General features: G+C 39.3%; 4 protein-coding genes, 1 long non-coding RNA gene and 3 pseudogenes across 8 annotated transcripts; 6 read left to right on the forward strand and 2 right to left on the reverse strand.

Moving 5' to 3' along the window:
• LOC129656438 (guanylate-binding protein 6-like) overlaps nt 1–593 on the forward strand; it is a 14,768-nt pseudogene extending 14,175 nt beyond the window's left edge.
• A 21,722-nt stretch (nt 594–22,315) lies between these two features.
• LOC129656439 (guanylate-binding protein 6-like) lies at nt 22,316–39,878 on the forward strand. Its single transcript, XM_055587103.1, is given in 11 exon segments — nt 22,316–23,735; nt 24,505–24,633; nt 33,204–33,313; nt 33,509–33,550; nt 33,552–33,703; nt 35,538–35,783; nt 36,568–36,848; nt 37,542–37,754; nt 38,074–38,176; nt 38,540–38,733; nt 39,654–39,878. Coding segments are annotated over 11 exon segments (1,884 nt in total). The 5' UTR covers nt 22,316–23,546.
• A 10,978-nt stretch (nt 39,879–50,856) lies between these two features.
• Nucleotides 50,857–69,574, forward strand: LOC129656154 (guanylate-binding protein 6-like; annotated as a pseudogene).
• A 33,999-nt stretch (nt 69,575–103,573) lies between these two features.
• On the forward strand, nt 103,574–119,749 carry GBP5 (guanylate binding protein 5). Of its 2 annotated transcripts, XM_055585241.1 has the most exons (11): nt 103,574–103,732; nt 110,005–110,208; nt 110,722–110,849; nt 111,991–112,100; nt 112,350–112,546; nt 113,299–113,541; nt 114,798–115,078; nt 116,413–116,625; nt 117,511–117,613; nt 117,921–118,096; nt 119,537–119,749. In XM_055585241.1, exons 2-11 carry the CDS (start codon nt 110,019–110,021, stop codon nt 119,648–119,650), a joined length of 1,755 nt encoding a protein of 584 aa, XP_055441216.1. In that variant the 5' UTR covers nt 103,574–103,732; nt 110,005–110,018; the 3' UTR covers nt 119,651–119,749. The 2 variants fall into 2 exon arrangements, with proteins under 2 accessions (XP_055441216.1, XP_055441217.1); XM_055585242.1 differs by lacking the exons at nt 117,511–117,613; nt 117,921–118,096.
• On the reverse strand, nt 104,848–127,388 carry LOC129655163 (uncharacterized). 2 transcript variants are annotated; one of them, XR_008715792.1, is made up of 5 exons: nt 127,180–127,388; nt 126,545–126,656; nt 113,397–113,565; nt 110,634–112,189; nt 104,848–105,390 (listed from the first exon to the last, which is right to left on the reverse strand). It is a non-coding gene; the product is annotated as an uncharacterized LOC129655163 (long non-coding RNA). The 2 variants fall into 2 exon arrangements; XR_008715793.1 differs by lacking the exon at nt 127,180–127,388 and adding an exon at nt 127,000–127,101.
• Nucleotides 127,389–145,822: 18,434 nt separating this feature from the next.
• Nucleotides 145,823–161,351, reverse strand: LOC129656155 (guanylate-binding protein 1-like). Its single transcript, XM_055586902.1, has 11 exons — nt 161,212–161,351; nt 155,493–155,692; nt 152,764–152,891; nt 151,777–151,886; nt 151,308–151,504; nt 150,469–150,711; nt 149,374–149,654; nt 148,517–148,729; nt 147,772–147,874; nt 147,336–147,529; nt 145,823–145,993 (listed from the first exon to the last, which is right to left on the reverse strand). The coding sequence occupies exons 2-11, from the start codon at nt 155,680–155,682 to the stop codon at nt 145,877–145,879; spliced, it is 1,776 nt and encodes a 591-aa protein (XP_055442877.1). The 5' UTR covers nt 155,683–155,692; nt 161,212–161,351; the 3' UTR covers nt 145,823–145,876.
• Nucleotides 161,352–180,313: 18,962 nt separating this feature from the next.
• On the forward strand, nt 180,314–217,803 carry LOC129656156 (guanylate-binding protein 4-like). 2 transcript variants are annotated; one of them, XM_055586903.1, is made up of 12 exons: nt 180,342–180,414; nt 186,162–186,241; nt 186,649–186,844; nt 189,743–189,870; nt 199,623–199,732; nt 199,938–200,134; nt 201,687–201,932; nt 203,003–203,283; nt 210,867–211,079; nt 212,579–212,681; nt 213,001–213,194; nt 216,741–217,803. In XM_055586903.1, the coding sequence occupies exons 2-12, from the start codon at nt 186,239–186,241 to the stop codon at nt 216,924–216,926; spliced, it is 1,857 nt and encodes a 618-aa protein (XP_055442878.1). In that variant the 5' UTR covers nt 180,342–180,414; nt 186,162–186,238; the 3' UTR covers nt 216,927–217,803. The 2 variants fall into 2 exon arrangements, with proteins under 2 accessions (XP_055442879.1, XP_055442878.1); XM_055586904.1 differs by lacking the exon at nt 186,162–186,241 and having other exon boundaries at nt 180,314–180,414.
• Nucleotides 217,804–263,050: 45,247 nt separating this feature from the next.
• LOC129656440 (guanylate-binding protein 6-like) lies at nt 263,051–284,548 on the forward strand (annotated as a pseudogene).
• Nucleotides 284,549–288,358: the final 3,810 nt, after the last annotated feature.

Genomic DNA, 288,358 nt, shown 5'->3' on the forward strand with positions numbered 1-288,358 from the left:
TCCATGGGATTCTCCAGGAAAGAATACTGAAGTGGGTTGCCATACCCTTCTCCAGGAGATCTTCCCAACCCAGGGATTGAACCCACATCTCTTATGTTTCCTGCATTGGCAGGCAGGTTCTTTACCACTTGTGCCACCTGGGAAGACTGCAGGGTTTCAGAGTTGGGAATAAACATCTGTATTTTGGCTACATTGTTTGTGTGGCTCCACTGGAATGGTTTTTTTTCATGAGGACCACCTTAGACCAATTCTTCTACCATATTCCTTGGAAATTTATCTTCTCTGTTCCTTGCTTCTGGTGACATTCCTCTACATTTACCCTGTAGGCACTTATAAAGAATAAGGAAGGTTTCTTGCTGCAGAATGAAGAGGCATCTACTAAATACTGCCAGGCTAAACTTGATCTGCTTTCAAAGGCCCTAATGAAAAGTATTTCAGAAGGAAGTTTCTCTGTTTCTGGAGGGAACAAACTCTACAGGAAAGCAATGGAAAGGTTACAATGGTACTATTTCCATGCGCCCAGGAAAGGAGTGAAGGTGAGGAACAAGGGGATCATGGTGAACCTACAGAATAGAGTTCAGGGGGTCTCCTGAAAATCTGAGAGCAAAACACCATGTGTGGATAATGAGAGAGCATGGGGATATCATGACAGGTTTAGTTTTTAAGGCCCACTACATGGCATTTATCCCTGAGGAGAAATGTCCATCCTCCCCGCACCCCGCCACCCCCCCCCCACCGAAATGGATTTCTAAAATCACAAGAGACAGAACAGAAATTATTCATTTCTTCATACAACAAAGTAACATTTTATGTGCCACATGTTGAGGATTTATGATGCAGTCAGAATCTTTGTATTCAAGGCTGGATCAAAATGCAAGAGGAAGTCAAATAAATAGACAAATGCATATAAAGGGATAGCACTTTATGTAACTGTGATCCTGGGCTTCACTGATGGTGATAATAAACCTAATGATAATAACACACCAGAGTATATTGAACCATTATTGCCTAGAGGCATACTGCTAAGCTGTTTCTCTAAACATTTTAATTTAATCCTGGTAAAAATGTTCCATAATACTTATAAAAATCTACTTTTATAGATGTTACAGATCTAGGAGGCACAGGGTGGCTAAATAACTTGCCTAAAGTTGCACACCTGACAAGAGGCAGTAGAGAACAGCAGCATATATTAGAGTCTGATTTTCACATTGGGCACATAGTTTAGGAAAATTCCCTGGAAAAGGAGGGGGATATAAGTTGAAATATTTGTACATGTTTTTCAAGTTGAGATGTTATTCAAAGGGAAGAGCCCCAGGTAAATGTGCAAACATATGACATTGTGAGTTTGTACAACTGCATGTATTTTTGACTCCTTGATACCTGGAGCAGATGAAAGGAAATATCACTGGGCAGGGGACTGGAGGGTTGCCATTTCCTGCTCCAGGGGAGCTTCCTTAGCAGCCGAGCAAAATTCACACCCTAATGGTGTGTGAATGTTAGTAAGATTGGGAACTATCCTTCCTCTCACTGTCCAGATCTAACTCAGAAGATATTCTCTGCTGTAAATATTATCTTTTGATGATCTAATGCTTCTGCTGCTGCTAAGTTGCTTCAGTTGTGTCAGACTCTGTGCAACCCCATAGATGGCAGCCCACCAGGCTCCCCCGTCCCTGAGATTCTCCAGGCAAGAACACTGGAGTGGGTTTCCATTTCCTTCTCCGTTATGATCTAATAAGAAAGAATGATTATATGTGTCAAACAGATAATTTAACAAAGTTCTTAAATATAAAATCTGATTCTTGAAAAAATAAGAATTTTCAAACTTTGCATTTTCCTCTCTTACCTTCCTTTGTTTTAGGTTCAAATCAATCTGCTTATTGAAGGATTTAGTGGGAAAGCTGAGGGGATGAAAGCAGAGATGAATCATCTCAGAAACAATTGAGAAGAGGAAAAAAGATAAAGCTCCTTGGATTTCACAGACCTTGGACACAATTGCCATTGAAGCACCTGCAATTCTGTCTGCTTCTGATAAACTAATTGGCCAGGGCCTGAAGGACCGGAGCTCACTGGTTAAATAGGATTAGCTTTTATTTTAAGTATATCACAGAATGTGGGTATATGCTCCACCCTAATTTTGGCATGCATGTTTTTTAGTTTCATTCTGAAAGCTTTTAAGCATAAAAAATGCCTACTAGATGATATCACTGCCTGACACACTTTACATAGACTAAATGTTGGTTTTACCAGTTAGTTTAAAGGGAAAAACAGATAACTTTATACCAGGAGTTGGAAAACTTTAGCTTCTAGACCAAATCTGCCCTGCTGCCTATTTTTCTAAAAAAATTTTATTGGCACACTACCATACTCATTCATTGCATATTGTCTCTGGCTGCTTTCATGCCACAACAGCAGAATTGAATAGTTTCCACAAACATAGTTTGACTCACAAAATCAAGATATTTCCTTTTGTGTCCTTTACAGAAAGTTTGCCACCTGCTGTTTTAAAAGGTTGAAAGATACTAAATTTACAATAGAGGTAAAAATTACCTTGAAAAAAATGTGTCAAGAATGCCACTGAAAATCAGAAAAGAAGAATCATATAGTTTAAATATATTAAAACCAATTCTCCTCTAATTTGTTTGTAAATTTAATATGTTCTGTAGTAAAAATATGTTTTTGTAAAGAGAGGTAGACTACTAACTTTCTACATATTTAAATGGGATTGCTTAACATGCTTTTAAAAATTATCAGGATAATACAGAAGAAAAGTAAAGAAGAGGTGCCATGTCTACTCCATATAAAAGCCTGTTGTAGAGCTGCATTCATCAGATCAGTGCACTCTGGGTCCTAACCATACAGACAAAGGTACAGAAGAGTTTACATAGTCTAGAGATAGAGAGAAACACTTCTAGAAGCTATCTTGATGATTTTATTTCATATTAGTGGGAAATAATGAACTGTTGAATAAATCGTGTTAAGACAACTTGACAGCCACTTAGAAAAAAAAGATTATATATTATTTATACATATACATACATATATATATATATATATATAAAATGTCAAAGTAAATTCCAGATTTCCTACATTTAAGCATGAAAATTAAAATTATACAAGTTGGTTAACCAAACGATTTTTTAAAATGTCAGAATGTGGTAGTCTTTTTTAAGCAAGACACAAAACCCAGACTACATCAGTTCAGTTCAGTTTAGTTACTTAGTCGTGTCCGACTCTTTGTGACCCTGTGAACCGCAGCACGCCAGGCCTCCCTGTCCATCACCAACTCTGGGAGTTTACTCAAACTCATATCCATTGAGTTGGTGATGCCATCTAACCATCTCATCCTCTGTCATCCCCTTTTCCTCTTGCCTTCAATCTTTCTCAACATCAGGGTCTTTTCAAATGAGTCAGCTCTTCGCATCAGGTGGCCAAAATATTGGAGCTTCAGCTTCAACATCAGTCCTTCCAACTGCATAAAACTGAAATAAATCCTTTATGTTCAAAAAACCAAAAGACAAAAGGCTCTCTGAAAATGCATCTTCAACTTTTATCATAGGAAAAGCTTAAAGTTTCACATTTAAACAACATGAAAGAGATTATGTCAGTAGAAGTTAACAGAAAATAACTAAAACATATACAAACTTATTCATAATTAGTAAATAATATAATCATTCACTTCTCAGGTTGACAAAAGTAAAAATATTTGATAACAAGTTATGTTATGTGAGAAAGTGTGGAAAGAAAGGCTGTCTCATATAGGAGTGTGAGTGAGTGAGTGAAGTCGCTCAGTCATGTCCAACTCTTTGTGACCCCATGGACTGTAACCCACCAGGCTCCTCCATCCATGGAATTTTCTAGGCAAAGAGTACTGGAGTGGGTTGCCATTAGTATAAATTATAAAATTTCTGTTGAGAATTGATCTTAATATTTCTTATGTTTAATGTGTGTATGACTTGATATAACATGTTCATTTTTAAGAAAATATATGCACACAATTATACACATACACACATAAATGAGAGAAATTGTGGTGTTAATAAAAATAAATAATAAAAGTTGTAATATAAACACAAAGTTAGTACACACATGTAGTAGATGTCTATGTAGCCACTGAAATAATTTGACAATGGAGTTTATATATACTATTATAGAAAAATCTTCAAGATATATTTTAAGGTGAAAAAAATGAGTTGTCAAAACTTGAGTCTAGTGTAGTTTTTGTGGATAAAAAATTGGAATTAATGAAAACTGGTAACATTTGTTCTTTCTGGGGAAAACTGGGTGGGATCAGGTGGAGGAAGGACACGTAGTTTACATTATATATTCTACCTTTGAAATTTTGTAATAAATAAATTTATATTAAAAAATAATAAAAATAAAAGAATCAAAAAAATTTGTAAAAACAATATTCATAAATAGAGCAGAAATTATAATAAAATACTAATAATCAATACTAATGGGATGTGAAACTGACCACTAAATGATGAATTGTTCGTTGCTCCAAGAAATGACATCAGCCAGTTCAATGAAGCGTTTAAGGCTAAGAATCGAGGACTGGAAAACACAAAATTTGCATCCTAATCTTTTTGTTTCATTTTGGCCTTGATTCTTTAATTCTTATATTCACTTCTAAACTAAGGCAAAAATTTTCTGGTGATCCTTTGAAATAGTGCAGTAGCCTTCATTGTTTATCTCTGAAGGGAACTTTAAGGTTTTAGAAGGAAAACTAGCCAAAAAAAAAAAAAAAGAATGTGCACTGTTGAGAGGGATCCTGTCATTCTTAAAACATTCCATGCTGACCTTCCTGCTATGTGTCAGGGCAGGTGGGATGACGTGCCACCTCAGAACTGGACTCCTGGTGGTGTTAACCAGGAGAGATGAGAGACCCTGTCACATGGAGGTGAGGTGTTTGCTTTTACACATGTTGAAGTGACAATGGAGCCTGACCACAGAGAACTCAGAAGAGGATGAATAAAACATGGTCAAGTGAAATAGGGAGGAAACAACTAATGGATGGAGTCAAGGATAGCTTATGAGGCTGCTGCTGCTGCTAAGTCGACTCAGTCATGTCTGACTTTGTATGACCCTATAGACTGCAGCCCACAAGGCTCCCCTGTCCCTGGGATTCTCCAGGCAAGAACACTGGAGTGGGTTGCCATTCCCTTCTCCGATGCATGAAAGTGAAAAGTCAAAGTGAAGTCACTCAGTCATGTCCGACTCTTAGTGATCCCATGGACTGCAGCCTTCCAGGCACCTCTGTCCATGGGATTTTCCAGGCAAGAGTACTGGAGTGGGTTGCCATTGCCTTCTCCACTTATGAGGAGGCAATGGATTTATAGCCCCAAAGAGGTTTTTCAATCCCTAGTCTTGATCTGAGCCAGTTTCAGATCAGGAACTCATTACCTGGAGGATCTGGATCCTCAGGAAGAAGGATCCTGAAACTCCAGGACAAGAAAAATAAAAATGAGTTTTTCTATCTCCCTCTGGGGGACTATTTATTCAAGTAGATATGCAGTCAGGAAATGAGACATATAAGGACTTGACTCAGGATCCAACTTAGCATTGTTATCCAGGTACCAGAAAGATGAGTCCTCTGACTCATTCAAACTAAGAAGCCACAAACCTGGATTCTTTAAAGTTGTTTGCAGTTGTTCCTCTCACATCTTCCTACAGATTCCTTTAGTCTTCACTGGAAAGAATGACTTAAAACAATGAGTTATAATAACTGTCAGAGGCTCATGTTTTACCTTCCTATTCTTTGCTTCCTCATTTGAGGAATCAGACAAAAGGAGATGATGCAAGAACAGTGTCTGAACTCGGTTGCTTTTTTGATCTGATAGCAAATTTTATTTGTAGACTTTTTCTTCTTGGTAGCCTAGCATTTTCAGATTGTGTTGAAATGGACTGAATGAACAAAATTGTTCAGTGCAATTATTTTGAATAAATCTCCACCTAACACAACAAACACATATTGCAAATGCTATACTAAGAAATAGAATTATAGTATCAATTTTATCCTCAAAATATCCTCCAGACTGGACCTATAATTTTATTCACATCACTCTTATACTTCTCTTTAAAAACTTGGGTTTAACTAGGTAAGGATCCCTATGTAAGGACACACAAGTAATAACTGAGGAAACTGATATTTTTGATGATATTAAATGCATATTCAACATTTGACCTATAAATATAAGACTGAATATTTGAGACATTTTAATGTAATATGTTTACATATTCCAATTATGAGACAGGCTTAGATATGGTAGAAAATCAAATTAATATAAATTACAAACACAAATATGCCAGGAGATTTATGGTTTAATTGCATCTTTGGTACTTAGTTTTTAAAAGTAAACTTTGCCTTAAAAAGCAATTGTAAGGAAAGACTTCTGTGGAGGTCTAGTGATTAAGACTCTGCACTTCCTCTGCAGGTTCGACCTCTGCTCAGGTAACTAAGATCCCACATGCTGAGGGGCATAGCCAAAAACTAAATTAAAAAAAAACATTATGAGGAAATCACATATCTCTTTCAACTCAATTTATCTTTTGGTAACATTTTGCCAAATTTGTTTTCTCTCTAAATATGTGCATATGTCTCTCAGTATAATATAAAATGATATTTGCATTATTTTTTTCTTATTCTTGTCCTCATTTGTGGGAGTTGCAAAAAACCTGACCCTTCTCAGCTAAGGACTATACAGGACATTCTCCTGCCTTCTCTTTTTGAAAGAGAGGTTGCAAACTTTCAGTTCAGTTCAGTTCATTGGCTCAGTTGTGTCTGACTCTTTGCAATCCCATGAATCGCAGCATGCCAGGGTTCCCTGTCCATCACCAACTCTCGGAGTTTACTCAAACTCATGTCCATCGAGTCGGTGATGCTATCCAGCCATCTCATCCTCTTTCATCCCCTTCTCCTCCTGCCCCCAATCCCTCCCAATATCAGGGTCTTTTCAAATGAGTCAACTCTTCGCATGAGGTGGCCAAAGTATTGGAGTTTCAGCTTTAGTATCAGTCCTTCCAATGAACACCCAGGACTGATCTCCTTTAGAATGGACTGGTTGGATCTCCTTGCAGTCCAAGGGACTCTCAAGAGTCTTCTCCAACACCACAGTTCAAAAGCATCAATTCTTCAGTGGTCAGCTTTCTTCACAGTCCAACTCTCACATCCATACATGACCACAGGAAAAACCGTAGCCTTGACTAGACGGACCTGTGTTGGCAAAGTAATGTCTCTGCTTTTGAATATGCTATCTAGGTTGGTCATAACTTTCCTTCCAAGGAGTAAGCGTCTTTTAATTTCATGGCTGCAGTCACCATCTGCAGTGATTTTGGAGCCCCCCAAAATAAAGTCTGACACTGTTTCCACTGTTTCCCCATCTATTTCCCATGAAGTGATGGGACCGGATGCCATGATCTTAGTTTTCTGAATGTTGAGATTTAAACCTACTTTTTCACTCTCCTCTTTCACTTTCATCAACAGGCTTTTTAATTCCTCTTCATTTTCTGCCATAAGGGTGGTGTCATCTGCATATCTGAGGTTATTGATATTTCTCCTGGCAATCTTGATTCCAGCTTGTGCTTCCTCCAGCCCAGCGTTTCTCATGATGTACTCTGCATATAAGTTAAATAAGCGGGGTGACAATATACAGCCTTGATGTACTCCTTTTCCTATTTGGAACCAGTCTGTTGTTCCATGTCCAGTTCTGTTACTTCCTGACCTGCATATAGGTTTCTCAAGCTTTAGATTGGCCTAATTACCACACAGCTACTGCCTTTTGTACTTATCATTCTTCTACACATGCAGATAAAAAATGAGCACTTGGGAACCAATAAGCAGTAGAGTGCACATTTGGTGTATGATAGTCACTAGAAAGCTACTGCACATTATTGATAAAGGAATTCTAAGACAACCAATGTGTTTGAGGAAGATTATTCTGCCAAGTAATTTGTTGCTCTAGACTGGATACACTTAACATAAAATTTATCATTTTATCATATTTAAAAGTACAATTCAGTAGCACTAACTACATTCACATTTTTGTACAACTATCACTACTGTATATCTCCAGATATTTGGGCTTCTCTCATAGCTTAGTTGGTAAAGAATCCACCTGAAATGCAGGAGACCCTGGTTTGATCCCTGGGTTGGGAAGATCCCCTGGAGAAGGGAAAGGCTACCCACTTCAGTATTCTGGCCTGGAGAATTCCATGGACTGTATAGTCCATGGGGTCGCAAATAGTCAGACACGATCACTAGTGTCCATCTCCAGATATTTACATCATTCCAAATAGAATCCCTGGTGGTTTATACAGTGAAGAATCTGCCTGCAATGTGGGAGATGCAGATTTGATCCCTGGGTCAGGAAGATCCTCTGGAGAAGGGAATGGCAACCCACTCCAGTATTCTTGCCTGGAGAATTCCATGAACAGAGGAGCCTGGAAGGCTACAGTCGACTAAGTGGTTGACACTTTTGGTTTTATCACCATTGTCCATTTCCAGATATTTACATTATTCCAAATAGAAACTTGGGCTTCCCAGATGACTCAGTGGTAAAGAATCTGCCTGCTAATGCAAGAGACGTGGGTTCCATCCCTGGATAGGGAAGATGCCCTGGAGAAGGAAATGGTACCCCCCTCCAGTATTCTTGCTTGGGAAATCCCATGGACAGAGGAGTCTGGTGGGCTACAGTCCACTGGGTCATTCACCACTTAGTATCTAAACAGCAGCAACAACAAATGAAAACTCAATACACTTAAACAAAAATGTCCCTCTCCTGCAGACCCTGCACCAGCCCATGGTGAATACTATCCTACTTTCTGTCTGTATTAGACTGTTTTAGCTACCACATATAAGTGGAACCATAAAATATTAGTCTTTTTGTGTCTGACTTTTTTCAATTAGCATCATGTCTCCAAGATTTATCAATGTAACATGTATCTGAATTTCCTTGTTTTTACAGGTGAATAACATTCCATAATATGATATGTTGCTTTATGTTTATGTATTCATCCCTGATTGACATTAGGTTTGTTTTCCCCTTTTGGATATTGTGGACACAGTTGCTATGGACATAAGTATATAAATATCTGTTCAAGTTCCTTCTTTTAATACTTTTGTTTGTGTACCTTGAAGTGAAATTGCTGGATCAAATAGTAACTCTATGTTCTTTTTTTTGGATGATCCATTATAATGTTTTCTGCAGTGACTGCACCATTTTATATTCCCACCAGTGAAGCACATGTGTTCCAATATCCCTACACGTTGGCTAGCACTTGTTTGCTGGCTGGTTGGTTGGTTAGTTTCTTCATAGTAACCTAATGTGTATGAGGTGATAGCTCATTGTGGTTTTGATTACATCCACCTAAGGATAAGTAATGCTGAGTATGTTTGCATGTGCTTTCTGGCCATTTGTGTATTTTCTTTGGAAAAATTTCGATTTGAGTCTTTTGCCCACTTTTAAATCTCATTATGGTTGTTGAGTTTTAAGTGTTCTTCTGTGTTCTGGGTATTAACTCTTTATCAGATGTATGGTATGGAAATATTCCCTCTTATTCTGTGGTTTGCCCTTGTTACTCTTAATGCAGTAAAGTTTTAGTTTTGATGAAGCCCATTTTATTATTTTTGACAATTTTTGCCCATGCTCTGGTGTCATATCCAAGAAAGCCAAATCTAATGACATGAAGGTTTTCTCTGTGCTTCTTCTAAGATTTTTAATAGTTTTAGCTCTTATATTTAGGTCTTTGATACATTTTGAGTTAGTTTTTATACATGGTGTTAAGGTGATTGTGTCTATCTTCATTCTTTTCATGGTCTATTTTCATTCTTTTCTCAGTCACATTTGTTGAAAGGACTGCTTTCCAGATTGAATGGTCCTGGTACCCTTGTTGAAAATCATTTGACTATGTATGGGAGGATTTATTGCTGGACTCTTTTTTCTATTCTCTTAATGTGTATGTCTGATTTTATGCTAGAACCACACTTTTTTTGTTTGTGTTGCTCTATGGTAAATTTTTAAATCAGGAAGTGTGATACTTCCAAATTTACTTATTTTTTTCAAGATTCTTTTGTCTATCCAGGATTCCCTGAGATTCTATATTCATTTAAAAATTCAAAGACCTTTATTTTTGTGAAAAAATATTGTTCAGATTTGACAGGAGTTTCATGGATCTGTAGATCATTTTGCTGGTATTTGCATCTTAACAATTTTAAGTCTTCTAATCCATAAACACAAAATGACTTTTTATTTACTTATGATTTCTTTCTGCAAACTTTAATAGTTTTCATTGTGTGAGTCTTTCACCTCCTTGGTTAACTTAATTCCTGAGTATTTTATTCTTTTTTATATTATTGAAAATGAAATTTTCTTAAATTCCTTTCTGTTTTTCATTTGTCAATGTATAGAAAGACAACTGATTTTTATGTGTTTACACGATATTTTACAACATTGCTGGATTCATCTGTTTGTTTTAATAGTGTTTTGTGGAATCTTTAGAGTTCTTACATGTAAAATCATGTCATCTCTAGTAGACATAATTTATCTCTTCCTCTCTAATTTGTGTGTTTTTCATTTCTTTATCTTTTCTAATTGGTCTGGCTAGAACCTCTAATACTATGTTGAATAAAAATGGCAATAACAGGATTTCTTGTCTTGTCCCTGATCTTAGAGGAAAAGTTTTTAGTATTTCATCATAGAGTATGAAGTTAACTGTGAGTTTTTCATATACAGCCTTTATTATGTTGAGGTAGTCTCTTTCTATTCCTAAATGATGAGTGTTTTTATTATTTATTTATTTATTTTTGAGTGTTTTTAATCATAAAAAAGTGTTGAATTTTGTCCAATGCTTTTTCTGCATTGACGAGCCTGTAATCTTTTTCTCTTTTATTCTTCTAATATGGTGTTACATATTTATTGATTTTGTATGAGGAAACATCCTTGCATTTCAGGAATAAGCATTGCTTTGTCATGGTGTATAATGTTTTTAATATGTGGCCAATTTTGGTTTACTAGTATTTTGTTGAGAATTTTTGCATAAATCACTATAAAATATATTATTGTAGCTTTCCCTTTTCCTGTAGTATCTTCACATGGCTTTGTTATCATGGTAATACTTTTCTCATAGAATGAGTAAGGGAATATTTTCTCCTCTTCACTATTTTTTGAAAGACTTAAGAAGAACTGGCATTGTTAGTTCTTTAAATGTTGGAAGTCACCAGTGAAACCATCTGCTTGTGGATTTTCTTTGTTGGAAGTTCTTTTTGATTCAATCTCCTTTCTCATTATATGTCTATGCAGAGTTCTTATTTCTTTATTATTCAGCCTTGGTAGGTTTTATGTTCTAGGAGTTGGTCAATTTCATCTAAGTTATCCAAGTTTATTGGCATGCATCATTCATTCATAGCATAATTATAATACTTTTTATTTCTATAGAATCTGTAACTGTGTAACCACTTTGATATTTGTTTTTCTTTTTGTCATCCAGTCATCTCTTTTTTCCCTAGTCAGACTAGCTTAATATTTGTCAAATTTTTTTATCTTTTTGAGGAAGTAGTTTTTAAAAAATATTTTCTCTTTTGTTTTCTATTGTTTATTTTTTAAATTTATGCTCTAACCTTTCTTATTTCATTTGTTCTGCTAGCCCCAGAATTTTTATTTTTCTATTTAAGTGGTAAATTTAGGTTGTTGATTAATGGATTCTTTTCCTCTTGTAATCATTTAAAGTTATAACTTTCCATATTAACACCATCTTGCTATACATTGTAAGGTTTGTTATGTAGTGCTTTTATTTCATTTGTCTCTGAGTATTATATAATACTTCTTAAGATTTAATCTTTGACCTATTAGTTAAAAGTGGTTTGTTTAGTTTCCACATACTTATTCCAGTTTTACTCCTCCTGTTTATTTCTAGTTTCATTTCATTGTAGTCATAAAAGGTATTTTGTATGATTTGTCTTTTAAACATTTAGTAAAATGCATTTGTTTGATAACATGTATTCTATCCTTCAAAATATTTCATCTGCACTTGGGAAATGTGTATTCTCTTGTTCAGTTGGGTGCTTGTTCTGTTGTTCAGTCACCAAGTTTTGTCTGACTCTTTGCGACTGCATGGAGTGCAACACACCAAGCTTCCCTTCCCTCACCATCTCCCAGAGTTAGCCCAAGTTCATGCCCAATGAATCTGTGATGCCAACCAACCATCTCATCCTCTGTTGCCCTCTTCCAATTGATTTATAGGGTTGTTCATGGCCTCTGTTTTGTTACTGATCTTCTGTCTGGTTTTTCTACCCATTACTGAAAGTAGGACATTAAAGTCTCCTGCTATTATTGTTGAGTGGTCTGTTGCTCAATTCTCTCACTGTTTGCTTCACATATTTTGAAGCCCAGGTGTTTGGAGCATATCACCTTAAAATTGTCTTATCTTAATGATGTGGTGACTTGGTCTTCTTTGTCTCTTGAAACAGGGTTTTTGTACATCCTTTTTAAATCTCATATTGTTATAGCTACTGAAACTCTTTTTCCATTACTTTTTGCATAAAATATCTTTTTTCAAACTTTCAGTTTCAATCTGTGTGTATCTTTGGCTCTAAAGTGGATTGCTTATAGACTGTCTATTTGGATAACCTTTGTTTTTTGATATGCTTCTGCAAATCCATGCTTTTATATTGGAGAATTAACCCACTTACATTTGATTGCAGGAGTTTCACACATCTTACATTTAAAGTAATTACTGATAAGGAAAAACATTTTTTTTTGATATTTTGCTATTTATTTTCCATGTGTCACGGCTTTTTATTCCTCATTTTCTTCATTTCTCCCTTCTTTTATGATTAGCTGATTTTTTGTAATGATAGTTTTTACTCTCTTCACCTTTACTTTTGCATATATTCTATAGATTTTTTTTTTTTTGCAATGGCCATAAGGATTACATGTAACACTTATGCTATAAAATTTATTTTGAATAGACACAGACTTAACTTCAAATGCATGCAAAACCTCTATTCTTTAATTGCTCTGCCTTTTCTTCTCTGCTTTAAGTTTTTGTTGGCAAAAATTACATTTTTATGCATTTTCTATTCATTAACAAAGATTTGTAATTTTTATGTATTTATTTCTTAAATGCTGTAGAAAATACAAAGTGGAGTTACAACAGAAAATTACAATAATCTTGGTTTTATATTTACTCATATATTCCCTTTCCCAGAGAACACTAAATATTTATATGGTTTCCAGACATTGTCTAATATTATTTTATTTCAAACTGAAGGACCCTTGTTTACATTTCTTATAGGGCACACCCATATGAAAAGAATATCTTAATAATGAATATCACCACTTTTGTTAATTTGGAAATCTCTTAATTCCTTCTCATTTCTGAAAGATGATTGTGGTGGAAATAGAAATCTTGATTAACTGAATTGTACCCCCTTTTTAGCACTTTAAATATGTAATTCTATTGCCTTTTAACCTCCAAGACTTTTGCTGAGAAATTGGCTGATTATCAAATTGGAAGAGATGGGTTGTTTTTCTCTAGTTGCTTTCTAGATCCTCTTTTTGTTATTTAACATTTTCTTTATAATTGGTCTCAGCATGAGTCTCTATGGATTTATTCTATTTGGGTTCTTAGGCTTCTTGTATTTGTAGATTTTTTATCTTTCACCAGATTGGGAATTTCTCTGGCCATTATTTAGCAAATAATCTCTCTGCCCCACATCCTACCTTCTCCTTCAGGGACTTACATAATGCATATATCAGTCTACTTGACTATATCCCGTAAATCTCTTAGGCTATATTCACTTAAAAAAAAATTCTTCCTTCCTTCTGTTCCTGAGAATTGATAATTTCAAATGTCCTGTTTTCTAGCTTTGCTGATTATTTCCTTTGTTTGATCAAATCTGATTGCCTCTGGAATATATCTAAATTCAATTATTTTCCAGCTTCAGAATTTCTTGTGGTTTGTCTCTGTTGATTTTCTGATTTTGTTCACATGTTGTTTTCCTCATTTCTTTAGTTCTTTGTCTGTTTTCCTTTAGTTTGTAAGCACACTTGTTAAAGTCTTTGCCTGGGACATCCAACGCATGTGCTTCTTTGGAGATGTTTTCTACCAGCTTATTTTTTTCATTTGGTCATATTTTCCTGTTTATTTATATGCCTTATGATTTTATCGTTGATGCTGAAAATTGAGAATTTACAAAAGCATCCACCTTCCCTGTTCTTTGCATACTGACTTTCTGCCAAGAAGTCTTTTTCTAAGCTAGTACTTGATTTTGAGTATTGAGAATAACCTAAAGAGATGCCTTATGGCCTTTTCTGAAGGCCTCAGGCTTTTCTGAATATGTATCTTTCATGGGTCTCAATGTGGCTTTTTTCAATTTTTCCATATATGTTTTGCATTTAAATATCTTAATATCCTGAAGTGTATCTCCTTGGCACTTTTGATCACTTGTTTTTTTGTCTCCACCATGAAAAGGTAAAATTCCATTTCTCCTCTCAAAACTATTGTTCACTTCTGGTCACTAGATGTATAGGTATTTGTTTCACAGCAAGCAATTCTTTTTAAAATTTTTTAATTAATTTATTTTAATTGGAGGCTAATTATTTTTATGATATTATGGTGGTTTTTGCCATACACTGACATGAATCAGCCATGGGTGTATATGTGTCCCTCTGTCCCAAACCCCCTTCCCACTTCCCTCCCCATTCCATCTCATTGAGTTGTCCCAGTGCACTGGCTTTGAGTGTCCTGTTTCATGCATCAAATTTGGACTGGTCACCTATTTCACATATGGTAATATATATATTTCAATGTTATTCTCTCAAATCATCCCACCCTCGCCCTGTCCCACAGAGTCCAAAATTCTGTTCTTTATATCTGTGTCTCTTTTGCTGCCTTGCATATAGGGTCATCCTTACTATCTTTCTAAATTCCATATATATGCATTAATGTACTGTATTGGTGTTTTTCTTTCTGACTTACTTTATTCTGTAGAATAGGCCCCAGTTTCATCCACCTCACTAGAACTGACTCAAATGCATTTTTTTTAATAGCTGAGTAATATTCCATTGTGAATATGTACCACAACTTTCTTATCCACTCATACGCCAGTGAACATCTAGGTTGCTTCCCTGTCCTAGCTATTGTAAATAGTGTTGCAATGAACATTGTGGTCTCCTTCAATTCTGGTTTCCTCGGTCGAACCAAGCAATTCTAACACTAATTACTAAAGTTATTCCGTAAGCTTCTGGTTAAGAGTTCAGTCCCAGAAGACTATCACTGAGTTCAGATGCCTATTACAAATTCTGGTTTTTCTTGTGCTTCTGACTGCTGCTGCTGCTAAGTCACTTCAGTCGTGTCCGACTCTGTGCAACCCCATAGACGGCAGCCCACCAGGCTCCCCCATCCCTGAGATTCTCCAGGCAAGAACACTGGAGTAGGTTGCCATTTCCTTCTCCAATGCGTGACAGTGAAAAGTGAAAGTGAAGTTGCTCAGTGACCCCATGGACTGCAGCCCACCAGGCTCCTCCATCCATGGGATTTTCCAGGCAAGCATACTGGAGTAGGGTGCCATCACCTTCCCTGGTGCTTCTGACTAACTGGCTATAAATTGAATTTTCCCATCATCTTTTCCTCAGGCACAATAATTTCCTAGAATAGTAGATGAAACTGAGACCAGTTCCTCAGGTTGCCCATGACAGGTTAAAACATTGTAAATACTGTTCACTCAGTTCTATTTGGTTTGAAGAGGGGAATTGGAAATTAGAATGCTGCCTTAGATGGTCTTTTTTGTGTCCTAACAGTTATCTCTTGCCCCAATCTTTGTGAATCTGTTTCTTTGTGTTTTTCTTAAGCAATTTTAATTGCTTCTTTTCAACTGATATCCAAGTTATGTTGTTACCTACTCCTCCTCTATCGCTGCCTGAGATCCATGTGAGGTAGACAAAGATATGAAAATGTAGCCTTTCAGATCAGATCAGATCAGTCGTTCAGTCATGTCCGACTCTTTGCGGCCCCATGAATCGCAGCACGCCAGGCCTCGCTGTCCCTCACCAACTCCCGGAGTTCACTCAGACTCACGTCCATCGAGTCAGTGATGCCATCCAGCCATCTCATCCTCTGTCGTCCCCTTCTCCTCCTGCCCCCAATCCCTCCCAGCATCAGGGTCTTTTCCAAAGAGTCAACTCTTCACATGAGGTGGCCAAAGTACTGGAGTTTCAGCTTTAACATCATTCCTTCCAAAGAAATCCCAGGGCTGATCTCCTTCAGAATGGACTGGTTGAATCTCCTTGCAGTCCAAGGGACTCTCAAGAGTCTTCTCCAACACCACAGTTCAAAAGCATCAATTCTTCGGCGCTCAGCCTTTTTCACAGTCCAACTCTCACATCCATACCTGACCACAGGAAAAACCATAGCCTTGACTAGATGAACCCTTGTTGGCAAAGTAATGTCTCTGCTTTTGAATATGCTGTCTAGGTTGGTCATAACTTTCCTTTCAAGGAGTAAGCATCTTTTAATTTCATGGCTGCAGTCACCATCTGAAGTGATTTTGGAGCCCAGAAAAATAAAGTCTGACACTGTTTCCACATCTATTTCCCATGAAGTGGTGGGACTGGATGCCATGATCTTCATTTTCTGAATGTTGAACTTTAAGCCAACTTTTTCACTCTCCACTTTCACTTTCATCAAGAGGCTTTTTAGTTCCTCTTCACTTTCTGCCATAAGGGTGGTGTCATCTGCATATCTGAGGTTATTGATATTTCTCCTGGCAATCTTGATTCCAGCTCGTGTTTCTTCCAGTCCAGCGTTTCTCATGATGTACTCTGCATATAAGTTAAATAAGCAGGGTGACAATATACAGCCTTGACGAACTCCTTTTCCTATTTGGAACCAGTCTGTTGTTCCATGTCCAGTTCTAACTGTTGCTTCCTGACCTGCATACAAATTTCTCAAGAGGCAGATCAGGTGGTCTGGTATTCCCATCTCTTTCAGAATTTTCCACAGTTTATTGTGATCCACACAGTCAAAGTCTTTGGCATAGTCAATAAAGCAGAAATAGATGTTTTTCTGGAACTCTCTTGCTTTTTCTATGATCCAGCGGATGTTGTCAATTTGATCTCTGGTTCCTCTGCCTTTTCTAAAACCAGCTTGAACATCAGGAAGTTTAGACAGGTTATATTACACAAATCCTTGGTTTGCCTCTTGTTGGGTCTCTAGCCAAAAGACAATGAAGACAAAGATTGGGAGAAGGATTTATTACATGCAACAATAAAGGAGAACACTGAGGATATTTCCCAAAGCAGTGTCTCCTTGAACAGCAAAATTGGAGAAGTTTTAAGCTAAGGGTATATGCATATTCATGAAGGGGCTTGAGTAGAGAGAATTCAACACCAAATTAGGGCAAGGTTGACAGAGTTCAAGCTTAGTTGATGGAAGTCACAAGGGTCAGAAAAGGTGAAAATCACCTCTCCTTAAGTTCTGACCATTCTAGGGTCTCATCATGTAGCTACCATCTTCCACTTGGGTGGAGGTGCTAGTTGCTGTTGGACTCAAAAATATGTATCAGATTGGTATGTATATTTCTTGAGTAGGATCTAGGACTATGTTTTATTGCTGAACTATTGTTTTTGCAACAGTTTTTGCTTTGTTCCTGCATTCTTTCTCTTACCTTAAGATCATTAATTACTGAAATCTATTCAAGAGGAAGCATCGTGGCCAGGTTTATCTCACAAAATGACAGATAAAAAATGATTTCTCTTATGTCAGTGTAGCTCTAAGCTCTTGCTTTGAATGATTCTATGAAGACCTATAAGACCTTCTAGAATTAACACCAAAAACAGAGCTCATTTTCATCATAGAGGATTAGAATGCAAAAGTAGGAAGTCAAGAGATACCTAGAGGAACAGGCAAATTTGACTCTGGAGTATAAAATGAACCAGTGCAAAGGCTAACAGAGAAATGCCAAGAAATGCACTGGTCATAGCAAACACTCTTCCAACAACGCAAGAGTTGACTCTACACATGGATTCACCAGATGGTCAATACTGAAATCAACTGATTATATTCTTTGCAGCTGAAGATGGAGAATCTCTATACAGTTAGCAAAATCAAGATCAGGAGCTGGCTGTGGCTCAGATCATTGGATCCTTATTGCAAAATTCAGGCTTAAATGGGAGAAAGTAGGGAAAAACCAGTAGGCCTTTAAGGTATAACCTAAATTTCTTACAATTATACAGTGGAAGTGAAAAATAGGTTCAAGGGATTAGATCTGGTAGATGGAGTGCCTGAAGAACTATGGACAGAGATTCCCAAAGTTGTACAGGAAGTGGTAACCAAAGTTCTCCCCAAGAAAAAGAAATACAAAAAGGCTAACATTGTCTGAGAAGGCATTAAAAATATCTGAGGAAAGAAGAAAATTAAAAGGCAAAGGAGAGGGAAACATATACCCAACTTAATGCAAAGTTCCAGAGGGTAGCAAGGAGAGATAAGAAAGTCTTCTTAAGTTAACTATGCAAAAAAACAAAGGAAAACAATAGAATGGGAAAGACTAGAGAGCTCTTCAAGAAAATCAGAGATACCAAGGGAACACTTCATGCAAAATGGGCACAATAAAGGACAGAAATGGCAAGGACCTAAGAGAAGCTGAAGATATTAAGAAGAGGTAGTAAGAATACACTGAAGAACTATACAAAAAAAGGTCTTAATGACTCAGATAACTATGATGGTGTGGTCCCTAACCTAGAGCCAGACACTCTGGAAAGTGAAGTCAAGTGGGCCTTAGGAAACATCACTACAAACAAAGCTAGTGGAGGTGATGGAATTCCAGCTAAGGTGTTTCAAATTCTAAAAGATGATGCTGTTAAAATTCTACACTCAATATGTCAGCAAATTTGGAAAACTCAGCAGTGACCACAGGACTGGAAAAGGTCAGTTTTCATTCGAATCCCAAAGAAAGGCAGTGCCAAAGAATGCTCAAACTACTGTACAGTTGCGCTCATTTCACATGCTAGCAAGATAGTGCTCAAAATCCTTCAAGGTAGACTTCAACAGTACATGAAACAACAACTTTCAGATGTACAAGCTGACATTTAGAAAAGACACAGGAACCAGAGACCAAATTGCCAACATCAGCTGGATCATAGAAAAAACAAGGGAATTCCAAAGATACATCAATTTCTGCTTCATTGACTATGCTAAAGCCTTTGACTGTGTACATCACAAAAATTGTGGAAAATTCTCAAACAGATGGGAATATTAGACACCTTACCTGCCTCCTGAGAAACCTGTATGTAGGACAAGAAACACCAGTTACAACCAAACATGGAACAATACCCTGGTTTCAAACTGGGAAAGAGGTATGTCAAGGCTGTATATTGTCACCCTGATTATTTAACTTATATGTGGAGTACATCATGCAAAATGGTGGACTGGATGGCTCACAAGCTGGAATCAAGATTGCTGGAAGAAATATCAAAAACCTTAGATATGCAGGTGATACCACCCTAAGGCAGAAATTGAAGAGGAACTATAGAGCCTGAGAATAGAGGAGAGTGATAACTACTTAAAACTAGACATTCAAACTAAGATCATGGCATCTGGTGCCATCACTTAATGGCAAATGGAAGGGGAAAAAGTGGAAGTACTGACAGATTTTATTTTCTTGGGCTCGAAAATCACTGCAGATGGTGACTGCAGCCACAAAATTAAAAGATATTTGCTCCTTGGAAGAAAAACCATGACAAACCATCAGTTCATTCAGTTGCTCAGTCGTGTCCAACTCTTTGCGATCCTATGGACTGCAGCATGCCAGGATTCCCTGCCATCACCAACTCCCAGAGCTTGCTCAAACTCATGTCCCTTAAGTCAGTGATGCCACCCAACCATTTCATCCTCTGTCATCCCCTTATCAGGGTCTTTTCCAATGATTCAATTCTTTACATCAGGTGGCCAAAGTATTGGATCTTTAGCTTCAGCATCAGTCCTTTCAATGAATATTCAGTACTGATCTCCTTTAGAATGAACTCTTTGGATTTCCTTGCAGTCCAAGGGACTCTCAAGAGTCTTCTCCAATACCACAGTTCAAAAGCATCAATTCCTTGGCACTCAGCTTTCTTCATAGTCCAACTCTCACATCCATACATAACTACTGGAAAAACCATAGCTTTGACTAGACGGACCTTTGTTGGCAAAGTAATGTCTCTGCTTTTTAATATGCTGTTTAGTTTTGTCATAGCTTTTCTTCCAAGGAGCAAGTGTCTTTTAATTTCATGGCTGTAGTTACCATTTGCAGTGATTTTGGAGCCCAGAAAAATAAAGTCAGCCACTGTTTCCCCATCTATTTGCCATGAAGTGATGGGACCGGATGCCATGATCTTAGTTTTCTGAATGTTGAGTTTTAAGCCAGGTTTTTCACTCTCCTCTTGCACTTTCATAAAGAGGCTCTTTAGTTCTTCTTTGCTTTCTGCCATAAGGGTGGTGTCATCTGCATATCTGAGGTTATTGATATTTCTCCCTGCAATCTTGATTCCAGCTTTTGCTTCATCTAGTCTGGCATTTCACATGATGTATTCTGCATATAAATTAAATAAGCAGGGTGACAATATACAGCCTTGACATACTCCTTTCCCAATTTGGAACCAGTCCTTTGTTCCATGTCTGGTTCTAGCCATTTCTTCTTGACCTGCATATAGATTTCTCAGGAGGCAGGTCAGGTGGTCTGACATTCCCACCTCTTTCAGATTTTTCCAGAGTTTGTTGTGATCCACACAGTCAAAGGCTTTAGCATAGTCAATGAAGCACCTGTTTTTCTGGGACTCTCTTGATTTTTCTGTGATCCAATGGATGTTGGGAACTTGATCTCTGGTTCCTCTGTCTTTTATAAATCCAGCTTGAACATCTGGAAGTTCACAGTTCACCTACTGTTGAAGCCTGACTTGGAGAATTTTGAGCATCACTTTGCTAGCATGTGAGATGAGTCCAATTGTGCGGTAGTTTGAACTTTCTTTGGCACTGCCTTTCTTTGGATTGGAATGAAAACTGACTTTTCCAGTCCCGTGACCCCTGCTGAGTTTTCCAGATTTGCTGTCATATTGAGTGCAGCACTTTCACAGCATCATCTTTTAAGATTTAAAATAACTCAACTGGAATTCCATAACCTCCACTAGCTTTGTTCATAGTGATGCTTCCCATTTGACTTTGCACTCCAGGATGTCTGGTTCTATGTGAGTTATCACACCATTGTGGTTACCTGGTTCATGAAGATCTTTTTTGTATAGTGTTTCTGTGTATTCTTGCCACCTCTTCTTAATATCTTCTGCTTTTTTTGGATCCATACCATTTCTTTCCTTTATTGTGCTTATCTGTGCATGAAATGTTCCTTTGGTATCTCTAATTTTCTTGAAGAGAACTCTAGTCTTTCCCATTCTATTGTTTTCCTCTTTTTCTTTGCACTGAGGAAGGCTTTCTATCTCTCCTTGCTATTCTTTGGAACTCTGCATTCAGATGGATGTATCTTTCCTTTTCTCCTTTGCCTTTCATTTCTCTTGTTTTCTCAACTATTTGTAAGATCTCCTCAGACAACCATTTTGCCTTTTTGCATTTCTTTTTCTTGCATATGGTTTTGATCACTGCCTCCTATACAATGTTACCAGCCTCTGTCTACAGTTTTTCAAGCACTCTATCTATCAGATCTAATCCCTTGAATCTATTTGTCACTTCCACTGTATAATCATAAAGGATTTGATTTACATCATACCTGCAAGATCTAGTGTTTTTCCCTACTTTCATCAATTTAAGTCTGAGTTTTTCAATAAGGAGTTTGTGAGCTGAGCCACAGTCAGCTCCTTGTCTTGTGTTTTTGTGACTGCATAGAGCTTCTCCATCTTTGGCTGCAAAGAATATACTCAATCTGATTTTGGTATTGACCATCTGGTGATGTCCATGCTTAGAGTCATGTCTTGTGTTTTGGAAGAGGCTGTTTGCTATGAAAGCAGAGACATCATTTTGGCCACAAAAGTTCATATAGTCAAAGCTATGGTCTTTCCAATGGTTATGTATGGATGTGAGCATTTGACCATAAAGAAGGTTGAACTCCAAAGAACTGATGATTTCAAATTGTGGTGCTGAAGAAGACTCTTGGAGAAGACAGCAAGGAAGTCAAACCAGTCAATCCTAAAGGAAATCAACTCTGAATATTCATTGGAAGAACTGATGCTGAAGCTTAAGCTCCAGTATTTGGCTACCTGATGCAAAGAACTGACTCATTGGAAATGACCCTGATGGGGGGAAAGATTGAGGGCAAGAGAAGATGGGTGCAGTGGAGGATAAGACAGTTAGATGGCATCACTGACTCAATGGACATGTATTGGAGCAAACTCTGGGAGATCATGGAAGACAGGAACGCCTGGCCTCCTGCAGTCCGTGGGGTTGCAAAGAGTCAGACAAGACAGCGATTAAACAACAGCACAAAACTCTTGTGTCCCCAAGGAGACAGCAAAACAACCAAATTGTTGGTTAGAATAACATCTGATAGTTCCATGAAACAGTTGAAAGTCTAAAATAAGTTCCTCTTTTTCTGAGAACCCTATAACCATGCACTTACAGTTATAATGTTTTAAATAAGATCTGCTCCATTTCTCCTGGATAAAGAGATGAAACTGGAGAATGGGTTATCTCCTTCTGACAAAGACTGCACCACCCTGGCGTTGTTGGGCTAAAGGCAAGCAAAAACACCACTAATTTCTGTACCATTTTAAATGTGGCTTCTTGACTGGATATTTATTTGATTGTTTTAGACTCTCAACTGTTTCATAGAACTACCAGAATGTTATTCTAGCCAATAATTTGGTTGTTTTTTGATGTCCGCTTGGAGAAGCAAGAGTTTAGAGCTTTCCAGTCTGCTATTTGCTCAATTGTTTAGAATGTAATCCTGGTTCTATTACTTATTCACTCAGATTTTGTGAGGCCCATTTATCTCCTTGACAAAGATATATAATAATTTCTAATTTGTAGATTCCTGTAAGTACCAGCATATTAATAGTGGCTATTGAGTCAGACACGACTGAGCGACTTCACTTTCACTTTTCACTTTCATGCATTGGAGAAGGAAATGGCAACCCACTCCAGTGTTCTTGCCTGGAGAATCCCAGGTACGGGGGAGCCTGGTGGGCTGCCGTCTATGGGGTGGCACAGAGTCGGACACGACTGAAGTGACTTAGCAGCAGCAGCAGCACTGTCAGGTATGTATCATAGGATTTGGCATATTGGAGGCCTTCAGTGCATGGTAACAACTATGTGAATTAAATTCTTGCTATTGAAGTGAAATTATGGAGAGTAATGTTACCTTTTCTTTTATTAATGACATCATCAGTGGTTTGGGAGAATGATATAAGATTCCCTCTGCAGTATGCTATTTCTAGGTTACATTCTGTCTCATGGAAATTAAGGAAGTCTCACTCAGCCCTAAATGGGTGTGTGCTTTGAATAATTTGGAATTGGAGAAAACTTTGTAATTTTATTTCTGCAGGCAGACTCTTTTAAGTTTGCAGGTGGCCATGGCATCTGGACAGGACATGATGGCCCCTATTTCTCTGGTAGAAAATGACAACGAGCAACTGTCAGTGAACCAGGAAGCTATAAAGACTCTTGAGAAGATTTCTCAGCCAGTGGTGGTAGTAGCCATTGTAGGACTGTATCGTACGGGTAAATCCTACTTGATGAACCATCTTGCAGGACAGAAACATGGTGAGTGTTGTACTGGGGCAGAGGTCATTGCATGACTCCAACTATACCTCATATTCTTAGTTTTTTCCCTGTGCATGTGAATGGAGAATCAGATTCCCCTCAATAAACCAACCTTAAACTTAACCTTAAAATTCTTACCACTAAATCACTACCTTATCGTCATTTGTTACCATATTTGTTTTACTCCTGTTAACAAAAATCTCTCCTACTAATGCCCTAAATTCTACCTTATTTCACTTGCTGAAGCACTGGGTTCTTGCCTTGTAGTCTGCTTTATCTTGAAACATTTTACTTTTTTATGAAATATTCCCAATAATATATAACTGTGTTTGAATATCTATCATGTTCCTTCTTGAATTTTATATCTTTTTGGGTAACTCCCCCTTTAAAAATACTATTTGGTCTGGCAAAAAATTTTTTTTAATTTTTTCCACTTTTCCTATGTCTCTCATCATTCCAATTCTCTCTGGCTTTGAACCTCACCATTTATTCAAAATGACCTTATAATGGTTATCAATTACCTCCTTTTTGTCTGCTTCATGGATACCTTTTTGTCTTCATGTTGAACCCATGCTTGGCATCATTTTCATAATTAATATTCCTCATCCCTGAAATAGATGAAACACAAAAGTAGGACATTCTTGAGGAAATAGAGAAAGCAGAATAGTGCATCCTGGGGTACTTGCATTCCAGTAAGTCTGACTTCATAGCCCTGGGCTATTTAGATTATCCTCTGTCACTGAATGTTGCTCTCTCTTTTCACTTGCGGGTTTCCCTCTGGGCTCTACAGTGCAGTCTAAAACCAAGGGCATCTGGATGTGGTGTGTGCCTCACCCTTCCAAATCAGACCACACTCTGGTCCTTCTGGACACTGAGGGCCTGGGAGATGTTGAAAAGGTAAGACAGGGAGTCACAGATAAATCCTTTTTATTCTGTATTTTCTCATGTTTTTATGATCCTTTGTAATTTAGTTACTGAGATGTATTTGTAAAATTTAGAATTTCAGGTATAGTAAATCTTGGTTTGTTTGAACCTTTAGGTAAAATCTTTTTTGTAAAGATGTTAGGTAAAAATGTTAGATAAAACTTTTTATTTATTGGCACTTGGTGGATGATTCAATTAAATTTAGTAAATAAGTACCATACCACTTAGTTCCAAGCCTTTGGGCTCAGTGCTGTAGACATCAGTGACTAAATTAATGTTCATGTTTTCAAAATGTCTTTAGTCTAGTTGACAAGACCACATGTGTGCTGTCAGATTTAATAAAGTGTGATTGAAAAAGAAACAGGTTGGAGAGAGGAAGAAGATGCACTTAAATGTAACACCTGATAAAAAGTCAGTGTTTGTCCTACTAGAAATATTTTAAGATCAAGTTTTGTTATTTTAGCTTTGTACTAGTGGATGAAATAAATTATGTCTTCTTTTTGCCTTACTTTGATAATTACTTGAATATGATATCTACATTTATGTAGTTTTACATTTCTGCCCCAAAAGGAGCTGGAAATCGTGTGTTTACTTGTTATTAAACTTTTAATTTTGTAATAGGGTATAGCCAGTTAACAAACAATGTGATGATAGTTTCAGATGAACAGCAAAGGAACTCAGCTATATATATATATCTATATATATCCATTTTCCCCCAACTGACCTCCCATCCAAGCTGCCACGTAACATTGAGCAGAGTTCCATGTGCTATACAGTAGGTCCTTGTTGGTTATCAACTTTAAATAGGTGTTTATCCCATTCGAACTTTCTAACTATCTCTTCCACATGTTCTTCCCCCTGGCAACCATAAGTTTGTTCTCTAAGTCTGTGAGTCTCTTTCTCTTTTGTGAGTTAATTTGTATTATTTCCTTTTAGATTCCACATATCAGAGATGTCATATGATATTTTTCCTTCTCTGTCTGACTTACTTCATTCAGTATGACAATCTGTAGGGCCATTCATGTTGCTACAAATAGCACTGTTTCATTCTTTTAATGGCTGGGTAATATTCCTTGTACATATATACTACGTCTTCTTTATCCAGTCCTCTGTTGATGGACATTTAGGTTGTTTCCATGTCTTGGCCATTGTAAACACACTACAATGAACATTGGGGAGTGTGTGTCCTTTCAGATCATATTTTTCTCCAGGTATATGCCCAGGAGTGGGATTGTAGGGTCATATGACAGCTCTATATTTAGCTTTTTAAGCAACCTCCATACAGTTGGAGTGGCTGTACAAATTTATCTTCCCACCAACTGTGTAGGACAGTTCTCTTCTCTCCATACCCTCTTCAGCATTTATAATTTGAGGATTTCTTGATGATAGCCATTCTGACTGGTATGAGGTGATATCTCTTTGTATTTTTGATTTGCATTTCTCTAATAACTAACAATGTTGAATATCTCTTCCTGTGCCTCTTGGCCATCTGTATGTCTTCTTTGGAGAAATGCCTATGTAGGTCTTCTGCTCATTGTTGATTGGGTTGTTTGTTTTGATGCTGTTAAGTGTTACGAGCTGATTATAAATTTTGAAGACTAATCCCTTGTTGGTCACATCATTTGAAAATATTTTCTCTGAATCTGTGGGTGGTCTTTTCATCTTTTTATTGTTTACTTTGGTGTGCCAAAGATTTTGAGCTTAAGTAGGTCCCATTTGTTTATTTTTGTTTTTATTTCCACTATTCTGGGAGATGGATCAAAAAAGATATTGCTGCAATTTATCTCAGAGATTGTTCTGCCAATGTTTCCCTCTAGGAGTTTTATAGGGTCCTGCTCATATTTAGGTCTTTAAATCATTTTGAGCTTTTTTTGTGTGTGTATGGTGTTGAAAAATAATCTAATTTCATTTTTTCCATGTAGCTCTCCAGTTTTCCCTGCACCATTTGTTGAAGAGATTGTCTTTCCATCATTGTGCAGTATTGCCTCCTTTGTCATAGATAAATTGACCATAGGCGCATGGCTTTATTTCTGGGTTTTCTGTCCTGTTCCACTGATCTATATTTCTATTTTTGTGCCAGTATCACACTGTTTTGATGACTGTAGCTTGATAGTATAGTCTGAAGCCAGGAAACCTGATTTCTCCAGCTCCATTTTTCTTTCTCAAGATTGCTCTGGCTGTTCAGGGTCTGTGTCTCCACACAAATTTGAACATTTTTTTTTGTTGTGATTCTGTGAAAAATGCCATTGGTAATTTGATAAAAATTATATTGAATCTGTAGATTGTGTTGGGTATTATGCTCATTTTAACAATATTCATTCTTCCAATCCAGCAACACATTATACCAATCCATCCGTGTCATCTTTTATTTCTTTCATTTGTATCTTATAGTTTTTTGAGTACAGATGTTTTGCCTCATTGGATAGGTTTATTCCTAGCTATTTTATGTTTTTTAATGCAATGGGAAATGGGATTGTTCCCATAATTACACTAGGTGATTTTTCATTGTAAGTGTATAGGAACACAAGAGATATCTGTGTATTAATTTTGTATCCTGGAATTTTACCAGGAAAAAAATTGATGACCTAAAGGAGTTTTCTGGGAGTATCTTTAGGATTTTCCATGTATAGTATCATATTATCTGCAAACAGTGACAATTTTACTTCTTTCCAATTTGGATTCCTTTTCCTTCTTTTCCTTCTCTGAATGCTGTGGCTAAGACTTCCAAAACTGTGTTGCATGATAGTGGCAATAGTGGACATCTTTGCCTTGCTCCTAATCTTAGAGGAAATGATTTCAGTCTTTCACCATTGAGAATGATGTTTGCTTTGGGTTTGTCATATATGGTCATTATTATATTGAGGTAGGTTTCCTCTATTGTCCACTTTCTATCTTTTTCATCATAAATTATTGGTGAATTTTGTCAAAAGCTTTTTTTTTTTTTTTTTTTTGCATCTATTGAGATGATCATGTGGTTTTTATTCTTCAGTTTGTTGATGTGGTGTAACACACTGATTTGCAAATATTGAAAAATCCTTGAATTCTTGCACTAAAACCGCTTGATCATGGTGTATGATCTTTTAATGTGTTGTTGGATTCAGTATACTAGTACTTTGTTGAGGATTTTGCATTTATGTTCATCAGTGATGTTTGTATGTGTTTTTCTTTTATGTGATATCTTTGTCTGGTTTTGGTATCAGGGCGGTGATGGCTCATAGAATGAGCTTGGGAGTATTCCTCCTCTGCAATTTTTTGAAAGAGTTTCAGAAGAGTAGATGTTAACTCTTCTCTAAATGTTTGATAGAATTCACCTGTGAAGCCATCTGGTCCTGGACTTTTGCTTGTTGAAAGATATTTAATAAAAATTTCCATTTCAGTACTTGTGCTTGGTCTGTTAATATTTTCTATTTCTTCCTGGTTCAGTCTTAGAAAGTTGTAGCTTTCTTAGAATTTGTCCTTTTCTTTTAGATTATCCATTTTATTGGCATATAGTTGCTTGTAGTAATATTTTATGATCCTTTGTGTTTCTGTAGTGTCCATTGGAATGTCTTTTTTTTCCTTTCTAGTTTTATTGATTTGGATCTTCTTCCTTTTTTCCTGAGGAGTCCTGCTAAAGGTTTATCAATTTTGTTTATCTTCTCAGAGAGCCAGCTTTTAGTTTCATTGATCTTTGCCATTGTAGTTTTGTCTTTATTTCTGCTCTGATCTTTGTGATTTATTTCCTTCTAACTTTGGGTTTTGTTTTTTTCTCTAGTTATTTTAGGTGTTATAATAGGCTGTTTACTTTAGATTTTTCTTGTTTCTCAAGGTAAGATTGTATTGGTAAAACCTCCCTCTTAGAACTGCTTTTACTGCACTCCAAAACTTTTGGATCATCATGATTTTGTCATTTGTCTCTAAGCATTTTTTTGTCTTCCTGTTTGATTTCTTCAGTGATCCACTGATTATTTAATAATGTATTATTAAATATTTAGCCTCCATGTGTTTGTGTTCTTTACAGTTTTTTTCCCTCTGATTACTGATAATTACTGATCTCTTAGTGTTGTGGTTGGAAAAGATGCAGGATATGATTCCACCTTTCTTAAATTTACTGAGGTTTGATTTGTGATGCAAGATTTGATCTATAATATGGAGAATGTTGTACATGTTCTTGAGAAAAAAGTGTATCTTCGTCCCTTGGACTGAATGGTCTATAAATATCAATTAAGTCTATCTGGGCTAATGTGTCATCTTAGGCTTGCATTTCCCTCTTAATTTTTTGTTTGGATGATTTTTCCATTGGTGTATGTGGAGTATTTAAGCCCCCTACTATTATTATGTTACTGTTGATTTCCCCTTTTTAGGATTTTAGCCTTTGCCTTATGTATTGAGGTGTTCCTGTGTTGGTGCATATATATTTACAATTGTTCTATCTTTTTCTTGGATTGAATCCCTTGATCATTATGTAGTATCATTCATTATTTTGCATAACAGTCTTTATTTTAAAGTCTACTTTGTTGGATATAAGTATTGCTACTTCAGCTTTCTTTTGATCCCTATTTACAAGAAATGTCTTTTTACATCCCTTCACTTTCAGTCTGTATGTTTCTCTAGATCTGAAGTGGGTCTCTTGTAGATGGTATTTACAGGCCTTGTTTGTGTAAGCATTCATCCAGTCTATATCATTTGGTTGGAGCATTTAATGCATTTCCATTTAATGTAATTATCAATATATATGTTTTTGTTAACATTTTCTTAATTGTTTTGGGTTTGTTTTTTGTTGGTCTTTTTTATTTCCTTCCTTTTTCCCCTTTTCTCTTGTGTTTCCCACATAGAGAAGTTCCTTTAGCATTTGTTGCAAAGCTGATTTGGTGGCACTGAATTCTCTTAGCTTTGCTTGTCTGTAAAGCTTTTGATTTCTTCATTAAGTCTGAATGAGAGCCTTATTAGGTATAATATTCTTGGTTGTAGGCTTTTCCCTTTCATCACTTTAACTATATCACGCCATTTCCTTCTTGCTTTCTGAGTCTCTGCTGAAAAATGTTGATAACATTATGGAGCGGAGAAAGCAATGGCACTCCACTCCAGTACTTTTGCCTAGAAAATCCCATGGACGGAGGAGCCTGGTAGGCTGCAGTCCATGGGGTCGCTAGAGTCGGATATGACTGAGCGACTTCACTTTCACTTTTCACTTTCATGCATTGGAGAAGGAAATGGCAACCCACTCCAGTGTTCTTGCCTGGAGAATCCCAGGGACAGGGAAGCCTGGTGGGCTGCCGTCTCTGGGGTCGCACAGAGTCAGACACGACTGAAGCGACTTAGCAGCAGCAGCAGCAGCAGCAACATTATGGAGATTCCCTTGTGTGTTATTTGTTGCTTTCCGCCTGCTGCTTTTAATATTTTTATTTGTATTTAATTTTTGTTAGTTTGTTTAATATATGTCTCAGCATGTCTCTTGTTGAACTTATCCTATATGGAACTTTATGCATTTCCAGGACTTGGATGACTATTCCTTTCTCATGTTAGAGAATTCAACTAAAATCTCTTTGAATATTTTCTCATACCTTTTCTCTTTTTTCTGAGATCCCTATTGTTAGAATATTCATACATTTAATGTTGCCCCAGAGATCTCTGAGACTTTCCTCATTTCTTTTCATTTCTTTTCTTTATCTTGTTTTAACAGCAGAGATTTCCACCATTTGTCTTCCAGGTCCCTTGTTCATTCTTTTGCTCTAGTTATTCTGTTATTGATTCCTACTAGTATATATTTTTAAATTTCAGTTATTTTATTATTCATCACTGTTTGTTCTTTAGTTCTTCTACATCTTTATTAAAATTTTCTTTTGTCTTCTCAATTAATGCCTCCTTTCTTTTTCTTGAATCACCTTTTCTGTCTTTGAAAGTGAAAGTGTTAGTTGCTCAGTCTGGTTCAACTTTGTGACCCCATGGACAGTAGCCCACTAGGCTCCTCTGTCTATGTGATTCTCCAAGCAAGAATACTGGAGTGCATAGCCATTCCCTTCTCCAGGGGACCTTCCTAACCTAGGGATTGAAAGGGGACCTCCTGCATTGCAGGCAGATTTTTTTACTGTCTGAGCTTCCAGGGAAGTCATTCTTTTGGAAGTAGATTGCCAGTCTCTTCTTCATTTATTTGATCTTATAGGTTTTTACCTTGGTCCTTTGTCTGCACTGGGCTTCCCTGGTGGCTCAGATGGTAAAGCATCTGCCTGCAATGTGGGAGACCTGGGTTTGATCCCTAGGTTGGGAAGATCCCCTGGAGGAGGAAATGGCAACCCACTCCAGTACTCTTGCCTAGAGAATTCCATGGACGGAGGAGCCTGGTAGGCTACAGTCCATGGGGTCGCAAAGAGTCAGACATGACTGAGCGACCTCACTTTCACTTTCTTTCTTTCTTTTGTCTACATGGTATTTCTCTGTAATCTAATCTCTGTAATCTCTGTTTTGTCTCACTTACTCTGCTTGTGATCTTATTTTTCAGGATGCAGGATCATAGTTCTTCTTGCTTCTGGTATCTGTCCCTTGTGGGTGAATTTAATCCAGGGGCTTATGTAATCTTCCTGTTGAGAGGGACTGGTGTCTGCCCTCTGGTGGAAGGAGCTGGGTCTTATCCCTCTGGTGGACAGGGCCGTGTTGAAGGGTCCACAGTCCACAGTCACTAAAACGAGACCTATCTCAGTTGTGGGAGCACTCACTGTCCATTCAGATGTTCTATAGGCACTTTTCCCAAGCCATTCATGGGGGTTTAACCCTTGGCTTCTACAGCTATAAAAAGAAGTTTCAGTTCTTCTTCCTTAGCCCCACAGCCCCTGGGGCTCAGCTTTGGTTTCAACCCCACCCAGGAGAGAGGGGGGTGAAGGCAGCTACTGACTAGACCACATTTGTTGACTAAGGTGGGAGGGGCGAGAGGTTGCAACTGACCAGGCACACACGCTCACTCAGTTGTAAGTAGGACAAGGCAGCAATGACTAGGGCACACACACTTGCTCTGACAGGAGTCCTCCAAGTGCCCACAGAGTCAGGGGCTGGAGTTTGGGGAGAGAGGCCATGATGGTGGCCCTGCTTTCTGTGTGCTACTCAACAATGGCACCTTGCTTCCATGGCAGTCTGTGCTTCCTCTAAGAGCATTTAGAGGAAGAGTATTGCTGTCTGTGGAGCTCCTCACTCCCATCCCTTCAGGCTGTCTCCATGCAGCCTGCAGCAGTCTTTTTCCTAGGTTCACACTCCAAACCCCACGCTTCAACACCCAGTCCACCCCACCAATGGCAGACACACATCTCAGGCTGGAGCACACAAGGCTGTGGCATGGACCATCTGTATAACTCTCTCTCTGTTCTGCCTGCCACAGACCACCATCTGCACTTTACTCTAATAGCCCCCAAACTCCCCTACTTTTTCAATTGATCTCGCCACTGGTGAGGAAGCTTCCTTAGGTATGGCAACCTCTCTTTTCCATCAGCTCCCCACCAGGATGTTGGTCCCCTCTCATTTCCTCTTTCTTTTCTTCCTTTTCTTAAGTATCCTACCCAGTTATGTGGAGAACTTTTCTTGTTCTTTTAGGTGTATGAGGTCCTCTACTACTGTTCAGCATGTGCTCTGTGTGAATGGGTCCACTTGTAGATTTATTCTTAATGTGCTTGTTGAAAGAAGTAAACCCCAGGTCCTACTATTCCAATTCTATCATCTTAACTCAAACTTGCTGCATTTTTAAATCTAATAATATTAGGAAATGTGCAGTAGCTTATTTATTGTTTGGATATAATTTAAATGCCCAGTTATGCCAACTATGTTTATTTTATATCACTTATGATTAATACATGTGTGCATAATGAATATGTTCTAACATTCATCAAAGAATAACTAATTATACACCAGTAACTTCCCTGGTGGCTCAGACAGTAAAGCGTCTGTCTACAATGCGGGAGACCCAGGTTCGAGCCCTGGGTTGGGAAGATCCCCTGGAGAAGGAAACGGCAATCCACTCCAGTACTATTGCCTGGAAAATCCCATGGACAGAGGAGCCTGGTAGGCTACAGTCTATGGGGTCGCAAAGAGTCGGACATGACTGAGCGACTTCACTTTCACGTTCACTGTTATTTTATTTCCTCTGATTGAGAACAAAGAAATCCCTATGAAGAATCCTCTCTTATTTGAAAATATGGTGGCTCAGAGGGTAACACATCTACCTACAATGCAGGAGACCTGGATTCAATCCCTGGGTCAGGAAGATCTCCTGGAGAAAGAAATGGCAACCTACTCCAGTATTCTTGCCTGGAAAATCCCAAGGATGGAGGAGCCTGGTAGGCTACAGTCCATGGGGTCACAAAGAGTCGGACACGATCGAGCGACTTCACTTCACTCACTATTTTAATCACAAGAAATGCCTTTGTAATTGTCAAAGCCAATATGTCTGTCTTCAAACAATTTCTTTGCATGGTGATTAGGCTAGCTGAAATAATAAATAAGGACATGATAGAATAAGTCTATGAATAAATTTCTAATTTACAAGTAAACTCTTAAATCTATTGTTTTAATGTGCTCTCTAGGGTGACTCCAAGAATGACTCATGGATCTTTTCTTTGGCCATGCTTCTGTGCAGCACCTTTATCTATAACAGTATGAGCACCATCAACAACCAGGCCCTGGAGCACTTGCAGTATCCTTCTAGGAACTGAACTATCAAGTTTCACTGAATTTATGGGGATGGAGATGGAATCACATTTCCTTCCCTGTCACAAAATTGCCTTTAATGGTGCAAAGGGGACTCAGAACTAAAGAGAAGGTTTTTATTTTTTTATTAGGAATGTGGGAATTGTGAGTAAGGAATTTCTTTTCCTTAATCAAGTCCTAGTTACGTGACAGAGCTCACAAAACTAATAAAAGCCAAGTCCTCTCAGCCCTGATGGAGAAGAAGATTGCACAGAATTTGTGACTTTCTTTCCAGACTTTATATGGGCTGTACGGGATTTCACCCTGGAGCTAAAGTTAAATGGTCATCCTATCACAGAAGATCAATACCTGGAAAATGCCTTGAAGCTGACTAAAGGTTACAGGGCATGGCCTGGGCAGTGGGTGTTTGAATAGAGTTCGGGATCTACTAAATACCATCCATCATCTCTAGGATCGCATTTATATTTGAGATTAACATCTGGAGAAATGGTGATTAGAAACTGGGTTGCAAAGCTCTAGGGACTGAATTTTAAGTTTGCTTAAGAAAAGTATGAGTGAAATTATTCAAAGCCAATTTTTTCTTTATACAATTTTTAATTTAGCACCGAGATTACAATCAGTGCTAAATCCTTCTGAAGTAAGACACTTGTGCTCCCTATTTTAATTTCTACTTTTCTCCAGTAGGGAAAACAATATACTAAAAAATTGCAATATAAGAAATTACAAAGAAAAGTCTGTGTAATGAAAAAAAAATTTCACACAGTTACATGTTATTCTTCTCAAAACGGGATAAATTGTTCTAATTCTTGTATAGTTATATCATCTACAAAGTGACTTTACGTTCTAAATAAACCTGGAGTGTGCTTTTTAATCTATGACTTATCAATATTTCTGATAATGATCAGAACCTTCATTTCATTTTCAAACCACAGCTTCTTTTAATTCCCATTTACTTTTTCATTGTATAATTTGCAAATAGTGTGTTAGTTTAAGGGCTTCCTTTGTAGCTCATTTGCTAAAGAATCTGCCTGCAAAGCAGGAGACCCAGGTTCAATTCCTGGGTCGGGAAGATCCCCTGGAGAAGGAAATGGCAACCTACTTCGGTATTCTTGCCTGAAGAATCCTATGGACAGAGGAGCCTGGCAGGCTACAGTTCATGGGGTTGCAAGAGTCGGGCATAACTTAGTGACTAAACAACCACCACCAACTTGTTAGTGTAAAGGGTAGCATTCATAGTGATGTGCACCTTGTGAAACCTGAGAAGTATATTAATTCTAATCTACTTATTTCTTGCTTTCATATTTCTATTTATGGTTTTTCAAAAAATTATTGGGAAATTGACTAGACAGAAGAGGACCACTGTCAAAGCAAACATAATCCTTTATCACAAAGAGTTTATAGATTAATGGTGACATCTTAAAACATCAGTTTAGTTACACTTACCTTTCAGAGGTTTTTGCTAAAAATATGTAGCTTTGTACAAATAATTTTAACATCAAAATAGTTCTCCTTCAATAATCAAATGTCATTCCTAACATTTCTGATATTGTCCACTATCCTGTTTGTGGCTCTTCTTTTTGGTCCCAGAGATCAATTCTCACATAAGACTAAGTAGAACAAACATTTATATTTGACCTTTTATTCTTTTAACCATTAGTACAGCAAATATCTAATAAAGAAATATTCTACCATGTTCAGTTCTGGGGATGCTGCTGCTGCTGCTGCTAAGTCGCTTCAGTCGTGTCCAACTCTGTGCGACCCCAGAGACGGCAGCCCACCAGGCTCCCCTGTCCCTGGGATTCTCCAGGCAAGAACACTGGAGTGGGTTGCCATTTCCTTCTCCAATGCATGAAAGTGAAAAGTGAAAATGAAGTCACTCAGTCATGTCCGACTCTTAGCGACCCATGGACTGCAGCCCACCAGGCTCCTCCATCCATGGGATTTTCCAGGCAAGAGTACTGGAGTGGGGTGCCATTGCCTTCTCCTAGCTATAGGTTTCCTTTACTGGATTAGACATCTCCCCAAATATCTCTCCGGTTATATCATTGGTGTAAGTCTGATGTGTAAAGAAGTACTGAATGTCTGTTTCAAAGGAGTTATTACCATAAAAGTCAACAAGAATACACAAATCTGTCGTGAACACTTTTGGCTCTTTGGCTCTCTTGCTGCAAGACTGTTTCTGCTTTAATCTCTGTTTCTCTGTCCCTTAGGCAAGAATATGAAGGTACAAACATCAAATTTATGCAGAGAGTGCATCAGGGAGTTCTTTCCAACACGGAAGTGTTTTGTCTTTGATCGACCAACAAATGACAAAGAACTCCTAGCTGATATTGAGAATGTGTCTGAATACCAACTGAATCCTAAATTCCAGGAACAAACAAAAAAATTCTGTTCTTACATCTTCACCAATGCAAAAACCAAGACACTCAGAGAGGGAGTCCTGGTCACTGGAAATTGTAAGTCTTTTTTTCCTATTATTATGAGTAGCAATATACTGCAGATATTTTATATAATGTGTTTTTCAGTATTTCTGTTGGATTTTATATGGAATTCTGGGCTTATGGACATTCACACTCCATGAAAAAAATGTGTATATTTTATAATTATCTTATTTGGGGGATTATAAATCTCTCCCATAAACTGCAAAATTTGTCACTGATATCTGTGACTTCCATTTATCTGAAAAATTTCTCTATTCAGAATAAAAATCACTATCTCAGTATAAAAACAGAATATGCCATTTTCTCAGGGGAAGCCTTATAAAATAAAAGTTCTTTGCAAGGTGAAAACAAAAAATATTTTGAGAGTTTTGTGTGGTTCAAAACTCAGTACCAGCCTATAAATCTCTGAAAGTACCTTTAAAGCCTCAGAATTAGGAATAAATAAAATCTGATATAACATGTCTTATCTGAATACCTATGTAAGCTATTTTGCTCTTAAGGTTTTAGTAGGATACTGTATTTTTCAGATACTCCTTAATATGTTGGATACAGGTAGATTTTCAATTTTTTTCTTAGTCCCAAGGCCTGAAGAACCATAAAAGTGAAGAGTCAGTAGGAAAACAAAGGTGATGATAGCAAAAGGAGATATGGCTGTGTGTGTGTGTGTGTGTGTGTGTGTGTGTGAGAGAGAGAGAGAGAGAGAGAGAGAGAGAGAGACTTTAGAAATGTAATCTCATAATCTTGTATTTTATGGACCAATGACTTGATATTTATCCCTTAAATTTGATGGCCTTTTCAGGGCTGGGAAAGTTGGTTGTGACCTACGTGGATACCATCAACAATGGAGCTATACCTTGTTTGGAGAATGCAGTCACATCTCTGGCTTTTTTGGAGAACTCAGCAGCTGTGCAAAAGGCAGCTGACCACTACAGTGAGAAGATGACCCAGAAACTGAGCCTCCCCACAGACACGTTCCAGGAGCTGCTGGAGGTGCATGCAGCCTGTGAGAAGGAAGCCATTGCCATCTTCATGGAGCACTCCTTCAAGGATGAAAATCAGGAATTCCAGAAGAATCTTGTGGTAACTTGTCTTAATAGTTACCATTTTCCCCCTCCCCTTGATGAATGAAACCTAGAAATGCCATTACCAGCCACATGGCTCACCCCTCACTCAAAAGTAGTCTGTGTTCTCAGGAAGGATAGAGTTACAAAGGAGTATATTTTGTTTTTTATTCTGTCAAACCTCAGTAGTTTATCTAGAAATCTCTCTAGTTTTCTGGTGAAAATAAGTATATATATCCTCCTAAAGTATATATATCTTTGGATTCCAAACATGTCTGGAACACCCAAAAGTCATTCTTAAGTTGCTTTAGTTTTCTGTGAACATCATCCCATGAAGAAGAATCCAAATTTCTCTAATCAGACCCATGAAAATGGCCTTATGCCAGGCCATTTTCAACCTAGGTTGCTTCTTGCTGTATCATTGAATATAGAATCAATAGCTGCAATGAACTGTAGAGATTAGATAATGCAACACCAACATTTCAGATGAAGAACCTGAAGGGAGGTCGAGAAACTCTCTTGTGGTCTTTCAGAGAGTTTTCAGGGTTTGGAGTAAATCAGAACTTGTGATTGCTTTTTAAATTTTGTGTCCTCCAGCAAAATATTTTTCTCATGAGGACAGCAGTTAGACCATTCTTTCTATCAAATTCTTTGAAATTTTATCCCCTCTTTTTCATTCTTCTTATGACATCCCTCTACATTTCACTTCCAGGAAATCATAAAGAACAAGAAGGAGGATTTTGTGTTACAGAATGAAGAGGCGTCTGTCAAATACTGCCAGGTTAAACTTGATGAGATTTCCAAGACCCTAATGGAAAGTATTTCAGCGGGCACTTTTTCTGTTCCTGGAGGTTATGAACTCTACAGGAAAGCAAAGGAAAGGTTTGAACAGGATTATCATCAAGTGTCCAGAAAAGGAGTGAAGGTGAGGACACATTGAGCAGGGGGAGTCTACAGAATAGAGTCTCAAGGGGTCTCCTGAAAATCTGAGAGCACAGAACTAGGTGTGGGCAATGAGAGAGCATGGAGATATCATGACAGCTTTAGCTGTTAAGATCCACTACTTGAAATTTATTCCTGAGGAGAGTAGAGATATGATTCTCAAAACATGAGTATGTAGCTTGGACTTGCTGTAGGGAACCACCACGGAATTTTAAACATGAAGCAAAAATTACATACATGTTTTTGCAGCACTAATCTTCTCAGTGGAAATCTAAGTTCTATGCTCCTTCGTGGTTCCCCAGGCAAATGAAGTCCTCCAGAGCTTTCTTCAGTCACAAGCAGCATTAGAGAAATCCATCCTGCAGGCAGATAAAGCACTGACTGATGGGGAGAAGACTGTAACAGGCATGGGGTAGCACTCTGCTCACAGTGGGATGGGTAGGTTCCTGCAGTGACCTCTAATAGGTACAAGAGCAAAGACTTCCTGATACAAGGAACTTCCTCTCCTTCTGTGAAACAACTCTACTACATCTGAAAACAGCAAAAGATGTGGTTGGATGTGGTTAGATGTCAGCCAAACAGAGTCTTTCCCATCACATTCTGAAATGTGCTCTTGATGGTGTGGACACAGGGTTTGGGGTGTGGGGTATGGCAGTGGGAATTCAGAGATTTCTCCTCTCTTTCTAATTTGGTTTGGTCTCTGAGCTCTGGAGCATAAAGATCTGTCTTCATCTTATTTTTATTCCTTTCTGAACCTTCCTGGGGCAGAAGAGCGGGCTAGGAATGAGATAGCTGAGAAGGAACGGGAGCTGCTGAAACAGAAACTGCAAGAACAGCAGCAGGAGATGGAGGCGCAACAGAAGAGTTTCCAGGAAAACATAGCCCAGCTGACAGAGAAGCTGGAGAGGGAAAGAGAAAACCTACTGAGAGAGATGAATATGATGTTGGAGCATAAGCTGAAGGTAAGTCAGGCTGTGGCCTTAGTCGTGCTCGATAGTCATTACCCTGGGACATCAGGAAGGGATGGGCGAAGTTTACAGCAAGACCATGGAGGAAGCATTGCCATTTACTGCTTCTGATTCATTAAAACCCTTAGAATTATTCCTTTTTTTAAAAAATAAGGCTTTAATTTTTACTATATATGTAGACTTTGGAGAGTTCAGGATGAGTATTGATACCTCAAACCCTTGGAAATTATAAATAGGGTTTAAGTAGCCATTTGAGGAAATTTTAAATGATTCCGGTAAGCTCAATTAGACAGATATTCCAACAGTATATATTTAATATGAGCAGCAACTAGTTTGCTTTCAGGATCCCTGCCAATTACCAGGAACTCTGTTCTCAGCCATAGGCCCTGAGATAGATCTATGCTGCAATAAAACTATCAAAAATGTCCAAACTTAAAAACACTGGGATGTGGCAGCTTCTAAACTTGTTGCATTGCCTCCAGGGGTGGATAGATACCCAAGATACTGTGTGGCATAAAGAGAATTATATCATTGTCTACTTGGATGTCCTTATGACAGATTTCTGTAATTCTCAGCATCCTGAGAATTATTGCAGTCTGATCCAAGGTTACCTCTGAAATGCATAACATTTATCTGAAATGCATAACATTTGTCCTCATGTGAGGCTTAGCCTCCTGGCAAAACCCAATCGTGTGTGAATATTAGTAAGGCTGTAAACTACACTTTCTCTTAATAGTCCTGTCAAAACCAGGAAATAGTCCCTGTTACAAAACTCCCCTTTCATGATTGAGTAAGAGAGAACGATTTTATGAGTAAAACAAAGATAGTTTGACAAAGTTCTTAAATGCAAAATGTAGTCTTTGAAAAAAATGAGAATTTAAAACATATTACTTCCCTCTTTGCTTTATTTCTAGGTCCAAGAAACTCTGCTTAATGAAGGTTTTAGAGAGAAATCTGAGTTGATGAGTGCAGAAATAAATCAGTTAAAAAATATGATTGATGATACTAAAGAAAAGGATATTCCCTGGGTTACAAAAGCCTTGGACAAATTTGGTGATGAGCTCACTTTAATATTGAGTTCTCCAGCTAAACTTCTTGGGCAGATTGTGAAAGGGATAGGCTCTTTATTTAAAAAGTAGCTCTCATTTCAAAGAAATTATGGAGCATATATGTTCTGGCCTCTTTTTGATATGCATGTTTTTCATTTTTGTTCAGCAAAGCTTCAAATATAAAAAGTGGCTACTAGAGGATATCAATGTCTGACCCATATTAGATAAAATAAATGTATGGACATTTTGAGATAGCAGGTTCACTTTTAGGATATGTATCTGTATGTGGAAAATCATGTATTATATATCTGAGCACACACACACACACACACACACACACACATATATACATACATACATGAAAGAGGTTTGTTAAAGCACTGCTTTTAAAGGCAAAAGATTGGAGTCTCGTTAAATGTCCATCAGGAATCTAGTTAAATGTCCATCTATAAAAATTGGTAATATACTTTATGTATGTGCAATACTGAAATACCTTGTATTTAGCCAATAAATGGACTGCTGCTGCTGCTGCTGCTAAGTCGCTTCAGTCGTGTCCGACTCTGTGCCACCCCATAGACGGCAGCCCACCAGGCTTCCCGGTCCCTGGGATTCTCCAGGCAAGAACGCTGGAGTGGGTTGCCATTTCCTTCTCCAATGCATGAAAGTGAAAAGTGAAAGTGAAGTTGCTCAGTCATGACCGACTCAGCGACCCCATGGACTGCAGCCCACCAGGCTCCTCCCTCCATGGGATTTTCCAGGCAAGAGTACTGGAGTGGGGTGCCATTGCCTTCTCCAAATAAATGGACAATGCAGCTCTATTTGTATGAATATAGAACAAATTTGAAGATATACTATAGAGTGAAAAAATAAGGTACAAATATTATGGATAATATTTTCACTGCAAAAAGCTATGGGCACCCATATGTATGTAGAGATAAAACATCTCTGGAAAGATTTATTAGAAATTGGAATCATTGGTTCTTTCTGAGGAGAACAGCATGTGGAAGGGGCACATAATTTTCATTATATACTCCGTATTTCAGAAAGATTGTATTACCATTTTGTAAATAAGTTACTAGGAAAGCATAAAATGTAATACAATTATAATACTAACAAAAAATGTGAAATTTGCTATTAGATGATGAAATTGCTCATTGCCTCTAGAAATGACATTAGCCTGCTCAATGAATTAGATCAGAATACTAAAAAGTATAAAATTTGCATCCTAACCTTGCTTTCATTTTGTCCTTGGCTTTTAATTCCTTGTATTTGCTTCAAAAATAAGGTATAAACTTTCCTGTTACCCTTTGAAATCACAGCTAGAGTAGTATTTACTTCCTATGTTTGAATTATACTTTTCAGATAGTAGAAGCAGATCACTAAACATTAAGAATATGCCCTGGTGAGAGGAATCCCATCACAGTTGAATGTTCAGTGGTGGCCTGGCTGCAGTAGGCAAGTGCAGAAGGGGGGATGTACCACTGCAGAACTGGGTGCCCTGATGTTATTGGGGATGATATGCCCTGACGATGGAGGCCAGGTGTTGGCATTTAAATAATCAGAAGTCAAGTACATACAATGATAGTAATGAGCATCATAGCTTGTCTTATCTTAGGTTGCTATAACAAATTACCATAGATTGGGTGGCTAGCAAAACAAATGTTTATTCCTCCCATTCTGGAGGCTGTAAGTCCAAAAGCAGTGTGCCAGCATTGTTGGATTCTTGGTAAGCGTCCCACTCCAGCTTTACAGATGGTAGCTTTCTTGTTGTGTCCTCACATATTGGGAAAAGAAAGAAAACTCTTATGATATGTTTTTGTTTTAAGGGCACTAATCAGATTCATGAAGGTCTCAACCTCATGCCTAATTTCCTCCTAAAAGCCTCAGTTCCAGATAACATCATACTGGGGAAATTTGGCATTTAGGGTTTCATTAGATGAATTTTGAAGAACACAAGCATTCAATTGATAACATGATTGGACATGGCAGCCAGTTGGATGTGACCAGGTGTAACTAACTCTGGTACTTATTTTCAAATAAAAGTAAAGTTCCTCTGAGGACAAGAACAAGTATATATTTTTTCTGTATATCTCCATGGGGTATGTTTAGACAAAGAATGTACAGAATAAGTATCTGCTTGAAAAAAAATGGATACATGTGTGACTGTTTTCAATTGCCAGAAAGACATGAATATTCAAAAGGTCTGTGGTAATACTTCAGATTTTAGACACCAGATAAATGTCTCTAAGGTGATTTAAGGCTAACAGAATGAAAGAAACTTTTCTGGCATAACACCTTCCTCTGAGTCCTCGTGTATCACAGTCTGTGCCTCTGCAAAGATGTTAACACATCTTTACTGAAGAGTTTAAATGGTTCCATCCAGTTGTGGCCTCAAGTGTTCAAAAGGAAGAATGACTTTGCCCTTTTAAAGCAAGAAACTTTATATCAATGAATATGTGACCAATAAATTGAAAAGTTTAATGTAAAGGCAAACTATACTATATAAATATTTGTTTCCACTGACAACTCAAATCAAATATGTGTTCTAATCTCTTAGAGATGCTCTGAATTGAAGAACAAGAAGAAAAAAATTGACATTTTCAAATTGGTTGCATATGGGATATCATCCAGTGCTTGTATTTCTCTGACTTATTTCACTTAGGTGTTCTAGAAGTCCATCCATGTTGTCTCCAATAACAGGATATCCTCCTTTTTTGTGGCCAAATAGTGTTCCATTGTGTGCATGTGTCAAGTCTTTTTTTATTCTTTCAAGCATTAGGGAGCCTTTAGGTTGTTTTCCTATGGTGTCAATTGTGAGGAATGCATCAATAAACATGAAAGTGCATACATTTCTTTGAAATACTGTTTTTATTTCCTTTCAATAAAAATAATAGAACCAACATGTAGTGATCATTTAAAAAAATAAAGTCTTTTAGAGGTTGTTAACTGCATTGTTGCTGTTCAATTGCTAAGTCATCTCCGACTCTGCAATCCCATAGATGGTAGCATGCCAGGCTCTTCTGTCCTCCACTATCTCCTGGAGTTTGCTCAAACTCATGTCCATTGAGTCAGTGATGCTATTTAATTATCTCATCATCTGTCGCCTCTTCTCCTTGTGTCTTCAGTCTTTTTCTATCAGCAGGGTCTTTTCCAATGAACTGGCTCTTTGCATCAGGTGGCCAAAGTATTGGAGCTTCAGCTTCAGCATCAGTCCTTCCAATGAATATTCAGGGTTGATTTCCTTTAGGATTGACTGGTTTGATCTCCTTGCAATACAAGGGACTCTCAAGAGTCTTCTCCAACACCACAGTTTATTTATTTATTTTTAATTTAAATTTATTTATTTTAATTGGAGGCTAATTACTTTACAATATTGTATTGGTTTTGCCATACATCAACATGAATCTGCCACGGGTATATACACGTTCCCCATCCTGAACCCCTCTCCCACCTCCCTCCCTGTACCATCCCTCTGGGTCATCCCAGTGCACCAGCACCAAGCATCCTGTATCCTTCATTGAACCTGGACTGGTGATTCATTTCTTATATGATATTATACATGTTTCAATGCCATTCTCCCAAATCATCCCACCCTCTCCTTCTCCCACAGAGTCCAAAAGACTGTTCTATACATCTGTGTCTCTTTAGCTGTCTTGCATACAGGGTTATCATTACCATCTTTCTAAATTCCATATATATGCATTAGTATACTGTATTGGTGTTTTTCTTTCTGGCTTACTTCACTCTGTATAATAGGCTCCAGTTTCATCCACATCATTAGAACTGATTCAAATGCATTTTTTTAAAATGGCTGAGTAATACTCCATTGTGTATATGTTCCACAGCTTTCTTATCCGTTTATCTGCTGATGGACATCTAGGTTGTTTCCATGTCCTGGCTATTATAAACAGTGCTGTGATGAACATTGGGGTACATGTGTCTCTTTCACTTCTGGTTTCCTCAGTGTGTATGACCAGCAGTGGGATTGCTGGGTCATATGGCAGTTCTATTTCCAGTTTTTTTAAGGAATCTCCACACTGTTCTCCATAGTGGCTGTACTAGTCTGCATTCCCACCAACAGTTTAAGAGGGTTCCCTTTTCTCCACACCCTCTCCAGCATTTATTGCTTGTAGACTTTTGGATCGCAGCCATTCTGACTGGCATAAGATGGTACCTCATTGTGGTTTTGATTTGCATTTCTCTGATAATGAGTGATGTTGGGCATCTTTTCATGTGTTTGTTAGCTATCTGTATGTCTTATTTGGAGAAATGTCTGTTTAGTTCTTTGGCCCATTTTTTGACTGGGTCGTTTATTTTTCTGGAATTGAGCTGCAGGAGTTGCTTGTATATTTTTGAGATTAGTTGTTTGTCAGTTGATTCATTTGCTATTATTTTCTCCCATTCTGAAGGCTGTCTTTTTACCTTGCTTAGAGTTTCCTTTGTTGTGCAGAAGCTTTTAAGTTTAATTAGGTCCCATTTGTTTATTTTTGCTTTTATTTCCAATATTCTTGGAGGTGGGTCATAGAGGATCCTGCTGTGATGTTCTTCTCTAGGATTTTTACAGTTTCTGGTCTTACACTTAGATCTTTAATCCATTTTGAGTTTATTTTTGTGTATGGTGTTAGAAAGTGTTCTAGTTTCATTCTTTTACAACTGCTGCTACTGCTAAGTCGCTTCAGTCATGTCCAACTCTGTGCGACCCCAGAGATGGAAGCCCATCAGGCTCCCCCGTCCTTGGGATTCTCCAGGCAAGAACACTGAAGTGGGTTGCCATTTCCTTCTCCAATGAATGAAAGTGAAAAATGAAAGGGAAGTTGCTCAGTCGTGTCCAACTCTTAGTGACCCCATGGACTACAGCCTACCAGGCTCCTCCATCCCATGGGATTTTCCAGGCAAGAGTACTGGAGTTGGGTGCCATTGCCTTCTCTGTTTTACAACTGGTTGACCAGTTTTTCCAGTACCACTTGTTAAAGAGATTGTCTTTAATCCATTGTATATTCTTGCCTCCTTTGTCAAAGATAAGGTGTGCATAGGTGCATGGGTTTATCTCTGGGCTTTCTATTTTGTTCCATTGATCTATATTTCTGTCTTTGTGCCAGTACCATACTGTCTTCATGACTGTGGCTTTGTAGTAGAGCCTGAAGTCGGGCAGGTTGATTCCTCCAGTTCCATTCTTCTTTCTCAAGATTGCTTTGGCTATTCGAGGTTTTTTTGTATTTCCACACAAATTGTGAAATTTTTTGTTCTAGCTCTTTGAAAAATACCGTTGGTAGCTTGATAGGGATTGCATTGAATCTATAGATTGCTTTGGGTAGTATACTCATTTTCACTATATTGATTCTTCCAATCCATGAACATGGTATATTTCTCTGTCTATTAGTGTCCTCTGATTTCTTTCACCAGTGTTTTATAGTTTTCTATATATAGGTCTTTAGTTTCTTTAGGTAGATATATTCCTAAGTATTTTATTCTTTTTGTTGCAATGGTGAATGGAATTGTTTCCTTAATTTCTCTATTTTCTCATTATTAGTGTATAGGAATGCAAGGGATTTCTGTGTGTTGATTTTATATCCTGAAACTTTACTATATTCATTGATTAGCTCTAGTAATTTTCTGGTGGAGTCTTTAGGGTTTTTCTATGTAGAGGATCATGTCATCTGCAAACAGTGAGAGTTTTACTTCTTTTCCAATTTGGATTCATTTTATTTCTTTTTCTGCTCTGATTGCTGTGGCCAAAACTTCCAAAACTATGTAGAATAGTCGTGGTGACAGTGGGCATCCTTGTCTTGTTCCTGACTTTAGGGGAAATCTTTCAATTTTTCACCATTAAGGATAATGTTTGCTGTGGGTTTGTCATATATAGCTTTTATTATGTTGAGATATGTTCCTTCTATTCCTGCTTTCTGGAGAGTTTTTTTTTTTTTTTTTTTTAAATCATAAATGTATGTTGAATTTTGTCAAAGGCTTTCTCTGCATCTATTAGGATAATCATATGGTTTTATTTTTCAATTTGTTGATGTGGCAACACCACAGTTTAAAAGCATCAATACTTCAGTTCTCAGTCTTCTTTATGGTCCAACTCTTACATTTGTACATGACTACTAGAAAAACCCAGCTTTGACTATACTGATCTTTGTCTGAAAAGTAATGTCTCTACTTTTTAATATGCTATCTAGGTTTGTCATAGCTTTTCTTCCAAGGAGCAAGTGTCTTTGAATTTCATAGCTGCAGTCAGTGCTAACACTGATTAATTCACACACCCATTAAAGGATAGTAGGGCTTCCTTGGTGGCTCAGATGGTAAAGAATCTGCCTGGGATGCAGGAGACCTGGGTTCAATCCTTGAGTTGGGAATATCCCCTGGAGAAGGGAATGGTTACCCACTCCAGTATTCTGGTCTGGAGAATTCCATGGACTATACAGTCCATGGGGTCACAAAGAGTCAGACACGACTGAGCAACTTTCACTTTCACTAGCTCAAGGGTTTGTTTATTGATTATTTCAAAGAACTAACTCTTTTTTAAAAAAAATTCCTGCATTATTTTAATGTTATTTATTTTCTTTATCTCCACAATAATTTGTATCATTTATTTTGCTAGTCCTGGATTCTGCTTATTTTTCTATTTATTTAAATAGTATGGTCAAGTTGCTGATTTCAGGGTTCTTCATATTTGTTTGTTTGTTTGTTTTTTGGTAATCATTTACAAGTATAATTTTCCAACTCAGCTCTGATTTTGCTACCTATTATAAGTTTTTTGTGTGTGCTTTTATTTTCATTTTTCAATAAGTATTATATAATATTTCTTGTGATTTTATCTTTGACCCATTTGTTAAAATGGTGTTATCTAGTTTACACATATTTGTGAACTTCCCAGCTCTATTCCTGCTATTTATTTCTAGTTTTATTTCATTGTGATCAGAAAAGAAACTTTGTATGATTTCAAGCATTTAAAAATTTATGAAGATTTTTTTACTTAACATGTATTCTATCCTTGAAAATATTCAATGTGCATCTGGGAAAATCTGTATTCTTGTCTTGTTTGATGAAGTTTTGTTAGATTGAATTAATCTAGTGTTGTTCAAGGCCTCTACTTTGTTATTAACTTTCAGTCTGATTTTTCTATCCATTATAGATTGTAGGATATGAAAGTATCCTGCTATTATTTGTGAATGTCTTCTTTACTCTTTTCAATTTCAATCTCTGTGTACTTATACCTAAAGTAAGATTTTTATAGATAGCATATAGTTGGACCACTTCTAAAATTTAATCCATTCTGCCAATCTACTGGTTTGATTGGAGAATTAATTCATTTACATTTGACAGGGAAGAGTTTAATCAATTTGCATTTTAAAAATTTATTCATAAGATAGAACTGTTTCATTACTATTTTGTTATTTCTTTTTTGCTTTTTTGTCCTTCATTTGTTTTATTTATGCCTTCTTTTATGGTTAGTTCTTTTTGTAGTAGACATATGTAGATATATTTTGATTCCCTTCACTTTCCTTTTGCATATATTCTAAAGATATTTTCTTTGTGATAGCCATGGAATTACATATGATACTTTTATTTTATAAAACCTATTTTAAATAGATAAAAACTTGACTTCAAATGCATACAAAAATCCTACTAAATTATTTCTCTGTCTCCCCTGCCACTTTATGTTCTTGTTAAAAAAAAATTACATCTTTAAATATTGTCCATTCATTAACATAGATTTATAATTTTTATGTATTTGTTTTCTAAATACTGTAGAAAATAAAAGGTAGAGTTATAACCCAAAATTACAATAATACCTGTTTTTATGTTTACTTATAATCCTTTGCCAGACATCTTTATATCTTCATATGCATTCCAGTTACTGTCTAATATTTTTTATTTAAACCTGCAGGACTCACATTATAATTTCTTGTAAAGCACGTCCAGTAGTAATGAAGCTCTCAGCTTTTGTTTTCTGGGAATGCCTTAATTTCTACCTTGTTTTTGAAGGAGAATTGTATTAGAATTCTTATCTGACAAGGACTTTCCCCCTCCTCAACTTTCAGTACTTTAAATATATCATTCCACTGCCTTCTGGCCTCCAAGGTTTTTGCTGAGAAAGTTGGTTGATTGTCCTATTAGATTTAAATGATGTGTAGCCTCTTTCTTGGTTTCAAGATTCTCTTTTTGTCTTTTGACAGTTAACTATGTCTCAGCTTGAGTCTCAATGGATTTATGGTTTTTTGAGTTGAGCGTTTTGCATATGTAGACTCATGTATTTCATCACATTGACATTTTTTTTCTTTCCTTTATTTTCTCAAATAATCTCTTTGCCTTTCCTCTTGCCTTCTTCTTTACTGACTTCCATAATGTAAATATTGGTATCCCGCAAGTCTCTTAAAAATTGTTTCTTCCTTCTGTTCCTGAGTCTTGATAATTTCAAATGTTTTATCTTCAAGTTTGTTGATTCTTTCTTCTGCCTGCTGAAGGCTGATTCTCTCTAGAAAATTTCTAAATTCAGTTATTTTCTAGCCTCAGAATTTTTGTTTGGTTACTTTTTATAATTTCTATTTTTGTTGCTCTACTGATTTTGCTCACATATTGCTTATTTGATTTTCTTTAGTTTTTTTCCCTTAATTTTTAGGGTAATTAGAAAATAATTTTAAAGTCTTTGCCTAGAACATCTAGTGTATATGTTTCTCCAGGGATGTTTTTTGCCATTTATTTCATTCCTTTGATAGGCCATGATTTCCTATTTCTTTGTATGCCTTATGATTTTTGTTGTTATTGAAAATTGGGCATTTGTAAAACTATCCAACTTTCCCATTGTATTAATTCTGGCTTGTGCCAAGGAAGTCTTTCACTGAACTTGCCCTTGGTTTTGAGACTTGGGAATTATCTAAGGAAAAATTTTAGTCATTTTAGGTCATTTCTGGGCATCCATATTCCTTGGACCTGTGTATGGCTTTTTCAATTCTTTCATGGATGTGCTGCTTTAAGTGTGTTCATTTTTAAAGTCTTTTTGGATCTTTAGATGTTCTGCTGTTTGTCTCCATTCTGAAAAGGAAATATTCTATTTCTCCTCTCAACACTCTATTCTTTACACTTTACTTCTGGTCACCATAGCATTTTCTTCACACTAAGCAGTTCTGATAGTAAACGTTAAGAGTTACTCTATAACCTAGAGGTTAAGGGCCCAGTCCCTCAAGACTTCCCTTGCTTCATCTGTCAATTGCAAGTCTAGATTGTCACCTGTACTTCTGACTAACCAGCTATAGACTGGAGGCTCAAATATCTCCTCTTCAGAATCAATAATTTGCTAGAATGCTTTACAAAACACAGAGAAAACTGTTCGCTTGCTATCTTATTGATCTACTAAAAAAGGATACAATCCCTGAAACAACAAGATAGAAGAGATTCATAGGGCCAGGTATTTAAAAAGTATGGAGCTTCTGTGCCCCTTCTAGACATGCCACCCTTTGACACCTAACCATCTTCACCAAAACTGAAGCTCCCCTAGCTTCTTTAGTTAAAATGTTTTATGAAGGCTTTACAAAATAGGAATGATTAAGTCATTGGCAACTGGTGATTAAACCTTCAGTCCTTCCCTGCTCCCTAGAGGTTGGGGGATAAAGCTGAAAGTTTTAACTCTCCCATAAGGGCAGCTCCCCTGGCAACCAGCCTCCTTTCTGTGATTATCTAGGGGATTTCCACAATCATTTCATTAATATACAATGTTGTGGTTGAAAGAAACTTTTGATGAATAACAAAACTCTTCTTTCCTCTTTATCGCTATTTCAGGTACTGGGGGGAAAGGCCAAAAGATATAACAAAGATACATCCACCACTCCCATTACTTGGGAAATTGCAAGGGATTTAGCAGCTATCTGTCAGGAACAGGGATAAAGGCCAAATAAGTATTTCTTATTATGAATCACAATGCCACATACCAATATTGTCTGGTCACAAAGGTCTGCAGGTTAGCCTTTCTTCAACTTTCTCAATAAATTCTCTCTACTGCTCCCTACCTGAGATCCAAATTAGTAGAAGGAGACACCAGTCCTTTAGGAAGCTCATAATAGATTATAAGATTGTTAATAGTCTGCTCTGCTCCATTTAATTTGAAGAAGGAAATTGGAAACTGGAATGCTTCCTTAGATGTTCTCTTTGATGTCCTTATTGTTAATCTCTGGCCCCAGGCTTTTGTCTCTCTGCATTTTCTACTGCTTCTTTCCAACTGATAATTAAGTTATGCTACTATATATTCCTTCCCAACCCTTGGCTGAGATCCATGTGAAGTAGTACAGAGACTAGGATTGGTAACTCTTAGATAGGTTAGAATACTATAAATAAATTCTGTTCTCTTCTTTCTGGATAAAAGTTGTAAATGGGTTACTACCTCCCCCAGACAAAGATTACACCTCATTGAGTAGTGTGTGGACCAAGGACAAGAGAAAATACCACATATTTTCCTACCATTTTAACATGGCTTTTTAAATTCAGGTACTTGTTTGGTTGCTTTAAACCTTTGATTATTTAACAGAATAATTATATGGTTGTTCTAGGTGACATTTTTGTTGTTTATGATGTCTCTTTTGGGAAACAAGAGCCTAGAGTTTGTTAGTCTTCATTTTGTTCAATTGTCTTAAGTTTTCACTCCAGGCTCTATGACTTACTGCATTAGGCTTTGTGAGACACATGTATCTCATTTTCAAAGTAGAGATAATACTTTTTAACTTGTAGGTTGATACTTATAGTATCAACGTAGCTGGGTATATAAGGTATGTGTCATAGGGCTTGGGATATTGTGGGCCCTCAATGCATGGTAACAATTATGTGTATCCTATTATTATTATAGTAGTGAAAATATGGAGAGTGATAATACTTTGTTTCATTACCAACATCATCAGAGATTTGGGAAAATGATGGAAGAACCCTCTGTAATATGTTAACTTAGGTTACATTTTGTCTCACAGAAAGCACAGTAGTTTCGCCCACTTCTAAATAATAAGTACTTTGGATACCTCAGAGTCACAGAATAACTTTGTAATCTTATTTCTACTAGGAATCTCTCCTAGGTTGTCAAGTTACCATGGCATCTGGACCCAACATGATGGATCCCATCTGTCTGGTAGAAAACAAAAATGCACAGTTTTCAGTGAATCAGAAAGCTCTACAGATTCTTGAGAACATTTCTCAGCCAGTGGTGGTGGTGGCCATTGTAGGACTGTATCGTACCGGCAAATCCTACTTGATGAACCGTCTTGCAGGACAGAACCATGTTGAGTGTTGTACTACATCAAGAGCCAGTTACTTGAATCCAGGTGCATCCCAGCTTCTTAATTTTCTTACCTGATCATGTGCAGGGAGAACCAAATTCCTCTCAATAAACCAAACTTCCAGCTATAATTCTCACCACTAAATCAGTACCTTACTATAATTTGTTGTCATATTCTTTGCTTTATTCGTGTTAAGGAAAATCTCTCCTATGAAAGAGATGGGCATACCAGACCACCTGACCTGCCTCTTGAGAAACCTGGATTCAGGTCAGGAAGGAATAGTTAGAACTGGACATGGAACAACAGACTGGTTCCAAATAGGAAAAGGAATACGTCAAGGCTGTATATTGTCACCCTGCTTATTTAACTTATATGCAGAGTACATCATGAGAAACGCTGATCTGTAAGAAGCACAAGCTGGAATCAAGATTGCCAGGAGAAATATCAATAACCTCAGATATGCAGATGACACCACCCTTATGGCAGAAAGTGAAGAGGAACTAAAAAGCCTATTGATGAAAGTGAAAGAGGAGGGTGAAAAATTTGGCTTAAAGCTCAACGTTCAAAAAACGAAGATGATGGCATCTGGTCCCATCACTTCATGGCAGATAGATGGGGAAACCGTGGAAACGTGGCTGACTTTACTTTTCTGGGCTCCAAAATCACTTCAGATGGTGATTGCAGCCATGAAATTAAAAGATGCTTACTCCTTGGAAGGAAAGTTATGACCAACCTAGACAGCATATTAAAAACCAGAGACATTATTTTTCCAACAAAGGTCCATCTACTCAAGGCTATGGTTTTTCCAGTATTCATGTATGGATGTGAGAGTTGGACTATAAAGAAAGTTGAGCACCAAAGAATTGATACTTTTGAACTGTGGTGTTGGAGAAGACTCTTGAGAGTCCCTTGGACTGCAAGGAGATCTACCCAGTCCATCCTAAAGGAGATCAGTTCTGGGTATTCATTGGAAGGACTGATGTTGAGGCTGAAACTCCAATACTTTGGCCACCTGATACGAAGAGCTGACTCACTGGAAAATACCCTGATGTTGGGAAAGGTTGAGGGCAGGAGGAGAAGGGGACAATGGAGGATGAGATGGTTGGATGGCATCATTGACTCGATGGATGTGGGTTTGGGTGGACTCCAGGAGTTGGTGATGGACAGGGAGGCCTGGCGTGCTGTGATTCAGGGGGTTGCAAAGAGTCAAACACGACTGAGCGACTGAACTGAACTGAATGGTCAAAAATCCTACCTTCTCAGACCTCCTCAAGCACTATTTCCTGCTTTTGTGTCTCCTCTGTCTCAAAAACACATTTTATTTTTCTCTGGACTATTACCATCAACATGAGAAAATGTTTGAATATCTGTCTTAAAAAATCCTTACTGGATTTCACATGATATTATGGCTAGCATCCCCATCCCTCATTAAAAAAATTTTTTGGGGGGGCAAAAAATATTATCTTAGTTTCCTTTTTCCACTTTTCCCCTTCCTATGTCTTTCATCAATTCAATTCTCTTGGGCTTTGAGTCTCATCATTCTTTCAAAGTATTCTTGTTACAGTTATCAGGGACCTATGTTTTGTCTGATTCATGGATATCTGTTTGTCTCCATCTTGAGCCATTGCTTGGCATCATTCTCACTATTAATATTCCTTCTTTCTAGGAATAGAAGACATAAAAATTAGAACATTATTGAAACAGAGAAAGTACCATCTTGTGTACTGGGATACCCATATTCTAACAATTTGGACTTTGTAGCTGCTTGGCTGTTTGGACAATCTGCTGTCACTGAATGTTGCTTTCTTCCCTCCCTTTGCAGGTTTCCCTCTGGGTTCCACAGTGCAGTCTAAAACCAAGGGCATCTGGATGTGGTGTGTGCCTCACCCTTCCAAATCAGACCATATCCTGGTCCTTCTGGACACTGAGGGCCTGGGGGATGTGGAAAAGGTAAGACAGATTTATTCCCTGTGACAGATCCATTATTTTTACTATAATGGCTATTGGTTTCACTGCTTAGACTCACTACTAATATGTAAGATATTTGAATATATTATTATCTTTGTTGTATTTGTTTTTAAATATTTGTAAATACCATGAGATAATAATCTTGGGTATATCCATTATCGTTTATATTTGCTCCCTATGTCTAAGAAAAATGTGTAACATTTAGTAACAGTTTTCATAAATATTTATTTTAACTGCATCTATTCTGAGCATTCAGTTGTGACCAGCAAAGTATACATTTTGTGGTTTACTTTTTTGTTAAATGAGCATGTGGTGTCACATATTATTGAAAAATTAATTGATTAAGAGGCATTCTACTTTTCTTTTTTTAACCTATATTATCTTATTTCATCCCATTCAGAAAAAAAGGGACACTTGGAGGAATATATTATCTGAATTTTTATTGATGGGGGAACAGAGATCACAAAAAATGTCAGTATAATTGCCCAAGTTAAGTTTTTCCTTTAATTCTGTTTTCAAGGTTTTTTTCTTTTTACAACACTATATTAGTTATCTGAAATAACAAATAAAAGATATTAAACAAATAACTGAATCAGTTTTTGAAGAGAAGACAGTGAAGTGCTTGCTTTTGTATGTTTTCCAGGGTGACTCTAAGAACGACTTATGGATCTTTGCCCTGGCTGTGCTTTTGAGCAGCACTTTCGTCTACAACAGCATGAACACCATCAACAATGATGACTTGGAACAATTGCAGTATCCTGGTTTTACTGAAAAATTGATGAGAATGGAGACCAAACCAGATTTCCCTTCCCTGCGTTTGAATTGCCTTTGTTGTAGGAGAGGGGACCCAGGTCAAAAGAGAGAGCTTATAATTTTTTATAAGAAAAATGTGGGAATTCTTCATATGTATTTTATTTTTCTTAACCAAGTGCTAGTTATGTGACAGAGCTCACAGAACTCATCAGGGCCAAGTCCTCTCCAACAATGGATGGAGTAAGAGATTCCATAGAGTTTGTGAGTTTTTTTCCAGACTTTATCTGGACTGTACGGGATTTCACCCTGGAGCTTAAATTAAATGATGACCCTATCACAGAAGATGAGTACCTAGAGAACGCCTTGAAGCTGATTAAAGGTATCAGAAAATGGCTGGGGTGTGGATGGTCCTAAAGAGGGTCAAAGCTATGAAACACTGCCCATCATCTCTGTGATAGCATCTGTATTTGAAACTACGTCAAGACTCATAGAAATGGTGCCTGGGAACTAGGTTGTTACTCCTTGATAAGTTCTAGCAACTAGAGTTTTGTTCACTGAAGAATAAAGTTTAAGTCAAATGAAATTATTCAGAACTATGTATATTTGCTTGTTTTATTTTTTAGATTTTACATATAAGTGATATAGCATTTGTCTTTCTTTGTCTGACTTATTTCACTAGCATAATATTCTCTAGGTCTATCCATGTTCCTGCAAAGAATTTTGTTCTCTATAATGGCCAAGTATTATTCCATAGATTGCTTCAGTATCTTGGCTATTGTTTAATAGTGCTGCTATGAACATTAGAAGGAATGTACCTTTTCAAATTAGTGGGTTTTTTCCCCCCATGCTTTATATCCAGGCATGGAATTATTGAATTATATGGAAGTTCTATTTTTAGTTTTTGAAAACTTCCACATTGCTTTCCATGGTGGCTGTACCAATTTATATTCCTACAAGAGTGTTTATCCCTTCATGGATCACAGCCATGTCATGGTGAAGGGGCTTGCATAACTCAATGAAGCTATGAGTCATGCCATGCAGGGCCACCCAAATGGATGAGTCATAGTAGAAAGTTCTGATAAAACCTGGTTCACTGGTGGAGGGAATGGCAAACCACTCCAGTGTTCTTGCCTCAAGAATGCCATGAACAATATGAAAAGGCAAAAAGATGTGACACCAGAAGATGATCCCTCCAGGTGAGAAGGTTTCCAACACACTACTGGAGATGAGCATAGAAATAGTTCCAGAAAGAATGAAGAGGCTGGGCCAAAGCAGAAAAGATGGTCAGTTGTAGATGTGTCTGTTGGTGAAAGTAAAGTCTGATGCTATAAAGAACAAAGTCAAATAGGAACTGGAATGTTAGGTCCAAGAGTCAAGGTAAATTGCACATGATCAAGCAGAAGATGGCAAGAATGAACATTGACATTTTAGGAATCAGTAAACTAAAATTGATGGGAAGGGGTGAATTTAATTCAGATGACCTTTATATTTACTACAGTTGGCAAGAATCCCTTAGAAGAAATGGAATAGCCCTCACAGTCAACACAAAAGTCCATAATGCAGTACTTGGGTGGAATCTCAAAAATGACAGAATGATCTTGGTTTGTTTCCAAGACAAATGATTCAACATCATACTAATTCAAATCTATGCCCTAACCACTAATGCTGAAGAAGCTGAAGTTGAACAGTTCTATGAAGACCTACAAGACCTTCTAGAACTAACAATCAAAAAAATGTCCTTTTCATCATAGGGGACTGGAATGCAAAAGTAGGAAGTCAAGAGATACCTGGAGTAACAAGCAAGTTTGTCCTTGGAGTACAAAATGAAGTAGAGCAAAGGCTAACAGAGTTTTGTCAACAGAACACACTTGTCATAGCAAACACCCTCTTCCAACAACATAAGAGACAACTCTACACGTGGACATCACCAGATGGTTAATATAAAAATCAAATTGATTTTATTCTTTGCAGCCAAAAATGGGGAAGCTCTATACAGTCAGCAAAAACAAAACTTGGAGCTGACTGTGGCTCAGATCATGAACTCATTGCAAAATTCAGGCTTAAATTGAAGAATGTAGAAAAAATTCAGGGTTCCCTGTGAGCTCAGCTGGTAAAGAATCTGCCTGCAATGCAGAAGACCTGGGTTTGATCCCTGGGTTGGGAAGACCCCTGGAGAAGGGAATTGGCAACCCACTCTAGTATTTTTGGCTGGAAAATCCCAATGGACAGAGGAGTCACAAAGAGTCGGACATGACTGAGTGACTAAACACAGTACAGAAAAAACTGCGAGGCCGCTCAGGTATGACCTAATCAAATCCCTTATGATTATACAGTGGAAGTGGTGAGTAGATTCAAGGAATCTGATCTTGTAGACAGAGTGCACGAAGAACTATGGACAGAGGTTAGTAACATTATATAGAAGACAGTGACCAAAACCATTCCAAAGAAAATGAAATCAAGAAGGCAAAGTGGTTGTCTGAGGAGGCTTTATAAATAGCTGAGAGAAGAGAAGTGGAAGGCAAAGGAGAAGGGGAAAGATATACCCAAGTGAATGTAGAGTTCCAAAGAAAAGCAAGAAGAGAGAAAAAATTCTTCTTCAGTGAATAATGCAAAAAAAAAAAAAAAAAAATAGAGAAAAACAATCGAGTGGGAAAGACTAGAGATCTCATCAAGAAAACTGGAGATATCAGGGGAAACTTTCATGCAAGGATGGGCACGCTAAAGGACAGAAATGGTAAGGACTGAACAGAAGCAGAGGATATTAAGAAGATGTGGCAAGAGTACACAGAAAAACCAGACTTAAAAAGGGTTTTAATGACCCAGATAACCACGATGGTATGATCACTCATCTAGAGCCAGACATCCTGGAATGTGAAGTCAAGTGGGCTTTGAAAGTGGAAGTGTTAGTCACTCAGTCATGTCCAACTCTTTGCAACCCATGAACTATATTCCCGGCTTCTCTGTCCATGGTATTCTCCAGGCAGGAATACTGGAGTGAGTTGCCATTTTCTTCTCCAGAAGATCTTCCTGACCCAGGGATTGAACCCAGGTCTCCTGCACTTCAGGTGGTTTCTTTACTAGTTGAGCAACCAGGAGAGATAGTGGGCTTTAGGAAGCATTGATAGAAACAAAGCTAGTGGAGATGATGGAATTCAGCTGAGCAACTTAAAATCCTAGAAGATGATGCTGTTAAAGTGCTGCACTCAATATGTCAAATTTGGAAAACTCAGCAAGGAACACAGGACTGGAGAAAGTGTTTTCATCCAACCCCAAAGAAGGACAATACCAAAGAATGTTCAAACTACCGTAAAATTGTGTTCACTTCACATGCTAGCAAGATAATTTGCAAAATCCTTCACGTTAGGCTTCAGCAGTATGTAAACAGAGAAATTCCAGATGTACAAGCTGGATTTAGAAAAGGCAGAGGAACCAGAGATTAAATTGCCAACATTTGCTGGATCATACAAAAAGCAAGCGAATTCCAGAAAAGCATCTACGTCTGCTTCACTGACTATGCTAAAGCCTTTGATTGTGTGGATCACAACAAACTGTGGAAAATTCTTAGATTCAGGAATACCTTACCTCCCTCCTGAGAAACCTGTATACAGGTCAAGAAGCAACAGTTCAAACCAGACATGGAACAACAGGCTGGTTCCAAATTGGGAAAGGAGTACATCAAGGCTGTGTATTACTACCTTGCTTATTTAACTTCTATGCAGAGTACATCATGTGAAATGCCAGGCCGGATGAATCACAAGCTGGCATCAAGATTGCTGGGAGAAAAGTCAACAACTTCAGATATGCAAATAATACCACTCTAATAGCAGAAAGTAAAGAGGAACTAAAGAGCCCCTTGATGAGTGTGAGAAAAGAGAGTGAAAAAAGCTGGCTTAAAACTCAACATTCAATGAATTAAGATCATGGAATCTAGTCCCATCACTTTATGGCAAATAGAAAGGGGGAAAGTGGAAGCAGTGACAGATTTTATTTTCTTGGGCTCCAAAATTATTGTCGATGGTGACTGCAGCCATGAAATTAAAAGATGCTTTCTCCTCAGAAGGAAAGCTATGTCAAGTCTAGACAGTGTGCTAAAAAGCAGAGATATCACTTTGCCAGCAAAGGTCCATATTGTCAAAGCTACAGTTTTTCCAGTAGTCATGTATGGATGTGAAAGTTGAACCATAAAGAAGGCTGTGCACCGAAGAATTGATGGCTTTTGAACTGTGGTGTTGGAGAAGACTCTTGAGAGTACCCTGGACTGCAAGGTAATCAAATGAGTCAATCTTAAGGAAACTAAGCCTAAATATTCACTGCAAAGACTGAAAGCTGAAGCTGAAGCTCCAATACTTTGGCTACTGATGTGAAAAGCTGACTCACTGGAAAAGACCCTGATGCTGGGAAAGATTAAGGGCAGGAGGAGAAGGGTGTGACAGAAGATAAGATGGTTGGATGAGATCACCGACTCAATGGTCATGAGTTTGAGTAAACTCTGGGAGATAGTGAAGGACAGGGAAGCCTGGCATGCTGCAGTCCATAGGATCACAAAGAGTCAGACACGACTTTGGGACAGAACAAAAACAAGAGTGTTCGAGTACTCCTTTTTCTTTACATCCTCATCAGTATTTATTATTAATATATGTAGACTGTTTTTGATTTGTAGCTCTTTAATAGTTATCATTGTTGAGCATCTTTCCCTGTACCTGTTGGCTCTGTATATCTAGTTTGGAAAAATGTCTATATAGGTCCTCTGCCCATTTTTGATAGGATAGAAGAGTGATTCAAAAATAATATACCTACTATTTACATCAAAGAGTGTTTTGCCTATGCTTTTTTCTAGGAGTTTTATGCTTTAGTTATTACTTTTATGTCTTTAATTCATTTTGAGTTTCTTTTTATATATGGTGTGAGGAAATGGACTAATGTCCTTGTTTTATATGTAGCTGTCCAGTTTCCCACAACAGCTTATTGAAAAGACTCTTTTTTCCAGTGCATAATCTCACCTCCTTTGTACATTAGTTAACTGTAGGTGCATGAGTTTATTCCTTCTATTCCCTTGATCTGTGTGTCTGTTTTGTGCTGCTACCATGCTGTTTTGATGACTGTTTCTTTGTATATAGTCTGAAGTCTGGGAGGGTCATACCTCAGACTTGCTCTTCTTTCTCAAAGTTGCTTTAGCAATTCAAGATCATTTGTGATTCCATTTGAATTTTAGGGTTATTTGTTTTAGACCTGTGAAAAACTGTTCTGGGTATTTTAATAGGAATCGCAGTAAATCTGTAGATTGTTTTCGCTAGTATGGCTATTTTCACAATAGTATGTTTTTCAATCCAAGAGCACAATATATCTTTTCATTTATTTCTGTTATCTTGAAATTCTTTCATGTATATAGGAAAACAGAATAAGACTCACAGATATAGAAAAAAAATTACTGGGGGAGGTAAAGAGGAGGGGGAAAGATGGGAGTACGATTTTCAGATATACAGGTTACTACATATAAAATAGGTAAGCAATAAGTTTGTATTGTATAGCACAGGTTATACCTAGTATGTTGTGATAACTTTTAAAAGAGTATAATCTTCAAAAATACTGAACCTGTATGCTTTACACTTGAATTTAATATAATACTGTAAATCAACTATACTTGGATTAAAAAAAAGAAAGATTTGATGCAAGTATAAAATATTTTGAACTATATATTTTCAACTATTCTAGATGGTTGTGAAATTCAGATATAAATGTACTTCTCTTAAAGTATCGATAAGCTAGAGCTTCACATAAAATTATTAAAAAAATAATGAGGCTTAAGTGAATTATCTAAGTATACTTATCTAGGAATTAGAGTAAAAATTACTCAAAATTAAGTTACACTTAAGGTAAACTGTACCTTAACATCCAGATACAATAAGTGTTAAAACGCTTCAAAAACCAGACACTTGTGTTCCTTATTATGCTTATCACTTTTTGTGACAATGAAAACAATGAACTGTTAATGTTATTGTAAGGCATAATATCACATATGTAAGGCATAATATCACAATGAAGAACAGATTCCCCTTATTCTTCTCAAAGACAGATGTAACTTTCTAGAGATTGGATAGTTGTATAATCTACAAAAAGTGACTTTACACCCTGAATACACCCAGGATTCAATTTCAGTCTATTTGTTGTTCAGTCCCTCAGTCATATCCAACTCTTTGTGACCCTATAGACTGCAGCAAGCCAGACTTCCCTGTCCTTCACCATCTCTGGGAGTTTGCTCAAACTCATGTCCATTGAGTCGGTGATTCAATCCAACCATCTCATCCTCTGTCATCCCCTTCTCCTCCTGACTTCAATCTTTCCCAGCATCAGGGTCTTTTCCAGTGAGTTGGCTCTTTGCATCAGGTGGCCAAAGTATTGGAGCTTCAGCTTCAGCATCAGTCCTTCCACTGACTATTTAGAGTTGATTTCCTTTAGGATTGACTGATTTGATTTGATTGCTGTCCAAGTGACTCTCAAGAGTCTTCTCCAGCACCACAGTTCGAAGCCATCAATTCTTTGGTGCTCAGCCTTATTTATCATCCAGCTCTCATATCTGTACATGACTACTGGAAAGACCATAGCTTTGACTATATGGACCTTTGTTGGTAAAGTAATGTCTCTGCTTTTTAATATGCAGTCTAGGTTTGGCATAGCTTTTCTTCTAAGGAGCAAGCATCTTTTAATTTCATGGCTGCAGTCACTATTTGCAGTAGTTTGGAGCCCAAGAAAATAGCCTGTCACTGTTTTCATTGTTTCCCCATCTATTTGCCATGAAGTGATAGGACTGGATGTCATGATCTTAGTTTTCTGAATGCTGAATTTTAAGCTAGCTTTTTCACTCTCCTCTTTCACCTTCATCAAGAAGCTCTTTAGTTCCTCTTTGCATTCTGCCATAAGGGTGGTGTCATCTGCATCTGAAGTTATTGATATTTCTCCCAGCAATCCTGATTCCAGCTTGTGCTTCATCCAGCCTGGCATTTCACATGATGTACTCTGCATAGACGTTAAATAAGCAGGGTGACAATATGCAGCCTTGATGTACTCCTTTCCCAATTTTGAACCAGTGTGTTATTCCACATCCAACTGTTGCTTCCTGACCTGTGTACATACTTTTTCATGATTTCTTATAACAGATCCTTCATTTTACTTTCCTCATCATATCATTACTTTTATTATAACAGATTTATTCATTATAATTTTTTGGGTTAATAAATTATTTTAATGAATTACATTTAGGTTGGTAACTATTTGGGAAAACCAATGTGTTTATGGAGTAGTCATGAATTCTTCAAATTACATTTAAGTCACCTTTAGTATTCAGAGTTTCTACTGAAAAATAGCTAATCTTATTTGTAGTGTGTGAATTTTGACTGCATCTGTCAATGAAGTTTTTATGTCCTATTTTAACTGTTACTCCACTATGTTTGTTTGTAGCTCCTCTTCATTATGTTCCTACAGTTTACTTCCAACATTGGTTGGACTCTATCTGAACTGGACATTTGATCATTCATTAAATTCATTAAATTTGATAAATATCCAATAAAGCAGGCAGGCTTCCTCTGTGGCTTAGGGATAAAGAATCCACCTGCAATGCAGGAGAGGTGCAGGAGACATGGGTTCAATCCCTGGGTCAGGAAGATCCTCTGGATATAATACTGGCAACCCACTCTAGTATTCTTACCTGGAGGGTTCCATGGTCAGAGGAGTACATGACTCGCAGAGTCAGACATGACTGAGCACACATGTAAAGTGGGCAGTATATTTGGTTCTGTGGATGCAAAATACATTTACCTGAGACAAATATTTTCTAAAATTTCTCTCCAGAGATGTCATTCATATGAGTTAAATTTGGGTGAGTGCATTAAAGAAGTTCTATGAGCAGAGAAGACTCCAAAAATTAAAAATCCCCAGTCATTAAAATTTCTAGCTGACTTATTTGAATACTGTGCTTATTGTATTTATGTTTTCTCTCTTCCTCAGGTTCACATCCCAATGTTAAAAAGGCCAACCTAACCAGGGAGTGTATCAGGCATTTTTTCCCAAAACGGAAGTGTTTTGTCTTTGACCGGCCAGTAAATGATAGGGAACTCCTAGCCCATCTTGATGAAGTTTTAGAAAGTCAACTGTATCCTAAATTCAAGGAACAATCGAATACTTTCTGTTCATATATCTTTACCCATGCAAGAACCAAGATCCTCAGGGAAGGGGTGAAGGTCACTGGGAAGCGTGAGTCTACTTTTCCAAAATCATATTTCTTTGTGGCCTGATATAAATTAAACATTCATTTATATGTTCTTCAGTAGTTTCATTTTATAAAGAAGTATGTAATTCTACATTTTCATACTCCAGAGATAAGTATGTATGCGTTTCAGAAATTATCTGTCATCATGGGATTAGTAAATTCGTTTCTAAAATCACTTGTAACTGATACCTTGGGTTCCTACATTTAAAAAGATCCCCACCATTGATGACAAAAGTCAATAAATGATCAAATACTTCTCAGAGGAAGTCTTATACTGCAAGTGTTCTTCTCAAGGAGACTACTTAGAAGTGAGTTTAAACCAGTCCAAAATAAATATTAGTTTCTGACTCCCTGAAAAATCCATCAAAACGTTAGGAGTTAGGAACAAATATTATTTAAATTAAACTTGTGCTATTATGAAACAATTTTTCTGAGACACTTCCAATTATGTTGGATGAAGGTAGGTATTTGACATTTCCTTAAAGTTATGGCTCAAATAAAAGAAACAGTAAATGTAAAAATGAAAGTGATGAGAGTAGAAGTTGAGATGTGTGAGTTTGTGTATGTGCGTGTGTATGTGTGTGTAGTTTTAGAACCATAATTTCAAAACCTTGGATCTCACTGAGTGAAAAATTGATATGTTTTCACGTTTCTTATTTTATTCAGGTCTGGGGACTCTGGTTGTGACCTATGTAGATGCCATCAACAGTGGATCAGTTCCTTGTTTGGAGAACGCAGTGACAACTCTGGCCCACCTGGAGAATTCAGCAGCCGTGCAGAAGGCAGCTGACCACTACAGTGAGCAGATGACCCAGCGACTGAACCTCCCCACAGACACGCTCCAGGAGCTGCTGGAGGTGCACGCAGCCTGTGAGAAGGAAGCCATTGTAGTGTTCATGAATCAGTCTTTCAAGGATGAAAATCAGGACTTCCAGAAGAAGCTCCTGGTACTGTGTTTAGCATTTGTCCTTTTGAATTCATGCCCTTCTGGAATGACATCTGGAATTGTATATATTCATCCTATAGTTTATCTCCTATTCAGGATAAAGTTGTCCAGATTCTCATGGGAGAGAGAATCCTAAAGGACCATAGAGCCTTTTTCTTTGAACCTTGGGGAATTTGTTCAAGATCCAACAGATCTGTCAAGCATTCCTTTCTCCTTTAGTGAATGGTGACATTATTTCAAAACTCTCCTAACTCAGTCCTGAGATGATTGCTCTTGATTTCCCTAAGCAGACTCTCTCAACAAAGATTGTTCTTTATATTTACTTTCTTTTTTATTTGTCTTATTGCTTTTGTTGAAGATAGAACCACAGGATGTTAGAGTTACTAGTAATAAAGAAGAAAGTGAAAGTCACACAGTTGTCTCCAACTCTGCAATCCCATGGACTCTAACCTGCCCTGCTCCTCTGTCCATGGTTTTCTCCAGGCAAAAGTACTGGAGTGGGTTGCCATTTCCTTCTCTAGGGGATCTTCCCGACACAGGGATCAAACCCAAGTCTTCTGCATGCAGGCAGATTCTTTACCAACTTGAACCACTAGGGAAGAGATAATTCAAAAGTGGGATTTCACAAAAGAAGAAACTGAATTTCAGGGAGATTAAGAAACTTCTGTATAGTCTTACAGAGGTTTCAGAGTTGGGAGAAAAATCTTTGTATTTTGGCTACATTGCTTGTGTTGCTCCACTAGAATGGTTTTCTCATGAGGACCACCTTAGACCAATCCTTCTATTAGATTTCTTGAAAATTTATCTCTTCTGTTCCATGCTTCTGGTGACATATCTACATTTACCCTGTAGGAAATCATAAAGAATAAGAAGGAAGGTTTTTTGCAACAGAATGAAGAGGCATCTGCTAAATACTGCCAGACTAAACTTGATCAAATTTTGAAGACTCTAAAGGAAAGTATTTCAGCAGAGAGTTTCTCTGTTCCTGGAGGGCACAAACTCTACAGGAAAGCAATGGAAAGGTTACAGTGTGACCATATCCATGTGCCCAGGAAAGGAGTGAAGGTGAGGAACAAGGGGAGCATGGGGAGCCTACAGAATAGAGTCCAGGGGGTCTCCTGAAAATCTGAAAGCAAAACACCATGTGAGAGAGAGCATGGGGATATCATGACAGCTCAGGGCCTTGTTGTTGTGCAGTCTCTCAGTCATGTCTGAATCTGTGACACTGTAGACTGCAGCAGGTCAGGCTTCCCTGTCTTTCACCAACTCTGGGAGTTTGTTCAAATTCCTGTCCATTGAGTTGGTGATGCCATCCAACCATTTCATCCTCTGTCATCCCCTTCTCCTCCTGCCTTCAATTGTTCTCAGCATCAGGGTCTTTTCTACTGAGTAGGCTCTTCACATCAGGGAGCCAAATTATTGGAGCTTTGGCTTCAGCATCAGTCCTTCCAGTGAATATTTTGGGTTGATTTCCCTTAAGATTGACTGATTTGATTTGATTGCTGTTCAAGGGACTCTCAAAAGTCTTCTCCAGAACTGTAGTTTGAAGGCATCAATTCTTTGGTGCTCAGTTATTTTTATTGTCCAACTCTCACATCCATACATGACTACTAGAAAAACCATAGCTTTGGCGATACAGACCTTTGTCAGCAGTGTCTCTGTTTTTTAATATGCTATGTAGGTTTGTCATTGCTTTTCTTCCAAGGAGCAAGTGTCTTTTAAATCATGGCTGAAGTCATCATCTGCAGTGATTTTGGAGACCAAGAAAATAAAGTCTGTTGCTGTTTCCATTGTTTCCCCATCTATTTGCCGTGAAGTGATGGGACTGGATGCCCTGATCTTAGTGTTTTGAAGGTTGAGTTTTAAGCCAACTTTTTCACTTTCCTCTTTCACCTTTATCAAGAGGTTTTTAAAATTCTTCTTCACATTCTGCCATAAAGGGATGGTGCCATCTACATATCTGAGGTTATTGATATTTCTCCCTGAAATCTTGATTCCAGCTTGTTTTTCAGCCAGCCAGGCATTTTGCATGATGTACTCTGCATAGAAGTTAAATAAGCAGGGTGATAATATACAGTCTTGATGTACTCCTTTCCCAGTTTTGAACCAGTCTGTTGTTCCATGTCCAGTTCTAACTGTTGCTTTTTGACCTTCATACAGGTTTCACAGGAGGCAGGTAAGGTATCTGGTATTCCCATCTCTTTAAGAATTTTCCACAGTTTGTTGTGACCCACATAGTCAAAAGCTTTAGTGTAGTCAATGAAGAGAAGTAGATGTTTTTCTAGAATTCTCTTGATTATTCTATAATCCAACATATGTCGGCAATTTGATCTCTGGTTCCTCTGCCTTTTCTAAATCTAGCTTGAAAACCTGAAAGTTCTTGGTTTGCATACTGTTGAAACTTAGCTTGAAGGATTTTGAGCATGACCTTGCTAGCATGTGAAATGAGTGCAATTGTGTGGTACTTTGAACATTCTTTGGCATTTCTCTTCTTTGGAATTGTAATGAAAACTGACCTTTTCCAGTCCTGTGGCCACGACGAGTTTTCCAAATTAACTGGCATATTGAGTGTAGCACTTTTACAGCATCACCTTTTCAGATTTGAAATAGCTCAGCTGGAATTCCAATACCTCCACTAGCTTTGTTTGTAGAGATGCTTCCTGAGATCCACTTAACCTCACACTCCAGGATGTCTGGCTCTAGGTGAGTGATCATACCATCAAGTTTATCTGGTTCATTAAGATCTTTTTTGTACAGTCTTCTGTGTATTCTTGCCACCTCTTCTTAATATCTTCTTCTATTATGTCCTTACCATTTATGTCCTTAATTGTGCCTATCTTTGCATGAAATGTTCCCTTGGTATCTCTCATTTTCTTGAAGAAATCTCTAGTCTTTCCCATTCTATTGTCTTCCTCTATTTCTTTGCATTGTTCACTTAAAAAGGCTTTCTTATCTCCCCTTGCTATTCTCTGAAACTCTGCATTCAGATGAATATATCTTTCCTTTTCTCCTTTGCCTTTGCCTTAATTTCTCTTTTTTCTCAGCTATTTGTAAGGCTTCCTCAGACAACCATTTTGCCTCTTTGCATTTCTTCTTCTTGGGGACTGTTTGGATCACCACCTCCTGTACAGTGTCACGATCCTCCTTCCATAGTTCTTCAGGCACTTTATCAGATCTAATCCTTTGAATCTATTCATAACTTCCACTATAATCATGAGAGATTTGATTTAGGTCATACCTGAATGGTCTATTGGTTTTCCCTATGTTCTTCAATTGAAGTTTAAATTTTGCAATAAGGAGTTCATGATCTGAGCCACAGTCAGCTCCCAGTCTTGTTTTTACTGACTGTACAGAGCTTTTCCATCTTTGGCTACAAAGAATATAATCAATCTGATTTCATTATTGACCATCTGGTAGTATTGTTCCATGTGTAGAGTCTTCTTTTGTGTTGTTGAAAAAGGGTGTTTGCTATGAACCTTGAATTCTCTTGACAAAATTCTGTTAGCCTTTGTCCTGTTTCATTTTCTATTCCAAGGCCAAATTTGCCTGTTACTCTAGGTATCTCTTGACTTCTCACTTTTGCATTCCAGTCCCCTATGATGAAAAGGATATCTTCTTTTGGTGTTAGTTCTAGACGGTCTTGTAGATCTTCATAGAACTGTTCAATTTCAGCTTCTTTGGCATTATTGTTTGGGGCACAGATTTGTATTATTGTGGTATTGAATAGTTTGCCTTGGAAACAAACTCATATCATTCTGTCATTTTTGAGATTACACCTAAGTACTGCATTTTGGACTCTTTTGTTTACTATGAAGGCTACTCCATTACTACATGTTATTTATTCTCGAGGAGAAATGGCCATTCCCCAAAAATGAGTATCAATTTTTAATATGCATCAGAGAGAGAATAGAAGTCATTCATTTTCTTTATCCAATAACATGACATTTAATGTGCCACATGCTGAGGATTTATGATGCAAAGTCAGAATCCTTATACTCAAGGCTGATCAAAGTGGACAGATGTCAAATAAACAGAACCTCAAATATGTAAAGATAACACTTATGAACCTGTGATCTTGGGCATCACTGGTAGTGATAATAAACATAATAATAATACAAAGAATATATATAAAACTGTTATTGCCTATAGGCATAATGTTAAGCTTTTTCTCTGGAAATTTAAACTTAATCCTCCTAAAGTTGTTCTGAAGCAGCTAGTCTTATTATCCACATTTTCTATATGTGAACTAGGAAGCACAAACTGCTTAAATAAATTGCCTAAGGTTACACACTAGCAAGTAGCAGGAGACAACAGCAGCATAAACTACAATCTGACAATCACATTGGACATATAGTTTAGGAAAATTTCCTGAAAAAGAAGGGGAATATAAGTTGAAATATTTGTGCATGTTTTTTTTTTTGTTTTTTTTTTTTTCACCCTTGTTTAGGTTGGGATGTTATCCAAAGGGAAGAGCCCCAGGTAAACATGCAAATATATGAGATTGTGAGTTTGTACAACTGCAATTAATTCTGACTGCTTGATACCTGGGGCAGATGAAAGAAAATAGCACTGGGCGGGGTACTGAAAGGAGACATGCAGGGTCTCTGGTGACACTCAGAAGCTTGAATGCTTTGTAAGAAGCTCCTGGAACATTTTAAGCAGAAAGTGAAAATGACACAGAAGGACTCATTTGTACAGAACAAGTCTCCTTGGTAGGAATCTAAAGTGCTTTGGTTCTTCTTATTCCTTAGACAAATGAGGTCCTCCAGAACTTCCTGCAGTCTCAGGTGGCAATTGAGATATCCATCCTGCAGTCAGATAAAGCCCTCACTGATGCAGCAAAGGCCATAGCAGGTATGGGGCTCATATCTTAGCAGGGTGGGATGTTCATTCAATGCCCTTTAACAGATCAAATAAAGATCTTTCCAAAATAATGAGCTTCCACTTCTTCTGTGGAATACACACTGCTAAATCTGAAAATAACAGAGTTGTGGTTGGATATCAGCCAGATGGTCAAGGCCTTTCCCATCGTATTCTCAAATCTGCTCCTGATGTGTGGCACCAGGTGAATTCTGAGATTTCCCACTCTCTTTTCAAAGCTGATTTGGTTTCTAATCTCAAGAAAGTAGAGTTTGAGTCTAATCTGTTACTTGCTTCTCTTTCTGAAACCTTTGTTGGGCAGAGGAGCGAGCCAGGAAGGAGGCAACTGAGAGGGAACGCGAATTGCTAATACAGAAACAATAGGAGCAGCAACAGCAGATGGAAGCTCAAGACAGAAGTCTCAGGGAAAACATAGCCCAGCTGAGAGAGAAGCTGGAGAGAGAAAGAGAAAACTTTGAGAAAGAGAAGGAAAGCCTACTGGAACACAGACTGAAGGTAAGTCTGGCATGGCCTCACCAGTTCTTGACAGACACTGAGCTGACACATCAAGAAGGAATGGGTAAAAGTTAAAGCAAAATTAAAAAAAAAAAAAAAAAAAAAAGCACTACTGGCATTACCACATTTGCTTTAATTAAAGTTTTGAATCCTGGCTTTTCAAAAGACCTTTGAATTTTGCTCCACACTGAGACCCTGGAGAGGCTATGATGACTTTGGTCCCTCTAAGTACTTAAAAAATATAAATATCATCTCCAAGGTTTTAGGTGCTATGTAGTTGTGATTCTAGGATGATCTCATGGGGGTTTCATGGATTATCAAACAACAATTCCATCCAGATGTTTTTAATATTAGCAGCAACTTGGTACTTTGCTAAGATTACTGTCAATGATCAGGAACCTTACAAGCACAAAGACTCTAATTTGGATCTATGTTGACCTAAAACTATCTGATATGTTCAGACATAAAAATGTGGGGAGGTTACATCTTCTAAACTTGCTGTAGTTGTCTCCAGGTATGAATAGCTTGCCTGCATCACTACATAGCTTGTGTGGGAGGTGTATTTCTTTCCCATCCAGCATGTTTATGTGCAATTTTTTGATCGGCTTATAAGTTCCCATATTTCCACAATGTAAGTGACCATGCCATCCCAAATGAAACTGATAATTTGTGCAAGTGGACTAATAGTTCTCTCCCAACCCAGAGTTTTGGCTGGAACATATAAATGCATTTGTCCTCATGCTTGACTTAGCAGCCAAGCACAACCCTAATGGTGTGTGAACATTAGTAAGGTTGGGAACTGTTCTTCCTCTCACTGTCCAGGTCTAACTCAGAAGATATTCTCTGCCACAAACATTATCCTTTGATAATCTAATAAGAGAGAATAATCATATGTGTCAGATAGAGACAATTTAACGAAGTTCTTAAATACAAAGTCTGACTCTTGAAAAAATGTGTTTTTCAAAACTTTGCAATTTCCTCTCCCCACCTTCCTTTGTTTTAGGCTCAAAATGATCTGCTTACTGAAGGATTTAGTAGAAAAGCTGAGGAAATGAAAGCAGAGATAAAACACCTAAGAAACATAATTGAGAAGAGTAAAAAGGATAAAGCTTCTTGGATTTCAAAGACTCTGGATGGACTTGCCACTGAAGCAACTGCAATTCTGTCTCTTCCCGCTAAAGTAATTGGTTGGGGTCTGAAGGGCTTGAGCTCACTGTTTAAATAGCATTAGCTTTTACTTAAGTATATCACAGAATGTGGATATATGCTCTGCCATAATTTTGGTATACATGTTTTTTAGTTTTATTCTGAAAGCTTTTAAGCATAAAAAGTGCCTACTAGATGAAATTACTGCCTGACATACTTCAGATCAGATCAGATCAGATCAGTCACTCAGTTGTGTCCGACTCTTTGCGACCCCATGAATCGCAGCATATCTGACATACTTAAGATAGACTAAATGTTGGTTTTGTTGTTGTTCAGTTGCTCACTCATGTTTGACTCTTTGCAACCTCATGGATTGCAGCACATCAGACTTCCCTGTCCTTCACTATCTTCCAGAGTTTGCTCAAACTCGTGTCTATTGAGTCAATGATGCCATCCAACCATCTCATCATCTGGTGCCCCATTCTCCTCCTTTTGGAGCTTCAGCTTCAGCATCAGTCCTTCCAATGAATATTTAGGGTTTATTTGCTTTAGGATTGACTCATTTGATCTTGCTGTCCAAGGGACTCTCAAGAGTCTTCTCCAGCACCATAGTTCAAAAGCGTTAATCTTCAGTGCTCAGCCTTCTCTACGGTATGATTCTCACAATACATGACTACTGGAAAAACCATAGCTTTGACTATATAGACCTTTATCAGCAAAGTGATATCTCTGCTTTTTAATATGATGTCTATGTCTGTCAACCTTTTCTACCAAGAAGCATCTTAATTTCATGGCAGCAGTCATGATCTGCAACAATTTTGGAGACCAATAAAATAAAGTCTGTCACTGTTTCCATTGTTTCCCCATCTATTTGACATGAAGTGATAGGACTGGATGCCGTGATCTCAATTTTTTGAATGTTGAGTTTTAAGCCAGCTTCTTACTTTCTTTTTTCACTTTCATCATGAGGCTCTTTAGTTCCTCTTTGCTTTCTGCCATCAGGGTGGTGTCATCTACATATCTGAGGTTATTGATATTTCTCCCTGCAATCTTGATTCCAGCCTGGCATTTTGCATGATGTACTCTGCATAGAAGTTAAATAAGCAGGGTAATAATATACAGCTTTGACGTACTCCTTTCCCAATTCTTAACCAGTTTGTGGTTCCATGTCTGGTTCTAACTGTTGCTTCTTGACCTGCATACAGTTTTCACAGGAGGCAGGTAAGGTATCTGGTATTCCCATCTCTTTAAGAATTTTCCACAGTTTGTTGTGACCCACACAGTCAAAGGCTTTAGTGTAGTCAATCAAGAAGAAGTAGATGTTTTTCTGGAATTCTCTTGATTATTCTATGATCCAATACATGTTAGCAATTTGATCTCTGGTTCCTCTGCCTTTTTAAGTCCAGCATGTACATCTGAAAACTCTCAGTTCAAGTACTGTTGAAGCCTAGCTTGAAGGATGTTGAGCATGACCTTGCTAGTGTGTAAATGAGTGCAATTATGTGGTAGTTTAAACACTCTTTGGCATTTCCTTTCTTTGCAATTGTAATGAAAACTAACCTTTTCCAGTCCTGTGGCCACTCCTGAGTTTTCCAAATTTGTGGGTATTGAGTGCAGCACTTTAACAGCATCATCTTTTAAGAATTGAAATAGCTCAGCTGGAAATTCCATCATCTCCACTAGCTTTGTTAATAATAATGCTTCTTATGGTCTACTTAACCTCCTGCTCCAGGATGTCTGGCTCTAGGTAAGTGATCACAGCATTGTGGTTATCTGAGTTATGTTGGTTTTATCAGTTAGTTTAAAAGGGGAAAAAAATAACTTTATACCAGGAGTTGGCAAACTTTGGCTTCTAGACCAAATGTGCACTGTTACCTGTTTTTCTAAATAAAGTTTTATTGGTACACTACCACACTCATTCATTTGCATATCATCTCTGGCTATTTTCATGCCACAACCACAGAGTTGAATTGTTTCCAGAAACACTGCTTTACCCGCAAAATCAAAATATTTCCTTTTGTGTCCTTTACAGAAAAGTTTGCCACCTGCTGTTTTAGAAGGTAGAGACTAAATTTGCAATAGAGGTAGAAATTAAGGAAAAAATGTGTCAAGAATGCCACTGAAAATCACAAAAGAAAAATCATATAATTTAAATATATTAAAATCAATTCTCCTCTAATTTATTTGTAAATTTAATGTGCTGTGTAGTAAAAATATCTTTTTGTAAAGAGAGGTAGGCTACTACCTTTCTACATATTTAAATGAAAATGCTTAACATACTTTAAAAAATTGTCAGGATAATATAGAAGAAAAACAAAGAAGAGGAGCCATGTCTACTCCATATGAAAACCTTTCTAGGGCTGCGTTCATCAGACCAGTGCACTCTGGGTCCTAGTCATACAGACAAAGCTACAGAACAGTTTACATCATCTAGAGATAAATACTTTTAGAAACTAACTTAAAGGTTTTATTTCATATCAGCTGGAAATAAACTGTTGAATAAATTGTCTCAGACAACTTGACAGCCACCTAGAAAAAAGCAGATTAGATATCATATTCATATATGTGGTAGTGGTGGTGGTTTAGTTGCTAAGTCATGTCTGACTCCTTGTGACCCCATGGACTGTACATGGACTGTACAAGCTCCTCTGTACATGGGATTTTCTAGGCAAGAATGCTGGAGTGCGTTGCCATGCCCTCCTCCAGGGCATCAGCCCGACCTAGGGATTGAACCTGAATCTCTACATGTCCTGCATTGGCAGGCAGATTCTTCACCACTGAGCCAGCTGGGATTCCCATATACATACACATATAATGGCAAAGTAAATTCCAGATTTCCTACATTTAAACATGAAGATTGAAATTATAAAATTTGGAAATCACAAATAATTTTTTAAAATCTTAGAATGTGGTAGTCCTTTCTAAGCAAGACAAAAGTCCACAAGATCTAAGATATATACAAAAGTGCAGAAAACTGAAGTAAATCCTTTTTGTCAAGAAAACAAAGATCTCTGAAAATATATTTTCCACTTTTTTATTATAGGAAAAGCTAGTTTATTTAAGCAGCATGAAAGAAATATATGAGTAGAAGTTCACAGGAAAGAAATAAAACATAATCAAACTTATGATCAGTGAAATGAAACTAAAACTACCAGATATAATCTTTCACTTTCAGACTGACAAAGGTCAAAAAATTTGATAGCAAGCTTTGTTAGAAAGCAGTGGAAGGAAGGGCTGTCTCATATGGGAGTATAATGTATAATTTATGTTGAGTATTTGTCTTAATATTTCTTACATTTTAATGTATTTATGTCTTAATAGAGCATGTTCAGTTTTAGGAAAAGACGTGCACAATTACACACACATACAACACACACAAATGAGATCCATTGTAGTATCACTTTTAATAAAAAGTGGTAATTAGTTTCCATGTATTTATTTTTGCTTTTATTTTTATTCCTCTAAAAGGTGGGTCAAAAAAGGTCTTGCATAAATTTATATTAAAGAGTGTTCTTCATATGTTTTCCTCTAAGAGTTTTACAGTTTCTGGCCTTACATTCAGGTCTTTAATCCATTTTGAGTTTATTTTTATGTATGGGGTTAGAGAGTGTACTTTTGTAAAAATTTATTTTTTATTTGGAGGAAAATTTATTTATAATGTTGTGTTGATTTCTGCCATACAAAAATGCAAATCAGCCATAATTATACATATATCACTTCCCTCTTAAGCCTCTCTCCCCTCCCCAAATCCTCATCCCACCTTCTTGGTCATCATAGAGTGCCAGGCTGGGCCCATGTTATATAGAAACTTTTCACCAGGTATCTATCTTATACATGGTGGTGCATTTATGTCTGTGCTACTTTCTCCATTTGCCCCACTCTTTCCTTCCCCCATTGTGTCCACAAGTCCATTCTTTCCATCTGTGTCTCTACTCCTTCCCTGCAAACATGTTCATTGATACGATTTTTCTAGATTCCATATATATGTGTTAATATACTATATTTATTTTTTCTTTCTGAATTATTTCATTCTGTATAACAGGCTCCTAGGTTTATCCACCTTACTAGAACTGACTCAAATTCATTTTTATGGCTGAATAATATTCCATTGTATGTATGTACCACATCTTCTTTATCCATTCATCTGTCAGTGGACATCTAGTAGCTTCCATGTCCTAGCTATTGTATGTAGTGCTTCTGTGAACATTGGAGTGCATGTGTCTTTTTCAATTATGTTTTGCTTATGGTATATGTCTAGTAGTGGGATTGCTGGGTCATATGGTAGTTTTATTCCTAGTTTTTAAAGGAATCTTCATACTGTTCTCCATAGTGGGTGCATCAATTTACATTCCCACCAACAGTGTAGAAGGGTTGCCTTCCTTCCACATCCTCTCCAGCATTTATTGTTTGTAGATTTTTTTGATGATGGTCATTCTGACTGGTGTGAGATGATACCTCATTATAGTTTTGATTTGCATTTATATAATAATTAATGATGTTCAGCATCTTTTCACATGTTTATTGTCAATCTGTATGTCTTTGGAGAAATGTCTGTTTGGGTCTTCTGCCCATTTTTTAATTGGGCTGTTTGTTTTCCTGATGTTAAGCTATATGTGCTGCTTATACACTTTGGAGATTAATCCTTTGTCAGTTGTTTAATTTGCAATTATTTTTGCCCATTCTGAGGGGTGTCTTTCCATCTTGTTTATTGTTTCCTTTGCTGAGTAAAAGTTTTAAGTTTAATTAGGTCTTATTTGTTTATTTTTGTTTTTATTTCCATCACTCTAGGAGGTGGGCCAAAGAGGATCTTGTTGTCATTTATGTCAGAAGTGAAGAAAGAAAGTGAAGTCGCTCAGTCGTGTCCGACTCTTTGCGACCCCATGGAATGTAGCCTACCAGGCTTCTCCGTCCATGGGATTTTCCAGGCAAGAGTACTGGAGTGGGTTGCCATTTCCTTCTCCAGGAGATCTTCCTGACCCAGGGATTGAACCCAGGTCTCCTGCATTGTAAGCAGACGCTTTACTGTCTGAGCCACGAGGGAAATTCATTTATGTCAGAGTGTACTGCTTATATTTTCCTATAAGAGCTGTGTAGTTTATGGCCTAACATCTAAGTCTTTAATCCATTTTGAGTCTATTTTGGTGTATGGTGTTAAGAAGTGTTCTGCTGCTGCTGCTAAATTGCTTCAGTCGTGTCTGACTTCTGTGCGACCCCATAGACGGCAGCCCACCAGGCTCCCCCATCCCTGGGATTCTCCAGGCAAGAACACTGGAGTGGGTTGCCATTTCCTTTTCCAAAGCATGAAAGTGAAAAGTGAAAGTGAAGTTGCTCAGTTGTGTCTGACTCTTAGCGACCCCATGGACTGCAGCCCACCAGGCTTCTCCGTCCATGGGATTTTCCAGGCAAGAGTGCTGGAGTGGAGTGCCATTGCCTTCTCCAAGAAGTGTTCTAGTTTCATTCTTTTATATGGAGCTGTCCAGTTTTCCCAGCACCACTTATTGAGGAGGTTATATTTTCTCCATTGTATATTCTTGCCTCCTTTGTAATAGATTAGGTGACCATAGGTATGCGAGTTTATCTCTGGGCTTTCTATCCTGTTCCCTTAATCTATATTTCTGTTAGTGTCATACAGAATGAGGTAAGCCAGAAAGAAAAAAACAAATATCGTATATTAACACATATATGTGGAATCTGGGAAAATGGTATAGATGATTTTATTTGCAAAGCAGAAATAGAGACACAGACATAGAAAACAAACATACAGATATCAAAAGGGAAAGAGGGGTAGGTGGGAGGAATTGGGATATTGAGACTGATACCTACATATTGATACTATGTATAAAATAGACAATTAACAAGAACATACAGTATAGCTCAGGGAACTCTACTTAATGCACTCCGATGACCTGAATGGGAAGGCAGTCCAAAAGGGAGGCTATATATGTTTTTATATGGCTGATTCATTTTGCTATACAATAGAAACTAATACAACATGTAAAACAACTATACTCCAACAAAATTAATTTTTTTAAAGAAGTGGTAATATAAATACAAAGTTAGTACATACATGTAGTGGAATTCTATGTAGTAATTAAATAATTTGGCAATGGACTTATATATACCACTATAGCACAGTCTTCTAGACCTATTTTAAGGTGAAAAAATGAGGTGTTGAACCATGTGTATAGGGCAATTTTCATGGGGAGAATAAAGAGGAATTCATGAAAACTAGTAATGATAGTTTATGAGGAGGCCTGTAAGCAACAATGCATCTTGCTCAAGGACATGTTTTTCCTTAGGCTCTGTGTTAATGAGTATATAGCAACAATACATCTTGCTGGAGGACATGTTTTTCCTTAGGCCCTGTGCTGATGATTATATAACAACAAGTACCTTGTTCAAGGACATGTTTCTCCTTAAGAGGAACCATTTGTTCCTTCTGGCTAATCTTGTACTGATGCTATCTCAAGATGTATGTTGTGGGAGAGGGTCTAGTAGAACTTCTACAAACTTAAGCTATTCTTCCACTCCATTGTTAGTAACTAATCTAAAGGTATATACTGTTTGGCTCAAGTTAACCACTCGGGTATTCTCTTTTATCCCCTCTGATACCTATGTCAGAAGTCTTCTCTGTTTCTTTTCAATAAACTGTCTTTCCTTTCTACAACCCTCAGGTGGTCTCTGCTGTCTTCCTGACTCGGTGGGGAAATTCCTCTCCCCACAAAAGCCATGGGCTTGGGTATACTCAGTGGCTTCATCACATTGGGACCAATTTCAATATGATCCTATTCCCTGGCCACTGTTTTTGTGACCACTAATCCCATGTTGCATGAATACGGTGCTGCTCTTGGGCCAGTTGATTGGTCCAGTAAAGACAGCTTTGTTTTTTTCCTATAATCCACTTATGAAACTGTCTGACAGTATCTGTAAAATAGACTGAGCTGATCACATGCATTTATAGCAATATATTCCTGGATACATATACAGGAATATACATGAAGAATATGAAGATATGTGCAAGTATGTTTATAAAAACCCTTTCTATAAATAATCACAAAATTAGGCACTACTTAAATGTTTGTCAATATATGAGTAAACAAATAGATTATAAAATATTCTTACTGTATCTACAATACAGGATAGCAGCCAAATAATCTATAGCTACACATGAAAATGTAGGCTGTTTTCACAACCATAATATTGAGTAACAGATACCAGATGTTCAGCTAAAACATTTTATGAATCTACTTATATCACATGTCAAAGCTGCATAGTGGTTACCTTGTATGGGCAGGGGAGGACAGTAGTGATGAAAGGGAGCCTGAGGAGACATGCACCTGGCATATCTAATGTGATTTTCACAGAGCTCTTAGTGTTTCAGGACAAGGTCAGTTCTTATACATGAGAAGGTTAATTGGCTATTTGAAAAGCTGCTCCTAGGCTGCTGTTAGGCTTTAATAGATACTGAGCTCCTCACTCTTGGATATTATGTCACTGTGGGAATAGGACTTATCATCATGAGCTTTGAACTGCCAAATCTTCCAAATCTCATGTTTGCTTGGGTTCAGCAGGAATAGATGGTCTATAGGACAGAAGAAAGTTACATGAGTAGGGGACCCAGCCACCATATCACCGACCTCTGTTACACTGAAGGACTCTCCCTTAATTAAACCTACAACTAATGAGACATTCTCTGAGACTAGTTGAATTGCACTCACAGAACCCCAAGAAAGACTGAGTTCAAATACTCAGAGTGGCCCAATAACATGTGCTTGGATTTGTTTACCTCTTTTATTGTTTCATTCTTAACTAAATATTCTCCTGACTGAATGTTCACCTTGTATTATTGTTGTTTAGTCACTCAGTTGTGTCTGACTCTTTTGCGACCCCATGGCCTGTAGCCCACCAGGTTCCTCTGTCCAGGGGATTTCCCAAGAAAGAATACTGGAGTGGGTTGCCATTCCCTTCTCCAGAGGATCTTCCTGATCCAGGGATTGGACTCATGTTTCCTGTGTGTCCTGAATTGCAGGTGAATTCTTCACCCCCTGAGCCATTGGGGAAATCCCCACCTGCTATAAGCAGAAATAAATCCCTGAAAAGTTTTAAAACACATGAAATTTGAATGTCTTATGAAATCCCACTCAGATCCATTGACAAAGGGTATTTACTGGCATAAGGTGTTTAAGCATAAGCTCTGACCTACCTCTGGCTTATCAATAACCTATTATGACTCAAGTGAACTCTGGGAAGTCAATCTCAAAAACTAAAAGAATACAAATTTTAAGGTATGACTGAGAAGAGACACCAGCAGCTGCACATGGGAAGGTCATCAGACTACACAGAAATAGTCCAGGTAAGTCACCAAAGAACAAAGTACAGAACCAAAAGTAATCCCTAGAGTGGTGTATCAGAATCCACAGACTTTGCATGCTAAGTTGCTTCAGTTGTGTCTGACTCTTTGCAATTCAGTGAACTGTAGCCTACCAAGCTTCTCTGTCCATGGGGTTCTTCAAGCAAGAGTACTGGACTGGGTTGTCATTTCTTACTCCAGGGGATCTTTTCCACCCAGGGATCAAACCTCTGTCTCTTACATCTCCTGCATTGGCAAGTGGGTTCTACCATTAGTGCCACCTGGGAACAGACAACATTACTAAAACCTGGAAGCAAATTCATTCCATGTTGAGCTTCCCACTGAGAACCCAGTCCAAGCCACCACTTTGACTGCAGCTTTGCAGATTCCGTGGCCAAATTCCTGACCTACAGAAACTATGAGAAAATAAATGTGGGTTGTTTTATGCTAAAAAAAAACTGGACATATTTATATGTCCATTTTTTCCATAAAAAATTATCAAGCATACCAAGAAACAGAAAAAATAGACCTAAGCATAGGAAAGGAATTCTGTTCATAGAAACTCTCTCTTGTGGGGCCCATGTGTTAAACTTAGCAGACAACTTTAAGGCAGCTATTATCAGTATGTTTAAAGAATTAAGGGCAACTAGGTTCAAAGAATTAAAGTATAATGGAAATGATTTGTTATATAGAAAATAGTAATACAAGATCAGAAGTCATTACAAGGGACAAATTAGATATTCCAAGTGGAATAGCACAAGTACTGGTACCAAGAATATGTTTCCTTTGTCAACTGTGACCTAGCAAAGGAAAAGATCTTTCAACTTAAAGATAAATCAGCAAAGATAATCCAGTGTGAGGGGAAAAATAGAAATGAAGAATGATATACATATCCTCAGGGAGCTGTGAGGCAGAATCAGGTATGCCAATGTAGACATAAGGGAAATCACATCAATAGATTAAAAAGTGGTAAAAAAAATATGAAAAATAATAACCAAACCTTAAATAATCTGATGGAAGACATTAATGTACCCATTCCAGAAGCTCCATGAATTGCAAAAAGTATAAATACAACAAAATGCACATTTATACGTATCATAATCTATTGACAAATAAAGAAGGATAAAAATAAAGTTACAAGGATATTTACTAGAACTTACCTACAGAATGACTGAAGTCCTCTAGTCTTCTCATTCTATACTTTTGTCAGGCTTGAAAGAGCAGCCAAGATGGTGGAGTAGAAGGATAGGCGCTCTTCTTTTCCTGTGAGAACTTAACCGCTAAACAACCATCTACAGGAGAAGGTTGAATTTCACCAAAAAAAAAAAAAAAAAAAACCCAAAAAACCCCCTCACTTCCAAGGGCAGAGGAAAAGCCCCAACAAGACAGTAGGAGAGACAAAATCAGTAGGAGGGACAAAATTTAGAAACAAATCTCATACCTACCAGAGATGCTTGGAGGGCTCAAAGAAGACCTTGTGTGCATCAGGACCCAGGGACCCCACAAGAGACTGAGCCAGACCTGCCTTCAAGTGTTGAGTGCTCCTATGGAGGCACAGGTCAGCCGTGGCCTGCCGCAAGGACAGGGGCTCTGGCTGCAGCATACCTGGGAGGCATGGCATGTGAGCCCCACCACAGAGCCACTGAGCAGACAACCCACAAACTGGAGGACAATTATACCAAAGAAGATCTTGCACTGTTGCAAAAGTTCTAGGGCCCACAACAGATTTCCCAACTTGGGGATCTTGAAAAGGGACTGAGAACTCTCAGGGAATTTGACATTCAAGGCCAATGGAATTTGATTACAGAATTTCCACAGGACTGGGGAAACAGACTCTTGGAGGGCATGAACAAAAGCTTGTGCTTACCAGGATCCAGAAGAAAGGAGAAGTGACCCACTAGAGACTGAGCCAGACTTGCCTGTGAGTGTCCAGGAGTCTCTGGCAAAGATGTGGGTCAACAGTGGCCTGCTGTGGGGTCAGGGGCACTGAACAGTCCTGGCTTAAGTCCTTTTGAAGGAAGTCGCCATTACCCCTAGTTTGGCCTCAGGCCAAACTACAGAGAAGGAACACAGCCCCACCCAACCAACAGAAAATTGGATTAAAGATTTACTGAGCATGGGCAACCCCCATCAGAGTAAAACCCAGATTCCCCCATAATAAATCCCTTGCATCAGGAAGCTTCCACAAGCCTCTTATCTTTATCCGTCAGAGGGCAAACAGAATAGAAACCACAGTTACAGAAAACTAACCAAACTGATCACTTGGATCACAGCATTGTCTAACTTGATGAAACTATGAGCCATGTCTTGTAGGGCCAGCCAAGATTTGGTCATGGTGAAGAGTTCTGACAAGACGTAGCCCACTGGAGAAGAGAATGGTAAACCACTTCAGTATTTTTGCCTTAAAAACCCCATGACGAGTATGAAAAAGCAAAAAGATATGATACAGAAAGATGAACTCCCCAGGTTAGTAGGTGCCCAACATGCTACTGGAGAAGAATGGAGAAATAGCTACAGAAAGAATGAAGAGGCTGAGTGAAAGCGAAAACAATACCTAGTTGTGGATGTGACTGGTGATGGAAGTAAAGTTTGATGCTTTAAAAAACAATATTGCATAGGAACCTGGAATGTTAGGTCCATGAATCAAGGTAAATTGGAAGTGGACAAAAAGGAGATGGCAAGAGTAAACATTGACATTTTAGGAATCAGTGAACTAAAATGGACTGGGATGGGAGAATTCAATTCAGATAACCATCATATCTACTACTGTGGGCAAGAATCCCTTAGAGGAAATGGAGTAGCCCTCACAGTCAACAAGAGTCTGAAATGCAGTACAATCTCAAAAACGACAGAATGATCTCTGTTCATTTCCAAGGCAAACCATTCAGTATCACAGTAATCCAAGTCTTTAGCCCAACCACTATTGCTGAAGAAGCTGAAGTTAAATGGTTCTCTGAAGACCTACAAGACTGTCTAGAACTAACAACAAAAAGAGATGTCCTTTTCATCATAGGGGACTGGAATGCAAAAGTAGGAAGTCAAGAGATACCTGGAATAACAGGCAAATTTGGCCTTGGAGCAAAATGAAGCAGGTCAGTGGCTAACAGAATTTTGCCAAGGGATGCACTGGTCATGGCAAACACCCTCTTCCAACAACACAAGAGACGACTTTACGCATGGACATCACCAGATGGTCAATACCGAGGTCAGATTGATTACATTTCTTGCAGCTAGAGATACAGAACCTCTATACAGTCAGAAAAACCAAGATCAGGAGCTGACTGTGGCTCAGATCATGAACTCCTTATTGCCAAATTCATACGTAAATTAAAGAAAGTAGGGGAAACCACTAGACAATTCAGGTATGACCTAAATCAAATCCCTTATGATTATATAGTGGAAGTGATGAATAGATTCAAGGGATTATATCTGATAGAGTGCCTGAAGAACTATAGACAGAGGTTCATAACATTGTACAGGAGGTGGTGATCAAAACCATCCTCAAAAAGAAATGCAAAAATGGCAAGATGGTTGCCTGAAGAGGCCTTACAAATAGCTGAGAAAATAAGAGAAACTTGTTTCTCAAAGGCAAAGGAGAAAAGGAAAAATATATCTGAATGCAGAGTTCCAAAGAATAGCAAGGTGAGATAAGAAAGTGTTCCTAAGTGATCAATTCAAAGAAATAGAGGAAAACAATACAATGGAAAAACTAGAGATCTCTTCAAGAAAATTAGAGATACCAAGGGAACATTTCATGCAAAGATGGGCACAATCAGGGACAGAAATTGTATGGACCTAACAGAAGCAGAAGATACTAAGAAGAGGTGGCAAGAATACACAGAACTATACAAAAAAGACTTTCATGACCCAGATAACCACGATGGTGTGATCACTCACCCAGTGCCAGACATTCTGGAGTGCAAAGTCAAGGGGACCTTAGGAATTATCACTGGGAACAAAGCTAGTGGAGGTGATGGAATTCCTCACCTAAATAGTTGAGATATTTCAAATTCTAAAAGATGATACTGTGAAAGTGCTGCACTCAATATCCCAGTAAATCTGGAAAACTCAGCAGTGGCCACAGGACTGGAAAAGGTCAGTTTTCATTCCAGTCCTTAAGAAAGGCAATGCCAAAGAACGCTCAAACTACTGCACAGTTGCACTCATCCCAAACGCTAGCAAAGTAATGCTCAAAATTTTCCAAGATAGGCTTCAACAGTACATGAACTGAGAACTTCCAGATGTTCAAGCTGGATTTAGAAAAGCCAGAGGAGCCAGAGATCAAATTGCCAACATGTGTTGGATCATAGAAAAAGCAAGAGAATTCCAGAGAAGCATCTACTTCTGCTTCATTGACTACACTAAAGCCTTTGACTGTGTGGATCACAACAAACTGTGGAAAATTCTTAAAGGGATGGGAATACCAGACCACCTTACCTGCCTCCTGAGAAATCTGTATGCAGGTCAAGAAGCACAGTTAGAATCGGACATGGAACAACAGAGTGGTTCAACTTCAGGAAAGGAATACATCAAGACTGTCTATTGTCATTTTGCTTATTTAACTTCTATGTAGTTATGTGAAATGCTGGGCCGGCTGAAAAACAAGCTGGAATAAAGACTGCAGGGAGAAATATCAATAAACTCAGATATGCAGATGACACCACTCTTATGGCAGAAAGCAAAGAGGAACTAAAGAGCCTCTTGATGAAAGTGAAAGAGGAGAGTGAAAAGGCTGGCTTAAAGCTCAACATTCAGAAAACTAAAATCATGGAATCCAGTCCCATCACTTCATGGCAAATAGATGGGCAAACAATGGAAACCATTGCAGACTTTGTTTGCTTGGGCTCCAAAATCATTGCAGATGGTGACTGCAGCCATAAAATTAAAAGACATTTGCTCTTTGGGAGAAAAACTATGACAAATCTAGACAGCATATTAAAAAGCAGGGACATTCCTTTACTGACAAAGGTCTGTATAGTCGAACCTATGATTTTTCCAGTAGTTATGTATGGATGTGAGAGTTGGACCATAAACAAAGCTGAGCACCAAAGAATTGATGGTTTTGAACTGTGGTGTTGGAGAAGACTCCTGAGAGTCCCTTGGACAGCAAGGAGATAAAACTAGTCAATCCTAAAGGAAATGAGTCCTGAATATTCATGGGAAGGACTGATGCTGATGCTTATGCTGAAACTTCAATACTTTGGCCACCTGATGTGAAGAACTTACTCATTGGAAAAGACCCTGATGCTGGGAAAGATTGAAGGCAAGAGGAGAAGGGGATGACAGAGGATGAGATGGTTGGATGGCATCACTGACTTGATGGACTTGAGTTTAAGCAAGCTCCTAGAGTTGGTGATGGACCAGGAAGCCTGGTGTGCTGCAGTCTATTGGGTCACAAAGGGTCGGACACGATTGAGTGACTGAACTGAATTCAGCTGCCTGATCCTGGCATGCCTCTTTAACTACCTGCCTGCTATGAACTGCTTTTGCTTTCAGGTTCAGTTTTATGCTTCATTCCATTTTCTGAGAATCAATAACATCCTCAGCTTGTTTTGAGCTTCTATAAATAAGCAACAGAACAGTGAGAGAAGGAAATAAAGCAAGGTGAAGTTGACAGGTAACTGGAAACCTGTTCTTGAACATACCAGCAGTGTTGTGAAGCAGGTATGTTCATTATAAACTTTCTTTTATAATACATGTACTTGAGGTCTGGGCATAAAGCACTTTGAGTATTTCTGAGATCAAAATAATAACTCAGAAAAAGACTTGGGAGTAAAACTTTCCTTATTGCCATATGTATGAGTATAGTCTTATCAATAATTCTCAACTCTATTTGCATTCTGAGATGCAGAGATTACAAAATCCTGAGATTTTTAGGAAGTACTGATAGCTACCTCTCTTTTTCCCATCTCATCTCCTATTTGGAAGGTTTCTGGAGACATTTCTTTTTTCTTGTGGGCCATTCTAATATGCATCCAAGTTTAAGAAACTCTAGCTAGAAGGACTAATCCCCAAATTTCTCTCATATACCTACAAAGAATATGCAACCAAACATTTCATGTTTTGAATCTTGCTTCTACTACTTACCCACTATAAGCTTTGGGAAAATACCTTAGATTTTCTGAGCCCTACTCATCTTATTTGCATATGAATATACTAAGCCCTGGGCTTCCCTGGTAGCTCAGCAGGTAAAGAATCCACCTGCAATGCAAGAGACAGTTCAATTCCTGGGTTGGAAAGATCCCCTGGGAGGAGAGTGTGGCAACCCACTTCAGTAGTCTTGCTTGAAGAATCCCATGGACAGAGAAGCCTGATGCGCTGCAGTCCATAGGTTTGCAGAGTTGGGCACTACTGAAGCAATTAGTATGCACACACGCACAGGGTTGTAGGGCTTCCTGGGTGGCTCAGACAGTAAAGAATCTGCCTGCAATACAGAAGACCTGGATTCAATTCCTGGGTCAGGAAACCTGGGTTGGGGAGACAGTCCCTTGAACAACAAGGAGATCAACCCATTCAATCCTAAAGGAAACCAATCCTGAATATTCATTGGAAAGGCTGATACTAAAGCTGAAGCACCAATACTTTGGCCACCTGATGCGAAGAGCTGACTCATGAGAAAAGACCCTGATACTGGGAAAGATTGAGGACAGGAGAAAAGGGCAACAGAAGACGAGATGGTTGGATGGCATCTTCAACTCAATGGAGTTTGAGCAGACTCCGGGAGATAGTGAAGGACAGAGAAGCGTGGCATGTTGCAGTAGGTGCAGTTGCAAAGAGTCGGACTTGACTGAGCTACTGAATAATACAGGGTTGTAAGTAAGGCGTGTATGGGAAAAGTTAGCAAATATTAGACTGTCGATGCATGCTTAAATCTTATTATTTTACAGAAGTAAAACATAGGAGACAACACCTTGTATTTCATCACTAACTTCATCAGAGACTTGAAATAATGAGGCAGCACTCTGCAGATGTCTAGTACTAGCCTACAGTTTGTGTCATAGAAAATACAGAAGAGCTAACATACACATGCTTTGGATAACTCTGAGGCAGGAGAATGACTTTGTGATCTTATTGTACTGTGAGACTCTGCTGGCTTTTCAAGTTACCATAGCCTTCAAGGAGCCATCCTATAAAAATAAGTGCTAATCTCAGAGAGAACATAAACAACATATGCAGTTTTTATCCAAAGAAATCTAAATTTCAAACATGGCTTCCTTAAAGCTAGGTAAAATGTCAATAGGAACAAATATAATCTCATTATGTGCCTCTCTTATTTACCTTTCATCTCTTTATTTATTTATTTAAAATGTATATTTATTGCTACAATTGATGTGAAACATTGTGCAAATTTAAGGTATACAAGCCGTTGATTTCATAATTCATATATTGAAATGTAAACATCACCGTAGCCACAGCTAAAATCTGTCATATCATCAAATTATCATGTGGGTTGTTTTTTGTATGATGCAAACAACTAGGATCTAGTCTGTTAGCAACTTTGAATATTATGAGTACTTCTTTCTATAAACTGTATGCTGTTCCTTAGCTCTCCAGAACTTATCTTCTAGTTAAAACTTTGTTCTCTAACACCATAAATCCTCAGCTCCTCCATCCACCCCATCCTCCAGTAACTACTATTCTGCTCTGTTTTTTATGAGTTCAGCTATTTTAGATTCCACACAAGCATGAAACCTTACAATGCAGTGACTATTGTAAATAATGCTACAGTAAACAAGGGATTGCATACATCTTTCCACTTCCTTTTCATATATACCCAGAAGGGGAATTATTGGATCATATAGTAGTTCTACTTTTAATTTTTTGAAGAATCTCTATACTGTTTTCCATAGTGGCTGAACCAATTTCTTATCCTCTCAGTAGTGCACAGGGTTCCTTTATCACCACATCCTCACCAATACTTGTTATCTGGCATCTTCTTCATTATAACCATTCTAACAGGTACAGGTGATATGTCTTTGCAGTTTTGATTTCCATTTCCCTAATGATTAGTGATGTTGAGCATTTTTTGATGTACCTGTTATCATTTATATCTTCTTTAATAACATGAAAATTTTGTTCTATGTTCATTTTTAATTGTATTATTTATTTATTTACCCACTTTTGCTATCCAGTTTTATAATAGTTTGTTTTATTTTTAATACGCTTTGCTAGGAAATTCTTTTTCCAGAATACATGGGAGTATATTAGCCAAAGGAAGACACAATATTTTTAAATTCAGACACCTGAAAAACCAAAGAATAAACAGTTAATAGGAAGGAAAATACTAATTTAATAGGAGGAGATGCTGGTTACAAAGAGTTTCATGTTGTATAGAACCAAAATATCATCTTAGAATGGTAGTTTCTAATTATGAATGGGATTAAACATTGATCCCCCATTTCCTGTCTCATTCAAGGCTCAGGATTCTGGTGGAGATATTTGTGGATGCCTTCAACAATGGGTGGATCTGTATTTGAAGAACTTCTGTCTTTCTACTGTGACAACTTAGAGGCTAAGCAGATTAAAACTTCCACAAAAATGATCCCCACACAGTCAAACAAATAAGACTTAATGAAATACTACATCAAGCATGACAAATTAAAGTTACTGGAGCAGTACATGATAATTTGTCTTAATAATTGATTCTTCATATTACATATTCTACCAAGAGGCCAGCTTACTGACCCTAGATTAACTACCATTAATAACAAAAGGATCATGATTCTTCTAAGAGAGTTAGATTATATTACTCTAATTTATTACTTTTATTCAGAAGCCAGGCACTTTCTTTGGAAACCTGTCTGAACTCTGAAACCAAGTCCATACAGGCACTAAGATGTTCTCCTTGACTGAAAACTTGTAAAGTCTCCTTGTGTACTTGGAACTCAATCAAGTTATTTTGAGCTTGTTGTTTTTTCTGCCTTTGCTCCTCCATTCGAAGCAACCCAAGTTTCCCTGGGAAGATTCTCTTACCAGATCTTCTTTATCTTTGTTTTGCTCTTAGCTGGATTACTGTTAATCATACCTTGTGGATAGTGTCAAACCATGCTGCACAGCTGCTTCAAGGAACCTTAGGGATTATATAACACAAACCAAACATTTCACAACAAAGGCTCAGGGAGTTAAGGAAATTACCAATAGTTTTAAAGACAGTATTTGGGGTTTTCCTGAGATGGAAGTAATTCAAATTTGTTTAAATAGTTTTATTGAGATGTAAAACAATCACCATAAATTTAATACATTTAAAATGTGAAATTGATAGAAATGTACTAGTGTAAGTGTACAATGTTTTTTCATGGAGAAGGTGGTTAAGGTGGTTTAGGAAATCTTCCTGGAGGAGATGTGTGATGTAAATTTTGAAAACAATTTGTGCATATTATAAAGAGTGAAATGTTACCAAAAGGCCTGCAAGCAGAAAAACAGATTGTGAAAAATGTGGAAGCACCCAAGATACATATTTGTAAAACAGCATGTTCTTCCAACAGGTGGAAGCTATCATGTTTCTGGGAAAGGTTTCTTTGGCAGAGGAGGCTGGAGGGATAGTAAGGAAGGCAGGATCTTGGAAAACGCTTGTAGGCTGTTGGAAGAAATCAAGGAATCTTATTTAGAACAGTTCTTTTCTCAGAATGTTTCAGTGGAAATTCGGGATTATCCTACCTGACGTGTCTTTGGCCCTTTCTTGTCTCTAGAACTTACTGAACATAATAGGAGCCACAGAAATCCTACAGGAAAAATGAGCTCCTTTGTGACACAGAAAAGACCTCAGCATGTGCAGGGGAGGACTTATTTTACAGTGGAGTGGGTAGGTTCCTGCAATGCCCTCTGAGAACTATGAGGGGGGAAATTCCTGAAGTAAGGAGCTTCTCCTCTAGTGCACACACTCTGCTACCTCTGATAATAGCAAGGAGAGCTGTGGTTGTATGTCCAGGCAAGATCTTTCTTAACACACTCTCAAACCTATCTTTTTTCTGTGATTACAAGTGAATTCAGACCTGTTCATCTGATTTTTCAAAACAGTTTGTTTGGTCACTGAGATGCTGGAGGGTTGGAAGTGAGGAGTTGTAGCTTTCAGGGCTGACAGCTCTTTTTTTCCCTTTCTCAATTCTGCCTGGAGCAGAAGACAGTCAAGAAGAGAGGCACTGGGAGGGAAGACAAGCTTCTTGAACAAAAGGTTAAAGAGCTGTGGCAAAAGTTGAAGGAACAAAAAAGAGCCTTCAAGGAATACATAGCACAAATGAGAGACGAGATAAGAGATATAGCAGAGACTTCAGCAGGTACATGTGTCTTATTTGGGGGAAATGAGGACTGCAGCCTGGGAGGATAGTACCTCAGCTAGCTCTGAGAGACTGCTCCAAAGAGGCAGTGGGAAAAGGTCAAGATATTAGATTTTGGTGAAGAGGGAGTTCAATGCAATCAAGTGCTTACTTTACAAAAGGTTTTCTGGTAGTCATGAGGAGCTGATGTCATCATGAAGGGATTTAGCGACTTTCTATATATGAGGAGATACAAGGATTGTAGGGCCACAGATGGGTCTTAGTGGAGAGTTCTGACAATGAGATTATGAGCAACACCATGTAGGGCCACTCAAGATGGATGGGTCATGGTGGAGAGTTCTGACAAAATATGGTTCACTGGAGAGGGACTGTCAAACCAATTCAGTTTTAGTGCCTTGAGAACCCCATGAATAGTGTAAAAAGGCAAAAAGATATGACACTGAAAGCTGAACTCCCCAGGTCAGTAGGTGCCCAATATGCTACTGGACAAGAGTGAAGAAACAACACCAGAAAGAATGAAGAGATGGAGCTAAAGCAAAAACAATGCCCAGTTGTGGATGTGACTGGTGATGGAAGTAAAGTCCAATGCTTTAAAGAACAATACTGCACAGGAACCTGGAATGTTAGGTCCTTGAATAAGGTGAATTGGAAGTGGTCAAACTGGAGATGGCAAGAGTGAACACTGACATTTTAGGAATCAGTAAACTAAAATGCATTGGAATGGGCGAATTTAATTCAGATGACCATTATATCTACTACTGTGGGCAAGAATCCCTTAGAAGAAATGGAGTAGCCCTCATAGTCAACAAAGAGTTTGAAATGCAGTACTTAGGTGCAATCTCAAAAAAACCAGAATGATCTCTGTTCATTTCCAAGGCAAACCATTCAATAGCACAGTAATCCAAGTCTATAGCCCAACCACTATTGCTGAAGAAGCTGAAGTTGAACGGTTCTATGAAGACCTAGAAGGCCTTCTTGAAGAAGGCAATGGCAACCCACTCCAGTACTCTTGCTTGGAGAATCCCATGGACGCAGGAGCCTGGTATGGTGTAGTCCATGGGGTCGCTAAGAGTTGGACACGACTGAGCGACTTCACTTTCACTTTTCACTTTAATGCATTGGAGAAGGCAATGGCAACCCACTCCAGTACTCTTGCCTGGAGAATCCCATGGACGCAGGAGCCTGGTGGGCTGCCGTCTACGGGGTCGCACAGAGTTGGACACGACTGAAGCAACTTAGCAGGAGCAGCAGCAGAAGGCCTTCTAGAACTAACACTAAAAAAAGATTTCCATTTCATTATATAAGACTGGAATATAAAAGTAGGAAGTCAAGAGATACTTGGAGTAACAGGCAAATTTGGCCTTGGAGTATAGAATGAAGCAGGGCAAAGGCTAACAGAGTTTTGCCAAGAGAACACACAGGTCATGGCAAACACTCTCTTCAAACAACACAAGAGACAACTCTACACATGGACATCACCAGATGGTCAATACTGAAATCAGACTGATTATATTCTTTGCAGCCAAAGATGAAGAAGCTCTATACAGTCAACAAAAGCAAAACTTGGAGCTAACTGTGGCTCAGATCATGAACTCCTTACTGCAAAATTCAGACTTAAATTGAAGAAAGTAGGGAAAACCAGTAGACGATTCTGGTATGACCTAAATCAAACCCCTTACAATTACACAGTGGAAGTGACAAATAGATTCAAGATATGATAGACAGAGTGCCTGAAGAACTATGAATGGAGGCTCTTGACATTGTACAGGAGGCAGTGATCAAGACTATCCCCAAGAAAAAGAAATGCCAAAAGGCAAAATGGTTGTCTGAGGAGGGCTTAAAAATAGCTGAGAAAAGAAGAAAAGCTAAAGGCAAAGGAGAAAAGGAAAGATATACCCATTTGAATGCAGAGTTCCAAAGAATAGCAAGGAGAGATAAGAAAGCCTTCCTCAATGATCAATGCAAACAAATAGAGGAAAATAATAAAATGGGAAAGACTAGAGACCTCTTCAAGAAAATTAGAGATACCAAGGGAATATTTCATGCAAAGATGAGCACAATAAAGGACAGAAACGGTATGGACCTAACAGAAGCAGAAGATATTAAGAAGAGGTGGCAAAAATACACAGAAGAACTATACAAAAAAGATCTTCACGACTCAGATAATCACGATGGTGTGATCACTCACCTACAGCCAGACGTCCTGGAATGCGAAGTCAAGTGGGCCTTAGGAAGCATCACTAAGAACAAAGCTAGTGGAGGTGATGGAATTCCAGCTGAGTGATTTCAAATCCTAAAAGATGATGCTGTGAAAGTGCTGCCAGCAAATATGCCAGCAAATCTGGAAAACTCGGCAGTGGCCACAGGACTGGTAAAGGTCAGTTTTCATTCCAATCCCAAAGAAAGGCAATGCCAAAGAATGCTCAAACTACCTCACAATTGCGCTCATCTCAAACGCTATCAAAGTAATGCTCAAAATTCTCCAAGCCAGGCTTCAACAGTAAGTGAACTGAGAACTTCCAGATGTTCAAAACGGATTTATAAAAAGCAGAAGAACCAGAGATCAAATTGCCAACATCCACTGGATCATCGGAAAAGGAAGAAAGTTCCAGAAAAACATCTACTTTTGCTTCATTGACTACGCTAAAGCTTTTGACTGTGTGGATCACAACAAACTGTGGGAAATTCTTAAAGAGATGGAAATACCATACCACCTGACCTGAGTCTTGAGAAATCTGTATGCAGGTCAAGAAGCAATAGTTAGGGCTGCATATGAAACAATAGACTGTTTCCAAATAGGGAAAGAGTACGTCAAGTTTGTATATTGCTACCCTGCTTATGCAGAGTTCAGTTCAGTCACTCAGTCATGTCCGACTCATTGTGACCCCATGGAGTGCAGCACACCAGGCCTCCCTGTCCATCACAAACTCCCAGAGTTTACTCAAACTCATGTCCATTGAGTCGGTGATGCCATCCAGCCATCTCATCCTCTGTCATCCCCTTTTCCTCCCACTTTCAACTTTCCCATCATCAGGGTCTTTTCCAATGAGTCATTTCTTTGCATGAGGTGGCCAAAGTATTGGAGTTTCAGCTTTAACTTCAGTCCTTCCAATGAATACCCAGGATGATCTCCTTTAGGATGGACTGGTTGGATCTCTTTGCAGTCCAAGGGACTCTCAAGAGTCTTCTCCAACACCACAGTTCAAAAGCATCAATTCTTTGGCACTCAGCTTTCTTTATAGTCCAACTCTCACATCCATACATGAATACTGGAAAAACCATAGCCTTAACTAGATGGACCTTTGTTTGCAAAGTAATGTCTGTGCTTTTTAATATGTTGTCCAGGTTGGTCATAACTTTTCTTCCAAGGAGCAAGTGATTTTGGAGAAGAACTAATGCTGAAGCTGAGACTCCAATACTTTGGCCACTTGATGCGAAGAATTGACTCAGTGGAAAAGGCCCTGATGCTGGGAAAGATCGAAGGCAGGAGGAGACGGGGACAACAGAGGATGAGATGGTTGGATGGTTGGATGGCAGATTATATCATCCAAAATTCCAGGATGGATGAAGCACAAGCTGGAATCAAGATTGCTGGGAGAAATATCAACAACCTCAGATACACAGATGACACCACCCTTATGGCCGAAAGTGGAGAAAAACTAAAGAGCCTCTTAATGAAAGCGAAAGAGTTGGCTTAAAACTCAACATTCAGAAAACTAAGATCATGGTATCCAGGCCCATCACCTCATCGCAATTAGATGGGGAAGCAATGGAAACAGTGACAGACTTTATTTTTTTGGCTCCAAAATCACTGAAAATGTGCTAACTTCGGGTAGAGAGCTTGTAACAAGTAAGATAGTCAAATCATTCAGAATAAGAGAAATGAGATGAAAACAATGAGATGCAATGTTTCACTTCACATGTTGTCAAACTTTGTTCCCAATGTGTTTGAAAACATGTACATTATTTTTGGAGTACAAATTGTATAGTATCTATTGAAAATCATGTCTAAATATTTCTTAAACATTAACATGTTAACTTGGCCACACATTCAGTTTTAGGACATACACACACATAGAAATTATATTATTTATATTAATAATTTTAAAGACTGGCAACTGGTTTTCCATGCCTATCTATATGAGATTGGTAATATAAATTTTAGCACACTCATATAATGGAATACTGTTTATCCAGAAAGTTGAGAGACATTGTTCTTTCTGTAATAATATAGAATAATTTACTGGGTACATTGTAATGTGGGAAAAGTGAGGGTAAAAATCAGTAGGAATAGTGTTCTATTTCTGCAAAAAACATGCAATCACATATACATGTATGAATACATTTAGATGTTTTCTGGAATAATACATGGGCAACTAATACTTGCCTCCTGAGAAAACTAGGTTGCTGAGATCAACAATGAGAGGAATATGTACTTAATTCCACATATCCTTTTATATCTTTGGAACTTTTTAGTGACTACATAATACTTGCTCAGAAGTATAAGAGAAGAAATAAATGATGATGATGATAATGGTGATAATCATAATAATGATGATGATGGTTATAGGGAATTTTGTATTCCCAGGAAAGAATCAACCAGCTTGAAAAGAGTTCTAATACAGTGGTCCAGATACTGAAAAAAAATAAAATTTATATCCTAATCTTATTTGTATAATGTAGTTGACTTCTATTAATATGTCCTTAAATTCTCTGAAAATAAAGCATGAAGTATTATGTGTCTGGAATACCAGCTTGTGTATCTTCTTTCCAACACAAATTAAAGTTTTAAGGTGTTGAAAGCCTGTGCTTGCTTGTTGTCTTTGTGAGAATATCTTTCTCTGTTTGGGGCTTGCTAGGCACAGCTTTGTTTTCCTGAAAGTGTTGATGTCATATGTCACCTGGCCATCCCCACTGCCATCTCTTCCTGGAGAAAAGGGAAGGGGGTCCCTCACCTGCAGCAAAGGAGGGATGTGTACAAACCATATTCCTGCATTAGCTGCAGAGCAGGACCTGCTAGCCATAGGGAGACTGATACTATTGTAGTTGATTGTGCTCAATCTCTTCTCTGAGTTTTATCTTTTTATGAAAACCCTAACACCTGGGTTGACATCTTGGAACAGCTGCTCCCAGTGGTCGGCATGGTTAGGCTTTTTGCTATCCTATACTCAGTGGGACTCCTCCCACTGGTAACAGTGTAAGGGGTAATAAGTGTCACAGTGTCCTTTCTTGACATTAATTTTATGTTAAAACTTGACTAGGCTATGGTGCCATGCATGCTAAGTCATTTCAATCATGTCTGACTCTGTGCTACCCTATAGACTGTAGCCCACCAGGCCCCTCTGTCCATGGGATTCTCCTGGCAAAAATACTGGAGTGGGTTGCCATGCCCTCCTCCAGGGGATCTTCCTGACCCAAGATCTCTTACATCTCCTGCATTGACAGGCAGGTTCTTTACCACTAGCACCACCGGCAAAGGCCCTCTATGGTGCCCAGCTGCATGCTAAAATACTAGTCTAGATGTCACTGTTAAGGTAATTTTTAGATCGATCTATCAATCTTGCTCTGGAGAATGCTGCTTTAGAAACCACAAGTGCCAAAGACATTATACAACTATGCTGTGGAAAAGGTAGCAATTTTATGCATTTTCTATGCTTATGGTATAAAAAATAAACTTTAAAATATCTGCAGGAATTAGTAATCTACAAAAATGATGTAATGCATTATAACATAAAACTATAGAATATCTAAAAACAAACATTAGCATAGTTGAATTTTAAAAGTCAAAAGATAAATTTCAAAGCAGACTAGACTTAACTGAAAAGAGATGTAATGACCTGGAATACAAATTAAGGGAAATGGTTTCAGGGTGAAGGGGAAGATAGTTAATAGAAAGGATAAAACAACAGGTTCAATTTATGTGTAATCAGTAGATATAAGTGAGGAAACAGGGAAATGGGGCAAAGGTCATATGCTTTTCTAGAAATGATGAAATTATTTGTAAATGCAAGAAGTACACTGAATCTAAGTAGAAAAAAATGGTAAATTCACACTTGGATAAATGAGAGCAAAATTATACAATACTAATAGGAATGTCTGTCTAGAGAGATCAAGATGGGAAAATAGAAGGGTGTGGAGCACATTTCCTACAAATACATCAAAAATACATCCACATGTGGGACAATTCTCATGGAATACTTACCGAACTCAGATGATCTCATACAGTCAGAACTACAAGAAAGATCACCATGTAACTGGGTAGGCCAAAATAAAAAAGAATCAGGACAGGACCTGTTTCCCTGGGAGGGAGCTATGAAAGAGGAGAGGTCCCTCACCCTGGACCCTGGAACTCCCCTCAACAGCCGGGAGATCAGCTCTGGGACAGACAGGCAGCTTCAGAGGCTAAAAGAAGAATGCAGTAGCCAGACTGCAACAGGCAGAATAGACAGAGACCACCACAGAGGGTCCATGTCACCTGGCTGCATTGCTTAGCCTGAGAAATGTGTCTGTTAATGTATGGGGGTGGAGGGCGGGGGTCAGGGGGGTGGAGTTGGGGGTTGCTGGGTGCTGAAACTCAGGTTTCAGAGGACAGACCTGGGGAGAGGACTGGGGTTGGATGCACAGAAACAGCCTGAAGTAGCTAGTGTGTGGTACAGGAGAGTGGTACTCCCAACTGGGAGTGTGTGCAACAGAGCCCAAGTCTACCACCAAAACCCTATAGTCAACCCACCCCCAAGGGAGGGGAGGGGCCCACCACAGCAGCCCCATTCTCTTGGCTTGTTCACAGAGGGTGTGGGTCTGCCTCCACAAGTTCTGAGAGCTCTCAAGCACAGGCAGATTGCCCCCAGGTGGAGGCAAGGCTGAAATCCTAGCTGTGTCCCAGATGACTTTAGCAGATTTACACTGCCAGTGCCCATGGGCCATCCAAGCAGAATACTGGTGCATGGTTGGTCTGGCAGTGGCTGCTATGGGCTTTGCAATGTAGGCACACAAGGGTGGGGCCAGAGTCTGGGCTGATTCCATAGTTCCCATGGTGGATCCTGGTGCCTGACTTTAGTGGATCTGTGCTGGTGGCTTTATGAAAGCATCTGAGGGATATCCAGGCTGACTGCCTGCATCCCCATGGCTAAGGTGGGACCGACGGCAGAGCCAGCAACAGTTACCCATTTGTTACCCGCACAGTGGGTGACAAGAGACACCTGCTGCTGCTGCTGCTAAGTCGCTTTAGTCGTGTCTGACTCTGTGCAAACCCATGGACCGCAGCCCACCAGGCTTCCCATCCCTGGGATTCTCCAGGCAAGAACACTAGAGTGGGTTGCCATTTCCTTCTCCAATGCTTGAAAGTGAAAAGTGAAAGTGAAGTCACTCAGTCGTGTCCGACTCTAGCAACCCCATGGACTGCAGCCCACCAGGCTCCTCCATCCATGGGATTCTCCAGGCAAGAGTACTGGAGTGGGTTGCCACTGACACCACAGAGTACAATTCCTGGTGTACAGATCTTGTGGAGTAATTCTCAGCAACTCCTCTCCCAGAAGCACTCCAGTCTGGACTATCTAACACTGCAGCTCAGAAATGGACCTGGAGACTTCTACTCCAATATCCATGGATTAAAGCCTTATGTAACTCAATGAAGCTATGAGCCATGCCAGGCAGGGCCACTCAAGATGGACGAATAATGATGGCCTATTCTAACAAATAACAGATTGTCATTTGTTAGAGTTCTAACAAAATGTGGTCCACTGGAGAAGAGAATGGCAAAGCACTCCAGTACTTTTGCCTGAAAAACCCTATGGCATGCTATAGTCCATGAGGTCACAAAGAGTCAGTTACAATTTAGGGACTCAACAACAACTCCAATGACTTGGCCCCCTACAGGGCTGTGACATCCACAGAGCAAAGACGAGTTTCCACTCAACATCCAGTGCAGGCTCTGGACACCACATCACTAATCACACCTCCTCTCGAGGGGATAACAGCAAACACACACTGAGGCAGGCCACGCAGGGACACTCTCACATAAAAACAGCCCTTTAAAACCAGACTAGATAACTATAACTCCTAAATTCACAAAGAAAGAGAAAAATATGTAAAATAAAGAAGCAGAGCGACCATTCCCAATTAAAAGAGCAAGAGAAATCCCCTGAAAGAAAACCAATGAAACAGACCTCTCCAGACTACTAGATTTTGAGTTCAAAAAGGAGGGAATAAAAATACCACACACATACACAAATTATAAGCAATATCACTGATGAACAAAGATGCAAAAATCCTCAACAAAATACCAGCAAAACAAATTCAACAATACATTGAAAGAATCATATACCATGATTAAGTGGGATTTATTCCAGGGATACAAGGCTTTTTTTTTTTTTTTTTTTTTAAGTTATAAACTCGTTTACTCAGAACTTCCCCGGTGGTCCAGGATTCCAGTTGAGAGTCCACCTGCCAATGCAAGGGATATGTGCTCAATCCCTGGTCTGGGAGGATCCCACGTGCCATGGAGCAGCTAAGGCGTGTGTCACAAATACTGAGCTGAGTGCTGCAACTACTGAAGCCCATGCATCTACAGCCCTTGTTCCACAACCTGAGAAAGCCACTGCAATGAGAACCACAACAAAGAGTAACCCTCTGCACGCAGCAACTAGAGAAAACGTGAGCTCAGCAGCAAAGATCCAGAGCAGACAAAACTAAACATATACATATATATAATAATAATATATATGTATCAGTTCAGTCGTTCAGTCATGTCTGACCCTTTGAGACCCCATGAATTGCAGCACGCCAGGCCTCCCTGTCCATCATCAAGCCCCGGAGTTCACTCAGACCCACGTCCATCGAGTCAGTGATGCCATCCAGCCATCTCTTCCTCTGTCGTCCCCTTCTCCTCCTGCCCCCAATCCCTCCCAGCATCAGAGTCTTTTCCAATGAGTCGACTCTTCGCATGAGGTGGCCAAAGTACTGGAGTTTCAGCTTTAGCATTATTCCTTCCAAAGAAATCCCAGGGCTGATCTCCTTTAGAATGGACTGGTTGGATCTCCTTGCAGTCCAAGGGACTCTCAAGAGTCTTCTCCAACACCACAGTTCAAAAGCATCAATTCTTCGGTGCTCAGCCTTCTTCACAGTCCAACTCTCACATCCATACATGACCACAGGAAAAACCATAGCCTTGACTAGATGGACCTTTATTGGCAAAGTAATGTCTCTGCTTTTTTTTTTTTTTTAAATTTTATTTTATTTTTAAACTTTACATAATTGTATTAGTTTTGCCAAATATCAAAATGAATCCACCACAGGTATACATGTATTCCCCACCCTGAACCCTCTTCCCTCCTCCCTCCCCATACCATCCCTCTGGGTCATCCCAGTGCACTAGCCCCAAACATCCAGTATCGTGCATCGAACCTGGACTGGCAACTCGTTGCATACATGATATTTTACATGTTTCAGTGCCATTCTCCCAAATCTTCCCACCCTCTCCTTCTCCACAAATCAATGTGTGTGATACATCACATTAACAAATTGAAGAATAAAAATCATACAATCATCTCAATAGAGGCAAAAATCTTTTGATGAAATTCAACATCCATTTATGATAAAAGCTCTCCAGAAAGTGGGCATAAAGAGAAAATACCGTATCATAATAAAGGCTATATATGACAAACTTCACAGCTAATATTATATTCATGGTGAAATGCTGAAAGCATTTCCTCTAAGATCAGAAACAAGACAAGGATGTTCATTCTCACCACTTTTATTCAACATACTTTTAGGAAACAAACTTATGGTTACCAAAGGGAAAGGTGGGGGAGGGACAAATTAGGAGTTTGGGACTAACATATGCACACTACTATATACAAAATTGATGATCAACAAGGACCTATTGTATAATACAGGGAATTTTACTCAACGTTCTGTAGTGACCTATTTGGGAAAAGAATCTGAAAAAGAATAGATATGTATATATGTATAACTGACTTTCTTTACTGTATACCTGAAATTAATACAATATTGTCAATCAACTATACTCCAAAATAAAGAAAAGTGAAAGTGTTATTCACTCAGTCATGTCTGACTCTTTGCAACACCATGGACTGTAGCCTGCCAGACTTCTCTGTCCATGGGATTTTTCAGGCAAGAATACTGGAGTGGGTTGCCATTCCCTTCTCCAGGGGATCTTCCTGACCCAGGGATTGAACCCAGGTCTCCTACATTGCAGGTGGATTCTTTACTGTCTGAGCCACCAGGGAAGCCCAATATAGAATAAACATTAATTTTAAAAAGAAAATATTGTCAGTATCAAAAGTCTCTTGTAATTCTTTTTATTTCTACTCAGAATAATATTAAATAAAGAACTGCAGGACTTCTCTGATGGCCCAGTGGCTACGATTCCACACTCCCAATGCAGGGGGTGGGCCTAGGTTCTATCTCTGATCATGGAACTTAATCCCACATGCTGCAACTAAAAAGTTTGCAAGTGGCAACTCTTCAACTACAGATCCCCCATGCCAAAATGAAGATCAAAGATCCCAAGAGCTGCAACAAAGGCCTGGCACAGTCTTATAAATAAATATTTAAGAAAGTAAATATTAAAAAAAAAACTGGTATCAGAATAAAATCCAACATCATCATTAAAATGATAAGACAAATCTAACTTCTAAGGTTACTGCCTCTTGTATGATATACTTATTTCACAGAGACAAGGGTTTCTTTGGGGTCATAGAACCACGAAGCTAAATCTGAGATGATAATGGTGATGATGAAGACAATGACAGTAACAAATACAGTAGTAGAAGGGCTCACATTCATGAAGTCATGTTTGAACAGAATGGGATGGATTTCCCACATTTTGTTCTACCAGGTCAAACACTCAAATGCTGTAAACCAAACTCAAATGTAGACCTGACTGATAAAGTGCATGTACTTTTCAACATGATTGCATTTAGTTATTCAGTAAACAGGTATTGACTGCTGACCATGTTCTGGACACTGTGAAAGCATTGGGGAAGGCAGCAGGAATACTATGGTCAGTAAAAGAGCTATGGTCCCCATGTACATACAGTTTTTTTGTTCATAAGTAAGACTTCAACAAATTGGCATCCCAACAAGTGTAATATTTCAATTTCTGATAAGCACTGAAAAGGACTAGGATGGATGAGGGTAAAGGGATAACCCAAAGTATATGAGTTGGTTAGAAATGTTTCCCTGAGAAATTCAGTTTATATATATATATATATTCTTACTTATATTCAGAATACATATAATCTTTTTCAGATTCCTTTCCATTATAGTTTATTACAAAATATTGAATATAGTACTCTGTGTTATACAATAGGATATTATTGTTTATCTGTTTCATATACATTAGTTTACATCTGCTAATCCCAAACTCCTAATTTATTTCTCTTCCTCTGCCTTTCCCCTTCAGTAACCATAGTTTGTTTTCTATGTCTATGAGTCTCTTTCTGTTTTGTAAATAAATTGTATCATTTTTTAGATTCCTCATACAAGTAATATCACATCGTATTTGTCCTTTTTCTGACTTACTTCACTTAGAATGATAATCTCTAGGCCCATCCATGTTGCTGCAAATGGCATTTCATTCTTTTTATAGCTGAGTAATATTCCATTGTGTGTGTATATGTGTGTGTGTGCTCAGTCATGTCTGACTCTCACAAACTGTAGCCCTCCAGGCTCCTCTGTCCATGGGATTTTCCTGGCAAGTGTACTGGAGTGGCTTGTCATTTTCTTTACCAAGGGATCTTCCTGACCCAGGGATAGGACTCACGTTTCTGCATCTCCTGCATAGGCATATGGATTTTTTTTTTTACCACTGAGCCACCAGGGAAGTTTATATATATATATATAAAAGTTCATATATATGTGGCATAGATATATATGCCACATCTTTATGCATTCCTCTGAGGATGGCTATTTAGATTGCTTCCATGTAAGATGAATTTTTACTAAGAGAAAGTTGAGTCAGGAAAGGAATGAAAGAATGGATTTCCAAGCATATGGAAACTTTGTTCAAAACTCTTCATTGAGCAGCAGTGTGGTACGTTTGGTCCTGAATGCAGATCCATGTGGTAGAGATAGTTTGGGTTTAGAGATGGGCAGGCAGGAGCCATATTCTATAGATTCTTGCAGGCCACAGAAGAGACTGGATGTTACACTCACTGAAACAGGAAGCTTTCAACTTTTTAAAACATTTGGACATAAAAATGACATGATTCCTTGAGATGTTGTTGTTTTTTTTTTTTTTTTTTTTTTTTTTTTTAATTCAGTGTCTACTGAGTGGAGAATTAATTGAAAACAATAAAAAGTAATAAGTCATGACATTGGTCCTGGCAATAGTCCCACCTGCAGCTCACTATGTTGACCAGCCTGTTTTTGTAGAGAATTAAAATATCTAAATGCCTCGCACTTGGTCCTGAGAAACAACAATAAAAAGGGAAGTGCTGGAACTCTCTTCTTATCACCATGAATTATAGGCATTTCCAGATATTATGCTTTTATTTACCTAGTGTAAATGCTTTCCAGACAGGAAAATAATCCTTCATATCAATTCAAGGCTATGAACAGCATTTGCTGGAACAGAATTGAGATTGAAACTGAAATTAACAAGCAGCTACTTGTATAATAGGCTCAATTCTAGGAAATTAGTGGGTTTTCTGTTCTAGCAAAACAAGAATGTGATTTTTTAAATATTTTAACTTATACCAGATTGCATTAAAATTGTTCAAAGGGCAATGAAGCCACTGTCCCTGAGCTTGCCTTTGAAGATGGTTTCTAAATACCTTTACTTCCACTGTGCCCACCGGTTTTTCACTGGCTAGAAAAATTTCACAAGCAGCTGCTGCTTGTCTGGAAACATCACCAAAGACTCAGGAGCCCTCAAAATGTAATTCATGTTAAGCTGCATGCCTCTACACTCCTGTAAGACATTTTTCCACATGGTTTTCAGAGCAAGGGTGTCTGTGCACAATTTATAATGCCTCAAATTTTAAATTCAGCCCTCTACTCTCTAGCAGTGTAACATATGTTATTGGGATAACATATGATAAAAAAGATGAAACACACATTTTGTATTTGAACACTTCACCCCAAAATTCTTGATAGGAGGGGAAATGTGTATATTTATAAAAATCTATTCACACGTCTGTTAGAGCAGAGGTGGTAAATAGAAGGATGTAAGTCTTAGCAGAAATGTTTGCTTTAAAACTCAAGGTAGTGAGTAGAGGAAAGCAGACAGTAAGAACGGAATGTGGAGTCATCAAGAATGAGATGAGTTTTGGTGGAGTGTAAGGCTTGTATACCCATCAAAGTTGTGATGAGCAAAGAAGTCTTAGGAAAAGAGATGCCTCCTACAGTACATCTTTAATAGAATCTACTATACTCACATATGACTTTTATATAGCCTGCATTTGGGAGTGGAGTTTATAGGAACTGATATTTCCAATTCCACCTCAGAGTGTTCATCATTGTGACTAAAAATTCATGCTACAATAGATCAGACAATGACCCAGTATGGTCTCAGCTTGCCATGGAAAACCAACCAAATGTGATATTGTAGGAATAAAATAGAGTCATTCTTAGTTGATTTTCCCTTTAAGGGATGTATGTTAGGGTCTCTAGAGAAGGATCTGCCACTTTGGTGCCCCAGATGGTGATATCAGGGATACCAGCCAGCAGCAAGGCCCCAGCAACCCCAGAGGCACAAGTCTGGACAAATAGACACCGAGGAGCAACTCTGCCAGAGGCAGTGGAGGGTGGAAAGTGCTAACCCTCAAGTATAACCAGAGGCAGCTCAGATAAATAAAACTTTAGTTAGTGCTGTTTTCTATAGTGCCACCTATGGGAAAACAAAAGATGGGCTCCTATTTCTAAAGAATCTAAATGTCCACTGACAGAGAAACTGGTAAAGGAGATGTGGTACATAAATAAAATGGAATATCACTCAGCCATAGGAAAGAATGAAATAATGCCATTTGTAGCAACACGGATGAACCTAGAGATTATCACACTAAGTGAAGTAAGTCCCACAAATAAAAATATTATGGTATCACTTATATGTAGAATTTGAAAAAAAGGATACAAATAAACTTATTTACAGAACAAAAACAGACACACAAACTTCAAAAACAAATTTATGGTTACCAAAGGGGACAAGTAGGGAGGATAAATTAGGAGTTTGCAATTAACATATACAGCCTACTATATATACAATAGATAATCAACAAGGATATATAGCACAGGGAATTCTACTCAATATTCTGTAATAACTTACATGGGAAAAGAATCTGAAAAAGCATGAATATCTGTGAAAATAAATAGTTTTCTTTAAAAAAAAAAAAGTGGAACCAGAGACATACACACGGGCTTTACGCAAAGAATAAAGATGTTCACCACTTCAAATTCATCAGCACAGAACCAATGACTCTTCACTACATGAAGAACAGTAATACTGTATCATACAAAGAAAATGACAGTGCTCCAGGAATTCAGAAAGGCAGTTCAATGAACTCGGGAATAAAATAAATGAACAGAAGGAATACTTTGCCAAAGAGACTGAAACACTAAAAAAGAGTCAAATAGAAATTCTGCCACTGAGGACTCAATAAACAGAATAAAGAGTGTGTTAGAAAATATTAGAATAGAGCAGACCACATGGCAGAGAGAATTAGTCAGTTTGAAGATAGAAATCTAGAAATAATAGATGCAAAAGTAGAAAGAGAATGAAAAAATGAGGAAATTCTGTAAGAAGTATCTGACTCCTTTAGGAAAGGCATTAGGGTAATGGGTTTCCCAGAAGGGAAAGAGCAGAAGAAGGGAGCAATTTATTTAAAGAAATGATAGCTGAGAACTTCTTAAGCCTGAGCAAGGAACTTGACATTTAAGTTCATGAAGCAAACTGGTTGCTTTGAATATTTGCCTGACTGATGAAAGACACAGTTGCAAAAATCCATTTGTTGACCATTTAATGACAGATTGTTTTTAAAATTCTTTAAAACTGCTTAGCAGGGTTTATCTATTTAGGAAGATTTTTTTTTTTTTCACTGAAATTATATAGCAGTTTATTCTGTCAAACTCAGGTTTTCTAAGAAAAAAAATTCTATCAAAATTTCTAAATATTTAGCAAGAGAGGACCTGAATTGCATAGGATGGCTGCTTCTTTACTTTGGGGTTATAATCACTGTTATTGTAGACTTACTGTGGCTTCTCACAGCCTTGAAGACAGTTTGGAGAAGGAAAAAATGCAAATGATTTCAAAGTTCTCTTCCATGGACAATATGCAGTTTCTGGGAAATCAGTCCAAATACATTCAAACCAAGAAACTCTGTCTGGAATCATTTAGTCACTGAGTTTGGCTTTTGGTTTCAGTTTCCTTTAGCGACATTTCAAAAACTTTCACGGTGAGTTTCCGTTTCATATTCTAATCCTTTGTCCTCTGGCAGAATGGCGTGAAGAGAAAAGAAATCCCTAGGATTGGAAAGGAAAAAAGATACCAGAAACCAAAACAATAAGCTAAGAGAAGGAGCAAGAACTCAAGTTTTCAATGAAGCAGCTTTCTTAACAGCTCCAAAAGATTTCTGCTACTGAATTTAGAGTTAAGGTAATACCGGGGGAAGGGTGGGAAAATGTTTGCAAGGGTCAGGATGTTTTTAAAAAGCCATTCATGGACTTGTGGAGCAGTACGAGAAAGAGAGGGTGGGACGAATTGAGAAAGTAGCATGACATATATACAATATCATGTGTAAAATAGATAGCTAGTGGGAAATTGCTGTATAACATGGGGAGCCCGGCCTGGCGCTCTGTGACAACCTAGAGGAGTGGGATGGGGAGGGGAGGGAGGCTTCACTGGGAGGGGCTATATATAAATATATAAAAAATTATGACTGATTAGCATTATTGTATAGCAGAAACCAACGCAACATTGTAAAGCAATTTTCCTCCATTTAAAAATAGTCTGTTCATGGTATGATGCAGCTGAGCTTGATGTGGACTGTCAGAGCCCTGTTAAAGGTAAATTGTGGTGATGTCAGCCAGACAGCAGAATTCATTGTCAGTTCCTCTTGTTTATGGTTGAATTAGACAGGAGCATGTTGGGGACAGACAGTGTGAAATGTCTTCATCCTGTTTTTCTTTCTTTGCCATCTTATGACCCATGGGGATTGTAACTGCCACTTAAATTATCTTTGTCTTTGATAAAACCTGATTAAGATCCTTCAAATTGCAGCCTGAAGTTTTCAAGAACTATGTATATTTCTTATTTTTATTATATTTATTTTCATGAGAAACAACATTGAATGAGATGTAATGTAAACGGCTTGCTTATATTAAGAACAAAAGAGAAAAAAGGAAAAAAGTTGAATCCCAGAATGTACAATGAAGCAAGGCTTCACGAAAATGGCTATACATTTTATTCCTAGTGTTGTACTTTGTTTGAAGATGGATTTCTTTGTTCAGAAAGAATCCTAAATTAATTAGCTTTGATTTCTTGACACCCTCTCATTCCTTAAGGCCTTTTGTGCTTTGTATTGTTTCTGCTACTCTATTGATTTTACTATTAAGAATCACTTAATTTAACAGTTGCCCTCCTGGAGCACTTAAAACAGTCTGGCAATTTTGTTCACTCCTTGGAACTCTCTCCTCCTTTGAATGTATTATTGTTGTAGCCACGCATTCCGGAAAACAAACTCACTCAGAAGGACAATGCAGATAGTGGAGTGCAGTTTATTACACCTGCAGGCCCAAGGCAGAGTCTCCTCTTAGCCAAGGACCCTGACCAGTTTTTGTGAAAACCTTATATACCCTAAGTGCACAAACCCGCCTCCCCAAATTCCCTGAAACTAGTCTGAACAAAGGAAAAAGAAAGATACAATCAAAGTTAATCCATGATTCATATGCCTTAAGCCTAGGTAGTTTAACAATGGACAATTATCAATAGGCCTGTGGTCAGACCCTAATAAGCATAATAGAATGTATGATTCTATTAGTTTACACAGATAATTAGGGTATTCTTTAAGGCAGCAGAGAGTCTAGGTACAAGCCCTGGGGCTCTTCCTTCTGGGGGCCAGGTTTTCCAGTTGGTTTGTCATTTCCATAGATACTGGGCATATAGCTCAAAGTCCACAGTCTGGCCCAAGATGGAGTCTTACTTTCAAGATAGAGCCTGTTCTGTCTGTTTCCTCCTTCATTATCATGACACATACTTTGCACATCTCCTTCTTGTTTGATTTCCATTTTTTCTCCTTTATAAGAGCTTTTCCTCTACAAATGCAAACCAAAAACAACACAGAGCAAAGTGAAGGCAAACAACAATAACAAAAGCACACATCATAAACTGAGTTATGATAGCAGAGCGACAGCTATGCATGAGGCTCAAACACAATGAATCTGCAAAGATGTTTTGGAGGCTGGGTTATTCAATTAACATTAAAGATGCTCCCCAGATAAGATTTTAACATATAAAATACTTCCACTAGTATAAATACACGGCCCTGATGTTATTTATTAAGTGGCCTGAAAATTCAGACAAATTCATTTCCTTTCTCATTTCCTTTCTTATTAGTGACATTATCCCATAGCAAGACATCTGGTAAACTCTCAAAATCTACAAATAAATTTTGATTGTTTATCTTCTGTTTTTCTAGCTAATTGTTGTAAGTCAGGTCTCCATATCTTTCTAATCTAAAAATGATTGTGATTCCTGCTATAAACAAATCAGACAATAGGACTCAACAAACATAAGATGCCAATATTGCTTTGGAAATGGGTTAAAGTAAAAAGAGATTTGGCCTTTGGGAATGTAAAATTTTGTGGAATCCTCTCTTTTTGGATCTGGCTTGGACTGGGCATTTCTGGCTCCCATGTCCTGGGGCTATGTTGTTTGCAATGGATCTCTTATCTGCTCCCAAGCAGTTTCTACTTATCTGTCACCTGGATAATCTCTCTTCACACTTTTCAAAAAAGGAATTTTTACATTAGCTAACAAGGGAATCCAGACCTTTTTATTGTAGGATATCCCTTTAAAAAAAGGCAAGCAGATGGTGAGATTTTAGCTTCTGTTGTAAATAATCACTTCTAAAATGGAAGATAATCATTCTTTATAATATGGCAAGGCAGAAAAGCAAGCATTTGTTTACATTTCAGATAGCTTTAAAACTGTTTTATTGGGGATTCTTTAGGTTACAAGAATTAACATTAAGAAATTAGAAAATAGCTGTTACAGTGAAGGCAGTTTGGGGAACCAGTTGGGGTGTCAGGGATACCAATTGATGATTTTCAATGGGCCATTCTGCAGAGCTATTACTAACCAAAAAAGAAAACACTGCTACAAGAGTTCTCAATTGCTAAAATTGAATTATATATATATATACACACATTCAAATATAACTTTTCAAATTATAAAAAGTGCCGAGTGAATAGGAAAAAAAGGCTTTATTTTAGCAAGCAAGATCAAAATTATGAATAATAGAATTCAAGGAATCTCACACATATTTAGGTTTTTATACATTTTATTCCATAATCTGAATCTTATAATGATTAAGTGTTAAAATATTTTCCCTCACTTTCTCATTCATAAAATGGTCACTCATTGAAGTTTTGATTGAATAATACATATTAATAGTTATATAAAAATTCTTTAAAAGTGAAGCTTTAAAAAGTAAACAATTACTATTTGCTAGACAATGGTACCTAAGGACCTGGCAGGATTTACTTTAATGCAATTTGGCTGGACATAGTCCTAAATTAGAGAAAAGCAGGCTAATATTGGGTCAAGGAAAAAAGTGTAATAGAACAAATAGTGGTCATAAAGATTCAATCTGGGGACCGAGGGAGATACAAACTAAGAAACATAAGCAAGACAAAAGCCAATGGAGAAAAATGAGACTCAAACTAGCAGTAGTTTAGACTCAGAAAATGCTTTTCTATACATTCACCAAATACTTAAGAACCAGTGGGGCAGCCTCTAGTAGAACTTTGAAGGGCCTCATTTCAGTTTAGTAGCTCAATCATGTACAACTCTTTGCAACCCCATGGACTACAAAACGGCAGGCTTCCCTGTCCATTACCAACTCCAGGAGCTTGCTCAAACTCACATCCATTAAGTTAGTGATGATGTCCAACCATCTCATCCTCTGTCATCCCCTTCACATCCTGCCTTCAATCATTCCCAGCATCAGGGTCTTTTCCAGTGAGTCAGTCTTCCCATCAGGTGTCCAAAGTATTGGAGTTACAGCTTTAGCATCAGTCCTTCCAATGAATATTCAGGACTCATTTCCTTTAGCATTGACTGGTTGGATCTCCTTGCAGTCCAAGGGACTCTCAAGAGTCTTCTCCAACACCCCAGTTCAAAAGCATTAATTCTTCAGTGCTCAGCTTTCTTTATAGTCCAATTCTCACATCCATACATGACTACTGGAAAAACCATAGCTTTGACTAGACAAATATTTTTCAGCAAAATAATGTCTCTGCTTTTTAATATGCTATCTAGGTTTGTCATAGCTTTTCTTTCTTCCAGGAGCAAGCATCTTTTAATTTCATAGCTGCAGTCACCATCTGCAGTGATTTTGGAGCCCCAAAAATAAATTCTCTCATTGTTTCCCCATCTATTTGCCAGAAAGTGATGGGACCAGATGCCATGATCTTAGTTTTCTGTATGTTGAGTTGTAAGCCAACTTTTTCACTGTCCTCTTTCACTTTCATCAAGAGGCTCTTTAGTTCTTTGTTTTCTGCCATAATGGTGGTGTCATCTGCATATCTGAGGTTATTGATATGTCTCCCAGCAATCTTGATTCCAGCTTGTGCTTCAGCCAGCCAGGCATTTCACATGATGTACTCTGCATAGAAGTTAAATAAGCAGGGTAACAATATATAACCTTGACGTACTCCTTTCCCCATTTGAAACTAGTCTGTTATTCCATGTCCAGTTTTAACTGCTGCTTCTTGACCTGCATACCGATTTCTCAGGAGGCAAGTCAGGTGGTCTGGTATTCCCATCTCTTTAAGAATTTTCCACAGTTTGTTGTGATCCACACAGTCAAAGGATTTGGCATAGTCAATAAAGCAGAAGTAGAAGAAGGCTGAGTGCTGAAGAATTGATGCTTTTGAACTGTGGTGTTGGAGAAGACTCTTGAGAGTCCCTTGGACTGCAAGGAGATCCAACCAGTCCATTCTGAAGGAGATCAGCCCTGGGATTTCTTTGAAGGCAATGATGCTGAAGCTGAAACTCCAGTACTTTGGCCACCTCATGCGAAGAGCTGACTCATTGGAAAAGACTCTGATGCTGGGAGGGATTGGGGGCAGGAGGAGAAGGGGATGACAGAGGATGAGATGGCTGGATGACATCACTGACTCAATGGACGTGAGTCTGAGTGAACTCCGGGAGTTGGTGATGGACAAGGGAGGCCTGGCGTACTGCGATTCATGGGGTCGCAAAGAGTCGGACATGACTGAGCGACTGAACTGAACTGAACTGAGATGTTTTTCTGGACCTCTTTCTTTTTCGATGATCCAGAGGATGTTGGCAATTTGATCTCTGGTTCCTCTTTCTTTTCTAAAATGAGCTTGAACATCTAGGAGTTCATGGTTCACGTACTGTTGAAGCCTGGCTTGGAGAATTTTGAGCATTATTTTGCTAGCATGTGAGATGACTGCAAATGTGTGGTAGTTTGATGTTCTTTGGCATTGCCTTTTTTGGGATTGGAATGAAAACTGCCCTTTTCCAGTTCTGTGGCCACTGCTGAGTTTTCCAGATTTACTGGCATATAAAGTGCAGCACCTTAACAGCATCATCTTTTAGGATTTGAAATAGCTCAGCTAGAATTCCATCACCTCCACTAACTTTGTTCATGTTGATGCTTCCTGAGGCCCATTTAAGTTCGTATTCCAGGATGTCTGTCTCTAGGTGAGTGATCACACCATCGTGATTATTTGGGTCATGAAGATCTTTTTTGTATTGTTTTTCTGTGTATTCTTGCCATCTCTTTTTAATATCTTCTGCTTCTGTTAGGTCCATACCATTTCTGTCCTTAATTGAGCCCATTTTTGCATGAAACTTTCCCTTGGTATCTCTAATCTTCTTGAAGAAATCTCTAGTCTTTCCCATTCTATTGTTTTCCTCTATTTCTTTGCACTGATCACTGAGGAAGGCTTTCTTATCTCTCCGTGCTATTCTTTGGAACTCTGCATTCAAATGGGTATACCTTTCCTTTTCTCCTTTGCCTTTCACTTCTCTTCTTTTTTCAGCTATCTGTAAGCTCTCCTCAGACAACCATTTTGCCCTTTTGTATTTCTTTTTCTTGGGGATGGTCTTGATCACTGCCTCCTGTACAATGTCATGAAACTCCATCCATAGTTCTTCCAGCAGTCTATCAGATCTAATCCCTTGAATCTATTTGTCACTTCCACCCTATAATTGGAAGGGATTTGATTTAGGTCATACCTGAATTGTCTAGTGGTTTCCCAACTTTCTTCAATTTAAGTCTGAATTTTGCAGTAAGGAATTCATGATCTGAGCCACAGTCAGCTCCTAGTCTTCTTCTTCTTCTTCTTTTTTTTTTTTTTTTTTATGACTGTATAGAGTTTCTCCATCTTTGGCTTCAAAGAATATAATGAATCTGATTTCAGTATTGACCATCTTGTGATGTCCATGTGTAGAGTCTTCTCTTGTGTTGTTGGGTCTAGGACTTCTCTTATTTGAAGGGCTTGGACTTATTTATTATGACCCTTTTATCTATCTTTTTATTTATTATTATTCACTTCTTCAGAAACTTAGACTATCTGGGGAGAAGTATGTCTACAGGTTGAGGAAGTAAAATACTTTTCTCTGCTTTAAGAATAGAAACTTCAGTCTATCCCATGTCTTTCCTTGAACATCAGGTGACACCGTGGACATGGCCCCATTGATTCACATGCCAGAACCCTTGTGCCTCATTGAGAACACTAATGGGCCACTGCTGGTTAATCCAGAAGCTCTGAAGATCCTGTCTGCCATCAGACAGCCTGTTGTGGTGGTGGCTATCGTGGGCCTCTACCGCACAGGCAAGTCCTACCTGATGAACAAGCTGGCTGGGAAGAACAAGGGTGAGTGACACCAGCAGAGCCCAGCCAAGTCCCTTCTGTCTACCTACACTCCCAACATGCAGCACAGTGATGTGAGGAGAGAAAGTTAGAGACCTGGGAGGGATATTGAAAGCTATTGCTTGGCTCAAATTTAGCTAATGATCTTCTGGGAGATGAAAAGTAGAGTTCTGCTTCTGACATATCACCTCATTTTTTCCCTCAGTATCTACTTAGAAAAATTACAGTACTTTCCAATTATAAGAAGACATCAATGAAATAACTTCTACCTGTGTATTTATAAGGGACTAAATTTTGATAATATAATATTCTTGCAAAAAAAGAAATGTCAAATTTCCAGCCCTATGGTACTTGGCATTCTTATTATCGCATTCCTCTATTGTAATTCAGATCACAATACAGAGTTATATTTTCTGCCATATCCTCACCTTGCTTTCCTTAAATGGTAGCTCACTTAAGACAGTCTCCAGTTTCCAGATCCACTCCTCTATTACAGCGTCTCAATTCCCCCTGTAGGATTCTCAGTTGGATCTACAGTGCAGTCTCACACGAAGGGCATCTGGATGTGGTGTGTGCCTCACCCCAAGAAACCAAACCACACCCTGGTTCTTCTTGACACTGAGGGACTCGGAGATGTAGAGAAGGTAAGGAACAAGAATTTCTTTTTAATCAACCTCCTCATCCCTGAACACTCTTTACATGGGGAGACTTTTTTTTTACTTCTACTTGTCCAGGGTATACGTTTTTTCCCCTTTTTGTTTTTAATAGTCAAATTTTAGAAACCTGAAGTGAGAAAAATAGGTGTGAAAGCCAGAATCACAATTGGGAGACTGCTAATGTGGAGCTAGGCAGTTAACCGAACTGAAGAGAGAGATGGTGCAAAAAAAGTTACCGTCATGAGTGACCCTGCAGAGGCCAGAGGTTAGCAGTGGGCTTCAGGGCAGCAGAACTTAAGTCCAAATCAGGACCCTAGTACTTGCAGCTCTTAAGACTTTGACAAGCAAGACTAAGTCTCCTCAAATCTCCTATTTCCCCTTTGGTCTCATCCATTTTATCATTTGCACAGGAGATACATGTTATTTTCCCACTTCTATCTGGCAAGAAAAAAAGCCTTGATTTGTAGTACTTTCCAGTTTTCTAAGTGCTCCCATCACAGCTGACTCCAAGCTACCAAAGTGAAGTCACTAAACTCAAGGCTCAGAAAAGGTGTACACAATCGGCTGCTGTAAGCTGGTATGAGCTGGCTTGAGCACAAAACGGGATCTTTCCATTGTACTTCTCTTGTTTTTCATGTCTTCATTTTGCTTTTGATTTACCACAATTCAAAATGATCAACCCATTTTTGCTTTAGTTTACTTACCTGTAACATAGAGACAGTGGTTAGAACCTTATTCTCACAGCATTGTTTTTGAGTATCAGATAAGATCAGTAATATGAACTTCCATGTATATAATAGTTACTCAATAAAATAGATGCATGTATTATGCATACAGACCAACTTTGTTTTACACAGTTGAAAATCTTGATTTTAACTACTCTGGTGACCTTCAGTAACTTTGACTATTGATTTTGCAAATACCTAACCAGTTATAAGAGGGACTGATAAGTTAACAAAATATGGTTTTATATAAAATTATCAATGCTAATGACAGAACTAAATTTCCCATGTTTCTCACAACCATTTTAGTTTGTCCTGTTTAACATTTGTAGATCAAGGGTCTATTTTTAGCAACTGTTCATATGGGAGTGTCATGAGACATGACTGAAATTTATTCTGACTTCTAGGGTGACAAGACAAATGACACCCATATATCTGTACTGGCACTACTATTGTGTAGTACTTTTGTATACAACACCATGAACAAAATTGACCAGGGGGCTATCGACCTCTTGCAGTATCCTTTTGTGGTCCAGGATGGTACCAAAGCCAGAAAGAATTCCTCCATTCATGAGTCCTTGTGTATCAAACACAAAGGTGAAAACACTGTGAACATTAAAAGAACAAGACAAAGTCCTTATGTTTACTGAATGAAATGAGGACTTGGTTACAACCCAAAGAGAATATAAAAGCATATAAAGGCATGGAATTAAATATGGCTCAGATGCAGTCCTATTTCCAAAAGTTTTCCTTAATTGCATCTCAGCTATGTGACAGAACTGTCACATCTGCTCAGAATAGATACCTCACCTAATCTTAACAGGGTAGATGATGCAGCTAACTTTGTGAGAATCTGTCCAGACTTAGTGTGGACTCTGAGAGATTTCTACCTTGGCCTGGAAGCAAATGGGCAACTCATCACAGCAGATGAATATCTGGAGAATTCACTGAGGCCAAAGCAAGGTAACGGACTCCAATTTTGGAAAGAGGGAGAAAAATAGCACAAGAAGTTATCTCTTGTATGTTGCTGGTTAAACTTATAGTTTCTTATATTTACTCAGCTGACTAAATGACCACATAGCATTAATAATAATATGTATTAATAGTATTACATACATAGTATTAATAATACTATTAATAACAGTTAACTAAGTAGTTATAATTGATCAATAATAATTATTTTAATCACTGTAATTAAATTATTTTAGTTAATTAATATTATTAATAATACACAATACTAATAATACTATTAATAGTATTGTTAATAATTAATGCTGTTAATTTAAACAAACTAATAAAGTCCATATTAAATTATATTATTCCCTGTTCTTGGAGCAAATTACTTTTCCATTTTCCTTTCCCTGGTTGATCACCTTTTAAGCTTTTGCTTTGGTTTGTGAAAATGTAGTGAAGTAAATAACATCAGGGAGTGAAAGTGAAAGTCATTCAGTTGTGTTCGACTCTTTGTGACCCCTTGGACTGTACAGTCAGTGGGATTCTCCAGGTCAGAATACTGGAGTGGGTAGCCTTTCCCTTCTTCAGGGGATCTTTGTAAGCTGGGATTGAACCCAGGTCTCCCACATTGCAGGCAGATTCTTTACCAGCTGAGCCACAAGGGAAGCCCAGCATCAGGTAGAGGGCATATTTATTTGTGGGAAATAGATTAAAATGAATGTTAATTTGATACTAAATAAATCCTATTTTTCCCTCCAAAGGCACCAACCAACATCTTCAAAATTTTAATCTGCCCCGTCTGTGTATACAGAAATTTTTTCCAGTAAAGAAATGCTTCATTTTTGACTTGCCCACTCACCAGAAGAAGCTTGCCCAGCTTGAGACACTGCATAATGATGATCTGGATCCTAAGTTTGTACAACAAGTGGCAGAATTCTGTTCCTACATCTTTAGCCATTCCAAGACTAAAACTCTTTCAGGAGGCATCAAGGCCAGTGGATCTCGTGAGTACTTTTTCAAGGGTTTTCCTTCAATTCAAAATAGAGAATGAGAGCACTGTTGTAATTTTTCCTTCCACTGTCAATGCTAAAAATGCATAGTTAGATACTACCAAGAAAATCGTATCATATTTATTAAATATTTCCAAACATATTTCTAGATGTTTTTAGTAATGCTTGCAAAATAAGATAAAATAGGAAGAATAATCTGAAGAAAATGTCAAGTTAAAAAAGTTCTGCCTATAAACGATCCACTGTTGAACTAGACTAACCCACATGGGTTGGCAGCACTTGTTCCACCAATACAGTGAGTACTTGTTAAGTGCCATAGCCTTAGATAGGCAGAAAATGGGAAGACAGACATTGTAGAAATGGAACATACTTAACATAAACATTAAACAAACAGATGCCCTGGTTGTCTAAAACCCTTTAAGAAATCTAAGCAGACTTCTCAATCCAATTGTTCCTAAATACTCTATGTCTTGGAACTTTGTAAATTATTGTGTGTTAGTCACTCAGTCATGTCCAACTCTTTGTGACCCCAAGGACTATAGCCCACCAGGCTCCCCTGTCCATGGAATTTACCAGGCAAGGATACTGGAGTGGGTTGCCATTTCCTTCTCCAGGGCATCTTCCCAACCCAGGGATCGAACCCGGGTCTCCTGCATTGTAGGCAGATGCTTTACAGTCTGAGCTAGGGAAGCCCATATTGTAAATTATTGCTACAATCTAAAGGGAAGATGAGTGGAAACATAAGTAGGCAAAGGATGAGGAGGACAAACAGGAAAGTTCCAGCAAAGAGTAAGGTGACCTGGTCTGATTTGCCTACTTTGTGCTTTTTCAGGTGAGGGTAACACTCACACCAGCTTTACATGTTCAAGTGGATGAGAAAAGGGAATTTTGAAGGGAATAGAAATCTGAGGAAGAGAGAAAGAAAGGGAAGAGTAAACAGGCAAAAGGTCTACAGTATTCTAAATAAATGAATACACACAACTTTGTATAACCATCTCCTCATTGCTCAATTAGAAAGTGATGAAATGTAGGTCATCACACAAATCTTCAATTTTCTCCTTTGAACACTTTCTTTTCTCAGAGAATGAAAGATCTGTCTTCTTGATCACATAATTTCCCAAAGGAACTTACTTGGGCCATTTGAACACTGTGCAGAAGGCTGAATATGCTAAATTAACATTCTCAGAATTAGTTCAAGAGCATGTCCTTTTTCCCTGCAAATAATTCAAGCATCTCTTCCCCCTGTGAAGATCTAGAGAACCTAGTGCAGACCTATGTCAATGCCATCAACAGTGGGGATCTGCCCTGCATGGAAAGTGAAGTCCTGACCTTGGCCCAGATTAAGAACTCGGCTGCAGTGCAAAAGGCCATTGCCCATTATAACCAGGAGATGGGCCAGAAGCTGCAGCTGCCCGCAGAAACCCTTCAGGAACTGCTGGACCTGCACAGGGCCAGTGAGAAAAAGGCCATTGAAGTCTTCATGAAGAACTCTTTCAAGGATGAGGACCAAGGGTACCAGAAAAAATTAGAGGTAATTAAGTTTTTTGCTATAGTTCATGGGACTTAGGGGCAATAAATGGAGAAGGCAATGGCACCCCACTCCAGTACTCTTGCCTGGAAAATCCCATGGATGGAGGAGCCTGGAAGGCTGCAGTCCATGGGGTCGCTGAGGGTCGGACATGACTGAGCAACTTCACTTTCACTTTTCCCTTTCATGCATTGGAGAAGGAAATGGCAACCCACTCCAGTGTTCTTGCCTGGAGAATCCCAGGGATGGGGGAGCCTGGTGAGCTGCCGTCTATGGGGTCGCACAGAGTCAGACACGACTGAAGCGACTTAGGAGCAGCAGCAGCAGCAGCAGCAGCAGCAGCAGCAGCAGGGGCAATAAAAGGCAAAATGTTGCTATGCAATACAAAACGTGGACTTAAGAAAAACAATTCGAAAAAAAAAAAAAGAAAAACAATTCTTACTAGACTGAGAGATAATGACTATCACTTGTGTGACCAAGATTTCACTATTATTCTGAAGACAAGTAACAACAAAAAGCATATAACTACCCTGGACCCAACTGTTGTTGTCATTATTTAGTCTTAAGTCATGTCCTACTTTTTGCAACCCCATGGACTGTAGCCCTCCTGGCTCCTCTGTCCATGGGTTTTCCCAGACAACAGTACTGGAGTGGGTTGCCATTTCCTTCTCCAGGGGATCTCTTCCCAACGTAGAGATCGAACCCACATCTCCTGCATTGCAGGTAGATTCTTTATTACTGAGCCACCAGGGAAGCCCCTAGACCCTGTAGATTCTGAAAGTTTCACACACAGATAACTCATCTTACTATGTTACACCCATGGACTAGTTTTTCAAAGCAGTCTTATCCCTTAAAAAATTGTATTCATAAAGTATTAACTTTCTTTTTTTATTAATCAAGCATACAGAATTGCCATACGCTCTACTAAAAGATTATCTCCTCAGGTTTAATAGCATATGCTCATTATTCAGGCCAATTATCCATTCTACCTCCTCACTGGAAATCCCAGACCCAATATAATATTGAAACAATAGTAACACAGTAGGTTGCATTTAAAATTAGGGCTTGAGGCTAGAGATCTGTAGTCTGAAGATTCTATCTAAAGTAGAAGAGGCAAAAGAAAGGGATGTCCAGAGACTTCAGATACAAAAGTAAAGTCACTTTTCTACAGTGTATTATCCATGGAACTTTTTTACAATAGGTTTGGTAGAAAGAATATAGTATTGCTTGTAGTCTTTGAATTCCCAGAAAAAATACAGAGATTCTCTTTGTGAATCATTTCTAAAAATACTGAAGTGTTGGTAATACCTTTTCCATGGGCCTTTGTCCCCTTAAAGATGCAGCTAGCAGCCAAACAGAATGACTTTCATAAACGAAATTTGGAGGCATCACAGAATCGTTGCTCAGCTTTACTTGAGGATATTTTTCATCCTCTAGAAGAAAATGTGAAGCAAGGGGTTTATTCAAAACCCGGGGGCCATCGTCTCTTCATTCAGCAGAGAGACAAGCTGAAGGCAAAGTACAATCAGGAGCCCAGGAAAGGAATACAGGTATCCTTGGTTTTATGTATTAATTATGGGGGGGGGGGTTGTTGGGGGGGTTCTTCTTTGAAAACTCAATGACAACAGACAGGAAGAATAATAATTGTGGAATTGAACTAGACTTCTGTGATGAAAGTGAAAGAAGAGAGTGAAAAAGTTGGCTTAAAGCTCAACATTCAGAAAACTAAGATCATGGCATCTGGTCCCATCACTTCATGGGAAATAGATGGGGAAACAGGGAAAACAGTGTCAGATTTTATTTTTGGGGGCTCCAAAATCACTGCAGATGGTGATTACAGCCATGAAATTAAAAGATGCTTACTCCTTGGAAGGAAAGTTATGACCAACCTAGATAGCATATTCAAAAGCAGAGACATTACTTTGCCAACAAAGGTCCATCTAGTCAAGGTTATGGTTTTTCCAGTGGTCATGTATGGATGTAAGAGTTGGACTGTGAAGAAAGCTGAGTGCCAAAGAATTGATGCTTTTGAACTGTGGTGTTGGAGAAGACTCTTGAGAGTCCCTTGGACTGCAAGGAGATCCAACCAGTCCATCCTAAAGGAGATCAGTCCTGGGTGTTCATTGGAAGGACTGATGCTGAAGCTGAAACTCCAATACTTTGGCCACCTGATGAGAAAAGCTGACTCATTGGAAAAGACCCTGATGCTGGGAGGGATTGGGGGTAGGAGGAAAAGGGGATGACAGAGGATGAGATGGCTGGATGGCATCACTGACTCGATGAATGTGAGTTTGAGTGAACTCCGGGAGTTGGTGATGGACATTGAGGCCTGGCGTGCTACAATTCATGGGGTCACAAAAAGTCGGACACGACTGAGCAACTGAACTGAACTGAATCATTTTTTTACTTCTGATTATATTTTTTCGGGTTCTTAGGCTGAGGAAGCTCTTCAGAAATATTTAGAGTCCAAGGAGTCTATGAGTGTTACCATTTTGCAGACAGACCTGGCTCTCACAGCAATGGAAAAGGAGATTGAAGGTGAGGGAAAAATGGGGGAAAAAAATGCAACACAGAAATTCTACACATTTTAAGTTAATTTGACCTGGTTAAACCTGGGATCATTAAACTAGAGCTAGAATGGCAAAGATGTACCATTCTTAGCTCCTCAGTCTATACCTGAATAGGGCATATACCCTCAGCTACCATATGATTACATGCAGGGAGAAAAAATGACCAAGGAGATTTTACCTATGAAGTAGCGGCAATAACAAATAAGGGAGTGGGGGCAGAAGGAAGGGTACTTTAATCCTAGAGAGGTTTGTCATTTTCTTCCTCTCCGAGGTAGGTATAACAGAAGAGTTTATAAAGGCTGAAGCACAAAGGCTGATGGAAAGTCTAATGCAGCATCAGCAAATGATGGAGTCGAGGAAGATATTCCATCAGGAACAAGTGAGACTAATGGAGATAAACAGAGTATACCAGGAGGCACTGCAACAGAGGGTCATGGAATGTCAGCTCCAGGTACTCATCAAGTATTTCATCTCTGGATTTTAATCACACTCCCCTCTCTGTATCAATGAGAACACGAAGCACCAACAACGTGGAAGAGGCAGCATAAGACTGTAGCCTAGGGCAAAGACTCTGGAATCAAATAGCGTGGGTGAGAAACCCAGCTCCACCTTACTAAATATATTGTTTGGAGACAGTTATATTAATATTACTTATTTTATAGGGCTATTTTGAAGCTTAAATGAGTCAATATTTGAGTTTAGAATGGTTCTTGGCACAGCATAAGCACTATAATTTGTTAAGCAAAATCCAAGGACATTTCTAACCCACAGTAATTAGTCTTTTTGTTATTTTGTTCATTTTTCTAGCTAGTCTTTTCCTTTGGTCATAGATTACCTTGTTAAATTAATCTCATATTACTATGTCCATGCCCCTGTCTTTACCTTAATTGTTGCTGGTTCTGAAGGCCTTTAACTTGCAGAGTTTGTTTCATCCAGTCCTCTGCTATTATTATCACTCAGTTGGCAGTAGTTCCTTCTACCAAGCACTGTACAAAGCACCATACCTACGTTCTTTAACCTAGTCTATTCAGTGAATCAGGGTCATTATGCCCCCACCTTTCTGATTAGAAAAATTAAGTTCCAAAGAGATAATTAATGCCACTATCACACAGCCTAGCAAATTATCAAAACAGCCTTCCCAGTGAGTGGGATCTGCAACGCTTTCATATCTACAAACCTAGTCATACATTCTTCTGTGAGCACCCTTAGGAGACAAAGGGCATCCTCCCCATCATGGCTGTTCTACCTGTAGGTTCTTGTTTTCCAAGAACTGTTTCAAGACAATTTTGAGATTACAGACCTGCACCAAAGGGCAGTATTTTCAATCTAGGGTTTCTGATCTCATTCTTTCCTTCTATTTTAACCCCATGACTGTGGAGACATGGAACAAATTCCCTTATCTAAGGCTCAGACTCATCACCTGATTAAGGATATCACCTAGACCACCCAGTTGAACTTTTGTATTGAGTTATAGTTATGATATTCATAATGGATAAAATGTGCATTTTACTAATTTCAACCTCTCCTTGTAATACTAGATCTGATGTTCCTTTGTGTGTACATGAGAACTGAAGTCAAGATGTGATTCAGATTGCTTCAGGACAAAGGGAGAAGGGGCCTTAGGATATAATTCTTGGGATACCAATATTTCAGGGATTGAGAGATGATGTTTCTGCAGCTATAGGAACAGACTGGGAAGAAGAATTACACAAGTAGGAAACCAAGAGTAAGAGGTAAAATGGATAGGAATGGAAAGGAGGAATTAGGGACTATCTTTTAGTACTGATTGTTTAAAATAAGTAAGGGAAAGTCAGTGACTGGGACTTTCCGTAAACAATGATCTGGACACCACTTTTTGCTCAGCTCTTTCGTTTTATGTATCACTCTTTAGGAAGAGGTTAAAAAGCTCAAGGAGAAATTGCAAGCTGAGAACAGAAAACTTCATGATGAACTCCAGAATCTTCCAAGGAATGACTCACCAGATGATACATGCCTCTTACTCTAAAGAGCTAAAACACTAGAATTTCATTTACTTGTTCATTTTCACTGAAGACACAAAGGAACAAGAAGCTATAGAACTTGACACAATCATCATTTAAATAAACTTCATGATATTTATATTGAACTTTTGTATTGAATTATTAAGTTATGATACTCAATGGGTAAAACATGCATTTTACTAATTTCTTAGTAAACGTACCAATAGTTTAAGTATTGATTGCTTCCTTAAAAAGATTATGACTTTTATTATAAGGGACATTTTATCATTACCTCTTGGCAGTGATATTGGGCAGGTTCTATCAGGGAAATGTTCTCTTGAACCTCTAATTTTCCATATTTTTCTCAGTGGGGATTGGAAGTGACCTGGAGTGGGGAGTGTTTCTATAATAAACCAAGTCACATGGGTCTTGATTGAACTCAGGTGGACGTCACTTTTGCCAAATGGTTTCATGCTGGAGGCCATCAGGGAGAAGCATCGATGATAAAAAACAACAAAAGCTAACCTAGCTTCTTAGTGCAGACAGTATACAATGAATGGTTCCCAACTGGATGGAGGACACTCAGTTTATGGGCAGTTATATGATTCCTGGTCATGGTTGGTAGACAATCTGCTTAGATTATTCTAAGCTATAAGCAAATAACATCATAATGAAACGCAAGTACTCTAGAAGGTGGAAAGAACTACCAGCACGGAAATTATGTCAAAAGCTGAAAAGCTAAAGAAGTCTAACCTTCCTTCTATCCTCACCAAGGGGATAACTTAAATAGGATATTTTATATTATGAACCAATTACTATTGGATTTTGTTTATAATCCTTTAAGTCTGTAAATAAACAGTATAAGGAATGCAACATAATGTGACAAACAATATGATGGGGCTTATTTAATTTTAAGCCCCAAATGTTGGCATTTAATTTTGAGCCTTGCTTACAGTACTAAAATTAAGTGAGTGTAATTGCTTGCAATCATATATGAAAACCTACTGATTTTTTTTATTAAAAACTATAGGTTATAAAAATATATGCATATATATATATATATTAACTGTAAATAACCGTAACATTTTTAAAAATAATTCTACCACTTTGGCTTTTTTTCTCCCAATAGTTACATCTTCAGGGATTTCAGTATTTCTGTAAAATGACTGAAAATTATTTTAATAGTAAAAAATTAAATACTTTCTTATACATTTTATTGGAGAAGGCAATGGCACCCCACTCCAGTACTCTTGCCTGGAAAATCCCATGGACGGAGGAGCCTGGTGGGCTACAGTCCATGGGGTCGCGAAGAGTCGGACACGACTGAGTGACTTCACTTTCCTTTTTCACTTTCATGTACTGGAGAAGGAAATGGCAACCCACTCCAGTGTTCTTACCTGGAGAATCCCAGGGACGGGGGAGCCTGGTAGGCTACCGTCTATGGCGTCGCACAGAGTCAGACACGACTGATACAACTTAGCAGCAGCAGCAGCATACATTTTATTTCCTTTTTGTTTCTTTATCTCCAGTAAAATCAGCTCAGTACAGTCATCAGTCATGTCCAACTCTTTGTGATCCCATGGTCTGCAGCATGCCAGGCTTTACTGTCCATCACCAACTCCTGGAGCTTATTCAAACTCATGTCCATTGACTTAGTGATGCCATCCAACCATCTCATTCTCATTCTCTGTCATCCCCTTCTCCTCCAACCTTCAATCTTTCTCAGCATCAGGGTCTTTTCCAATGAGTTGGTTCTCCACATCAGGTGGCCAAAATACTGGAGTTTCACTTTGGCATCATTCCTTCCAATGAATATTCAGGACTCATTTCTTTTAGGATTGACAGGTTGGATCTCCTTGCAGTCCAAGGAACTCTCAAGAGTCTTCTCCAACACCACAGACCAAAAGTATCAATTCTTTGGTGCTCAGCTTTCTTTAGAGTCCAACTCTCACATCCATACATGACCACTGGAAAGACTATAGCTTTGACTAGATGGACCTTTGCTGGTAAAGCAATGTCTCTGTTTTTTAATATGCTATCTAGGTTGGTCATATTTTTTTTCCCAGGAGCAAGCATCTTTTAATTTCATGGCTGCAATCACCATCTGCAATGATTTTGGAGCACCGCCCCCCGCCTCCCCCACCCGCCAAATAAAATCTTTCACTATTTCCATTGTTTCCCCATCTATTTGCATGAAGTGATAGGACCAGATGCCAGGATCTTAGTTTTCTGAATGTTGAGTTTTAAGTCAGCTTTTTCACTCTCTTATTTCACCTTCATCAAGAAGCTTGTTTTAGTTCTTTGCTTTCTGCCATAAGGGTGGTGTTATCTGCATATCTGAGGTATTGATATTTCTCCTGGCGATCTTGATTCCAGCTTGTGCTTCATCTAGTGCAGTGTTTCTCATGATGTACTCTGCATATAAGTTAAATAGGCAGAGTGACAATATACAGCCTTGACATACTCCTTTCCCAATTTGGAAGCAGTCTGTTGTTCCATGTCCAGTTCTAATTTTGCTTCTTGACCTGCATACAGGTTTCTCAAGAGGCAGGTCAAGTGGTCTGGTATTCCCATCTCGAAGAATTTTCCACAGTTTGTTGTGATCCACACAGTCAAAGGTTTTGGTATAGTCAAGAAAGCAGAAGTAGGTGTTTTTCTGGAACTCTCTTGCTTTATTGATGATCCAACGGATGTTGACAATTTGATCTCTGGTTCCTCTGCCTTTTCTAAATCCACCTTGAACATCTGGAAGTTCACAGTTCACATACTGTTGAAGCCTAGCTTGCAGAATTTTGAGCATTACTTTGCTAGCACTAAAGGTAAAAAGAGAAATGGAAAGATATAACCATTTGAATGCAGAGTTCCAAAGAATAGCATGGAAAGATAAGAAAGACTTCCTCAGTGATCAATGCAAAGAAATAGAGGAAAACAATAGAATGGAAAAGACTAGAGATCTCATCAAGAAAATTAGAGATACCAAGGGAAATTTTCATGCAAGATGGCACAATAGAGGACAGAAATGGTATGGACCTAACAGAAGCAGAAGATACTAAGAAGAGCTGGCAAGAAAACACAGAAGAACTATACAAAAAAGTTCTTCATGACCCAGGTAACCATGATGGTGTGATCACTCACCTAGAGTCAGACATCCTGACATGCAAAGTCAAGCGGGCCTTATGAAGCATCACTATGAACAAAGCTAGTGGAGGTAATGGAATTCCAGTTGAGCTATTTCAAATCCTAAAAGATGATCCTGTGAAAGTGCTGCACTCAATATGCCAGCAAATCTGGAAAACTCAGCAGTGGCCACAGGACTGGAAAAGGTCAGTTTTCATTCCAATCCCAAAGAAAGGCAATGCCAAAGAATGCTCAAACTACCACACAATTGCACTCATCTCACATGCTAGCAAAGTAATGCTCAAAATTCTCCAAGCCCGGCTTCAATAATACATGAACCATGAACTTCCAGATGTTTAATCTGGATTTAGAAAAGGCAGAGGAACCAGAGATCAAATTGCCAACATCCGTGGATCATCGCAAAAGCAAGCGAATTCCAGAAGAAAGTCTACTTTTGCCTTATTGACTATGCCAAAGCTTTTGATTGTGTGGTTCAGAACAAACTGTGGAAAATTCTGAAAGAGATGGGAATACCAGACCACCTGACCTGCCTCCTTAGAAATCTGTATACAGGTCAAGAAGCAACAGTTAGAACTGGACATGGAACAACAGACTGGTTCCAAATTGAGAAAGGAGTACTTCAAGGCTATATATTGTTATCCTGCTTATTTAACTGCTACGCAGAGTACATCATGCGAAATGCCAGGCTGGATAAAGTGCAAGCTGGAATCAAGATTGCCAGTAGAAATATCAATAATCTCAGACATGCAAATGACACCACCCTTATGGCAGAAAGCAAAGAACTAATGAGCTTCTTGATGAAGGTGAAAGAGGAGAGTGAAAAAGTTGACTTAATACTCAACATTCAGAAAACTAAGATCATGGCATCCAGTCCCATCACTTCATGCAAATAGATGGGGAAACAATGGAAACAGTGAAAGATTTTATTTTGGGGGGCTCCAAAATCACTGCTGGTGGTGATTGCAGCCATGAAATTAAAAGACATTTACTCCTTGGAAGGAAAAATATGACCAACCTAGATAGCATATTAAAAAGCAGATACATTGCTTTACCAGCAAAGGTCCATCTAGTCAAGGCTATGTCAAAAGATGAAATAATAGCAATGTTGAAATAGAAAATTATGTTTACTTCATACATGTTGTAAAGTTTTTTTTAAAAAAAAAGAAAGCACTGATCATCTAATTTCACCATGAGATGGGAATACTAGACCACCTGGCCTGTCTCTTGAGAAACCTATATGCAGGTCAGGAAGCAACAGTTAGAACTGGACATGGAACTACAGACTGGTTCCAAATAGGAAAAGGAGTGCGTCAAAGCTATATATTGTCACCCTGCTTATTTAACTTATATGCAGAGTACATCATGAGAAAGGCTGGGCTGGAGGAAGCACAAGCTGGAATCAAGATTGCCGGGAGAAATATCAATAACCTCAGATATGCAGATGACACCACCCTTATGGCAGAAAGTGAAGAGGAACTCAAAAGCCTATTGATGAAAGTGAAAGATGGGAGTGCAAAAGTTGGCTTAAAGCTCAACATTCAGAAAACTAAGATCATGGCATCTGGTCCCATCACTTCATGGGAAATAGATGGGGAAACAGCGGAAACAGTGTCAGACTTTATTTTGGGGGGCTCCAAAATCACTGTAGATGGTGACTGCAGCCATGAAATTAAAAGATGCTTACCCCTTGGAAGGAAAGTTATGACCAACCTAGATAGCATATTCAAAAGCAGAGACATTACTTTGCCAACAAAGGTCCATCTAGTCAAGGCTATGGTTTTTCCAGTGGTCATATATGGATGTAAGAGTTGGACTGTGAAGAAAGCTGAGCGCCGAAGAATTGATGCTTTTGAACTGTGGTGTTGGAGAAGACTCTTGAGAGTCCCTTGGACTGCAAGGAGATCCAACCAGTTCATTCTGAAGGAGATCAGTCCTGGGTGTTCATTGGAAGGACTGATGCTGAAGCTGAAACTCCAATACTTTGGCCACCTCATGTGAAGAGTTGACTCATTGGAAAAGACCCTGATGCTTGGAGGGATTGGGGGCAGGAGGAGAAGGGAACGACAGAGGATGAGATGGCTGTATGGCACTACCGACTTAATGGACATGAGTTTGAGTAAACTCCAGGAGTTGGTGATGGACAAGGAGGCCTGGTGTGCTGCGATTCATGGGGTCACAAAGAGTTGGACATGACTGAGCAACTGAACTGAACTGAACTATATTGGAAGAGTACATTTTAGCTTTAACATTAAGAAAGGTAGTATATAATCACAACTTAAAGGTAAACTTTCCTAAGAAAATGTGATGAATAGCATTACATCAAATATAAAAGAAAAAAGGATTTTCATACCTCAATATTAAATTCAGGAGACCACACAAGATGATAGAGCACAAAGACACTCATCTGAGCTCATCTCCTCTCATAGGCACACCAAAGTCACAACCATTTGCAGAACAACCATGGATGAAAAAAACTGGAAACTTCTGGAAAAGGTCTACAACTAAAGATCTAAAGAACCATAAGACAGATGATAGGGTGGAGTCATGTGTCCAGACTTGTCGACACAGGAGCAGAAGGAGAGGGTGGGAGGAACTAAGAAAGTAGCATTGCCATATATACACTATCATGTGTAAAATAGATAGCTAGTGGGAAGCTGCTTTATAACACAGGGAGTCAGCCTCTGTGCTTTGTGACCCTAGAGGGACAGGATGTGGGGGGAGGCTCAAGAGGGAGTATATATGTATATATATACACACATATAAAATGACTGATTCACATTGTTGTATGGCAGAAGCCAACACAACATTGTAAAGCAATTATTCTCCAATTAAAAAATAAATTAAAAAACGTAGCTAATGAACTGAAGACCACACTGTTCTAGCAAAACAGCTCCTACCTATAACTATTCAGAAGACAACAAAAATAGTAAAAGATCGATTTAATTATAACTGTCATTCTGTTGCTCAGTATAATGGAATGGAATTTTAAAATGCACTCAAAATGTTTCTTCTGTATGGCTCAACATTATTAAGAATGCCAGAAATTATTGTGCACAAAGAAATTCAAATATGATAAGAAATAAGAAGAAAGTACTCTAGCAAATGTAAAAATCAAAGAAGGTAATATAAAGTTCTGTAGCACTGTTGGCTTTAAAAAAAAGTTACTTAGAATTTATTTGCTTATTTAAAATTTTTCTTTGAATTTTTATTTTTTATTTTCTTTAAAGCAGAACCCCAAATTATATAAGCTTCAGGATATCAAAATACAGATATACCTTAATTTAAGAAAAGAAAAAATCAGGAAGAATGTACATCAAAATTGTAGTGATTATCTCTGGATAACCTATATCTATAATATCAAGGTTTCACATATGCATGAACATTCTGCACATATTTTTATTATTATGAATAAAGTAGGTATGTTAACTACAAAAGTACTCTTTTTAAAAGCTGTAGGAGAGAGAAAAGAAAGGAAATGAGTAAGCAAAAATTACCAAAATTAGCCACAGAAACAAAACCCCAAACCTCTTTCCTGACAAAGCACTCCTGAGAAATGGTCTGTTGAACTATTTCATCCCACAGTTACTTTGTCACATTCACGGCTGCTGCTCTGTATTTATTGCGAGGCCAAGGAAACCCAAGCCAACTGTAAAAAACGGGCCAGGCCTGTTTTTGGAACACCTGGGTTTCCAATGCTAGGTGTAGAGGAACCAAGCCTACTTGCCACCTACCTCATCCTACAAACCGTTCCCCAATTAAAAAAAAAGAAAAAACAAACTCACAAACGTTAAAAACTCCAACAGTTAAACCACAAAATGAGCTCTTCTTTCGGTTCGCCGTATCTCCAAGGGCTTTAACATCCTGCTTGATTTTCCTCTACTGAAGACTCGAATTCTGAAGCCAGAGGCAGGGAGAGCGCGAGGGGCGAGCAAAGGCAGTTGAGAACTGAGAATCTGTCCCCCAGCTACAGCTCCCCAGCGCGATACACAAATTCGCTCCTCAGTGTGGTCATCCATGCACTTTTCCGTTAACTAACAACAAAAATTTCCCAGCACAGACCGCACTCCCGTACCCGCGGCTTTCCCTGCAAGCTGAAAGGTAGCTAGCTGGTGACCGCGCCGCGATGCTGTGTGGTGGTTGCGGTTGCGAGACCAAAGCAAGATGCGCTACTCTTCCTCTAGCATCTCCCCCTGGGGCTGCACAAAAAGCCCTACAAAGGAAGAGGAGTGAATCTTACCTCAACTGCGGAAAGGAGGCTGAAATCCCTTCTCTGACTGAGGACCAAAATTCAGCCCCTTTGCTGAGGTGCGGGGAGGGGTCGCTTCCTCCCGTCCCCTCCTCCCTCCTTCAAATATTTTCTAACTGCCCTCTACCGGGCATTGGAGAAACCGAGAAAAAAAGACAAGAGGGCCCCTACCTTCAGACAGTTTACATCCCAGTAGGTTTTTTTTTTCTTGCTTATTTTTGTAATAACTATATTTAGTTTCATAAATTCTACAAAGCTATATTATATGGAATAATTCAATCACATATATGCTCACCCACTGTTAAAAATAGCTATAAAGTTTACTCATTTAGCATGCACTTTTAAAAAAGCATGGTCCATGCACAAGTTACATCAGAATCAGCTGTGGTAACTTGCTGTAAATAGGGATTTGGGACAGTTTTAATCATCACGGAGAAGACTTTACAGATAATAACTTTTGGAAACTGTTAATCATCTAATAATCTAATTTACCTGTTTAATTGAAGTCTGAAGTTTATTTGCTTGGACATCTTCTTTACAGTAAAAGCAAAAAACAAAAGCAAGCAAACAAAACACCTGAAATACTCAGTTGAGTAAACTCATCTACTCTTCCCAAAAGCTTTTGTAATATTAACTCTAAGAACTGTTCAATTTCTCCTGCTTATAAGACACCAAAAAAACAAACAAACAAACAAAACCCTGCTTTACTCCATACTGCTCCCAACAGATAAAATGAAATAAGAGATTTCATACAGAGGAGAAGTGTTAAGCCAATCTATAATTTTCTTCTGACAAAATAATCTCAGTCAATTAGATTTCTAGCATTTTACTGTTTACAGGACTTATGGACATATGAACTCATGGCCTCACTTGCTCACTGAAGAAGTAGTATATTAGTCCTGGCAAAATAAAAATTATTAAGCTATTTGTTATTAACCTGTGCAGTAACAAATCCAGGCAGAATTGTTGTTTACCTACCTATTGTTAAGAACATAGAGGCTCACAGAGGTTAAGATCTTTTTTCATGCTTTCATAGGCAATAATTATTGAACAGAGATCTCTGTGCCATGCAAGGATTTCCAACTCTTACACAAGAGACAAATAAAACTTTAGGCTTCCCAAGGCTGGGTAACAGTGGTCGTATCGTGTATGGGTGGGCAAAGCAGATCAGGGTAGTTAGGGACCTGGCACAGGGCAAGTGTCAGAAGAAGCCTGTTCATAGGAGCAGGCTTTTGGGGGTTCAAGGTATCTGCATAATTCCAAGACATGACTTACACAAATTCACATATTCCCCCAAAGGCAGGACTGAGAAAATCTGGACTGCCTTACCTGGGAGAATTGGGCGGCTAGCTCAGGTATCCTTCAACACTCAGCAGCCTTGATTTCTGGAGAATCCCAAGACCCCTCAGGCAGCCCTTCCAAATGGAGATTGACTATCACCAGTTTAAAGCTGCTACCTCAGAATGATTTTTATCAGTTGTATTCCCTCCACTCTTGAGGCTATGCAAATTGCTGGGGACAGGCCTGAGCTCCACAGTCCTAGAGAGCACCAGGAAATATTCTCATATGATTAGGTAATGCCACCCTGGTCAGCCTCCATTTCTTAAAAATTAAATTGTGTTCTATAATGTAGCCTAAGCATAGGATGAAAACTCAGTCAATTTCCAGGGAAAATGCAGTGTATATATATATTAGAGGAGAAGTATCTTTAGGAAGTTTTTAATTCTACTTACCAGAGACACAGTCACTGAAAGCTTTTTTTGGTCTTTTTTTTTTTTTTTTGCCTATATAACTTCTTTTTCTTTAATTTATTTAGTTTTAATTGGAGGATAATTGCTTTACAGTGTTATGTTAGTTTCTGCTGTACATCAGCATGAATCAGACTAAATAACGTCTGACAAAAAAAGTCTTAGTTCATATTGATAAAGTGCCAGAAAACAATCTGAGTTGTAATTGTTAAGAGCAAGGGAACTTATCCATTTCTGTATTTTCACACCTTCAAGTCATCATTCAAAGTACTCATGAAAGGTTCCACACTATGTTCAGAGTGCTTGGAGCTATTATTGGGCAAGTTACTTTTTCTACATGTAAATTTTCATTTATAGCAAAACAAGTAATTTGAGGAAGCTCTGCTTTCAGCCACAATCCAACTTTCTATTGCTCATTATTGGTTGTTGGGTCACTGTTAATCATACTACAGCTGTATCAGGGTACCTCGAGTTCATGGTTGCCAAACTCATCATTTTACAGATAATGAGATTAGCCCAAGGGAGTTAAGAGAATTTCCGTAGGTAACCTCGAAAATTAGTCAGAAGTGGCTGGCTCTAAAACTAATTTCTAGATAACCTTGCCCATTCCAAATTCCAGCCACTCTAAAGCCATCAGGCTATTTTGTCCAAGAGAATCACAGTTGGAGCATCTCTTCTGTTAATAACAACTTCTTTTATTGTATTATTCTACATTTCCCCGGCAAGATACTATAGAAAAAAGAAGGATGATTTATTGTTGCAGAATGAAAAGGCATCTGTTATTGCCAGTTATTGCCAGGCTGAGCTGAAACTGCTTTTAGAGCCCACAGTGGAGACTATTTCAAAAGATTTCTCTGTTCCTGGAGGACACAATTTTTACTTAGAGGCAAAGAAAAGGTTCAACTTGACTATAAATTAGTGCCCAAGAAAGGAGTTAAGATAAGGAATCTTGGCAACTCTGTGGACTTTAGCCCACCAGGCTCCTCAGTTCATGGGATTTCCCAGGCAAGAGTGGAGTGGGTTGCCATTCCCTTCTCCAGAGGCTCTTCCCGACCCAGGGATCAAACCCAGGTCTCCTGCATTGCAAGCAAATTCTTTACCATCTGAGCCCCCAGGGAAGCCCAAGGAGAGATCGGAGATGGATAAATGAAAGAAGTCAAATGGTCTTTATTCCTCTTCCTGAAGGCCTAAGTACCAGACCACACAGTACCACACAGGTCTAAGTACCAGACCACACAGTACCAAAGTAGAAGAAGGTGATAGTTTGACTTTTTATCTTTCTATAACCTCAATTAGATATTCTTGAAGAGACCACAAATATTTCTAAAAGTAGTTTAGAATAATGAATCCAAGCAAACAAGATTTCTTTCTTGTACTGACTTTTTCTAAAAACAGGGGGTACAATATTTAAGACACAACTTTTGATTGCACAGTGGTTATTATCTGAAATGCAAACAAATATAATAGTTGATTGAATCCAGTTTAATAAGAGTTATCACACTAGAATACACAGACGATCATGATGATGATGATGACGATGGACAAGGAATAGTATAAGAAGAAAGTAACAGCTAATACCTATTGAGTATGCATTTTTTTGTACCAGGCATATTCTAAGATGCTTTTGTTGGATTACCAAGTTAAGCCTCCAGAATAATATTATGAATTAGATTCTACTGCTACCTACAATATACAATTGATAAATGTTATGCACAAAGATGGAGAAGGCAATGGCACCCCACTCCAGTACTCTTGCCTGGAAAATCCCATGGACTGAGGAGCCTGGTAGGCTGCAGTCCATGGGGTAGTGAAGAGTCGGACACGACTGAGCGACTGCACTTTCACTTTTCACTTTCATGCATTGGAGAAGGAAATGGCAACCCACTCCAGTGTTCTTGCCTGGAGAATCCCAGGGATGGGGGAGCCTGGTGGGCTTCTGTCTATGGGGTCGCAGAGAGTCAGACATGACTGAAGCGACTTAGCAGCAGACTTAGCAGCATGCACAAAGAAGTTAAGTTATTCAAAGTCACACAACCAGCATGTGGTATACCTATGAGACAACTCAAAGTACATGACAGCCATTCCAAATTAGGAAGGGAGCTTAGGAAAAATCGGGGGAAGAAGAGATACAAGATACTAGAAGTAGTATCACTCAGTGTTACTCTGGTTGAGAAAGGGTAGGTGAGCATCAAGGCATAAGAAAAAATATGTACAAATATATGAAAACAACAGAGATTGCATGCTTATATGCTGTAACTCAATGGGAGGTGGGAGGCATCACTTAAGACATGAGGATGGAAAGCTAGAGAAAAAGCTGTGATGGAGGTTTTGTTCAGTACAGTTCAGTCACTCAGCTGTGTCCGACTCTTTGAGACCCCATGAACTGCAGCACGCCAGGCCTCTCTGTAAATCACCAACTCCTGGAGCCTACCCAAACTCATGTTCATTGAGTCAGTGATGCCATCCAACCATCTCATTCTCTGTTGTCCCCTTCTCCTCCCGCCTTCAATCTTTCCCAGCATCAGGGTCTTTTCAAATGAGTCAGCTCTTCATATCAGGTGGCCAAAGTATTGGAGTTTCAGCTTCAGCATCAGTCCTTCCAATGAACACCCAGGAGCGATCTCCTTTAGGATGGACTGGTTGGATCTCCTTGCAGTCCAAGAGACTCTCAAGAGTCTTCTCCAACACCACAGTTCGAAAGCATCAATTCTTCAGCGCTCAGATTTCTTTATAGACTACCTCTCACATGCATACATGAATACTGGAAAAACCATAGCCTTGGGTAGATGGACCTTTATTGGCAAAGTAATGTCTCTGCTTTTTAATATGCTGTCTATGTTGGTCATAACTTTCCTTCCAAGGAGTAAGCATCTTTTAATTTCATGGCTGCAGTCACCAGCTGCAGTGATTTTGGAGACCCAAAAATAAAGTCTGCTACTGTTTCCACTCTTTTTCCATCTATTTGCCATGGAGTGATGGGACCAGATGCCATGATCTTAGTTTTCTGAATGCTGAGCTTTAAGCCAACTTTTTCACTCTCCCCTTTTACTTTCATCAAGAGGCTCTTTAGTTCTTCTTCACTTTCTGCCATAAGGGTGGTGTCATCTGCATATCTGAGGTTATTGATATTTCTCCCAGCAATCTTGATTCCAGCTTGTGCTTCATCCAGCCCAGCATTTTTCATGATGTACTCTGCATATAAGTTAAGTAAGCAGGGTGACAATATACAGCCTTGACGTATTTCTTTTCCTATTTGGAGCCAGCCTGTTGCTCCATGTCCTGTTCTAACTGCTTCCTGACCTGCATATAAGTTTCTCAAGAGGCAGGTCAAATGATCTGGTATTCACATCTCTTGAAGAAGTTTCTACTGTTTATTGTGATCCACACAGTCAAAGACTATGGCATAGCCAATAAAGCAGAAATAGATGTTTTTCTGGAACTCTCTTGCTGTTTTGATGATCCAGCGGATGTTGGCAATTTGATCTCTGGTTCCTCTGCCTTTCTAAAACCAGCTTGAACGTCAGGAAGTTCACAGTTCACGTATTGCTGAAGCCTGGCTTGCAGAATTTTGAGCATTACATTACTAGCGTGGGAGATGAGTGCAATAGTGTGGTAGTTTTGAGCATTCTTTGGCATTGCCTTTCTTTGGGATTGGAATGAAAACTGAGCTTTTCCAGTCCTGGGGCCATTGCTGAGTTTTCCAAATTTGCTGACATATTGAGTGCAGCACTTTCACACCATCCTCTTTTAGAACTTGAAATAGCTTAACTGGAATTCCATCACCTCCACTAGCTTTATTTGTAGTGATGCTTCCCAAGGCCCACTTGACTTCACATTCCAGGCTGTCTGGCTGTAGGTGAGTGATCACATCATTGTGATTATCTGCGTCATGAAGACCTTTTTTGTACAGTTCTTCTGTGTATTCTTGCCATCTCTTCTTAATATCTTCTGCTTCTATTTGGTCCCTACCATTTCTGTCCTTTATTGAACCCATCTTTGAATGAAAAATTCCCGTGGTATTTCTAATTTTCTTGAAGAGATCTCTAGTCTTTCCCATTCTATTGTTTTCCTCTATTTCTTTGCATTGATCGCTGAGGAAGGTTTTCTTTTCTCTCCTTGCTATTCTTTGGAACTCTGCATTCAAATGGGTATATCTTTCCTTTTCTCCTTTGCTTTTCACTTCTCTTCTTTTCACAGCTATTTGTAAGACCTCCTCAGACAGCCATTTTTCTTTTTTGCATTTCTTTTTCTGAATGTTAGGTCCATGAATCAAGGCAAATTGGAAGTGGTCAAACAGGAGATGGCAAGAGTGAACTTCGGCATTCTAGGAATCAGCAAACTAAAATGGACTGGAATGGTTATCTCAGATGACCATTATATCTACTACTGTGGGCAGGAATCCCTTAGAAGAAATGGAGTACCCATCATAGTCAACAGAAGAGTCCAAAATGCAGTACTTGGATGCAATCTAAAAAAATGACAGAATGATCTCTGTTAGTCTGTGAGGCTAACCATTCATTATCATGGTAATCCAAGTCTATGCCCCGACCAGTAACGCTGAAGAAGCTGAAGTTGAATGGTTCTATAAGACCTACAAGACCTTTTAGAACTAACCACAAAAAGATGTCCTTTTCATTATAGAGGACTGGAATGCAAAAGTAGGAAGTCAGGAAACTCCTGGAGTAACAGGCAAATTTGGCCTTGGAGTACAGAATGAAGCAGGGCAAAGGCTAATAGAGTTTTGCCAAGAAAACTCACTGGTCATAGCAAACACCCTCTTCCAACAACACAAGAGAAGACTCTACACAAGGACATCACCAGCTGGTCAACACCGAAATCAGATTGATTGTATTCTTTGCAGTCAAAGATGGAGAAGCTCTATACAACCTGCAAAAACAAGACCTGGAGTGAATTGTGGCTCAGATCATGAACTCCTTATTATCAAATTCAGACTTCAATGGAAGAAAGTAGGGAAAACCACTAAACCATTCAGGTATGACCTAAATTGAATCCCTTATGATTATACTGTGGAAATGAGAAATAGATTTAAGGGATTAGATCTGATAGAGTGCTTGATGAACTATGGACAGAGGTTCGTGACATTGTACAGGAGACATGGATCAAGACCATCCCCAAGATAAAGAAATGCAAAAAAGCAAAATGGCTGTCTGAGGAGGCCTTATAAATAGCTGTGAAAAGAAGAGAAGCAAAAAACAAAGGAGGGTTTGTAGGTCCCACCAAAGAGCTTGGAATGTATATTATGGCCAGGGAAATAAAGACACAAATGTGGACCAAGTCCTTGCTGAGCCACCTGCAGAACCACTGGGACCCATCAGCAAAGTGCTTAAACACAGGCCCTGTGATGTCCTGCCAGGGCTGTTCCAGAAGGGATTCTGTTTTCAGGACAGAGTTTTCCTCCATGCTTCTCTAGTCCTACAACACTTGGGCTGGTGTATCATTATCTGCACCTTCATCTACACATCTTGTCTTCACAGATGAGCACTAGCACCTCAAACCATCCAAAGGAGCCCAGAGAGAGAGCATAGTCTGGAAATTCAGTCAAAACCAACTGTATTTCACTCTAGTTCCATGATGTGATTTCTCAGGACACAAGGCTGACTCATCAATATGAGCAGTCACAGTTTCTCTGAAGATTCTTGTAGTGGAGACCAATTCTGCTCTTATTATGAAAATCCAGACCCCAATCATTTATTCTGCACATCTTGAGTGCCCTTCTGTGCCAGGACCCCACAATGTATTTAGTTGTCCCATTTCCTTAGTTAGTGTCAATCTGTTAATGGTTGCTTGGTGCTACAGACAGAATATTTTTCTCCCTCCAAAATTCATATGTTAAAATCTAATCCCTAAAGTATTTGGAGGTGAGACTTTTGGGATCTGATTAAGAGATGAGGACATAGCCTTCATGAGTGGGATTAGTGCCCTTATAAAAGAGGGCCCAGAGAGCTCCCCCACAACTTTCTCATGTCAGGACACGATGAGAAGGCACCATTTATGAACCAGGAAGCAACTCTCACCAGACACCCAATTTCTGGCAACTTGATCTTGGACTTCACAGACTCCAGAATTGCGAGGAGCAAATGTTTGTTGTTTGTGAGTGATGGGGAAGAAGAAGAAACAAAGCAAGATCTTTGGGTGCTGTTTTGCAGAAAATTTTCACTTTCATCCCACATTCAAGGATTTATTAACAAAATAAGACACTTGTTATATACAAATAAATAATACCAATATTTATTAGAGAATTATCTAGCTTACTTTCAATATGTGTGTGTGTGCTAAGTCACTTCAGTCGTGTCTGACTCTGAGACCCCATGGACTGTAGCTGCCAGGCTCTTCTGTCCATGGGATACTTCAGGCAAGAATACTGGAATAAAAAGTTGTTTTGTAAAAACTTGGAATGTTGTTAAGTCTTGGGCTTCATTGGCCAGACACCCTCTAGAGGCTCAACAATCTCAAGACTTGTCCTCTATCTTATATGGGGACTCAAGGCTTGTACTCACAGCAGGCAGTCAGGGTACTCACAATCAGGGCAGTATCCAGGCAGCTTAGAAGCAAGGTCAAGGCCTGCTCTGTTTTCTCTCTGAAGCCTAAACAAAGCTATCTATTTAATTTTCCTAACAGATACAGAGTTTACAAGGTCAGATTTGGCATTTTAATTTCCTTAGCAAGAGTCTAGATCTTTCATGTGCATGCATTCTCAGTCACTTCAGTCCTGTCCAACTCTTTGTGACCCTATGGACTGTAGCCCACCAGGCTCCTCTGTCCATGGGATTCTCCAGGCAAGAACACTGGAGTGGGTAGCCATTCCCTTCTCCAGGGGATATTCCTGACCCAGTCAGGTCTCTGTCTCCTACATCTCCTGCATTGCAGGTAGACTTTTTTTTTAAACTGCTGAGCCACCAAGAAGCCCTCTAGATCTTTCTTACCTGAAATATTTTTGTTCCTTGTTTCCTCAGGTGACTGAGGTCTCCCAGCGTTCCCTGCAGCCACAGAAAACAATAGAGGAATCCATCCTGCAGATAGACAAAGCTCTCCCCAATGGAGAGAAGGCCCTAGCAGGTATAGGGGCAGGGCTCAGGTCACAGCAATTGAGTAGGTTCCTGCAGTGCCTTCTGACATATTTGAGTGGGATATCTTCCTATAACAGGAACATCATCTCTTTCTATAAAAGACACTCTGCCTTATCTGAAAATAACAAGTGAGGTTATAGTTGGCTGTCCAGCCAGACAGGCCTTGCCTTGCCCATCACATTCTGATACGTGCTTTTGATGGTGTGTACATTGAGTGGATTCAGAAATTTTGCAGCTATTCTTAACTTTATTTCTCTGGTCTCAGGACAGCAAAGCATAGGCCTAACTGTTGCTTTCTTCATAAAACCTTCATGCGTAGTAGACTGGGCTAAGGAAGCAGTTAAGAAGGATTGGGAGCTGCTAAGTCAGAAACTATGAAAGAAGCAGCAACAGATGATGGCTCAAGAGTGAACCTTTGGTAGATGAACCTAGATTCTCTTGTACAGAGTGAAGAAAGTTAGAAAGTAAAAAAAAAAAAAAAAAAAGTTAAATATTAATGCATATATCTGGAATCTAGAAAAATGGTACTGCTGAACCTATTGGCAGGGCAGCAATAGAGACCCAGACGTGGAGAACAGACTTGTGGACTCGGCAGGGGAAGGCGTGCATACCAAATTGCTTCAGTCGTGGCCAACTCTGTGCAACCCTAAGAACTGCAGCCTGCCAGGCCCGCTGTCCATGGGATTCTCCAGGCAAGAATACTGGAGTGGGTTGCCATGCCCTCCTCCAGGGGATCTTCCTGACCCAGGGATTGAACCCATGTATCTTATGTCTACCTGCACTGGCAGGTCGGTTCTTTACCTCTAATGCCACATAGGAAGCCAGGGTGGGACAAATTAAGAGAATAGCATTGAAACATACACAATACCATATGTAAAATAAATAGGCAGTGGGAATTTGCTGTATGACATAGGGAGCTCAAACCCACTGCTCTCTGACAACCTAAAGGGGCAGGATAGAGTGAGAGGAAGGTTCAAGAGTGAGGGGACATATGTATACCTTTGGCTGATTCATGCTGATGTATGGCAGAAACCAACACAACATTGTAAAACACTTATCTTCCATTTAAAAATAAATACATTAAAAAAATTAAAAAAAGATGGAAACCTTAAGGAAAATAGACCCTGACTCAAGGCTGAGAGAATGGGAAAGAATGCCGAAGCACAAACTGAAGGTAAGTCTAGATCAGACCTGGGCAATGCTTGATGAATAATGCCAAGGCATTTCATGAAGTACTGACACCAAATTGTAAGTGAAGTCATGATCTCAGAGAAAAACACAAATGGCTTATGATTCACCAACTGCCTCAAATCTGTCTGGATTCTGCTGAAGCCCTTAAATTTACAAGAGAGTCAACCATCTTCTGTTATGTTAGACTTTAGAGTATACATGTAACATCTCCCAGGGAGCTGGATTTCTGTGTATGTTGATTATAGAATTGCTGTGTATGTTGATTATAGGACACAAGGATTATATCATTGTGTCCTAAATGAATAGAGCCTTAGCTCTAATTTTCTTGGTACAACTATCAAAGAGACCTGAAATAGATACATCTAGACTTATAAGTATCAAGCTTGGTCAATATGGAACACAGGATGTGGACATTTCTGAAAACTTGCTGCATTTATAAACACTGAGGAAAATGCTTTCTTTAGTTTAATCTGGGCTTCCCTGGTGACTCAAACAGTAAAGAATCTGCCTGCAAAGCAGGAGACCTACCTGGGTTTGATCCTGAGGTCAGGAAGAGTCCCTGGAGAAGGGAATGGCTGAGTTCAGTTCAGTTCAGTCGCTCAGTCGTGTCCAACTCTTTGCGACCCCATGAATTGCACCATGCCAGGCCTCCCTGTCCATCACCAACTCCCCGAGTTCACTCAAACTCACGTCCATCGAGTCAGTGATGCCATCCAGCCATCTCATCCTCTGTCGTCCCCTTCTCCTCCTGCCCCCAAACCCTCCCAGCATCAGAGTCTTTTCCAATAAGTCAACTCTTTGCATGAGGTGGCCAAAGTATTGGAGTTTCAGCTTCAGCATCAGTCCTTCCAAAGGACACCCAGGATTGATCTCCTTTAGAATGGACTGGTTGGATCTCCTTGCAGTCGAAGGGACTCTCAAGAGTCTTCTCCAACACCACAGCTCAAAAGCATCGATTCTTCAGTGCTCAGCTTTCTTCACAATTCAACTCACACATCCATGCATGACCACTGGAAAAACCATAGCCTTGACTAGATGGAGCTTTGTTGGCAAAGTAATGTCTCTGCTTTTGAATATGCTATCTAGGTTGGTCATAACTTTTCTTCCAAGGAATAGCGTCTTTTAATTTCATGAAGAAGATGCTAGGCAATCTTATCTGGAGTTAAATTATTGAATATAAAGAAATATTGTATCAATTAAATGAAGCTCTATTAACCTCCAATCATTTAGGAAATCATTTTTAAAATTCTTACTTTATCACTATTTACTCGTGTCACTCGTTGTGACTTTATTTTTGGAGCCCCAAAAAATAAAGTCTGACACTATTCCACTGTTTCCCCATCTATTTGCCATGAAGTGATGGGACCAGATGCCATGATCTTAGTTTTCTGAATGTTGAGCTTTACCCACTCCTATATTCTTGCCTAGAGAATTTCATGAACAGAGGAGCCTGGCAGGCTACAGTCTGTCATGTCACGAAGAGTCGGACATAACTGAGTGACTAACACACTTCACTTTGTTAGCCAGTGTTCTATACAGGGTTAACAGTTCCCATTATTTGTTAGGTGCTACCTCAATGGAACTGAGAATTAGGATCACTTTCCCTCCACACCAAAACCAATGCATCACCCATGGAGAGGGCACATCAGTTGACTCTTAACACTATGTTTTCCAGATTGGATCTTGGGAAGATGGATAAGGTGTTTTTTTGTTTTTTAACCTCAACCCATTTACAAATCACTGTATTTTTCTCTAGGGATGTCAGTGAGTCTGTGAAGGGCCCCCTGACAGGAAGAATGATCAGGAGTCTCAAGCATTACCCAGCAGTAACCATCAGTGATGTTAGACAAGGCTATTCTTACCTCTTGTTAGGGTAGATGTGTGTAAGGGATCACCGTAGGCAGAACCAGCTTGGAGAAGGGGACCAGAGAACTGGCTGGAGCCTGTCATAAAGTGGCATGCAAACCAACCCTGACTTTGTAAACTTATAAATATGTAACTCTAACATGTCAATACCCAGGTCTTACTCAAGTCTTCTTTTCTCCCTAAATAGCTATCCTACAAGTTAAAAGCCTTTGTTACCAAGTTTTCCCTTTAAATCTCATGTTTCCAGGTACACTGAAACTAAATAAAGGGTGTATGGTTTGGTAATACAACTTTCATTCCAACTTGCAAGCAACAGTGCATTTATTATGCTGACTCCACCTGACAGTTTTATTGCCTTACATTTGTGTAAATCTGAATTCTGACTTTTTTATCCTGAGTACTTTCATGCCCAGAAATAGCCAATGCGTTTTTATTTTAGGTGTTTGTTCCTACAGTTAAGTCATGGTGGCTATTATAATCCTGTTTTAGAATTTGACAAACCTATATGAATCTTATTCCCAAAAGGCCATTATTTTTGTGCTCATATTTTTATCAGCTGAAGAATCACAGCAAATTTCCGAATTGAAACTGCTTCAAAAGTGTGGGAAGGACTGGTCCTTCTGCAACTTTGTTTTATTTCACCAAGCTTTGTACTGCAGGATGTTAAAACCAAGGAAAGAGCTCTGCCAAAACCTTAATCTTGGAATTCAAGCCTCTAGAATTGTGAGAAAAAAAAATTTCTGTTATTTACACCAAAAAAGAAAAATGTGACTATTGTCTCTGTACATCTTTCACTAGGTCCCAAGGCAAATAATATCAGGTGACAAATAGACAAACTTTATAGAAGAAGATGCTAGGCAATCTTATCTGGAGTTAAATTATTGAATATAAAGAAATATTATATCAATTAAATTAAACTCTATTAACCTCCAATCATTTAGGAAATAATTTTTAAAATTCTTACTTTATCACTATTTACTCTTGTGTCACTCTCTGTGACTCAAACAGAATATAATTTTAAATGATATTTCTTCTCATGTAATAACAAAACATGGAAGCTGACCCCATGGGTAGTCCATGGAATTCTCCAGGCCAGACTACTGGAGTGGGTAGCCTTACCCTTCTCCAGGGGATCTTCCCAACCCAGGGATCAAACCCAGGTCTCCTACATTGCAGGCAGATTCTTTACCAGCTGAGCCACCAGGGAAGCCCAAGAACACTGGAATGGGTAGCCTATCCCTTCTCCAGTGGATCTTTCTGACCCAGGAATCGAACTGGGGTCTCCTCCATTGCAGGTGGATTCCTTATTAGCTGAGCTACCAGGGAAACCTGAAAGAAAGATTACAAATTTGTTTTTTCCTTCTTTTTATGAATAATTATAATAATCTGGCTTTGTAGTCAAACAGAAAAAAAATAGTTTTAGATTCTTCATCTCTTGACTTGCATCCTTGTACTATCATGAACAAAAAGAAAAAAGACACAGAGAGAAGCTCCTAGTTAAATTAGCTTAGAAAGAATTCTCTTTATTCAGATTTGCATCACGTGCCTAGCTCTCCTAAATTAATTTCTGTGGCTCAAGAAATCCTGGACTACTATAATTCGCTCATTTGAGTTCACTGCTTGAAGTTGTGAGTTTAATTTCAGGATGTTAGAATCATTCTCTGCTCTTGTTGCCTACCTTTCCATTCTAAATATTTTATGATTCTATTATACAAGTGAGACAAAGGAAACGTTGTCAGACACTATATTTTTCCAGCTGCTTCACAGTTACATCTGAACACATAATTAACTTTGAACGTGGAATAGTAGCAGAAGCGCAGGTGAGTCACTGTGGGATGGAGCCATATACGCTGAGCCTATACTCTGCCAGTCCGTGTTTCCCTTCCTATTGTCTGGATCACAGACTTGGCAGTAGTCAAATTCTAACCTTGCAAATAAACAAAACGTCTTAGTGGGTGCAGAACATTAAACAGGAAGAAAACTGAATCCCTGAATGACCCTGTTGAAAATGCTTTCACATAAGCCTTGAGTGTTAGAACGGTATCAGTCATGCCTTCCAGCCCATAGCAACAGCCTCCTAGTTGAGCTCTATCTCCAGTTTTCACTTGACTCTCTCCTCCTTCCATAAGAGAGATGGTTGTCAAGCACAGCTCTGGGCAAGCCTAGTATAATCTTGAATATCCTACCTATCTGTGAAATAAAGCCCATGACTCTAAAGCCCTGAAATAAAGCCCAAGTTCCCAACTGATCTTCCAAACTCTTTCTCCATGACCTGTACACTGACTACAGTGGATTCTAGCTGACCTTTAAAAGTCACTCACGCCTCTGTATATTTACTTATTCCCCTCTTACTCTTTTGGATTATAGTCCCAATAAAATGTATCCCCATGCATTGCAGGAAAACCATAGCACTTTCCAACTTTAATAATAACAACAACAAAAAAAGAGTATATTTTAACACTTCAAATTAAGAAGGACAGGAGGTAAACTCATATTAAGAGACAAATTTTCCTTGAAAAATGTGACTGGTTGCATCTCATCACACATCAAAGGGAATGGGTATATTTAACTTTTTAAATTACGGATTTGTCCCCTGATATTTTTTCCATGTAATAGCTTTCTTGATTCATCTGTCATTTAAAGAATTTGTTTTTGCAGTATTACAAAAAGTAAATCTCTAACATCTAAGTGTTAGTTCTTAGTATGGTATTATCAAAGAACCAACTTTTAATGTCTTATCATCCACTCAGAATATTCTGGGCAAAGTGGCTGATGAACCAAAGTGCACAAAGATTCCATGACACAGTTCCTACCTGTATCCATCCAGAAGGCTACACATGTAGTTAAAGAGTAATTGGATCATGAATTCTATTTCACTAGTTCAATACAGAGAAGTGCTTTACATTCCTATATGTTTAGTTTCTCCAGAATTATTGTTCACACTAACATTCAACAATTATTAGAAGTATCCTAATAGAAGAAAAACTGAAAGCTGAGAGAAAATGTTTGATGATTTGACAGATTTGAAAATTTTATTGTTGGTTAGGATTGCTTTACACATTTAAGTAAATATTCACTTTTGGATTTTTATTTTTTTATTATTTTTAAAAATTAAAAAATTGAAGTTTAGTTGAGTTACAATGTGTTAATTTCTGTTGTACAGTGATGTAATTCAGTTTGAATTTTTGCATCAGTGAAAGTAAACTCATAAAATATACAAGTCCTAAAAATCTGTATTCATCCCAGTGAAAAATGGAAGAATGAGCCTCTAAATGTTAGTGATTATTTCGAAAGATAAATCATAAGTTTTATAAATATACACACTCAGACCTTTTAGTGGGGCACCTTTGGACAAGAGAGCTCCTCTGACATGGGCTCCAGGAGGACCTGAATGACTGTCTAAAGTTACCCCAGCTTAAGCAGAGGGCTGGAAGCAGTGTGGGAACATGTGTCTTTTGCATAGCACTGTCTCAGAATAAAGGAGTAACCATCCTCTTTGTTCTCTGTCTCTTGAGGTCATGAAATGTCCCACTCATTGAGATGTAAAAATACAAAGGAGAGCCTCCTTCAGATGCAGAACTCTAATCATACCTGGGAGATCCTCAGACACCCTCGCTATTTTTTCCTCTCTTCCTGTCAACACATAAACAAGAACTATCTTTTTATTCCAGTTAAATAAATTAAACCTGGATGCATGTCTTTCTCTAGACACAATGCAGGTCTTTCCCTTCCATGTGGAGACAAACTACATTCTTTATCTCTTTTCCTTTCTTTCCCAGTCACTCCTCCATCCAGTCTATCTCCTCTTCCCACCATTTCACTAAACCTGTCCTCATCAAGGTTGAGGATCAGCTTCATCTTGACTCCTCAAAATACTCTATATGTAACTGAATGCACAACAGTCTTTATCCCAGTTTCTGATAATTTTATTCATTGCTTATTTTTCTTCAGAGCATTTACTATCATCTTCACTTTCACTTTTCATTTTCACGCATTGGAGAAGGAAATGGCAACCCACTCCAGTGTTCTTGCCTGGAGAATCCCAGGGACGGGGGAGCCTGATGGGCTGCCATCTATGGGGTCTCACAGAGTCGGACACGACTGAAGTGACTTAGCAGCATCAGCAGCAGCAACACATATATGGACTTTAACTATCTTTGTTTTGTAATCACCTGCCTGACCCTAGACTAGAGCTGCATGGGGCAGGGATTTTATCCACTTTATTCACTTCTGTACACTGAGAACTTAGAACAATGTCCAGTACATGGTAAGTATTCCACAAAAATGAGACATAACCTTGTCTCAGAACTCCTAGAGCCATCACCTGCATGTCCCATCCTGCCTCTGCTCACCCCCAAAATGTTAGTGTTCTCAAGCCTCCACCATACGTCCTTTGCTTTCTCATTCTTTCATTTTATGCATCACATGTGTGTGCATGCATTCTAAGTTGCTTCAGTTGTGTCCAACTCTGTGTGACCCTGCAGACTGTGTAGCCTGCCGGGCTCCACTGTCCATGAGATTCTTCCAGCAAGAATACTGGAGTGGGTTGCCATGCCCCTCTCCAAGGGATCTTTCTGACCCAGGGATCGAACTCTTGTCTCCTGCATTGGGAATCAGGTTGTTTACCACATAGGAAACCCTTATGCACCACAGGGACATCACTAAAACATAAACAATTCTGTTGTCTAACAAATCCTGCCTATTTGTCTGGGCATTCATGGCCTCATTATGGGTTCTGAAATGAGGTTTCAAGACAGTCTTCACTGGAAACCTGTTTCAGAACTGGACTCAGGTGATGACTCGGTGTTCACCATCCTATGATGACAGCTTCTCCATTTCATTGGCCTCCTCTTAACATGGACGCAAATAAGGAAAAGGAAATGCTGCATGATGGCAAATAGGAATATAGATTTCTCATCTCAGTCTTCTCATAAATTCTGCTTATGAATGCCTGCTTGATCTTCTAGAGGCAGATAAAAATTATAGGTTAATAGAGGTTACATTAATTCTGCAATTATGGAGTTTAGTTTATGTAATGGTATAGCTTATAATCTGGTATAGAAACTCATGCTACAAAACTAGAAAGGGAGTTACTTTTGTTTAGCTTTAATTTTCTTATTTTTAAATGATTAACAAAGAAACCACTATTAGGTTTTGAATGCAGTTATTCTTTTCTATAATGAAGTTTAACTAATAAAAATGCATTTGGTTTACTCCTTTCTTGCAGTGCAGTGTGGGAACTACATGGTGAATTTACATAAATACTCCACTTAATATGCTTGAGTCTCATGTGGTCCCCTATGAAGCTGCAGTTTGAGTAAAAAACTACTACTTATCAGCACTTGCCTAACTGTGGAAGGAGGTATTCTCCATGCTGATGGGAAACGAAGGGAAGATTCAATGGAAAAAAAGGTTCTAAGGCAATCAGAACAAGCAGGTTTATTAATGTATATTCAGTGGCATTAGCTGCTTTCCTGCTTTTCTCTCATCATGTAATATTTTGAAACACTGTATAATCTTTTTCACAATGCTAACATATGCGATGTAATCCCTATATTCCTTACAAATGCAAGGAACATAAAGCAGATGCGAAAAACTTTGATGAATATTTCTATTATATAAAGCAAGAGTCTGCAAATTATGGCTTCAGAGTGCCAGCTGCATTTTAAAACAATGGTTTCTTGGAAAACAGGCATACCATCCATTTGTGTATCATCTGTGGTTGCTTTATGGCAGAATTGAGGACATACTCATGAATAGTTACTATCCCAGATTTTACAAAAACATTAGCCAATCATGGCTATATAAATGAAAACGTTATTTTTTTTTGGTGAAAAACTATAAAAAATCAGAAATGTAAAGTTCAACATTTTAAATTTTTGCTTCCAAACTGAAATAATTCTTCATTGCTCTAAGAAGTTTTAAGCATTTACCTAGGGCTTTTGACAGTTGTGATAAAGTCCTAAGTAATACCAAGAGTATTATTTTACTGATCAAAAGAAGTCAAAAACAACCCATATTCTCTTGGGGGATGTGACTCAAGAATTGGGAAACAATAGCCTAAACTTCAGGGTAATGAACAATTTAATAATTAATTTAGCTCAGTTTTCTAACACATTATCTGTCATCATTTCAAGCTCATCTTTGCAAGTTATAAATGGCTACAAAGACAATGTATAATTGTCATCCTGTTACTATGTTTAGTGTATTGTCACTTGAAGTTCTAAAGTGTTCCATTAAAGTTATTAATTAAAGTAATTAAAATTATAATCTGTGTGAAATGAACCAGAAGGGAAAGTCTCCTTTTTTAGCCCATTTATTTATGATCCAAGTTATAATCATGCTAATGGTTTTTCCATCTTCCTGTGGAAATTCTGTAGACCTTCTAGATCACTATACAAGGTGATTTGCTTTAGCTTGGGATTCACCAGTAAGCACTGCCCATTCCAGGTATCCAGGAGTCACATCACTACTGACAGACCATGCAGACTTGAAACAATGGGACACCTTATACTGCCTTTACTAGAAGCTAGAATGGTTCTTCCCAACCTCTTGTGCATTTGGTCAAACTCACGACCAACTATGTCCCAAGACTTTGACCTAAGACTTTGCTCAGTATCCACTTGTCTAACTAGTGGTCATCTGGAAGAAGAAGCTCCTGGGTGGTACCAGCTTATGATACCTCCTGTGCTGGCACAGAGGTAAAGTGCATCTTGCTACACAGTTTACAATATTGTGAGGAAGATGCACATGACTTCAATTATAGAACTGCATGTCTTTGCAAATTTTAGTGTAGTAAAAATGTGAAACCTAAATATTATCAAGTATGGTGACACTTTTCTTAGTTTTAAACTTTTTTTTTTTAATTTTTTTTTTAATTTTATTTTATTTTTAAACTTTACATAATTGTATTAGTTTTGCCAAATAGTAATGCTTTGGATAAGAGTGACCAGGAAAGCTCTATTCTTTAATTCTTTAGCTTAGGAAACATTCCTTCTTTGGTTTATTCATCTTCTTCTGGAGATTCTGTATTTCCTTATGAAGTCGTCTATTCTCTTCTTGGAATCCTTCCTGTAGTAGTCGGGACTGTTCCTAAAAAGATACAAATGGAAATTGAATAGTGTATATCATTAAGTAAATCTCTAACTACTATCTAGTTTCCACATTCAAGGATTTTTTTTTTTTTTACTTTTCATTTATTTATTTTTTATCGAAGGATAAATGCTTTACAGAATTTTGTTGTTTTCTGTCAAATCTCGATATGAATCAGCCATAGGTATACATATATCCCCTCCTTTTTGAAACTCCCTTCCATCTCCCTTCCCGTCTCACCCCTCTAGGTTGATACAGAGCCCCTGTTTGAGTTTCCGGAACCATACAGCAAATACCCGTTGGCTATCTATTTTACATATGGTAATGTAACTTTCCATGTTACTCAAAAATATTTAATTTCTTCTTGAAATTTTCTCTATCATTAATTTTCATTTTACTTTCTCTTAAGTCTTCTATCTCTGTGATTGCTTTTCCTGAGTCTCCTTGAGTTAAGAAAGATTTTTGACTTATATCTCCTGACATAAGTTCATCTTGATATGTTGATAAATCTCAATTAGCAGTCTTAGTTTTTTTTCCCATTATTTGTATTCAACCTTTGTGGACAACCTAATGAAATGTTCGGCTTCGAGTCTTATCTATGCATTTTTATTTTTTTTAATACACACACATACACACATAACACAGAAATAGAAGGATTTCCAAAATCTGATACATTGTCTAAATCTTAGATGAGGAAATTTGGTCTAAGCTTCCACAACTTGGTGGCAGGAGGACCAAAATATAGGTGAGGGAATCAGGGTCCCAGACTTGATCATACTGGATTTCTGCACAGCTCAACACATACTAGGAGCAGGGCATAGGAAACCAGTAGGAGTGACAGATAGACACAGCGGTGTGAGTTAAGGAGTCCTTCTGCTTATGAAGGATTTCTTATAGCTAAAGGTCATACCAGTTGTGACAGAAAAAAAAAATTATGGATCCCTCTAAGTGGTGAAGACAGTTCAGATATCTTCCCAAGCATTGTGACCCTATAAAAGTTATTTAGTCTTGTCTGAACCTCTCTTTCATCTCCTAAGTATTAGGGACATGACAGGTCTTGCTTTGATATCGATAAGACCCTTTTTTTTTTTAATGCCTAGCAGATAACAGCTACCACGATTGACAGATATAGTGATAAAAGACTAGGTGTGACATAGCTGCAAGTAAAATCTTTTAGTAACAAGACACTGTAGGGGCCAGTTCAGGCAGACGAATAGGGATTGAAAAGAACAAGTAAGCATGCAAGGTCCTTCTTCTGGGCTTCAAGTTCACTGCTGGGCCACATTTGTGACCAGGAGGGAAAACAGAATAATAGGAACCACACAGTGTTGCAATTAAATACCTGCAGTTTGAGAGCAAGAGTTCTCTCTTGCTCTTCCAGTAACTGGGCCCTATCCCTCTCCATCTTCTCAGTCAGCTGTTTCACATGTTCCTGATAGCTCTTTTCTTTCTGTTCCATCATCTGCTGGTTCTTTATTTGCATTTCCTCCAGCATTTTTGCTGCAGCCTGTGCAGATTCAGCTTTCACACGTTCCACTGTCAGGAGGAAGAGGAAAAAGAAAAATGTATGTGGAAACCAAGTTGCTTCTTTCTTCCATGTACAATTCCCTATCACTGTTGCTACTGGCTGCATACACCCTACTCAGAAAAGATATTAGCAAGTAAGAGACATCTTTTCTCATGTTGCTATAGTTTAAGGCTCCTCAGTTCACATAGCTGAATTAGTTAGAATTTTAAAGAGCTTTCGAGGCTGTCTAGTCTCTTGACTTGCTCCTCACCTTCAATCAACTTTTCCTTCTCTGACAGTGTCTGGTCTGTCTGTAGAATTGCATCAGTCAGAGACTCCTTGGACTTCAAGTATTCCTGAAGAATTTCCTCAGCCTGGGATCCAGGTAAAATAGAGTTAGTAGTAGGAAATGACTATAAACACTTATTCATGTTTTCCACCTTTCCCTCTAGGAACTGCTCCTCTTGGCCCTGGTGTGCCTGGTGATCAGATTCCCTGTCACTGGGCTGAGCACATGCTCCAGACTGGCCAAGCAAGGTGCCCTCCTGAGCAGAATCCTTTTGAAGAGGTTGATATACATGTAAATAGTGATTCTCTGTTCTTGTAAACTGAGGGCTCTGATTTTGGAGCTGTTGGTGCTGTGGTCCCTTATGGGGTGAACTTGTTGGAGAATGAAAGCATCATGGAGAAAGTGGATCTGAATAAAGTGGGTAGAGGGAGAATGAGAGGGAGGGAAGTGTAGGGCTAGGGGAGCCACAGGCAGAGAGATAAATGATGACATTATTTGAAATTTTGGATACATCTGGTAATCCAGTTTATAACTCAATTGTTAACTTAGTATATGCTCTTGGATGAGCACATTGGTCATACCTGGTGTAACAGGCTCCCTGTACGTGTTTATAGAATGAGAGCCTGAATGCTGTTGGTCCTGTAACTGCGCATCTGTGTAAAACACACGTGGTCACACTGTCACCTCAAGGAGGCATCAGTAGCTTCCCAGAATCAATCTTGGTTACCTGTACGCCCTTTCTGGGCTCCTGAAAATACTTCTTTTTCAGCTCTTGCATCTTCTCAATGAAGAGGCGATAGCCCCCTGGTTTCAAATAAATCCCCTGTTTCATATCTTCTTCTAGAGGACTGAAAATATCCTTCAGTAAAGCAGAGCAATGATCTTCTGATGCTTTAAGATTCTGGTTACAAAAGTCATCTCGCTTTTTATCTAGCTGGGCCTTTGATGTAAAAAATAAGAAGTATTAATAAACAGAAGAATTAAAAGAGGTTAGCTTGACCTCCAAATTTCTGGAAAAGCTTCTCAAAAAAATAAAAGTAAAAAATGTCTGTGACCACTAGAAGAACTCACAAAAAAAGCAACAAAATCATAACCTTCCTCCTGATCCTGACTTTCTACAGAAGCCCCTCTCTCCATGAGGGTAACCTTTGGAGCAGAGATTACTAGCTACATGCTTCACCTTTGGAGAAAACTCCTAATTTTCCAACTGGACAAATGATTGCATGTGAAATAAATGTAGCTCAATATAAACCTGCTTATGATAACTAAGAATAAAATATTCTTTGCTTTTGGCCAAAATATCCAATCAGTCTGATAAAAATGAGTCTGTGATTTGATTAGAAACTCTGATTATTACCTGTATGCATGTAATGAAATTATAGGGAAGATTATTAGTTTATTCATGAAAGAAAAAATTTCAGTGCCTCATAATAAAGTATATCATAATAGAATTGGTTCCTCTTATGATAACAAATAATGTTTGTCTAGAAAAATTGCTTTTTACAAAATAAGCACCTATTTCATTTTCTAGTAATACTTTACTTTCCAAGAGCCTAATATGTATAAACTTGAGAAAAAAATTACCGCTAATTCTTTTTGAAATAATTGGTCTATGTCTTTGAAGGAACTCTTCATGAAGACTTCAATGGCCTCTTTCTCAGTGGCCCTGTGCAGGTCCAGCAGTTCCTGGAGGGTTTCTGTGGGCAGCTGCAGCTTCTGGCCCATCTGCTGGTCATAGTGGGCAATGGCCTTTTGTACTGCAGCTGAGTTCTCGATCTCAGCCAAGGCCAGGACTGCATTCTCCATGCAGGGCAGATCCCCACTGTTGATGGCACTGACATAGGTCTGCACCAGGGTCTCTAAACCTATGACAGAGAACAATGATGATGTTTACTGTAGGCATCAGTGAGGAAACTTTCTATTCTGTCTAATTCTAATGTTGTTTATTACCAACCATTTATTTTTCAGCATTACCTTAAAACTTGCTAAAAATGCAGCCTCTGGCCCAGTTTGAATGACTTAGACCCTCCTCTTTGGCAAGATCCTCAGGTGGTATATATACATCAATGGTTGAGAAACTTTTGTGTTTATTGAGTACATTTACTTCACCTGCAGGTACTGTTAGGCCAGAAACCATATCTCTCTCATTTATGTCTGTATCATCAGCCCTGGTAAGTCCATGGGAAACATTTGATTAATATTTGTGGAGCAAATCAAAATGAGTCCTCCATTTTGCTTATTCTAGCAGAGCATTATAGGAGACCTTTCTGTGATTTTGGAAGTATTCTGTGTGTGCTGTCCAGGGTGGGAGCCACTAACCTCATGTAGGTGTGAGCCCTTGAGACATAGCTGTGTGATCAGAATGTTAAATTCCCATATTTTTTATTAGCTACATTTAAATTTAGATAGGAACACTTGTCTAGTGAAAACCATGTTGGACAGGGCAGGTCCAGTTTACTAGGACAATTGTCCACTCTCAGAGCTTTTATTCTTTGCCTTTTGTGTCTTTTCTCAACTATGAAGTCTGACTAATAAAACCTATCAGAAGTGTTGGTGCCACCTAGAATTTATCACGATAATATCAGTAGATGTTCATTTTTCAAAGTTGAAGCTACATGGATGTTATCACACCGTCCTCTAGTCTTAACAGTGAGAGTGAAGACTGGGAAGAGGACTCACGAGGTCCATCCACCTTGATGCCTCCTGAGAGGGTTTTAGTTTTGGAATTGCTAAAGATGTAGGAACAGAAGACCGCAGCTTGTTGCACAAATTCGGAGTCCAGTTCATCGTCACACAGGTCCTCAAGCTGGCCCAATTTCTTCCTATGAGTGGGTCGATCAAAGATGAAGCATTTCTTCTTTGGGAAGAACTTTCGGATACAGAGTCGAGGCAGATTAAAAGTTTTATCTTTCGGGCTGGTACCTGGAGGAAGAAAAAAGGAATTTGCCTAATGTAGGGTCTTGCAAACATTTCCTGTAAAGGGTCAAACAGTAAATAGACTTTGCAAGCCAGATGGTCTCTTTTCTGAGTACTCAAGTCTCCTATTGTAGCCTAAAAGCAGTCATAGGGAAACTATAAATAAATGGGTATGACATTATTCTAATAAAATCTTATTTACAAAACCAACTGGCAGGCTAGATTGGACAATATTTGCCTGTAACAATCCTTTACCAGCCCTGAACTGTGCATGGTTCATGCTTGCATTTCTTTTCTTCAAATAAATGACCATTCTACTCCTACTCTTTGGCTAATTACAGCACCACAAGCCCTAAGCATGGAGATCAATCTAATCACAGCACAGGGAAAGGTGAAAGAAAAAGAAATTTATTCTTAGAACAGGGAGAAAAATAATCTAAAACCAAATCTATTATTCAGATAGTAAACAAGCATTACTTCTTAGTAATCACCCCTTGACAAGAAATAGAAACTATAAGTAGAAGACAACTGTTGACAGAAAACTAAGGAATAATAGTTTTTAGTGTTTTGTCATCTGTTTACCAATTCTAAGTCCCCTTTACCTTTCTTAAGCTTGAGTGAATTCTCCAGGTACTCGTCTGCTGTGATGGACTGTCCATCTGCTTCCAAGTTTAGGGAGAAATCCCTCAGTGTCCATACAAAGTCTGGAAAGAAGCTCACAAAGTCAGCTGAATCCTCAACCCCATCCACATCAGGTGAGGATCTTGCCCTGATTTTATCTGTTAGCTCCGTCACATAGCTGAGTAGCAAAATAAAGAAAACTGGCGTGAATGAAGAGTCCCCCCCCCCATTCTATATTAGTTCCACATACTAAACCTTTATTTCTCCTTTGTTCTTAACCCAAGTATCCCAAGTATCAATTCCTCAGTAGGTTATAGGATTTTCCCCTTGCCATTGAATTCTTTTTTATATTTCTCGTGTTTGTTTCACCAGGATTCACAGTTAGTCAGCTGTTTTCTAAATATTGGTCTCCCCTCTGATTTTGATGTAGTTTGGATCCCAAAAGGATACTGCAGTTGGTCCATGGCCTGCTGGTTGATAGTTCCCATACTATTGTACACAAAAGTGCTGCTCAAGAGTATTGCTAGGGCAAAGATCCAGGAGTCATTCTGGTTGTCACCCTGAAAATCAGAACATATTTTACCAGGATTGTGTTTCATTCTTATGGCACTTTCATGATCAGCAGTAGTAAAAGGATGCTCATGTAACTAGAGTTTTTTGTTTTTTTTTTTTCTTTCAAGACTGGTGACAAAGAAAACCAAATCCAAGCAAAAATGACTTTGAATAGTTTTCTGATATGTTTTGTTTTACCCTGATTCTCATTAGACCCTCTTATGATCATTGGTAGATAATTGCAAAACAAATAGTTATTGTGGGTGGACAGTCAAAGGTCTTAAATGTAATTTAAATTTAATTTTTCTCTTTATTTTTACAGAAAAATTGTCTTAATATTAGGGTACTAATACTTGTTTCTATCTCAGTAGGATATTGTTGTTCAACTAACACTTCCCATTTCTTATCTTATAAATATTCCAGACAATACTATGAGGCAAATGTAGAGCTAATACACCTGTTTTACAGATCAGAAAGCTGAGGTTAAAAAGTTCAAATAATTTACAAAAGTCACTGAGTTACTGACAGACTTTAAAGTTAAAGCCAAGAGTATGGGGCTTTGGAACTTAAATCCTTATCTAAAGTTCTTTGCAAGATAAAATTCATCACTTTGAGTTTATCTGTACTCCCTTTATGCATCTGTGTTAACTGGCTTAGCTTATAGCTTTTTGTTAATTAGGATACTGTCTACTGATCACTATGCTCTTCTTCTAGGATTCTGCCTTATGAATATTTTCCTAACCCCTGGTTCATAACTTGGTTTCATAGCATATAAACAGAAATGAAAAAACATGGTTAAACAAAGGTCTTATTTAAAGGAAAATTAAAAGTGTAGAGGACATTCAGACATGAGGGCTTAGTCCAAACTGGAACCTCATTCCTTACCTTCTCCACATCCCCCAGGCCCTCAGTATCAAGCAGAACTAGAGTACAGTTTGGCTTCTTAGGATGAGGCACACACCACATCCAGATGCCCTTCGTGTGAGACTGCACCGTGGAGCCCAGAGAGAAGCCTGCAAGGGGGTAGGGGGAAAAGAGAGGATGGGATTCTAATATCAAGTGGTTCTGGAAGTTGGGATGCAAGTTAACAAAATCAAGTTTAGGAGAACTGAAACCACAACAAGTATTAATCTTACTTACAATCAGAGAAACAGGGAAATTAAAGTATCAAATACTTAAAAAAATGCAAAACCTTTTCAAGAGGAAAACAATCAACAAACTAGAAATTTAAGGAAAATCTCAACATAATAGAAGTCATATAAAAAAAACCACAGCCAACATAATATTCAACAATGAAAGAGAGAAAGCTTTGCTTTTAAAAAAATTAACCCAAATGGATCAAAGACCTTAAGAGCTATTAATAAAACTATGAAAGTAGTAGAAGAAAATACAGGAGAAAAACTTCACAATATTGCATTTAGCAAAAATTTCTTGGAAATAATACCAAAAATATAAATAGCAATAAAAATATATAAGTTGGACTTCATCTAAATTAAAACACTTATGTATCAAAGGACACTGCTGCTAAGTCGCTTCAGTTGTGTCCTACTCTGTGCGACCTTGTAGACGGCAGCCCACCAGGCTCCCCCGTCCCTGGGATTTTCCAGTCAAGAGCACTGGAGTGGGTTGACATTTCCTTCTCCAGTGCATGAAAGTGAAAAGTGAAAGTGAAGTCGCTCAGTGGCGTCCGACTCTTTGCGACCCCATGGACTGCCCCCTACCAGGCTCCTCCGCCCATGGGATTTTCCAGGCAAGAGTACTGGAGTGGAGTGCCATTGCCTTCTCCGATCAAAGGACACTATTGAGAGTTAAATAGATAACACACAAATTGGGAGGAAATATTTGCTAGTCATAAATCTGATAAAGGATTGATACGCAGAATATGTAAAGAAGTCTTACAATTTAACACAAATAAATTAAAGGTCAACCCAACTAAAAAATGAGCAAATGACTTGACAGACATTTCTCTTGAGAAATTATTCAAAAGACCAATGAACACATGAAAAGATACTCAGCATTACTGGTCATTAGGGAAGTACAAAGCAAAACCACAATGTATTAAAACAACCTATAATGGAAAATAACCTGAAAAAATATATATGTATATATAGCTGAATCACTTTGCTGTATGCTTAAAACTAACACAATATTGTAAATCAACTGTACTTCAAAAAAAGGGCAACAAAGCATAGCATACAGCTTATGTGAATCCTGAAAATTAATTGATATTTATAATGAAGTTGGAAAATTTGACACTGAATGAATTTGATAATATTAAAAATTTTTTTACTTTAAAAAACCACAATGAGATACTACTTCATAGCCATTAGGATGGCCATTAGGATGGCCATTATCAAAAAAAACTATAACAAATGTTACCATTGTGTGTTTCTGGTGGGAATGTAAAATGGTATAGTTTCTGTGGAAAATAATATGGTGATTTCTTTAAAAAGCTTAGCATAGAATTATCATATGATCCAGCAATTCCATTTCTTGGTGTATACCCAAAAGAAGTGAAAGCGGGTACAGAACAGATATTTGAACACCCATGTTCTTAGCAACATTATTCACAGTAATCAAAATGAGGAAACAGTCCAAATGTCCATAAACTGGATGACTGGATAAGCAAATGGGTATCACATACAATTACTCAGCCTTAAAAAGGAAGAGAATTTGATACCTGTTACAACATTGTTGGACCTTGAAGACATCATACTCAGTGAAATAAACCTATCACTAAAGGACAAATAATATATGATTCTTTACACGAGATTCCAAGACTGGTCAAATTTATAGATAATATAGAATTGTGGTTGTCAAAGGTTGGGGCATTTTTGTTTATTGGGGTATAGAATTCCTATTGGGGGAAATTTACAGAGATGGATGTTAGTGATGTTTACACAACAGTGTGAATTTACTTAATACCACAGAATTTTAAAAAATGTTACAATGGTAAATTTTGTGGTAAATTTTATGTATGTGTATCCTGCATGAGGGCATGCGCAGTCGTTTCAGCTGTGTCTGACTGTTTGCAACTCCACGGACCGTAACCCACCAGATTCCCCTGACCATGAGATTTTTCCCAGCAAGAATACTGGAATGGGTTGCCATGCCCTCCTCCAGGAGTCTTTCCTATACAGGGATCAAACCCGGGTCTCTGGCATCTCTGCATTGCAGGTGGATTCTTTACCTGCTGAGCCACTGGGGAAGCCCATGTATAACTTTACAACAGTTAAAAATAAGAAAAGAAATAAGAACAACCAATACAGATTTAAACATTTTTTAAATCTTAAAGATCAATAGAAATGCTCTCATTACATGAATATTTTTGTGTCTTGTAATTTATTATTACATACATTACTTATTTTTTATTACCACATTTGTCTTTCTAGGAAGGGAAAAAATTGTGCTTTTGAAAAAGAAACTAAGACAAAGTGCAAAGAGCTGTGATCTGATACAGGTCATAGTGACGATAAGAACATAACCGTGGACTGAAGGTTAGCTTTCAATATCCCTCCCAGGTCTCTCACTTCCTCTCCTCACATCACTGTGCTGCACGCTGGGAGTGTGGGTGGACAGAAGGGACTTGGCTGGGCTCTGCTGGTGTCACTCACCCTTGTTCTTCCCAGCCAGCTTGTTCATCAGGTAGGACTTGCCTGTGCGGTAGAGGCCCACGATAGCCACCACCACAACAGGCTGCCTGATGGCAGACAGGATCTTCAGGGCTTCTGGATTAACCAGCAGTCTCCCATTAATGTTCTCAATGAGGCACCCTGGGCCTGGCATGTGGATCTCTGAGGCCATATCCCTTTGTCTGCAAGGGAAGATATGGGATGAATTAGAATTTCCAGTCTAAACAGATCAAGAGTTTTCATCAGGTCATTTTGCGTTCAGAAGGAGGAATGTCAAAATCCCCACAATATAACTGTGTGCCTAGTTAAGACAGTTAACATCAGCAAAGAGAAAGATGATCCTAGTGCATCTGGAGATTTTTTGGCCAATCACAAAAAACCTTGGCCATTTATGTCAACAGTGAGATATATGAGATTAAATCTGTTTCCTTTTGAAAATTGGAGAAGTGTTATCAAAGTAGCTCATTAAAAATATTGATATGACAGTGACTTTTCAACATACAATCACCCTCATGAACAAAATCTTCCATTTAATTTACCACTGAAATCTTCTATTTGGGTTCACATTTAAAAATTTATGAAAGTGAAAATTGCTCAGTTGAGTCCGACTCTTTTTGTGACCCCATGGAATATAAAATCCATGGAATTCTCCAGGCCAGACTACTGGAGTACATAGCTTTCCCCTTCTCCAGGGAATCTTCCCAACCCAGGGATCAAACCCAGGTCTCCTGCATTGCAGGCAGATTCTTCACCAGCTGAGCCACCAGGTAAACCCAAGAATACTGGAATGGGTAGCCTATCCCTTCTCCAGTGGATCTTCCCAGCCCAGGAATCGAACTGTGGTCTCCTGCACTGAGGTGGAATTTATACTAGACATTAAATGTAAAACAGAATAGGATTCAGAGAGATTTGTTGCATTTCCTATCTTTGTGTGAAGAGTCAATATTTATTTTTTATTCATTAATTCTTACTATGAATAAAGAATTTCATGAATAAAGGTTCATCAATTAATATGTCTCTGAACAATTTTTAATGATTTGAAATGCATTTTCTCATTAGCTATCCTTATTTCTACTGAAATAATAGTTCACAGATTTTCTCACACTTCTTTCCTAGAAGTGGAACTGACTTTAGCAAATTTTATAAAAGTCTGTAACCTTGTGAAACACATGGCTTAAAGCTCTTCCAAAAGCTTGCTGTGGGCTTGTAGAAACAAGGGGCTTGGAAACTTAAAATTCATTAGCTTCACAATAAATTCAGTTCAGTTCAGTCACTCAGTCATGTCCAACTCTTTGTGACCCCATGGACTGCAACATGCCAGGCCTCCCTGTCCATCACCAACTCCCGGAGTTTACTCAAACTTATGTCCATTGAGTCGGTGATGTCATCCAACCATCTCGTCCTCTGTCATCCCCTTCTCCTCCTGCCCTCAATTTTTCCCAGCATCAGGGTCTTTTCAAATGAGTCAGTTCTTCACATCAGGTGGCCAAAGTATTGGAGTTTCAGCTTCAACATCAGTCCTTCCAATGAATATTCAGGACTGATTTCCTTTAAATCTTCTCCAACACCACAGAGTCTTCTCCAACACTGCAGTTCAAAAGCATCAATTCTTTGGCACTCAGCTTTCTTTAGAGTCCAACTCTCACATCCATACATGACTACAGGAAAAACCATAGCCTTGACTAGATGGACCTTTGTTGGCAAAGTAATGTCTCTGCTTTTTAATGTTATCTAGGTTGGTCATAACTTTTCTTCCAAGGAGTAAGCATTAAATTTCATGGCTGCCATCACCATCTGCAGTGATTTTGGAGCTCCCAAAAAAGAAAATCTGGCACTGTTTCTACTGTTTCTCCATCAATTTGCCACGTAGTGATGGGACCGGATGCCATGACCTTAGTTTTCTCAATATTGAGCTTCAAGCCAAATTTTTCACTCTCCTCTTTCACTTTTATCAAGAGGCTCTTTAGTTCTTCCTCACTTTCTGCCATAAGGGTGGTGTCATCTACATATCTGAGGTTATTGACATTTCTCCCAGCAATCTTCATTCCAGCTTGTGCTTCATCCAGCCCAGCGTTTCCCATGATGTACTCTGCATAGAAGTTAAATAAAAAGGGAGTATACAGCCCTGACATACTCCTTTTCCTGTTGGAACCAGTCTGTTGTTCCCTGTCCAGTTCCAACTGTTGCTTCTTGACCTGCATACAGATTTCTCAAGAGGCAGGTCAGATGGTCTGATATTCCCATTTCTTGAAGAATTTCCCACAGTTTGTGGTGATCCAAACAGTCAAAGGCTTTGGCATAGTCAATAAAGCAGAAATAGATGTTTTTCTGGAACTCTCTTGCTTCTTCGATGATCCAGCAGTTGTTGACATTTTGATCTCTGGTTCCTCTGCTTTTTCTAAAACCAGCTTGAACATATGGAAGTTCACAGTTCATGTATTATTGAAGCCTGGCTTGGAGAATTTTGAGCATTACTTTACTAGTGTGTGAGATAAGTGCAATTGTGCGGTAGTTTGAGCATTCTTTGGCATTGCCTTTCTTTGGGATTGGAATGAAAACTGACTTTTCCAGCCCTGTGGCCACTGCTGAGTTTTCCAAATTTGCTGGCATATTGAGTGCAGCACTTTCACAGTATTGTCTCTTAGGATTTGAAACAGCTCAGCTGGAATTCCATCACCTCTACTAGCTTTGTTCGTAGTGATGTTTCCTAAGGCCCAATTGACTTTGCATTCCAGGCTGTCTGGCTCTAAGTGAGTGATCACACAATTGTGATCATCTGGGTTGTGAAGATCTTTTTTGTATGATTCTTCTGTGTATTCTTGCCACCTCTGCTTAATATCTTCTGCTTCTGTTAGGTCCATACCATTTTTGTCCTTTATTAAGCCAGTCTTTGCATGAAATGTTCCCTTGGTGTCTCTAATTTTCTTGAAGAGATCTCTAATCTTTCCCATTCTATTGTTTCCCTCTATTTCTTTGCACTGATCACTGAGGAAGGCTTTCTTATCTCTCCTTGCTATTCTTTGGAACTCTATTCTGGGAAATAGACTCTTGGAGGGCACAGACAGAACCTTGTGTGCACCAGGACCTGGGGGAAGGGAGCAGTGAGCCCACGGAGACTGACTCAGACTTGCCTGTGAGTGTCCAGGAGTCTCCGGTGGAGGCGTGGGTTGGTGGTGGCCTGCTGCATTGTTGGGGGCACTGAATGTAGCAGTACATACATGGGACCTTTTGAAGGAAGCCACCATTATCTTCTTTACCTCCACCATAGTTTGGCTCCGGGTAAATAGGAGGGAGGGAACACAGGTCCACCCATCAACAGAAAATAAGATTAAAGATTTACTGAGCATGGCCCCACCCATCAGAACAAGACCCAGTTTCTCCCTCAGTCAGTTTCGCCCTCTTATCCTTCTCTATTAGAGGGCAGAAAGAATGAAAACCACAATCACAGAAAACTAACCAGTCTAATCACGGCCTTGTCTAACTCAATGAAACTATGAGCCCTGCCGTGTAGGGCCACCCAAGATGGATGGGTCAGGGTGAAGAGTTCTGACAAAATGTGGTCCACTGGAGAAGGGAATGGCAAACCACTTCAGTATTCTTGCCTTGAGAACCCCATGAACACTATGAAAAGGCATAAAGATAGGACACTGAAAAATGAACTCCCCAGGTCAGCAGGTGCCCAATATGCTACTGGAGATTGGTGGACAAATAACTCCAGAAAGAATGAAGAGACAGAGCCAAAGCAAAACCAATACCCAGCCGTGGATGTAACTGGTGATGGAAGCCAAGATCCGATGCTGTAAAGAGCAATATTGCATGGGAACTTGGAATGTTAGGTCCATGAATCAAGGCAAATTGGAAGTGGTCAAACAAGGGATGAGATGACCATTATATCTACTACTGTAGGCAAGAGTCCCTTAGAAGAAATGAAGTAGCCATGATAGTAAACAAAAGAGTCCAAAATACAGTACTTGGATGCAATCTGAAACAATGACAGAATGATCTCTGTTCATCTCCAAGGCTAACCATTCAATATCATGGTAATCCAAGTCTATGCCCCAACCAGTAATGCTGAAGAAGCTGAAGTTGAATGGTTCTATGAAGACCTACAAGACCTTCTAGAACTAACACCCAATAAAAGATGTCCTTTTCATTATAGGTGACTGGAATGCAAAAGTAGGAAGTCAAGAAACACCTGAAATAACAGGCAAATTTTGCCTTGGAGTACAAAATGAAGCAGGGAAAAGGCTAATAGCATTTTGCCAAGAGAACACACTGGTAATAGCAAACACCCTCTTCCAACAACACAAGAGAAGACTCTACACATGGATATCACCAGATGGTCAACACCGAAATCAGATTGATTATATTCTTTGCAGCCGAAGTTGAAGAAGCTATACAGTCAGCAGAAACAAGACTGGGAGATGACTATGGCTCAGATCATGAACTCCTTATTGCCAAATTCAGACTTAAATTGAAGAAAGTAGGGAAAACCACTAGACCATTCAGGTATGACCTAAATCACAATAAATTAGCCTCCAACTAAGTGGAGATAAACTACACAATTGGTAACACTGTATGTTGCTAAAAATCAGGTGTGTATATGAGGGGAGAAAAAATTGAAATAAAGATTAAAAGATCAAGAAGAGATTAACAGAGGTAGAGAAGAAAGTTATTGAAAGAAAATAGCTATATTTCCAGACATACAATCTAGGTTTTCTGTTTTGCTCTTTTCTCCCATCTTGTAGAGGAGAAGTAGAAGCGGGAAGAAGATGAAGAGGGGTAGGGATAAGGAGAGAGGAGTGGTAAGGGAACCAAGGGCAGGAAACTGAAAAGAGAGAGAGAGGTGTCAGACAGTAGGTGATGAATGGGGCTAGTGCCAAGCCAAGGAAGTCAGGGGAAGAGTTTCCAGGAGGCAAGATCAGAACTCCTTGAGAGCCCAGAGAGGGCAAAATAAAAAAACAATGGTGACTTTAGCACTGCTCCAGAGTAGATTCTTTAAAGACAAAGCTTTTTATAAAGTGGTGGGACTGAATTCTGTCCTAAGGTGTAAGGCATCCTCGAGTTGGCACCAACACATTGAACCTAGTGAACCTGTGCTGTTTCTAAAGGAAGATGTCGACTTTAAAATAGAGTGCAAAGGTAGGACTGAAGAGTATGATGTCTTCATAAATCTACATCTTTCACTCTGGATTTCAGCTTTTCCCCTTGTCTTTAACAGTGCCAGGTGACTGTTTCCACTGCACCTCATTTACTGTTCTTTCCTTCGCATGAGAAAAAAAACAAAACAAAACATATCTGCCACCCTTTCAGTTTCTTAGCTGCAGTCAAATCAGTATTGAGCAAGTTGTATCAAAGAAAATGGTAATACAATCATTATCCACAGTCAACATCAGCAAAGAGAAGGACAATCCTAATTCATTCCAAACTCAGTTTAGCCCTGTGTCCTTGGTGCTTAACTCCACACAAGCACAGTCATGACCCAGAGATGGGATGGCCCATGCTAACACCTGGATTTCATTTGACCAATGTCCCAAATCAGGATGAGCTACAGTCTTGATGCTGATCATTTATTAGAAAACTAACCATTACAGATCCCTTCGCACCCCTGCACTAATCTTACCATGGGCTCCTGCTCCTATAACAGGGCTCCTTTAGCACTGAAGAAGAATCTGCTTTGAGGAAAAGCTAGAGTTCTTACCTGTTTTCTTCTCAGCTCAGGTGGAATGGTTCTGTAACAAATTTCTCTTTCTCTCACTAGATGGTTAACTTCTATTTCACCAGCTCAATATCTTGAGTCTTGCCTGCTTTCCTTTAGCAAACAGACAGAAGGAAAGCAACCTCTCTAACAGATTTACAGTAATGTGAAACTGAAAGCACTGAGAACAAAGCAATGACTCAACAGCCATATAAGGAATTTCTGAGCTATTCTAAAAAAAAAAAAAAAAAGATGGGTTTGACACAATTTCTCTAGAACCTTCACATTAATAGCTTTGAAAGACATCTTAGAGACCATTTAGTGTTGAAAAAGGTGTCTATTAGATTCTTAAATATAATGGAATGTATCTCAGGATTCGGTGTCAGTTTGGGAAACCTAGAATAGGAAGCATATTAATTTTTAGGTTTAATTTCCTTAAATAATGGACAGACACATAGTGGGCGTGGCTCCTCTTTTATGCATGCTGTAAGTTAAGAAAATGACTCATCTTACAGATTCATGAACATGAAGCCCCTGGAACTTAATACCCAGTGCGCACACAGCATGTGTTCCATGCTCAGTGCTGATCACCCTACATAGGTTAAATAACTGATATTTTGTAACAGACATTTCTCCACCATTTTATAGAAACTGAGGCACAGAAAGATTAAATGTCTTATCCCAAATCACAACACTATAAATAACCTGAACCAAATCACTCTTCATTCCAAACCCTCTTGTTAAGCCACTTCACTATACTGTCTTTTCATGTTTGCTCAGTGAATAGTAGTAGAAGTAACAGTTTTATTGCTGAATTTCTTTCTAAGAAGCACATATGTTACAATTGTCCAATTCATTTCTGAGTAAAACCATGCAAAATGAGTGGTGTGCTATCTCCATTGAAAACAAGGAGGCTTCAGAAAGGGTAAGATAATATGCCGGGTCAAGTTCACTAAGCATGTCGTAGAGGTGAGATGTGAATCTGAAACTCTTTTTACCCTTAAACTATGCTTCCTGCGAACAAAGCTAGTGGAAGTGATGGAATTCCAGTTGAGCTACTTCAAATCCTGGAAGATGATGCTGTGAAAGTGCTGCACTCAATATGCCAGCATATTTGGAAAACTCAGCAGTGGCCACAGGACTGGAAAAGGTCAGTTTGCATTCCAATCCCAAAGAAAGGCAATGCCAAAGAATGCTCAAACTTCTGCACAACTGCACTCATCTCACACGCTAGTAACGTAATGCTCAAAATTCTCCAAGCCAGGCTTCAGCAATATGTGAACTGTGAACTTTCAGATGTTCAATCTGGTTTTAGAAAAGACAGAGGAACCAGAGATCAAATTGCCAACATCTGCTGGATCATGGAAAAAGCAAGAGAGTTCCAGAAAAACATCTATTTCTGCTTTATTGACTATGCCAAAGCCTTTGACTGCGTGGATCACAATAAACTGAGGAAAATTCTGAAAGAGATGGGAATACCAGACCACCGGACCTGTCTCTTGAGAAACCTCTATGCAGGTCAGGAAGCAACAGTTAGAACTGGACATGGAACAACAGACTGGTTCCAAATAGGAAAAGGAGTACGTCAAGGCTGTATATTGTCACCCTGCGTATTTAACTTATATGCAAAGTACATCATGAGAAATGCTGGGCTGGATGAAGCACAAGCTGGAATCAAGATTGCTGGGAGAAATATCAATAACCTCAGATATGCAGATGATACCACCCTTATGGCATAAAGTGAAGAGGAACTAAATGCCTCTTGATGCAAGTGAAAGTGGACAGTGAAAAGGTTGGCTTAAAGCTCAACATTCAGAAAACTAAGATCATGGCATCTGGTCCCATCACTTCATGGGAAATAGATGGGGAAACCGTGGAAACAGTGTCAGACTTTATATTTTGGGCTCCGAAATCACAGCAGATGGTGATTGCAGCCATGAAATTAAAAGACGCTTACTCCTTGGAAGGAAAGTTATGACCAACCTAGATAGCATATTCAAAAGCAGAGACATTACTTTGCCAACAAAGGTCCGTTTAGTCAAGGCTATGGTTTTTCCAGTGGTCATATATGGATGTGAGAGTTGGACTGTGAAGAAGGCTGAGCACTGAAGAACTGATGCTTTTGAACTGTGGTGTTGGAGAAGACTGAGTCCCTTGGACTGCAAGTAGATCCAACCAGTCCATTCTAAAGGAGATCAGTCCTGGGTGTTCTTTGGAAGGACTGATGCTAAAGCTGAAACTCCAATACTTTGGCCACCTCATGTGAAGAGTTGACTCATTGGAAAAGACTCTGATGCTGTGAGGGATTGGGGGCAGGAGGAGAAGGGGACGACAGAGGATGAGATGGCTGTATGGCATCACCGACTCAATGGACATGAGTTTGAGTGAACTCCGGGAGTTTGTGATGGACAGAGAGGCCTGGCGTGCTGTGATTCATTGGGTTGCATGAGTTGGACATGACTGAGCAACTGAGCTTAACTGAACTGAACTGAGCATGGTGCTTTCTTAACAACCTTTTTGAGAGGTTATTAAGTATTGATTTAATTTATTTGATAAATTTATAAGTCTTATTAAATTGTCTGTTTCTTCTTAAATGAGTTTTGTCAGAAAGTGTCTTTCAAGGAATTGGTCCATTTCATTTAGGGTATCAAATTTGTGGATGCAGAGTTGTTTATACTATTTCTTGATTATGCTTTTAATGTCCATGATATCTGTACATTGTCCATACTTAATTTCTGGTAACAGTAATTTACATCATCTCTCTTTTTTCCTTGTTAGCCTTGCTAGAGGCTTAATGATTTTGATTTTTTTTAAAATTTTGTTGATTTTTCTATTGATCTCTTGTTTTTAATATTTAGGAATTTCTACTCTAACCTTAATTATTACTTTTCTTCTGCTTGAGTTGAATTCGCTCTTCTCTTCCTGGTTTCCTATTATGGAAGCTTGGGCTTTTTATTTTAAAATTTTCTTCTTTTTTATATGCCCACTCAATGTATAAATGTGTCTTTAAGCTCTGCTTTCACAAAATTCTACAAATTTAGGGAAGCAGTATTTTCATTTTTATTTACCTCAACTGTTTTAAAATTTCTCTTGAGATTCCTCCTTTAACCAATATGTTATTAAGAAGTGTGCTACTCAATCTCCACATATTCAGGAAATGTCCAGCTTTTTCTTACAGATTTCCAGTTTATTCAATTGTGATCTGACAGGAAATATTGTATTACTTCTATTCTTTTAATTTGTTGAGGTATAGTTTATGACCCATAATGTGATTTACCTTGGCCCATATGAGCTTGAAAAGAATGTATATTCTGCTGATGTTGGATGGAGTAGTCTATAGATGTGAACTGCTTACAGCTGATTTGAGATCCTCTTAAGTTCTACATTGTGTGGCTTCCCAGGTGGCTCAGTGGTAATGAATCCATGTGCGAATGCAGGAGCCACAGGAGACGCAGATTTGATCCCTAGGTTGGAAAGATCCCCTGGAGAAGGAAATGGCAACACATTCCAGTATTCTTGCCAGGATAATCTCATGGACAGGGGAGCCCAGTGGGCTACAGTTCATGGGGTTGCAAAGAGTCAGATATGTCATTAATGATTTTCCACCTACTATACATGTCCATTTTTAACCGAGATGTGTTGAAACCTTCAAACCTTCAATGGATTCCTCTGTTTCTCCTCCCTGTTGTGTCAGTTTATGGCACACATATTTTGGCACTCTGTGGTTAGGCACAAACACATTGAGGGATGTTATATCTTCTGGGAAATGTAACCCTTTTATTCCTATGCAATTGCCCTCTTTATCCATGATAGTTTTCCTGTTCTGAAGTCTACTCTGTCTGTCTTCCACAGTTTTCTTTTGTTTAGTGTTAGTATGGTATATGAACCTAGGGATCTGGCAAAGGGACTGAGAACCCCCAAGGAATTGGACGTCAGAGGCCAGTGGTGAAACCATTTACCACAGATTGGGACCAAAACCCAATGTGCTGGGACTTGAACCCAGCAAAACCCTGCTTGGGACTTGAATCCACGTGGCTGGGACTTGAACCCATCCAAATCCCTTCTTGGGACTTGAAACCCCATGGCTGGGACTCAAACCTAGCCAAAACCCACAGTACCTGGTTTTAGGACCTAGTGAAGCTCAGGTTCTTGATGTCTCATTGCAGAAAGAATTCAGTGAGAGATAAAGTGATAAGTAAGAAGTGGATTTATTCAGATACAGAGATAAGCACACTACACAGACAAGAGTGTGAGCCTTTGGAGAGGGTGAATGAGACCACAAAATGTTGTGTGATTAGTTTTTATAGGCTGGGTAATTTAACATGCTAATGAGTGTGAGGATTATTTGAACTATTTTTGGAAAGGGGGAAGAGATTTCCAGGATTTGGGCCACTGCCCATTCCTTGATCTTTTAACAGTGCCTTGGAACTGTCATGGCACTTCTGGATGTGTCATTTCACTTGTGACTGAGGATCAAGATCTAGTATTGTCTGCCATCAAGGTACCATTTGATTCTAATCAGTTTATGTTGTGTCCTTGGGTGATGCTATTCTTTCTAAAGTTGTGCCCTGCCCCTTTCCCTCCTGTTACAGTGGGATTTGATTACAGCAGTCACAGAACATTGGGGAAACAGACTCTTGGAGGGCACAAACAAAACCTTGTGTGCACCATGACACAGGAGAAGGGAGCACTGACTCCACAAGAGACTGACCCAGACTTGCCTGTAAGTGTCCAGGAGTCTCTGGCAGAGGGGAAGGTTGAGAGTGGCCTGTTGCAGAACCATGGACACTGAATACAACAGTGCCTGAAGGGGACCTTTTGAAGGAGGTAGCCATTATCTTCATGACCAGAGGGAGGGAACACAGCCCCACCCATCAACAGAAAATTGGATTAAAGATTTACTGAGCATGACCCCACCCATCAGAACAGGATCCAGTTTCCCCTTCAGTCAGTCTCTCCCATCAAGAAGCCTCCATAAGCCTCTTATCCTTATCAGTCAGAGGGCAGATAGAATGAAACCACAGTCACAGAAAACTAATCAAACTGATCACATGGATCACAGCCTTATCTACTTCAATGAAACTATGAGCCATACCATGTAGGGCCACCCAAAATGGATTGGGTCATAGAGGAGAGTTCTGACAAAATGCAGTCCCCTGGAGAATGGAATGGCAAGCCACTTCAGTATTCTTGCCTTGAGAACCCCAAGAACAGTATGAAAAGGAAAAAATATATGACACTGAAGGATGAATTCCCCAGGTCAGTAGGTGCCCAATATGCTACTGGAGAAGAGTGGAGAAATAGCTCCAGAAAGAATGAAGAGATGGAGCCAAAGCAAAAACAACACCCAGTTGTGGACATGACTGGTGATTGAAGTAAAGACCAATGCTGCAAAGAACAATATAGCATAGGAACCTGGCATGTTAGGCCCATGAATGAAGGCAAATTGGAAGTGATCAAACAGGAGATGGCAAGAGTGAACATCAACATGTTAGGATTCAGTGAACTAAAATGGACTGGAATGGGCGAATTTAATTCAGATGGCCATTGTATCTACTACTATGGGCAAGAATCCCTTAGAAGAAATGGAATAACAATCATAGTCAACAAGAGTCTGAAAAGCAGTACTTGATTGCAATCTCAAGAATGACAGAATGATCTCTGTTCATTTCCAAGGCAAAACATTCAATATCACAGTAATCCAAGTCTATGCCCCACCACTAGTGCTGAAAAAGCTGAAGTTGAATGGTTCCATGAAGACCTACAAGGCCTTCTAGAACTAACACCCACAAAGATGTCCTTTTCATCATAGGGGAATAGAATGCAAAAGTAGGAAGTCAAGAGATACCTGGAGTAACAGGCAAATTTGGTGTTAGAGTACAAAATGAAGCAGGAGAAAGGCTAACAGAGTTTTGCCAGAGAAGGCACTGGTCATAACTAACACCTTCTTCTAACACAAGAGATGACTACATCATTGGATGGTCAACACTGAAATCAGATTGATTATATTCTTTGCAGTCAAAGATGGAGAAGCTCTATACAGTCAGCAAAAACAAGACCAGGAGCTGACTGTGGCTCAGATCATGAACTCCTTATTGCCAAATTCAGACTTAAATTGAAGAGAGTAGGGAAAACCACTAGACCATTCAGGTATGACCTAAATCAAATCCCTCATGATTATACTGTGGAAGTGACAAATAGATTCAAGGGACTATATCTGGTAGACAAAGTGCCTGAGGAACTATGGACAGAGGTTCATGTCATTGTACAGGAGGCAGTGATCAAGACCATGCCCAAAAAAAGAAATGCAAAAAGGCAAAATGGTTTTCAGAGGAGGTCTTAAAAATAGCTGAAAAAAGAAGAAAAGTGAAAGGTAAATGAGAAAAAGAAAGATATACTCATTTGAATGTAGAGTTCCAAGGAATAGTAAAGAGAAATAAGAAAGCCTTCCTTGGTGATCAATGCAAAGAAATAGAGGAAAACAAAATAATGGGAAAGACTAGATATCTCTTCTAGTCTAGATATCTATACTAGATATCTCATCTATTGTCCTGAAAGATGATGCTGTGAAAGTGCTCCACTCAACATCCCACAAATTTGGAAAACTCAGCAGTGGCCACAGGACGGGAAAAGGCCCGTTTTCATTCCAATCCCAAAGAAAGGCAATGCCAAAGAATGCTCAAACTACCTCACAATTGCACTCATCTCACACGCTAGTAAAGTAATGCTCAAAATTCTCCAAGCCAGGCTTCAGCAATACATGAACCGTGAACTTCCTGATGTTCAAGCTGGTTTTAGAAAAGGCAGAGGAACCAGAGATCAAATTGCCAACATCTGCTGGATCATGGAAAAAGCAAGAGAGTTCCAGAAAAAACATCTATTTCTGCATTATTGACTATGCCAAAGCCTTTGACTGTGTGGATCACAAGAAACTGTGGAAAATTCTGAAAGAGATGGGAATACCAGACCCCTGACCTGCCTCTTGAGAAACCTGTATGCAGGTTAGGAAGCAACAGTTAGAACTGGACATGGAACAACAGACTGGTTCCAAATAGGAAAATGAGTACATCAAGGCTGTATATTGTAACCCTGCTTCTTTAACTTGTATGCAGAGTACATCATGCAAAATGCTGCGCTGGGTGAAACACAAGCTGGAATGAAATTTCTGGGAGGCATATCAATAACCTCAGATATGCAGATGACACCACCCTTATGACAGAAAGTGAAGAGGAATTAAAGAGCCTCTTGATGAAAGTGAAAGAAGACAGTGAAATAGTTGGCTTAAAACTCAACATTCAGATAACTAAGATCATGGCATGCTGTCCAATCACTTCTGGCAAATAGATGGGGAAACAATGCAAACAGCGACAGACTTTATTTTTGGAGGAGCTCCAAAATCACTGCAGATGGTGATTTAAACCATGAAATTAAAAGACGCTTGCTCTTTGGAAGAAATGCTGTGATCAACCTAGACAGCACATTAAAAAGCAGAGATATTACTTTGCCAACAAAACTCTTATCCAGAGTAAGCTATGGCTTTTCCATGAGTCATGTACGGATGTGAGAGTTGGACTCTAAAGAAAGCTGAGTGCCAAAGAATTGATGTTTTTGAACTGTGGTGTTAGAGAAGACTCTTGAGAATCCCTTGGACTGCAAGATCAAACCAGTCAATCTGAAAGGAAATCAGTCCTGAATATTCATTGGAAGGATGCTGATGCTGAAGCTGAAACTCCAATACTTTGGCCACCTGATGTGAAGAACTGACTCACTAGGAAAGACTCTAATGCTGGAAAAGATTGAAGGAAGGAGGAGAAGTTTAAGATGGTTGGATGGCATAACCCACTCGATATACATGAGTTTGAGCAAGCTCCAGGAGTTGGTGGTGGACAGGAAAACCTGGCGTGCTGCAGTCCATGGTGTTGCAAAGACTCGGACACGACTGAGGGACTGAACTGAACTAAACTGATGTTATCTACCATGATCTATATATACCATATATGACATATACTATAATCTATATATACCCTATATGATATGCCATAATCTCCATCCCTTTAGTCTATCTTTGTCTTTATATTAAAGTGGTTTTCTTATACACAATAGATAATTGAGTTTTGTGTTTTTAATCCACTCTGACAGTCTCTGTCTTTTAATTGGTGTGTTTAGACTATTGATATGGAAATTGATTACTGATATAGTAGGATTAATATCCACCTGACTTTATACTTTTCACTATTCATTGCCCATATCTTTGTCACTATTTTATCTTTCACTCCTTTTCTAACTTTTGGTTTTAATTATGCATTTTATATGATTCCATTTTCTATCCTTTCTTAGCATAGCAATTATACCTCTTAAAATTTTTTTTCAAACTGTTTGCCCTAGAGACTGCAATATACATTTCTAACCAATCCATGTTCAGTGTCAAATAACACTCTACCACATCACCAATAGCACAAGCACCTTAAAATAACAAATTATTCCTAATTCTTATTCTGGTCTTTTGTATCATTGCTTTAATTCATTTCACTCATACATACTCTTCAATCTTCAAATACATTGGTGCTGTTATTGTTTTAATAAATTGTATGTTAGATCAACTTAGAATAAGAGAAATATATTTTTATTTTCTTGCCATTTATTCCTCCTCCAGTGCTCTTCCAGTCTTTATGTAGATCCAAATTTCTAATATATCATTTTCCTCCTCTGAAGAACTTTAAACATTTCTTACAAATCAGGGTTCCTGGTGATAGATTCCCTCAATTTTTGCTTGTCTGAGGAAGTACTTATTTCTCTTTCACTCAGAAGAATAATTTCAGTAGATACAGAATTCTAATTTGGTGTTGCTATTTCTTTCAAGATTTTGATTATTTCACTCCATTCTCTTCTTGCTTGTATGCTTTCAAAGGAGATGCCTGATATAATTCTTACCCTAGTGCCTCTATGAGTAAAATAAAATCTCTTTGGCTTATTTCAAGATTTTCTCTTTGCCTTTGATTTTCTGTAGTTGAATATGCTGTGCTTTTCAATTTGAGAAGTTTCTATTGACACACCTCCAAATTCACTGAGTCCGTCCCAATCATGTTCAGTCTACTGATGAACCCACCAAAGACATTCTTCATTCTGTCAGCCTGTTTTTAGTTTCTTGTATCTCCTTACAATTGTGGGAGTTTCCATTTCTCTCCCTACATTACTCACTTGTTCATTCATGTTTTCCTCCTTCTCCATTAGATTTCTTAGCATATTAATCACAGTAATTTTAAATTTAGCTGTCTGATAATTTGCAAATTTCTGCCTTGTCTGAGTCTAGTTCTCATACTTGATTTGACGCTTCAGACTGCTTTTATGCCTTTTAGCATGTCTAGTAATTTTTTGTTGAAAGCTGGCATAGTTTAATATTTTGAAGGACCTGAGGTAAATATGTCCATAGTGTGAGGTTTTATGTTAACTGTCTACAGGTTAGATTGTGTTTACCACTTGTTTTGACTGCTGTGTCAGGGAATAAAATTTTCTTACTGTTAATGTTTTTGTCTCTCTGCTATCTTTTGGTTTCCCTAGAAGAGTGATCCCCAAACTTTTTGGAACCAGGGACAGGTCTGATGGAAGACAATGGGAGTGGAGGTAGAGAATAGTTCAAGTGGTGAACTATACTTGATGGGGAGTGGCACATGAAGCTTCCCTTTCTTGCCCTGCAGCTCACCTCCTGCTGTGCAGCCAAGTTCCTAACAGACCATGGACCAGTACCAGTCTGCAGCAGGGAGTAAGGGGTGTTGGAGACCCCTGCCTGCCCTAGAGAGCTTTTATCAGTTCAGTTCAGTTGCTCAGTCATGTCCGACTCTTTGCGACCCCATGAATCGCAGCACGCCAGGCCTCCCTGTCCATCACCAACTCCCGGAGTTCACTTAGACTCACGTCCATCGAGTCAGTGATGCCATCCAGCCATCTCATTCTCTGTCGTCCCCTTCTCCTCCTGCCCCCAATCCCTCCCAGCATCAGTCTTTTCCAATGAGTCAACTCTTCTCATGAGGTGGCCAAAGTACTGGAGTTTCAGCTTTAGCATCATTCCTTCCAAAGAAATCCCAGGGCTGATCTCCTTCAGAATGGACTGGTTGGATCTCCTTTTACACTACCATCTAAATCAGTATGTCTCCCCAAATATCATATGTTGAAAAACTCATGCCCAATGTGCTGGTTTTGGTGGTGGGGCCTTTAGGAAGTGATTAGTTCATAAGCGCAGAACAATCATGAATGAGTGTAATGCTTACATGAACTCATACCATGTACCATGCCCATACCATACTCTTGCTATGGTAGTTGTATTTTTAGTCTTTTGAGGAACTTTCATACTGTTTTCCATAGTGGCTGCATCAATTTACATTCCTACCAATAGGTTACATATAAATGCTACATTTTAAAAGTCTTTTGCATTCACTTTAAAGGCACTGTTACTCTGTAGATTATTCTGGTTGACATTTTTCATTCAACACTTTAAAAGAGATGTTATTCCACTTTCTCCTAGCTTATGCAATTTCTAGCAATGTTTCTTTCCAAGCCTAGTTTTTGCTTTTTTGTATGTAATGTTTCTATTTTCACTGCTTGTCTTTAAGATTTTCTCTTCACAATTGGCTTTTATTACTAGTCTGTGGGGTGCAAGGCCATATGTATCTTATATTTGTTTTGTTTGGGGTTCTATGAACTTTGATTGGCCATTTGTCTCTTTTATTAATTTTGGGAAATTTTCTCTTCAAGTATTTTTCCTGCCTCTTTCTTTACTTCTTCTATTTTTATTTTTCCAATTGTGTGCACAAGAAATCTTTTGTTATTGTACTGGGGGATATCCTAAACTATTGAAGGCTCAGAATATTTTTTTTCTCTTTATTTCTGTGCTTCCATGTGGTTAATGACTATCGATCTATCTCAGATTGTATGGTTCTTTCCACCAAATTGTTGACATATTTTCTGTTAATTCCTTTAAAAGAATTCTTAGTCACTGATATTGTACTTTACTTTTATAGGATTTCCATTTAACTCTATTAATAGCATGCAGTCTTTAAAAAATTTTAATGTGTTCATGTGTGTTATTCACCTTTCCAATAGATTTTTCAACATAGTAATAGTGATTTCAAAGGCCCTGATTTTTCCACATTAGGTTTATTTCTGATATTGTTTCTGTTCTTTGTCTTATCTCATGATGCATAGTTTTAACTCGGGTTTTTTTGTTTGTTTGTTTCTTGTTTTTGCTTGACTCCATTTTTATTATATGCTTAGCACTGTAAAAAAAAAAGTGGATATTGAGATAATAAGATTTATATTTGAAAAATAGCACAACCTCTATTTTGGTTAGGATGATTGTGGGGGGCATTTAGTCAGTGTAGTAATTCATCTGTGCTGAGTTTTGTTGCTACACTCCATCAAGTCCACCACAAGCTTCACATTCCTCCAGCGGAATTCTATTTGTACTGGAAGACCTGAAGCACCAGAAGACTCTTTTAGTTTTGCTGTTCCATCCTCAACCTTTAGCAGACCCTGCATACTTGTCTTGTGGGCAGTCTCTGTGCTCTTGACCTATTCCAATGGTAGACTGCTGTTTTTGTTTTTGTTTATTTACTCACTGCAAGGCTTTGTTGAATGCCTGCATACTCTTAGGTTTTCCAGGTAAATCTGTTGCACCTCAAACCTTGAAAAGCTCAGTCAGTCTGCCCAACAAAGCTTACTGCATATCTCCTGCCCTGCATCTACTATTTCTTGTGATACTTGATGGAGGCCAATGGAAGATTTTATATGAGTATGTGTGAATTTCTCTTATGTCAAGGTTTATTGGGGATTCTGGCCATTGTGAAATATTCAGGAAGTTTATTAAAAATTTTGTTATTCTAATATCTATAATCAGATAAAAGATAACTTGTTTATGTGGCTCATCTTCTCAAAAGGGATTGCAACTCTTTGAAATTTCATTTTCTTGCTTTGTGACCTCACTCGGGATGAGTTTTTAAAAGCATGATTTTATATATTATTTGGATCTTTTTTTCTTTTCAGATTGAAGCAATGTTCTCTTGAGTCATTTTGGATTCTTAGTAGTTTGGAACATGTATCTCATTTCTCTTGATTAGTCACTCTAGCTTTACCAATTTCATAAACTACCAATTTTACAAACAGTTTGGTTGCTTTGACTCTCCTATTATATACTGGTTTTCTACTTCATTAAGTCTGTTTTGCTTTTATTTTGGTTTCTTCTACTTTTTCCTCATTTGGATCACTTGAAGAGATTGATATTTAGCTTGTTTTCTACTTTAATTCTTTACTAGTTTATGGCTTGAGGATATGAATTTCACTGAAATTAGTGATTTAACTGCATCTTGAAGTCTGAAATATAGTATTATCAGTATTGCTCATTTAAAAATATTTTCTATTTTTCAAAATAAAATCTTTGTGACCTATATATTATTTAGAATTGTAATATAAAAATATAAGAATCTTCAGTTTTCTTTTTGTCACTGTTTTATAAAATTGAAAAGTGAAAGTGTTAGTTGCTCAGTCGTGTCCAGCTCTTTGCAAACTCATGGACTATAGCCTGCCAGGCTTCTTTGTCCATGGATTCTCCAGGCAAATATAGTGGAATGGGCAGCCATTCCCTTCTACAGGGGATCTTCCCAGCCCAGGGATTGAACCTGAGTCTCCTGGATTTCAGGCAGATTCTTTACCACCTGAGCCACCAGGGAATATTTTTTTTTAACATAGTATTATGGTAAATTGGTATACTCTGCTTGACTTTAATTTGTTTACCTGAAAAAATATGTTTTATACAGTGTTTGATCACAATTATCAACATATTAAATATCTATTTGTTCAATTTGCTGATTATCCTCTTTAAATCTTTGGGCTTCTCTGGTGGCTCAGATGTTAAAGAATTTGCCTACAGTGCAGGAGATATGGGTTTGACCTCTGGGTCAGGAAGATTTCCCTGGAGAAGAAAGTGGCAACCCACACCAGTATTCTTGCCTGGAGAATTCCATGGACAGAGGAGCCTGATGAGTTACAGTCCATGGAGTTGCAAAGAGTCAGACATGACTGAGCAAATAACACGTCACTTCACCTCATGTCTTCAACACCATTACTGATTTTGTGTGTTTGTTCTATTAATTAATCTCTGAAGTGGGATAAGTGTGTCCTTAAAATTGTGACTTTCCCTATTCTTTCAGTTGTTACATTTCTCAATTTATTGGAAGCCATATTATAAAGTGAAAGTGAAAGTCATTCAGTCGTGTCCGACTCTTTGTGACCCCATGGACTGTATAGTCCATGGAATTCTCCAGGCCAGAATACTGCAGTGGGTAGCCTTTCCCTTCTCCAGGGGATCTTCCCAACCCAGGGATCGAACCCAGGTCTCCCACATTGCAGGTGGATTCTTTACCAGCTGAGCCACAAGGTACATACAAATACAAAAATATTATGTCTTCTATAAAGCTGAAATTGTCTTCAATTTTCTGCATGCCTATAGACAGGCATTTTTGCTCTTAAAATCTATTTTCATATGCTGCTATATGTATTACTCACACACACTGTAATCTGTTTTCATATAATACTCGTAGATACTTTGGTAATAGTATATATCATGTTCCAGAGCCAAACATATCTAAGTGGCCTTACAGTCTTCATCTAGAAACACAAATCTTTATATCCTAACTGACAACAACAAAAAGTTGATGAAAACAAGAGAGGAGATCCAGAGAGACCAAGACAAGACCAAGAGCAAGAGAGAGAAAAAAAATTTTTTTTCTTGGATCCAGGTAACTGAGAAATGATTAACTTTATTGGTTTTAGGTCATATACCTAATCTCTGCCTAAATCAATCTTGGTGGCTCAGGAATTACAGGGCCACAGTAATTTTCCCAGCTTGGATTCAAGTCTTGAATCTACTCAGTGTAGTCTCAGAATTCTAGAAAAATCTATCCCTGATATTGTCACATACATTTTTACAGTTACAACACGCTCTGCAGCTCCAAATACAGTGTCATTTTATTTTACAAAATAAGCATATGGCTATCAGACTAAGGATTTTTATACTGTTCTAGCTGATTTTGCAACTAGAGAAGTCTGCATAGGGAATATGTGCCAAAGCACTTGCTCCTGGGGAGTCTTGGCCATAGAGCTTTGAGACTACATTCTGCCTGTCCTTCCTTTCTCCTCATTGCCATCTGAAATAGAGATGGGATAGCCAAACCCTATCATGACTGAGCGACTTCACTTTCACTTTCATGCATTGGAGAAGGCGATGGCAACCCACTCCAGTGTTCTTGCCTGGAGAATCCCAGGGATGGGGGAGCCTGGTGGGCTTCCATCTATGGGGTCGCACAGAGTTGGACACGATTGAAGTGCCTTAGAAGCAGCAGCCAAACCCTGATTCACAGGGTTAAAAACCTGTAACAGAAACTGGTGACTAAGTGAAATTCTTGAGCTCCTGTTACAGAACAGCAGATAAGGGAACAGGTTGTTTGAAAACAGGGGCGGTGGCTGAGAGTGCCAGGCTGCGGAGGCGCAGGAACAGCTGAGAGGAGCTACCCAAGTCCGAGGTCAGTGGCAGCGGCAGGGAGGAGCAACCACATGTCCAAGGAGCGGTGGCTGCGCAGGCGCAGGAGGGCCTAGAGGAGCTATCCCACGTTGAAGGTCAGAAGGGGCCACGGTGAGGAAATACCCCTTGTCCAAGATAAGGAACAGCAGCTGCGCTTTGCTGGAGCAGCCATGAAGAGTTACCCTATGCCCAAGGTAAGAGAAACCCAAGGAAGACAGTAGGTGTTGCAAGTGGGCATCAGAGGTCAGGCACACTGAAACCATACTCACAGAAAACTAGTCAATCTAATCACACTAGGACCATAGCCTTTCTAACTCAATGAAACTAAGCCATGCCTGTGGGGCAACCCAAGAGGGGCGGGTCAGGTGGAGAGATCTGACAGAATGTGGTCCACTGGAGAAGGGAATGGCAAACCACTTCAGTATTCTTGCCTTGAGAACCCCATGAACAGTATGAAAAGGCAAAATGATAGGATACTGAAAGAGAAACTCCCCAGGTCAGTAGGTGCCCAATATGCTACTGGAGATCAGTGGAGAAATAACTCCAGAAAGAATGAAGGGATGGAGCCAAAGCAAAAACAATACCCACCTGTGGATGTGACTGGTGATAGAAGCAAGGTCCGATGCTGTAAAGAGCAATATTGCATAGGACCTGGAATGTCAGGTCCATGAATCAGGGCAATTGGAAGTGGTTAAACAGGAGATGGCAAGCATGAACATCGAAATTTTAGGAATCAGTGAACTAAAATGGACCGGAATGGGTGAATTTAATTCAGATGACCATTATATCTACTACTGCAGGCAGGAATCCCTCAGAAGAAATGAAGTAGCCATCATGGTCAACAAAAGAGTCCGAAATGCAGTACTTGGATGCAATCCCAAAAACGACAGAATGATCTCTGTTCATTTGCAAGGCAAACCATTCAATATCACAGTAATCCAAGTCTATGCCCCAACCAGTAACACTGAAGAAGCTGAAGTTGAACGGTTCTATGAAGACCTCTAAGGCCTTTTAGAACTAACACCCAAAAAAGATGTCCTTATCATTATAGGAGACTGGAATGCAAAAGTAGGAAGTCAAGAAACGCCTGGAGTAACAGGCAAATTTGGCATAGAAATACGGAATGTGGCAGGGCAAAGACTAATAGAATTTTGCCAAGAAAATACACTGGTCATAACAAACACTCTCTTCTAACAACACAAGAGAAGACTCTACACATGGACATCACCAGATGGTCAACACCGAAATCAGATTGATTATATTCTTTGCAGCCAAAGATGGAGAAGCTCTATACAGTCAGCAAAAACAAGACCAGGAGCTGACTGTGGCTCAGATCATGAACTCCTTATTGCCAAATTCAGACTTAAATTGAAAAAAGTAGGGAAAACCACTAAACCATGCAGGTATGACCTAAATCAAATCCCTTATGATTATACAGTGGAAGTGAGAAATAGATTTAAAGGCCTAGATCTGATAGATAGAGTGCCTGATGAACTATGGAATGAGGTTCGTGACATTGTACAGGAGACAGGGATCAAGACCATCCCCATGGAAAAGAAATGCAAAAAAGCAAAATGGCTGTCTGGGGAGGCCTTACAAATAGCTGTGAAAAGAAGAGAAGTGAAAAGCAAAGGAGAAAAGAAAAGATATAAGCATATGAATGCAGAGTTCTAAAGAATAACAAGGAGAGATAAGAAAGCCTTCCTCGGCGATCAATGCAAAGAAATAGAAGAAAACAACAGAATGGGAAAGGCTAGAGATCTCTTCAAGAAAATTAGAGATACCAAGGGAACATTTCATGCAAAGATGGGCTCGATAAAGGACAGAAATGGTATGGACCTAACAGAAGCAGAAGATATTAAGAAGAGGTGGCAAGAATACACAGGAGAACTGTACAGAAAAGACCTTCACGACCCAGATAATCACGAAGGTGTGATCACTGACCTAGAGCCAGACATCCTGGAATGTGAAGTCAAGTGGGCCTTAGAAAGCATCACTACGAACAAAGCTAGTGGAGGTGATGGAATTTCAGTTAAGCTATTTCAAATCTTGAAAGATGATGCTGTGAAAGTACTGCACTCAATATGCCAGCACATTTGGAAAACTCAGCAGTGGCCACAGGGCTGGAAAAGGTCAGTTTGCATTCCAATCCCAAAGAAAGGAAATGCCAAAGAATGCTTAGACTACCACACAATTGCACTCATCTCACATGCTAGTAAAGTAATGCTCAAAATTCTCCAAGCCAGGCTTCAGCAATATGTGAACCATGAACTTCCTGATGTTCAAGCTGGTTTTAGAAAAGGCAGAGGAACCAGAGATCAAATTGCCAACATCTGCTGGATCATGGAAAAAGCAAGATAGTTCCAGAAAAACATCTATTTCTGCTTTATTGACTAGGTTAAAGCCTTTGACTGTGTGGATCACAATAAACTATAGAAAATTCTGAAAGAGATGGGAATACTAGACCACCTGACCTGCCTCTTGAGAAATCTGTATGCAGCTCAGAAGCAACAGTTAGAACTGGACATGGAACAACAGACTGGTTCCAAATAGGAAAAGGAGTACATCAAGGCTGTATATTGTCACCCTGCTTATTTAACTTATATGCAGAGTACATCATGAGAAAGGCTGGGCTGGAGAAAGCACAAGCTGGAATTAAGATTGCTGGGAGAAATATCAATAACCTCAGATATGCAGATGACACCACCCTTATGGCAGAAAGTGAAGAGGAACTCAAAAGCCTCTTGATGAAAGTGAAAGTGGAGAGTGAAAAAGTTGGCTTAAAGCTCAACATTCAGAAAACAAAGATCATGGCATCCGGTCCCATCACTTCATGGGAAATAGGTGGGGAAACAGTAGAAAAGTGTTGGACTTTGTTTTGGGGGGCTCCAAAATCACTACAGATGGTGACTGCAGCCATGAAATTAAAAGATGCTTACTCCTTGGAAGGAAAGTTATGACCAACCTAGATAGCATATTTAAAAGCAGAGACATTACTTTGCCAACAAAGGTCCATCTAGTCAAGGCTAATATTTTTCCTGTGGTCATGTATGGATGTGAGAGTTGGACTGTGAAGAAGGCTGAACACTGAAGGATTGATGCTTTTGAACTGTGGTGTTGGAGAGACTCTTGAGAATCCCTTGGAGTGCAAGGAGATCCAACCAGTCCATTCTGAAGCAGATCAGCCCTGGGGTTTCTTTGGAAGGAATGATGCTAAAGCTGAAATTCCAGTACTTTGGCCACCTGATGCGAAGAGTTGACTCATTGGAAAAGACTCTGATGCTGGGAGGGATTGGGGGCAGGAGGAGAAGGGGACAACAGAGAATGAGATGGTTGGATGGCATCACTGACTCAATGGACGTGAGTCTGAGTGAACTCCGGGAGTTGTTGATGGACAGGGAGGGCTGGTGTGCTGCGATTCATGGGGTTGCAAAGAGTTGGACATGACTGAGTGACTGAACTGAATTGTAACCCAACAAAATTGGCTGATACCAGGTCAAAGCAATACAGCTCATCAGAATCTGTGCAGAAGAGACCTGCTTGTCCCATAGGCGACCCACCATCATCACAGCCCAAAATTCACCAACCTGTTTCACACAAAATCCTCTGTATTTGCACATGTCCCATGAAGAAGCATGTAACCCAGATAAACTTGCACAGAATACCAATTATCTCTTTTCCTTACCAACAATCACCTTTCTCTAAGGCATAAGACCATTCTGCTTCTTTTTCCTGTTAATTTTCTAAGCCCCTGTCCTCTTGGAAGGCAGACCTGAGACTTGTTCTCTTACCTCCTTACTGGGTTGCCTCTGCTGCAAACCTTGGTATCTCAATGTTTTGGCTTGTAGCTCCTTGGGCAAAAGAACCTGGTTCCCTAACAGTAGCAGTCAAGCTTTTAATTTGTAGGGTAGTACAACACCTTAGGATACAGAAAAGAATGGAAGAAATCTTAATCAACCCCCAAACCCCAAAGATGGATCCCCCTTAGTAAAAGAACAGAGAAAAAAAAAAAAAAAGTGAGTATTTCTGGGCTATAAAATCAAGGATTAAATACACAGGTTCCTCTGTCCATGGAATTCTCCAGGCAAGAACACTGGAGTGGGTTGCCATTTCCTTCTCCAGTGAAGAAAGAAACCACTGAGTTAAAAAGAAAATAGTTTTTTAAAAAGGAAAGGGAAAAAGAAACGAATTAAAGACTTTTCAACTGAAGAAAAATTAATAATCAAACCTCTTCTTTCACAAAAACACCCCTGAGAGAAAGGCTGTTGAACTCTCATCCTACCATTATTTGGATCCCATTCACTATGGGGTCAGGAATGCCTAAGTCACCTGTGGAGGAGGGACGAAGTTGGGTTTACCCAGCCAGGCAGGGAGGAACCCTTGTCTCCCTGGCTTTCCTGGAAGGCATTTGGGTTACTGCCTCCAGGAAAGAAAAAAAAAAAAAAAAAAATACAAGTCCTTCTGTCCTTTCGATTTCAATTCTCATAAACCCCACCCACACCGGATGACTTTTAATAACCAACTGGCTTTTCAGCTGCTGAATATAAGAGCAGTTTCCAGAGGAGCCAGAAGCAAGAGGAACCCTAGGGGTGATCCTGAGCAGCTGACTTGACTCTCAGCTGCAGTGTCTGCTCCAAGTAAGTTTGCTCCTAAACTTGACCTTCCAAGTACTCTTCTATTAAATAAGGACAATAAAATCCCCCAGTGCAGGCCCTATCCTGGGGGAGGGGAGGCGAAAATGGCCCCGTGGGATCAGAGCTTAGCTCAAGCAGCTCAGAGTTGGTTGGCTTTGAGGCATGTCACCCTGATGCTCTGCTCCTCCTGGAGCATGTAGCAGTTGCTGTTGTTCAGCTGCTAAGATGGTGTCCGACTCTTTGCGACCCCATGGGCTGCAGCACCCTAGCCTTCACTACCTCCTGGAGTTTGCTCAAACTCATGTCCATTGAGTCCATGATGCCATCCAACCATTTCATCCTCTGTCACCCCTTCTGCTTCGGCCCTCAATCTTTCCCAGCATCAGAGTCTTTTCCAATATGTTGGCTTTTCACATCAGGTAGCCAAAATATTGGAGCTTTAGCTTCAGCAACAGTCCTTCCATGAATATTCAGAATTGAAGTCCTTTAGGATTGACTGGTTTGATCTCCTTGTTGTCCAAGGGAACCCCCTAAGCAGGGCTGGAGCAAAAAGTCCGGCATGGGACAAGAAGGGGAGTATGCTTCATCTTCTGAGAAGAAGGGGCTGAAGTCCTTTTTAGGACTGAGGGCCCAACTCCCAGCCCCCTCGCAGAAGCCCTGGGTACAGTCTCCTCCTCCAGCCCCCTCCATCATGACTGCATCCCGCTGGGCACTGGTGGTAGTCCACAATTTAAATCCTAACAGATTAACAGTGGATTTTTTTTCCTCTTAACATTCAATATTCTGAATAATACAAAACTGTATTATTTGAAATAATTTAATCTCATTCTTAATAAAAAAAATACTTACTGTAAGCCAATTCGTGTTTATTTACCATGCATTTTTTTAAAAATACCTGGCCCGTGCAAATACTGCCTCTTATAACTTCTGATGCTTGCTGAAAATACAGAGTGTGGGGTACTTTTAACTATCACTTCAGATAACTCTACTGAATAATAACCATTGGAAACTGTTCATCATCTTCTGCCATCTAGTAACACTATTTCATTCTATTTAGTTTTGAAGTTTCTTGGTTTGAAAACCTCAGAATATTTTTAATTAAAAAAAAAAAAAACCATGGTAAACTTATGAACTCCTACCAAAGCTTTATGAATATTCTGACTCAGAAGTGAATGCTACTATTCCTGTTGCTTAAAACTGTTCACCTTAAAAATAGTGATTTTTCAAGTAAAAATGGGTTTACTCAGGAATAGCAGGGGAATTGTCATTTGGGACAAGCAAGCTGTAGCAAAAGACATGGGGCAAATTCAACCAAGAAAAAGAGGAAGTTTCTCTGTCTTATTTTATAGAGAAAAGTAGTAAGTTGGGAAGGATTGTTTTAAAAGAGACCATTGGGGGAAAGTGAGAGTTCAAGGTAATGACCCTTTTTCCTTGGCTGGGTTGCTGGGGTTCTCCTGGGTTCTTCTAGGAGATGTGAGGCATACTTTTTCCTGTTGGGGACTCTCACTGGAGTATCTCCGGTTGAAGATTTTTTCCCTGGGGTTTGTGATTGTCAATTCTCATAACTGATCTCCAGTGGTACTGTGTGAGAGCTCTTCTTTCTGGCCTGCTGATTCTATTCGAGTGAAGTTTCCTTTTATTAATTTTCACCTAACACAGAAGCAAAAGTTCATTTTACTGCTCTATCTCTGCTCCCAATCCACTGTAGGAAAAAAAAAAAAAAAAAAAGAGTAAGAGAGAGTGAGAGAAGGAGAAATTTTAGAGAGGAATTCTTTTGAGCAAATTCATGTTTTTCCCTGAGAGATTTTAGATAACTTATATTTCTTGGCAAATTGCAACTTACAGAATGCACCAACACATTATAGCATATCGTCCAAACTATTTACTGTTGAAGTCATACATTAATGCAGGAAAAGTTTCTAAAACTTTCTGAGAACTTATATCTTACCATCTGTATAGTAATGAATCAGGCAGGAATTACTGTTTTTCCTATCACACTGGTAAGAAAATGGAGGCTTTGCACGTAAGTTCCTTTTTCAAGGTTTCAACAGACAATAAGTGACTTGAACCCTCAGGTTTGAACCCTGGCAGCTCAACTCCAGAACCTGTACTTGGACATCTCGGGGCAGCTTTCAGCTCCTCCAGCCTGACTCTTCCCCTGTTGCTGTTCTCCCTCTCAGTTGTTACTGCTTGGGCCTCCCAGCCTGCTCATCTTCCTCTTGGGCTGTGTCCTCCCACTGCTGCAACCAGGGAAGGAAGTGTCACTTTCTCAGGCCAAAGCCAACTCTCCCCTTTCATTCAGAAATTACCCTCCCAGTCTTCAGAGACACACAATTGTAAAATTATATAGGATTGACTATGTGCTTGTATAATTTTAAGAGTATGGTAAGCATTATGAGATATGTAATCCTCCTAATGACCCCACTACCTACATGGATCACAGGCTTGTTGTCATGGTGAAGGGACATCACCAGATAGTCAATACTGAAATCAGAGTGATATATTCTTTGCAGCCCGTATTGGATGAGCTCTATACAGTCAGCAAAAACAAGACCTAGAGCTGACTGTGGCTCAGATCGTGAGCTCTTTATTGAAAAGATAAGGCTTAAATTGAAGAAAGTAGTGAAAACTGCTAGTCCATTAGGTATGACCTAAATAAAATCCCTTAGGATTATACATTGTTTTGGTTTGTGACCTTATGGACTGTAGCCTGCCAGGCTCCTCTGTGCATGGGATTATTCTCCAGGCAAGAATACTAGAGTGGGTTGCCAATTCCTTCTCCAGGGGATGTTCCCAACCCAGAAATTGAATGCAGATCTCCTGCTTTGTAGGCAGATTCTTTACTGACTGCTCTATGAGGGAAGCCCTTGATTATACACTGGAGGTGATAAATAGATACAAAGGATTAGATCTGATACAATACCTGAAGAACTATGGACAGAGATTCATAACACTGTAGAGGAGGAAATGACAAAAACAATCCCTCCCCCTCCCCCCGCAAAAAAAAGAAATGCAAAAAGCAAAGTGGTTGTCTGAGGAGGCCTTACAAGTAGCTGAGAAAAGAAAAGATGTGAAAGGCAAGGGAGAAAGGAAAAGATAAACCCAACTGAATGCAGAGTTTTAGAGAATAACAAGGAGAAATAAAAAAGCGTTCTTAAGTGAACAATGCAAAGAAATAGAGGAAAACAATAGAATGGTAAAGACTACAGATCTCTTCAAGAAAATTGGAGATATCGAAAGAACCATTTCATGCAAACATGGGGACAATTAAGGACAGAAGAAGTAAGGACATAACAGAAGCAGAAGAGATTAAGAAGAAGTGGCAAGAATACACAGAAGACCTACACACAAAAAAACTTAATGTCCTAGATAACCACGATGGAGTGATCACTCACCTAGAGTCAGATATCCTGGAGTGTGAAGTCAAGTGGGCCTTAGGAAGCATTACTACGAACTAGTGGAGGTGATGAAATTCCAGCTGAGGTATTTCAAATCCCAAAGGGTGGTGCTATTAAAGTGCTGCACTCAATATATCAGCAAATTTGGAAACCCAGCAGTGGCTCCAGGACTGGAAAAGGTCAGTTTTCATTCCAGTACAAAAGAAGGGCAATGCCAAAGATTGCTCAAACTATTGTCCACTCTCTCTCATTTCACATGCTACCAAGGTAATGCTCAAAACCCTTCAAGCTTGGCTTCAGCCGTACATGAAATAAGAACTTTCAGATGTACAAACTGGATTTAGAAAAGGGAGAGGAACCAGGGATCAAATTGCCAACATCTGTTGGATCATAGAAAAAGCAAGGGAATTAAAAAAAAAAAAATCTACTTCATTGACTATGTTAAAGCCTTTGACTGTGTAGATCATAAAGAATCATGGAAAATTCTTCAAGAGACATGAATATCAGACCACCTTAAATGCCTCCTGAGAAACCTTGAGTGTGCAAGTCAAGAAGCAACAGTTAGAACTGGACATGGAACAATGGACGGGTTCAAAATTGGGAAAGGATGATGACAAGGCTTTATATTGACACCCCACTTATTTATTAATAATGTATATGCAGAGTACATCATGCAAAATGCTGTTTTGGATGAATCACAAGCTGGAATCAAGATTGCCAGGAGAAATATCAACAGCCTCAGATATGCAGATGATACCACTCTAATGGCAGAAATTGAAGAGGAACTAAAGAGTCTCTTCATGAGGGTGAAAGAGGAGAGTGAAAAAGCTGACATAACTCATTCAGAAAACTAAAATCATGGCATCCAGTCGAAGCAGTGACAGATTTTATTTTCATGGGCTCTAAAATCACTGCAGATAGTGACTGCAGTCATGAAATTAAAAAAAACACTTGCTCCTTGCAAGGAAAGCTATGACAACTTAGACAACATATTAAAAGGCAGAGATGTCACTTTGCCAAAAAAGGTGTGTATAGTCAAAGCTATGGTTTATCCAGTAGTCATGTATGGATGTGATAGTTGGACCATAAAGAAGACTGAGTGCCAAAAAAATTATGCTTTCAAATTGTGGTGCTGGAGAAGACTCTTGAGAGTCCCTTGTACTGCAAGGAGATCAAACCAGTCAATCCTAAAGGAAATCAACCCTGAATATTCATTGGAAGGACTGATGCTGAAGCTGAAGCTCCAATACTTTGGCCACCTGATGCAAAATGCCACCTAGAAAAGACCCTGATGCTGGGAAAGATTTAGGGCAGGAAGAGAAGGAATGATAGAGGATGAAATGGTTAGATAGCATCACTGACTCAATGGACATGATTTTGAACAAACTCCGGGTGATAGTGAAGGACAAAGAAGCCTAGCATGCTGTAGTTGGACACAACTTAGCAACTGAACAACAACGACCTTAAGGACAGATTGATCTTTACTTTTCATGTCACCACTTTCCAGAAGAGAAACTTGAGGCACAGAAAAATTAATCTTCCCAGTCATCACACAGTTCATAAAGTATGGCAGCATGTGGACGTTGCTTAGTATAGTCTTTGAGAAAATAAAGGGACAATCCAAGCCCTCTGACTGCTACTGCAGTCTGACTCTTGAGATCATGAAACACCCTACCATTGTAATGAAATTATTTAAAGTAGAAGCTAGCCCAGATGTGAGACTCTGACATATCTAGGCAGATCTGAAAATACCCTGGTTGCTTGCTTCTCCTCTCTATCTGCTTAAGAAATGTCCTACAATTTCTGTTAATAAATTAATTCTACATGAACAACATTGTGTAGGTACCTTAAATTCTGTTGTGTTTGTTTGAGAGGAAGCTGCATTCTTTACCTCAATTTCTTTCTCTCACCGTCCCTCCTCTTCCAGCCTGTTCCTGCTCACACTGCTTCCCTGCATCTGTCTGTCCTCATCAAAGGATGAGGACACTGATCACCTTCATCTTTCCTTTATTGTCAAGGTCTTCCCTGGATACTCTCTCCATAAATTCAACCCACAGTGTTTCATAGGCCATTGCCCTCTCATGTGCATATAGGGCTTCCCAGGTGGCTCAGTATTAAAGAATCTGCCTACCAATGCAGGAGACATGGGTTTGTTCCCTGGGTTGGGAAGCTCTCCTGGAGTAGTAAGTGGCAATCCACTCCAGTATTCTTGCCTGGAAAATCCCAAGGACAGAGAATGCTAGCAAGCTACAGACCATGGGGTGGCAAAGAGTTGGATATGACTGAGCATGTACAAGCCTTACATATACATATATTGGTTTTACTTTCTATATTATCTGTTTCCTCCACTAGAATAGAGTACCGTGAGGCAGAGATTTCTATCCATTTTCTTCAGTTTGATATTGAGCCCCTGGAACCGTGTTCAGCACATGGTAGGTTCTCAGTGAATATTTGTACAATTAATGAGTGACCAAATCATTCTGACACTCCAGAAATCATCTCTGAACACTCCTCATCTCCTTCATGTCCCATCTGCCTCTGTGTACCCCCAAAATGTTAGTGTTTTCAAGGTTCCATCATCAATACTTTGTTTTCTCATTCTGTTCACTATAGGGCTCATGTGGGCAAGGTTGTTTTAGAGTTCATTTAAAGATCAATAAGATAATTTCCATAATTTACCTGTACAGGCCTTGATACAGGTTGGCTAAATACTTACCTTTTAGAAACATGCAAAGCATGGAGAATTGATACATAAGTTCCACAAACATAAAGCTAATGTACACTGTGAGAGATGACTTCCAGATCTTATAGTCTACTAAGCTGTTCCTCTGGGTTACAGGTTCCCATTGCAGCTGAACCTACCAAAATGGACCCCATCTATCTGGTGGAAAACCAGAAAAATCAATTATCAGTAAATCCCGAAGCACTGAAGATTCTTGACCAGATATCTCAGCCTCTGGTGGTGGTGGCCATTGCAGGGCTGTATCGGACAGGAAAGTCCTACTTGATGAACCGCCTGGCAGGGCAGAACCGTGGTGAGTATTGTTCAGGACCATTTGCTGGGAAGCAGTGATAACACAGGCTGCTGATCATCCTCCTCTATTGCCATGTTCTAACTCCCCCCACTGAAAACAACTTCTTAATTCTCACCATTGAATTTGTATCTCCAAACCTGTCTCTCCACAATGTTCCCTCTTTTATCCAGTAATGGAGAGTTCACAGGCCCATCAAAATGTCCGCCTTATTTGTTCCAATCCCATCCACTGCCATCTCCTCAAGGGTTCATCTTCAAAAAGTACCCCCTTCCTTTCTCCTTCATCACTTTTGCCCTAAACCACAGGGTTATTTCAAATAGCACACAAATGTTGTTCAACACCCTCTGTTTTTTTAGAAGAGATGTAAAGAAATACAGACAGATGAATTCCTAAACCTCCCATATCTCAATGAAGCTACCATCCATCATTTTTTGCTTCATTTAATTTCCTTATTTCCAAGCTTTGGTAAATTATACCCCTGTTTCTCTACTTGGTCTTTTCTATTATCTGAGCTGTACTACATATAGAACAGTGCATAAGACATATATATATGTATATATATACACACACAATAAAGTTGATAAACCTAAAGTGATCATCTATGTAATCACTACACAGATCAAGAAATACTTCAACACCCAAAAGCCCAAATCATGCCCTCTCATACCTTCACTAGATCTCACCAATGTTTTGACTTTCATGGTGCATTCTTTCATTATTCCTTTTTAAAAATGGCTTTGTATTAAACAAATGTTTCTGCATTTGTTAAGGATTGCTCAAACTTAATACAAAGGAAGTTACATTGTGACAGTCATGGGGGTCTTGCTTCTTTAGCTCAACAAGAAGTTTATGAGGGTCATCTAGTATGTCATACACATCTATAATTCATGTATATTCACCACTGTAGAGTATGCTATTGACAGAGGATAGGGAATTGTATTTATTCACTCATTGATGATGAACACTGGTATTATTTGTAGCTCCAACATTTATGGGTTCACTGTTGTGAATATTCTTGTATCTATATCTTGGTGCACGTGTACACTAGCTACCCTTGTTTGATATACTCAGAAGTGCCATTACTGGGTCATGGAGTCCATATGTTTTCAGGCTTTCAAGATAATATCAAACAGTTTTTCAAATTTTATGTGCAATTTATGTACATATTAGCAGTAACTGGAATTCTCCACATCATCATAAAAATTTGGTAAGAAGTTTTTTAGCTTTGGCTGATCTGGTGTCTGTACAGTTGCACATTATTTTCCCCACTACAAGTAAGTAGTACTTGTAGATAGACTTCTTCCTGTCTTCCTCTTTCTTTTTGCTTACAGTCTCCCATTGGCCTCAAATTAAACATTTTATATTTGTCTTTCTTTTAAAGAATTCTTGACAACTAGTCAGGGGAGAGCATTTTTTCTTTGCCAGGCTAAAATAATTAATAGGTCATTTTTTTGGTGATTAAAGATTTGAGAACTCTTAAGAAATGATATCAGTCAAGATGTTTCAACAGTCAAGGTGTTTCAACAATATTCCTTTTTATTTTATTCAAGATAACATCAGGTAATAAGGAGGTGATTTCCATTACTAAGGAAATCCTTCACCTGGTTATGTTTTAAAGAACTTGAATTGTGGCACTGCTATCCCAGTTAAATGACAGGAAGAACAAAACCAAACAAACAAGCAAAACTGGTGCCCAAAGTTCACTAGCAGAAGCAGCTCACTACTGTCACCTTCTTATGATTCTTTGTCTCTCCTTTACCTCACATAACTGACTGTTATACCCTGCCTTTCTCCCTGGGAGAACTGGGAGCTCAGACTGCTCTGTATTAATCAGACAGCAGTCAAATGCCATCATGATGTAGAAGAGTAAAGATCATCTCAGGTCTTATACCCGCTAGAGCAGAATACACAGAACATGGCAATTGAATGGCCTAAGCCATGCTCCCCTAGGCATTTCATCATATCCATTTCTATTCTCAGTTGAAGGAAGCATTGGCATCTGGCAGACAGTCAAAATCTTGGACTATAGATAAGACATATTTTGCTTTCTTACACATATGAGTGTTAGTTGCTCAGTCCTGTCTGACTCTGTGATCCATGGACTGCAGCCCATCAGATTCCTCTGTCCATGGAATTCTCCAAGCAGGGATACTGGAGTGGGTTGTCATTCCCTTCTCCAGAAGATCTTCCCAACCCAGGGATCTAACCCAGGTCTCCTGCATTGCAGGTAGATTCTTTACTGTCTGAGCTAACAGGGAAGCCCATTACCTCACATAATCACTTTCTGTTGGTTTAAGCCTTAGAAAGAAGGGCAAACAATTCTCACAGGTCTTCACTTCATTTTTCTGAAGGAAGCAGGAGCACTCAGAGGATGGCAGAAACAATGGCCAGGGAGCCTTTATAATTCCTATAGGGTGAAGAGGCAATTAGTGGATTCCAGAATGTGACAGAGACCAGAACAACTGGATAGAGCTAAATAAGAGGAGATGTGATGAAGGCAGAGGAACAGAGGTACTAGGACACCACAGCTCACCAGGGTGGAAGCCAAGGGAACAGGCGCCTGACTTCCGCTCTCTTGCTGGTACCTCTCACTGTTAGGACTGCATCAGAAAGTGGAGGATATGGAACTGATAAAAATAGAAAGGTTAATAGAGTTCACATTAATTCTGGAATGTAACACAGTATGAGCCATTAATGTTATGAGGTGAATAGGGGACAAGAAATATTTCTTGGGAAGGTCTTGAGCATGTGTAAACATTGGAACTGACAGTCCTTGCTGAAATGAAAACACATTTCCCCCAGCCATGCACTCACATTTCAACAATTTTACCCAAAGTAACCCATGGGCAGCCTGGACTATCTGCTCGTATTGTTTGGTGCATTCTTCTTTCTGTGCAGGTTTCCATCTGGGGTCCACAGTGAGGTCTGAAACCAAAGGCATCTGGATGTGGTGTGTGCCCCACCCCTCCAAGGAGAACCACACCCTGGTCCTTCTGGACACTGAGGGCCTGGGCAATGTGGAGAAGGTAAGGCAGGGAATCTTCTCTACTCTTTTTCCTCTTTCATTTTTATTTTTAAATTGTGAAAATATGATAACACATTTATAGGAGACCTGGAAAATACAGAAGAAAGCTATATATAGTACCACCATATATTATAATTAATTTTAAGTAGTTAAGATTTTAGTTGGAGCTTCAATATCAAACTCTTGAAAATTAATGGAATGAATATTCAGAAAAAGAGAAGGATATAGTAGACCTGAAAAGCACCATGAACCAATTGAACATAACTAAGATTTATACAATTTTCACAAGAGTAGAATGCAAATTCTACCCAAGTACCCATAGATTATAAACTAGGAGACAAGGGAACATATCCAGGGATGTGAGATCAGGTGCTAAAGAGTCATGGTATAAAGGTATTGAACTCATAGAATCTTTTCTCTTATCATTGTGGAATTATGTTAGAGACCAATATTAAAAGATATGTTAAAATAACCCACACACTTATAAGTGCACTGTGACATTTACCAAGATAGATATTTGACTTAACCATTGAAATCCTCAATACAGTTAGGAGACTGAAAAAAACACAGAGGGTGATTGCAGAGTAGAAAGCATTTAAATGAGAATTTGGTATCAAAATGAGAAATTAATATCAAAGATATACTTAAAAAATTCCATGGGTTTAGAAATTTAATGTCCTTTTGGATGGGTATATCCAAAAGGCCATAACAAGGAAAACTAGAAAAAATTTGTAATAGAATAAAAATGAAAAGAGAATTTACCAGAATTTGTTATATGCAGCTGAAGCTGCTCAATGCAGTTAAATGCTATGTGGAGTCTTGAATAAGGTATGAAAACAAGGGACACAAGCATAAAGTTTTGTGAAATTTGAACAAAATCTGAACTTTAGTTAATAATACTATATCACATGTTAAATTCCTATTTTTTTTTTACAACATAGCATTTCTTTATATTCTCAGAATTGGATTAGAAGTTTCAAGCCTCATTCAAAAAACTTCTTTTTAAAAAATAACTAAGATAATGAACTTTTCTGGTGATTCAGACAGTAAAGAATCTGCCTGTAATGCAGGAGACCTGGGTTAAATCCCTGGATCCGAAAAATACCCTGGAGAAGGGAATGGCTACCCACTCCAGTATTCTGGCCTGGAGAATTCCATGGACAGAGGAGCCTGGCAGGCAGCAGGTAGCAAAGAGTAGGACATGACTGAGCAACTAAGCACACACAGACTTCTAGCAGTAATCAGTTCAGTTCAGTCTCTCAGTCGTGTCCAACTCTTTGTGATCCCATGAATTGCAGCACACCAGGCCTCCCTGTTCATCACGAACTCCCAGAGTTCACTCAGACTCATGTCCATCAAGTCAGTGATGCCATCCAGTCATCTCATCCCCTGTCGCACCCTTCTCCCTCTGACCTCAATCCCTCCCAGCATCAGAGTCTTTTCCAATGAGTCAACTCTTTGCATAGGGTGGCCAAAGTACTGGAGTTTCAGCTTTAGCATCATTCCTTCCAAAGAAATCCCAAGGCTGATCTCCTTCAGAATATGCTAGATGCCAAAATCAGTTCAGTTCAGTTGAGTCGCTCAGTCGTGTCTGAGTCTTTGGGAACCCATGAATTGCAGCACACCAGGCCTCCATGTCCATCACCAACTCCCAAAGTTCACCCAAACTCATGTGCATCAAGTCAGTGATGCCATCCAGCCATCTCATCCTCTGTTGTCCCCTTCTCCTCCTGCCCCCAATCCCTCCCAGCATCAGGGTCTTTTCTAATGAGTCAACACTTCTCATGAAGTGGCCAAAGTACTGGAGATTCAGCTTTAGCATCAGTCCTTCCAATGAACATCCAGGACTGCTCTCCTTTAGGATTGACTGGTTGGATCTCCTGGCAGTCCAAGGGACTCTCAAGAGTCTTCTCCACCACCACAGTTCAAAAGCATCAATTCTTTGGCGCTCAGCTTTCTTCACAATTCAACTCTCACATCCATACATGACCACTGGAAAAAACATAGCCTCTACTAAACGGACTTTTGTCAGTGAAGTAATATCTCTGCTTTTTAATATGCTATCTAGGTTGGTCATAACTTTCCTTCCAAGAAGTAAGCATCTTTTAATTTGACAGCTGCAATCACCATCTGTAGTGATTTTGGAGCCCCCCAAAATAAAGCCTGACACTGTTTCCACTGTTTCCTCATCTATTTCCTATGAAATGATGGGACCAGATGCCATGATCTTTGTTTTCTGAATGTTGAGCTTTAAGCCAACTTTTTCACTCTCCACTTTCACTTTCATCAAGAGGCTTTTGAGTTCCTCTTCACTTTCTGCCATAAGGGTGGTATCATCTGTGTATCTGAGGTTATTGATATTCTCCCGGCAATCTTGATTCCAGCTTGTGTTTCTTCCAGCCCAGCGTTTCTCATGATGTACTCTGCATATAAGGTAAATAAGCAGGATGACAATATACAGCCTTGACGTATTCCTTTTCCTATTTGGAACCAGTCTGTTGTTCCATGTCCAGTTCTAACTGTTGCTTCCTGACCTGCATATAGGTTTCTCAAGATGCAGATCAGGTGGTTTGGTATTCCCATCTCTTTCAGAATTTTCCACAGTTTCTTGTGATCCACACAGTCAAAGGCTTTAACCTAGTCAATAAAGCAGAAATAGATGTTTTTCTGGAACTCTTTGGCTTTTTTGATGATCCAGCGGATGTTGGCAATTTGCTCTCTGGTTCCTCTGCCTTTTCTAAAACCAGCTTGAACATCTTGAATTTCATGGTTCAAGTATTGCTGAAACCTGGCTTGGAGAATTTTGAGCATTACTTTACTAGCATGTGAGATGAGTGCAATTGTGCGGTAGTTTGAGCATGCACTGGCATTGCTTTTCTTTGGGATTAGAATGAAAACTGACCTTTTCAAGTCCTGTGGCCACTACTGAGTTTTCCAAATTTGCTGGCATATTGAGTGCAGCACTTTCACAGCATCATCTTCCAGGATTTGAAATAACTGAAATGCCATCACCTTCACTAGCTTTGTTCGTAGTGATGCTTTCTAAGGCCCACTTGACTTCACATTCCAGGATGTCTGGCTCTAGGTGAGTGATCACACCATTGTGATTATCTGTGTTGTGAAGGTCTTTTTTGTACAGTTCTCCTGTGTATTTTTCCACCTCTTCTTAATATCTTCTGCTTCTGTTAGGTCTGTACCATTTCTGTCCTTTATCAAGCCCATCTTTGCATGAAATGTTCCCTTGGTATCTAATTTTCTTGAAGAGATCTCTAGCCTTTCCCATTCTGTTGTTTTCCTCTATTTCTTTGCATTGATTGCTGAGGAAGGTTTTTTTTATCTCTCCTTGTTATTCTTTGGAACTCTGCATTCAGATGCTTTTATCTTTCCTTTTCTCCTTTGCTTTTAGCTTCTCTTCTTTTCACAGCTATTTGTAAGGCCTCCTCATACAGTCATTTTGCTTTTTTGCATTTTCCATGGGGATGGTCTTGATCCCTGTCTCCTGTACAATGTCACAAACCTCTCTCCATAGTTCATCAGGCACTCTGTGTATCAGATCTAGTCCCTTAAATCTATTTCTCACTTCCACTGTATAATCATAAAGGATTTGATTTAGGTCATATTTGAATGGTGTAGTGGTTTTCCCTACTTTCTTCAGTGTAAGTCTGAATTTGACAATAAGGAGTTCATGATCTGAGCCACAGTAAGCTCCTGGTCTTCTTTTGCTGACTGTATAGAGCTTCTCCATCTTTAGCTGCAAAAAATATAATCAATCTGATTTCGGTGTTGACCATCTAGTGATGTCCATGTGTAGAGTCTTCTCTTTGTTGTTGGAAGAGGGTGTTGCTATGACTAGTGCATTCTCTTGGCAAAACTCTGTTAGCCTTTGCCCTGCCTCATTCCCTACTCCATGGCCAAATTTGCCTGTAACTCCAGGTGTTTCTTGACTTCCTACTTTTGCATTCCAGTCCCCTATAAAGAAAAGGGCATCTTTTTTGGGTGTTAGTTCTAAAAGGTCTTGGAGGTCTTCATAGAACCGTTCAACTTCAGCTTCTTCAGCGTTACTGGTTGGGACGTAGGCTTGGATTACTGTGATATTGAATGGTTTGCCTTGGAAACGAACAGAGATCATTCTGCCGTTTTTGAGATTGCATCCAAGTACTGCATTTCGGACTCTTTTGGCTACTCCATTTCTTCTAAGGGATTCCTGCCCACAGTAGTAGATATAATGGTCATCTGAGTTAAATTCACCCATTTCAGTCCATTTTAGTTGGCTGATTCCTAGAATATCGACGTTCGCTCTTGCCTTCTATTTGACCACTTCCAATTTGCCTTGATTCATGGACCTGACATTCCAGGTTCCTATGCAATATTGCTCTTTACAGCATTGGACCTGGTTTCTATCACCAGTCACATCCACAGGTGGGTATTGTTTTTGCTTTGGCTCCATCCCTTCATTCTTTCTGGAGTTATTTCTCCACTTATCTCCAGTAGCATATTGGGCACCTACTGACCTGGGAAGTTCCTCTTTCAGTATCCTATCATTTTGCCTTTTCATACTGTTCATGGGGTTCTCAGGGCAAGAATACTGAAGTGGTTTGCCATTCCCTTCTCCAGTGGACCACATTCTGTCAGATCTCTCCACCATGACCTGCCCAACTTGAGTGGCCCCACACAACATGGCTTAGTTGAATTGAGTTAGACAAGACTGTGTTCCATGTGATCAGATTGGCTAGTTTTCTGTGATTGTGGTTTCAGTGTGTCTGCTCTCTGATGCCCTCTCACAACACCTACCATCTTACTTGGGTTTCTCTTACCTTGGACTTGGGGTATCTGTTCACAGCTGCTCCAGCAAAGCACAGCTGCTGCTCCTTACCTTGGATGAGGGATATCTCCTTACGGCTGCCCTTCTTGACCTTGAATGTGGAGTAGCTCCTCTCAGCCCCCCTGCGCCCTCACAGCCACCACTTCTTGGACGTGGGGTTGCTCCTGTCAGCCGCCGCCCCTGACCTCGGATGTGGGATAGCTCTTCTAGGCCGCTCCTTTGCCTTCGAATCCTGGCACTCTCAGTCACTGCCCCTGACCTTGGGCGAGGGGTAGCTTCTCTCGGCCACACTTCTGCGTGGTACGTCACAGCCGGTGTGCTTCTGCCAAAATACATGGAACTATATCAAAGTTTTGAGTGAATATAAATTAGAAATCTAGGACTCTATGCATGCTAAGTCAAACAAATAGAATCAAAATGTCATAATTTTTAGCGAGACAAAAATTTATGTTTTCTAAAATATATATATATAATACACATTATGTATAATATATTCATATATATCATATATATACAAAAGCTTTTCTACTATTCTTGATAAGGACTTTAGAAGAACATCAAAAAAAAAAAAGAGACAGAGAAATTGGAAAGCATAAACTAAACCAAATGGGAGCACTGAATATGAAATAGGAAAAGTGAAACAACCTAGAGGAAAGTAAAATATCATCATATAGTCCAGTTGTTATATTTATTTATGTCATATTTAAATATGACTGTTCATTAGAAACACATCTAGAGCTTTGGGGAAAAGAAAACAATACCTGAGCATTTGTATTTTTCAAAAAATTCCAAGATAATTCTGATATGCATCTGGATTTTAAAAAGTGATTACAGGTTTTCTATTAAATGGCAATTGCACTGAAACAGAATTCTGTTATTTTGTTGTTGTTGTTGACAAATAATGATACAATATGGAGAAGGCAATGGCACCCCACTCCAGTACTCTTGCCTGGAAAATCCCATGGATGGAAGAGCCCGGTAGGCTGTAGTCCATGGGGTCGCTAAAAATCAGACAGGACTGAGCGACTTCACTTTCACTTTTCACTTTCATGCATTGGAGAAGGAAATGGCAACCCACTCCAGTGTTCTTGCCTGGAGAATCCCAGGGATGGGGGAGCTTGGTGGGCTGCCGTCTAAGGGGTTGCACAGAGTCGGACACGACTGAAGTGACTTAGCAGCAGCAGCATGATACAATAGTATTAAGGGAATAATAGTTACATAATCACAGTAATAAAAGATGTGTATCAGTTTTCACAATCAATAGCCAGAAAAAAAAAAGATAATTACAAATGCAAGCCATAATAAAACATGATTAACCTAAAAATATAAAATAATTACATACAATTTGGGGGACTAAGTAGAGTGATGTGGTAAGTGGAAGCACGTACATGCACATGTTTTCATCAGCCCAGCCAGTTTATGCCTTTTCGTTGGTGCATTTAATCCATTTACATTTAAAGTAATGATTGATATATATAATTCTGTTGCCAGTTTCTTAATTGTATTGGGTTTATTTTTGTAGCTCCTTTTCTTCTCTTGTGTTTCTTGCCTAGAGAAGTTCCTTTAATATTTGTAAAGCTGGATTGTGCCCATCTTTGCATGAAATTTTCCCTTGGTTTCTCTAATTTTCTTGAAGAAATCTCTAGTCTTTCCTACTCTATTGTTTTCCTCTATTTCTTTGCATTGTTCACTTAAGAAGCCTTTCCTTCATGTTTAGGTTTGGCAGAAAACAACAAAATTCTGTAAAGCAATTATCCTTCAATTAAAAAAATAAATAAAAGAAAAGAAACCTTTCTTATCCTTCCTTGCTATTCTTTGGAACTCCACATTCAGATCGGTATATAATTCCTTTTCTCCTTTGCCTTTCACTTAAGTGTACAATACAAAGAAATAGAGGAAAGCAATAGAATGGGAAAGACTAGAGATCTCTTCTAGAAAATTACAGATACCAGGGAACATTTCATGCAATGATGGGCACAATAAAGGACAGAAACAGTATGGACATAACAGAAGCAGAAGAGATTAAGAAGAGGTGGCAAGAATACACAGAAGAAATACACAAACAAGGTCTTAATGACCCAGACAACCATGATGGTGTGGTTGCTCACCTAGAGCCAAACATCCTGGAGTGTGAAGTCAAGTGGACTTTAGGAAGCATTACTACAAACAAAGCTAATGGAGGTGATGGAATTCCAGCTGAGCTATTTCAAATCCTAAAAGATGATGCCATTAAAGAGCTGCACTCAGTATATCAGCAAATTTGGCAGACTCAGCAGTGGCCACAGGGCTGAAAAAGGTCAGTTTTCATTCCAGCCCCAAAGAAGGGCAATGCCAAAGAATGTTCAAACTACCACACAATTGTACTCATTTCACATGCTATCAAGGTAATGCTCAAAATCCTTCAAGCTAGGCTTCAACAGTGCATGAACCATGAACTTCCAGATGTACAAGCTGGATTTAGAAAAGGCAGAAGAACCAGATATCAAATGTTAACATCTGTTGTATCATAGGAAAAGTAAGGGAATTCCAGAAAAGCATCTACTTTTGTTTCATTGGCTACCACGCTAAAGCCTTTGGCTGTGTGGATCACAACAAACTGTGCAAATATCTTCAAGAGATGGGAATACCAGATCACCTTACTTGCCTCCTGAAAAACCTGTATGCAGGACAAGAAGCAACAATTAGTACTGGACATGGAACAACGGACTGGTTCAACTTGGAAGAAGTATGTCAAGGCTGCATATTGTCACCCTGCTTATTTAACTTATATGCAGAGTACATCATGAGAAATGCCAGGCTGGATCAAGCACAAGCTGAAATCAAGATTGCCGGGAGAAATATCAATAACCTCAGATATGCTGATGATGCCACCCTTATGCCACAGCAGAAAGCAAAGAGGAACTAAATAGCCTCTTGATGAAAGTGAAAGAGGAGAGTGAAAAAGCTGGCTTAAAACTCAACGTTCAAAAAATGATCATGGCATCCGGTCCTATCACTTCATGGCAAAGAGATGGGGAAACAATAGAAACAGTGACAGATTTTATTTTCTTGGGCTCCAAAATCACTGCAGATGGTGATTTCAGCCATGAAGTTAAAAGATGTTTGTTCCTTGGAAGAAAATCTGTGACAAACCTAGACAGTGTGTTAAAGAACACAGACATCATTCTGCCAACAAAGGTCCATCTAGTAAAAGCTATAATTTTTCCAGTGGTCATATATGGATGTGAGAGTTGGACCATAAATAAGGCTGAGCACCGAAGAACTGATTCTATTGGCCTGTGGTGCTGGAGAAGACTCTTGAGAGTCCCTTGGATAGCAAGCAGATCCAACCAGTCAATCCTAAAGGAAATCAACCCTGAATATTCTTTGGAAGGAATAATGTTCAAGCTGAAGCTTGAATACTTTGGCTTCCTGATGCAAAGAGCTGGCTCATTGCAAAAGACCCTGATGCAGGGAAGGATTGAAGGAAGGAGGAGAAGTGGGTGACAGAGGATGAGATGGTTGGATGGCATCACCGATTCAATGGACATGAATTTGAGAAAACTCTGGGAGACAGTGAAGGATAGGGAAGTCTGGCATACTGCAGTCCATGGGATTTACAGAGTTGGACACTACTGAGCAAGTGTTGCTCTTGCTGAACAACAAACAAAGCTGGATTGGTGGTGCTGAATTCTCTTAAATTTTGGCTTGTCAGGAAAGCATTTGATTTATCCATCGTATCTTAATGAGACTCTTGCTGGGTAGCATATTCTTGTTTGTTGGTTCTCACCTTTCATCACTTGGAATATATTGTGCTGTGCAGCAGAACCCCTTGCTGCCCCACTGTGTGTCAAATATCTTTGTAGTATGCATGTGTACTCAGTCACTAAGTCGTGTCCAACTCTTTGCAACCCCATGGACTGTAGCTTGCCAGGCTCCTCTGTTCATGGGATTTTCCTGGTAAGAATACTTGAGTGGGTTGCCATTTCCTTCTCCAGGGGATGTTCATTACTCAGGGATTGAATACATGTCCCCTGCATTGTCAGGCAGGGAGCCCATTTCTGTAGGGTGTATGTGTATATATATATATATATATATATATATATATATATATAATCAATTCCAAAGTCACTCATGACCTTCCAAATCTCAATTTTAGCCTCAACATCTACTACTACGTGGGTAAAACTACTTCAGTCAAATAAAATAACCTTGTAATTTCTCTGTATGACCACACTTTCTGGCAATTGTGATCAGCTTCTGTGAGCCCTTCTACCTGCAAAGTCCCTATAACTCCACAAATCCACATTCTACAAATTTTTGAAAGCCCAGTTCCTTTTAACCTAATTCCATCATGTCACTATCAGACATAATTAATTCTGGCTCTGAATGCACAGAGTATTTTTTCTGTCTTTTGGGAGTTGTCACTTTGTCTTTTACAGTACAACATTTGGTTCAATGCCAGGCTGTTTGTCATTGTGGATAGATTTGTATGTTCCCATGTATACCTGTCCCTCAAGAAAGCCATCTCTCTAGGGTGGGCATTATCATGTGGAACTTTATATCCTCATAAGCAAATAAGTATCTTTTGCTATCTAGATGCATAGTTAGCAGTTGATAAATTTAATTAAATAGTATTTCTGACTCTAATATACATTGTGATCTAGAAAAACTTGCAAAGCAATCACTGCCCACTTACTGTTGTACAACTTCTATGTTCCAGGCCTGTATTAAACATTTTAATCACATATAAGATGTCATTCACTTCTGTAAATAGCTAATCACACTGAAGCACTTGAAGCGGAAAATATCAATACCAGAAAGTTTGAATTTATCATTGTCTTGAAAATTTATTTACCTTACAACTGAGTTACAGCACAGCTGTTATAGTGAATGAACACCTGAATGAGAGCATGAGGAGTAGTGTCCTCACTCTCTAACATACTTTCTAGGAGGACTCCAAGAATGACTTGTGGATCTTTGCCCTGGCTGTGCTCCTGAGCAGCACCTTTATCTACAACAGCATGAACAGCATCAACCATCAGGCCTTGCAGCAGCTGCAGTATCCTTTCAGGAATTGAAGCACCGTGTTTCATTGAGTTTATGGGAATAGCAACTGACACTGTTTTTTTCTTGCCCATGACTTCATTCTTATGGTTGATGAAGATGGAAAATGGGGCAAAAGGGAATGATGATAGAACTTGTTTTGAGGTGAGATCTGGAAACTGTGTTGGAGAGTACTTCTTTTTCCTTAGCTAAAATTCCAGCTATGTGACTGAATTAACAGAGCTGATCAGAACCAAATCATCTCCCAGCTTTGATGAAGTAGAGGATTCAGCCCGATTTGTGAGTTTCTTTCCAGACTTTATTTGGACTGTGCGGGATTTCATGCTGGAGCTGGAGTTAGATGGGAACTCCATCACGGAAGATGAGTACCTGGAGAATGCCTTGAAGTTGATTCCAGGTATCAGAGCAAGGCCAGGGTGGTAGGAAGCTCAGTAGGAGGTGGGGTCAACAGAGCCCTTTATGTCAGAACTTGATTTGAAGTTGGATTTGAGGCCATGCTAATGGTAATTGGTGAATGACTGGGAGGTGGCTTCAGTCATTATTGTTACTGGGAAAACCCCAGCCACCAGAACTTAAGCTCATAGAGGAAATTTAGAATCCAATATTCTACCGAATGACTTTAGAAAAAGTAATACCATGAAAAAGAAAGGCTCATATACTGTGTTTCATATTAAGTGTTTCTCCTCTTCTATTTGAGAAATATAACCCATCAAATTGAAATTAGTAAATACAGAATCATAAGGTAAGCAAAATAATTAATTTTTAAATATATTTCACACAGTATATTTTACTATCTTATATGGATACATTCTTCACAGACAGACAATTTATACCTTAATTAGTTCTAAAGAAAAGCATTGCTATGTCCTTTCACTGAGACTGTGAAATGTCTTCAAATGCTTTCGCCTAGTCTCACACTCTTTATTCTAGAACCTTACATAGTATGTCATATTATATAACAAATTAGTTATAACAGATTATAATTAGCAGAGAGAATAATGAGTGGTACTTAGAAGAAATATTGATTTTGTTTGCTTAATCATTTATTTACCCTTTCAATAAATATTTATTGAACTACAGATATACGCTCAGAATCTCTCTGGATGCTACTGTCACTTCCAACAGAAAATGTCACAGAAGACTGATGAGGTGTCCTAGTTTCATTTAGGCCAATCTTACCATGAGATTGTGTATGCTAAAGTAATCGCAAAACATATTTATAGAATGTGCATTTTTTTTACTCTGATTTTGTAAAACTTCACTGCCTTGTGTATCATTTGTCTCCCACGTGGTTTCTTTCCCAGAAATACTGTGAATATCCTTATTTCTATGATTTCTTTACTTTTGAGCTTACATTTCATATCTGAAATGGAGACAGTAAGATCAGAAAAGTATTTCTGACAATTATATGTATTAGTTTATCTTTCAAGAAAGTGAAGTCGCTCAGTTGTGTCTGACTCTTTGAGACCCCATGGACTGGATTTTCCAGGCAAGAATACTGGAGTGGGTTGCCATTTCCTTCTCCAGGAGATCTTCCTGACTCAGGGATTGAACCCAGGTCTCCTTGCATTGTAAGCAGATGCTTTACCATCTGAGCCACAAGGGAAGTTCATTGGCAGGTCTGTATAAATCCCCAACAGGGTTTCTGCCATAAGCTGTATGAGGTCTTCATTTAATAAATAATTAATCCATGGCATACTATACAATGGCTGAGGAAAACAACCACAGGTTTCTTCAGTTGGAATGGAGGCTTCTTCTTCCTCCCCAGGAGTACTTTCTTCACTCTTGGCTCAGTACAAAAACAGTTTCCATAGTAGATTACCGTAAGACTGAAAAAGATTTACAGGCACAGGAATTAGAGTGATACAAAAATCCCTGGAAATGAAAGTCCTCAGCCCCCTTACCTGGAGTCTGTCGCTTCTGTGATTGCTCTTTTTCCACTTTTGCAGATGAAGGTCCCCAAATTCAAAATTTCAACTTGCCCAGAGAGTGTATCAGGAAGTTTTTTCCCAAACGGAAGTGTTTTGTCTTTGACCGTCCTGCAAGCAACAAAAAACAATTACTCCATCTTGAGGAAATGCCAGATAATCAACTGGATGAGGATTTCCAGAAGCAATCAAAAGATTTCTGTTCATATATCTATACCCATGCAAAGACCAAGACCTTAAAAGAAGGAATCACTGTCACCGGGAAAAGTGAGCCTCCTTTGCTAGAGCATGGCTCTCTGTGATTCAGTGTGGGTGAGGAATGTGTGGTGGAGTTGAAGTTGTGAATATCCTCTGGGATTGCCAATAATTGTGTTTTCTTTTTTTCAGTTGTGTCTTCTCTATATAATTTGGAAAAACATATTTATGCCCCATATAGAAGTGCGTGTTACTTTGTTAAAATTTCCCTACATGAGGGTTTTCTGAAGACTACCATATCTCATGAAACAGTAGGGCTGGCCAAAATGTTCTTTCAGGTTTTTAGTAAGATGTTATGGAAAAACCCAAACGAACTTTTTGGCCAACCCAAATTTACATTGAAGCTATGTTAAGGATGCAAATATTCATTATGATGAGCCATCCGGTGGATAAGTATTTCTAGTGAGGATATACAAGTTATTTTGTGAATTCACATGAATCAGAAAATAAGTAGTACACCACGAATCTATGTAAACTCATTGAAAGACTGAGAAACAAATGTAAATACAGTCTTATAAACAGAGCTGTCTTCATGCACAGGCTACCTGACCAGTCTCACAGTGCCCTGTGCTGAGATGTGCTCTGTTTTAATGTTTTTGTCACTGGAAATTCTTGATGACATTTTTACATGGGGCACTGCATTTTCATTTGGAAATAGTACCCACAAAATACACAATTTATTTACATATATAAATAATTCTCTGTATTTTGCTACAATGGGGAAAGTGTTCCAGGAGAACTTTGAACATATTATTGAGGTATTCAGTTAATATTGTATTGTGATGAATTGAGAACCATAAAAGAGAGTGAATAGGAGACACTGGTGTTATTATAAGAAAATTATAGAAGAAAAAGGAGAAGGATATGAAGATGAGGAGAAGAAAGAGAAGAAAAGAAAATTTCAAGCTCAATAAAATTTTAGTGATGTTTAGGATACTGACCTAAGGTTCATAAAATGAATGAAAACTTTCTATTTTCAAAATATTGAATTGGCCAAAAAGTTTGTTCGGATTTTTCTGTAGCATCTTATGGGAAAAATCTAAACGAACTTTTTGGACAACACAATATAATATGTTATTCAGGGCTGGGGCCTCTGGTGGAGGCCTATGTAAATGCCATCAACAGTGGATCAGTTCCTTGTCTGGAGAACGCAGTGACAACTCTGGCCCAGCTGGAGAACTCAGCAGCTGTGCAGAAGGCAGCTGACCACTACAGTGAGCAGATGGCCCAGCGACTGAGCCTCCCCACAGACACGCTCCAGGATCTGCTGGAGGTGCATGCAGCCTGTGAGAAGGAAGCCATTGCAGTCTTCATGGAGCGTTCTTTCAAGGATGAAAATCAGGATTTCCAGAAGAAGCTTGCGGTAATGTGGCCTAAAATATATCCTTCCTGATTCCTGTGGTTCTAGAAATGTGCTTTGTTGTTGCTGTTGTTCAGTAGTAGGTCAGTCATGCCTGATTCTCCGATCCCATGGACTGCAACACACCAGGCTCCTCTGTCCTCCACTGTGTCCTGGAGTTTGCTCAAATTCATGTCCACTGAGTGGGGGATGCCATCCAACCATCTCATCCTCTGCAGAGGATGAGAAATGTTCTTAAGTGCCTTCTATTCACTTATGATTCATATGCTTCTCATTGTAAAAGGAGTTTGGATTCTTGTGAATGACAGGACTCTACAGGCCACTTTCCTTCTTTTTTCCCTAAAAACTGGCCTTTTTATTTTCTACTGTAAACAAATTACCCTTTGTTTTGGTGCTTAAAGCAGCACACAGTTATTCGCTCACACTTTTACAGGTCATACGCCAGTGTAGGGTGTGTATGGGTGATGTGCTCAGAGTACAGCAAGCTAAAAACAAGGTTCAAATGGGTTTAGCAATACCACCAAGAATAATCAGTAAACAACTTTTCTCAGGATAAGAAAAGAGTTTTATTTGAGCCAAATGAGGACTAGAGCCCAAAGATACAGATTAAAGAAGAACTTGAATTCTGTTCTGTTGCATGACAAAATGCAGGGTGCGGGGAACCCTTACTGTAGGCAAAACCCGCAAAATTACCTGTATTATTTGTCAAGAATTAAGATTGTAGCTGGAAAGAAATAAGAGTGCTTGTTAAAGAAGGATTGTTTGGGGTCTGAAACTATTGCATATTTACAATGGTACACTTTGAGTTCCTAAGTGTGCAGCTCCCAGTTACTAGCAGACACTCTTTTGAGAATGGATGGTGGCATCCTTGAATTTAATACAGTTCAGAAGATTGAGGTTCTCAGGGATGCAGAAACATATCTGAAACCACATCTACAATGGCCACAAATCTCAATTTTTAATCCTGCCCTACAGTTACTTCATTGTGATTTTTATTTTTTTAATTAAATTTATTTATTTATATTAGAGGTTAATTACTTTACAATATTGTATTGGATTTGCCACAGGTATATACATGTTCCCCATCCTGAAGCCCCCTGCCTCCTCCCTCTCCGTACCATCCCTCTGGGTCATCGCAGTGCACCAGGCCCAAGCATCCAATATCATGCATTGTACCTGGACTGGCGATTCGTTTCATATATGATATTATACATGTTTCAATGCCATTCTCTCAAATCATCACACCCTCTCCCTCTCCCACAGAGTCCAAAAGACTGTTGTCTACATCTGTGTCTCTTTTGCTGTCTTGCTTACAGGGTTATAGTTACCATCTTTCTAAATTCCATATATATGTGTTAGTATACTGTATTGGTGTTTTTCTTTCTGGCTTACTTTGTATAATAGGCTCCAGTTTCATCCACCTCATTAGAACTGATTCAAATGTATTCTTTTTAATGGCTGAGTAATACTCCATTGTGTATATGTACCACAGCTTTCTTATCCATTCATCTTCTGATGGACATCTAGGTTGCTTCCATGTCCTGGCTATTATAAACAGTGCTGCGATGAACATTGGGATACACGTGTCTCTTTCATTTCTGGTTTCCTTGGTGTGTATGCCCAGCAGTGGGATTTCTGGGTTGTATGGCAGTTCTATTTCCAGTTTTTTAAGGACTCTCCACACTGTTCTCCATAGTGGCTGTACTAGTTTGCATTCCCACCAACAGTGTAAGAGGTTTCCCTTTCCTCCACACCCTCTCCAGCATTTATTCTTGTAGACTTTTGGATCGCAGCCATTCTGACTGGCATGAAATGGTACCTCATTGTGGTTTTGATTTGCATTTCTCTGGTAATGAGTGATGTTGAGCATCTTTTCATGTGTTTGTCAGCCATCTGTATGTCTTCTTTGGAGAAACGTCTATTTATTTCTTTGGCCCATTTTTTGATTGAGTCGTTTATTTTTCTGGAATTGAGCTGCAGGTGTTGCTTGTATATCTTTGAGATTAGTTCTTTGTCAGTTGCTTCATTTGCTATTATTTTCTCCCATTCTGAAGGCTGTCTTTTCACCTTGCTTAGAGTTTCCTTTGTTGTGCAGAAGCTTTTAAGTTTAATTAGGTCCCATTTGTTTATTTTTGCTTTTATTTCCAATATTCTGGGAGGTGGGTCATAGAGCATCCTGCTGTGATGTATGTAGAAGAGTGTTTTGCCTATGTTCTCCTCTAGGAATATTATAGTTTCTGTTCTTACGTTTAGATCTTTAATCCATTTTGAGTTTATTTTTGTGTATGGTGTTAGAAAGTGCTCTAGTTTCATTCTTTTACAAGTGGTTGACCAGTTTTCCCAGCACCACTTGTTAAAGAGATTGTCTTTTCTCCATTGTATATTCTTGCCTCCTTTGTCAAAGATAAGATGTCCATAGGTGCCTAGATTTATCTCTGGGTTTTCTATTTTGTTCCATTGATCTATTTTTCTGTCTTTGTGCCAGTACCGTACTGTCTTGATGACTGTGGCTTCGTAGTAGATCCTGAAGTCAGGCAGGTTGATTCCTCCAGTTCCATTCTTCTTTCTCAAGATTGCTTTGGCTATTCGAGGTTTTCTGTATTTCCATACAAATTGTGAAATTATTTGTTCTAGCTCTGTGAAAAATACCGTTGGTAGCTTGATAGGGATTGCATTGAATCTATAGATTGCTTTGGGTAGTATACTCATTTTCACTATATTGATTCTTCCGATCCATGAACATGGTATACTTCTCCATCTATTAGTGTTCTCTTTGATTTCTTTCACCAGTGTTTTATAGTTTTCTATATATAGGTCTTTAGTATCTTTAGGTAGATACATTCCTAAGTATTTTATTCTTTTTGTTGCAATGGTGAATGGAATTGTTTCCTTAATTTCTCTTTCTATTTTCTCATTATTAGTGTATAGGAATGCAAGGGGTTTCTGCATGTTAATTTTATATCCTGCAACTTTACTATATTCATTGACTAACTCTAGTAATTTTCTGGTGGAATCTTTAGGGTTTTCTATGTAGAGGATCATGTCATCTGCAAACAGTGAGAGTTTTACTTCTTCATTTCCAATTTGGATTCCTTTTATTTCTTTTTCTGCTCTGATTGCTGTGGCCAAAACTTCCAAAACTACGTTGAATAGTAGTGGTGAGAATGGGCACCTTTGTCTTGTTCCTGACTTTAGGGGAAATGCTTTCAATTTTTCACCATTGAGGATAATGTTTGCTGTGAGTTTGTCATATATAGCTTTTATTATGTTGAGGTATGTTCCTTCTATTCCTGCTTTCTGGAGAGTTTTTATCATAAATGGATGTTGACTTTTGTCAATGGCTTTATCTACATCTATTGAGATAATCATATGGCTTTTATTTTTCAGTTTGTTAATGTGGTGTATTACATTGATTGATTTGCAGATAATGAAGAATCCTTGCATCCCTGGGATAAAGCCCACTTGGTCATGGTGTATGATCTTTTCAATGTGTTGTTGGATTCTGATTGCTAGAATTTTGTTAAGGATTTTTTGCATCTATTGTTCATCATTGATATTGGCCTGTAGTTTTCTTTTTTTGTGGCATCTTTATCAGGTTTTGGTATTAGGGTGATGATGACCTTGTAGAATGAGTTTGGAAATTTACCTTCCTCTGCAATTTTCTGGAAGAGTTTGAGTAGGATAGGTGTTAGCTCTTCTCTAAATTTTTGGTAGAATTCAGCTGTGAAGCCGTCTGGACCTGGGCTTTTGTTTGCTGGAAGATTTCTGATTACAGTTTCAATTTCCGTGCTTGTGATGGGTCTGTTAAGATTTCCTATTTCTTCCTGGTTCAGTTTTGGAAAGTTGTACTTTTCTAAGAATTTGTCCATTTCTTCCACATTGTCCATTTTATTGGCATATAATTGCTGATAGTAGTCTCTTATGATCCTTTGTATTTCTGTGTTGTCTGTTGTGATCTCTCCATTTTCATTTCTAATTTTATTGATTTGATTTTTCTCCCTTTGTTTCTTGATGAGCCTGGCTAATGGTTTGTCAATTTTATTTATCCTTTCAAAGAACCAGCTTTTGGCTTTGTTGATTTTTACTATGGTCTCTTTTGTTTCTTTTGCATTTATTTCTGCCCTAATTTTTAAGATTTCTTTCCATCTACTAACCCTGGGGTTCTTCATTTCTTCCTTTTCTAGTTGCTTTAGGTGTAGAGTTAGGTTATTTATTTGACTTTTTTCTTGTTTCTTGAGGTATGCCTGTATTGCTATGAACTTTCCCCTTAACACTGCTTTTACCGTGTCCCACAGGTTTTGGGTTGTTGTGTTTTCATTTTCATTCATTTCTATGCATATTTTGATTTCTTCTGTGATTTGTTGGTTATTCAGCAGCGTGTTGTTCAGCCTCCATATGTTGGAATTTTTAATAGTTTTTTCTCCTGTAATTGAGATCTAATCTTACTGCATTGTGGTCAGAAAAGATGCTTGGAATGATTTTAGTGTTTTTGAATTTACCAAGGCTATTTTTTGGCCCAGGATGTGATCTATCCTGGAGAAGCTTCCGTGTGAGCTTGAGAAAAAGGTGAAATTCATTGTTTTGGGGTGAAATGTCCTCTAGATATCAATTAGGTCTAACTGGCCTATTGTATCATTTAAAGTTTGTGTTTCCTTGTTAATTTTCTGTTTAGTTGATCTATCCATAGGTGTGAGTGGGGTATTAAAGTCTCCCACTATTATTGTGTTGTTAATTTCCCCTTTCATACTTGTTAGCATTTGTCTTACATATTGTGGTGATCCTATGTTGGGTTATATATATATATATATATATATATTTATATTTATAATTGTTATATCTCCTTCTTGGTTTGATCCCTTGGTCATTGTGTAGTGTCTTTCTTTGTTTCTTTTCACAGCCTTTGTTTTAAAGTCTATTCTACCTGATATGAGTATTGCTATTCCTGCTTTCTTTTGGTCTCCATTTGCATGGAAAATCTTTTTCCAGCCCTTCACTTTCAGTCCCTATGTGTCCCCTGTTTTGAGGTGGGTCTCTTGTAGACAACATATGTAGGGGTCTTGTTTTTGTATCCATTCCGCCAGTCTTTGTCTTTTGGTTTGGGCATTCAACCCATTTACATTTAAGGTAATTATTGATAAGTATGATCCCATTGCCATTTACTTTATTGTTTTGGATTCAAGTTTATACACCCTTTTTGTGTTTCCTGTCTAGAGGATATCCTTTAGTATTTGTTGGAGAGCTGGTTTGGTGGTGCTGAATTCTCTCAACTTTTGCTTTCCTGTAAAGCTTTTGATTTCTCCTTCATATTTGAATGAGATCCTTGCTGGGTACAGTAATCTGGGCTGTAGGTTATTTTCTTTCATCACTATAAGTATGTCTTGCAATTCCTTCCTGGCCTGAAGAGTTTCTATTGAAAGATCAGCTGTTATCCTTATGGGAATCCCCTTGTGTGTTATTTGTTGTTTTTCCCTTGCTGCTTTTAATATTTGTTCTTTGTGCTTGATCTTTGTTAATTTGATTAATATGTGTCTTGGGGTGTTTTGCCTTGGGTTTATCTTGTTTGGGACTCTCTGGGTTTCTTGGATTGGGTGATTATTTCCTTCCCCATTTTAGGGAAGTTTTCAATGATTATCTCCTCAAGTATTTTCTCATGGTCTTTCTTTTTGTCTTCTTCTTCTGGGACTCCTATGATTCGAATGTTGGGGCATTTAACACTATCCTGGAGGTCCCTGAGATTGTCCTCATTTCTTCTAATTTGTTTTTCTTTTTTCCTTCTGATTCATTTATTTCTACCATTCTATCTTCTACTTCACTAACCCTATCTTCTGCCTCTGTTATTCTACTATTTGTTGCCTCCAGAGTGTTTTTGATCTCATTTATTGTGTCATTCAGTATATAATGACTCTTTTTAAATTTCTTTTAGGTCCTTGTTAAACCTTTCTTGCATCTTCTCAATCTTTGTCTCCAGGCTATTTATCTGTGATTCCATTTTGATTTCAAGATTTTAGATCATTTTCACTATCATTATTCAGAATTCTTTATCAGGTAGATTCCCTATCTCTTCCTCTTTTGTTTGGTTTGGAGGGCATTTATCCTGTTCCTTTACCTGCTGGGTATTTTTCTGTCTCTTCATCTTGTTTATATTGCTGAGTTTGGGATGGCCTTTCTGTATTCTGGCAGTTTGTGGAGACAAGAAGTCTTAGTTAGCAAAGAAGCCTGCTTTCAGTTTGGTAGATAATGTCTCTCTGGGGCTGCAATTGCCCCCTTCCGACTCTGGCTGCCTGTCACTGGAGGGGAATGGTCTGCAGCCAGCTATCTCTGTTCAGTCCTTTGTTCTGTGCGCAGGCCTGGTAGTGTCTTAGGTTAGGGCTGGCTTTGCGCGTGGTCGTTATCCCACAGTCTGGTTTGCTAGCCCAACTTAGTTCTCTCAGAGTGCCCTTGGGGCATTCAGGCCCTGTCCTTACTCTAAGCCATGCAGCTCATGCCTCCCTGCCCAGCCCCCACTTGCTAGTGGCGGGTGCAGGCGTCTGAGCTGCTTCTCTGCTGGAGGAGTTACTGTTGGGCTCGTAATCTGTGGGTTTTAATTATTATTTTTTTCCTCCCTTTTATGTTGCCCTCTGTGCTTCCAAGGCTCGCCACAGACTCGGCAGTGAGAGTGTTTCCTGGTGTTTGGAAACTTCTCTCTTTTTAAGACTCCCTTCCCGGAACCCCCCTTCATTTTCAAGCCAGTAATGGTGCATTGTATTCTGCTTTTATTTCTAATCACTCCAATTACCTCTTCTGCCACCAACTAGAGAAGACTGCATGGAAAGGGCTTGTGTGATTATGTAATGCCCACTTGGGTAATCTCACTTTCTTAAAGTAGCCTGTACAATAAGACATAATCTAAACACAGGATCAACGTTCATCATGTTCATAGGTCCAGAGACCATGCAGTGTGAACACCAAGGGAGAGAATTCTTAGAGTTCGTAATTCTACTTACCATTAGCACCATCACTGAAACCTTGTCTTTCAGTCTACCTTTGTATGTCCTACAAGTTACAAAAATCTCTCAGAGTAAAACCAGCCCAACTGTAATTTATTAGGACAGGTATGAAATTTCTGTTCCTATGTTTTCACACAATCAAACCCTCAATGAAACAAGAATTCAGAAAAAGTTCAAAACTCTGTTCAGTGTGTACTTCACTCACTATGTTAGGCAGTTGATTTGCTATATATATATTTTATCTAAAGCACCTAGTATGCCTAAGAAAGCCTACTTCAAATCATAATTGAACTTGTTATTTTTCATTGTTGATGGATTTATCACTATTAATCCTACTACTGTTAAAGGAACAATGAAATTCACATCTGCCAACCCATCATTTCACAGATGCTGACATGGAGACAAGAAAGTTAAGGGACTTCCTATAAGTCACACAGAGTTGGTCACACCTGGGACTAAAGCTAGTCTCCTGACTCTGTATCTATTATTCTGTGTCTCATGTGCGCCAATTTGTCCCATTGCTTCCTTCAAGAGGATCACAGTTGGATGTTTTCTTCTAACAGCTCCTTTCTATTGCATTTCTCCTTGTTTTTTCAACAGATCATGATCAAGAAAAAGAAAGATGCTTTCTTGTTGCAAAATGAAGAAGCATCTGTCAGATATTGTCAGGCTGAGCTTAAAAAGCTTTCAGAGCCCTTAATGATGAGTATTTCAGAGGGAACTTTCTTTGTCCCTGGAGGACACCATTGTTACTTAGAAGCAAGGAACAAGTTTGAAGAGAACTATAAACTCATTCCCAGGAAAGGAGTTAAGGTGAGGAGTACGGGGATTGGGAAAGAACAACAGATTGGAGTCCAAGGGTTTTTGTTGGTTCTTTTGAAATTCTAAGACCATAGCACAACTTTTGTAGAGAAAGGAGAGCATGGCAATATCTTTACATTTTCAGCTTTTATATCTACAGCGTGTTAGCTACTCTTCAACAAACCAGAAATATTTCTACCCAAAGACAGGACTTATTATCAAGGATCTAGATGAAAGAGACTATTCCTCGTATTCAAACAATGTACTAGGTTTCGCAAAACACCAATTCAAAAAGATACCCTCATCCCAAAGTTCATAGCAGCATTATTTACAATAGCCAAGATATGCAAGCAACCTAAATATCCATCAACAGATGAATGGATAAAGAAGATGTGGAATGTGCATATATATGAATGCTACTTACACAGTTATTAAAAAAATAAAAGGACGAAATTTTGCCATTTGTGGCAACATGGATTGACTTATACTAAGAGAAATAAACAGGGAAAGACAAATACTGATGATATCACTTATATTTGACATCCAAAGCTACAGCAAACTAGTAAACATAAGAAGATTCACAGACATAGAGGACAAATTAGTGGTTACTAATGTGGAGTGGGAGCAATACAGGAGGGAGGGTGTGAGGTACAAATGATTGGGTGTAAGATAGGCTACAAAGATATATTGCAAAGTATAGGGAATATAGCCAATATTTTGTAGTAACTTTAAATGCAGTGTAACCTTTAAAAATTGCATAAAAATAAAATAAAATTTTAAAAAGAAATTTCCCTCAAATGGGCTTTCTGCAAAGAATAGGGAACATTAAAGAAAAGCTGCTATTTTCAAGAAGCTTATGGTCTTACCTGAGAAGGACATGTAAATAGTCAATGGATATGGTGGGACAATGGTTATTATATACATTGATAGGGATGAGTGACAGTGATGGTGGTGGTGATGATGATGATGGCTGATGTCTGTTGAGCACTCACTACATCAACTGTACCTTAGGTGATTTGGTTGGATTATCAATTTAGTCCTCAGAATAATATAAATTAGATACTGCTATCATCTTTATTATAAAGTTGAGAAATATGACATGGGGAGAATGTACTAAGTTGCCCAAGATCACACAACTATCAAGTAGTAGTGCTTACAGGGCAGCTGTTATGTTCTTGGAAGCCATTCAGAACTCAGAATAAAGCTTAAGAATGCTTCCTGGAAGAGGAGGTAAAGGCCACAAGTTGGACTGTCAGTAAATGGTATCCTAATAAAGAAAGAGTAGATGAGCATTAGAAGAAAAACAATGTGCAGAGACTACAGCTGCAAGCAGTCGAGGATTGGTGTCTGTACAACTGCACAGAATTACAGGATCTTTAACCACTGTGGGGCCCCAAGAAGGATGAAGAACATATAGGGACACAGTCTGTAGGTTTACTGAACAATAATTTCCACAGCAAGACTCTAGTCTTTGCTACCTGATGAGTCTTTGCTTCTTGTTGTTTTCTCAGGCAAACCAGGTCCTCCAGAGCTTCCTGCAGTCACAGGCAGGAGTAGAGAAAGCCATCCTGAAGGCAGACCAGGCCCTCACTGATGGGGACAAGGCCATGGCAGGTACAGGGAGGACTGGGCTCTCAGAGGGGAAGGTGGTTCCTGTGCTGCCCTTTGGCAGGTGTGGGAGCAAACTCTTCCTGGAACCAGAGCTTCCTCTTCTTCTGTGGAACCTCTCTGCTACACATGGAAATAACCACGGGAGTTTGGGTTTTATGTACATCCAATCAGGGCTTCTACCTCATATGCTGAAGCAAGCTGTCTAATGTGGTAGCAGGAACAGTCAGACTCCTTCCCACCAATTTAATATCATTTTAGTCTTTGAGCTCAGGAAGGTACAGCTCAGCATAACTGTTATTTCTTTAAAACTCTTGTGAAACAGAGGAATGTACCAAGAGACAAGCAGCAGAGATGAAACAGGATCTGCTAACACAAAAACTGAATGATGAGAAGCAAAAAATGGAGGCCCAAGAGAGAAGCTATAAGGAAAATGTAGCCCAATTGAAAGAAAAGTTGATGATGGAAAGAGAAAACCTTCTAAGAGAGCAGGAAGCAGTGCTGGTGCACAAGCTGAAGGTAAGTCTAGATGGGCGTGGGCAGAATCTGATAGGCAAAATGCTAGTTTCTCTATAATAAAGGGACAGAAATATGACCTATAGTCAGATCCCAGACAGAAATCCAAAGACATATGTTTTATGTAAATATCAAAGAGATGTGGATCGTGCTGAAGACTCACCTCTGTAAGACTCAGCACTTTCTGTACTGTTAGGGTCTGGAAGGGAAAATAACACGGTCCAGGCTCCTAAACTGCTGTTTGTGGTGATTACAGTGTCATATTTGCCCCAAGATGAATAGGACTTCAGTGTTAGAGTCGTTAGAATTTTTGGTACAACCATCAGAGACCTGGAATAGTTCCATCTGCTCTTGAAGGTATCAGATTGTGCCTGGTATGATATATGGGATGCTGAAAGCTCTAAAATTTGCTACATTTGTTTCCAGATCTGCCTGATTCATTTTACACACCTAGAGTAAATGTATTCTTTGTTCAAACCTAGAGTTTGATAGTCAGTGTCCTAAAGAGGGTCAGCAGATCTCATTATTTGTGACATGAGTTGTGGCCATTTTATCTCAGGGGAACTGAGAAATATTCAGAATTCACCTACATTCCCTCCCAGAATGCATTCTTAGGGCTGAAACACATCACTGGTATAGCTTTAAGGCCTGACTGAGGAACAGGTCCTCCCTACCCAGGGAGATGGTGTAGAGCTTGGGTCGGCAGCCACAGGCACAGACTGGCAGCAGATGTGGCCTATTGGCAACAAGGCTACACAGCAGGAGGTGAGTGGTGAGCAAGCAAGTGAGCAAAGCCTCATCTGTATTTACAGCCACTCCCCGTCACTCACATTACTGCCTGAACTCTCTCCTGTCAGATCAGTGGTGGCATTAGATTCTCAGAGGAGCCTGAACCCTACTGTGAACTGTGCATGCAGGGGGTCTAGGTTGTGTGTTCCTTATGAGAATCTAATGCCTGATGATCTGAGCTGGAGCTGAGGCAGTGATGCTGGGGAGTGACTGCAAATTCAGATTATCATTAGCAGAGAGGTTTGACTGCACAGAGCCATCATAAATCAATTGCTGGCAGACTCATATCAAAACCCTATCAGTGAGTGGCAAGTGACAATTAATTAAGCTGCATCTCGTGGCAGGTTCTATACTGGCAAGAGTTGATGTACTTCAATTGTACATCTGGTGGCAGGTTTCAAGTAAGAATCCAACACTTATTTTAGTCCATATATGGCCCACTGGTTGTTTTATTTACCACTTCTGTCCCCACCTCTTTTCCACACTGCTCACTTGTCTCAATCACAGTTTTGGTGAGCTCACAAGCTAAGCCTAGCCAAAGTAAGTTTTAAAAAAAATGTCACTGGACAGCTTCTTTGAAAAGGTGATGATGAGACCGCAGAAGACACTAAGACTGCCAAATAAATGAAAGTTGCATTTAAAAGAAATTACCAGAAGTCCTACTTAAATTACAGGTTCATTGCACTAGGTGGTTCACATTCTCCAACCCACTCTGCATAAGATGTAGGGACCAGGTACACATCGAAGCCATGAAACCTTCAAAACTGATTCGCCACATAGAAACCAAGCCCTCTGCATTGAAGGACAAGCTTTTACAGTTTTTCAAAAGAAAAAAAAATGTGAACAAGAAGAACAGAAGCAGTTATTGAAGGCTACCACTTCATCAAACGTGTCAGCACTGAAAGCATCATTCTTAGTGCCTAACCACATGCTAGAGCTAAGAAGAGTTGGTGAATAGTTAATCCTGCCAACTACCAAGGACATTTGTCAGGAACTTTCAGGACAGGCTGCAGTTCAGAAGGTGGCATGAGTTCCTCTTTTGGCTAGCACTATAACTAGATGAATTGATGAAATAGCAGAGGACATTGAGGCATAATTGTTAGAGGTTAATGAGTTACGGTGGTATGCAATCCAGGTTGACAAGTCTATGAATGTTGACAACAAAGCAACAATCTTGTTTTTGAGGAATCTATTTTTCAGAGGATGTGCATGTGGATATGTTATGTGCAGTTTTGTTGCCAACCAACACCACAACCACAGAACTATTCAAGTCTTTGAATGATTACATAGCAGGACACCTGAATCAGGCATTTGTATTGGTATGTGCACGGATGGAGTGGCTGCCATGACTGAATGGCTTTCTCGATTCACTATTCAGGTCAAAGAGCTCGCTTCTGAATGTGAGTCTATGCACTGTGTTATCCTTAGAGAAATGCTGGCTAGATGAAAAATGTCACCTGAACGTAACAACATTTTGCACGATGTGATTAAAATTGTCAGCCACATTAAAATATCTGCCCTTTACTCATGTCTGTTTTCCCAGCTCTGTGAGGAAACAGATGTAGAGCACACACATCTCTTATACACAAAAGTGGGATAGCTTTCTAAAGGTAGGTCCCAGGCCAGAGTTTTTGAGTTAAGAGAGCCGCTCCAGAGATTCCTTTTAGAAAGACAGCACTGGCAGCACATTTCAGTGACACAGAATGGGTTGTGACCCAAACTTGCTTACTTGTGTGACATATTCAACAAACTCAATCTGTCAACTTCATGGGAGAATGACAACTGTGTTCAAGTCAGCAGATAAAGTGGCTGCATTCAAAGGCAAACTGTAAGTATGCGGATGATGGGTGAACACTGGGATTTTTGGCACGTTTCAAACATTAGCAGAGATTTTGAAAAAGACTGAGCCAGGGCCTCTTTCTCCCAACCGGCGTGTGAACACCTATCTCGGCTTTCCAAACAGTTTGAACATCACTTCCCAAACACAAAAGACCCCTAAACCGGAAAGGAAAGGATCTGAAACCCATTTGTGAATAAACCAAATGAATCAACTTTATCCGTTGTAGAACAGGATGAATTTGCATGAACTCCCAAATGACAGTGGCCTTAAAAGTATGTTTGAGATAGCTTCAAATGTCAAATACTTTCCAGATTAACAGCAAAGTGAAATATCCTGAGGTTGCCACAAAAGCACTGAAAAGCCTGCTTCCATTTCATCATCCTGTCTTCACTAAGCAGGGTTTTTTGCAGTAACAGCAACTGAAATTAGATTGCCTAGTAGACTGGACATAAGCAACACATTTCAGACATTACTGTCTCCCATCCCCTCAGATGCAACCATCTGGTTGCAGGAAAACAAACTCGGGGCTCCCTCTGATTCTGCTTTATAGTGAGTTGTGTAATTATTCCATTATATAACATGATGTAATAATAATAGGAATAGTGTGCACATAGACACAATATGCTTGAATCATCCTGAAACCATTCCCCCCTACTCTGGTCTGTGGAAAAATTGTCTTCCACGAAATTGGTTCCTGGTGCCTAAAAGGTTGGGGTCACTGATTTAGGTAAATCCTGGGAAGCTGTAAACTCTAAATATTCTCTCTACCCACCCACATCCATTTAGAAATATTGGACAAACTCATCAAAAAGCATCTAAGGCCATATAGAAATAGACACAGGTGTTGAGCTCCTGTAGTTGTTAGATATAAAACTTTGATGTTTGGATATTTTCAACAGGGCACTGTCTTCTTTTTACAGATGCAAGAAGAACTGCTTACTGAAGGATTTGAAAGGAAAGCCAGTGAATTACATATTGAGATACTTCAACTACAAAAGGAAATCAAAAGAACTAAAAATGATAGGCTCTTTGAAATTTTAAAAATTCTGACAGCATTTGGCCTTATGTTAGCATTCTCACTATTTAAATTTTTTATCCGTGTATAGATATGATGGATCTCAGGTGAATTGTTAAATGAGCTGGCAATTCCTGTTAAGTACATGAAAAAAAACTTCATGTAAGGGTGGCTAATCCTTGAAGTATATGTCACAATACTTTCAATCAAGAAAAATTTAAAAATAAGAAATTATTACCAAAGAATCAGGGCCTGATATCTAAATATCTAAATAATTTTGATTGACTTGGTTGATTTAAAGAAATGGAAAATGAGTTAAAAGATAATGATTGATTCATAGCAAAGTTTTAAGCAAAGCATAAAGAGAAGGGACAGTCACCTATGATATAGATATGGAGAGAGTTTCTTTAGGCTTGATCTAACAACCCCACATAAATTAGCAAGGAAAGGGTAACAGCCACATTTTTTAAATGGGTAAACATATAAGAAGATAATTAAAATATTTAACTTTACTGATTATAAAAGATATGCAAAATATAATTAGGAGATAACTGTGTCACCTCTCAGTGGGCCAAGAAGTATAGTTTTGACAGGACACTGGCCTGGCAAGGGTTACAGGAAATTGGCAGCCTGATATTTGCTAGGAAGAGTGCAGATTGATACAGATGTATACCAAAATTTAAATGCAAATACTGTTGATCCAGCAAGTTCTCACTTAGGGATTTATTTTAAACATTTATGTACCCAAGCTGAATATGGAATGAATGGTGGTACATTTATTGAAGGATTGTTGTAATTCCAAAAGACTGGAAACATCTTTAAAGTCCCCCTATCACATACTAGGGAGGTAAATCCTGAGACACAATTACACAGGAATGCTCTATATCACTAAAGTATAAAGGAAGCTGTATTTGTGGTAATGTGAGAAAATCTCCAAGATGTATCATAAGTAAGTAAATAAATAAATAAAGATGCAGAAAGTGTGTAAATTGCATTACTGATATAAAACATAATCAATATATGAATATATTATCTTCTATCTCTGGAAACACGAAAGAAACTGGTATCCATGAGCAAAATAGGAATGGACCTGCATATCTGAGACCAAAAATACCAGACATATTCTTCTGTGGGCTTTATATTTTGTATGATTTATCACCTATTCAAACATAAATAGAATTATTGACATTAAATAAGAAATAATAATACATGGGATGGAATAGTTCTTATGACAAGATGCAAGTGTTGAATACTGTGAGAAATAAAAGTCAACTCCGCAGGAGGAATCTACTTAGAGCAGGAAGCAGAAAGCACCAGATGTGTATCATACTGTTGTTGTCACTAAGGCTTTGAACTTCTAGTCCCTAAGTGATTTTTAGGTATAAAGTCTGCTGGAATGTTATGACCTCCAAATTCCTGCTACACCTTATGAAGACAGTGTGTTCAAAGAAGAGGTTTTCTTCAATTTCAACACAACATTTAAGAATTCTTCTCAGCTGTCTAATGCTAGACCTTGTGCTTAAAATGAACTGGGCGTGGTGTCCCTTCTCTGTGCCCCCATTGTACCATGTTTCACTCAGAGCACAGGATTTTTATATAATTTCGACATTGAAATGACCTGTTTACATTTTATCTCCTCTACCACCTCATGTGGAGAAGGCAATGGCACCCCACTCCAGCACTCTTGCCTGGAAAATCCCATGGACGGAGGATCCTGGTGGGCCACAGTCCATGGGGTCGCTAAGAGTCAGACACGACTGAGCGATTCACTTTCACTTTTCACTTTCATGCACTGGAGAAGGAAATGGCAACCCACTCCAGTGTTCTTGCCTGGAAAATCCCCGGCACGGGGGAGCCTCGTGGGCTGCCGTCTATGGGTCACAAGAGTCGGACACGACTTAGCAGCAGTCGGAAGCAACTTAGCAGCAACCACCTCATGATCCTGTCTACCAGATGATCTTCACTGTATACTTAGCTCCCACCACAAAGACCACCACTGGGACTTCCGGTGTTCAAACAATACACATGAATAAATACATAAACTTCCACCCATCAGGGGCCCAAATTGCCACTTCCTTACTACATTAATTGCTGTTTAGGGTTCTCAAAATAAAGGGCACAATTTTAGGAACTGGTACTGAAAGAATTCAGGCAGAAAGTACACACACACCCATCTGAACCTGCCACTTTTCTCTGGGAGAGACTGCACAACCCATGTGCTCTGAGTTCCTCCAGTTTCTCTCCCAGGAGACTTGCCCAGCAATGAAGCCACCACATTTGGCTCACAGAACAATGATATTGTTTAAAATAGCAAAAAAAAAAAAAAAAAAGAGCCAGTAATCGGCAAAATTTATATTGTCACCATAACTGTTACCAGTTCAAGGAATGTCTATTGAAATAAAACTGTGCTTTTGATGTGAGGAGGATCCATTTCTCACTGAACATGCCACCCACATGCTGACAAACTGCAGAGTCTATAGGATGACTCTGCTTTCTGAAGGGTTCAGGGTTAATGCCCAATTGCCACTTCTCTGACCAAAGTCTCTGGAATAAGTCCTTCAGCTGGTCCAGTCCCCAAAGACCCTCTGGTGTCATCAGAGGAATATCTTGAGCACTGGAAGTCTGGATGGTCTGGTAAAGGGGGTGAAGGGACAGTGAGGAGTTCTGTTTCCCCATCAAATCTTCCTGACACACATGACAAGTAATGCAAACAAGAAACAGGCACACGCATTTGTGCCATGAAGTGATCGTGGCTTAGAGAAAGGAAGGGGTCAGGAGTGAGGGAAAGGACTGTTAAAGCAGAGAGAAAGGAACCTTCACTGCTCTGATGTTCAGTCCCAAGTGGTCATCTGTTGAAATAAAGTTACACAAATTTTAAGGCTCCAGGCCTCTTCCAGACTTTAATAAATATTTGTTAAATTACTGATGGAATCAAAGTTCTACACAAGTACTTGGTGAACAATTCTGGAGGAAGACAGCAAGGCAACCATTTTTTCACACAGTACTTAGAACAGGAAGAGTGAGCTTCTCTGGACATCACTACATCTCTTTCCCCATCTCCTTAGACTTGTGTATGGTGTGCTCATAAGAGTCTCTTGCCTGCTGACTGGGTATTACACAGTCCTCACAGAATGTATTTATTAAGGAAATTCTTTAGTGTTACAGATGAATTGTCAGAACTCATTAGAAATGCAAATAGAAAATCCAACTCTTTGAGACCCTATGGACTGTAGCCTGCCACACTCCTCTGTCCATGGAATTCTCCAGGCAAGAGTACTGGACATGACTTAGTGACTGAATAACAACAACAACAGTGCTTTTATTCTGCTCCCAAGAAAACAAGGTCTGCAAAGACACATATATGCCCTCAGGATTTGATCAGTTCAGTTCAGTCGCTCAGTCGTGTCCGACTCTTTGCGACCCCATGAATCACAGGATGCCAGGCCTCCCTGTCCATCAACAACTCCCGGAGTTCACTCAGACTCACGTCCATCGAGTCAGTGATGCCATCCAGTCATCTCATCATCTGTGTCCCCTTCTCCTCCTGCCCCCAATCCCTCCCAACATCAGGGTCTTTTCCAATGAGTCAACTCTTCGCATGAGATGGCCAAAGTACTGGAGTTTCAGCTTTAGCATCATTCCTTCCAAAGAAATCCCAGGGCTGATCTCCTTCAGAATGGACTGGTTGGATCTCCTTGCAGTCCAATGGACTCTCAAGAATCTTCTCCAACACCACAGTTCAAAAGCATCAATTCTTCGGCGCTCAGCCTTCTTCACAGTCCAACTCTCACATCCATACATGACCACAGGAAAAACCATAGCCTTGACTAGACGGACCTTTGTTGGCAATGTAATGTCTCTGCTTTTGAATATGCTATCTAGGTTGGTTATAACTTTCCTTCCAAGGAGTAAGCGTCTTTAAATTTTATGGCTGCAGTCACCATCTGTAGTGATTTTGGAGCCCAGAAAAATAAAGTCTGACACTGTTTCCACGGTTTCCCCATCTATTTCTCATGAAGTGATGGGACTGGATGCCATGACCTTCGTTTTCTGAATGTTGAGCTTTAAGCCAACTTTTTCACTCTCCACTTTCACTTTCATCAAGAGGCTTTTGAGTTCCTCTTCACTTTCTCCCATAAGGGTGATGTCATCTGCATATCTGAGGTTATTGATATTTCTCCTGGCAATCTTGATTCCAGCTTGTGCTTCTTCCAGTCTAGCGTTTCTCATGATGTACTCTGCATAGACGTTAAATAAGCAGGGTGACAATATACAGCCTTGACGTGCTCCTTTTCCTATTTGGAACCAGTCTGTTGTTCCATGTCCAGTTCTAACTGTTGCTTCCTGACCTGCATACAGATTTCTCAAGAGGCAGGTCAGGTGGTCTGGTATTCCTATTGCTTTCAGAATTTTCCACAGTTTGTTGTGATCCACACAGTCAAAGGCTTTGGCATAGTCAATAAAGCAGAAATAGATGTTTTTCTGGAACTCTCTGCTTTTTCCATGATCCAGCGGATGTTGACAATTTGATCTCTGGTTCCTCTACCTTTTCTAAAACCAGCTTGAACATCAGGAAGTTCACAGTTCACATATTGCTGAAGCCTGGCTTGGAGAATTTTGAGCATTACTTTACTAGCGTGTGAGATGAGTGCAATTGTGCGGTAGTTTGAGCATTCTTTGGCATTGCCTTTCTTTGGGGTTGGAATGAAAACTGACCTTTTCCCGTCCTGTGGCCACTGCTGAGTTTTCCAAATTTGCTGGCATATTGAGTGCAGCACTTTCACAGCATCATCTTTCAGGATTTGAAATAGCTCCACTGCCACTAGCTTTGTTCATAGTGATGCTTTCTAAGGCCCACTTGACTTCACATTCCAGAATGTCTGGCTCTAGGTCAGTGATCACACCATCGTGATTATCTGGGTCGTGAAGATCTTTTTTGTACAGTTCTTCTGTGTATTCTTGCCATCTCTTCTTAATATCTTCTGCTTCTGTTAGGTCCATACCATTTCTGTCCTTTATAGAGCCCATCTTTGCATGAAATATTCCCTTGGTATCTCTAATTTTCTTGAAGAGATCTCTAGTGTTTCCCATTCTGTTGTTTTCCTCTATTTCTTTGCATTAATCACTGAAGAAGGCTTTCTTATCTCTTCTTGCTATTCTTTGGAACTCTGCATTCAGATGCTTATGTCTTTCCTTTTCTCCTTTGCTTTTAGCTTCTCTTCTTTCACAGCTATTTGTAAGGCCTCCCCAGACAGCCATTTTGTTTTTTTGCATTTCTTTTCCATGGGGATGGTCTTGATCCCTGTCTCCTGTACAATGTCACGAACCTCATTCCATAGTTCATCAGGCACTCAATTCATCATATCTAGGCTCTTAAATCTATTTATTATATGTATTACATATAAATACAACTGTAATATATAATACAATTACATTGTACAATACAAATACAATTAGATTATAATACAATTATGATATGACTATTGGCTCCAATATTCTTAAAAGGTAGTGGAGATGAATGAGAAGGTAACCATTTCTGGTGAAGTACATGTGGATCCTAAAAATTTAGAAGAATGGACAACACAGAATGAGACTAATGGTGGATGAATGCACAGACACTTGGGGCTTTCGGTTTGTATTAGATCCTGCTTTCTGTTTCTGTATAGCTCTAATAGACACCTTCCCCCAAAACTCCTACCCAACTATATTAAACTATATTAAACTCCTACCCAACTAACTGCAGACTTTGATCATGTGAACTTTCTGACACTTAAAAAATGGTAAAAGGAACCTTAAGCCAGAAATAACTTTTTCCTTTAAAAATGAGATCTAAAGAGAGATTAGCTTGAACACTATCAGTTATCCCTTTACCTCGTGTTGCAGATACACTGAGGCTGAACTTCCTCAGGTGATACACCTCCACCCCAGCTTGGAAGCAGAGTGACATACTTATTATAGCCAAATAAGCAAACAAGGTCTATCACCTTACAATTTTGTAGTCCTGAATGCCTATTCTTTTATCTTTATTTCTGTGCTCAGCAACATCCAAGGTGCTTTTAGTTTTGCCTTGTTTTTATAAACATTTTGCCTCAATGGTTACTCTCTCCAATTCTAAAGCTCCCCAAGCCTAGGAACTTTATCCCCCAAAGAGCTAGTACTTCTTTGTGCCCATATTTTCCATGTGAAGAACTGCACTCATATTTCTGAACTGCAAGTACTTCATGTTCGAGCTGTTTATAATGCTGGTCCATCCACACCCTGTGGTCTGGCACTAAACTCTGAGGATATGGAAATAAGATTCTTCCTCTCAGATGTTTCACTGGACACAAGGTTCGATGTTCATTTCAGCTCAGTTCAGTCACTCAGTCATGTCTGACTCTTTGCATCCCCATGGACTGCAACACGCCAGGCCTCCCTGTCCATCACCAACTCCCGGAGCTTACTCAAATTCATGTCCATTGAGTTGGTGATGCCATTCAACTGTCTCATCCTTGGTTGCCCGCTTCTCCTACCGCCATCAATCATTCCCAGCATCAGGGTCTTTTCAAATGAGTCAGTTCTTCGCATCAGGTGGCCAAAGTATTGGAGTTTCAGCTTCAGCATCAGTCCTTCCAATGAATATTCAGGACTGATTTCCTTACTAGGTGACAAAGAAGCACAACTTCTAAAACAAGATGCAAGACCACTTTTTCTGGAGTTAAATAAATAGCAACTATAAAAATCTTCAGTTAAATCATCTCATTGACTGCCTTCCATTTATGAACACATTTTACTCATTCTTCCTTTCCTAATACTATACTTTTGTGAATTAGAGTTATGGGATATAACTTTTAAAGTATTTTTTCCTGAAGCAATTACAAACCATGGAAACTGAAAGACTCCAAATTTATTTGTAAGTAATAACATATATCATGTTTATAATATACATCATGTTGCAGAGCCAAACATATCTAAATGGCATTAAAATTTTCGTTTTGAATCATACATCTTTATTCCCTCGCTGACAACAACAAAAAGTTAATGAAAACAAAAAGTTAATGAAGAAATCTCTCAGGAAATCAAGAGAGCCCAAAAAAGACAAAGAGTGAGAGAGAAAAAGAGAGAAAATTTTCTTGGATACAGGTAACTAAGAAAAGATTAACTTTATCTGGTTTTAGGTCACATGCCCAACCTCCCTCTGAATCAATCTCAGTGACTCAGGCTTATGGGGCCACAGTAATTTTCCCAGCTTGGGTTCAAGTCTTGAATATACTAAGTGTGGTCTCAGAATTCAAGAAAAATCTGTCCCTGATATCGTCACAAACACCTTTACAGTTATAACACACTCTGCAGCTCCAAATTGGAGAAGGCAATGGCACCCCACTCCAGTACTCTTGCCTGGAAAATCCATGGACGGAGGAGCCTGGTAGGCTGCAGTCCATGGGGTCGCTAGGAGTCAGACACCACTGAGCGACTTCACTTTCACTTTTCACTTTCATGGACTGGAGAAGGAAATGGCAACCCACTCCAGTGTTCTTGCCTGGAGAATCCCAGGGACGGGGGAGCTGGTGGGCTGCTATCTATGGGATCTCACAGAGTCGGACACCACTGAAGCGACTTAGCAGCAGCAGCCGCTCCAAATATCGTTATCATTCTATTTTACGAAATAAGTGTATGGTAATCTAAGGATATTATACTTTTCTAGTTGCCTTTGCAGCTAGAGAAGTCTGCATAGGGAATATGTGCAACCGCCCTTGCTCTTGGGGAGGCTTGGGCGTAGAATTTTGAGACTATACTCTGCATGTCCTTCCTTTCCCTCACTGCCATCTGAAATACAGATGGGATAGCCAAACCCTGATTCATAGGGTTAAAAACCTGTAACAGAAACTGGTACCTAAGGGAAATTCTTGAGCTCCTTTTACAGAACAGCAGATAAGGGAAGAGCTTGTTTGAAAACTCCTTCCTCTTGTAACACAACAAACCGGGCTGAAACCAGGGAAACCAATATAGCTCATCAGAGTCTGCTCAGAAGAGACCTGCTTGTCCCATGACCTACTGTCATCACAGCCCCTGCAGCCTTACTGCGTTGCCTCTGTCAACTATTAATGGGCACTTGCCAAGAGCACTGCCAACAACTGAACAATAAAGGCATTTGTCATCTGCCTCTGAGGAGATTGAACCCTGTGCTGCTGCAGCTGTTGACCTTCAACAACCCCTGAGGAAGTTCAGGGTGGAATGAGGCACTCTGTGCTCCAGGGAATCTGATGGGACACATCTTTATATAGTTAAATATTTGGGGGGAACAGATTTTATGATACCAATCCCTGCATCTCCTCATATCTAAAGTGAAAGTGAAAGTCGCTCAGTCGTGTCTGACTCTTTGAGACCCCATGGACTATACAGCCCATGAAATTCTCCAGGCCACAATACTGGAGTGGGTAGCCTTTCTCTTCTCCAGGGGATCTTCCGAACTGAGGGATTGAACCCATGTCTCACGCATTGCAGGTGGATTCTTTACCAGCTGAGCCACCAGGGAAGCCCAAGTATACTGGAGTGGGTAGACTATTCCTTCACCAGGAGATCTTCCCGACCCAGGAATTGAATCAGGGTCTCCTGAATTGCAGGTGGATTCTTTACCAACTAAGCTATCAGGGAAGAGCCCCTTCATATCTAGAAAACCACTAAATCCATTCATGGTGACATCAGATCCTCGTGACTAGGAGAAAAACTCTTGTAAAGTAAGCACTTGATTGCATTGAACTCCCCGTTCACCAAAACCTTATATATTGAACATCCCCCACTACTTCTTTGGAGCAGTCTCTCAGAGCTACCTGAGGTGCTGCCTTCTGGGCTACAGCCCTCATTTTGCCCCAAATAAGACTTAACTCACAACTCTCAAATTGTGCATCTTTTTTAGTTGATACCTCACAAATAAACTCTCTGCTGCAAACCTGGGGTCTCAGTGTTTTGGCTTGCAGCTCCTTGGGCAAAAGAACCTGGTTCCCTAACAGCAGCAGTCAAACTTTTAACTTGCAGGTTAGTACAATGCCTTAAAGGATACAGAAAACAATGGAAGGGATGAATCAAGCCTTAACCTCCAAATTTGGATCCACGCTAGTAAAAGAAAAGAGGAAAACTCAAACAAAATAATAGTGAAGCTTAAGAGGGAGGGGATATACACATAATTATGGCTGATTAGTGGTGTTGTATGGCAGAAATCAACACAACATTGTGAAGCAATTATTCTCCAATTAAAAAAAATAGTGACTATGGGCTATAAAATTAAGGATTTTGTACACACACATATTTCTTTTACTAATTAAAAAAAAATCACTGGGGTGACCCAGAGGGATGGTACGGGGAGGAAGGTGAGAGGGGGGTTCAGGATGGGGAACATGTGTATACCCGTGGCAGATTCATGTTGATGTATGGCAAAACCAATACAATATTGTAAAGTAATTAGCCTCCAATTAAAATAAATAAATTTATATTAAAAAAAATCACTGAGTTAAAAAGAAGAAACATTTTAGAAAGGAAAAAATGAAACATTTTTCAAGTGGAGAAAAATTTATAAACAAACCCCTCTCTCACAAAAACACCCCTGAGAGACAGACTGTTGAACTCTCATCTGCACATTACTTGGGCCACATTCAAGCCACTTGTGTAGAAGACACAAAAGCTTACCCAGCCAGGCATGGAGGAACAGTCATCCCCTGTCTTTCCCACATTTCATCCAGATTCCTGCCTCTGTTTTTTTTTTTTTTTTTAAATCCATGTTCTTTCAATTTTGATTTCTTTTCTCATAATCCCCATCAATACCTGAATGGCCTTTAATAACTTGCTGGCTTTTCAGCTTCTGAATACAAGAATCGGGTTTCCAGAGGAGCCAGACGCAGGAGGAGTCCTAGGGGCGAGCCAGGGCAGCTGACTTGACCCCTGGTTGCAGCTCCAGATAAGTTTGCTCTTAAATTTGACCTTCCTAGCACACTTTGATTCAGTCAGTTCAGTTCAGTACAGTCGCTCAGTCATGTCTGACTCTTTGCGACCCCATGAATCACAGCACGCCAGGCCTCCCTGTCCATCACCAACTCCTGGAGTTCACTCAGACTCATGTCCATTGAGTCAGTGATGCCATCCAGCCATCTCATCCTCTGTCGTCCCCTTTTCCTCCTGCCCCCAATCCCTCCCAGCATCAGAGTCTTTTCCAATGAGTCAACTCTTCACATGAGGTGGCCAAAGTACTGGAGTTTCAGCTTTAGCATCATTCCTTCCAAAGAACATCCAGGACTGATCTCCTTTAGAATGGACTGGTTGGATCTCCTTGCAGTCCAAGGGATTCTCAAGAGTCTTCTCCAACACCACCATTCAAAAGCATCAATTCTTCAGTGCTCAGCTTTCTACACAGTTCCAACTCTCACATCCATACATGACTCTTGGAAAAACCATTCCATTAAATAACAATAAATCCCCTTGCTCAGGCCCCACACTACAGGTAGGTCTGACCCAGGCTCTAACAATAAATCCCCTTGCTCAGGCCCCACACTGCAGGTAGGTCTGACCCAGGCTCCTATCAAATTACTGCTTATTCTCTGAGTCCTGGGACATGTGACATTTGGTGTGCACCCTGTAAGAGCTAGGATTCTTATTTCCCCAAGCCCTCTGGGACTGCTGAAATTCAGCCTCACTGGCCTTCACAGCAAAATTCTTGAGGATTGTCTTCAAGGTGCTAGATCCATGGCTGTGGTGGAGGGGTGGGTGATGATACAGATCTAGGAATTCTCACTCCTTGGAAAACGTTTAGGGTTATAATTATCCTCTCAATAGTGAATAGCCCACACAGAGGTATGGAATTTGACTGTATTGAGACTCCACTTCTCCTACTCATCTCACTGTGGTTCCTCCTTTATATCACCATTTGTAGGAGATCTCTTCTGATAGGTTCCATGTTTTTCACCAATGGTTGTTTTGCAAACAGACTTTGGGGGTGAACTCAGGATCTTTCCACTCCACTATATTGATGAGACAATGATTTTAGTCCTCAGAATAATGAATTAGGTACTGCTGTCATGCCATAATAAAATTGAGAACTCTGATGTACAGAGAAATTATTAATTTGCTTAAGACAACACAGCCAGCAAGTGGTTTACTGGTGGGGTAGCTGTGAGTTCTTGGCAGCCATTCAAAACTCAGAATATAGCTTAGGAAAGCTTCCAGGAAGATGAGGTAGAAAGGACAAGTTGAAGTATGCATAAATGATGCCCTAATAAAGAAACAATAGATGAGCATTAGTCAAGAGAAAAAGAACATGCAGATATGGCAGATGTGAACAATGGATGGTAGGGGTTTGTAGACTTGCACAGAATTCTAGGGTCTGTAACCATTTGGGGAGCCTACAAAGGATGGAGAATTTACAGGATCCAGTCTGTAGATTTATTGAACAACAATTTCCATAGCAAGACACTACATCTTTGCTGCCTGATGAGTCTTTGATCCTTGTTGTTTCCTCAAGCCAACGAGGTCCTGCAGAGCTTCCTGTAGTCACAGGGAGGAATAGAAGAAGCCATCCTGCAGGCAGACCAGGCCCTCACTGATGGGGACAAGGCCATGGCAGGTACAGAGAGGACTGAGCTCTCAAAGGGGAAGGTGGTTCCTGTGCTGCCCTTTGGCAGATGTGGGAACAAACACTTCCTGACACCAGACCTTCCTCTTCTTCCATGGAACCTCTCTGCTACATGTGGAAATAAACGGGGGAGTTTGGGTTTTATGTACATCCAATCAGTGCTTCTATATCATGGGGCTGAAACATGTTGTCTGATGTAGTAGCAGGAACAGTCAGACTCCTTCCCACAATAATAAAGCCACTTTATCTCTGAGCAAAGGAGGTGACAGCTCAGCACAACTCTTCCCTCTTTAAAACTCTTGTAAAAGAGCTGAGTGTGCCAAAAAGGATACAGCTAAGAGGGAACAGGAGCTGCTAAGAGAGAAACAGAATGAAGAGGAACAAAAAATGGAAGCACAACTGGGACGACCCAGAGGGATGGTATGGGGAGGGAGGAGGGAGGAGGGTTCAGGTTGGGGAACACATGTATACCTGTGGCGGATTCATTTTGATATTTGGCAAAACTAATACAATTTTGTAAAGTTTAAAGATAAAATAAAATTTAAAAAAAGAGAGAAGCTTCAAAGAAAACTTCACCCAACTGTAAGAGAAGATGGATAGGGAAAGAGAAACCCTTCTGAGAGAGCAGGAAATGATGCCAGAGCTCAAGCTGAAGGTAAGTCTAGATGGGCCTGGGCTGGGCCTGATGGGGAACCCCTAACTCCTCAGGAATAAAGGGACAGGAATTTGACCTTAAATCAGATCCCAGAGGGAAATACAAAAACATAGGATTCACTGTAATATCAAAGAGATGTGAATCGTGCTGAAGGTTTACCTCTGAAAGACTCAGCACTTTCTGTAGTGTTAGTATTTGAATGGGACCAATAACATGGCCCAGGCTCCTGGGCTGCTGTTCATGGTGATTACAGCATCACATTTGTTCCCATGTGAATAGGACCTTAGTCTTAGAGTCCTTAGAATTTGGGGGACAACCGTCAGAGACCTGGAATAGTTCCATCTGTTCTTGAAGGTATCAGATTGTGCCGGTATGAAATACAGGATACTAAACTGTAAAACTTACTATATTTGTTTCCATGTCTGCCTGATTCATTTTATACACCTAGAGTAAACACTTTCTTTGTCTGCAATTTGATGGCCAGAGTTCTAAAGCAAGTCAGGAGTATCATTTTGGTGACATGTGTGTGGTCATTCTACCTCAGTGAAACTGACAAATATTTAGAATGCACTCACATATTCTCCCAAAGAGTATTCTTAGGGCTGGAACCCCTTCTTGGGGTAGTTTTCAGGCATGACCTAGGCCCAAGTCTTTTGTGCCCAGAAAGATGGTCTTGAGGGAACATGGAAGCTCCAAACCCTGGATGTTCTCTCTTCCCTAGTACAAATGTTTGCAAATATTAGACTAATATCAAAAAACATCTAAGGTATTAGAGAAATAGATGCACATGCATATCACCTGTAACTTTGATACAGAATGCTAATCTGGGGCATTTTCAAAAGGGGAATCTCCTTTTTTACAGATGCAAAAAGAAATACTTACAGAAGGATTTAAAAAGGAAGCTGAGGAGCTAACTAAAGAGATAGATTAGCTAAAAGAAGATATTGAAACAACTGAAAATAAGTCCTTCATTTCAAATGTCCTTGATACGGCTAGCATGACATTAATTGCAATATTCGCTGGGGCTTATAAAGCACTTTGTGTGGGAGTAAAACTTCTCAGTGATCATATGAAAGGGGCTGAGAAACCCTACTAAGTATATTTTGAAAGGCTTCTTATGTTTTAGAAGTGTAACACTACAGTTCATTTTTAAAATATGTTTATCATTATAGTTTTGTTCAGGAGGAGCTTAAAAATAAAAACTGACTACCAAAAAATTACTAAAGTTATTACCAAAGGGATTACCAGGGCCTGATATGCAAAAAAGAAAAAAAAATTTTGATTAAATTAGTTAATTTTAATAAACAGAAAACAACTTGTAAGATAATGATTAATTCTAGAAAAGTGTTAAGAAAAGCAAGAAACAAATGAGAAGAGGAAGAACATTTGCTGTCTATAATACAGTTACAGAGATCAATTCTTTAAGTTATAATGAGCCCTTATAAATCAGTGAGGAAAAAGCAACAAAGACATTTTTAAATTGGCAGAAATATACAAGAGAATTGTTTTTAACTTTACTGATTATAAATGATGTACAAGGTAAAATTAGGAGGGACTTATGTCACCTCCCAGATGGTCCAGAAAGAAGAGTTTGGACAGGACACTGGCTGGCAAGGATACCAGGGAATGGGGGTCTCTGATAAATGCTAGGGAGAGTGAAAATTGGTGCAAATATGTACCAAAGATTTAAATGCAAATACTGCTGATACAGAAGTCCATGTTTAGCAATTTATCTTGAAGGTTTATTTACCCAAGTTGAAAATGACATATGTAGCAGTATATTTGCTGCAGGGTTGTTGTAATTCCAGAAGAGGAAACAACTTTAAAGTCCCTCTGTCATACAGTAGTGAGATAAATCCTGAGACACAATTACACAGGAATACTCTACAGTCACTGAAGTGAAAAAGGAAACTCTATTTGTGCTAACATGAGAAAACCTCAAGATGCAAAAAGTGTATATAGTTGTATTACTGAATGGAAAAATAATGAATATGTGCATATATTATCATCTATCTTTGGAAAATACAGAAGAAATTGGTATCCATGAGCACAATAGGAATGGACCTGCATATCTGATGTAAAACATGAGAGGATAACTAACTTTGCATGACACATTCCTCTGTGACTTTTATACTTTGTAGAAATTCTTACTTATTGAAACATAAATACAGTTATTAAAATTAAAAACAGAAGCTTAACACACAGATTGGAAAAGAGACTTCTCTTCAAGAATATGGGAAATAATATCTTCTTAAGGAAGCAGGACTAGGAAGAAAGTGTCAAGTAGGGTCCTTTGGTCTCCTCAGGCTCAGATTTTTTTTTCTGTTAATTGTGTGAGCATTGAGTGTAACACAGGCAAGAACATTTAAACAACCAATCTGCAGTCTAGGGAAGCCCTGCTCTATGAAGCAAACACCTGGTCCATGGTTACCAGTTATGGCAGGTCCTCTGGCCTTGAAGTTCTATCAAGGGCTGGTCTTCTCTGGGATGCGGTTAATAAGAGCAGTAGAAAGGAGCCTTGGAACAGCACAGCTGGCAGGAGCCGTGGCCCGTCCCTACCTTATGTCCTGTTCGTGCAAGAGGATTGGGACCTGCTCAGTTTTCCCAACATATCACATGTCTTAAGCAACACTGATTTCATTATTACTATTGGCTCTTATGCCCCTTAACAAACTCTTTTTCTTAATTCAGAAAAGACTTCCTGTACAAAAATCACCTTATCTAAAATGTTATATTCTAGATTTGGTCAATTCACATTCTATTAACCACCCTATGGGTATTAATTGAAGTCAGCATCTAAACATACACAGCACACTATTATTTGAAATATTTTAATGTTAATTACCACATGGAGGAAATACCTTTTTCAGTTACAATCTGCCATTGACTTGAATATTTGTCTCTTACTTGCTCACTAGAATCAAACATCATTATTATACCTGAAGCTTCATTACTTGCCCATGGTTTCTGTCCAAACCGAAAGGACAAATAAAATCCCTCATTGAAGCCTCCTCTTTATGTAAGCAATTTTATTAAGATAATTCATGCATATACATTGGACATGCTGTACGACAGGTATTGTGTAATGTCATTAATACTTACCTAGCAAATATATGACAATGGATTCCAATACACATCACCTAGCAAAAAATTTTCTTTTGAAATAAACGATTTCTCATTTTCAAAGGAAAAGTACTTTCCAGTTGTGTGTGTTCTTCTATGATTCTACTATGATTATAAAGGAATCAAAATCATGGAAAAATATTCACTATCGACAAAAAAGTATAAAAATAATAAACTGCAACCCTAACAATGAGCTAGAAATGCTTGTTATAATGGAATACATAATTTTCAAGATTCTCAGGTGTTTATTATTAATGTATAAATGTTTTCATAAAAGAACAGTTTTGTTTCTATTGTGAATTGAGATATTCACAATCAACATGCCAAAATTTCTCTACAGAGAGTAACCTTGGTCATCTGAAAAGAGGTGTGAAATGTAGGGGAAAATTCCATGCCTTCATATTCTATAGAAAACTATAAAACACTGGTGAAAGAAATCAAAGAGGACACTAATAGATGGAGAAATATACCATGTTCATGGATCAGAAGAATCAATATAGTGAAAATGAGTACACTACTCAAAGCAATCTATAGATTCAATGCAATCCCTATCAAGCTACCAACGGTATTTTTCACAGAGCTAGAACAAATAATTTCACAATTTGTATGGAAATACAAAAAACCTCAAATAGCCAAAGCAATCTTGAGAAAGAAAAATGGAACTGGAGGAATCAAACTGCACTTCAGGCTCTACTACAAAGCCACAGTCATCAAGACAGTATGGTACTGGCACAAAGACAGAAATATAGATCAATGGAACAAAATAGAAAGCCCAGAGATAAATCCCCACACCTATGGACATCTTATCTTTGACAAAGGAGGCAAGCATATACAATGGAGAAAAGACAATCTCTTTAACAAGTGGTGCTGGGAAAACTGGTCAACCACTTGTAAAACAATGAAACTAGAACACTTTCTGACACCATACAAAAAAATAAACTCAAAATGGATTAAAGATCTAAATGTAAGGCCAGAAACTATAAAACTCCTAGAGGAGAACATAGGCAAAACACCCTCCGACATAAATCACAGCAGGATGCTCTATGACCCATCTCCCAGAATATTGGAAAAAAAAGAAAAACTAAACAAATGGGACCTAATTAAAATTAAGAGCTTATGCACAACAAGGAAACTCTAGACAAGGTGAAAAGACAGCCTTCAGAATGGGAGAAAATAATAGTAACTGAAGCAACTGACAAAGAACTAATCTCAAAAATATACAAGCAACTCCTGCAGCTCAATTCCAGAAAAATAAATGACCCAATCGAAAAATGGGCCAAAGAACTAACAGACATTTCTCCAAAGAAGACATACAGATGGCTTGAAACACATGAAAATACGCTCAACATCACTCATTATCAGACAGATGCAAATCAAAACCACAATGAGGTACCATCTCATGCCAGTAAGAATGGCTGCTATCCAAAAGTCTATAAGCAATAAAGGCTGGAAAGGGTGTGAAGAAAAAGGAACCCTCTTACACTATTGGTGGGAATGCAAACTAGTACAGCCACTATGGAGAACAGTGTGGAGATTCCTTAAAAAACTGGAAATAGAACTGCCTTATGATCCAGCAATCCCACTGCTGGGCATACACACTGAGGAAACCAGAATTGAAAGAGACACATGTACCCCAGTATTCATCGCAGCACTGTTTATAATAGCCAGGGCATGGAAGCAACCTAGATGTCCATCAGCACATGAATGGATAAGAAAGCTGTGGTACATATACACAATGGAGTATTACTCAGCCATTAAAAAGAATACATTTGAATCAGTTCTGATGAGGTGGATGAATCTGGAGCCGATTATACAGAGTGAAGTAAGCCAGAAAGAAAAACACCAATACAGTATGCTAACACATATATATGGAATTTAGAAAGATGGTAACGATAACCCTGTATATGAGACAGCAAAAGAGACACAGATGTATAGAACAGTCTTTTGGACTCTGTGGGAGAGGGAGAGGGTGGGATGATTTTGGAGAAGGGCATTGAAACATGTATAATATCATATAAGAAATGCATCACCAGTCCAGGTTTGATGCACGATACAGGATGCTTGGGGCTGGTGCACTGGGATGACCCAGAGGGATGGTATGGGGAGGGAGGTGGGGGGGTGGGGTTCAGGATGAGGAACATGTGTACATCCATGGCGGATTCATGTTGATGTATGACAAAACCAATACAATATTGTAAAGTAATTAGCCTCCAGTTAAAATAAATAAATTTATATTAAAAAAAAGAAAAATATGAGAAGGCTTGTAGGTCTGTTCGTTTCTGCATTGTTTGTAATTGCAAAATATTGAAAGCAATCTAAATAGCCATACATAGAAAAGTGGTTAAACTCTGGCATATTGCATCATTACACAAGAACCAGGTTGAAGAAGCTCTAAATGAACAAATATAGTACATATTCAGCAAAAAAAAAAAAAAAAAAAAAGGTGATAATATGGCATCACCAACTCAATGGACGTGAGTTTGAGAAAAACTCCAGGAGATGGTGAAGAACAGGAAGCAGGAAGCATGGTGAAGTGTTGCAATCCACAGGGTCACAAAGAATAGGACACAATTTAGTGACTGAACAACAAGAGAATTTAACCTCATTATCCAACATATGAGTTTACAATTGGCAAGAATATGTCACAAAAGTTGAATTAAGACAGCAAATTAAAAGGCCAGGGCAAAATTTTTCCTATGATCCTCATTGTCCAAGCTCTGTGCACAGAAGAACCAGTGTTTGTAGGAAGACAGTACATAACACATTTAGATGACTTTGGACTCAGATCACACTGTGGATCCCAGATGGAAACCAGCAAGGGAAGAGAAGTTCACAAAATACAGTGAGTGACAGCAGGTAGTCCAGGTTGCCCAGAACCTAAAGGGGTTAAACCTGCAAGAAATTAAGGGCCCAACGGGAAGAGACACTACTTTCCTTTCAACAGACAATCCAAACTTTGTACATATAAAATAGTGTCTCAAGAAACATTCTCTGTCCGTTATTCACCACATATCTTGATAAGCTAAACTCCATATGTTATAGAATTGATGCAACTTCTATTAACCTATATATTTTTATCAGACTCCCAAGAGGAAAAGTATGCATTCATAAGCAGAATTTGTGAGAAGGCTGAGATGAGAACTCTACATTCCTATTCATGAACATGTAGCACTTCCTTTTCTTACTTCTGTCCATGTGAAGAGGAGGAAAACGAAATGGAGAAGATATCAACATAGGTATCATATCATCATTGAGCTGCCACCTGGGTTAAGTTCTGAAAAAGATTCCCAGTAGCAGAGTAGAGAGGACTGAGTCTTGAAACATAGTTTCTGAATCCATAATGAGACCTTGAATGCCCAGAGAAATAGGCAGGATTTGTTAGAGGGGAAAGTTATTTATGTTTTAATGATACCCATATGAGGCATGAAAGGAGTTACCCCACATTCTATGAAGACCTACAAGACCTTTTAGAACTAATACCCAAAGCAATAAATGCTGGAGAGGATGTGGAGAAAAGGGAACCCTCTTATACTGTTGGTGGGAATGCAAACTAGTACAGCCACTATGGAGAACAGTGTGGAGATTCCTTAAAAAAAAACTGGAAATATGGCAAAACCAATACAATATTGTAAAGTTAAAAAATAAAATATAATTAAAAAAAAAACAACACTGGAAATAGAACTGCCTTATCACCCAGCAATCCCACTGCTGGGCATACACACCAAGGAAACCAGAATTGAAAGAGACACGTGTACCCCAATGTTCATCGCAGCACTGTTTATAATAGCCAGGACATGGAAGCAACCTAGATGTCCATCAGCACATGAATGGATAAGAAAGCTGTGGTACATATACACAATGGAGTATTACTCAGCCATTAAAAAGAATACATTTGAATCAGTTCTGATGAGGTGGATGAATCTGGAGCCGATTATACAGAGTGAAGTAAGCCAGAAAGAAAAACACCAATACAGTATGCTAACACATATATATGGAATTTAGAAAGATGGTAACGATAACCCTGTATATGAGACAGCAAAAGAGACACAGATGTATAGAACAGTCTTTTGGACTCTGTGGGAGAGGGAGAGGGTGGGATGATTTTGGAGAAGGGCATTGAAACATGTATAATATCATATAAGAAACGAATTGCCAGTCCAGGTTTGATGCATGATACAGGATGCTTGGGGCTGGTGCACTGGGATGACCCAGAGGGATGGTATGGGGAGGGAGGTGGGGGGATGGGGTTCAGGATGCGGAACATGTGTACATCCATGGCGGATTCATGTTGATGTATGGCAAAACCAATACAATATTGTGAAGTAATTAGCCTCCAATTAAAATAAATAAATTTAAAACAAACAAACAAACAAAACCTTTTAAAGAAATTCCTCTTCATAGCAATTTAAAAAGAGGACATTTTTATATCATTGAATAAGCAGGCCTAGTACATGTATGGGGTTCCCTCATGGCTCAAATAGTAAAGAATCTGCCTCCAATGACAGAGACCTGGGTTCAATCCCTGGGTTGGGAAGATCCCCTGGAGAAGGGCATGGCAACCCATTCCATTATTCTTGCCTGTAGAATCCCAAGGACTGAGGAGCCTGGAGGGCCACAGTCCATGGGGTTGCAAGGAGTCAGACACAACTAAGAGAATAACACTAGAACATGCCTATAGGTAGACTGTAATCAGATGGTAAAGAATCTGCCCACAATACAGGAGACCTGGATTCGATCTCCAGGTCAGGATGGTCCTCTGGAGAAATGAATGGATTACCATTCCAGTATTTTTGCCTGGAGAATTCCATGGACAGAGGAGCCTGGTGGGCTACAATCCCATGGGATCACAAAGAATCAGACATGACTGACTAACACACACACACACGACTAGAAAGGATAAAATGGTTTCATTATATATCAAAGCAAATAAGTCCTTTTCATTGCATTTTTTAGCCAGTACAGAGCATGTTTCCTTAAGATCAATGGGATCTTGTTTTCCCATAATGTGATGAAAACTGTAAAATTTGCTATTACATGCTGAACTTTCTGAGCCTTGTTTCATAGTGTTCAACTCATGCAAAATTGGAAACTGAGTAATCCATTGTTAGGTTAATTGCCCTCATGGGAAAGAATAATTTTGCATCTCAGCTCCCTGAAAAGAAATGATTACAGCCAGAATTGAACATAGGTTAAGCCACCAAAATGTCAGGCAGCCTGGAAATAAAACTACCATTGTTTTACCAGTCACTTAGTCATGTCCAGCTCTTTGCAACCCCATGAACTGCAGCTTGCCAGGCTTCCCTGTCCTTCACTATCACCCAAAGTTTGGTCAAACCCATGTCCATTGAGTCCGTGATGCCATCTAACCATCTCATCCTCTGTCACCCCTTTCTCCTCCTTCCTTCAGTCTTTCCCAGGGTCTTTTCCAGAGTGAGTTGGCTCTTCGCATCATGTGGCCAAAGTATTGGAGCTTCAGTTTCAGCATCAGTCCTTCCAATGAATGTTCAGGATTGATTTCCTTTAGGATTGACTGGTTTGATCTCCATGCTGCTCTCAACAGTCTTCTCCAGCATCACAATTTGAAAGCATCAATTCTTTGGTGCTCAGCTTTCTTTAGGGTGCAACTCTCACATCTGTACTTGACTATTGGAAAAAACATAGCTTTGACTATATGCACTTTTTTTTTTTTTTTTTTTTTTTTTTTGCAAACTGATGTCTCTGCTTTATAAAATGCTGTCTAGTTTGGTCATAGCTTTCCTTCCAAAGGGCAAGCATCTTTTAATTTCATGGCTTCAGTCACTGTCTACACTAATTTTGGGGCCCAAGAAAATAAGCCTGTCATTATTTCCATGTTTTCTCCATCTATTTGCCATAAAGAGATGGGACCAGATGCCATTCTCTTCATTTTTTGAATGTTGAGTTTTAAGCCAGCTTTTTCCCTCTCCTTTTTCACCTTCATCAAGAAGTTCTTTAGTTCCTCTTTGCTTTCTTCCATTAGAGTGGTGTCATTCATGTATCAGAGATTATTGATATTTCTCCCAGCAATCTTGATTCCAGCTTGTGAGTCATCCAACCCAGCATTTCATATGATGTACTTGGCATGTATGTTAAATAAGCAGGGTGACAATATGCAGCCTTGATGTACTCCTTTCCCAATTTTGAACCACTCCATTGTTCCATGTCCGGTTCTAACTGTTGCTTCTTTACCTGCATACAGGTTTCTCAGGAGGCAGATAAGATGGTCTGGTTTTCCCATTTCCTTAAGAATTTTCCATGGTTTATTGTGATCCACACATTCAAGGGCTTTAGCATTGTCAGTGAAGCAAAAGTAGATTTTTTTTTGAATTCTCTTGCTTTCTGTATGATCCATCAGATGTTTGCTTTCTCTATGATCCAACAGATGTTGGCAATTTGATCTGTGGTTCCGCTGTCTTTTCTAAATCTTCATGTGCTGTGAATCCTAGCTTGAAGGATCCTGAGCATAGGGTTAGGGTTAGGGTTAGGGTTTACGGTTAGGGTTAGGGTTATTCCAAAGAATAGGAAAAGTTATTCAAAAGGATATAAAAGTGTAGTCACTCAGTTGTGTGATCACTCTGTGATCCTATGGACTGTAGCCTGTCAGTCTCCTTCATCCATGGGATTTTTCAGGCAAGAAAACTGGAGTGGGTTGCCATTTCCTTCTCCAGGGGATCTTATGGACTCAGGAATTGACTCAGACCTCCCTCATTACAGGCAGATTCTTTATCATCTGAGCCACCAGGGAATATCTCAAAAGGATACAGGCACCTGCCAGGATCCAGCCCCAGCAGGATCCAGGGGTACCCTCAGGATGATGGCTTAGGCGATAAGGATAGCAAAGCCGAGAGCAGGGCTTGATCTTCCTTGATTTACACAGAAAGCCAATAAAGCTCCTGTGTTCCAAGGAGTCATCCTGAAAGAACAACAGAGAGAGAAAAGGAGGGAAAAGGAAAAAAAGAATGACACAGGGAGACCAAGCTTTGGTGAGCGAGGCCCATAACTATTTTCAAAAGGAACTTTTATACCTTAATTTGTACGTAGAGGGAAATGAAAGATGCAAAGTCATACAGAGTCAGCCCAAACATTATATCTGTTTTGTCTTTATCAAAACCGGGATTTTTTTCTTCATACCTTTCCCATAAACAATGTTGTGTACAATATCTTCTGGCCTTGGAGGCCTGTGTACATTTTATGACCCTTTTTTGATAAAGGCTGCTTAACCAGAGAACTTATTTTCCCTTGAAGTGTTTTTTCTCTATTTTCCCCAGCCTCAGAAAATACTAAATAAAGTTACATTCTCACGGAGCAAAGGTGCAGTGGGTCACAACAAATAAAGAACCAATTAGCTCAAAGGTCTGATGTGGTTAATTCCAAGGTTGCTACTTGTTTTTCTTACATTCCAACTATGTTAACTAATGCACTCCCAGGTGCACAATGGATAAAGGATATGGTAACTTGGCAGCAAGCACTGGCCCAATAATGAAGCCCTTTACCAGTACTATCTATTCTAATAATTTTTCATCCCTTAAAAGACTTTATGCTTATTAGGACTTTTAGAATGTTTTGGCTTCCTGTGCCTTTCAAGGTTGGGGAGTTGTGAGCAATCATGTGTGTTAATTGCAAGAGCATGGATAAATCTGTCAGGCAAGCTAGAAAGCCATCAGAGGGGTCTGAATTGAAACACTCTTATCATGTCCATTAACTAAAGCCCTAAGTTGGTTTTTTTCCAGAGAAAGGTGGTCAGGGACAGCCCCCTGTTAATGTCAGAAGAGTTGGTGAAAGGCACAATATAATAAACAGAGAGATTTTGGTTTTGGGGTAGATGCTCGAGCAGATTCAGGGGGTCCCTCGAGGCCTGATCCGCCCTTGCCTGTCAGGTCTTTTCTGCATGACCTTTGTCATGGGTGGGATCTCCTGTGGTGGCTCCTGGCAGGCACCCCAATATTCTTTGCAGTTTTATTTGCAATAGTCAAGATATGAAACAACCTAAGTGCCTGTCAATGAATAAATGGACAAAAAAAGATGTTTTATATATAAATACAATAAATACTAGTCAGCCATAAAATAGAATGAAATTCTGACTTTTGCAACACTGAAGGACCTTGACACTATTATGCTGAATGAAATAGATCAAGTGGAGAAAGACAAATACCATATTATTTCACTTGTATGAGGAGACAAAAAAAGAAAAAGCAAATAAGCAAACAAAGTAAAACAAAATGAACTCATAGATACAGTGAACAATTGGCAATTACAAGAGGAAACAGTGCCGGGGGTAGACAAAATTGGTGAAGAGAATCACCTGTATAGTGATGAATGACAAGTGTATTTGTGGTAGTGATCATTTATTTCTATATACAGATGTCAAATTATAGTGATGTACACATGAAACATAAATAGTTTTAAAAATAGGGAAAGTACATTTGCCCAACTATCTCAAAAAAAACACTCTAAAAGAGAGATGAGAAAATGAACTTTCTTCAGGTTATAAACTTAAAGAATTCACCATCATTTACCTTGATATTATATGCAATTTACAAAAAGTTTCAACTGTCCCTGGTATCAAGGTTTTGGTTTGTTTCCCACATAAACAGTACATTTTTTGATCAAAATAAGAAGCTAATCAAAATAGGTCTGATTACTAGCATTAGACCTATTTCAAAGTAATCCTTCCCTACTTTCATTTTCAATTTCACTTCTATTAACCATAAACTGTACTTCACATTTTGTCCTAAAATTGACACCAGCACTTTACATTCATGAAAAAGGGTCGAGATAAACTTTAGAACTTCTCATTTACAAAACATTAATCAAACAAAGCAAGAAAGGAAACAAGGGAGGAGACAGGCAGAATTCATGCATTGTTGCTCAGATTTTCTCAAATTAGACTTAAATACAGCCTTAAACTCTATGGACACACTGACATGTCATTTGAGAAACTGACACCAATTTCTTGAAAGCTTAGTTAAGAAATAACTTTTGAGAACAGCCAAGATGGAATTTTAGAAAGACCTTGAGCTTTCTTACACTTATAAGCACACCAAACCAAAACTACTTGCAGAGAAACAATCAATGGAAAAGGTGGGAAAATATCAGAATAGATCTTCTATAATTAGAGACATAAGGAGGGAATGACAAGGAGATTGGTAGGAGGGGCAAAATCACAATATCATCAGATCCCATACACCCTGAGTGAGGGAACCCTCAAACTGGACAATAATCATCTTGTAGAGGTTCTCCTGCAGGAGCAAGAGTTCTGAGCCCCACTTCAGGCTCTTGAACACAGGACTCCAGTACCCGAAAGATGAGCCCCAGAGCATCTAACTTTGAAGGCCAATAGGGCATAGTTTCAGGAATCCCACAGAACTTTGGGAAATAGAGACTCAGTCTAAAATGGCACACATAAAATTTCACTCACATGAGGACCCAGAGAAAAAGCAGCAATTTTATAGGAGCCTGGGCCAGCCCTACTGGCTAATTTTAGAGTTTCCTGGAGAGGCGAGGTGGTGATTGTAGATCACCCTAGAGACACAGATTCTGGGTGGCAGCCATATTGAGGAACTTTGAACCACATGAACACTCTTGGCAGCTGCCACATTGACTCTTTAGTGCCAAGATCTGTCCCTACCCAAAAGGCTGAAGACAATTTAAGAGACCCTATACCATTAAGCTGACACATATTTTCAGTGTAGTATAGGGGTCCCAGAAGGAGAAGAGAGAGAGGGAGTGGGATGAGAATATAACTGAAGACATCATAGCTGAAAACCTTCCTAACTTGGAAAAGGAAACAGACACTGGAGTCTAGGAAGTGCAGAGTGTTTCACATAACATGAATCCAGAGCAAAACACCAAGATACATTATAATTAAAAAGACAACCAGAAAGTATAAAACTAGAGGAAAACATAGGAAAAACACTCTCTGACATAAATCACAGCAGGATCCTCTATGACCCACCTCCCAGAGTAATGGAAATAAAAGCAAAAATAAACAAATGGGACCTAATTAAACTTAAAAGCTTTTGCACAACGAAGAAAGCTATAAGCAAGGTGAAAAGACAGCCTTCAGAATGGGAGAAAATAATAGCAAACAAAGCAACTGACAAAGAATTAATCTCAAAAATACATAAGCAGCTCATGCAGCTCAATTCCAGAAAAATAAATGACCCAATCAAAAAATGGGCCAAAGAACTAACAGACATTTCTCCAAAGAAGACATACAGATGGCTAACTAACACGTGAAAAGATGCTCAACATCACTCATTATCAGACAGATGCAAATCAAAACCACAATGAGGTACCATCTCATGCCACTCAGAATGTCTGCGATCCAAAAGTCTACAAGCAATAAATGCTGGAGAGGGTGTGAAGAAAAAGGAACCCTCTTACACTATTGGTGGGAATGCAAACTAGTACAGCCACTATGGAGAACAGTGTGGAGATTCCTTAAAAAACTGGAAGTAGAACTGCCATATGACCCAGCAATCCCGCTGCTGGGCATACACACCGAGGAAACCAGAATTCAAAGAGACACATGTACCCCAGTATTCATTGCAGTACTGTTTATAATAGCTAGGACATGGAAGCAATCTAGATGTCCATCAGCAGATGAATGTATAAGAAGGCCATGGTACATATACACAATGAAATATTACTCAGCTATTAAAAATAATGCATTTGAATCAGTTCTAATGAAGTAGATGAAACTGGAGCCTATTATACAGAGTGAAGTAAGTCAGAAAGAAAACATCAATACAGTATGCTGTTGCTGCTAAGTCACTTCAGTCATGTCTGACTCTGTGCGACCCCATAGACGGTAGCCCACCAAGCTCCCCCATCCCTGGGATTCTCCAGGCAAGAACACTAGAATGGGTTGCCATTTCCTTCTCCAATGCATGAAAGTGAAAAGTGAAAGTGAAGTCGCTCAGTCGTGTCCTACTCTTCGCGACCCCATGGACTGCAGCCTACCAGGCTCCTCTGTCCATGGGATTTTCCAGGCAAGAGTACTGGAGTGGGGTGCCATTGCCTTCTCCATGTAAGACATGAGAGGATAACTAACTTTGCATGACACTTTCTTCTGTGACATTTATATTTTTCAAGAATTCTTACATATTGAAACATAAGTACAGTTATTAAAATTAAGAGCAGAATAATGTATGGAATGAAGAAGTTCCTATGACAAGGTGAAAGGATTATAACTACTAGAAATAACATGTCAGCTCAACAGGGAATACCTACTTGTTACAGCAGGAAGTGGAAAATATATGATGTGCATCCTAACTTTCTTGTCATTTGGAGTTCTCGCTAAGGCGTTGAAATTTAGTCCCTAATTCTTTACAGAAAAAGGGTCCCTGGGTATGTTGGCTAAAATGTTCTCTAAGTACTAATCTTAGATTTTAAAAGATGGTGATTTCAAAGGAAAATTTCTCTTCAACTCAACATTTTAGGAATTCTTCTTAGCTGTCTGATGCTTGACCATTGACTTAGAATAAATTGCTGGCAATTCCCCAATAGGACAAATTCTCTTGATTTTGGGAATTTGAGCCCAACATAGATATCCCTAATCCAGGTCCCCAGCCTGAAACCCTGATCTGTCACCATCCGTTCCTCCTTATCGTCTCCGATTTCCTAAGATTGGGTCTGGTGTCCTTCTCTGTGGTGCCATTGTATCAGATTTCCTTCAGACCACAGGATTTTTGTGTAATTTTAGTACTGAAACGACCTATTTATATTTTGTCTCCTACTGCCTCATGATCTTGTCTTTTTGATGTTCTTCCCTGTCTATGTAGCTCCCACCACAAAGCCTACCACATAAGCCCCAGGTATTCAAACAAGGCATGTGAATAAATACATGAGCTTCCACTCATCAGGGCCACAAATAGCTGTGGCAACCCACTCCAGTATTCTTGCCTGGAAAATCCCATGGATGGACAAGCCTGGCAGGCTACAGTCCGTGGGGTCGTAAAGAGTCAGACACGGCAGAGAGACTTTCACTCACTTGTGGGTATTAATTGGAGTCAGCATCTAAACAAATACAGCACACATTATTCTGAAATATTTTACTACTAATTTCCACACAAAACTTGGACAGGGGAACCTGACAGGCTACAGCCCATGGGGTCGCAAAGAGTCAGACATGACTTAGTGACTAAATACAACAGCCACATGGAAAAAAATAACCTTGTCGAGTTCCAATCTGTGATTGTTCAGAATGTTTGTCTCCTACTTAATCACTAGGATAAAACACCCTTATTGCACCCTGCAACTACATAAATTGACTCTGGATTCTGTCCAATCCATGAGGATGAGTAAAATGCCTCATTGCGGCCTCATTTCCTATGCAAGATAACTCATCTGAGGATATTGAACACTCTATATGACAGATTTTGTGTAATATCATTCATTAATTAATACTCATCAAGTAAACGTATGACAAGGGATTTCAACACCCATCACCTAGCAGAAAATTTTTCTTAATATAAATGATTTCTCTTTTTCAGAGGAAAAGTACTTTCCTGTTGGGTATGTGTTCTTCTATGAGTATCAAAGAATTTAGTATCATTTTAAAAATTTACTATTCACAGAAAGACTCCTTCATAGCTCGGTTGGTAAAGAATCCACCTGCAATGCCGGAGACCCTGATTCGATTCCTGGGTCAGGAAGATCTCCTGGAGAAGGGATCGGCTACCCACGCCAGTTTTCTTGGGCTTCCCTTGTGGCTTAGCTGATAAAGAATCCACCTGCAATGTGGCAGAACTGGATTGGATCTCTGGGTTGGGAAGATGCCCTGGAGAAGGGAAAGGCTATCCACTCCAGTATTCTGGCCTAGAGAATTCAATGGAGTTGCAAAGAGTCAGACACAACTGAGTGACTTTCACTTTCACTTATTCACAGAAAAGTATAAAAATAATAAACTGCAATCCCAATAGTGAGTTAAAAATGCTATTCATGCTGCTGCTGCTGCTGCTAAGTCGCTTCAGTAGTGTCCGACTCTGTGCAACCCCATAGACGGCAGCCCACTAGGCTCCTCTGTCCCTGGGATTCTCCAGGCAAGAGTACTGGAGTGGGTTGCCATTTCCTCCTCCAATGCATGAGAAGTGAAAGTGAAGTTGCTCAGTCGTGCCCGACTCTTAGTGACTCCATGGACTGCAGCCTACCAGGCTCCTCCGTCCAAGAGATTTTCCAGGCAAGGGTACGGGAGTGGGTTGCCATTGCCTTCTCCATTAAAAAAATGCTGTTCATAATGGAATGCAAATGTTCAAAGCTCTGATTTATTTATTGTTGTTCTTGTTTATTCACTAAGTTGTGTCTGACTCTGCAATCCCTTGGACTGTAGCCCAGTAGGCTCCTCTGTCCACAGGATTTCCCAGGCAAGAATACTGGAGTGGGTTGCCATCTCCTCCTTCCCGACACAGGGATCCAACCCACATCTCCTGCTTGGCAGGCAGATTCTTTACCACTAAGCTACCTGGGTAGACTCTGATCTACTTATTACTGATATATAAATGTTCTCATCAACAGAACAGTATTGCACCTATTATGAACTGAGTTATTCACAGCCAACATGCCCAAATTTGTCTATAACAATAACTTTGATTATCTAGAAAAGGGTGTGGAATATGGGCAAAAAAATTCATTCCTTCATATTATTGGTTAATTAAAAGTCTTAAAGAAATTCCTCTTCATAACAACAGAAAAAAGAACACTTTATATTATTGAATAAGCAGTCCCCAGTACATGTGTATCAGTAGATTGAAATGACTAGAAAGAATAAACTCATGTTAATTATATATCTAAGCAAATGAGTCCTTTACCATTGCAGTTTTTAGCCAGTATAGAGCATATTTCCTTAAGATCAATGAGATCTTGTTTTCTGTTAAGCAGATAGGATGGCACAATTTACTATTACATGCTAAACTTTCTGTACCTTGCTTCAGAGAGTCAAACTCATGCTAAATTAGAAACTGAATAATTGATTTTTTGGATACTTGAAAGAATAATCTAATGTCTTTCATCTCCCTGAGAAGAAATGGTTACAGCCAGGATTGAACCTTTGTCAAGATTCCAAGGTGTCAAGGAGCCTGTAGATACAACTACCATATATCCCAGCTATTCCATGTTTGTGGACTAGTACAGGGTAAACTCTGGGAGTTGGTGATGGACAGGGAGGCCTGGTGTGCTGCAGTCCATAGGGTCGCAGGGAGTCAGACATGACTGAGTGACTAAACTGAACTGAACCGAATAGGAAATTACCCAAAGTACAGGAAAACAGTAATTCAAACTGCTATAGGCACTGAGATCTTCTTTGTAGCATTATTTATATTAGCCAAGATATGGAAACAACCGAAGTGCCAGTCAATGACTGAATAGATAGAAAGATATGAGATATATACATATATAATACTCAGCCATAAAATAGAATTCAAGTCTGACATTTGTGACAACATGGATGGACCTTGACAGTATAATGCTGAATGAAATAGGTCAAGTGAAGAAAGACAAATGCCATATGATTTCACTCACATGAGGAGACAAAAAAAAAAAAAAAAAAAAGCAAATGAGCAAACAGGGTAAACAAACAAACAAAGCCCTCATAGATACAGTGAACAACTGGTGGTTACTAGAGGCAAGGGGGGACAGGGCAGAGGAGGCAGACAAATGGTGAAGGGGGTCAACTGTATGGTGGTAGGTGACAACTAGACTTGTGATGGTGATCACTTTTTGTGTGTACAGAAATCAAATTGTAATACTTAACATGAAACTTTTGAAGTTAAAAAATAGGGAAAGGATCCTTGCCCAGCTGTCTCCAAAGAAAATTTCTAAAAAGGAGATGGACAAATGGGCTTTCTTCAGGTTAGAAACATGAAGAATTCACCATCATTTATGTTTACCTGGCACACAGTATATAAGAACATTCACTTGTCCCTGGTATCAATGTTTTGGTTTGTTTGCCACATAAATAGTAGATTTTTTGATCAAAGTAAGAAGCTGGTTTCCTAGCATTAGTCCCATATCAAAGCAGTCCTGCCCCTACTTTCATTTGCAATCTCACTTCTAATAACCATAGACTGCATTTCACACTTTGTCCTAAAATAGACACCAGCATTTTACATTCATGAAGAAAGGTGGAGATAAATTTTAGAACTTACCATTTATAGAATGTTAATCTGACAAAACAAGAAAGGAAAGGCAAGGGAGGAGACAGGCAGAATTCATTCATTGTCGCCCAATTTTTCTCAAATTAGAGTTAAATATAGCCTGAAACTCTATGGACACACTGACTTATCATTTGAATACCTGACACCAATTTCTTGAAAGCTTAGGTAAGAAATAACTTTTGAGAGCAGCCGAAATGGCATTGTAGAAAGACCCTGAGCTTACTCCCTCTCATGAGCACACCAAACCACAAATATCTGCAGAGCAGCCATCAGTGAAAAAGACAGGAACACACCAGAATAGATCTTCTACAATTAAAGACATAAGGAGGGAATGACAAGGAGATGGGTAGAAGAGGCAAAATCATATCAACAGATCCCATAGTCCCTGGGTGAGTGAACCTCCAACTGGAGAATAATTATCTTGCAGAGGTTCTTCTGCAGGAGTGAGAGCTCTGAGCCCCTCTGCAGGCTCCTGAACACAGGGCTCCAGCACAAGGAAGATGAGTCCAGAGCAAGTGGCTTTGCAGGCCAATAGGGCTTAGTTGCAGGAACCCCACAGAACTTGGAAAAACAGAGACTTCAGTCTAAAAGGGTTCACACAAAATTTCACCCACACGAGGACCCAGGGGAAAAGCAGTAACCTGATAGAAGCCTGGGCAAGACCTACGGGCTAATTTTGGAGTCTCCTGGAGAGGCAGGGTAATGATTGTGGCTCACTCTGAGGACATAGATACTGGAAAGTGAAAGTGAACGGGTTAATCACTCACTTGTGTCTGACTCTTTCCAACCTCATAGACTGTAGCCCACCAGGCTCCTCTGTCCATGGGATTTTCCAGGGAAGAATACTGGAGTGGTTTCCCTTGCCCTCCTACAGGGGATCTTCCCCACTAAGGAATTGAACCTGGCCCTCCCAAATTGCAGGCAGATTCTTTACCATCTTAGCCACCAGGGAAGCTCAAAGAATACTGAAGTGGGCTGCCATGCCCTCCTCCAGGGGATATTTCCCACCTGCAGATCAAACCCATGTCTCTTACATTTCCTGCATTGACAGGTGGCTTCTTTACCACTAGCACCAACATTGGGGTGGCAGCCATATCTGGGGAACTTTAAACCACATGAACACTCTTGGCAGCTGCCATATTGACTCTTTAGTGCCAAGATTTTTCCCTACTCAATACACTGAGGACAATTTAAGAGATCCCTATACCATTAAGCTCACACATATTTGCATTGTAGTATAGGAGTCCCAGAAGGAGAAGAGAGAGTGGAAATGGGATGAGAATATAACTGAAGACATAATAGCTGAAATCTCCCAAACCCGGGAAAAGAAACAGTCACTCAAGTATAGGACGTGCAGAGTGTCCCATGTAGGATGAACCCAAAGAGGAATATACACCAAGATACATTGTAATTAAAATGACAAAAAATAAAGAGACAATATTGAAAGAAGCAAGGGAAAATAAACAAATAACATGCAAAAGAACTCCCATAAGCTATCAGCTAATTTTTCATCAGAAACTCCATAGGCTAGATGAAAAATGGCATGATAAAGTGATAAAAAGGAAAAACCAAAACCAAGCTTACTCTATGCAACAAGGCAATCATTAAGACTTGATAGAAAAATCAAAAGCTTTACAGATCAGCAAAAGCTTAAAGGGTTCAATACCACCAAACCACCATGACAACAAATGATAAAGGAATTTCTTCTAAGCAAAAATGGCCACAAGTAGAAACAAAAAAGTTATGAAATGAAAGGCTCACCAATAAAGGCAGACGTACAGTAAAGGCAGAAAATCAGCCACACACAAAGCTAGTATGGAGGTTACAAGACAAAAGTAGTAAAATGGTCTCTAATCACAGAGAAGATCAGATCAGATCAGTCACTCAGTCGTGTGTGACTCTTTGCGACCCCATGAATCGCAGCACGCCAGGCCTCCCTGTCCATCACCAACTCCCGGAGTTCACTCAGACTCACGTCCATTGAGTCAGTGATGCCATCCAGCCATCTCATCCTCTGTCGTCCCCTTTTCCTCCTGCCCCCAATCCCTCCCAGAATCAGAGTCTTTACCAATGAGTCAACTCTCCGAATGAGGTGGCCAAAGTACTGGAGCTTCAGTTTTAGCATCATTCCTCCCAAAGAAATCCCAGGGCTGATCTCCTTCAGAATGGACTGGTTGGATCTCCTTGCAGTCCAAAGGACTCTCAAGAGTCTTCTCCAACACCACAGTTCAAAAGCATCAATTCTTCGGTGCTCAGCCCTCTTCACAGTCCAGCTCTCACATCCATACATGACAAACAGGAAAAACCATAGCCTTGACTAGACGAACCTTTGTTGGCAAAGTAATGTCTCTGCTTTTGAATATGCTGTCTAGGCTGGTCATAACCTTCCCTCCAAGGAGTAAGTGTCTTCTAATTTCATGACTGCAGTCACCATCTGTGGTGATTTTGGAGCCCAGAAAAATAAAGTCTGACACTGTTTCCACTGTTTCCCCATCTATTTCCCATGAAGTGATGGGACCAGATGCCATGATCTTCGTTTTCTGAATGTTGAGCTTTAAGCCAACTTTTTCACTCTCCTCTTTCACTTTCATCAAGAGGCTTTTGAGTTCCTCTTCTCTTTCTGACATAAGGGTGGTGTCATCTGCATATCTGAAGTTATTGATATTTCTCCCAGCAATCTTGATTCCAGCTTGTGCTTCTTCCAGCCCACCGTTTCTCATGATGTACTCTGCATATAAGTTAAATAAGCATGGTGACAATATACAGCCTTGACGTACTCCTTTTCCTATTTGGAACCAGTCTGTTGTTCCATGTCCAGTTCTAACTGTTGCTTCCTGACCTGCATACAAATTTCTCAAGAGGCAGATCAGGTGATCTGGTATTCCCGTCTCTTTCAGAATTTTCCAGTTTATTGTGATCCACACTGTCAAAGGATTTGGCATAGTCAATAAAGCAGAAATAGATGTTTTTCTGGAACTCTCTTGCTATTTCCATGATCCAGCAGATGTTGGCAATTTGATCTCTGTTTCCTCTGCCATTTCTAAAACCTGCTTGAACATAAGGAAGTTCACGGTTCACATATTGCTGAAGCCTGGCTTGGAGAATTTTGAGCATTAGGAAGTCAAGAAACACCTGGAGTAACAGGCAAATTTGGCCTTGGAATACGGAATGAAGCAGGGCAAAGACTAATAGAGTTTTGCCAAGAAAATGCACTGGTCATAGCAAACACCCTCTTCCAACAACGCAAGAGAAGACTCTATACATGGACATCACCAGATAGTCAACACCGAAATCAGATTGATTATATTCTTTGCAGCCAAAGATGGAGAAGCTCTGTACAGTCAGCAAAAACAAGACCAGGAGCTGACTGTGGCTCAGACCATGAACTCCTTATTGCCAAATTCACACTTAAATTGAAGAAAGTAGGGAAAACCACTAGACCATTCAGGTATGACCTAAATCAAATCCCTTATGATTATACAGTGGAAGTGAGAAATAGATTTAAGGGCCTAGATGTGATAGATAGAGTGCCTGATGAACTATGGAATGAGGTTCGTGACATTGTACAGGAGACAGGGATCAAGACCATCCCCATGGAAAAGAAATGCAAAAAAGCAAAATGGCTGTCTGGGGAGGCCTTACAAATAGCTGTGAAAAGAAGAGAAGCAAAAAGCAAAGGAGAAAAGGAAAGATATAAACATCTGAATGCAGAGTTCCAAAGAATAGCAAGAAGAGATAAGAAAGCCTTCCTCAGCGATCAATGCAAAGAAATAGAGGAAAACAACAGAATGGGAACGACTAGAGATCTCTTCAAGAAAATTAGAAATACCAAAGGAACATTTCATGCAAAGATGGGCTCGATAAAGGACAGAAATGGTATGGACCTAACAGAAGCAGAAGATATTCAGAAGAGATGGCAAGAATACACAGAAGAACTGTACAAAAAAGATCTTCACGACCCAGATAATCATGATGGTGTGATCACTCACCTACAGCCAGACATCCTGAAATGTGAAGTCAAGTGGGCCTTAGAAAGCATCACTACGAACAAAGCTAGTGGAGGTGATGGAATTCCTGTTGAGCTATTCCAAATCCTGAAAGATGATGCTGTGAAAATGCTGCACTCAATATGCCAGCAAATTTGGAAAACTCATCATTGGCCACAGGACTGGAAAAGGTCAGTTTTCATTTCAATCCCAAAGAAAGGCAATGCCAAAGAATGCTCAAACTACCGCACAATTGCACTCTAATCACAAGGAGCAGTTAAAAAAGACACAAAATAACTAGATGTATAACAGGCTATCAAAAACAGCAATCTTGAAGGGTGGAGAGTACAAATGCAGGGTTTTAAAAATGTATTCGAAAATGAGAGATCAACAACTTAAAACAATCACCTATACATATAGCCTGGAGAAGGAAATGCAACCCACTCCAGTATTCCTGTCTAGAGAATCCCATCGGCTGAGAAGCCTGTCGGGCCACAGTCCATAGGGTCACAAGTAGTTGGACATGACTGAAGTGACTTAGCATGCATGCATACACATAGCTTTTCATTAAAAAAAAAAAAAGAAACCTCTTGGTAACTGCAAACAAAAAATCTATAATAGATACACACACACAACATAAGGAAAAAGGAATCTAAACACAACATTACAGTTAGTCATGAAATCACAAGAGAAGAGAGGAAAAGATGAAGTAAGAGGAAAAGAAGACCTACAAAAACATTTCCAAAACAATTCACCAAATGGCCATAAGAATATATATATTGGTCATTATCTTAAGTGAAAATATCCAAAATGCACCAGCCAAAAGACACAGAGTGGCTGAATGGAAACAAAATCAAAACCTGTGTATATGCTGCCTACAGAGGTCACTTCAGATCTAGAGACACACACAGTGTGAAAGTGAGTGTATGGAAAAGGGAGTTCGTGCAAATGAAAATCAAATGAAAGTCAGAATAGCAACACTTAGACAAAATACTCTTTAAAATAAAAGAGAGAAAGACACTACCTAATCAATCAAGGGATCAATGCAAGAAGAAGATATAACAATGCTTATCCTCTGGCTCAGACAATAATCCACCTGCAATGCAGGAAACCCAGGTTTGATCTCTGGGTTCTGAAGATTCCCAAGGAAAAGGAAATGGCAACCCTCTCCAGTGTTCTTGCCTGGGTAATCCCATGCAAAGAGGTCCGTGGGTACAATCCATGGGGTCACAGATGAGTTGGCATGACTCAACAATGAAACAACAACAAAAATACATGTGCACCCAGCATAGGAGCACCTCAATATACAAGGTAAATCTTAGACATGTAACAGAGCAAGATAATGCAGTAGTTTGTGTCTCCTCACACAGGGCATTAAGTAGGCACTGGTGGGGGTCCTCAGATACCTAAGGAGACAGGAGGAAGCCCCTCATGACCAGGTGAGACTTGAGAAAGAAGAGAAGGAGGGAAAGTAGAGGCAGGGTGGGACCAGTGCACCTGTGGGTTTTGGGGGTGTGGAGAGGCTCTGATGCTCAGAGGGGCCCACTCACCAAAGTGGGATCGGTGGGGGCAGAAAGGCAATTCTGTGGATCCAATGATTGGAAGGGAACCCTGCCAGTATATCCTCTCACCCTCTGAGGCTCAGGAAAGCCTGTTGGGGTGCCCTGCCTGAACCCCTACTCTCCTCTGCCCTTTCAGAGTGAAGGCACAGTGAAGGGACTGGTGAGAATGGAGAGTGACCTTGGGGGGTTGGAGGGAAAGGCTGCCAGAGACTCTCCTGCCTGCTCAGGCCCTGGTCAGCCTGATGAGGTCCCAGGCTTGAAATTTCAACCCCAGGGCCCCTTCTGGGTGAATGGATCCTGGGCCAGAGCACCCCACCTTAGGCCTCTTCTAGCCATGTAGGTCCCCTCTGGGCCACACCCATCCCCTAAGGCCTTTCCTGGTGCATGGGACCCCAGGCCTGAAGTGCACTCCCTGGGCCCCCACCCGCACCAAGGCCTGTTATGGACATGTGGGTCTTGGCAGCCCGAGTGCCACCCTTGACAGGGTCTCCTGGCTATGTGGGTCCAGGAGGACTCAGCACCACCCCCCTCCAAGGCTTACTCTAGCTGCACCAGCCCTTGCAGGGGTGCCTGTGGAAATCTGCATTCCTGTTGGCCTGCACAGGCACCTGTGCTCAGAAGCAGCTCCAGGAGCAAACGCTGGTGAGAAAAGCACACACAGAGGTGGACTGACACAACAGGACCAGAGAGCTGCCTAGGAGCCTTGGAGGCCTGCCTGGGGGTGTGGGGGTTGGTTGTAGCTCACTGCGGGAGTAAGGACACTGAGAGAGAAGGCACCAGGGAATTTTTTATATTATTATTATTTTTGTTTTATTTTTTTATCTTATTTTCAGTTTTTATTTATTGATTGATTTTGCTGCTGTGGTTCTCGTTTCTTTGTTGCTGTTTCATTTTTATTGTTACTTTTTCTAAAGTATGTTTTTTATTCTTTTCATTTTACCTTAGCTTTTATTCTGTGTTATTGTTCTTCTCCTTACTGCTTGTTGCTTTTTGTCTTTTTCCCACACAGCATGGCTTGCAGGGGCCTGGGTCTCAGGCCAGGGATTGGGTTTGAGTTCTTGCACTGGGAGTGTTGAGTCCAATCCAGTGGACTAACAGAGAATTTCAGGTCCCAAGGAATATTAATCATTGTGAGATCTCCTGGAAGTCCTCATCTCAGCACCAAGACCAATAGATGAAAAGATGTAACATGTTCCAGGGTTGGAAGAATCAATATTGGTCAGATAACTGTATTACCCAAGGCAATCCACAGATTCAATACAATCCCTATCAAGTTACCAATGGCATTTTTCACAGAAATAGAACTAAAATCTCCTAAAGTTGGGAAGGAGACACAAAATTAGTAAACAGAAATCTATTGCACTCAATAAACTAAAAATGAGCCACCAGAAAGAGAAATTAAGGAAACAATCCCATTTACCATTCCATCAAAAACAATAAACAACATAGGAATAATCTTACCTAAGAAAAGTGCTGCACTCAATATTCCAGAAAATTTGGAAAACTCAGCAGTGGCCACAGGGCTGGAAAAGGTCAGTTTTCATTCCAATCCTAAAGAAAGGAAATGCCAAAAAATGCTCAAAATACAGCACAATTGCACTCATCTCACATGCTAGTAAAGTAATGCTCAAAATTCTCCAAGCCAGGCTTCAACAATACGTGAAATGTGAACTTTCAGATGTTCAAGTTGGATTTAGAAAAGGCAGAGGAACCAGAGATCAAATTGCCAACATCTGCTGGATCATGGAAAAAGCAAGAGAGTTCCAGAAAAACATCTATTTCTGCTTTACTGACTATGCCAAAGCCTTTGACTGTGTGGATCACAACAAACCATGGAAAATTCTTCAAGAGATGGGAATACCAGACCACCTGACCTGCCTCTTGAGAAACCTGTATGCAGGTCAGGAAGCAACAGTTAGAACTGGACATGGAACAACAGACTGGTTCCAAATTGGGAAAGGAGTACGTCAAGGCTGTATATTGTCACCCTGCTTATTTAACGTCTATGCAGAGTACATCCTGAGAAATACTAGGCTGGATGAAGCACAAGCTGGAATCAAGATTGCTGGGAGAAATATTAATAACCTCAGATATGCAGATGACACCACCCTTATGGCAGAAAGCAAAGAAGAACTAAAGAGTCTCTTGATGAAAGTGAAAGAGGAGAGTGAAAAAGTTGGCTTAAAACTCAACATTCAGAAAACTAAGATCATGGCATCTGGTCCCATCATTTCATGGCAAATAGATGGGGAAACAGTGGAAACAGTGACAAACTTGATTTTGGGGGGGTTCCAAAATCACTGCAGATGGTGACTGCAGCCATAAAATTAAAAGATGCTTGCTCCTTGGAAGAAAGCTATGACCAAACTAGACAGTATATTAAAAAGCAGAGACAATTCTTTGCCAACAAAGGTCTGTCTAGTCAAAGCTATGGTTTTTCCAGTAGACATGTATGGATGTGAGAGTTGAACTATAAAGAAAGCTGATCGCCGAAGAATTGATGCTTTTGAACTGTGGTGTTGGCAGAGACTCTTGAGAGTCCCTCGGACAGCAAGGAGATCCAACCAGTCCATCCTCAAGGAAATCAGACCTGAATATTCATTGGAAGGACTGATGCTGAAGCTGAAACTCCAATACCTGATGCAAAGAACAGACTCTTTGAAAAGACCCTGATGCTGGGAAAGATTGAAGGCGGGAGGAGAAGGGGACAACAGAGGATGAGATAGTTGGATGGCATCACCAACTCAATGGAGGTGAGTTTGAGTAAACTCTGGGAGTTAGTGATGTACAGGGAGGCCTAGTGTGCTGTAGTCCATGGGGTCGCAAAGAGTTGGATACAACTAAGCGACTGAACTGACTGAACTGAAGGAGACAAAAGACATGTATCAAAATACCAGTATTTTTCACACATCTAGAAGAAAAAATTTTCAGTGCATATATAAACAAAAGACCCCCAAAATCCAATTGGGGAGGAAGACTGAGGGTGGGTTTGTGAACTTAACTGTGAAGGAAGTGATGTCATTACTCCCACCTCATCTCATTCCTGCCTCAAAGAATAAGAAGGAAAGAAAGAAAATCTAACAACTAACCTCTCCAGAAAACGTCATGTGGTTTAGACTTGATTTCCTCTCCTTTTGGGGCTTCCATGATAGTTCAGTTAGTAAAGAATCCGCTAGCAATGCGGGAGACCCCTGTTCTATTCCTGGATTGGAAAGATCCACTGGAGAAGGGATAGGCTACCCACTCCAGTATTCTTGGGTTTCCCTTGTGGCTCAGCTGATAAAGAATCTGCCCTCAATGCAGGAGACATGGGTTCAATCCCTGGGTTGAGATGATCCCCTGGAGAAGGGAAAGGCTACCCACTCCAGTATTCTGGCCTGGAGAATTCCATGGACTGTATATTCCATGGGATCACAAAGAGTTGGACACGACTGAGCAACTTTCACGCCACTTTGTTTTTTCTCTTTTTATCAACTCAACCCATAACAGGATGGGTGTAACACCCTGCTTCATTTTCAGCTTCAAAATAGACGTGTTTTCTCAAAACCAAACACAGGAGGGGCTCAGGAAACAAGCGAGAACAGCTGAGAAATTGTTTCCTGGCTGCAGAATACACACAAAGTACACTCCTAAAATTTACTTATATGTACTTTCTTGTTGACTAGAAAGAGCAATAAGTCCCCCAGCACAGTGCCCACACTTTGGGAGGGGAGGCAGGAGAGCATGGAGGGAGTGAAGGACGAGCAGCCTGCAGGGAGCTTTCCTCCTGCCGCTCGGTATCTCGGTTTGGACCTGAGGCAGCTGGCAGGTAACAGCCTGTGCACCATGTCCTGGATGGATGCTCCTCCTCCAGCATCCATCCAAGAGTGCAGAAAGGAGCCCACCACAGAATAAGGAGGTGTGCATCCTAACTCTTCTGAGGTAAGGGGGCTGAAGTCCTTCCTAGGACTGCATGACCCAACACCTACCTCTTCACAGAGGCGCTGGTTGGGGCTGTTTCCCCTGCCCCTACCCCCCCGACTCTGACTGAGTCCTGACTGTAGGTTGCTGGGCATTGAAAAAAGCAGAGAGAGTGGAAGTCCCATAATATACAGATTATGTAAACTCTAAGAGACAAACAAGATTATTTTTGTATTAAAAATATTTAACAATCCATGGGGAAGGATGGGAAGAAGGGATAGTTAAGGAGTTTGGGACCGACATGTACTCACTGCAATATTTAAAATGGATAACCAATGAGCTCCTACTGTATGGCACATGGAACTCTCCTCAACATTACGAGGCAGCCTAGATGGGATGGAAGTTTGTGGAAGAATATGTATGACAGAGTTCCTTTGCTGTCCACCTGAAACTATCACAACATTGTTAATCAGCTGTACTCCAATACAAAATAAAAAGTTTTTAAAAAAATATTAAATATTCCACATACTATGAAACTGTATTATATGGGATAAGTCAATCTTAGTCTCATTAACGAACTATAAATAATAGCTTTAAGGTCTAATCATGTTGATTTATCACGCACTGCTTTTAATACCTTTCCCATATAAGAACTGCCTCATAATAACTTTTGGTATTTCCTGAAAATACAAAGATTAGAGTACTTTTAACCATAACTTCAGATAACTCTCCTGAACAGTAGCCTTTGGAAAACGTTAGTCATCTGCCTTGTGGTATCATTATTTCATTCTACTTGGTTAGTTTTAAAGTGAAAAGTTTCTTGGTTTGGGTACCTCAGTATACTTTGAATTTTAAAAAATACATTGCAAACTCATGGACTCTTACACAAAACTTTGTCACTATTTAATCTCAGAAAGAAAGTCTACAATTCCTCTTGCTTATGACTGCTCACCTTAAAAATTAAACAGCTATTTTTCAAGTAAAAGTGGATTTATTCAGGAATAGCAGAGGAATTGTAATTCAGGAGTAGCAAGCTACAGGAAAGCCATGGGCAAATCTTACAAAGAAAGAACACTATTTTATTGAGAAAAGGAAGGAGTTGGGAAAGATTGTTTTGAAAACAAGTCCATTAGTAAAAAAAATAAGAGGTCGGGGTGATGACCCATCCTCACTGGCTGAATTGCTGGGGGAGACAATTCCTCTGGGAGATGCAGTGTACATCTTTTCCTGTTGGGGACTGTCATTGATGACTCCCTTGTTGAAGGTTTTTTCCTAGGGGTCTATAATTGACAGTTTTCCTTATAACTTACCTCCAGTTGTACTGCATCTGAGCTCTTCTTTCTGGCATGCTGACTCCATTTGAGTGAAGTTTCCCTTTATTAAGTTTAACGTAACACGGAAGTAAAAGGTCATTTTGTTCTCCCATCTCTGCTGCCAATCTACTATAGGAAAAAAAAAAAAAAAAAAAAGATACAGGTAGAGAGGAATTCTGCTGAAAAAATTCATGGTTTTTTTTCTTAAAGGTTTTAGATACCTTGATTATTTAAAACTTACTGGAAGCGCTAACAGATTATTATATTTTCTAACATGTTCACCATTAAAACAGTACATTAATGCAGGAAATTTTCTTAAAATTTTCTGAGACCCTATATGTTATCAACTGTACAGCAATGAATCAGGCAGAAATTATTCTTTTTCCTACAACATTGATAGAAAATGGAGGCTTCCAAAGTTAAGTTCCTTTTACAAGGTCTCAACAGCAAACAAGTCACATGAACCCTCTGATCGAACCCTGGCAGCCCAGCTCCAGAACTTGTATTTGGACTTGGCCAGGCAGCTCTGAGCTCCTCCAGCCTGACTCTCCCCCATCACCGTCCTCCCTCTCAGCTGTTCCCACTGGATCTCCCCAGCCTGCTCATCTTCCTCTTGGGCTGTGTCCTCCCACTTGCTTGCAACCAGGGAGGGAAGTGTCACTGTTTCAGGCCAGAGCTAATCCTCCACTTTCATTCAGAAATTATCTTCCCCTTCTTCAGAGGACTCCACTGTAAAGCAATACTTACATTGGATTTACTATGAACCAGCATAATGTTAAGAATATTGTAAGTATTATGAGGTATTTAATTCTCCTAATGACCCTAACAACAGACTGATTTTTACTTTTAGTGTCACCAGTTTATAGCAGAGACACATGAAGCACAGAGAAATTAATCTTCCCAGTTGTCACATGGTTAATAAAGTATGGGAACATGTATATACTGCTTAACATGGTCTGTGAGAAAAAAACAATGGGACTGTCAAAGCCCTCTGAGTGCTGTTTGTCTCTTGAGATCATGAAACACCTGATCATTGTGACAAACTCATTTTAAGTAGAGCCTGGCCCAAATGTGAGACTCTGACATACCTAGGCAGACCTTTAAACACCCGGGCTGCTTGCATCTCTTCCCTATCAGCTTAAGCAATAAGAAAAGTCTTATAATTTCAGCTAATAAATTATTATTATTATTTTTTTTTTTGGTCTTATGAAAGATCATTTTAGTAGGTTGGACCAGCAGAAGCATCATGTTTGGGAAAAGAACTGAACCAGGAAAAGTCACTAGTCCTGGGCCAGCTCTGACATTGACATTGACGTTGACATTGACATTGATGTTGACATTGATGCTGATGCTTGGGGAAGTTGTTCCCTCCCAGGGCTTCAGTGCCCCTACCTATAAGATAATAAGGGTGAACTGGAAACTTTTTAAAGGTCCCCTACTGCTCTGACATTCTGGGATGTATTCAATGGCTAAGCTTTACTTAATTTTAATTAAACTACATCCTCTATAAAATATGTCCTATTAAGGCATTCTGAATACTTTTTTTTCACTTTGCTTCATTGGTGTTCTTTTTTTAAAACTGCCTTGTTACAGTTACTTTTGAGAAGCTCTCATCTTGCCTCTGCTAAGGTTACATGGTCATGAAGATGACTATGGCCTGGGATATGGCAATAGAGGACAGGCCAGGTCCTGAGTAGAAGATGACCCAGAAAGAGACAGAGAGTAGGAGCCACCAAGACAGAGAGTAGGAGCCACCAAGAAACAAGATTATGGGGTGGAAGCAGCCCATAAATGCATACTGAACCAAGAGACTCAGTTCATCCAGATGGATATTCTAGGAAACCAAATGCAGCTCCCTTTTTCCCACTTCTGCATAATTGGGAGCTGAATTGCTCTGAGTGGTAACATTTTAAATGAGGTAAGACACACTGGTTTTACCTCACCAAACTGAAATGTTCCCCTTCTAATAACAATATTCTACATTCCTATTTCTGCTGCAGGGGTGGGGGGGGGTTTTCTGCCCCTTCCCTTGTGCTTCATCCCTAGGTCCAGGTGTCCCCAGCTGGCCAAAGAGTAGAATTCTACCCTGCCACAGTGATCATCAGACCCAGGGCTTTTCTCCAATGCATTGTGAAATAAGATGGTTTCTTTACTATCAAATCTTGGGGAAGAGGGATGTAAGGGAGCTGCTGGTCACCATGATGAAGTCGTATAAAGCTTGGGGATAGAGGAAAGCAGAAACAAGAGATGGCAACAGCTTTGACATATTGTTAACATGCTCCTGAAACCTTGTTGGTTTCTAAGTCACATGGAGCAATACATTTTTTTAAATTATTTAAGCCAGTTTACTTCACCTCTGTTTCTTGCAAAGGACCTGCATATAAATGCCAGCTCCAGCAGATTGACAGTGACTGCCTGAAGAATTATATTGAGAAGAATCTTGAGGGCCTTATCTGGGCTCATGACTCATGAGAATGGCATGCCACAAAGAGAGAAGAAAACGATGTAAAATGGTACATCTTTTTGACTAAGATGAAACCCCTGACTCATCCTCTGCCTCACTCTGGACTGGGCAATACTTCATTTCTTTTCAAGGCATAGTCTTTCAGGTTGGGATATGGGAAGGAATTTGTTAGCATGTGTCCCCAGAAAGGTAGATGTCCACATTTACCTAGAGGTTTAGTGGGGGTTCCTACTTTCAAAGAAACATGGTGCCATAAGTAAATCTCTTCCTAGTTGTTGTTGTTGTTCAGCCACCAAGTCTCTTCTCATCCGACTCTTCTTAACCCCATGGACTGCAGCTCACCAGGCTTCCCTGTCCCTCACCATCTCCCTGAGTTTGCCCAAGTTCAAGTCCATTGAACCAGTGATGCCATCCAACCATCTCATCCTCTGTCACCCTCTTCTCCTTCTGCCTTCAGTTTTTCCCAGCATCTGGGTCTTTTCCAATGAGTCAACTCTTTGCATCAGGAGGCCAAATTATTGGAGCTTCAGCATCAGTCCTTCCAATGACTACTCAGGACTGATTTCCTTTAAGACTGACTGGTTTGATCTCCTTGCTGTCCAAGAGACTCTCAAGAGTCTCCTCCAGCACCAGTTTGAAAGCATCAATTCTGCACTCAGTCTTCTTTATGGTCCAGCTCTCACATCCACACACGACCACTGCAAAGACCATAGCCTTGACTATACTGACCTTTGTTGGAAAACTCATGTCTTTGCCTTTAACACACTGCCTAGGTTTGTCATAGCTTTCCTTCCAATAAGCAATTGTCCTCTAATGTCATAGCTGCAGTCACCACCTGCAGTGATTTTAGAGCCTAAGAAGAGGAAATCTGTCACTGCTTCCATATTTTCCCCTTCTATTTGCCATGAAGTGATTTCACCAGGTATCATGATCTTCGTTTTTTAATAGTCAGTTTTAAGCTGGCTTTTTCACTCTCCTCCTTCAACCTCTTCATCAAGAGGCTCTTTAGTTCCTCTTTGCTTTCTGCCATTAGAGTGGTATCATCCACATATCTGGGATTGTTGATATTTCTCTCAGCATTCTTGATTCCAGCTTGCCACTCATCCAGCCCAGCATTTTGCATGATGTGCTCTGTATATAAGTTAAATAAACAGGATGACGATAAACAGCCTTGCCATACTCCTTTCTCAATCCTGAACCAGTCAGTTGTTCCATACAAGGTTCTAAATGTTGTTTCTTGACCTGTATACAGGTTTCTCAGGAGACAGATAAGATGGTCTGGTATTCCCATCTCTTTCAGTTTTCTACAGTTTGTTATGACCCAAGAGTCAAAGGCTTTAGTGTAGTCAATGAAACAGAGGTAGATGTGTTTCAGCTAATAAATTAATTCGTACATGCACAACTTTGAGTAGCCACATTAAAGGTCTATCCTTTTGTGTTTGAGAGACAGCTATGTTCTTTATCTCAATTTTTTTCCCACACTCGCTCTTCCAGCTTGTTCCAGATCCCACTGATTCCCTGCATCCATCTGTCTTCGTCAAATCATTGATTACATTCATTTTCCTTACTTGGCACGGTCTTCCCTGGCTACTGATGACATAAATTCAACCCCCAGTGCTCTATAGGCCATTCCTTTATCCTTTCCTTCTGATCACTTCCCATCCCCTAATATACACATATATGTTTTGTTTGGGGTCGTGGTGGGGGGCGGTTTCTCTGGTAACTCAGTGGTAAAGAATCTACCTGCCAAGCAGGAAACGTGGGTTTGATCCCTGGGTCAGGAAGTGCCCCCTGGAGAACAAAATGGCAACCCACTCCAGTATTCTTGCCTGGGAATCCCGTACACGGAAAAGCCTGGCAGGTTACTGTACATGGTGTTGGACAAGACGTAGCGACAAAACAACAACAACAGCAATTTTGGTTTTACTTTATTATCGGTCTCCTCTAGAATAGAGCCCATGACGCTGGGATTTGTCTCCATTTTGTTCACTGTTTGCTTCTGAGCCCCTAGAACTGTGTCCAGCACATGGTAGTTTCTCAATAAATATTTGTGCAATTACTGAGTGACCAAATCATTCGGAATTCCAGAAATGGTGTCTGGTCACTCATCCCCTTCATATCCCATCTGCCTCTAATACCCCCTAAATGCTTGTGTTCTCAAGGCTTCATCATCAGTGCTTTGTGTTCTCATTCTATTCACTGCATGTCTCCCATGGACAGGTTGCTTTAGGGTTCATTAAGGATCCATGAGGAAATGTACATAATTCACGTGTGCAGGCCTTAGCACACTAGGCTAAATACTTACCGTTTAGAAACATACAAAGAATAGAGAATTGATGTACAGGTTCCACAAGCAGAAGCCTGATGTGCACCATGGGAGATGACTTGTGGATCTTATGTTTTACTGAATTGTTCCTCTGGGTAACAGTTTCCAGTGGCATCTGGGTCCATCATAATGGACCCTATCTCTCTGGCAGAAAACCAGAACCATCAGCTGCTAGTAAACCCCAGAGCACTGAAGATTCTCGAACAGATATCTCAGCCTGTGGTGGCAGTGACCATCGCAGGGCTCTATCGGACGGGGAAGTCCTACCCGATGAACCGCCTGGCAGGACAGAACCATGGTGAGTGTTGTTCAAGACCTTTTACTTGGAAGCAGTGATAACACAGTCTGCTGATCCTCCTCCTCTAGGGTCATGTTAATGAAGAGCCTAACTCCCTACTGAAGAAAATGCCTAAATTCTCACCACCGAATTTATAACTTCAAATCCATCCCTCCACAATGTTAACTCTTTTATCCAGTAATCGAGAATTCCCAACCTCATCCAAAAATCTACCTCATTCGTCCTGATCCTATCCACAACCATCTGCTCAGGAGCTCATCTTCAACAATCATTCCCTTCCCTTCTCCTTCACCACGTTTGCCCTAAACCATGGGGTCATTTCAGGTAGCACACAAATGTTGTTCAACATGTTCTGTTTTTTAAAAAGGATAGAAGGAAGTACAGACAGATGAATCTCTGTAAAACCCATATCTCAATGGGGCTACCACCCACCTTTTTCACTTCATTTAATTTGCTTATTTCCAAAATTTGGTAAATTATACTTTTGTTTTCTCTTTTTCCTACTATCAGCTATAACACATACAGAATGGTGCATAAAATATACACATATAAATACTATAAAATTGATAAACATAATGTAATCATCTGTCTAATCACTATTGAGATAAAAAAATACTTCAACTCCCCAAATCCCAAGTTATGTCCTCTCACACCTTCATTAGACTTCACCAGTGTTCTGATTTTCGTGGGGTATTCTTTCACTCTTCCTTTTAAAAAATTGCTTCATATTATGTTTCTGCATTTGTAAAACATGAAGTGAAAGTTGCTCAGTCATGTCCACCTCTTTGTGACCCCATGGAATATACAGTCTTTCCCTTCTTCAGGGAACCTTCCCAACCCAGGGATCAAACCCGTGTCTCCCACATTGCAGGCAGATTCTTTACTAGCTGAGCCACACCCAGGTTGTAAAACATAGCTTGAACTTAATACAAGGGGAACTAAATTGTGCCATTAATTGGGGTCTTGCTTTTTTTGCTCAACAAGAAGTTTATAAGGTTCATCTAGTTTGTCATATTGACTGTAATTTATTTTTGTTCACTACTTTATAGTATGCTATTGACAAAGGATAGAAGAATTCACTCATTGTTGATGAACACTGTTATTATCTGTAGTTTACCTTTATGGATTCTGCTGTCATGAATATTCTTGTGTCTATCCTGGTGCACATGTACACTAGCTACCCCTGTGTGATATACTCAGAAGTGTAGCTGCTGGGTCATAGAGTCCATATAGTTTCAGGCATTCAAGACAATATCAAACAGTTTCTGAAGTTTTATATGCAATTTATGTGCTTATTAGCAGTAACTGGAATTCTCCACATCATTAAAAAAATCTGGTAAAAGACTTATTTTAACTTTCGCTGATCTGGTGCCTATACAGTTGCATGTTATTTGCCTTACTACAAACATATTAATTTACTCTTTACATTTCGAATTTCATGAAATCTTTCTTTTTCTACCGAGTTGCTTGCTTGGTTCTTATTGATTTTAGGGACAATCTGCCAATGTCTTGGATATTGCTGTCTAAGAAAACTACACACCATTTCTTTCCTAATGCCTTCTTATGTGGCTCAGTGTCTCAGCATGATTGGATAGTATAACCTCAGCCAACTAAAATCTAAGAATCTCAACAATTTCTCAATGTCTCTCTCAGACTCTGTCTCTTATCTCTCTTACTTTATTTTCTTCCTTTCTTCCTCTTTTTGCTTTGCAATCTTCCATTGGCCTCAAATAAAAATATTTTATATTTGCTTTTCTTTTAGAGAAACTCTTGACAACTAGTCAGGGGAGGACTGGTTTCTCTGTCAGGCTATATTACTTAAAATGTCATTTATGAGTGATTAAAGATTTGAAAACTGTGAGAAAGGTCATCAGTCAAAGTGTTTGAACAATCAAGGTGTTTCAACAACATTCTTTTTATTCTATTTGAGATAACATCAGGTAATAAGGAGGTGAATTGCATCACTGATACAATGGACATGAACTTGGCCAAACTCCAGGAGTTGGTGAGGGACAGGGAAGCCTGGCTTGCTGCAGTCCATGATGTTGTGATGAGTCAGACTTGACTGAGCAACTGAACAACAAATTCTGTTACTAAGGAAATCCCTCACTTAGTTATGTTTTAAAGAACTTGAATTGTGACTCTACCACTCCAGTTGTATGACAAGAAGACAGAAACCAAAAATGAAACAAAATTGGTGCCCAGTCAAAGTCCACGAGCAGAAGCAAGTCACTGCACTCTGCCCTTGCGGTGACTTCTTTGTCTGTCCTTTACCTCACATAACTGACAGCAATGATTCCCAGTTATACCTTGTCTTTTCTCCCTGTGGGAAATGGGAGCTTATATTTCTCTGTATTAATTGGCAAACAGTGAAAAGCCATCATGATGTAGAAGAGTGCAGATCACCTCAGGTGTTATATCCTCTCTGAACAGAACACACAGGATATGATCATTGAACGGCCTGAGCCATGCTGAACCATGCCCCACTAGGGATATCATCATATCCATTTCTAGTCTCATTGAAGGGACCATGGGCATCTGGTGGGCACTTAAAATCTTGCACTGTAGATAAGATGCACTGCCTGAAGCTTTTAGGCATATACCTCACATAATCTCCCTCTGGGCCTCCCTGGTGTCTCAGCGGTAAACAATCTGCCTGCAATGCAGCAACCATGCAAGACTCAAGTTAGATCCCTGGGTGAGGAACATGAACTGGAGGAAGAAATGCAGCCCACTCCAATATTCCTGCCCGGGAAATCCCACAGACAGAGGAGCCTGGTGGGCTACAGACCGAGCACACACAGAATCTCCCTCAGTTGTTTTAAGACTCTAGAAAGAAGGGCAAACAATTCTCATGGGTCTTTTCTGATTCACTGCTGTATTATCAGCAACCTTGAGTCAATGAATGAAGAATTCATCATTTATTGAAGAGGAGAACAGAAATGAGGAAAATACAGGGAGGAAGGGAAGGAAAAACAAATCTATCAAGAGGTGCTATATCAGTCCAGGTCCTGGAAGGACATATAGCAGTCACTTAAGGGGTAAATCAAGATGTTTAATGAAGAAACAATCACAAAGGAACAAGCAGAGCAAAAGGAATCAATGAAGGATGCAGAAGTAGTCAGAGGGTGGCAGGAACAATGGCCATGTAGCCTTTGTATCTTCTGTAGTGTGAAGAAGCAAGCAATGAATGGATTCCAGAATGTGACAAAGACCAGAGCTACTAGATGGAGCTAAACAAAAGGAGATGTGGTCAAGGTAGAGGAACAGAGGCGCTGGGACAACGTGGCTCATGAGGGTGGAAGCCAGGGGAACAGGAGGCTTACTCCTGATCTCCTACTGGTACTGGTGGGACTCCATCAGAAAGGGGAGGATATGGGAGCTCTTCAATATCAGATAACTAGAAAGGTTAACAGAGTTTACACTGACCTCTTAATGTGACACAGTATGAGCCACTAATGTTAGAAGGTGAATAAGGGACATTAAATATTTCTTGGGAAGGTCCTGAGTATGTGTAGCACTTGTCCTTGCTGAAATGGAAACACCTGTCCCCAACCCAGGCACTCACATTCCAACCATTTCACCCAAAGCAACCCCTGGGTAGCCTGAACTCTCTGGTCTTACTGTGCGTTGCTTCCTCCTCTTTCTGTGCAGGTTTCTGTCTGGGCTCCACAGTGCAGTCTGAAACCAAGGGAATCTGGATGTGATGTGTGCCCCACCCCTCCAAGGAGAACCACACCCTGGTCCTTCTGGACACTGAGGGTCTGGGTGATATGGAAAAGGTAAGGCGGGGAATCTTCTTTATTCCTTACTCTACTTACATTTCAATTTCCCACCTCTGTTCAATTTTTATGACATGTCCCAATCAAATTATGCAAATAAAACTGTGAATAATGAGGCTAAAAATCCTTTGCTTGAATTTATTCTATAATAAGTTCAATAGTTTGGTTATTATAGATAGATCTTCTTATTTTCAGCACTGAGACAAAAAATGTGCTGTGCTGTTGCTTAGTTGCTCAGTTGTGACGGATTCTTTGCAACCACATGGACTGTAACCCACCCGGCTCCTCTGTCCATGGGGATTCTCCAGGCAGGAATACTGGAGTGGGTTGCCATGACCTCCTCCAGGGGAGATGAAAGATACAAGTTAATAAATATTTATTGGGTATCTGAATCCCAGGGCTTTTTGTTAAATGCAACAGGTATCAGAGTGATGGAGCTAAAGGCCCAGAGCTCAGTTGGGGAGGTTAGAAATATGCAGTGTTATCAGCACACGGAACCATGTTTACACAAAGTGATAACCTATACCAGTTGTTAGTTTGGGAAATCTGGTGAAAGCTAGACTGGTGGAAGTCTGGCTATAGTCAGAAGACGATAACCAGTCTTCCACCAGTTATAGTGGTGAAAGACTATAGTTATAGTCCAGTAGAAGCTATAACCCATGGGAACAATGGGCTCTACTAGTTGAGAGCTGTGGAGTTGATGGGGTTGTAAGTAGAAACCATGAAATAGAGTTTCTCTGAATAAAAATCTATTTTAATAAAAAATATATTTAATAAAATAACATTTTTAAAAATAAATAAAATTTAAAACTCTATTTAACAAAAGTCTATTATATATATATAAATATATATATAAATATATATATATATTTTAAATCTCCAGAAAATTTCCTTCTATACCAGGAACATTTTAGTCCAAGGCTCTGGGCATTGTCAGTGAACTCGTAACTGAAAAGCTTTGTAAATGGGATAATTTTAGAGATTTTGACTTTAGTGTTAGTTACAATCAGTTTTTTTCTCCTTATTAGTATTAATCTGCATCTAAATTAAATATAGGAGCATTGAATCTTGGGTTTCATCACTGCATAAAACAGCTAGGACATGAATTCATGAATTCTGAATTATAAATTAAAATTTAATTTATTCAGTAATCATATTAGTGTCAACCCAAGATGGTCTATGATTCATAATAGATTGTAGTTTGCATAACCTGCCTCCTTTATCTAACCTCACTTGCCATAAACCAGTGCACAGCAAACTGCACACTGATAGCAGCAGAACCACTTGCTGGTCTCAGTATCTGTAATGTAAAAAAAGTGAAAAAAGTGAAAGTGTTAGTCACTCAGTCATGTCCAACTCTTTGTAACCCCATAGACTGTAGCCAGCCAGGCTCCCCTGTCCACGGAATTCTCCAGGCAGGGATACTGGGGTGGGTAGCCATTCCCTTTTCCAGGGGATCTTCTGGACCCAGGGATCAAACCCAGGTCTCCTGTATTGCAGGCAGATTCTTTACCATCTGAGCCACCAGGGAAGCCCAAGAATTCTGGAATGGGCAGTATACATATAAATCAGTTCCAAAGTCACTCATGACTTGTTGTGAATATCATTTTCCACCTCATTATCTACTACTACATGGGTAACACCACTTCAGCCAAATAAAACAACCTGGTAATACCTCTATATAACCACAATTTCTGGCAATCATGATCAGCTTCTGTGGGTCCTTCCACTTGCATGGTTCCTGAAATGAAAGCCCTCAGTCGTGTCCAACTCTTTGTGACCCCATAGATTATAGAGTCCATGGAATTCTTCAGGCCAGCATACTGGACTGGGTAGCCTTTCCCTTCTCCAGGGGATCTTTGAAACCCAGGGATCAAACCCAGGTCTCCCGCATTCTAGGAAGATTCTTTACTATCCCACATTGCAGGCAAATTCTTTACCAACTAGCTATCAGGGAAGTTTCTGTCAATTCTTTAATGCTCAGTTCTTTTCAACTTCATGTCATCACATCACTGTAAGACACAATCACTCTTGGCTCTGAATGCACAGAGTATTTTTTTTTTTCTGTCTTTGTGGTATTATTCCTTTGTCTATTACAGCAACATATTTGGTTCCACACTGAGTTGTTTATCATCGTGGATAAATATGTATGTTCCCATATATATCTGACCCTCCAGAAAGCCATCTCTCTAGGGTAGGGATTATTATGTGGAACTTTATATTCAAGTAAGCAAATGAGTGTCTCCTTTATCTAGATGAACAGTTAGTAGTTGAATTTAATTGATTAGTATTTCTATTCCTAATATCCATCATGATCTAGAAAATGTTGCAAAGGAATCCTTGTCCACTTTCTACTGGAAAACTTCTATGTTCCAGGTGCTATAGGAAACATTCAAACATATATAAGATGTCATTCACTTCTGCTAATAGCTAATCACACAAAAGATCTTAGATGGGTCAATATCAACACCAGAAAGATTTGCATATAGTCCATGGGGTCGCAAAGAGTCAGACACGACTGAGCCACTGAACTGAACTGAGATGAAAATTTATGTTGCTTGCCTTCCTATTGAGTTACAGTCTGCTGTAACAGCAAATGAACAATTGAATGAGAGCATGAGTAGTGTCCTCACCCTGTAATGTACTTTCTAGGGTGACTCCAAAAATGACTCATGGATCTTTGCCCTGGCCGTGCTCCTGAGCAGTACCTGTATCTACAACAGCATGGGCACCATCAACCACCAGGCCCTGGAACAGCTGCAGTATCCTTCCAGAGCTGAACTAGCACATTTCATTGAGTTTATGGGAATAGCAACTGACACCGTTTCTCCTTTTCCATGACTCCATTCTGTTGATTGATGAGATGGTAAAATGGGGCAAATTTTAAAAGAGAATATTTGTAAAACTTGCTTTGGGGTAGGATCTGGAAATTTTGTTGGAGAGTGCTTCTTTTTCCTTACCTAAGATCCCAGCTATGTGACTGAATTAACAGAGCTGATCAGAATCAAATCATCTCCCATCTCTGATGATGTACAGGACTCAGTCGAGTTTGTGAGATTCTTTCCAGACTTTGTCTGGACTGTGCAGGATTTCATGCTGGAGCTGGAGTTTGATGGAAACCCCATCACTGAAGATGAGTACCTGGAGAATGCCTTGAAGTTGATTCCAGGTATCAGAACAGGGGCAAGGTGGTAGAAAGCTCAGTAGGAAGTGGGATCAAGAGCCCTGATATTCAGCACTTGATGTCACTCTTAATTTGGGGTTGGAATGAGGCCATGCTAATGGTGTCTAGTGAATGACTGGTGGGTGGCTCCAGTCATTATTGTTACTGGAAGAACTTCAGAGGCCAGAGTATAAGCTCACTGAGGAAATTTAGAATCTAGTATTAAACAAACGATTTTAGAAAAGTTAATATGCAGAAAAAGTCTCACATATTGTATCATATATTAAGTGCTTCTTTTTTCCTGTTTGAGAAAAATAACCCATCAAATTGAAACTGGTAGATGTAGAATCATAAGGTAAATAAAAGGATTAGTTTGTGAAATATTGATACATTTCACAGAGTGTTTTTTATTACCCTATTTAGATATATTCTTAATAGAGAAACTATTTATACTCTAATTCAGTCAAAAGAAAAGCATTGCTACATCCTTCCAGTGAGACTATCAGACTTCAAAGGCTTTCTCATAACATCATACTCTTCATTCTAGAGACTTACACCATATGTACATGCATGCTCCTGTGCTCAGTTGCTCAGTCATGTTTGACTCTTTTTGACTCTATGGACTGTAGCCTGCCAGGCTCCTATGTCCTTGAGATTTTCCAGGCAAGAATAGTGGAGTGGGTTGCCAATTCCTCCTCTGGGGTTCTCCCATACCCAGGGATTGAACTCACATCTATCATGTCTCCTGCACTGGCAGATGGATTCTTTACGATTGAGCCACATATAACCTCTCTTACATGGTATATGTCATATTCATATACTAAGTTGGTTACTCAGATTATATTTAGCAGAGAGAATAATAGGTGGTACCTAGAAGCAATATTGACTTTGTTTAATCATATACTTACCCTTTCCATAAATATTTATTGAACTGATGATATATGCCCCAAATCCCTCTGTATGATACTGTCACATCCGATAGAAAGTATTGCAGAGCACTGATGGAGTGTCCTGATTTCGTTTAGGCCAATCTAACCATGAGATTGTGTATGCTAAAGTAATCTCAAAACATATTTATAGAATGTGCATTTTTTTCCATTTTATAAAGCGTTTCTTTCCTGTATATCATTTGTTCCCAATGTGATTTCCTTCCCAGATATATTGTGAATATCTTTATTTCCACCGTCACTTTTCATGTCTGAAATGGAGACTGTAACATCAAAATAGTGTTTTTGACAGATTTTGGATTGGCTTAACTTTCAAGAAGCACCTAATAAATAATTGATCCAGTGCACACTATGCAATGGCTGAGGAAAACAAAAGTTTGTTCAGTTGGTATAAACAGTTCTTTATCCTCCCCAAAAGTATTTCCTTTAATCTTGGCTCAGTATAAAAATAGAGTTTCTATGGTAGATAACTTTAACTTATTTAACTTTATTTTGGGGGGCTCCAAAATCACTGTAGATGGTGATTGCAGCCATGAAATTAAAAGACGCTTAGTCCTTGGAAGGAAAGCTATGACCAACCTAGATAGCATATTCAAAAGCAGAGACATTACTTTGCCAACAAAGGTCCGTCTAGTCAGGGCTATGGTTTTTCCAGTGGTCATGTATGGATGTGAGAGTTGGACTATAAAGAAAGATGAGTGCAGAAGAATTGATGCTTTTGATCTGTGGTGTTGGAGAAGACTCTTGAGAGTCCCTTGGACTGTAAGGAGATCCAACCAGTTCATTTAAAGGAGATCAGTCCTGGGTGTTCTTTGGAAGGAATGATGCAAAAGCTGAAACTCCGGTACTTTGGCCACCTCATGCAAAGAGTTGACTCATTGGAAAAGACTCTGATGCTGGGAAGGATTGGGGGCAGGAGGAGAAGAGGACGACAGAAGATGAGATGGCTGGATGGCATCACTGACTCGATGGACATGAGTTTGAGTGAACTGTGGGAATTGGTGATGGACAGGGAGGCCTGGTGTGCTGCAATTCATGGGGTCACAAAGAGTCGGACACAGCTGAGCGACTGAACTGAACTGAACTGATGGTAGATTAGTGTAAGGTTGATTTTCAAATAGAAAAGATTTATAGGCATAGGCATTAGAATGATTGCAAAAATTCCTGGAAATCAAAGTCCTCAGCACCCTTACCAAGAGTCTGTCTCTTCTTTGATTGTTCTTTTCCGCTTTTGCAGATGAAAATCACCAAATTCAAAATTCCAACTTACCCAGAGAGTGTATTAAGAAGTTCTTTCCCAAACGGAAGTGTTTCATCTTTGACCGCCCTGCAAGTAACAGGAAACAATTACTCCATCTTGAGGAAATACCAGACAACGAACTGGATGAGAATTTCAAGAAGCAGTCAAAAGTTTTCTGCTCATATATCTATACCCATGCAAAGACCAAGACCTTAAAAGAGGGAATCACTATCACTGGGAAAAGTGAGCCTCCTTTGCTACAGCATGTCTCTCTGTGATTCACAGTGGTTGAGGAATGTGTGGTGGAGTTGAAGTTGTAAATGTTCTCTGGGATTGTCAATAATGCTGCTTTCTTCTTTTTTTTCTTTACTAACTGTGTTCTCTATATAATTTGGAAAATCGGATATTCATCCCCACATAGAAATGCATGCTTCTTCATTAAAATTGCCCTTTATGAGACTTTTTTGAAGCATACCAGATCTCATGAAACTGTTGGGTTGGCCAGAATGCTCTTTCAGGTTTTTCAGTAAGATATTTTGGAAAAACCCAATAAAACATTTTGGCCACCCCAATATTACACTAAAGATATGTTAAGGATACACATATTTATGGTGATGAACCACTGAGTGGATAAGTGTTTCTAGTGAGGATATGCAAGGTATTCTGTGAATTTACATGAATCAATAATAAGTAGTAGGTCATGAATCCATGTAAACTCATTGAGAGTCTGAGAAAGAAGTCTAAATATAATCTTATGTAGTGCTGGCTTCATACTCATGTCAATGGGGCAGTCACTTAGTGCCCTGTGCTGAGATGGGGCTGCTTGCTTTAAAGTTTGTATCATGGTCTGGAAATTTTTGACATTTTTGCATGTGGCACTACATTTTCATTTGGAAATAGTGTTCACAAAATATGCAGTTTGCTCACATATATATATAAGTTCTTTGTATTTTATTACAATGGGAAAAGTGTTACAGGAGAACCTTGAACATACTGTTTGAGATAATTCAGTTAATACTGGATTGTGATGAACTGAGAACTATAAAATAGCATGAATGGGAGACACAGTGATGTTACTATAAGAAAGTTATAGACGGTGGAGGATATAATGATGAAGATAAGGATGAAGATGAGGAAAATAAAAAGAAGAAAGAAAACCTCAAAGTCAATAAACTTTAGTAATTTTAAGACTATTGATCTAAAGTTCATAAAACAAGGGAGAATGTTCTGTTTATTTTCAAAATATAATGTGTTATTCAGGGTTGGGGACTCTGGTGGAGGCCTACGTAAATGCCAGCAACAGTGGATCAGTTCCTTGTCTGGAGAACGCGGTGACAACTCTGGCTCAGCTATAGAACTCAGCAGCCGTGCAGAAGGCAGCTGGCCACTACAGTGAGCAGATGACCAAGAGACTGAGCCTCCCCACAGACACGCTCCAGGAGCTGCTGGAGGTGCACGCAGCCTGTGAGAAGGAAGCCATTGCAGTCTTCATGAAGCACTCTGTCAAGGATGAAAAGAAGGATTTCCAGAAGAAACTTCTGGTAATGTAGCCTAGAATATAGCCTTCCTGATACCTTTTCTTCTAGAAACATGCTTAGGCTCCTGCTTTTTACCTGTGGTATTCATGCTTCTCATTTGTAAAAGGAGTTTAGATTCATGTGAAAGACAGGATTCTACAGGCTATTCCATCCCTTTTCCTAAAAGCTGGCCCCTTTATTTTCTACTGTAAACAAATTACCCTGTACTTAACTGTTTAAAACAACACACAATTATCAGCTCAAAATTCTTCAGGTTAGATTCCAGCTCAGGGTGTACAGGTGATGTGCTCTGTGTACAACAAGATGGAAGGGGAAAAGGCTCAAAGGGCTTAGTAATACTCCCAGGAATAAACAGCAAACAGTTTATCATAGGATAAGAAGAACATGATTTGAGCCAAATGAGGACTAGAGCCCTGAAGATACACATACAAGAAGCATTTGAATTGTGCTCCACTGGACTCCAAAATGGGTGCAGGGAGGGGGGGCTGCAAAACCCTCAATATAGGCAAAACCCACAAAACTACCTGCAGTATTTGTTAAGAATTAAGACTGGAGTTGGAAAGAAGTAAGAGTGCTTGTTAAAAGATTGTTTGGAGTCTGAAACCATTGCCTATTTACAATGGGGTCTTTGAGACCATAAGTTTTCACCTTCCAGTTGCTATGATAGCAGATACTATTTTGGGAATGGATGGTGGCATCCTTGAGTGTGATAAAGTTCAGGAGATTCAAGTTTTCAGTGATGCAGAAACATGCCTGAAACCACATCCACAATGGCCACCAAGCTTAGTTTTGAATTTCTGCACAAGTTATTCCATTTTGATTTTTAAATATATTCCTTTAATGATTGAAGCAGATGTAAATGCATGCTTGATAGGCCACAAACAGATTATTGTATTTAGCATAAAGTTTAATTTAAACCATGTATAAGCCACATTGTCATCCCTGCATGTAAATATGTGACTATATCTTTCTTCAGCACTCATATGGGCTCTGGATAACCACCCTGTTCCATCTTTGGGCAGCAATGGTGCCCTGTATTCTTCTTTTCTTTCTAATCTCTCTGATTACTTCTTCTGCCACCAACAGGAGAAGACTACATGTGAAAGACTTAAGTGATTAGATAATGTCCACTAGGGTCATCTCTACTTTTTAAAGTATCCTACGCTATACAACATAATCTAAAGGCTAATAGAGTTTTGCCAAGAGAATGCTCTGGTCATAGCAAACACCCTCTTCCAACAACACAAGCAACGATGCTGTACATGGACATCACCAGATGGCCAACACCCAAATCAGATTGATTATATTCTTTGCAGCCAAAAATGGAGAAGGTCTGTACAGTCAACAAAAACAAGACTGGGAGCTGACTGTGGCTCAGATCATGAACTCCCTATTGCCAAATTCAGACTTAAATTGAAGAAAGTGGGGAAAAACACTAAACCATTCAGTTCAGTTCAGTTCAGTCACTTAGTCGGTTTGACTCATTGAGAACCCAAGAACTGCAGCATGCCAGGCCTCCCTGTCCATCACCAACCCAGAGCCCACCCAAACCCATGGCCATCGAGTAGATGATGCCATCCAACCATCTCATCCTCTGTCGTCCCCTTCTCCTACTGCCCTCAATCTTTCCCAGCATCAGGGTCTTTTCAAATGCGTCAACTCTTCTCATCAGGTGACCAAAGTATTGGAGTTTCAGCTCCAACATCCGCTGGATCACTGAAAAAGCAAGAGAGTTCCAGAAAAACATCTATTTATGCTTTATTGACTATGCCAAAGCCTTTGACTGTGTGGATCACAATAAACTGTGGAAAATTCTGAAAGAGATGGGAATACCAGACCACTTGACCTGCCTCTTGAGAAACCTGCATGCAGGTCAGGAAGCAACAGTTAGAACTGGACATGGAACAACAGATTGGTTCCAAATAGGAAAAGGAGTACGTCAAGGCTGTATATTGTCACCCTGCTTATTTAACTTCTATGCAGAGTACCTCATGAGAAACACTGGGCTGGATGAAGCACAAGCTGGAATCAAGATTACCGGGAGAAATATCAATAACCTCAGATAGGCCGATAACACCACCCTTATAACAGAAAGTGAAGTAGAACTGAAGAGCCTCTTGATGAAAGTGAAAGAGGAGAGTGAAAAAGTTGGCTTAAAGCTCAACATTCAGAAAACTATGATCATGGCATCCAGTCCCATCACCTCATGGCATATAGATGGGGAAACAGTGGAAAGAGTGACAGACTTTATTTTTCTGGGCTCCAAAATCACTGCAGATGGTGATTGCAGCCATGAAATTAAAAGTTGCTTGCTCCTTGGAAGGAAAGTTATGACCAACCTAGACAGCATATTAAAATGCAGAGACATTACTTTGCCAACAAAGGTCCATCTAGTCAAGGCTATGGTTTTTCCTGTGGTCATATATGGATGTGAGAGTTGGACTGTGAAGAAGGCTGAGCGCTGAAAATTGATGCTTTTGAACTGTGGTGTTGGAGAAGACTCTTGAGAGTCCCTTGGACTGCAAGGATATCCAACCAGTCCATCCTAAAGGAGATCAGTCCTGGGTGTTCATTAGAGGGTCTGATGTTGAAGCTGAAACTCCAATACTTGGGCCACCTGATGCAAAGAGCTGACTCATTTGAAAAGACCCTGATGCTGGGAAAGATTGAGGGCAGGAGGAGAAGGGGACGACAGAGGATGAGATGGTTGGATGGTATCACCGACTCAATGGACATGAGTTTGGGTGGGCTCCAGGGTTGGTGTTGGAGAGGGAGGCCTGGCGTGCTGCAATTCATGGGGTCTCAAAGAGTCGGACACGACTGAGCAACTCAACTGAACAGAAACATATGATCAATGTTCAACTTACTCACAGGTCCAGGTATGTGCATACCAGGGAGAAAATCCTTGGTGATCATAATTCTGCTTACCATTGGCATATTTGCAGAAACTTTGTCTTTTAGTCTACCTTTGTCCATCCTCCCAGTTAAAAAATCTTAGAGGAAAATCAGATCAATTATAGTTATAAGTACAAAAGTGAAAAATAAAATTCCTATATTTTCATACACTCAACCCCTCAATGAAGCAACAATTCAGAAAGAGTTCAAAATTCTGTTGTGTATACTTAACTCATTAAGTTAGGCAATTGATTCGCTATGTATTAATATATATCTTTAGCTATAGCATCTAGGTTGCATAGGAAGCCCTACTTCAAGTCATAATTGAGCTTTCCATTTTTCATTGTTGATGGGTGGATCACAATTAATCCTCTTACTGTTAAAGAACAATGGAATTCACAGCTGCCAATCCATCAGTTCACAGATATTGAGACTAAGCCAACAGCGTTTAGAGACTTCCTATAAGTCACACAGAAAGTTGGTCAGATCTAGAGCTAAAACTAGTCTCCTGACTTTGTATCTATTATTCTGTTTCTCATGTGCCTTGATGTTGTGCGACTGCTTCCTTCAAGAGGATCACAGTTGGACCTTCTCTTCTAACAGCTTCTTTCTACTGAATTTCTCTTCATTTCCTTGACAGGTCATGATCAAGAAAAAGAAAGAAAATTTCTTGCTGCAAGATGAAGAAGCATCTGTTAAGTATTGTCAGGCTGAGCTTAAGAAGCTTTCAGACCCCTTGATGAAGAGTATTTCAGAAGGAACTTTCTCTGTCCCTGGAGGACACCGTCGCTACTTAGAAGCAAGGAACAGGTTTGAAGAGAACTATAAACTCATTCCCAGGAAAGGAGTTAAGGTGAGGAGTAAGGGGATTGGGAAAGAACAGAAGATTGGAGTCAAAGTGTCTTTGCTGGTTCTTTTGAAATTCTAAGACCATAGCACCATTTTTGTAGAGAAAGCAGAGCATGGTGGTATTGCTACACTTTTAGTTTTTATATCCACAATTTGGCAGCTGCTTGGAGATCCAGGTTCAATCCCAGGGTTGGGAAGATCCCCTGGAGGAGGAAATGGCAACCCACTCCAGTATTCTTGCCTGGACAATTCCATGGATACAGGAGCCTCATGGGCTACATACAGTCCATGGGTGCACAAGGAGTCGGACATGACTGAGTGACTAACACTTTCACTTTCTTTAAAAAAAAAACTAGTTCTTCTCAAAGACAGGATCTATTATCAAGAATCTAGATGAAAGAGAACATTCCTTTCAATTAGCAAACACTGTAATAGGTTTTGAAAAAACACTAAATCAAAAAGATACCAGCATCCCAATGTTCATAGCAGCATTACTTACAATAGCTGAGACATGGAAGCAACATAAGTGTCCATCAACAGATGAATGGATAAAGGAGATGTGGAGTGTGCATATACTGGAATGCTACTCAGTTATCAAAAAGAATGAAATTTTGCCATTTGTGGCAACCTGGATGGACTTGGAGGGCATTATTCTCAAAGCAATGTCAGACAGAGAAAGACAAATACTGTATGATATCACTTACATGTGAAATCCAAAAAATACAACAAACTTGTTATTATAACTGAATGGAAGAAGACTCACAGATATAGAGAACAAATTAGTGGTTACTAACGTGGAATGGCGGCAATATAGGAGTGAGGGTGGGAGGTGCAAGTGGCTGGGTGTAAGATAGGCTACAAAGATATATTGTAAAATACAGGAAATATAGCCAATATTTTGCATTAACTATAAATAGAGTATAACCTTTAAAAATTGTGTAAAAAATAAAATAATAAAAATTTTAAATGAGTACCCCCAAAATGGACTTTCTGCAAAGTGTAGGGGAAATTAAAGAAAAGTTGTTGTTCTCAAGAAGTTTATAATCTTACCTGAGGACACATAAATAGCCATTGGATATGGTGGTAGTGATTATCATACAGGTACACACTGATAGAGATAGTGACAGGGACGATTGTAGTGGTAGTGATGATGACTGACGTATGTTGAGCACTCACTACTTCCAGTGTCTTTAGGTGTTTCGGTTAGACCATCGATTTAGTCCTCAGAATAATATAGATTAGATACTGCTATCATCTTCATTACAAAATTGATAAGTATGACATAAGGGAAAGGAACTCAGTTACCTAATGTCACATATCTATCAAGTGGTAGTGCTGATAGGGTAGCTGTTAGGTTCTTGGCAGCCATTCAGAACTCAGAATAAAGCATAAGAAAGCTTCCTGGAGAAGGAGGCAAAAGCTACAAGTTGAAATGACAATAAATGATAACTTAATAAAGAAAGGGTGAGTGAGCATGAGTCAGAACGAAAGCAATGTGCAGCTAGAGCAGTTGCAAACAGTGGAGGATGAGTGTTTTTACAGCTGCACATAATTCTGGCATCTATAACCATTTTGGGGTCTGAAGAAAGGTGAGGAATTTACAGGGTCAAACCTGGAGGGTCGTTGCTGTTGTTCAGTCACTAAGTCATGTCTGACTCTGTAATCACATGGACTGCAGCATGCCAGGCTTCTCTGTCCACCATATCCTTGAGTTTGCACAAATTTATGTCCACTGAGTCAGCAATGTTACCTAAACATCTCATCTTGTTGCCAGCTTCTCCTCCTGCCTTCAGTCTTTCCCAGCATCAGGGTCCTTTTCAGTGGGTCAGCTCTCTACATCACGTTGCCCAAGTATTAGAGCTTCAGCTGCAGCATCAGTCCTCCCAATGAATATTCAGGGCTGATTTCCTTTAGGATTGACTAGTATGATCTCCTGCTATCCAAGGGACTCTCAAGAGTCTTCTGCAGTATCACAGTTTGAAAGAATCGGTTCTTCAGTGCTCAGCCTTCTTTAGGGTCCAACTCTCACATCTGTACTTGACTACTAGAAAAACCATAGCTTTGACTATATACCTCTTTTTGCAAAGTGATGTCTCTGCTTTTTAATACACTGTCTAGGTTGGTCATAGCTTTCCTTCCAAGGAAGAAGCATATTTAATTTCATTTTTTGCACTCATCATCCACAGTGATTTTAGAGCCCAGGAAAATAAAATCTGTCTGCTTCCACTTTTTCCCCTTTTATATGCCATGAAGCAATGGGACTGGATGCCATGATCTTAGTTTTTTTTTTTTTTTTAATGTTAGATTTTAAGCCAGCTTTTTCCACTCTCCTCTTTCACCCTCATGAGGCTCTTTAGTTCCTCTTCACTTTCTGCCATTAGATTGGTATCACAGGCATATCTGAGGTTGTTGATATTTTGCCCAGCAATCTTGATTTCAGCTTGTGCTTCATCCAGCCCAACATTTCACACGATGTACTCTGCATGTCAGTTAAATAAGCAGAGAGACAATATATAGCCTTCACATACTCCTTTCCCAACTTTGAACCAGTTTGTTTCAAACTAACCATTGCTTCTTGATTTGAATACACATTTCTCAAGGGACAGATAAGGTGGACTGGTAATCCCACCTCTTGAAGAATTTTCCACACTGTGTTGTGATCCTCACGGTCAAAGGCTTTAGCATAGTCAATGAAGCAGAAGTAGATTATTTTCTGCAATGCCCTTGCTTTCTCCGTGATGCAACAAATGTTGGCAATTTGACCTCTTTGAAACCCTACTTATACATCTGTAAGTTCCTGGTCCATGTAATGCTGAAGCCTAGCTTGAAAGATTTTGAGCATTTGCTAGCATCTGAAATGAGCGCAATTGTGTGGTAGTTTGAACCTTCTTTGACATTGCCCTTCTTTGGGGTTGGAATGAAAACTGACCTTTTCCAGGCCACTGTTCTTTTCCAAATTTGCTGATGTAGTGAGGGCAGCACTTTAACAGCATCATCTTTTAGGATTTTAAATATGCTCAGCTGGAATCTGTCACCTCCACTAATTTGTAGTAATGCTTCCTAAGGCCCATTTGACTTCACAGTACAGGATGTCTGGCTTTAGGTGAGTGACCACACCTAAAGTGGTATCCAGGTCATTGAAACCTTTCTTGTATAGTTCTCCTGTGTATTCTTGTCACATCTTCTTAATCTCTTCTGCTTCTGATTAGGTCCTTATTGCTTCTGTCCTTCATCATGCCCATTCCTTGCATGAAATGTTGCCTTGATATCTCCCATTTCATTGAAGAGATCTCAGTCTTTCCCATTCTATTGTTTTCCTCTATTTCTCTGCATTGTCCATGTCAGAAAACCTTCTTATCTCTCCTTGCTATGCTCTGGAACTCTGCATTCAGTTTGGTATATACTTACCTTTCTCCCTTGCAGAGGGAAAACTACTAGGCCATTGAGCTATGACCTAAATCAAATCCCTGGTAATTATACAGTGGAGGTGACAAATAGATTCAAGAGATTAGATCTGTTAGACAGAGTGCCTGAAGAGCTATGGATGGAGGTGTGTAACATTGAACAGGAGGAGGTGACCAAAACCATCCCAAAGAAATCTGTAGGTTCACTGAACAATAATTTCCCCAGGAAGATGCTATATTGACGTTGCCTGGCAAGTCTTTGTTCTTTGTTGTTGCCTCAGGCAAAGCACATCCTCCAGAGCTTCCTGCAGTCACGGGCAGGAGTAGAGGCAGCCATCCTGCAGGCAGACCAGGCCCTCACGGATGCGGACAAAGCCATGGCAGGTACAGGGAGGACTGCTCTCTCAGAGAGGAAGGTGGCTCCTGTGCTGCCGTTTGGCAGGTTTGGGAGGAAACACTTTCTGACACTAGAGCTTCCTCTTCTTCTGTGGATCCTCTCTGCTACATGTGGAAATAAACAAGGGAGTTTGGGTTGTATGTACATGCAATCAGTGTGTCTACATCATATACCAAAGCACGTTGTCTGATGTGATAGCAGGAACAGTCAGACTCCTTCCCACCAATTTAATATCATTTTAGTCTTTGAGCTCAGGAAGGTATAGCTCAGCATAACTGTTCTTTGTTTAAAACTCTTGTGAAACAGAGGAATATACCAAAAGACAAGCAGCAGAGATGAAACAGGATCTGCTAATACAGAAACTGAATGATAAGAAGCAAAAAATGGAGGCACAAGAGAGAAGCCACAAGGAAAGTATAGCCCAACTGAAAGAGAAGTTCATGATGGAAAGAGAAAAGCTTCTAAGGGAGCAGGAAGAAGTGCTGGAGCACATGCTGAAGGTAAGTCTAGATGGGTGTGGGCAGAGTCCGATGGACAAAATGCTAGTTTCTCAATAATAAAGGGACAGAAATATGACCTATAGTCAGATCCCAGAGAAAATCCAGACAGGTTTCATGTAACATCAGTGTGGATTGTGCTGAAGAATTAACCTCTGTAAGAATCAGCATCTTCTGCAGTGCTAAGGCTTGGAAGGGACAAATAAAGGCCCAGGCTCCTGGACTGAGGGTCAAACTTCCCCTAAATGAACAGGATCCCAGTTTTAGAGTACTTAGGACTTGCAGTACAACCATCGAAGACCTGTAATATTTCCATCTGCTCTCAAAAGTATCAATTATGCTTCTACCAAATATAGGATGTTGAAAACTTAAAATGGCTACATTATTTCCAGATCTGTCTGATTCACTTTATACACCTAGAGTAAATGAATTCTTTGTCCAAACCTGGAGTTTCGGTGTTCTAAAGAGAGTAAGCAGACCTCATTATTTATGACATGTATGTGGTCACCCTACCTCAAGGGAACTGAGAAATATTTAGAATTCACCTACAGTTCAGTTCAGTCGCCCAGTCGGGTCCGACTCCTTGCGACCCCATGAATCGCAGCACGCCAGGCCTCCCTATCCATCACCAACTCCCGGAGTTCACTGAGACTCATGTCCATCGAGTCAGTGATGCCATCAAGCCATCTCATCCTCTGTCATCCCCTTCTGCTCCTGCCCCCAATCCCTCCTAGCATCAGAGTCTTTTCCAATGACTCAACTCTTCTCATGAGGTGGCCAAAGTACTGGAGTTTCAGCTTTAGCATCATTCCTTCCAAAGAAATCCCAGGGCTGATCTCCTTCAGAATTGACTGGTTGGATCTCCTTGCAGTCCAAAGGACTCTCAAGAGTCTTCTCCAACACCACATTCAAAAGCATCAATTCTTTGGTGCTCAGCTTTCTTTATAGTCCAATTCTCACATCCATACATGACCACAGGAAAAACCATAGCCTTGACTAGACGAACCTTTGTTGGCAAAGTAATGTCTCTGCTTTTCAATATGCTATCTAGGTTGGTCATAACTTTCATTCCAAGGAGTAAGCGTCTTTTAATTTCATGGCTGCAGTCACCATCTGCAGTGATTTTAGAGCCCCCAAAAATAAAGTCTGACACTGTTTCCACTGTTTCCCCATCTAGTTCCCATGAAGTGATGGGACCGGATGCCATGATCTTTGTTTTCTGAATGTTGAGCTTTAAGCCAACTTTTTCACTCTCCACTTTCACTTTCATCAAGAGGCTTTTTAGTTCCTCTCCACTTTCTGCCATAAGGGTGGTGTCATCTTCATATCTGAGGTTATTGATATTTCTCTGGGCAATCTTGATTCCAGCTTGTGCTTCTTCCAGTCCAGCATTTCTCATGATGTACTCTGCATATAAATTAAATAAGCAGGGTGACAATATACAGCCTTGCCGTACTATTTTTCCTATTTGGAACCAGTCTGTTGTTCCATGTCCAGTTCTAACTGTTCCTACAGTCCCTCCCAAAGTGCAATCTTAGGGCTGGAACACATTAGTGGGGTAGTTTTAAGTCCTGACTTAGGCCTAACTACTCCTTGCCCAGGGAGATGGTGTTGAGGATTCCTGGGAAGCTAAACCAGGGATGCTCTCACTCCCCACCATGTTCAAACATTTGGAAATACTGGACAAACTCATCAAAGAGCATCTAAAGTAGTAGGGAAATAGACACATGTGCTGAGCTGCTGAGGCTGTTAGATACTGTTCTTTCAGTTCAGTTCAGTTGCTCAGTCGTGTCCGACTCTTTGCGACCACATGAATTGCAGCACGCCAGGCCTCCCTGTCCATCACCAATTCCTGGAGTTCACCCAGACTCACATCCATCGAGTCAGTGATGCCATCCAGCCATCTCATCCTCTGTCATCCCCTTCTCCTCCTGCCCCCAATCCCTCCCAGCATCAGAGTCTTTTCCAATGAGTCAACTCTTCTCATGAGGTGGCCAAAGTACTAGAGTTTCAGCTTTAGCATCATTCCTTCCAAAGAAATCCCAGGGCTAATCTCCTTCAGAATGGACTGGTTGGATCTCCTTGCAGTCCAAAGGACTCTCAAGAGTCTTCTCCAACACCACAGTTCAAAGGTATCAATTCTTCAGTGCTCAGCCTTCTCCACAGTCCAACTCTCACATCCATACACGAACACAGGAAAAACCATAGCCTTGACTAGACAAACCTTTATTGGCAAAGTAATGTCTCTGCTTTTGAATATGCTATCTAGGTTGGTCATAACTTTTCTTCCAGGGAGTAAGCATCTTTTAATTTCATGGCTGCAGTCACCATCTGCAGTGATTTTGGAGCCCCCAAAAATAAAGTCTCACACTGTTTCCACTGTTTCCCCATCTATTTCCCATGAAGTGATGGGACCGGATGCCATGTTAGATACAAAAAGATGACAGTTGGATATTTTCAACAGGGTACTGTCTTCTTTTTACAGGTGCAAAGGGAACTGCTCAATGTGGACTTTCAAAAAAAATCTGCTGAATTACGTATTGAGATAATTAGACTACAACAAATAAATATAAGAAATGAAAATACATGCTTACTACTTTAAGGATCCCGGCAGGTTTTACCTTTGTGTTAATGTCCTTATGAAGTGACTTTCTTTAACAATGTGCATAGGGATGATGTATCTCATGTGCATTAAAGATCTAAACATAAGATAGAAACTATAAAACTCTTAGGAGAACATAGGCAAAACACTCTCCAACATACATCACAGCAGGATCCTCTATGACCCACCTCCCTGAATATTGGAAATAAAAGCAAAAATAAACAAATAGGAATTAATTAAAATTAAAAGCTTCTGCACAACAAAGGAAACTATAAGCAGGCGAAAAGACAGCCTTCAGAACGGGAGAAAATAATAGCAAATGAAGCAACTGACAAACAACTAATCTCAAAAATATACAAGCAACTCCTGCAGCTCAATTCCAGAAAAATAAACGACCCAGTCAAAAAATGGGCCAAAGAACTAAATAGACATTTCTCCAAAGAAGACATACAGATGGCTAACAAACACATGAAAAGATGCTCAACACTACTCATTAGCAGAGAAATGCAAATCAAAACCACAATGAGGTACCATTTCATGCCAGTCAGAATGGCTGCGATCCAAAAGTCTACAAGCAATAAATGCTGGGGAGTATGTGGAGAAACGGGAACCCTCTTACACTATTGGTGGGAATGCAAACTAGTACAGCCAGTTTTTTAAGATTCCTTTAAAAAACTGGAAATAGAACTGCCATATGACCCAGCAATCCCACTGCTGGGCATACACATCCAGGAAACCAGAAGGGAAAGAGACACGTGTACCCCAATGTTCATCACAGCACTGTTTATAACAGCCAGGACATGGAAGCAACCTAGATGTCCATCAGCAGATGAATGGATAAGAAAGCAGTGGTACATATACACAATGGAGTATTACTCAGCCATTAAAAAGAATACATTTGAATCTGTTCTAATGAGGTGGATGAAACTGGAGTCTATTATACAGAGTGAATTAAGCCAGAAAGAAAAACACCAATACAGTATACTAACGCATATATATGGAATTTAGAAAGATGGTAATGACAACCCTGTATGCAAGACAGCAAAAGAGACACAGATGTATAGAACAGTCTTTTGGACTCTGTGGGAGAGGGAGGGAGGGATCATTTGGGAGAATGGCATTAAAACATGTATAATATCATATAAGAAATGCATCACCAGTCCAGGTTTGATGCAGGATACAGGAAGCTTGGAACTGGTGCACTGAGATGACCCAGAGGGATGGTAAGGGGAGGGAGGTGGGAGGGGGGTTCAGGATGGGGAACACGTGTACACCCATGGCAGATGCATGTTGATGTATGGCAAAACCAATACAATATTGTAAAGTAAAAAATAATAATAATAATAAATAAATAAACTAAATATCTAGAAAAATAAATAAATAAAAGAATTGACAATTCCACTTAAGTACATTATAAAGGGTTTCATATAATAGTTGTTAACCTTTGAAATATGCCATTGTAGTTTCAACCCAGAAAAGTTTAAAAATAAAAAGATGTTATTACTGAAGAATCAGGGCCTGATATCCAAATATCTAAGTAATTTTGATTGAAAGTGAAAGTGAACTCGCTCGGTTGACTCTTGCGACCCCATGGACTGTAGCCTACCAAGCTTCTCCATCCATGGGATTTTCCAGGCAAGAGTACTGGAGTGGATTGCCATTTCCTTCTCCAGGGGATCTTCCCGACCCAGGGATTGAACCCAGGTCTCCCGCATTGTAGGCTGATGCTTTACCATCTGAGCCACCAGGGAAGTCCTAATTTTGATTGAATTAATTTAAATAAATGGCAAAGAAGTTAGTGGGTAATGGTTGATTCATAGAAAAGTTTTAAGAAAAGCATAAAAAGAAATCATAAGAGAAAAAGTCTCCATGGAACAGGCATGGAGATGATTTCTTTAAGCCATAATGAGTCCTTATACATCAGTGAGGGAAGAGCAACAATCACATTTTTCAAATGGGTAAAAACATGAGGATATAAATGTCTAATTATACTGATAATAAAAGACATGAGGGGTAAAATTAGGAGGGACCTGTGTCACCTCTCAGATGGACCAGAAAGTAGTTTAGACAGGACATAGGCCAGCAAGGGTGACAGGAAACTGGCAGTCTCTGATATATGCTAGGAAGAGTGAAGATTAATGCAAATATATACCAAACCTTAAGTGAAAATACTGTTGATACAGCAAGTTCTCATTTAGGAATTTATCTTAAACATTTATGTACCCAAGTTAAAAATGGAATGTGTGGTAGTATATTTATTGAGGGGATTGTTGTAATCCCAAAAGACTGGAAACATCTCTAAAGTCCCTCTGTCACATACTAGTGAGATAAATCCTGGGACACATTTACACAGGAGTACTCTACAGTCCCTGAAATGGAAAGGGAAACTCTATTTGTGCTAAGGTGAGACAGTCTCCAAGATGTTGTTGCTCAGCTGCACAGTTGCGTCTAACTCTTTGCAACACCACGGACTGCAGCATGCCAGGCTTCCCTGTCCTTCACTATCTCCCAGAGTTTGCTCAGACTCATGTCCATTGAGTTGATAATGCCATCCAACCATCTCATCCTCTGTCACCCCCTTCACCTCCCGCCCTCAATCTTTCCAAGCATCAGGGTCTTTTCCAGTGAGTCGGCTGCTCGCATCAAGTGGCCAAAGTATTGGTGCTTGAGCTTCAGCATGAGTCCTTCCAGGGAATATTCAGGGTTGATTTCCTTTAGGATTGACTGGTTTGATCTCCTTGCTGCCCAAGGGACTCTCAAAAGTCCTCTTCAACACCACAGTTTGAAAGCATCAATTCTTCAGCATTCACCCTTCTTTATGGTATAACTTTCACGTCCATACATAACTAGTGGAAAAACCATGGCTTTGACTATATGGACCTCTGTCGGCAAAGTGATGTCTCTGCTTTTAAACATGCTGTCTAGGTTTGTCGTAGCTTTTCTTCGAAGGAGTGAGTGTCTTTTCATTTCAAGGGTGAAGTCACCATCTGCTGTGATTTTGGAGCCCGAGAAAATAAAGTCTGTCACTGTTTCCATTTTTTTCCCCATCTATTTGCCATGAAGTGAGGAGACTGGATGCCATGATCTTCGTTTTTTTGAAGTTTGAGTTTTAAGCCAGCTTTTTCACTCTCCTCTTTCACCTTCATCAAGAGGCCAAGATATATCATGAGTGAAAAAAAAAAAATAAAGATATAGAAAGTGTGTAAGTTGCATTACTGATTTAAAACATAATCAGTATATACATACATTTTCCTCTATTTCTGGAAATAGGAAAGAGACTGGTATCCCTGAGCACAACAGGAATGGACCTGTATATTTGAGATAAAAAACAAGAGGAGAAATAGGTCCATTTGACATATTCCTCTGTGGGTTTTACATTTTGCATGAATTATTACCTACTCAAAAATAAATAGATATAATTAATGAAATAAAAATAACAGTATATGGAATGGAATAGTTCTCATGACCGGATGAAAGTATCAAACACTATGAGAAATAAAAAGTCAGCTCCAGAGGAGGAATCTGCTTACTACAGCAGGAAACAGTACTAGATCTGCATCCTGACATTGTTGTCATCAAGGTTTGAAGCCCTAGTCCCTAAGCTACTCTCAGGTGTAAAGTCTATTGGAATGTAGGCTGAAATGGCCTCAAAGTTCCTGCACATTTATAAAGATCATGTATTCAAAGGAGACTCATTCCATTTCAACTCAACATTTTAGGTATTCTTGTCAGCTGTTTAATGCTAGACTCGTGTACTCGGAATGAACTGAGTGTGGTGTCCCTCCTGTGTGCTGCCATGATACCATGTTT

This window comes from Bubalus kerabau, chromosome 6 (genome assembly GCF_029407905.1).
Source record: "Bubalus kerabau isolate K-KA32 ecotype Philippines breed swamp buffalo chromosome 6, PCC_UOA_SB_1v2, whole genome shotgun sequence".
In the NCBI taxonomy this organism is placed as follows: Eukaryota; Metazoa; Chordata; class Mammalia; order Artiodactyla; family Bovidae; genus Bubalus; species Bubalus kerabau.

Excerpts from the sequence above, each read along its gene's own strand:
- GBP5 (XM_055585241.1), top strand. The coding sequence starts at position 110,019 with ATGGCCCCATTGATTCACATGCCAGAACCCTTGTGCCTCATTGAGAAC. Across the intron at positions 112,101-112,349 it reads GGGGCTATCGACCTCTTGCA|CTATGTGACAGAACTGTCAC; the intron begins GTATCCTTTTGT and ends ATTGCATCTCAG. Across the intron at positions 116,626-117,510 it reads AGCCCAGGAAAGGAATACAG|GCTGAGGAAGCTCTTCAGAA; the intron begins GTATCCTTGGTT and ends TCGGGTTCTTAG.
- LOC129656155 (XM_055586902.1), bottom strand. The coding sequence starts at position 155,682 with ATGGCCTCAGAGATCCACATGCCAGGCCCAGGGTGCCTCATTGAGAAC. Across the intron at positions 151,887-152,763 it reads GCCTGGGGGATGTGGAGAAG|GGTGACAACCAGAATGACTC; the intron begins GTAAGGAATGAG and ends TCTGATTTTCAG. Across the intron at positions 145,994-147,335 it reads CTCTTGCTCTCAAACTGCAG|GAACAGTCCCGACTACTACA; the intron begins GTATTTAATTGC and ends GTATCTTTTTAG.
- LOC129656156 (XM_055586903.1), top strand. Across the intron at positions 199,733-199,937 it reads CAGGCCTTGCAGCAGCTGCA|CTATGTGACTGAATTAACAG; the intron begins GTATCCTTTCAG and ends CTAAAATTCCAG. Across the intron at positions 201,933-203,002 it reads AATCACTGTCACCGGGAAAA|GGCTGGGGCCTCTGGTGGAG; the intron begins GTGAGCCTCCTT and ends TATGTTATTCAG.